The sequence below is a fragment of the Myotis daubentonii genome, chromosome 2, assembly GCF_963259705.1.
Source record: "Myotis daubentonii chromosome 2, mMyoDau2.1, whole genome shotgun sequence".
Lineage (NCBI taxonomy): Eukaryota > Metazoa > Chordata > Mammalia > Chiroptera > Vespertilionidae > Myotis > Myotis daubentonii.
In genome coordinates, this window is record NC_081841.1 from 135,255,937 (window position 1) to 135,544,294 (window position 288,358).

General features: G+C 40.5%; 2 protein-coding genes, 1 long non-coding RNA gene, 1 other non-coding gene and 1 pseudogene across 17 annotated transcripts; 3 read left to right on the forward strand and 2 right to left on the reverse strand.

Annotated features, from left to right (window-relative positions):
- The first annotated feature begins 2,294 nt into the window (after positions 1-2,294).
- LOC132229075 (U1 spliceosomal RNA) lies at positions 2,295-2,455 on the forward strand. Its single transcript, XR_009451639.1, has one exon. It is a non-coding gene; the product is annotated as a U1 spliceosomal RNA (small nuclear RNA).
- A 28,479-nt stretch (positions 2,456-30,934) lies between these two features.
- Positions 30,935-178,048, forward strand: TSC22D1 (TSC22 domain family member 1). Of its 9 annotated transcripts, none has more exons than XM_059684671.1 (3): positions 30,935-34,256; positions 175,475-175,526; positions 176,680-178,048. In XM_059684671.1, the coding sequence occupies exons 1-3, from the start codon at positions 31,378-31,380 to the stop codon at positions 176,935-176,937; spliced, it is 3,189 nt and encodes a 1,062-aa protein (XP_059540654.1). In that variant the 5' UTR covers positions 30,935-31,377; the 3' UTR covers positions 176,938-178,048. The 9 variants fall into 9 exon arrangements, 8 of the variants coding, with proteins under 8 accessions (XP_059540654.1, XP_059540656.1, XP_059540655.1 ...); XR_009451338.1 differs by lacking the exons at positions 175,475-175,526; positions 176,680-178,048 and adding exons at positions 62,295-62,464; positions 63,343-64,963 and having other exon boundaries at positions 30,964-34,256; XM_059684673.1 differs by lacking the exons at positions 175,475-175,526; positions 176,680-178,048 and adding exons at positions 62,308-62,464; positions 63,343-64,963 and having other exon boundaries at positions 30,964-34,256.
- On the reverse strand, positions 68,209-68,507 carry LOC132226341 (DNA-directed RNA polymerases I, II, and III subunit RPABC4-like; annotated as a pseudogene).
- A 6,909-nt stretch (positions 178,049-184,957) lies between the features above and the next one.
- On the forward strand, positions 184,958-192,908 carry LOC132228383 (uncharacterized). Of its 3 annotated transcripts, none has more exons than XR_009451343.1 (3): positions 184,958-185,791; positions 189,307-189,402; positions 189,502-192,908. It is a non-coding gene; the product is annotated as an uncharacterized LOC132228383 (long non-coding RNA). The 3 variants fall into 3 exon arrangements; XR_009451342.1 differs by lacking the exon at positions 184,958-185,791 and having other exon boundaries at positions 188,044-189,402; positions 189,502-192,382; positions 192,738-192,908; XR_009451341.1 differs by lacking the exon at positions 184,958-185,791 and having other exon boundaries at positions 188,044-189,402.
- A 21,582-nt stretch (positions 192,909-214,490) lies between these two features.
- SERP2 (stress associated endoplasmic reticulum protein family member 2) lies at positions 214,491-235,389 on the reverse strand. Of its 4 annotated transcripts, none has more exons than XM_059684691.1 (4): positions 235,156-235,389; positions 230,092-230,164; positions 220,702-220,943; positions 214,491-214,925 (listed from the first exon to the last, which is right to left on the reverse strand). In XM_059684691.1, exons 1-3 carry the CDS (start codon positions 235,237-235,239, stop codon positions 220,885-220,887), a joined length of 216 nt encoding a protein of 71 aa, XP_059540674.1. In that variant the 5' UTR covers positions 235,240-235,389; the 3' UTR covers positions 214,491-214,925; positions 220,702-220,884. The 4 variants fall into 4 exon arrangements, with proteins under 4 accessions (XP_059540674.1, XP_059540673.1, XP_059540675.1 ...); XM_059684690.1 differs by having other exon boundaries at positions 220,702-221,116; XM_059684692.1 differs by lacking the exon at positions 220,702-220,943.
- Positions 235,390-288,358: the final 52,969 nt, after the last annotated feature.

The window sequence follows — 288,358 nt, forward strand, 5'->3', positions numbered from 1 at the left end:
TGTCAGTACTACTTGGCTCAGGTATTAACAGTATTTATCTAATTAAAATAATGTAAATAGTGAATATTGTTTAACCAAATTACATATTTGTGTGGAGGACATATATTTGTGGTGCAGGCAGGGAAATGGAGAAACAGAAAATCCTAATCATGCATTATAGAAACAGATATAATATAATATCAAAAAAATCAAGAAGCAGCAGTCCAGTAATGTTATTTAAAAGGTTAGAGGCAAATTACAGTAAAACAAACGAAGAGTTAAAAAGGTTTGTCTCGTGGAGGAAAAAAAGAGGAACAGGAAGAGGATTGCTGCTCTTTATAATAAGCTTTGTAAAACTGTTTGATCTTTCTTGCAAACATAATTTTGATAAAAATTCAAAATTAGAAAAAACACACCCCCTCCCCCCCCTTCCCAAACCTGTAGGATAAAACCCAAACTCCTAGCAGTCTAAGAACTCGGCTTATGAAGTCAGAGTGACCTGGGTTTTAATATCAGCGTTGCCACTTACCAGCTATGTAACCCTGGGCAAGTTATCAAAGTTTTCCAAACTCTGTGAAAAGGGGATAATAATAGTTCTCATGGTAACGGTAAATACTGGCTGATTCACAGCACTGCTTGTAAAGAATGAATAAAATAACCCATGTAAAGCCTAAGCATTATGCTTGATACATACTTAGTGATCTATAAACTTTCAGTAATGTTTTTTGCTATTATCAAGCTGGCATTCAAGGTTCTTTGTAATCTCTCCAATTTGCTTTTCTAACCTCATCTCTTATTATTCTTCTAGACCTAACTCTAAGCTTGGGCCAGGCAGTTCTCATCCTTTCTGAAATACACCAGGCTCCTTCCTGTCTCCCTGCTGTTGCTTGTGCAATTGTTTGTTTTCCCGTTCACCAACTTATTTTGGTTGAAATAACAATGGAAATAAAATAAATGTATTACACCCTGTAAATAACGGGACAATATTTACATTCATAGGATCAAAATCCAAGATGTAAATATTTTCTCTCAGGGCTAAAAGCTGAAAGGAGGAGTTCCATTTTTGCTCAAGACATGTTAATCTTGCCATTGCTCAAGGTTGCCATGGTTTCTGTTTGGTGCTTCCAGGACTTCAGCTTATGCCACTACATCTGAATAAATGAAAATAGCCCCACTGACTGAGATGGAGACAGGCGGGGTAAGATTCTTATGAGATAGGTCAATGCTGGAACTAGAACTATAAGCCAAGATTTTTGTATCTCAGTTACAAACTGAGCCTGGCTATCCCTGACATTGCCTATATCCAGCTTCATTTTTTTCCTGGGGATCAGGGAGCAATTTATTTTGTAAACAAAGAGATACTCTTTTCTCTTTCCTGTGGTATAATTTAAGTGGGGGAAAAATAGTAACCATTTGCTTGTAGTTTTTTTTTTAAATAAAGGCTTTGATTTTGTATGTAATTTGTTAGAGCCAATTATTTTTTTAAATGTTTTTTAATCCTTGCCCAAGGATGTTTTTTTTAAATTGGTTTTTAGAGAGGGAGGGAGAGAGAGAAGAGAGAGAAACATCAACGTGAGAGAGAAACTTCAATTGGTTACTTCTCGTATGTGCCCAGACGGGAGATCAAATCCACAACCTAGATATGTGCCCTGACCAGGAATCAAACCTGCAACCTTTGGTGTACTGGGCGTCACTTCAACCAACTCAGCCACTCAGCCAGGGCATTAGGGCCAATTATTTTATTAGAAAGACTTCATTACATTATAAAATAAGTCCTAGTCTAAAAAACTAAAGATGAACTGTTCTGTCAACTTTGAGTTTCCCAATTCACAGGCATAAATAGAAGAGTCCCTTGAACATCAATGAAAATCTTGTATTTATGAGAATCACTAATCTATTGCTGATGACATTTATGTCTCATGGTATTTTCTTGGTTCTTGTTTAGACTCTTAGAGACTTTTAGTCTCTGGTGGATACAGGAAGTAAATAGAAATATAGGAATAGTGTTCATTGCTCTTTTTTAAAAAAAATATATTTTATTGATTTTTTACAGAGAAGAAGGGAGAGGGATAGAGAGTTAGAAACATCGATGAGAGAGATCAATCAACTCCTCCTGCACGCCCTGCACTGGGGATGTGCTCGCAACCAAGGTACATGCCCTTGACCGGAATCTAACCTGGGACCCCTCAGTCCACAGGCCGACGCTCTATCCACTGAGCCACACCGGTTAGGGCAAATTCAGGTGGATTATTAAGAATCTTAGGCAAATTCAACAGAATTTCATTATTTATTATTCTTGCATCAATGTTTTGTTGATATTACCTGGCAGGGGAGATACCATAATCACGAAGGTGGTTTTCCCAGGGTGAGGCTTATCCATTGCATTTCAGATGTGCTGACAGCTGAAATTTCTCCAAATGTGGGAAACTTGACTGCATAATTTGTGGTAGCGGGGCAGTGTTGATATTTACTGACACTGTGAATGTCCTTAAGACATATGATAATAAATCAGTTGTTATAAGGTGTACATTTGTATGAACTAGGAATATTCTCTTCCCTCATGGGGTAAATAATTTGTGAAAGGCTCTTTCATATGAGCTGTGTTAATTTTTAAAATATCAACAATGAAGTGAGAGATGAGAAATTGTAATGCAAAATAGAACATTTAAAACCCTCATGTTCCCTTTGAAAACCTTTATTTCCTTGGCTTTCAGGAGGGATAAGGGATATTTAGGTGAGCAAGACTAACACTTACCCTTGCGTTTCAATCTCAGTCCTATTTCTATGCTCTCCCTCCCAAGCCAAATACTATTGCTTAGGATATTTCAGGAACAATTAAAGTGCAGTTCAATCTTCATTTTAAATAATTTCTTATAAACTGAGTATTAACTTATCTTGCCCTTTATTACTTACTACTTTCTTGCTTATTAATATCTTTGTTAATTTAAATATATCTGCTTGCTTAAATCTCATGGTAACAAAGTCTTGGATAGTAGACAAAAATATGTTGCCAATGAAAAGTTGCCAACTACAGGTTGGGACTGTTCTTAAAATAAGAAGGTCAAATCCAAAAAAAGGACCCATAACTAAGTTCCCAGGACCCTCTAGTATGCACTGGATACCAATGATTAAATATGAAAGTAATGCTGAATATGTACCTTTTATGGTTCAGAAATTTCATCTAATAATTGCATCTTCCTTGAGTTCAATACTACAACTTCAAATATAAGGGCTGCCAACTTTTCAATTAACAGATTGGGGAACATTGTTGAAAAATTGGCAGTTGTCAAGTGGTAATCCCACTAATGGATGTTATGTATGATAAATTAATTCTGAGGCTTAACTTCTGTGTGGAGTAGAAAACAATTAGAAAGACAAAGAGAAAGCAAAGAATAAAAAGACAATTGCACAAGGTACAAATTTTAGGAATACCTTTTTTTCCTTTTATACTTATAGTCTTTCTATAGTGCTTAACTGCACCTAAGTGCACCTTATAGTGCATCTAAGCTATTGCAACCTCTTGACCTCTGTTACTTCCCACTTGAAATAAATCTCAGGCTTCTGTCTGGGTTACCATTTTTGGGGGGGGTTTGGGTTTTTTTGCCCATAGTTCTGATTTATTACCCTCTGACAGCCAGAATAATTCTTTAAAATAATTTGCATGCATATCATTTTCCACTATCTTACTCTCAACCTTTCTGTATCTTATGCTTGTAAGCAACATGTAATTGGATTTTGTTTTCTTATCCAGTTTGATAATTTTAATTAGAACATTTAGCTAACTTATATTTAATATAATTATTAATATATTTTGGTTTATATCTTCCATCATATTTGCTTTCTATTTGTTTCTTCTGTTCTATTTTCTCTCATTTTTTTGCCATCTTCTGGTTTTATTATCAATATTCTAATTTTTTTATTTATTAGTTTTTGTTATATATTCTTTTATTATTCTTTTACTGCAGAGATTACAATATTAATGGATCAAAGTCTAATGTTAATTGGTATTTTTACCCTCTTACAAGAGAATGTAAAAGTTTTAGAAACTTTAAACTCCATTTGTTTTTCTCCCGACTTATATGTCATCACTATATTTTAATTTCATATTTATTGAAAACTTCACAAGAAATTGTTATTTTTATAGTCAATATTTATTTATATTTATCCATATATTTACCTTCTCATTGCTCTTTATTATGTTCTGCATCTTTGTCTTTGGGCTTCCACCAGAAAGATCATTTTCCTTCTGTCTAAAAAATATCCTTTGTGTTTTCTTTACTGTGAGTCTGCTAATATAAAATTTATCAATATTTGCTTGTGTGGATATTTATTTCAGCTTCATTTTTGAAAAATATTTTATTTGGTATATGATTCTAGGTTGACAGTTATTTTATTCCAAGATTATGTATTAATTATTCCTTTTTTTTCTGGCTAGCATAGTCTATGAAGAAGTTAACTATAAGTCTAATTTTTGTTGCTAAAATTTGTTTCTCCTGATTTAATGAATTTTGTCTTTGGTTTTTCTATGATGAATGGGTGTGAAATTCTTTTATTTCACAGAATAAATTTTTAAAAAAAACGAATCTGTGTTTTGATGTCTTTCATACATTTTATAAAATTCTTAGCCATTGTCTTTTCAAATATGTCTTTTGACTCATTCTCTTTCTCTTTCTTGTTGGTGCTCTAATTACATATATTTTGGACGGTCTCCCTGCATGCTCTATGGCTCTTATCCTCTGTTCTGCATTTTCCATACCCTTTTCTCTCCATTCAAGATATTTTCTTCTGCTCCATCTTCCAGTTCACTAATTCTCTTTTTAGCTTTATCTAATGTGTTTTTAATCTCTTCCATTAAATACTTAAATTTTAGTTGCTGCATTATTTTTCAGTTATAAAATTTCTACTTGACTTATTTTTAGGTTTCCAGTTCACTTGTAAAATCTCAGTCTTGTCTTTTATAATCTTGACATATTAAATACAGCTGTTTTTAAGTCTGTGCTAAATGGAGTCCAATGGATTTGTTTATATTTTCTCTTGTTTATCTAGGCTTCCATTCATGTTCTCCACCTTGTGTACTTGGCTATTTTGGGTGACAGACATTTTTAGAGAAATTTGCTTCTATAGGCATCAAATTTGCGTCTATAAGCAATGCAGTTTCATGATTAAGAACATTTGAAGGGAGAAACTAAGATGGCGGCATAGATAAACACCGGGAAATTGCTGCTTCCCACAACAATTGATAAATGCATCAAAAACACAAGCCGGACTCATCCAGAACTACAGGAGAGCTGGCTGAGTGTAAATTCTACAACTAGAAGGAAAGAAAAGCACACTGAGAGCCAGAGGAGCTGCAGAGGTGGAGTGCAGAGGTACGGGGGCTCACGCGCGCGGAAAGGGGCTGGCACCTGAGGACGCGGCTGTCTTTTTGAATCCGGAGGGAGACACAAGCTCCCCACGGCTCTGAAATCCGGTTCCGGGAAGTCTCTGGGGACCCAGCACTCATACGGGGAGAAACTGGTCTCTCTGGCAGCGGGCGAGCTTGAAGGCAGTTTTCCCTCAGAGGTGCTTGCAGCCATTGCCGGGACACTGGGACTCTCGACTCCTTAGGGCGGGGCTGAGGCTCGCCATAGCTGCTTCCTCCGCCCTTTGATTCCTTGAGACCCCGCCCCGCCCAGGCTGCAGCAGAGGCTTTTGCATATGAATGCCCCGGCCATTTGCAACCTGTAACTACCTAACCGCAGCCGGGCCAGATAGACCCAGAGCTCCCAAGAGAAGGCCCAAGGCCCCACAGCGGCTTGCATTGCTACACAGCTGAGCATCATCAGGGCACTTCCAAACTCCAAAAAAAGGAAGGGGAATCTGCAGTTCTCTTCATAGTTCCTGCTGTGTAACCTCAGGCAGAGGCTAAATTAGCACCTCCTTAGATCCAAGAGCCACTGTACGAGTGGTCAGAGGGGGACCACCCAGATCACAACTCCTCAGATCCATAAGGGACACACTCAGGGTGCAGTCTCAGTGAGCACCAAAGCCCCACTGAAGCAAGTCTTGCCCCAGAAGGGTGTCTTCAGCACAGAAGTTCTCCCACCATAGACACAGCTGATTCTCACTGCCAATTGCCCTGGAGGTCAATTCCTCCCAGTGAGCCTACAACAACCAAGGCATAGCTACAACAAGACTGTGCACAAAGCCCATAAGGGGGTGCACCAAGAGAGTCCACCTCAGGTAACTGGGGAGGCTGAGCCACTGGGCCCTACAGGACACCTAGCACACAAAGCCATTCTATCAACACAGGGAAGCAGCCAAAATGCGGAGACAAAGAAACAGGTCACAAATGGCAGAAACGGAGGAAAGCAAACGACTGGATATAGAGTTCAAGGCCACGTTTATAAGGTTTTTCAAGAATTTTATGGAAACCGCGGATAAATTTAATGAGTCCCTCAATAAGTATAGTGAGACCATGGAGGACATGAAAAAGGACCAACTAGAAATTAAGCATACACTGACTGAAATAAAGAATAATTTACAGAGATCCAACAGCAGACAAGAGGATCCCAAGAATCAAGTCAAAGATTTGAAATACAAAGAAACAAAAAATACCCAACTGAAAAAGAAAAAAGAAAAGAGATTCCAAAAATATGAAGATAGTGTAAGGAGCCTCTGGGACAACTTCAAGCGTACCAACATCAGAATTATAGGGGTACCAGAAGAAGAGAGAGGGCAAGATATTGAAAACCTATTTGAAGAAATAATGACAGAAAACTTCCCCTACCTGGTGAAAGAAATAGACTTACAAGTCCAGGAAGCGCAGAGAACCCCAAACAAAAGGAATCCAAAGAGGACCACACCAAGACACATCATAATTAAAATGCCAAGAGCAAAAGACAAAGAGAGAATCTTAAAAGCAGCAAGAGAAAGACAGTCAGTTACCTACAAGGGAGTACCCATAGGACTGTCAGCTGATTTCTCAACAGAAACTTTGCAGGCCAGAAGAGAGTGGCAAGAAATATTCAAAGTGATGAATACCAAGAACCTACAACCAAGATTACTTTATCCAGCAAAGCTATCGTTCAGAATTGAAGGTCAGATAAAGAGCTTCATGGATAAGAAAAAGCTAAAGGAGTTCATCACCACCAAACCAGCATTATATGAAATGCTGAAAGGTATTCTTTAAGAAGAAGAAGAAGAAGAAAAAGGAACTCTTACCATTTGCCACAGCATGGATGGAACTGGAGAGCGGATAAATACCACATGATCTCACTCATTTGTGGAATATAATGAACAACATAAACTGATGAACAAGGACTGATCCAGAGACGGAGAGGCATTGATTGGACTGTCGGGCTTTGGAGGGAGGGTAGGGGAGGGTGGGGGCAAGGGGGAAAGATCAACCAAAGGACTTACATGCAGGCATATAGGCCTAACCAATGGACACGGACAACGGGGGGGGGGGGGAGGGGGAGGGCATGAGCGGGGGGGGGGGGTAGAGGGTAACGTGGGGACAAGGACACATATGTAATATCTTAATCAATAAAAATATATTAAAAAAAAAAAAAAGAACATTTGAAACTGGGACTCAGTTCCTGTGAAGGTCAGCTGATTCTCAGTTTACCCTTACTACTATAGTAAGCCTGTTGGAGTATTAACTCAAAGCCTGAACAGTTTACCAGTTAATCTCCCACCCTTTTGTGATTTCCATTTTTTTTCTTCAGCTTCACAAGCCTGTCAAAAACACCACTTAGTCTCTCAACCTCTCAGCCACTTCTAAAATTGGTAAAGAGCTCCACAGGAAAAGTTCCTCTGTCATGCTTATATCTGAACTCGGCTCTGTAATTCTTAATTGACTTGTTGGTTCTGTAATGCCTTCAAGGATTTTTTTTAAAATATTTTGTCCATGGTTTTTGTTGTTGTTGTTCTCTATGGGAGTGTTTGTTCAAATTACTCAGTTTACTATGCCAGATGTCAAAAACCTGATCTTTTACAAAGTAAGTCAAACATGCCACCAAAATTACATGTAGAATAAAATCCAATGTCTTTACAATGGTCCAGAAGATCCCATGTGATCTGGTTCCCAGCTACTTCTCCTTAAAAGTTTTAGTAAATATAAAGATCAACACAATGTAAACTTTTAGAATAAAAAGATTACATGGTCTGTTTATTATATAACCTCCATAAAATTTAGCATATTATCAAAGCAATATAATACTTATGTTTAAATTTGAACATACGCTAAAAAAGAAAAATCCCCATGTCAGTGGCGTTACACAGTTTATTTCCTGCTTACATAGAAGAAGTCTGGAGACAGGCAGTCCAAGGCTTGTAAAGGGTGTCCCAAAATTCACGCAAGAAGTAATTTTGATAGAAAACACAGGTTTATAATTAAAAATTGTAAATTTTTTATTGATTCATAAAGTATACAGTATAGGGTTATGTATGGAACAGCATATCGGGTAAATGGCCTCCAGGGCTTTGCTGGCACATACTCACTCTTTTGTTACTGCCTGAGCAGCCGCATTTTCGAAGAAGAATGGTCCGATGATGCCTCCAGCCCCAAATCCGCACCAAACAGTGACACGCTGTGGATGCATTTGTTTCTCAACAATCACTCGTGGATTTTCTGAACCCCAAATGCGACAATTTTGTCGATTAACCAAGCCATCAAGATGAAAATGAGCCTCATTGAAATTCAGCCACATTTATGCAAAACGGTCATAGAAAATTTCAACAAAAGAGTGCATATGTGCCAGCAAAGCTGTGGAGGCCATTTACCCGATATGCTATTCCATACATAACCTTACACTGTATACTTTATGAACCAATAAAAAATTTATAATTTTTAATTATAAACCTGTGTTTTCTATCAAAATTACTTCTTGCGTGAATTTTGGGACAGCCTTTATAAAGGCAGCAAGTATCATGGACCCAGGCTCTTTCTATCAGAGTAAGGAGGAGGGAAGTTAAGAAAGTGCCCCTCCATTTTAGGAGACTTTTCAGAAGTACTAGATAACTCCTCTACTTTCTTCTCGTCACCTGGTCACATGGCTTCACCTAGATATAAGGCAACGAAGAAATTTAGCCTTTTAGCTGAGAAGCAGTGTGACAAGCTAAAAAAATTGGAGTACTTTTAGTAAAGAATGGGAAATAAGATACTGGTTTGCAATAATCTTTGCTGTAAAATCTAAGCACATTTTTTTCTGAAATTGGAGTTTCTTGGATTGTCTTTTAAAAAAAATCTCTCTCTCCTCAATTACTGCTCAAAGACTAATTTATTCAGTGCTTATAGCATTAAAATACACTATTTTAATCTCCAAAATATTCTTCATACAAAATCCTACAATTGACACTTCTCCACCAAGCAAATCAATCTGTCTTCTCTTTCTTAAACAAACGTGGAAATATTTTCTTTTTAATGAAATCTTCTTTGGATAAGTGAGAGATGGGGCAGTTTCCCCTGAACATCCAGGTTGTCAATCACTTATCTCCAGTGACTTCACTCTGGCTTCTAGAGAATGTGAATACTTCCCTTAATCAATCCATATCTATATTTAATTTATGTGATGTGAGTGTCATTGTCTTAGTCCACTCAAGCTGCTACAACAAAATGCCATACAGCTGTCAACATAAGAAACATCCAAACCTGTAATTTTTATGAGTTTATTTGAGCCAAAGTGTTGATGTATACCAGGGAGCAAGATCTCAAATGGTCCAGAGAATGACAATTTTTTGCAGCTTTTTTAGGCATTCGAAATTAAGGAGGGAACCTAAGGAAGATTACATGGAGGTGGAAAAAAGCTAGGCCAGGGTTGGATTACAGTATTATCTGGTCTCTTGAGTGTGGTTACACTGGGTCATCAGCCCTCAATCCTTTGAGCTTCCCCAATTTGCCAAATAAATTCCTTTCTTGCTTAAGTTTACAGAGGCACTAACTGCTGCTTGCAATCAAAAACTTTACCTGAAACAGTCAAAGAAGAAGGTAAGTGAAAATAAATGCTGAAATGAGATTCACTGAGGATATATTTGTAAAACAGTAGGTATTGTGGACAAATAATTCTAGTTAAAACCGGAAACAATTTAGTGCAAATTAGTATTCAACCATCTCAGCATGTTACTACGAGCAAATATAACCACACCAGGTTTCTAAAAAGTAAGAGTAATATTCTTTCTCAAGGATAGTACTGACATCGCAGTTTTGAGTACTGAAGAGGGAATGGGTTTCCTGCAAGGCCGAGGTTTACCTGTTTTCACTGTGTAAGATCTCTGTGTCTTTGATAATTTCACATCTTTGGCACGACTAAAGGATTTTTTAAATTCAAATTGAACTCTTTCAACTTGGCTAGTCCCTCCCTTCTCTCTCCTTCCCCTGACTTTCCCTGTGGGATTCTTTCATTTCATTGCCAAAGATTAAGTTTTCTGTGAAAGCCTTGACAGCAATAGACATCTATACTGAAAATGAGCTACAAATTTGTCCAAAAAAGGAGGAGCAATCCCAAAAGTTAAGTGAGAAAACTTCAATTCTTATATTGGGGCGGGGGGGGGGGGGGGGAAGGCCTGATTTCAAACTGAGTTTCCTATTGACTTTTTCCCTCTTGTCATTAAAAACAATCTTCATTTAAATTGAATGAGAAACTATTATTCTTCTATTTTACCAAAGATGCTAGGTTGTGTATGTTTCAAGCAAACATCTCCATAGAAAATGGCTTGTTGCCAATATCTGGTGTGCCCAGGAATCCTAAATAATCTCATTCTTAAAGCTCATCCTCACATACCAGACTCTTCACATACTAGAATAATAAACACAATTTAACCAAACATCTAAATTGTTTAAAAGGCAAGCACCTGTGTTTTAAAACCAACATACAATGTGGGAATGGAATGCTCTTTATCTTTACAATAGGCTGCAAAGTGAAGTACCCTAAGCTTTCCCCATTAAGAATAAGAGAGCAATCTTTGGGTAGAATGACCCTTCTCCATATGTGCAGCTAGTGGAGACTTGCCAGACTTTTAGAACCGCCGACATATGCCAGTTCTTTGTTGGTGGGTGAGCTATTCAAGATGGAAGGCTGAAATAGGATTCAGTCCTAATCCAGTTTGGGATGCTGGTTTTATTGGGTCATAGTTTAGGTGGTTAGAAAATAACTTCATCTCCCCACAATAGCACAGATGCATTGCTCCCTCCTCAAAGCTATGCACATGAAAGGCATCACAATGTTAGTAATGTGCAAATATCAAATGTAATGACTACAAATAAAAAAGGCCCACAGTATATATTGTAGACCTTAACTATTACCTTGTTATTTTATCAGTCATTAATCTTTCCACCCTCGTATATGAAATATATTACACTAGTTTTATGTTCTACCAATTGGTGTGTGAAATCATAAATTGTGCCAAACTAAATTGGTTGCCAGTTTAGACATGATGATAAGGGGATCATATAAGAATTATGCATTATCAAAACTGTATTACCTCAACTTTAGTCAGCTGTTCAGTGTATTAATCCAAAAAGTTGTGAGAAGCCTGAGGCTGGATATGAGGGAATATGATTCAATGCACAAGAACTGAGCTCCAGATATTAGCTCTTATAAAATAGCCCCTTGAAAATGTCTTTTCTTTATGTTTATTTGCCATGGGAAATGGTATCAATTTTAGTTCAGTGTGAGAAAGTTTAGCTTGGAGGAAAAAATCACATAGGTTATTATGTCAGGTCTCCCAAGTGGTTAGATGACCCTTCAATAAAGAAAAACAAAACAAAACCAAGGGGTCCTTTGCTTTTCTTATAATTGCTCAGGCTTCGATTCTATTGAAAAGTGATTTGAAAAGCCATTTCATGAAATGACTCTTTAATATTTGATAAATGAGGCAGTCTTAAAGGCCTATATGGTCACATCAGTCATGCTTCTCAGCTAAAACTATATATGTTCACCTGGGATGGTCATTAAGCAAACCTTTCAAGATGACAAGAGTTCAGTTCTTCTGTCTCATTTACAGAAAGAAGAATAATGGAATAAAGTCTGGAGAGTTCAAAGGAAAAGAAAAGGGTATGCACACATGCACACACACACATCTTTCTAACCTAGAAAGGCAACATAATTTGTGGCAAAAAGTCACATTCTAAGTGGCAGAGTAAATAGTGAATATTTATTTCTAAATCCTCAGGATACTTCAATGAGATAGTGGGACAATATTCTTTTAGGCCCTTAATGATTGAGAAAATTGAGGCAAAGGGATGATGAAAAATATAGGAAATACTACACTATTAATCTCAATTAAAACACAAGAACTTGCTCAAATATCCTCATTCAGAGATATATGAACCTCTAGTGGAGAGTGAATTGAATTATATAGATAACAGATATTCAGTTCCATCTAGATCTAGATGTTATTTCCATTCTATTCTAAGTGAGAGAGCACTGCTTTTAACCACAGACTAAGATAGCTCTGGCATTCAGACTGTCAGATCTCTCCCTTGGATTTCTCTTCTTCACCCCAACCCCCACACTCTATGTACTCCACACATACCTACCAGCTGCCCACAGGATCCAGCTGCTGCAAGGCAAGTTTTTGTATGATGGACAGCCATGGCAGCAGGAGAAGCCCTTCAGCAAAATTGTCCCTTTGGCCGCAGTTCTGAGTTTTGACACTGACACTGGTCTGGCAAAAAAATAATACATATCTATTGTAGAAAACATGAAAAATACACAGAAGTGGGTTTTTGTTTGTTTGTTTGTTTGTTTTAAATCACTCAATCTTACCACCCAGAGTGATGACTGACAATATTTAATTTGGCATAGTAAAAAAAAAAAAAATTTTAGTCTGAAAAACCATGTAAATATTCATTGAGTTCACACTGTATATGCAATTTTGAATCCTACTTTACTTCTATTTTTTTTTAAATTAAATCTTTATTGTTCAGATTATTACATTTGTTCCTCTTTTTCCCCCCATAACTCCCCTCCTCCCAGTTCCCACCTCACCCTCCGCCCTCACTCCCCACCCACTGTCCTCTTCCATAGGTGCACGAATTTTGTCCAGTCTCTTTCCGCATCTCCCACACCCCTTTCTCCCCCAAGAATAGTCAGTCCATTCCCTTTCTATGTCCCTGATTCTATTATGATCACCAGATTATTTATTCACTTGATTCTTAGATTCACTTGTTGATAGATGCATATTTCTTGTTCATAATTTGTATCTTTACCTTTTTCTTCTTCTTCCTCTTCTTAAAGGATACCTTTCAGCATTTCATATAATACTGGTTTGGTGGTGATGAACTCCTTTAGCTTTTCCTTATCTGTGAAGCTCTTTATCTGACCTTCAATTCTGAATGATAGCTTTGCTGGATAAAGTAATCTTGGTTGTAGGTTCTCGGTATTCATCACTTTGAATATTTCTTGCCATTCCCTTCTGGCCTGCAAAGTTTCTGTTGAGAAATCAGCTGACAATCGTATGGGTATTCCCTTGTAGGTAACTCGGTTTCTTTCTCTTGCTGCTTTTAAGATTCTCTCTTTGTCTTTTGCTCTTGGCATTTTAATTATGATGTGTCTTGGTGTGGTCCTCTTTGGATTCCTTTTGTTTGGGGTTCTCTGCGCTTCCTGGACCTGTAAGTCTATTTCTTTCACCAGGTGGGGGAAGTTTTCTGTCATTATTTCTTCAAATAGGTTTTCAATATCTTGCTCTCTCTCATCTTCTGGCACCCCTATAATTCTGGTGTTGGTACGCTTGAAGCTGTCCCAGAGGCTCCTTACACTATCTTCGTATTTTCGGATTCTTTTTTCATTTTGCTTTTCCAGTTGGGTGTTTTTTGCTTCTTCGCGTTTTGAATCTTTGACTTGATTCTTGCGCTCCTCTGGTCTGCTGTTGGGTGTCTGTATAATATTCTTTATTTCAGTCAGTGTATGCTTAATTTCTAGTTGGTTCTTTATCACAACATCAAGGGTCTCATTAGATTTCTTGAGGATCTCACTACATTTATCGGTGGTCTCACCAGTCTTTTCGAGGGCCTTACTAAGTTTATCGGCAGCTTCTAGACAGTTCTTGAGAGACCTTAAAAGTGTGGTTTTGAGCTCTATATCTTCCATTTCTGACATTTGCGTCCTGTTTCTTTGTCTCCGAATTTTTTTATCTTTTCTTGGTGCACCCCCTAGTGGTCTTTGTGCGCAGTCTTGTAGTTAAGCCTTGATTGTTGTCGGTAATACCAGGGGTGATTTGACCTCCAGGCTAACTGGCTATGAGAGTCAGCTGTGTCTGCAGTGGGAGAGCTTCTGTGCTGGATCTCTAGGGCGGTGCTAATCTAGCCTTTGCCTGAGGCTATCCAGCAAATGGTTCTGCGCAGGGCTTAGGCGGGGCGGGTCCCGGGGATCTACAGGGCGGGTGGAGCAAGCAGTTATGGCTGCTCTCAGTTCCGTCCCTAGGGGCTCTGCCTCTCAGAGTCCCAGCAACTGCTGCAAACCTTGGAGAGAAAGCTGCCTTCGAGTTCCGACCGAAGCCAGACAGTCCCGCTTCTCCTGTTTGAGTATGGGTCCCCAGAGACTCGCCCGGATCTGGAGCTCCGAGTCTGAAACTCCCTCCCGATTGAAAACAACAACTGCGCCCTCCGCCGCTAGCCCGCTCCGTGCGCGCACTCCGCACCTGAGTATTTCACTTCAGCACTGCGCCTCCTCTGAGTCTGGGTATGATATTCTCTTTCCTCCTAGTTGTAGAATTTCCACTCAGCCAGCCTTCCTGTGGTTCTCTACTTCTATTTTTTTTTTTTTTTACTTAACTTTATATTGTGGGTACTTCTTCATATCATAAAAGCATTCTTTGTAATCACCATACACATCCTTCCTATATAATAAAAGAATAATATGCAAATTGACCAAACAGCTAAACGACCAGTCACATGATGTACACTGACCACCAGGGGGCAGATGCTCAATGCAGGAGCTGCCCCCTGGTAGTCAGTGTGCTCCCACAAGGGGAGCGCCACTCAGCCAGAAGCCGGGCTCACAGCTGGCAAGCCCAGCAGCAGTGGCGGGTGGTAAGGAGTGAGGGGTCCTGGACTGCAAGAGACCCAGACTGTGAGAGGAATGTCTGACTGCCGGGTTAGGCCCAGCTGAGGGACCCTCCCCTCCAGTGCACGAATCTCATGCACCGGGCCTCTAGTCCCTTTTATATAAAGTAATGATTATAGAGAACAAGGAGAAAACACAAAACTGAAGGGAAAAAGTAAGCAATCCAACACTTGAGGATGGAAGACCATCATTCCAATTACTAATTTGCAAATCCTACAAGGTATGGAGGAGGATGTTCAAGGGAGAAACTAGGAACTAGCACAAGAAGAATGAAGCTACTTTGATAAATGTATAAAATAATAAAAAGATCTTCTTTAGCAAAGGCATAATGTATAATATTTAAATACCAAGAAAACAATGGTTGTTGTGCAGTGTCAAATTATATTGGTAAGATAAATGTAGTTTTATTAAATAATAAAAGGAAAGAGCTCATTAGCTGTAAGTATAATATTCTTAATTTGGTATTGCAGGTTATGATATTAGATTTCCTTTGCAAGCTTTAGTGAGGACATAGTAAAAGTGGTAATGGCAGAACTGTCCAATTCTCCACCCTGTCCTGGGCCAAACATTATTCTCAAGAACAAGAAGAGAATGTTGTAGTATTTAACCTCTAGCAAAGTATCTTGTGTTCACTAGAGCTTGATCCTCGCTTTGCTCCAGAAATATCTCCCACTTCCTAGTTATAGCTAGGGGGGAGTGGCTAAACCTCTGGGCTAGGAAGACCTGGGAGGAAAGAGCTCAGATAAGAGCCTTAGAGAAGATTGTGGCTTATAAGCACACTAGGGGCCCAGTGCACGAATTTGTGCACCTTGAAAGCAACTGTGGGCTGCGAGGTTGTGGTGGGCACGGGGGTGGGTCTCAGCCCATCCTCTGTGCCCCTGCCCAGACCCTCCCGCCATGGCCCCCAATTCCCTGTCTGCTGGTGGCCCCACTCCCACTGCTGCTGCTACCACATGCTGACAGCGCCAGCCCTGCTCGAACCCGCTGATGGTGTGGAGCAATTGGGGCAGGTGCCAGCAGCAGGTGCAAGTGGGCTGGTACCATCAGTGGGTGTGAGTGGTAGCTGCTGCCCGATCACCCCTCAGGAGCAGGGGGAGGTGGAGAAGCCCTCAGGGGTGATTGGGGCCAGCAGCCACCACTCGCACCTGCTGACGGTGCCAAGCAATCGAGACCAGCACCAGGTGCTGGCAGTAGGTGTGAGTGGCTGCTCTGGTGCTGGCTGTGGGTGCAAGCAGGGCCAATGCCGGCAGTAGGTGCGAGCAGCGGCTGCCGGTCCTGATTGCCCCTCAGGATCAGGGGGAACTGGAGAAACCCTCAGGGGTGATCGGGGCTGGCAGCTGCCACTCACATCCACTGATGGCACTGAGTGATTGGGGCTGGAGCTGGGCACCGGCAGTGGTTGCGAGTGGCGGCTCCAGCGCTGGCAGCCAGTTCGAGTGGGGCCAGTGCTGGCAGCAGATGTGAGTGCCCAGTGGGACTGTGGTGTGCGGGAGCAAAGAATTTTCAGTAACCATCAGAGGCTCGCCCCGAGGACAGCGACTGGCGCCCCACCTTGGTCTGGCACCCCCACTCACCTGCTCCACCATCCTACCATGGCTGATGTCCGCCATGTTTTGCACTCTGCCACTTGCTGCCAATGCCTGCCATGTTCCGCACTCACCCCCTGGTGGTCAGTGCACATTATAGCAAACAGTTGTTTGGTTGTTCGGTTGTTCCACTGTTTGGTCTATTTGCATATTAGGGTTTTATATATAGACTAGAGGCCCGGTGCACAAAAATTTGTGCACTCGGGGAGGGAGGGGGGGTCCCTCAGCCCGGCCTGTGCCCTCTCCCAGTCTGGGAACCCTCGGGAGATAACGACCTGCTGGCTTAGGCCTGCTCCCGGGTGGCAGAGGGCAGGCCCAATCCCTAGGTGCAGCCCCTGGTCGGGCTCAGAGCAGGGCCATTTGGGGAGTTGGGGCACCGCCCCATGTCATGCACAGAGCAGGGAGGATCAGGAGGTTGCGATGCCACCCTCAGTCACGCTCAGGGTAGGGCCGATTGGGGGATTGGGGCACCGCCCCCTGTCACACTCAAGGCAGGGTCGATGGGGAGGTTGCGGTGCAACCCCCTGTCACGCACAGAGCAGGGCCAATCAGGGGGTTGGGGCGCTGGCCCCTGTCACTCACAGAGCAGAGCCCATCAGAGGGGTTGGGGCGCCGCCACTCTCACACTCAGGGCAGGGCCGAAGGGGAGGTTATGGCTCTACCCCGTCACACACAGAGCAGGACCCGTTGGGGGTGGGGGCGGGGGGGGGAGGGGGTTGGGGCACTGCACCCTGTCACACACAGAGCCGCAGAGCGATCAGGGGGTTGGGCAGCTCCCCCCTATCAGGTACAGAGCAGGGCTGATCAGGGGGTTGGGGCGCCTTCCCCTGTCCTGAACAGAGCAGGGCGGATAGGGAGGTTGTGGCCCCGCCCCCTGTCGCACACAGAGCCGCAGGGAAATCAGGGGGTTCAGGGGGTTTGGGCACTGCCCCCTGTCACACTGATGCCAGTGCCGGGAGGCCTCGCGGCTCCGCTGATCCCCGTGCACTGGGTGTGTGTGTGGGGGGGAGTGTCCCTCAGCCCAGCCTGCCCACTCTCACATACTGGGAGCCCTCAGGCGTTGACCCCCATCACCCTCCAATCGCAGGATCGGCCCCTTGCCCTGGCCTGATGCCTCTGGCCTAGGCGTTCGGCCCGGGCAGCGGGGACCTGCAGCTGCAGCGGCCCCACGATCGTGGGCTTTGCTTTAGGCCCAGGCAAGGGACCCCTAGCTCCTGGGACTGCCAGCTTCGACCGTGCCCAGCTCCCATCGCTGGCTCCACCCCTACTTCCTGCTATCACTGGCCAGGGCGGAAAAGGCACCTGATTCTCTGATCATGGCTGGGGGGCAGGGCAAAGGCAGCCCCAGGGCCGCCTTTGCCCTGCCCCCCAGCTCTTAGCTCCCCCCTGGGTTTCCGATCACTGTCAGTGGCAGCGGGCTTCTTCCTGCTTTCCCTTTCGCCTCCCTGCATTGTGCCTACATATGCAAATTAACCGCCATCTTGTTGGCAGTTAACTGCCATCTCAGTTGGCAGTTAATTTGCATATAGCCCTGATTAGCCAATGAAAAGGGTAGCTCGTACGCCAATTACCATTTTTCTCTTTTATTAGTGTTGACTAGGGGCCCGGTGCACGAAATTCGTGCACTGGGTGTGTGTGTGTGTGGGGGGGGGAGTGTCCCTCAGCCCAGCCTGCTCCCTCTCACATACTGGGAGCCCTCAGGCATTGACCCCCATCACCCTCCAATCGCAGGATCGGCCCCTTGCCCAGGCCTGATGCCTCTGACAGAGGCGTCAGGCCTGGGCAGGGGACCCTCATTTCCCCCCATCACTGGTTCTGCCCCCAGCCCAGGCCTGATGCCTCGGCCAGAGGCGTAGACCCCCATCACCCTCCGATCGCCTGATCGGCCCCTTGCCCAGGCCTGACGCCTCCGCCAGAGGTGTCAGGCTTGGACAGGGGATCCCCATCTCCCCCTGATCACTGGCTCTGGCCCCCGCCCAGGCCTGAGGCCTCTGGCTCAGGAATCATGCCTGGGCAGGGGACCCCCATCTCCCTCTGATCGCTTGCTCCACCCCCTGCCCAAGCCTGACGCCTCTGACCCAGGCTTCAGGCCTGGGCAAGGGGACCATCATATCCCCCCAATCCCCGGCTCCGCCCCCCACCCAGGCCTGATGCCTCGGCCAGAGGAGTTGACCTTCATCACCCTCCGATCACCAATCACCGGATCGGCCCCTTGACCAGGCCTGAGGCCTCCGGTAGAGGTGTCAGGTCTGGGCAGGGGACCCCCAGCTCTCCTTGGTTGCAGGCTCCGCCCATGCCCAGGCCTAACGCCTCTGGCCTAGGCGTCCGGCCCGGGCAGCGGGGACCCGCAGCTGCAGCGGCCCCTCGATCGTGGGCTTCGCTTTAGGCCCAGGCAAGGGACCCCTAGCTCCTGGGACTGCCAGCTTCGACCGTGCCCAGCTCCCATCGCTGGCTCCACCCCTAATTCCTGCTATCACTGGTCAGGGCAGAAAAGGCGCCTGATTCTCCGATCATGGCTGGGGGGCAGGGCAAAGGCGGCCCCAGGGCCGCCTTTGCCCTGCCCCCCAGCTCTTAGCTCCCCCCTGGGTTTCCGATCACTGTCAGTGGCAGGGGGCTTCTTCCTGCTTTCCCTTTCGCCTCCCTGCATTGTGCCTACATATGCAAATTAATCACCATCTTGTTGGCAGTTAACTGCTATTCTTAGTTGGCAGTTAACTGCCAATCTTAGTTGGCAGTTAATTTGCATATAGCCCTGATTAGCCAATGAAAAGGGTATCGTCGTACGCCAATTACCATTTTTCTCTTTTATTAGATAGGATAGGTGGCACTAACAATATTCTTTAAACATTCATTAAGTAAAAAATTTCCTCAATAAACTTTATTGACAGCCTAATATGTGCTATGCCAAATGATATAGCTGTAAATTAATAAATGCTGTCTGCATAAGAAAGTCAAAGAAAATATTGCTTAAATAAATTTAGAAAAAGGCTTAGGCTAATATTTTTAAAATGTGTAATAAATGGTGTGAATCAAAAATAATTTTGGTTGATTTAATTTCAGAAAGCTTTCTGATAGGGAAAAATGTGAATTAATAAATTGAAAAGGCAAAGTGAAGTAGTAGTCAGGAGACCACTCTCAGGCTTGCAGTAGTCATACAATTTTGAGCAAAACACGTAACTTTTCTGGACTTCAGTTTCTTTATCTGTAAAACAGAAATCAGGGTCACAACTAAAATAAATAAAATACTCTCCTAAACAACTCATGGGTTTAAGAGGAAGTTACAATGGAAATAAAAATACATTTTTACAATATTTCTTATTTTTCAGTTACAGTGAAAATGCAATGATATATTAGTTTCAGGTATACAGCATAGTGATTAGATATTTATATAACTTAAAAGTGATCACTCCAAAAAGTCTAGTATCCTTATAACACATACATAGTTATTATAATACTAGAGGCCCGGTGAACGAATTTGTGCACCAGTGGGGTCCCTTGGCCTGGCCTGCAGGATCAGGCTGCAACTGGCTCTCTGACATCCCCTGAGGGGTCCTGGATTGTGAGAGGGCACAGGTCAGGTTGAGAGACCCCACTCGTGCATAATCGGGGCCCAGGAGGGATGTGGGAGGTTGGCCAGCCAGGGAGAGACTGTGGGAGGGCTCCAGGGCGTGTTTGGCCCATCTCGCTCAGTCACGATCAGCCAGACCCCAGCTGCAAGCTAACCTAACAGTCAGAGCATCTGCCCCCGGTGGTCAGTGCACATCATAGCAACTGGTCAACCGGTCGACTGTTTGCCCCCTGGTGGTTGTGCACATCATGGTGAGCGGTTGAATGGCCTTAGCATATCATTATCATATTACGCTTTGATTGGTTGAACAGTCGACCAGTTGACTGGACACTTAGCATATTAGGCTTTTATTATATAAGAGGATTATTGACTATACTCTCTATGCTGTACTATACATCCCTGTGACATTTTTTATAACTGGCAATTTGCACATCAAAATCCCTTTCCTCTTCTCACTCATCCTCCCAACCCCCTTCCCATTTGGCAGCCATCAAATTATTCTTTGTATCTATGAGCTTGTTTCTGTTTTGTTTATTCCTTTACTTTGTTTTTTAGATTCCACATATAAGTGAATACATATGGCATTTGTTTTTCTTTCTATGACTTATTTCCCTTAGTATAATACCATATAGGCCTATCCATGTTGTTGCAAATGGCAAGATTTCATTCTATTTTATAGCAGAGTAATATTCCATTATATATATATATGCACATCTTCTCTGCCCATTTGTCTACTGATGAACTTAGGTAGCATCCATATATTGGCCTTTATAAATAATGCAGCAATAACCATAGGGATGCATGTGTGTTTTTGAATTAATGTTTTGAGTTTCTTCAGATAAATAGCCAGAAGTGAAATTGCTGGATCTTTCTTTGCCTCTTGTTATAGCCTTTTTATAAAGTTTATTTTGTCTGATATGTGTATTGCTACCCAAGCTTTTATTTTTTCATTTCCATTTCATCTCTTTATTTTCAATCTGTGTGTGTCTTTTGGTCTGAAGAGGGTCTCTTCTAGGCAGCATAAGTATAAGTATTTTTTCTTAACTGTTCATTGGAGTATTTAATCTATCTGTGTTTAAAATAATTATTGGTAGGTATGTCATTTATCAAATAATTTGGGATTCAATTGGGGCAACATAAAGTATTACTCCATTTTACTCAAAATTGGGTAATTTACCATATTTGTATGTCAGTTACAACTTGAATAAAGAGGGTGTTTAGAAACTCTTTAGAAACATTAAAGATGGCATTATCATGTAACCTCATTCCTATCTATAAATAACTGGGGCAAGGAAGCACCTTCTTGCCCTGGCCAGGTAGCTTGGTTAGTTAGAGCATTTCCCCATATACCAAGGTTGCGGGTTCCATCCTGTTAGGGCACATACAAAAATCAAGCAATGAATGCATGAATAAGTGGAACAACAACTTGATGATTCTCTCTCTCTCTCTCAAATCAATAAATAAATTGAAAAAAAGAAAGTACTTTCTTTTGGATCTTCTCTTCCAATTTTTGACAGGAAGCTTTGTTGGCATCTTTGCAGTTTATGTTTAACTCAATGAAAAGGCTGAGTTAGTTGTATACATATTTAATTTTCTTGATTTTGACAAGTATTTATCTATTACATATAATAAAAGAAATCAATTTTGTTGGGTTTTTTTCTTTAAATGCCATATCTTGCCTTTCTTTGAAATTCCACCATTTGCTCATTAATTAGTCTAACTTTATCATTCATATGGAAAGGTTTTGTAAACACCTTCCATATGTAAACAGTACTATGTCCTTTAATGTTATGTGGTCATGATATTAACAGGATTTTATCTTGTGCTTCTGACTTCAATTTAGATTGCATGTAACTAAGATTTTCTTTTCTTCTTTTTAAAAAAATATTAATATCAGAAAAGATTTTGTCTCTTAAGATTAATAATTTCCTGTTCTTCTTCTACAATGAAATTGCTTGAAAATGTCAATTTGAGTATAAGTTACTAAAACCTATTTTATTAATTTTCTTCTCCTTAAAGATATATCAGTTATGCTCAATTAATATTTGACAAAGGAGGCAAGAACATACAATGGAGTCAAGACAGCCTCTTCAATAAATGGTGTTGGGAAAATTGAACAGATACATGCAAAAAAATGAAACTAGACCACCAACTTACACAAAAATAAATTCAAAATGGATAAAGGACTTAAACATAAGATGGGAAACCATAAAAATCTTAGACGATTCCATAAGCAGCAAAATCTCAAACATATGTTGTAGTAATATCTTTACCGATTCAGCACCTAGGGTAATGGAAACTAAGGAGAAAATAAACAAATGGGACTACATCAAAATAAAAAGCTTCTGCACAGCAAAAAAAAATACCATCAACAAAACAACAAGAGAGCCCATTGCATGGGAGAACATATTTGCCAATGTTATATCTGATAAGGATTCAATCTCCAAAATTTACAGGGAACTTATACAACTTAATAAAAGGAAGATAATCCAATCAAAAAATGGGCAAAGGACCTATATAGATACTTTTTGAAAATGAATATACAGAAGGCCAAGAGACATATGAAAACATGCTCAAAGTCACTAATCATCAAAGAGATGCAAATCAAAATAACAATCAGGTACCATCTCACACCTGTCAGAATGGCTATCATCGACAAATCAACAAATGACAAGTGCTGATGAGGATGCAGCGAAAAAGAAACCCTTTTGCACCGCTGGTGGGAATGCAGACTGGTGCAGCCACTGTGGAAAACAGTATGGAGTTTCCTCACAAACTTAAAAATGGAACTCCCAATTGACCCAGTAATCCCACTTCTAGGAATATATCCCAAGAAACTAGTAACACCAATCTCCTATATTCATAGCAGCACAATTTACAATAACTAAGATTTGGAAATAGCCTAAGTGCCCACCAGCAGATGAGTGGATTAAAAGCCAGTGGTATATCTACACAATGGAATACTATGCTGCTGTAAAAAACAAAGAATTCTTACCATTTGCAACAGCATGGATGGACCTGGAGAGCATTATGCTAAGTGAAATAAGCCAGTCAGAGAAAGATAAATATCACATGATCTCATTCATTTGTGGAATATAATGAACAACATAAACTGATGAATAAAAATAGATCCAGAGACATAAAAGCATTGAACAGACCATCAAACCTCAGAGGGAAGGCAGGGGAGGGTTGAGGGGAGGTGGGTAAGAGATCAACCAAAGGACTTGTATGCATGCATATAAGCATAACCAATGGACACAGACACTAGGAGGGGTCAGGCCATGTGCTGGGGGTTGGGAGAGGCTGGGGAGAGGTCAATGGGGGCGGGGGAGAAGGATACATGTAATACTTTAAACAATAAAGAATTTAAATAAAAAGAATATATATATATATATATATATATATATATATATATATATATATATATATATATATATAAAAACAGAGCAGAGGGAGATGAATGACCAAAGGAAAATTCCATACTAAGGAGTGACTTCAACAGCCATTCCTGTTTCCTTGAGCTTTGAGATGCAATATGCCTAAGTATTTGGGAACCTAATCTTTAAATACAAAGAAATATTGGCTGCTATAATTTGGGATTATTATTTGTTTGTATTCCTTGATTTGGTTTGGGTTCATGTATGGTAAAAATATGAAGCTCTTATAAAAATTATTATACAAACAAATATCAGAAATGTGTTTATTTCTATAACTACCTATTCAAAAAGATGTGTAAACACTAGTAAATTGGTCCTTAGAACATGTTGGAAAGATTAGGTTATTATTGCCTCTATTCTACAGGCTCTTATGTTCAATAAAAGCTAATTGCTAAAATGGAAAAACATTTATCTTGTCTTGTATAGACAGCTTTCTTCAATTATGTGATTAATGCATTTTTTTCAAGCATTCAACATCTGTTTTTGATCAATGAAGGATCATCCAACTTATCAAATTGTTGTTCTGTTCATTTATGTCCAATTCCTACATGGCCACAGTATAGTTTCTAAAATGTACATTCTTTCTTAGAATATCTCTGCATCAGGAGAAAATGCTGCTCCTAGATTCTTTGAAGATGTCTAATTAGAAAAGTTAAAATGAGTATTCTGTAGAATTTTAACTTGGGAGCTAGAATTGGCAGGAGACTGATTTAACAATATGTCTTTAGGTAGCTGTGAAGGATGGTTGTATTGCAGGGATCTGCACCTTTAGCCTCTCTTCTTAATAAGTTTTCACTGACTTTTAGAGAGAGAGGAAGGGAAAGGGATAGAGATATAAAACATCCATGAGAGCGGCTGCCTCCTGCACGCCCCCTGCTGGGCATGCACCCTAACCCCGGAATTGAACCAGTAACCTCTTGGTTCCTGAGCCACACTGGCTGGGCATTAGCCCCACTTCTTGACAAGTTGTAAACTTCAACCTCTCTGCACCTCACTTTCCTCATTTTCAAAATGGAGTAATTATAGTTCCTACTTTATACAACTGTGAGGCTCAAGTGAGATGAAACACTTAAAACATTTAGGACAATGTGTAGCATGGAGTAGGCATTGAATAAATATTAGGTATCATTTGGGGAGCTTTAAAGGGGTATATGATTATGGACTTTAAAAAATTAAGTTAACAAATTATTTCTTTTTTCAATGTCACTTCAGTTTTGTAGCAGAAGTTAGAAATGATTTCTTTAAGTTGTAAGAAAATTCTCCAAATTAACACAGAAAAGATAGACTGTAGAAGAATCTGTAACATTTACATTGGTTCAAATAGAGGAAAGTCTTTTATCTTTTTCATGTAGAAGAAAGGCTATATGCAATTAGTGTGTGTGCAGTGTATCTTCTGCATTAAATGCATTAAAAAGCATTCAAAAGCATTAAATGGACACTTATTAATTTCCAAGAAAGTTTTAAAAAATACAGCCACTATTGCACTGCCAGTGTGGCTCAGTGATTGGGTGTCAACCTATGAACCAGGAGGTCACAGTTGATTCCTGGTCTAGGCATATTCCTGGGTTGTGTGCTCCATCCTCAGGGGCAGGCGCGCAGGATGCAGCTGATTAATGATTCTCTCTCATCATCAATGTTTCTATCTCTCCCTTTCCCTTTCTCTCTGAAATCAATAAAAATAAATAAATAAATAAATACAGCCACTGTGGAAAACAGTCTGGCAATTCCTAAAATTAAGAATAGAGCTACCATATGGCCCAGCAATCCTTCTCCTGGGTATATAACTGAAAAACTAAACAAACAAACAAACAAACATGTATTAGCAAAGATATATGCACCCCTATGTTCACTGCAGCATTATTCACTTGGCCAAGATACAGAAACAACCAAAGTGTCCTGAGACAGAGGAGTGAATAAAGAAGATGTGGTTCATATACACAATGAAATACTTCTCAGCCATAAGAAAGGAGGAAATACTGCCATTTGAAACAACATGGATGGACCTTGAGAACATTATACTAAGTGAAATAAGTCAGTCAGAAAAAGCTAAGAACCATATGACTTCACTCACATGTGGGATATACAACTGAAACTGGTGAACACAAACAGCAGTGTGGTGATTGCCAGAGGGAAGGGGGTGGGGGTGATGGGGTCCTAATATATGGTGATGCGAGAAGATCAGACTTTGGGTGGTGGGCACAGTGTAAATACAGATCTTGCAACATGGAAACCCACACCTGAAACCTACATGATCATATTAACCAATGCCGCCCCAATAAATTTAATTAAAAAAGGGGAAATTTTTTAAAATTGATTTTTTTGTTGTTGGTAGTATTGTTAATCCTCACCCAAGGATGTTTTTTCCATTGACTTTTAAAGAGAGTGGAAGGGAGGAAGGAAGGAGGGACGGGGAGAGGGGAAGAGAGAGAGAGAGAGAGAGAAATCTATGGGAGACACATTGATTGGTTGCTTCTCCCACACGCCCGCGACCTGGGCCAGGGATTCAACCTGCAACCCAGGTATGGTACCTTGACTGGGAATCTAACCCGAGACCCTTCCGTGCATGGGGTGATGCTCTAACCATTGAACCGGCCATCCAGGGCTTTTTACTGATTTTTTAGAGAGAGAGGGAGAGGGACAGAGAGAAACATCGATGTGAAGTGTGAGCGCGAACATCAATCAGCTGCCTCCTGCACGTCCTCCACTCATAACCTATCCCCCACTCACAATCCGGGCCAATCCAGCCAACTCAGGCATGTGCCCTGACCCACTGGGAACTGAACTGGCAATCTTTTGGTGCAAGGAATGATGCCTAACTGAGCCACACCACCGGGAATGTAATCTTAATGGGTCAGTCTGGAATTTACTGGTTAGTACCAATGAGGTAATTTGCCATGGGACTCTGTATTTCCTCCACCCCCAGAAGCTAAAACAACCTGCCTGATAACCCCCTTTCCCTGAGGAAAGATAACCTTGCCTGACACAATGCTGTCTTTTCTTCTGCTAATAACTTTGTTCCACCCAGTTTCTGCGTCTAAAAGCCTTCCATATTGTACAGCTTCTTGGAGCACCTCTCTACTTGCTAGGCTGGATGCTGCCCGATTCATGAATTGCTCAATAAAGACAAATTAGATCTTCAAATTTACTCGAATTTTTGTTCATGTTTAAAAATGTACCTTTTTTTCCAGTTGACATTTAAAAGTTCTGGATAAGTAATATTGTATGACTGAAGCACTGGTTAGTCAGAATAATTCCTGGAGTAGAACGGTGGCATATTTTCTGCACACATTTTCCTTTAATATCTACCTTTGTCACTCACAGTCATTCTGAGTATTTCCTTCTGGCTCTTTGAGGGCTTTACTTCTGGAGAATTACTTGGCTTTAAATACAGACCTATTTCACAGTTCTCGCAACTGGGTAAATTATATTGTAATGTTCAGTAAATTTTCTATTTTATGGTAGGAAAAAACACTAAACATGGTGAGATCTACATGTTAGTTTGCAATGTCACAATAACTAGGTTTAAGTCAACACTGCACTACACATTAATATCTTAGTCTATAGAGAGTAATTCAGAGCTACACCTTCAGAATGCAACAGGTGAAATTCAGTCTTTCAAAAGGCAAAGGATAACTCTACGTACTGGGTTCAAAGGACTTATGACTTCATTACACATAGTAGTAGGCATTTAAAATTAATGTAAAAAAGTCCAGACTTTATAAATTAAGTGGTAGTAACATGGTAACACCTAGTTTTAAGTGCTTCTTCTCGTTTTAATGTACTTGTGTTCATGTATTGCCGGTCATAGAAATGTTGGCAGAGAGAGGAGTTGGGAAAAGACACACACACACAGATTTTTTTTTAATCTCAGGTTTCCATAATTGCAGAGTTGCTCTTTATATCTTAATGGGATGCAAAGCAGCTAAAACAGAAATTTGAAAATGATATGGCAGACAAAAAAGGAAAAACATTTGAAAAGACCATATCTTCTTATGTCTTATGTTATCCTAGAAAATATTTTTTTAATAAAATTCTCTTTTAAAAGAAATAATATTCCTACATCAAAACAGCCAAAACAGCAATACTCTTTACTCCTGGTTATTGGTACAATTATCTGCTTTTATAGAATTATCCAATAACTTATTCTTTTGACTTTGGGTAAAACTTTATTATAGGTATTTCTTTTGCTTCTAACCATATCAGCAGGATCATAGAGGGTATTAGGGTGCCCTGAGGGGTGCTGAGCTGTTGTTTGGGATAATTTTTAAAACTCTGCCCTAAGGCAACATTTTGAGAGACCAAGAGCATTTTCTTTCACACTGTAGTCCAAAGAAACACATTTTGCCCTTCTATATTCCACTGCAGCTGCAATTGGTTAGGATAGTTTACATTTTCCATTCAAAAACTGTTGAAAAAGCACATCAAATTTGCATTTCAACAATGGATGGCAACCATTACAGGCATGTCACCTGAAACAAAAGCATTTGGGGTATCAAAAAAGAAATACTTTTGTAAAATACACAAATGGTCAATTATATAAAAATACAATCATTCAGGTATTAATATCACAAAACAAGTAGAATCTTTTCAAATGTATTTGATTTTTATTGCATATCACTTTCACTATTTCTCAGCACCAAAATTTTGTACCTAGCACAGAGCTCCACATTAGTAATTTAAAGTAAAAAAAAAACGTAGTCCTGATTTTTTGGGGTGAAACCACAGAAAAATCAACAATATACCATAGTTTTGATACAGGATATACATGGGATAGTGAGGGTGTACTTCTGTCCAATAATATAAGAGAATGGTGACATGAATTTTTGAGATGGAATGAGGGGAAAAGTTTAGAGAAACCTAAAGGCAACAAGTTGATTTGACAACTACGTCTGTCCAGATTCTGCACAAGACTATAGCCCAGGGGTCCTCAAACTACAGCCCGCGGGCCACATGCAAATACAAATACTGTACTTGTTCCCGTTTTGTTTTTTTTTTACTTCAAAATAAGATATGTGCAGTGTGCATAGAAATTTGTTCGTAGTTTGTTTTTTTTTAAACTATAGTCCAGCCCTCCAACGGTCTGAGGGACAAAAAGTCTGAGGGCCCCTGCTATAGCCATTTACGCTTTAACAAGCACTTCAGAGAGGATTGTAGATGTTAAGTCTGCAAAAGTTCCTGAATCAGGTCTAACTATAAAGGTTTAGTCCCCCAACTTAGAGCCTAGTTAAAAAAAAAATTCTCTCTAGGGTTTGTCATATTATTATTGTTATTTTTTAAATTCCTGGGCCAGAAGTACATTTTCGCCTACTAGTAAAAAAATAAATAAATAAAAATGCTTAGGTCTAGAATGTTTTAACACGTTAATGCCAGGGAAGCAACTTCCCTAAATTGCCTCCCATCAAAGGTAGCATCGCTTCTGTAGAAATACGGTCAGACCCACGCAGGTTTTTGTTTTTAAACTCGAATCGCCACTGGTTCTTCCCTAAGAAGTAGTCTTCACTTTCGACTGCACCCGTGTTGCCACGCTGCCGAGGCCACTCTTTCTTTTAAGTCACACCGGCGGGGGCTACAGCCGGGGCCATTCAGGGAAAAGCCGCCCCTGCGGGAGACGGGCTCCACCTGTTGCGGTCAGCGAGCGCCCGAGCCGGCGGCTTCTCCCTCCAGGTACGGGCGTCCGCCGAGCGGAACGTCTCTCGGAACCAGTTAACCGCAAACAGCGGCACTGTCTGCGCGGCGAGCCGGCCCCGCCGGGCGCAGGGCGAGGGGCCGCATGGCAGCCGCCACCGCGCTACACAAAAGGCAGCACCCATCGTGCGGAGCCACCGGCCTGCCGCGGACCCCGCAGCTCCCGGCGCTAGGGCGTCATCCTGCGAGGGGGCCGGGGCGGCGCGGGCCCGGGAGGAGCCCAGGTGCGGCGAGGTCCGCGAGGAGGGCTCCGCCACGCGCGAAGAAAGCCTGACTCATGTCGTGGCGGCGGCGGCGGCGGCGGGCTCCTGGGAACTGAAACTCGTGATGCTGTCGCTGCGGAGAAAAGCCTCATTATCCATTCCGCAGGCGGGGGCACACCTCCCCGGGCGCGTACACCCGACGCCGGCTCCAGCGACCTCCCCGCCACGCTCCCCTCTCCGCCGCGTGCCCGCGCGCGCGCGCGACGGCCGCGTGTGAAAAAGAGCGGACACACCTAACCCGCGCGCGCCCCGCATCCCGCCCCACCCCCACCCGGGCGGTCTCACGGGCCCACCCGATTCGCTCCCCGGCGGAGCTCCCCGCCCCCACCCCCGGCCTCGGCGCCTCCGCCAGTCTTCGGCAATTTCCGTCAGCGCACCCAAAGCCCGAACACCCGCCGCCGCCTTCGCCGCCGGACCCGGCTTTATGTCTGCGGCGCCGGGACGCATGCGCAGACGCCATCTTCCCTCCCCGGTCGGTCTCCTCCCCCCGCCGCCGCCTTCTCCGGCCGGCGTTCGCCCCTCCTCCTCCTGCGCTCGGGCGCTGGTCCCTCCTCTCCCGATGCCGCGAGAGACCGGGGGATACCGTGGAGCCGGAGAAGAGCACTAGTAACAACCACCTCCGCCCCCTCCCCGCCCGCTGCCCTCGCCCGCCCCGTTTGCCGACACCGACCAACCCCACCTCTCGTTCCTTTGAACGGCATCGGCTGCAGTCGCTGCACCAGCCCGTCTGGCCACCAACGCCGCCGAGTGAGGAGCCGCCGCCGCCTGCGGCCCCTCCCGCCCGGGCCGCGGGAGCAGCGGGGTGAGGACCAGCCGGCTGCGGAGGAAGAGGACACGAGCGGCTCGCACCCACCGCGCTAGCGCACCGCTCGCCGCCCTTCGGGGAGGCTCGGCGCCGGCCCCGGACTCCCGAGGACGTGTGCCTGGCCGAGGCGCCTGCCCCGAGGGAGGAAAATGCTCGGGCTCCATGGCTGCCAGTGATGGAGCGGTCCCTGAGCGCCCGCTGCCACCGCCGCCGCACCCCGGCCGTGCTCCGCGAGGACCCGGCGTCTCTGCGCGCCCGCCCGCGCCTCGTTGCTGGGCTCACCGTACCGGGCGCCCCGCCGCCGCCCCGCTCGGAGCCTCGTCGCCCCGGCTCCAGCCTTGGCCAGCGTTTCCTCCCGGAGCAGCCACCGCGAGCCCAGGGGGTTTGAAGGGGTCCGCGGGGCGTGGGGGGAGGGCCGAGCGGGGCCCGCGGGGCCCGGAGGGGAGGTTTGAGCGACACTGAGCTCGGTGCTCGCCGGCGGCGGCGGTGCCGGGGGCGGCGAGGGGAAGGCGACACTCGCTCCGCGCTGCCTTCGTGCGGAGCGACCGGGAGGGTTTGGCTGCGGCCGCCGCCAGGCCGGCGGGAGGAGGGGTCGAGGTAGCTTCGGAGTTGTCCGGAGAAGGTGGGCATTTCTCGGCTCTCCCAGCCCCTCTCCTGTCTCCCCCGCCCCTGGTCTCCCCCTCCCTCCTGCCCGCACCCCACGTGAGGCGGAATATAAAGGGGGGTGTGAGGCTAGAGGGGAGAGTGAATGGTGAAGGACTGAGGGGGTCCCCCCTTCGGGTCCCCGCCCGCCCTGTTCACCCTCGTTCATCCTCCCTTCCCGAAGCTCGCCCTCGAAGGCAGGAGCGGCCGGCGACTGCGGCGGCGGCGGAGGAGGAGGAGGAGGAGAAGGAGGGATCACGCCGGGCGGAGCGCCGGGCCCGCTTTCCTCCCCAGCGTCTTGAATACAAAGATTACCGTGCAGAAGGAAATTGCACTCGCCTCCTCCGCCCCCCGTACCCGACACAATGCATCAGCCGCCTGAGTCCGCCGCGGCCGCTGCAGACGTGAGTGCTAGGAAGATGGCGCACCCGGCAGTGTTCCCTAGAAGGGGCAGCGGCAGCGGCAGCGCCTCTGCCCTCAATGCAGCAGGTACCGGCGTTGGTAGTCATGCCACATCTTCCGAGGATTTTCCGCCCCCGTCGCTGCTCCAGCCGCCACCTCCTGCCGCATCTTGTGCGTTGGGACCACAGCCTCCGCCTCCACAAAGCCTGAACCTCCTTTCGCAGGCTCAGCTACAGACACAGCCTCTTGCACCAGGCGGAACTCAGATGAAGAAGAAAAGTGGCTTCCAGATCACTAGCGTGACCCCGGCTCAGATCTCTGCCAGCATCAGCTCTAACAACAGTATAGCGGAGGACACTGAGAGCTATGACGATTTGGATGAATCTCACACGGAAGATCTGTCGTCTTCCGAGATCCTTGATGTGTCCCTTTCCAGGGCTACTGACTTAGGAGAACCTGAACGTAGCTCCTCAGAAGAGACACTAAATAACTTCCAGGAAGCCGAGACACCTGGGGCAGTCTCTCCCAACCAGCCCCACCTTCCTCAGCCTCATTTGCCTCACCTTCCACAACAAAATGTTGTGATCAACGGGAATGCTCATCCACACCACCTCCATCACCACCATCACGTTCATCATGGGCACCACCTCCACCATGGACACCACCATCCTTCCCATGCTGGTGTGGCCAGTACATCCGTTCCTGGAGGGCCACCCTCAAGCCCACTATCCAGAAAACTCTCTACAGCTGGGAGCTCTGACAGTGTTATACCAGCTGCACCAACTTCTGCTGTATCATCGGGTGGCTCACCTGCATCTGTAATGACTAATATCCATGCTCCCAGTACTACCGGCAGTATAGGTATAAGTTCTGTTGCTGGCACTAATGCAGTGAATAATGTTAACATTACTGCTGTGGGTAGTTTTAATCCTAATGTGACAAGCAGCGTGCTTGATAATGCTAATATAAATACAAGCAATATTCCTAGTGCTGCTAGCGGGAGTGTTGGGCCTGGAGTTAACAGCAGTGTTAATGTGAATATCTTAAGTGGCATGGGCAATGGTACTATTTCTTCCTCGGCTGTCCTTAACAGTGTCCCTAATGCAGCTGCAGGGATGACTGTGGGATCAATTTCAAGTCAGCAGCAACAACCAACAGTTAACACTTCAAGGTTCAGAGTTGTGAAGTTAGATGCTAGTTCTGAACCCTTTAAGAAAGGTAGATGGACTTGCACGGAGTTCTATGAGAAAGAAAATGCTGTACCTGTTACAGAAGGTGTGGTTATAAATAAAGTGGTGGAAACTGTAAAACAAAACCCAATAGAAGTGACTTCTGAGAGGGAGAGCACTAGTGGGAGTTCCGTGAGCAGTAGTGTCAGCACACTGAGTCACTACACGGAGAGTGTGGGAAGTGGAGAGATGGGCGCCCCTACTGTGGTGGTGCAGCAGCAGCAGCAGCAGCCACAACCAGCTCTTCAAGGTGTGGCCCTTCAGCAGATGGATTTCAGTAGCACTGGTCCACAGAGTGTTCCGGCAGTTAGTATATCACAGACTGTTGCTCAGTCACAGATCTCACAAGTACAATTACAGCCTCAAGAACTGAGCTATCAACAAAAGCAAGGTGTTCAACCAGTACCTCTACAAGCCACTATCAATGCTGCAACTGGTGTCCAACCATCACCTGTTAATGTTGTTGGGGTAACTTCAGCTTTAGGTCAGCAGCCTTCCATTTCTAGTTTGGCTCAACCCCAACTGCCATATTCTCAGACGGCTCCTCCTGTGCAAGCTCCCCTTCCAGGGGCACCACCCCAGCAGCTACAATATGGACAGCAATCGATTGTTTCCACACAGATGGCCCCAGGTCATGGTAAACCAGTGACTCAGATTCCTACTTCAGAGTATGTACAGCAGCAGCCGATTCTTCAAACAGCAGTGCCCTCTGGTCAGCCCAGTTCTGCAGGAGTGGGAGGAGGAACCACGTTGATTCCTATGGTTCAGCCGCAGAGTATCCAGTTGCCAGTGCAGCCCCCAGCAGTCCAAGCACAACCTGCAGGGGCATCTGGCCAGCCTGTTGGCCAGGTTCAAACAGCAGTATCTGCTGTACCTACTGGCAGTCAAGTTGCAAATATTGTTCAACAAGCAAATGTACCCACTGCAATGCAGCAGGTCTCTTCCCAAGTCACACCTTCAGTTGTTCAGCAAGGTGCTCCTCCATCTTCACAAATAATTCCACCTGCTCAAACTGCGGTTATTCATCAGGGAATTCAAACTAGTGCTTCAAGCCTTCCTCAACAATTGGTCATTGCACCCCAAAGTACATTGTTAACTGTGCCTCCCCAGCCACAAGGAGTAGAATCAGTAGCTCAAGGAGTTGTCTCACAGCAGTTGCCTGCAGTTAGTCCTGTACCCTCTGCTAGTAGTATTTCTGTTACAAATCAGGTTAGTTCAGCTGGTCCTTCTGCAATGCCTTCTGTTCCAACAAACTTGGTTCCGCCACAGAATATAGCACAAACCCCTGCCACTCAAAATGGTAGTGTGGTTCAAAGTGTTAGTCAACCTCCCTTGATAGCAACTAATATAAATTTGCCTTTGGCACAACAGATATCACTAAGTTCTCAGTTCTCTGCACAATCATTAGCTCAGGCAATTGGAAGCCAAATTGAAGATGCCAGGCGCCCAGCGGAACCCTCTTTAGTTGGCTTACCTCAGACTATCAGTGGTGACAGTGGGGGAATGTCAGCAGTTTCAGATGGGAGTAGCAGCAGCCTAGCAGCCTCTGCTTCTCTTTTCCCGTTGAAGGTGCTACCGCTGACGACACCCCTGGTGGATGGAGAGGATGAGAGGTAAGATCATGCCCTATTTCTGCAGACATTCAACAGATTCAGAGTTTATTTAGTAGCTATGTGTATATATATGTATGCACAAATTAGTCTAAAGCATTATATATTTTTTCACTTCTGTATGTGAAAATTCATCTTTGTGATGTTTTCTAGAGCAAGAGTGTTATGGAATGGTTTCAGAGTGGATAGGAAATGGTGTAAGTAATATGTAAACATTATTTGAAAGAACAGTTACTGAGCATTAAGAATAGGTTTGGGAGCACTAAGTGATTTTTGTTATTTATAAAATGCTTTTTTAAAGATTAATTTTGAACAGAAACTTAACTTTTGCTAACCCATATAACAATTAATCTATTCTTTTGAATTACTAAAATCCTTACCATCTTCTCTTGGGAGGGGTGTAGTTCCCACATTTGTTCCTCCCTTACTAGACTGGACAATCCTTTTCAGTTCTGTGTTTATCGTAGTCTGTGAAAGATACTATTACCTGCTTTTCCTAGTCACACATTATAGGAAAGATGACTCGATCTGGGTTATATAGATTGCTTTCATACTGTAATTAACCAACTTTGTGTACTTATTTAATGCTCATTTTGTCTGAACAGTGAAGGAGGAATGGGAATCTTCAAAAGTTTTTTTTTTTGGTGCAGGAGGAGGGCATACACTGTCAAAATAACCAGATTTCTTTTTGATGGTAGTATGCTGTACATTTTTGCTTTTGCATAATAGATCAAGGTGGTAGCCATTTTAAGAGTAAAGAAAGTCTTGGGGGGTTGAATTTATAGAGACGTGAGAATAAGACTTTGTTTTGCTAATCTACTCCACCTGGTCCCTTCTTCCCTTATAAAAACCCCCATAAAGCCTAAAATATATTATTAAACTAGTGTTTTCTTAATTGAATTGGAACTAATGTGCTAATCACACTTATTGAATTAAATTATGTCTTTAAAGCCCACTAGCCAGAAAAGTTGTGAAATCTCTCATGATTCTAATTGCTGTAAACTAAGTTGACTTTAAAGAAATGTTTTCACAGATTTGCCATTCTGACTAATCTTGATAAAATAATATCAAAGGAGTTATGACAAAGGCTATACATTTTCACTGTTGAGCTGTAAGCTTGAAAGATATTTAGTTATTTTAGTTTTAGTCGGAGGTTTTTGTGATTGAATTTTCATCAAACCAATTGGACCATTTATATCCTAAACGTATATTTGGGGTTTTCACTTTGGAAGAATTGGGCATATTTCAAAAGATTGCAGTTTTAGAAAAAGACCAAGCGTTTCAGTAAGGTTTTCATGATATTTTAGTTACTTAAAAGAAGGTAAAGGCATGGTTTATTGAAGTAATTTAAAATCTTATTTTCAAGATTTTTATTATTTTTCTAATATACATATAATTAGAATATTATTATCTAACCAAATGTATTCTGTACCATATACAAAATTGTACTTTAAAAGGTAGATCTTTTATAGGAGGTAGTTTTCTTACTAGCCTATTATAGTTATTGTTAAACTTTTAGTTTTATCATATGCTAATATTCATTTATAATTGCTAATATTCACCTATAATTTTAAATAATTATTTGCCCCAAATATTAATGATTCCTAAATCTAAAGGGTGAAGTCCCTATAAAAATAGCTGTATTATATGGGTGGTAAATTTAGAGAAATGGAAGACCCGTGAAATATATAAATGAAAACCACACATTTTGAATTCAAACCTGCCATGATTTTTGTTAATTAGCATTTGTCGTCTCCTGGCATGACTTTCTCCTTTTTTCCTCCTGGTGGTTAGGCATGATAGAGCTTCCTACAAATTGTTGTTCCAGACAATTAAAGTCAGATTTTTGCTACCTTCAACTAGGTTTTTAACTGTAGGGATAGAGTCCCAGTTTAAGGTATTAGTATAAAATTAATTTTTCCATATAGTAACTGGATAAAGATTAATTAGGCACAGATTATCTGTAGAAAGGTTTAGAATTAAAGGGACATAAAGAGAGACTGAAAAATCTGATTAAATATTGGTAACTTAAATATTGCTAAGGTAAATTTTGTAACTTGAGTTGACTGTTTTGAATTTACTACATATTTGAGCTTTTGTTAAGCTAACATCAAAGTAAAGTCATCAAATCTGGAACATTTTTGTTTCAAAGTTATTTTTTAAATTCTGAAAAATGAAATGTTTCATCCCTAAAATACTCTAAAGGTCAGAAAGGTTAAATATATATATTATTTTCTTTATTGTATTTGGCCACAGATTATTTCTTTTGTCATTATTGCTGGGAAAAAATGTTTTATTTAAATTGCGCTTGGAAGGAAATTTGAGACTATCTACAAGAGAAAAAAGTGATAATGATTTAAAAAATGATTTTCTCTTTTCTTCTCATTAGTTTCTGTCACTTGCATATTCAGGGCTTGGTCACCTGTTTGTCTCTCATGGGAGAAAGGAGTACATTATAATTTAAATATTATGACTTAAAAACATGTTAAACTTTTGGATGTAGGACAAATCAAGGGTAGTTATTCTGTAGTAATCTTTTGAAATAACACTCTTAATACTTTAAATTTTAAAATGTTTATTAGACATGTGGAAATGCTTTTTGGTCGCTAGGAGAGACTATAAACATTAGGAACATGGATCAGGCAGTAAGATTACATATCTTGTTTTTAAAAAGTCATTCTCATTAAAAGGTCTTAATTTCTTATTTTAGTCTTTAGCATGAACTTACCTTTTCAACACAGGGAAAGATAGAGGTATTTGACACTGATATATAATTTTTTGTGTTTTCAGATTATTAGTACAGCCTCTTAATGTGAAATTATTCAAACTTCTATTCTTCAAGACAGCTCAGATGTTCCCTCTGAAGCATTCTCTTCACCCAAGGAATGTTGTTTCCTTAGCACTTTTTAGTGTTTTTCTGTATAAGCACTACACACATTCAATTTATGCTTACTCATCTTTCCCATAAGACTGAGTTCCTCAAGGGCAAGAACTAAATATTTTTTGAATTAATTAATGAGCAGACCTTTCTATGCCTTTTCTATCATGATTTAAATTTCATACTGTCATATGTCAGAGATGCAGGATCATATAATTTATGCAACAAATTGAAAAGAAATGAATAAGATTTGCTTTTTGTACCTCCTTTACCTCACCATTCCTTAAGGTGAATTGATACTAACCTTCTAAATATAGTGCCTGTTATACAGTAGGCCCTCAAATATTTATTAAAGAGAAATGAGAATTATCTATAAAATAGAAGTTATATTCATTTTGCCTATTTTCGAGGATGGTAACATCAGCTAAATACATTAACTGTGAAATACTAAATTAGAAATTTTAATTTATTTAGGGTGTACCTGCACAAAGAGTCAAATAATTTACATGGTTATCAAAACAAAAACTTCCTGCCCCCTTCCTTTCCATTTTCCCTTTTCCAGAAGGAATCACTTTCACCTTTTATAAGTTATTATTGTGATAATACCTTGTAGTCTCCAAATAACTTGTATTGGTTACAAGTATGGACTCTGGAATTAGACTGCTTAGGTTTGTCAATTACTAGTTTTATGTAATGTTGGACTACTTAAACTCTGTGTCTCAATTTTCTCATTTTAAAAAATAGGGATTAGTCATACCTAATTCGTAGGTTTGTTATAAGAATTAAAGGAATTTGGAAAGCCCTTAGAACTATGTCTAACTCATATGCCCTACATAAGTATCTATATATAATCTATATATATAAAAGGCTAATATGCAGTGTCTCCTAGGGAGTTTGACTGGGAGAATGGGAGTTCGATCGCTTGCTATGATGTGCGCTGACCACCAGGGGGTGGCGCAGAACATGGCAGGCAACCAGCGGCAGGGTGCTGAGGGAGCCAGGGAAGGAGGAGGCAGGGAGGTGGCGGGGATGGGGAACATGATTGACCCTCATCACAGGCCAGGCCTAGGGACCCTTTCCGTGCATGAATTTCGTGCACCGGGCCTCTAGTGTGTTAAATAAAATAGTTCTTTTGTTTTTGGTCTTATTAGCTTCTTGGGTAGAAAATGAAGATTTAACTTTGTTGTCATCATGTACTTAGCAGTATTCCTTCCTCTTAATAGTTATGATATTATATCACTGTTGATTATTCAGTATTCTTCTAAAACATGATTACTTTTCCTATCCTATACAATGTCCTGAATTTGCCTGCCTTCTTTCATCCCACCCCAGCTAATAAATATAGTATACTAGTATATGTAGTATATATATTTCTATATACTCTTTAGCATATAGAACTGTTTGTGAGTCTTTCTCCCCCTCCCCTTACCACCAAGTTTTCCTGTATCAGCATAATCTGTTTCCTTCAAGTGCCTTTTGCCCAATTTTGTATGTTTTGGGCTTCACCTTTTGTGATAGAGCCTTTTATTAGGTGTCTATTAATTCTTGGTTGTCTGCTTGTACTTAAGTGTAGGAGACTAAAGAGTTGATAAGGAATTCTTAGTTATATATCTGTATATCAATAGTTACGACTAATTCAACTTTCCATCAGATGTCTTTCAAGATGTTCAGACATATCTGGCGTTGTTATCAGTTTTACCTTCCTGAGGAAGTCTCTCAAATCCCTCTGACCTCCATATGGACTGATCGCCCTCTAGACTTGGTATCCAACTTTTATCATGGGATTCCCTTCATTTTCTTCTGTGGTTGGATCTCTATTTTTCCAGTGACCCATGTCATGTTTATTTTTGGTTTACTTCATGTTTTAAAGTCGCTTTAGTTTACAACACTTACTTGATTCTTTGGTTAGGTAAAGAATACCAGATGGGAAATTGTGTTATTTTATAATTTTGTTCCGTTGATATTTAGCTTCCAAATTGCTTTTGAGGAGTTTGGAGCCATTTTGATTCCTTCTATATAGTGTGTGACATGTGTGTATGTGTTTTGTTTTTCCTTTCTTTTTCCCCCCTTGTTTCTCTCCTTCCTTTCTCATTATTGAAATCTCTGAAAGCTCTAAGGATTGTACTTGTTCCAGAGTTCGGAAATTTTACAATGTAAATGTTCTAGTGTGGGTCTCTTCACCCATGGTGCTGAGTACTTGACCTGACCTTTCAGTCTGGAAGCATCTTTTTAATCCTGGGATTATTTTCTTGAATGAAGTTGAATGATTCTTTCCATTTTTTTCCTCCCCCCCCCCCCTTTTTTCCTTTCTCAAACTCCTCTTATTGGGATAATGGACCTTTATGACTAGTCTTCAAATTTTCTTTCCTATTTTCATCTGCTTTTTTTTTTTTTTTTTTTTGCTCTACTTCTATTGAGGTTTCATCTATTATATATTTAATTTCCAAGAGCTTTTGTTTTTGTTCCTTTTAAATAGTATCCTGTTATAAAAACGATAGTACTTTCTCTAATATAATGAATATATAAATGATAGGTGTCTTTTGTTAGGATTTTTTTCTCCCTGTATGATGTATCCTCCAGTTTTTTTCTGCTTTTTTTTTTTTGTTTTTATTTGTTTTGGTCTTTATTTTTCAAGTTACAGCCTTTCCTTAGGTGGTTTGTGTAAGAGTAGGGGAATAAAACACTGATTAGAAAGTCTTTTTTAACTTCACTGTGTAGTAAACCAGGCTGGGTTGTTTGGTTGGAAGACTTTTGATATCAGTGTCTTCATGTCTTTCCTCCTAGTAGGTTAGATTCCCTATAGAAAGCTCTTGATTTCTTGCATGAAGGCCTTACCTACATTTTGAGGGAAGAGGAGAGGAGAATGGGGTAAAGAGTCTTGAGGAGTCTTAGCATCCTCATAAATGTGTCTCCACTCTGTTTTCAGTATGTTCTCCTGCCTACTCCTGTGCCTGATTTCCTCAATCTTGGGATCTTGTGTTTCATATTCTCTAGAGAATGTATTTTCATTTTTTTTGTTTGGGTTGGAGAGGGGCATTTGGGATCTGTGAGGCTTGCTGCTTTAAAGAGACTTTTAAACCATCGTCCTTATTTTAGCACCCCACCTCTCTCTCTCATCCCACATCAGATGATATGTGGTATTGCCAATTCCTGAGTCTTTTGGGGATTTTATAGTTTAAATTGGGTTTATTCTTGGTTTTCTCTACTATTTGCTAGAGATTTGATTTCCTAGTGTTTTGCTAAGTCATTTGTCACTCAGCCATCTGTTTTCCAGCTTTCAAATTTTTGTTGCTATTGTTTTCTTAGTTTTTGTGACCTTGTATCTTTATATCTTAAAAAAATATCCCTTTTGTCACTTTTGTGAGATTTTTAGGAAAGTAGTGTAAAAATACGTGTGTGTTTACTATTCACACCTATCTTAACAGTGGAATACTACATTATTAAATTTAAGAACTTTGTGAATTTTAATAAAGGATTTGCTCCAAGATTTGATCTATAAAATGTATAATGTAAATTTTAAGAGTGGAATTGCTTTGCTTATATCTAACAGAAATAACACTTCAATTCATAGAAGTGATTAAAATGTTAGAATTAGTTAATATTTATTTTCACATTTAACCATCTCAACAGCCTTATGAATTAAATTTTTTTCTATTTTACTGGTGAATAAACTGAAGCTTATTTTGTTTATTGGAGAGGTCAAGGGAGTTGTCTGAGGTTCCACACATAGCAGTAAAACAGAGCTAGGATAAAAAGCCATTTTTAAAAATCAAAATCTAGGGCTGATTTTACTACTCAGAACGACAAGAAGAGGTAATGCTGATGCCCATAAACAATAGAGTGGCTGAAAACGTGAAAAAAGGGAGGCTTCATTGATGTGTGTATTAGTACAAGTAATGGAAATTGTTATAGAACATACCAACACTTACCTGTGAGCTCTCGGCAAGAAAAAAGTGGGTAAAGTCATCCCAGTGGTAAAGTCATAACATTCAAATGTTAAATGAATTAATGTTAAATTTTATATCTTTTGAAAATTATATGAGAATTATATTTTCAGGAAAATCATTTTAATTTTCTAATAATTTGAATTCAGTCTTTGTAATATTGGTTTCAGAATTGCAAAACAACTATATTTATTTCTTGTTTAGAAAGTTTGAATTAAAAATATGAAACTGCAAAGCATGATCTGTTCTGATCTTGCAATATTAGCATCCTAGTGGTTTTTTTCCATGTCACTGTGTTGTTAGGGTTGACTATGTCATGGCAAGAATATGCTTTAATTCAGGGGTGTTCAAACTTTTTAAACAGGGGGCCAGTTCACTGTCCCTCAGACCGTTGGAAGGCCGGACTATAGTTTTAAAAAAAACTATGAACAAATTCCTATGCACACTGCACATATCTTATTTTGAAGTAAAAAAACAAAACGGGAACAAATACAATATTTAAAATGAAGAACAAGTGAAGTTAAATCAACAAACTTACCAGTATTTCAATGGGAACTATGGGCCTGCTTTTGGCTAATGAGATGGTCACTGTCCGGTTCCATATTTGTCACTGCTAGTCGTAACAAGTGATGCAAGTGTGCATCAGTTAGTCTAGGTCTGGTTGGAGATTTCAGATGTTTCATTCTGAGCCTGAGAGGAGGAGTGGAGAGACAGACAGAAGGAGGGGAGTCGGAGAGTGTGGCACACATTCCACACATGCGCACTGCGGGCCCTGGACGAGTCGGCTGCTAAGCAGGACAGGCAGCTGCGGCAGAAACACCTGGCGGGCCGGATAAATGTTTTTGGCGGGCCGCATGTGGCCCGCGGGCCGTAGTTTGAGGACCCCTGCTTTAATGGCTTATTGAAAGATTACATGAGGGAAAAAATTTAAGGCATGTTTACATTATTTTATTTTTATTATATAAAAAAAGCGTTTTTTAAATTGATTTTTAGAGAGAGGAAGGGAGATAGAAAGAAAGAAACATGGATGTGAGAGGGAAATTGATCAGCTGCCTCCTGCAGACCCTACTTTGGGGGTGGGGGAGGCGGTTGGGGGATCATCGAGCCCTTAACGCAGGCATGTGCCCTGACTGGGAATCCAACCAGCAACCTTTCGGTGCACAGACGAAACCAAACCGACAGAGGCCCACCTACCAGGGCTGTTTACATTATTTTGAAGAAATATTTATGAGTTTTAGATTTTATAATAATTTTTTTCTAGGTCACATATATAAAAATGCCCTCCTCCTCATCTGTCTGTGTCTCTTCCCACTCCCCTACACTCCCTTGTATTTTTTTTTGTTGTTGTTACAAGTCAGTTTGACCTGAAAATCTTGACTTTTTGGTGACATTGGCCAAATTGACCTTTGTTTTATTTCCTTCCTGAAACTCTTGCTTTCCATGATATCCTTCTTAGTTCCTTCCCATGCTTCTGGCCATTTTTTTTCAGTCTCTTTCAGATTTACTTCCTCTATCAGACTCACAGTGCTGGAGCTTCTTTGGGTTTCTGAGTCCTCTTCCCACTACCTTTGCCCAGGTAATCAATCATCTGTTCTATGGCTTTAAATACAGTCTGTATGCTATCAACTCCTGAATGCATATCACTAGCCCACACTTCTCCTCTTAGCTTTGATTGATTGATAGATGTCTGCCTTTATGATATCTCTACTTGCATTCTTGTAGGCCTCAATCTCAACAGATCACAAACTACCTAACTTCTCAAATTTTCTCCTTTAGTCATCCTCGTTTTAATATTTCTTACTCTGTAAAGGCCTCTCACTAGCATTCTGCAAACATTGTTGCCTTTCTCTAATATTTTATCTTGTAGTCAAAATGATATTCTTAAAATGGAAATCTTTTCAGATCACTCACCCAAAAGCCCTTTAAAGCCTTCCATTTCTTTTAAGAAAATACCTTTTGTTTTTGTTTACTTCTGGCCTTATGTGTCATTTTCTCCCTCACTTTCTGCTGCATTCCCACTGCTGTCCTTCAGTTCCTTAAGTTGCCATGTATTCTTACTTTTTCTTCTAGGCTTTGGCATATTCTGTTCTGTACCTGAACATCCCCTATGTCACCTCCCCTTTATTCCTTAAAGCTTAACTGTCACTTTTTTGAGAGGCCTTCTCTAACCTGCCAATCTAAGTTGAGGTTTTTTGTTAATATTGTTCAATGTTTATTTTAGTTTGTAATTTTTTTAATTAAAAAATTCTTAATCCTTACCCGAGGATATGTTTTTATTGATTTTAGAGAGAGAGAAAGGCAGGGGTGGGGAGAGAAACATTGATGTGAGAGAGAGAGATCGATAGATTGCCTCACATACTCTCCCCAACTAGAGATTAAACCTGTAATCTAGGTATGTGCCCTGACCAGGAATTGAACCCTCAATCTCTTGGTGTATGGGACAGCACTCCAAAAACTGAGTCCCTTGGTCAGGGCAATAGTTTATAATTTTTGTTTTTTGTGGTTATCTGCTTGATGATTTTAAGCTTCAGGATGGGAATGTTTGGTTTGCTACTATATAGTTAAACTATATTTCAGACTCTAGGTACTTACAGACAGTAGGTACTCGTTTATTCATGAATAAATGAAAAATATTTTTAATATTGGCATAAGGGCAACTTATTGTTTTAAAAATACTGTTGTGACATATTTGAAAGGTAAATAAGTTCTCTATATGTGATCGTTTGATACTATTTTTTCCTTTAATAGAGATTATTGAGAATTAATTGATTACTTTTTGTTCTTTGTGAGCCAAAAAATCAATGTGACGTTGCTGCTTTTAACAAGCATTTTGTTTTAGGTTTATGCTAGTTTTGTATTTACTGATGTTTATGCCAATAAAATTTCTCCAGCTTGAACAAAACAAAATAAAATAGAAGCCCATTTTAAAATTAGAATATCAGTATTCTTTACCTACTTTTGATTGGGTCAGCTATTTAGCATATAATGATTCTTAAATATCTAAGTGCTAACTTGGAAATCCTTTGGTGTAGTTCCAGTTGTTGAAAATATAAACATTTAACTTATAAAATGACACTTTTTGTCTGTTAAGAGAGTTTTCTTTCTTAAGCATTTTAGTAAACTTTGAGTTAATTATTTGTTTAAAATTCCTAGCTGATCTATTTTACTTAGATTATTGTAGTTACTTGTTATTAAACCAGTAAGTATTGGATTATGTCAAAGCAGAGGAACCATGAAAAAGGTTTGGCAGTGATCAGAATTAGCAATAAATTTTATTGATTATATATGGGCATTAAATAGGAGTAAAATGCATTAAGAGATGAGGCCTTTAGGGAAGGGAAAATGTAGAATCTGATGTGGTAGTGCAGTGATCCTCAGAGGCTAGTTTTGAGAGTCTCTGAAGGTTTTCTTATACTCTTTGTGGACGTAGTGTTAAACTTGATGATCTGGCTTAAAACCATGTTTGTGTTGACTGGGGAGATGATGTACTGTGGCTTGATTTTTATTGAGTATTAACTTTAGATCATGGTGAATGGTATTGCTCTTTCTCGTCCTTGGAGCCATAAGGAGTTACTCTGAACTTCTTAGGACAGATGGGGTAACATCATATTTTTCCAGGTCTCCCAGATTATTTTTGTATATGGGTTCACTTCTCAGATTGGAACTCCTAATACCTTGTGTGTATGCCTGAGTATTATTTTTCCGAGTAAATTGTAGATGGACTGATTATAAAATTGCTTATTGTTATGAGACTTCATTTTCTCCCAGCTCATCTAGTTATCTAATTTCTTAGGTTACTAGGCTTTCTTAGTATATAGTCACATGGTAACAAACAACATAATGGACTTGTTAGGAATTTTTTTGGTTATTAGGCTTTCTTAGTATCTTCCTTAGACTTTAGTCACATGGTAACAAATAACATATTGGACTTGTTAGGAATACTTTGAAGGTATAAATGTACAATGGAAATAATGTCTAGCATTGCAGTTTTGCTATTATGTCTAGGGGTGATAGTAATGAAAACCTTATTCTTGTGTGATTTTAGGGGGTTGTTTTAACAAAGCATTTTGCAATAGATTATGTCCTCTTGAGTCCTAACAGTCTTAAAAGTTGGTAAGATGCTTTTGTTCATTTTTCACAGAGGAAGAAATTGAGTATTTGGTTCATTTATTTGGTCAATAATTAAATAGTGAGTTGCTATTATGTGTTATGTACTGATTTTAGCTTGTTCATAGACAGACTCTACACCAGTTTAGTAATAGTAGTAGTAAAAGTGGTAGGAATAGTTGAATTATGGTACTTACATTCACTTTACACATATCAACTTAATTCTCAGGACAACCTTATTTATTATTAAGTACCATTATTTATCCACATTTTGCAGGTAAGAAACTGAAGAATAGAGAGATTAAGTAATTTATTCAAGGTCACAAGGCTACTGGGTGAGGGCTGGGACTTAAGTTGGAATTTAAGTTCTGAGTTTGTGATCTTAACAACTTTTGTGGTCTGTTGCCTCTGTAGCATATGATTAGAACCAATGTATTCTTTTGTTTCCTCAGTCAACTTAAATGCATCGGAAGGCACTAGGAACTGCAACTATTTCTTATCTCATTATATCCTCAAATGGTATTGTTTTTATCTTGGAAATTTTTTGGGGGGGGATGCTAATCTTGTTCTTGTACTCAAGAATATAAACTCCATGAGAGCAAGGACCTTACGCATTTAGTTTACATCTGTATTTCTACTTTATGCGATAGTGCTTGGTCCATAGTATTTTCTGAAATATTTGTTGAATAAGTGAATTTAGACATGTAGCAGAAAAAAACCCTACTAACATCCAACATAGGGAGATAAATACTGCCAAATACTTTGCCATCCTGTTATCAATAAACAAAATGGCACAGCCGTTTTGATAGACAAGAAGTAAGATTCAGTTCTTTCCAGATATGTTATTGTACCTATTAAACTGGAGGCCCGGTGCACAAGTTTGTGCACGGGTGGGGTCCCTTGGCATGGCCTGTGGGGATTGGGCTGAAACTCCTAGTCCAACACTGCCTGCTACTTCTGCTCATCCCAGCCCCACTGCGCCTGCTGTGGGCTTGCGCCCAGTCAGTCTTGATTGGGAGAGGCTCTTGCTGCCGCAGTAGTGCCAGCCATGAGCCCTGCGTCTGGTGCCCGTCCCAAAGGGGTCTGGGGAGGGTGGGATGTGATTGGCCTTCTGGGCGGGTGGTGGGACGCCCTTGAGGCCCAGGATCCGGATCCATCCCGCTGAGTTCACGCCTGTTGTTGGGAGCCACCTGGCGGCTGCTCTTATATCATTTCTTCCTTGCGGAGCGTCTAGGGAGGGGAAGTGGCTGTAGTGCCCAAGGACAACTTCCAGGAGGCCGGTGGCGCTGTTGGGCTCATGCCAGAGGTATTGGTCCGTTCTCCGGAGATTAGACCTGTAGGACTATTGAGGTTGTGAGTGGCTGCCGCCAGGCTGGTGGGCCACTGGGATAGGTCAGGTTGGTCAGCTGAGCGGCACTCCTGCTGTGGAAGCACACTGATCACCAGGGGCCAGCTCCTGTGTTGAGCATCTGCCCCTAGGTGGTCAGTGTGTGTCACAGCAACCGGTCGATCCGTCATTCGGTTGCTTAGGCTTTTATATATATAGATTATCTCTGTCTCCCCTTCACTGATCTATCAAATGGGTATATTGAGTAGGTGTAAATCATAATCTAGTAAAGCTTCAATCAGACACGATTCTTGTCCTCAGAGGGAGTGCATACAGCATATATGTGGGGAAATTATATGACTATGCAAATGCAAAATAACAGTTTTAAACTACATGAAATATGAAATTAAGAAACTAGAGCTGGAAATCTTGAGATCTCATTCAACCCTTGGTTTATATGATAGATGGAGGAACAAGTTCAGAGAAGTTAAGTGAATTCTCAGACATGGTGCTATAAAATGTTTCTTAGATTGGAATTGGAGCTGTAGTCTCCAAAATGGCATTAGAAATTGCATTCAAAGGTCACAGATAGGATAAAATTGACCTTTGATTGATCAGGAAAGCAGTGTTATTTGAACTGACGTTTTGAAAGTTTTGGGTTGAAGGAGAATGTTTCAGGCAGGAGAATAGGAATACAAATGAGAGGAAGTAAGGAAAACATTCTGGGCATCAGTAAAGCAACAGTTATACTTACTAAGTTTGTCTCAGGAAGTGATAGGAAATGACTGAAGATTGAATTGGGCAGTGATTTGGCCCTTAACTCTTGTTGACTAAATGATGTTCGAGGAAGATTGGTATAAAAGGAATCTGTAATTTGTACTGGGGTGGGGGTACACCTAGAAACAGGAAAGATCAGTTAGGAAATTATGTTTTTCTGTTATTAATGAGTGAAGTAAATTAGAGGTATAGTGATTTCCACTGTAAAATGATTTGGTACAGGAACCCTTTGGTTAGCAAATTTCTCAATTTATAAAAATTCTGTCTATATTTACTTTCCCAGCTTCTTCCTTAAAGCAATGTGTTTCTCTTCTCATTTTAAGAAAGAAAATATATAACTTAATTTCCCAGAAAAGCTATTATCTACAGCTATGGTTTTAAACTTCAGGTAGGATTTTTGGCCATTTAATATTTTCATAGGGTTTTTCTGTATCTAATCCAAAGCAAATGTGTCCCCAAATATATATAGTAGTAAAAAGAAATCCAAGTGAATATGAACTGATATTTTAGGGTGGCTTCTTTACATTTAGTGGTCATAGACACCTTTGCCTGCTTCCTTTTCATACAACTGGATTCTCTTGCCAATCTCTTCCAGATAATGGACAGAGGATGAATTATTTTTTTCCTGAGCATTCCTAGGTATCTATCAAAAAGGAGATGGTATAGATTTATTTAAAATGTGAAAAGCATTAATATTATCAAGACACTAAATGTGAGTGAGTAATTTATTTTATTGACATTGAAGTACCACAAAACATTTCTTTATATATTGGTGCCTTTTTTTTTTTCAGTGTGTTTGTCATTTTTAAATTTTGAGAATGTGTACATATAAAGGAATGTAATTTTTTAAAAGCACATTTTGAATTGCCCTTAGAGTCCAAAGTCTCCTAGGTATTTGAAAGCATGTAATTTATTTAATAGTTATATGCACAGCACTATCTTTATCCTTTTATTTATTTATTTATATTATTTTTTTAATATACTTTTATTGATTTTTTACAGAGAGGAAGGGAGAGGGATAGAGAGTTAGAAACATCGATCAGCTGCCTCCTACACACCCCCCACTGGGGATATGTCCGCAACCAAGGTACATGCCCTTGACCGGAATTGAACCTGGGACCCTTCAGTCCGCAGGCCGAGGCTCTATCCACTGAGCCAAACCAGTTAGGGCTCCTTTTATTTTTAATTAAAAAAAGAATTTTTAAAAATGTGTTTATAAATTACAGTTGACATTCAATACTAGTTTCAGATGTACATCATAGTGGTGAGACATTTACATAATTTACAAAGTGATTCCCCCTGATAATTTTAGTACCCACTTGACCTATCTGTCCTTAAGGAGACCCTACAGTTGAACTCAAGGGTAAATGTGTGTGTATACCAGTACATATATAATATGCATACATACATAGAAAAAGATAACAGGTAACAAGTTCCATATATTCTCCTATTATTTTTGGTCCTTTGTTTTAGTTTTTTCACCTAATTATAATTTATTTCCTCTTCTAATATTTATATTTATTTTTGTAAGCTGCTTGAAATATTGTAGGGAACAGCAGGATAGAAATCCAACAAATGGGAAAAGTATGACAAAGTAGGATATGGTAAATTTTAAGAGATACTAATAAAGCAGTATTGGGTGTTAGAAGGTGAAGATCACATGCTTTTGAGAAGGTGACATTTGAGAGGAGTTTGATTGCTGTGGGGATTAGCAAGTCATTTTAGTAGAGAAAACACATAAAAAAGGTTCAAGGTACAGGGAGTACTTATAGAAAAGAACTTAGGACATAGTCTAAGTTGGTAGGAGATAGTGTCTATATATAGGAATATAGAAGATAAGGCTTGCTTTGAAGAGCCTAAAGGCACGATTGAGAAGTCTGGACTTAGTTGGATATGGGATGGAGGCCCCTTTTAGGTTTTTGTGCTGTGTAGTCGCTTGTTCACTACTGCGTTTTAGGAAAGTGGTGACTTTACTTGGAATGTCTAGTTGCTTCTTTAATATGGGGAATGAGAACTCAGTAATTCCTCTTCTGTCAGTGATAGAAATAGAGGCACATTCTCTTTATGGTTGCAATCTGAGCTAATGCTTTAAACCAGTGACCTTACCCTCATTAGGAAAGCTAAAGGAGGTAAGGACCCAGTCCACATATGGTAACACTCCACTTATACAGAAGTTGAACACTGGTAACCTAATCCTTTGGAATACAGCTCTGGAATGTAAAGGCTTCTAAAACTGCTTGAAATTGTTGTCACAAAATAAAGCCATGTGGAATATTTTTGTGTATATGGATATTTTTGCATAGCATTTCTGGTCCCTTTTTAGGCTTTTTTCTTTTTAAGCCTTAGATTTGCTAGCTTTATCATCTCAAAGCAGATGAAGGAAGGGAAGGAAAAGAAATAGGATTCTGAGACATGTAAGAGGTAACATTAGGAAAGTATCAGTTTTATAGCCTGACATTAGAAATTAAAACACACACACACACACACACACACAGAGAGAAACATGATATGGTATTGAATGTTCACCTTTTGAGTGTTAGATTATGTTTGGTATATTACTTTAAGGAAGCATGAACATAACAAATTCCAGATAGTATTATTGGTTGAGCTATGGGCAAATATAAAGAGAGTATTTTTTTAGTCATATCTGACTCCACTGTATCATTTAACTATTGACAAATCACTTTACTGCTCCATATTGCTTTTTCCTATTGTAAAATAAGTGCTTCATATTTTTCCAGCTGTAAGAAATTAATAACATATTATAAATAAAAGTTATCTACAAATAGAAATTGCTGAGGATACTTTCAGTAGTAAAATTATATAGAGTTTCTGAGGAGTAAGTGAATATAACAGTTTTATGACATGAACATTTCAATAAATCAGATGGTAGCGTTCCATTAATGTCAGCTTTTACTATAAGGTATTGATATTTAGGTTATTTTTTAATGTATAATGTTAATCAAATTACATTATACTTTTAAAGTAGAAAACTCACTTTAAGCATTTGAATCATAAGAGCATATTTTATGACTATGATCTTTAATTTGTAATGGTTATAGCTTATATTTGCATTGTATGCTTATTGGAACAAGAAAATGCTAATTTATATGAATGCTTTTATATAAAGTTGAAAACCAGGATTTGCCTTGTCTTTTTACTCATTGTTATAAAAGAGGGAGTTTATTTTTTTAATATAAGAAATTGCATGAGGTATTCTTTTAATTCAAAATTTTTTGCAGTAGAGCTGCTTTCCTTTATTTTCATTATATTTTTTCCTGATTTATAAACATTGGAGCTTTAGAAGCACTTAGGATTTTTCTTTTGAATTGTAGTTAACAGTAAAGTTCTATCTTAAAGGACATAACAGTTTAAGTTATTTAATAGTAATGTATCATGAATCTTATTCACGTGTTCCATAATAAATAGTCAAAAGTTGCTGAAAGCCAGTAATTTTTACAAGTTGTATAAGTTAAAGGCATTCAAGAAATTTTACTCACTGATATGCTTTTGATAGCTTAAATTTGCCATTTTCCTCAATCCATGTAGGCAATTTAATTGAAGAGAAAGTGTTTTAAAAGTAGGGTTACTTTTTGTAAAACAGGCTAAAAGATCCACTTTGAGTTTTTTCTCTAATATTTAAAGTTTTAGTTGTGTTTCCAGTTGTACTCAGATTCTTAGCTCATGAAAACCTATCAGTAGCCTACTAAGTTAGCTTATTAAGAAATCACTCCAGTTTGCAAAAACAAAAGCTTTTAACAAATGGGCACATAGGCCTAACAAAAATCAAGTTGTGCTATATTTGAGCTTATTGAATATGTTACGTAAATGCTGTTAATGCCAATTGTTTGAGTTAGAGGCTTAATACATGAGTAGGGGAGGAGAAACAGAAATAGAAAGGTAATAGAAGAACATTAAAAGGGGTGGAGAATATGTGGTAATTGATAATTTCCTAAACAATTTTGTTGCCTGCATCTGTAAATCTAGCTATATAAATTACTTTGGAAAAATTACCATGGCTAATTTAAACAATTGCCTGTTAGCCTAGTACTTTTGTCCTTTACTGGTATTGTGATGATTTATTTAAGAAATATTTATTGAATGCTTGTTATGTATGTTAGCACTGTGAATAGATACAAAGGATACAAAAAGTCATGATTTTTGTCTGGTACCCTGAAGCATCATAGGATGTTGGTATATCTGAATTATTCAAATTATATTATGCTTAGTTGTCATGCTATATGTGGTGTGCATGACAGCTTTTTTATTCAAATAAGTTGATTAAGCTGTAGATTAATGAGCATTGAGCATAATGAGTTCGAGTTTAATGAGCATTAGCCTTGGCATTTATCTGGTATCTAATGTTGTTTATATGACCACTTCATTGTATGACCTTGGTAAATGTAAATGTTTACCAAGGTATTTCCTTGGTATGAACAGGTATTTCCTTACCTGTTCAATGAGAGCTACTTTTGTTGGAAGGATTAAAGGAGATAAAATATGTAGTGCACCTAGCTCAGTTCTTAGTTTCGTAAAGGTGACTGCTCTTATTCCTGTGTCAGGTGAGAATGATTCCTTTCTTTTGAGCACTGTTAATTAAAAGTAAAAGCTTGCCTACACATTCAGAGACTTTCTACATACTCTATTTTGCCTTCTAAACCAGTGATTCTGTGTTTTTGTGGTATTTTGGTATAGCCTTTCTTACCTGGGGCTCCATAAGAAAATTAATCTATACAGGAAAAGAGTGACTGCTTTCTCAGTTCTCCTAAGAATGGTCCATACCTGGTATCACCATTCTAGATGCATGAGAAAATGAATTTATTACATGTAATGGAGTCATCAGGGATTCTTTTGCTGAATTCTGGGCTAGGAGTATACTATATCTAATTATTTGAGAAATGCTTCAGCATTATTAAATTTACAGACACAAAAGTTGTTGCAAAGCACACCTTCCTCTCTTTTTTGATGGGGGTTAGGGGAACATTACAAGAATGTAATGCCATGTAGCAGTTTGTTAATACTCCAAAACAGACCCATTTCCCTAATCAAGTGATTTAAAAAATTTTTCATACAAACATCATTTTAGGTGGCATAATGCCCTAAGGATCACATGCTTCATACTCAATCCCATTTGGGACTGAAAACTATCTCCTTTGAATGAAATTAATCAGTTTGTTTTTAATTAAGATAATGAGTTAGTGCCCGGTTTTTAAGTTTTAAAAATTCATTGAGCTGGATTTTAAAACCTAGTATAAAAAGTTTCAAAACTAGTGATTTTTGGAATACTAGTTAGTTCTTCAAGTGAATAAAATTAGTTCTACAGCTGAGGAATTTGGGGGAATGCTTTTTGTTATATACATCTTGGAGGTTGACATTGCATTTTAGTTTATTAAAGACTGAGAAATTCTGTAAAAGAGACAGTTTTATTTATTAGCTTCAACTTTTTTGATCCTGTAATACATATTAATGTTCTGCAGAATCAGTATTCCTTGGAACATTTATGAAAATGTTAACCTACTTCATTTTATCTATGAGAAATGTTCTGGTCATGCAGTTAAGTGATGACAGTCTTCAATTTGAGCCTGTCTCTACATTTATTCTACTCGTTTTTTGCTGTACCACCCTATTTTTTCATAAGTATTTGGTTTATATAGAAATAAAAGTATAATTGTTGTCATGTGAGAGTATACACTAAGTGAGCCATCTGCCAGAAAAGAACATATTTTGAGAAGTGTAGCACTGACATATTTGCAGCCTCATTTAATTGGCCCTGTCATTGTAAATGGTTTGCAGACCTTAGGGATAAACTTCATGAGTTAGTATTTTCCTGGGAGAAATTCCTAAACAGGATAGAAAAAACTAGTTAACTCTGTAAACATTCAAAGATAGCAAAGCTAGTTAACCTTGTAAACATTCAAAGATAGGGAAGCTAACTAGAGTTTGTCCTATGCTTTGGCTACCATTAACATAGAACATTTTACTAACTTTACTTTGTGTTTCTTATGTTTTAGAGTTAAAGCTTGACGTTGCTAACAAAGTAAAGGAGCCAATTGAACATTCTCATCTCCCATTTATCCATTTCCTATGTTACACCTACTTGAGAAATGAAAAAAGAAGGAAGTACAAAAGGGGATGTCAGATTCTGAGGAGAAAAATTAAAGTCTTTTGGGGACTACAAGATTTTTCAAAGGGGTGAAAAGAATGGTTGTTCGGAATGTTTCTGAACATACATTGGTAGGTTAAGAAAGGAATTTTTGGCTCTTTTGGGAATGTCTTTGAAAATAGACCACCATAAAACTGTAGAAATCAGAATTTAAAAATACTAACTGCATTTGACAGTTTCAGAGATTTGATTCAAGTTTAGAAGAAAGAATAGAAATTTTTTTTCTATTTAGAAATACTATAATCTGGTATTAACTTCTGAATAAAATTAAAGGAGTGACATTTAAACATGTGGAACAATATACATATGTGTTAGTTTATATTTTTAAAACTTTTTTTTATTGATTTCAGAGAGGAAAGGAGAGGGAGAGAATAGAAACATCAATGATGAGAGAGAATCACTGATCAGCTGCCTCCTGCACACCCACAGTGTACACCCACAGTGGAGATGAAGCCCACAACTCCAGGCACGTGCCCCAAACCATGACCTCCTGGTTCATAGGTTGACACTCAACCACTGGGCTACACTGATAATGGAGGCACAGTGACATGAAATTTTCTGATTTGCAAATTGAGAATTTGTGTTAATAGTAATTCAAGGTCTTAGTCCAAAAATTATTGTGGCATTTACAAAGGTTTATAATAGCCCATACCATGTTAACTAAACTTCACATATCTCTTATTTCAAATCATATTTCCTGAATTGTTAACTTAATGATGATATTATTTTACTTTTTCACCATTTTCTCTTTGGCAATGTTTTCCTTCTTAAGACGTAGATTGTGACTATAAAGATCTTATTCCCAACATATGTGGAGAGTAGAATTAGCTACGAAAGCTGTGAATAGTCAGTAACATACCAGAATTAAAGATTTTCCCTAGGATTTTTATGAAATTCTTATACATTTATAGTCCTATCCTTCCTTGTTAGGCATATCAATATATATTTAAATTAGAAATTGAAAGTAGAAGAAAAACCTTTTTTTAAAATCTTTCTTCATTTTAGTACTTTAAATGTGAGAGGGATTTCAGATTATCATTTCAATATACTTTAGATATAGGCTTTTCAGGTTCAGTAGAAACGTCTGTTCCTAGATTATTTATGTTGCTGATACTGAGTTTTGCTACAGTTTACTTCTATGTTTCATTGCCTTGTCAAATTTTCATAGGTTGGTAGAAATGGCAAAGCAAATAACTGTCAAGTGATCTATGTTTAAATAAAATTGAAGGGCTCAAGCCTGTTGCTCAGTGGTCAGAGCATCAGCCGTGCGGGAGGCAACCAACCAATGTCTCTCTCACATCGATGTTTCTCTGTCTTTCCCCTTCCTTTCCACTTTCTCTAAAAATCAGTGGAAAAAATACCCTTGGGTGAGGATTAACAACAACAAGAAAATTGAAGGAAAGAATTTTAGAATTCTAGTTAAAGCAGAATGTGTTTATTCTAGCACTGTGTAATATTTTAAAAGAACATATTTGTTAAAAATATTATGATGTGAAAGGTATAAAATTAGTTAAAACTCAGAGTCCAGGAAATAAACTTTTTTTGAATTTTCTGCTGTACATACAACTTAAGTGTTCTTAGGTGAGTTACTTCATTACTTCGTGCCTTAGTTACCTTATCAGCAAAATTGTGATGATTAAATTATTATAGTCTGTCATAGAGTTATTGTGAGGATTGAATGAGGCAGTATATATATATAAAATGCATAATACATTACATATACCAAGCTCTCATGTTGAAAATCAAACAGGTTATTAATATTTATTACTGATTTTATAAGGGTAGGTAAATTATTTGGCAATGTTATCATTTGATTTTTAGTAAAAACTAATATAAGAGGGATATTTATGACACTGTACTTTTTTTCCTATGGAAATTTTTAAAGAAACAAATGAACAGACATTTTGATTTCTTCCATTTTTATATTGCAGGAATGAAAATTCACACATGATAAATTAAATTTGAAGACCTTTTTTTTATCCACCTACTCTATCATATGCTTTCTTTAGTCTAAAGTTAATTTCCATACTAGTTGTTTAATGTAAACATCGTTCAGTTTTCCTGTTTGTAGGCAAGATTTTCTCTTTTGATCTCTTACATACTTTTCTTCTGAATCAGTTCTCTGTATAGAAAGCTATTTACCAAATAAGCATAAGCAAGATTATCACCATCTGATTACTTTACTGATATTAGTACAGAACATGGCATGATACTGTCATTTCCATTAGGATTAGTTTTTAGAGAAAGATTGGAGTGAACTTTTTATATCAATAAAAAATGTAGATTTATTTTTCTTCTCAATAGATATTCCATAGGTATGTTAACTATGGTACCTTATTCGTAACTCTTTGTTTTTTATTTAACTTGGTTTTTTCTAAAATTAAATTTATTAGAGTGACAATGTTTAACAGGATCATATAGGTTTCAAGTATACATTTCTTAGATATAAAACCTCTATATTGCACTGTATGCCCATCACCCAGAGTTAAACCATCTTCTTTTATCATATATTAGGCCCCTTTCAACTCCTCTAACTTTATTTTAAAATAATTTGATTTACCAAAAAGTCGCAAAATACTACAAAAAGTTCCCATTACCTCATTCAGCTTTCCTTATGTTCATATTTTATATAACCATAAAGCAAATATAGAAATATTCCACTAAATGACCTTTTTCTCGTCCAGGATTCAATCTAGGATCTTATTTGTGCACAATTGTCACGTGACCTTAAGTCTCTTTCCATCTGGGCTGATTCTTCATTCTCTGCCTTTCATGACCTCGTCATTTGTGGAGTACTAGCTAGTTAGAATGTCTCTCAATTTGTGTGTCTGATGTTCTTTCATAATCAGGTTGAGATTATGCATTTTTGGCAAGGATACCACAGAATTGATGTTATGTCCTTATCAATGCATTATATAATGAGGTACATGATACTGATTTGTCCCATTACTGGTGATGTTATCTTGATCATTTATTAAGAAGGTGTCTGCCAGGTTTCTATACTGTTAAATTACTCTTTTTCTCTGTAAATAGCAAGTATCTTGTGGGGAGATATTTTGAGACCAAGTAAATGTCCTGTTTCTCAACATACGTGCACCCATTAATTTTAGTAACCCTGTACCCCTTGATGATTCTTGCTTGATAAAGAACCTTTTGAATTTAATTCCTTAACATCATTTTGTTGACTGGTATGTCACATTTCTTATCATAGATGGATAAGAATTAAAGGAATTAATGTAAAGACAGCTTAATTTATAAAACATACCTTTTTCTTTCTATAGTCTTTTATACTCATCTTTTTCTGAATGACCTTAAGAATGTAGCACAACATAAAAATTATGGAATTAAAAATGTGGTAGAAAGTTGATTCTATTTTTTCTTCCTATCTATACTTCAATATATTTGGGTCATCATTAGAACAAAGCTAAATATTTCATACTAGCAAAACAGGTAAAAAAGATGCTAGAGAAGTAAAAGGGAAGGGCTGAGTTAATAATAAAAATAATTTGCCACAGTGATTTAGAGATTTTTCTTAAACTCACTTTCATTAAGGTTTTCTTTTAAAAAAAAATATATTTTATTGATTTTTTACAGAGAGGAAGGAAGAGGGATAGAGAGTTAGAAACATCCATGAGAGAGAAACATGGATCAGCTGCCTCCTGCACAACCCCAACTGGGGATGTGCCCGCAACCAAGGTACATGCCCTTGACTGGAATCGAACCTGGGACCCTTCAGTACACAAGCTGATGCTCTATCTACTGAGCCAAACCGGTTAGCGCTTCTTTTTATTGTTAAATATAGAAGCCTTTTTTAAAAAAAATCTTCACTCAAGGATATGTGTATTGATTCTAGAGAGAGAGGAAGGGAGAGAGAAACATCGATCAGTTGCCTCCTGTACATGCCCAGACCGGTTGAACCTGCAACCTAGGTATATGCCCTGACTGGGAATCGAACCCATAACCTTTTGATGTACGGGATGATGCTCCCACCAATTGAGCCACTTGGCCTGGGCTATAGAAGCCTTTCTTATTCAAGGGAGGCAGTGGCAAACAATATTTTTGTGTTTAGTCTTCTTAAACCTGAAGTTGACTTTTTAAAGGCAACTTGAACCTGAAGCTCACTTTCTTGTTTTTTATCTTTTATTCTGTAGTGGGTTACCTATTCTTAAATGTATATTGTGCGATATTTCTTTTTTATTTGTTCTACTTCATCTTATAAGCTAGTGCAGTGGTTGGCAAACTGGCCCCTTGTGTGTGGCTCTTCCACAAAATACCATGTGCGGGTGCGCACGTACAGTGTGATTGAAACTTTGTGGCCCATGCCACGGGACTCGCGAGCTGCAGTTTGCCGACCACTGAGCTAGTGGAACATGAAGACACAGCTGGGTTAGCTATCTCTTTCTTGTCTATCTTTTAACAAATACTTGACATTTAAACCTAGTGAAATAATTTGAATCCTAATAACATTTTTGGATCGTATGTTTTCCCAAAGGATGGAAAAATATATATTGAAAAATCTTGGAATTTGGTTAGATGTTGAGTTTTTAAAACATTTATAATAGGGCTTTTTATTCTCATGACAACTTTCTTCACTTTTAGGAACTTGCTTTCCATGATTAAGTGTGTATCCTCATAATGCTATGCATTCTTTAAAGTTCTAAGCTTTCGTCCCTATTTGGATGTTTTTAAGGTGTATCCCTTTTGACAATATATATATAAGATGTGGTTTAGAAATAATCTTCCTTTCCTCCAGAGCCATATAGTACCTTTGCTAACTTGTTCTAAGGAAGTTGGGTTTTGCTTGTTTGCTTTTTGGCAATATCACTCAATTTTCAAAATTGAAAATTTGAATTTGTCAATAGCTGGTTTGTTTCCTTACTAATTTTAAACCTGGAAAAAGAACATTGGAAAATCTATAATGGATGCTGTAATTTAGCTAAAATTTTGATCATCTCAGGATAATACCTTTGAAGTTTCAGCTGACCATACTAGAAAATTAATCCTAAAAGCTGATCCCCAGAAGAGATCCATGAAAGTAATATTTTTGATAAGTTTTATTTTCTTTAGGATTACGAAGTTGAACTCTGGTAGTGTCTACTTTAGGTATCAGCCACTTGACAAAATTCTTCTTTTTGTTTCTTGATCAGTAGGCTTCATTCATTGATATAACATTTACTGAATTTACCTAACTTAGTGTGCCATGCACTCTTCTAGAGCTACAGATACCAAACTCACTCTTTCTGCTAAGGTTGTCCTTTCACTTTATTTTTAATGCCAGCCAGGCTATTCCGGACACTTGGAGGGATTTGTGAGAAATTCTTTTTCTCTGCAGATGTGCCTTAGAACCAGTAAAATGAGTGATAAAAGATGAATAGGAAAATATATTACATCATGCTTTCAATTTAGCATAGAATATCTTGTTTTTGTGTGAGTAATCTATATATCTATAAATCGATAAGTTAGCAAGTTCAACTTAAGATCAGTTAGTTACAGCACAAGTGGATAGAAATGATAATCTTTGTAAAAATGTTACCTTCTATTTCATTGCTTAAAAATGATTAGGTGTAACTTTTCCTCTTTCTTCAATATGAGAAATGCTTAAAAATAGCAGTAGGTACTCATTTAATAGTTTAATATTGAGAACAAATATTGCAAATAATCTAGTTTGTACATTTCAGGATAATTTCTCAGAGTGGATTTATACATAAACTATTTAGGTTTAGTGCTTCTGATTTGAATATAACAGGATTTTTAGTTATGTTCATAACTAAAATACATTAAAAATTTAAGCATTTATGGGAAATGCTAAAATGGTTTTATTGATGTACTGTAACACCTGTTTGAGTTCCTTTGTGACATTTCAGCATTGCTGATTTTGTTGGCTTTGGTTTAGAATTTATTCTCTAGTGGAGTCCTGTAGTGGAGTATTTACTCTTTTTCCTCTTAAAATATTGCTTAGAAGAATGCTGTCTATTAAAATAGAATTAGGTAAGGTCCTACTGTGTAATTTTTATGAGCCTCCATTAACTCTCACAAAAGATGCTCTTTCGTTTTTGATTAATGATCTCATTTTGAAAGTGCCTTTACATTTTCTTTATAAATGGTATAAGATTAAACCCGAGTCTCCATGTATTATTCACTCCTAAAGCAAGAGTGATACTATGTCTCTTTAATGATTCAAAATAATGTCTATTTAGGGAAATCTGTGTACTTATTCATTTTTGAGTATAAGTATGTGGAATCTACAAGTTTTGGTACTTTAGGCAAAAGAAAGAAGTTGTATCCTGAAAGTAATCTGACTTGGGAGAAGTTTATAAGTGGATCTACATCGCCAGCCAACTCGTCCCATAACCTAAGGATATTTATTTTTTTGTTGTTGCATTTTTAATTTATATATTCTTCAGGGTATGTTAATCAAAGGTTTGGAGCTCCTACTGAAACAGAAATTGTAGACTTAGCCCAATATCAGTTTGAGCAAGATATGATTTCTTGGGGGTTGTTTTTATTTTCAAAGTGAAATGAGTCTGTAAACTTAAAAAAAAAATTAGATGTATTTTTTTTGTTCAAAATGGAATGTTCCCTTTTTGCCTGTATTTTCATTCAGATATGTTGTTACTGCTGATTAGCATTCAAGAACTGAAGGAAAACTGGGAAATTTAGAAAATCATCTTGTTTATAATTTCTGAATATATTTTTAACTATATCTTAATGTTAAATTTCAAGATCTCATTAGTTTGGAAATACTGAATAATTTTCCTGGTGTATATTGAAATATTAGATACGAAAAGGATTAATTTGTCAAGGAAATCGAATGGAAAAGACTAAACGATGATTGTTTAATAGTTTTAATGTAGCACATCTCATTCCATAAAGGTACAATGAAAACATAAATAAGATAGCTCTGGTGTATTAATTTTAAGTCTTTTCCATCTGTTAAAGAGCCACCCCTTAGGAACTCCAGCTATGGAATACTTTGTTAATCTATTTGGGATTTTTGGATTCTTGAAAATACCTAATTAGATTGTATTTCTTGAGATACTCGGTATTCAGATCTTTTTCTAATTTGTATTCCTTTCCTCTTGTCATTCCTCATATACCTCCCCAATGTGATTATACAGCAAAATACTGTTTTAAGTTACTGCTCAAAAAATAGGGTCTTTAGTTTATTTAAAACTAAAAGACTTCAGGACTTAAACTCTATTGGAAACTTAAAATGAAAAAAAAGAAAAAAGCTGGCACAAAGCCTCATAAAGTATTTTTGTAGTTATTAATTTGATACCTCTTGCAATATGGCTGTTTCACCCCTTGACATCTTTTAGATTTCTTTTTTCATTATTTTTTTAATTTTTGGAAATTATAGATTTGATGGTTAAATTTGTAGGGTTTTTTTTTCTCTGAGTCCAGACTATGTTCATTTCTCACTTGTACAGAATTCCATATATGCCTAAAGCAGAAGTGTTAGCTCGTTCTTTCATCTTTAGGCTTAAAAAAATTTAGTCCAGATGTTGTTAGGTAATGGAATAACCATTCCTTTTCAGCTATTCGTATATTTCCAAACTGGCTGGCAGAGCCAGGAGGAAGTTGAAGGCACTAAAACATTAACTTTGGTTGGTTGCTACCTTCATAGTGCTGAGACTATAACCTTTGTTGGTTGATTGATAGAACAAGAGAGCACAATCCTCGTTCCACTAACAGGTAAGGAATCCTTGTGATAACCAGTTGGTGTGAGAGAGAGATTACTTGATAGTATTTTTTTTTCTTAATTTATCCCACAATATACTGTATCCCTGAAATAGGATAGTGTGAACTATGTTCCATACAGCAGAAATATGCAGCACCTTTCTATTTAGAATAAGGTATGAAATTTAATAGGGATGTATTACTCGGTACCACAAAGTATAGTTGATCTGTTTTCCACTGTTAAAATTTATCCTGCAGTCCCTATAACTTTAAATACATGTCTGCCTATCTTATTCTCCTTTCAGCTTTTCCTTGATCAGTTGCTGTATGCTTTGAACTTCCTTCTCTTATTTACCTTATTCCTATAACAATGCAAACTATTTTTCAATATCTTTATCATCATCTATTATTTGGGTATATCTTACTGCTTTAATTTCTGCATTGTAGCCATTAATGATTATTTCCTGGTCCTTCTTGACCTCAAACCAAATGATCATATGTTTTAAAAAGATTTTTAGTTTGTATTACCTATATCCACTATCCTGCCCTTCAACTTTTAAATATGAGTGCTTGAAGAATAAATCTTTTTCAGTGGCAGTAGTCATAGTTTGATAAAATTCAAGTTTAGCTTTCTATTGCTATAATGTGGGACTGTAGTCTTTTAAATTACTGAAGACTTTTAAAAAACCAAGAACAAATTCAGCTTCTTAAACAGTTCCCAAGGTTTATTAGTATTCCTGTTCATATGCTTGATTTTTCTGTTTCTACTTTTCAATCCATCTTCTTCTCTTTTACAGAAGAATTAACTGGGGACTCCTCCTTTAATATATCTGAGGCCGAGTGCCTTTCCCTGTCCCATTAAGAGAACTGTGATCTTGTTTCCAGTCATAATTTATCATTTTTCAATTCAGTCTTCACCACTTGAAGTTGAGTGGTTTGTCACAGAGTGTGTTATGTTTTAGACCAAGATAGGTCCCTTCTTAATAGTTTCGGAGGAATTGATCATTTGTGGGGACAGACTTCTAAAATCCAAATTGAGAAGGCACTAAAGAAAGTGCCCAAAAGTAGCTAGCTCCTTTTTATCCTGAGGATAAGTCATTACAAACTCAAATGACCAGAGAATGTAATTTCTTAATAAGAATTTTTCTCTTAAATCTATATTCAGCTCTCTATTTCAGTGCTTCTCTCCTACCAGAGGTGCAAGGAGTGATCCTAGAACCACAGATACAGCCAAGACCACGGAGAGCTTTTGACGTCAGGGGTCCACTTTCTCCACTGAACCCTTGGAGGCAGAATATCCAGCTTCTGGAGAGAGTGGGAAAGGATAATAAACAAGTGGGTGCTTTCCATTATTTACTTGGGTTTATTTATAGATTGGAGTGTCCTTCCATTGCCCATTTAATTCTACTGGTAAGCTCCTTGGGTTCATATTAGAACTGAGTGGGGCTGCAATCTGTTTGTTTTTCTAAGAATGCTAACTAGTGCCCATTCAAAAAAGAGACCTAAAATTTATTTAATTTTCTCTCCAGGTAATTAGTAATTTGGAGCACTTGATTTAGTGAATGACTTTGTAGTCCACAGGACTTTTAAAAAGGGAGTATTTGCCATTTTAGCTTTTAATGGTACTACTTGACTTCTAAGTGCTCTTTTATATTCCAGTAATTAAGAAGTTTCTGTATTTTATCTTTGGGCAAACTGGACATCTGAACTCACCTAACTTACATAGCCTGATGTCCAAGGTATTATCCTACCCTGTTAGTGAGAAAGTTTTGGTCTTTTTCCTACATCAAACTTTAGGACTTCATATTAATTAGATCTTTTAGAAGATGAAGTGGTAGTACTGTTATGGTTTTACTGTCAAATCTAGATTTCATTCTTTAATAAGATAAATATGAATGAATATAAGTTTCAGGATATAATATCCCTGAAAGGGTATGTTAAATATATTCATAAGTAGTTTTCTAATCCCTAGGAATACTGTTATTTGTGGCAAAAGCCTTGTCCTAGATTTTTCCCATGGCATTAAAATGGTTTTCTCTTAGTTTCTTTGATGCCAAGGGTAGGATTTGATTCCAGGAAATTCTTATCATCTACAATGGGTAGAATGTGAACTTGGTGCCTTTGGCAAGTTTTTTTTTCCTTGGTGGATTCCTTCTGTGACTCCAGGTATCTTGATAATGGGAGACCGGTTTATTTGTTCTCTAATTGCCCAGATTTCTTTCAACTGGTAAACATCATACTTCTTCAGCAAAAGGAACTCTCCTAGCAGAGCCTTCATGGATGATATCTGTCACACATGCAGCACCTGCAGTTTGGAAGGCAGTGGTGAACGGAGCCATGCAATATATCTAGAAGACACAAGGATGAGAGAGCCACCTGATCTTGTCATTTATAAACTTTAAGATTTACTCTGGTGTACTCTTGGTCTGGAAATGGAAAGGCTCAATTAATGAAATAATTTTTTCAGATTGGATTTTACATGGCCATGAAAATATTCCTTTCTGTTCAGAAGACTGAAATAGAGGAAGCATGAGAGACTCCTTTCTTTTAAAAGCAGTTCTCTATCTGTTTCACTTAACAGATTTGTGGGATTGAAAATCACCTTAAAATCAAGCAGGCAAACATTTTTTTGTAGTATTATGAGAGATCCAAAAAATTTAGTGAAACGTTTTTTTTTCCTCTGACACTGAAAGAAACTAGAAATAAACTAGAAGCTAGAACTTCTTAATTACTCCCAAATTATTTTTAAAATTAAGGCTACACTTTTAGCTTATCTTTTTCTGGTCTTGAGTCATATTTTCATTTGTCAAATTAGTATAGAAGTAGAAGAGACATCTTTTGAGATGAAAGTAGCTTTTACTCCTTCTAAAGTAGTAAATACTTGTTAAACGTGAGGAATTGTTCTGCATTGAAGACATAGTAAAGTTTGAATGATACTGAAACAAAGCAGGTAGTAGTCCATGTAAGTGTTGCAAGATAATTATCCAAACTATCAATTAATTGATCATAATAGTTATCAAAATTTTTCTACTTCTCTTTTTGATATCTCTTAACTGGTCAGTTAAAGCTATTAAAGTAGTTTTTAAAAGTTGCCCAAAGCTATCAGTTTGTTTTATTTGGTATAAATTTTAAGAATGGAAATTGTAGAATTATTAATATGGAAGCCTTTAAAATGTTTTAGGATTCTAGAAACATTTGCCAAGTTATAACCTGGCCTTTAGTCTTTCTTGACTATCTATTAGACCTGTATTTGCCTCATTGATTATAAATAAATTTTTGTATGTGTAGTACTTAAAAGAAAGTGTAAAAGGTCAATTTAAACTAAAATTTCTTTAGAGAGCTCTGAATTTTCATAAATCATTACAGCTTTTTATGCTTGATTTGTTTTTGTTAAATGTTAACAAGAAAGTCTTTACAAACATATAAATTTAAAAAATAGCTGCTCAACATTTTAGAAGGAACTTAGGGAAATTGAAAGTGAGATTTCTTGGAAGTTAAGTTAGTTGAACTCTTTGAACCAGTTTATGGCCTGTGAGATTATTAGCCTTTTGTTTCAGTTTTGAAAGATGGAAATGATTTAATTTCTTAACCTCATGCTTTGATTAAATTTTAGCTCTGTTTCTTAAAGTGTACAAAAGAAATGTAAGTGCATTTCTATTCACCTCATGCCACTAAAAGCTATTTAAAACTGAAACTTTTTGTATATTAATGTAAATTGATTTGTTTATTTAAATTTTTATTTTAATATTTTTTCTTTCAGATTTTTAAATATTTTGTGTCACAATATGCAATCTTATATTTTTCAGTGTTTATTTTATGAATATTATAAGCTAATTTTTTTCTAGAATGACTGTAATATTTGTATTATGTGATCATTTGAAAACTAATAAATATTTTCTCCTTGAAAAAAATGCACTTACGATAAATGGCTTATTTTTGTTTCAGGAATAGAAATTGAAAACTACAACAGTATTTTTAAGTGTATTTTAATTTTATGTGTCGTTATCTAAGTATTTCTAAATATATATCCTACCCTTTGTATGTTAACCTTTTTTGAGAAAACAATTTTTAAACTGTTAAATTAAAATGATTATCAAGTCACCCAGTGCCAAATTTATGAAATAGGTGATCTATTTAATAGTCAGTTTTTGCATTTTCATGATTTGCTTCATCTTAGTTTTGTTTCAAGAATTGGATTTTTTAGATTCCACTTTTAATGTCAATTTTGCAAACCAGAAAAACTCTTGAGTCAAAATTATACATATTAGGAGAATATGGTTAAATCTTTTAAAAGCAAGATTGTTCAAAATATAACATCTTATAAAATAGCATGCAAAAGACAGCTCCTGTATACAGAAAAATACATTTGAAAATAATGGCTGATTGGAGACTACTTAATTTATAAGAGTTGTTAACAGGAGAAGAACAATTTTTTATATTTTAGTGTTCTGCTTAAGCAAATAATTGTAGAAGGTAAAATATTAAGAGTCTCTTGCTTTTAACCTGATAGGATACATATTGGTTTTAATGATTCTGGTTTTTATAGCTACCTAAACTTAACTGAAGCCCCTGGAGCCATTTACCTTTTCTAAAAAATGCAGAGTCTGCTAGAAGCAAGACGATTTTTCTTTTGATTTGAAGAAAACTTTACAAGAAGTGGACTCCAAAGATTAAAAATAAACATTATGATGGGGTCCTTGGCAAGAAATAAAAGTTAAATTAATGACAACTTTTGGATTAAATGAAGTAATTTGGCTTCTCAAAGAAATTATACTCTAAAAAAAAGAATTAGAAATGGAAATTATAATTTAGAATAGCTACTACATTTGGGGAGGTGGGAAAGGAAGTTAAAATTCTTGGCTTTATTCTGGTAAGTTTGGAAAAGATGAGTAAGGATTCTGTGAATAAAAGTTTGTTTTTAGAGTTAAAGCAATTAAAAAATTTACAGACCACATTTCAGCAGGAGGCTGTATTTTACTTGAATACAAAAAAAATTATCTTTAACTATATGTGTATGAAAGGGTGAGGTGTGGGAGGTTAAATAAAAATCTTGCACCAGAAACTTCAAACATTGTAAAAATAATGGTGATATGAGCGTTTTAAATAAGTTAGTTTTTATTACACGGGCTCTTCCCTACATTATCAGTAGCTTTAAAATCAAAGACATTATAGAATGTTAAACATGGGTTACCTTTATGTCTTTGAGGTAAAAGAACGTAGGCTTAATCATCAATTGGATTAACTATAGATACAGTTTTGTTCTTTAGAGAGGAAACAGTTTTTTAATAACTTCTGTCTTAAAAATATATATGACATAAGCAGTGTGGCTTACAGTTCATTGTAAATATGTGCACAAATCTTATTTTACTTTGCTATATTGAAACAATTGAGCAAGATGTCAGTTGCTTAGATGTTCTAAGCAATCTCTTGCTTTTTATTCAGGTATTTTTTATTTCCCATTAAACAAACTTCATATTAATTTAGTTCTAAGATGTGAAAGATTTGTGTTTCCAAAAATATGCACATACGTGCTCTAAAGTGCCCTCCCACCCCCATTATGTACATCGAAGGTAATTAGGTTACTATGGTAAAAATGTTAGGGAACTTTGAAGTATGCATCGGAGTTTTCAGGAATTATGACCAAAGGGATCTCTACTCCAGAGGTAAGGTATGGCATAGGTAGAAAAATGTTCAAAATGTGTTCAATGTAATGCCTGACGATAAAGTGAACTATAACAGGTATCTTTGGATTTTCAGAAATATAGAATTAGAAAAATTATTTTCCCTAGTGATCTCTCCCAGAGAAGAGAGATGGATAAATCACAAATTTGTTTTTGTCTGATTTTGGAATACATTTAGAAACATATCTACAGATATTCTACCCTTTGTGTTCTTGACCTCATTTATTCCAGGGCATCTCTTCCTATCCTTGCTCTCTTAGTGTTTATGACCCATATTTAATTTAGTATTTCTTAGACTCTGAACACTTTTAAAATATTGTACTTTTCATGGGAAGTTGAGTACGTATTCCATGAAATTACTGCCTGGCATCAGCTTTGTTGTGAATGCCTATTTTTATTAAATGATGCCTAGAACTTAGAAAACAGTAGCTGTACTAATTTTTACTTTGGTTTGAGAAATTCAAGTTTTATATTCCCTTAATCACTGTAACTTGGGGATTTTTATACTATGGGTTAAGAAATAATATTGTTAGTAGATAAAATCATTCAGAGAAGAAAGATATACTATTATTCTCTAAGGAATATTAAGTAATTCAATGAGTCAAGTGTTAGCATATTTAGTATATCTAGAAACAAAGGAAAATGTAGTATTCAGTCCAGATAAGCTAGAAAAATTAGTTTTTTTCTAGATTAAATTACTAATTTACTCAGTAGATGGTGACATGCTAAACACAATGACCTTCTATCCTATCTTTTAATTCTTTTTATAAGAACACCAGCTCCTGGACATTTGCTTTTAGTAAAAATAGTTTGCTATGCTATCTATTCCACTTATGCCTTATGTAGAGCAAATGATGATGATATGAACTACTAAGAGAACTCACTACTTAATAAGGTAGTTGGTTCCATGTTCAGGATGGTCTAATGTTAAGAAGTTGATCCAGAATTTACTTCTGTGTCTTTTTTTTTATTTGAAAATTACTTTAGAAATAATCTAGTTTAGCACCCTCATTTTATATATAAGATAACTGGTATTCAGGAATATCACATATATTTCTAATATCACAATTGATAAAATGTCTGGAGGACTCAAGTCTCTTGACTGCAGGCTCAGAGACCTGTACTTGCCTGTGCCTCCTTCTCATGTAGATTCTACATCTGGAAAACACAGAGCAAGTCTGATTTTTTCAAACATGACAGCCTTCAGGACTTTTAACATGACTCTGTTATATCTCAATTCCAACCCAAGTTGTTTTTTTCCTACATATTAAGCACCTATATTTTCTTTTTTTTTGGTTTTTAAAATGAAATCGTGTATAGAGAGTTGTTTTCATAAAGATAACACTAATCAAAAGCTATACAACATTAACAGCAAATTCAAATGTGAACAAAGAATTCCATTTCATCAAGCATCAAAAACCACCAATCTTTTAGTCCTTTTCTTGTACATTATTCTGTATCTACATTCTCTGCATCTGATTGAATCCCTGGATTTTATTTCACTTTCTGCATGACATTCTCCACAGATCTACATCATTGGCTGCTGCTTTGGGGGTTGGACGTCATTTTGGGTGTCCTTTGTTAGTCCATAGCACCCAAGCGCCTGTATTTTTTTGCTCTTGTTCATGTGGTATAGTTTTAAGATCCTTAAAAGTTTTGTAGATCTCTGAACATACTTCAGTTTATCATTGTTTTCCTGAATGTGTGACACTAAATCAAGATAGTACAGGTGTGGTCACCGTGTATTTGGCTCTGGAATACTCATACCACTTTGTTTATCCTTACATATTTAGCCATTAAAGTGCTAAATTTTATGCATGTTGAGATTCTGTTGAGTAATATAGTGATATGCAAAATATTCTGTATTCTTGAAAATTAGGCAAGTAGTATGTTTATACAAAGGCTAATATTTACAGTTTCGTGGAAAACAAAATTGACTCAAGTTAATGGCTAAGATCCTGAGAAATCATAGTAAAAAAAATTACACTCTCCATTTCAATTATTTTTTTTTAAAATATGTTTTATTGATTTTTTACAGAGAGGAAGGGAGAGGGACAGAGAGTTAGAAACATCGATGAGAGAGAAACATCGATCAGCTGCCTCCTGCACACTCCCTACTGGGGATGTGCCTGCAACCAAGGTACATGCCCTTGACTGGAATCGAACCTGGGACCCTTCAGTCCGCAGGCGGACGCTCTATCCACGGAGCCAAACCGGTCAGGGCTTCAATTATTTTTATTTGCTGAATTCTGACGCAAATAACCATAAATTCCATATTAAAAGACCTTTGTAATATATAATGTTATTTTTTTCAGTTTTTTTGCTAATTTAAGGGTAACCAGGCCCATTAGAGCTAAACTGTTGACACATGATTGACATTGAAAAGAAAATGAACTTGTATTTACTAACAATTAAAATGAGAAATGAAAGGCAGTGCTTTAGTAGAAAAGTAGACTCTATACCAAACAGCAGAAGATGACAAAGGAAGTATTAGTCCTAGAAGCCTTAGGTTGGGGCCCAAGTTCTTATGCAAGCATAGATTTAAGTTGCCCCTTGAAATATAGTGCAAGTACTCTGCTATGGCAATGGTGTTTTGATATAACAGCATTTTTCTTATTTCAAGAAAAACGATTTTAAATATAATGTTACATGCAATAAACATTAACATTTCAAGAAAAAAGATTTTAAATATAATATTACAAAAACTGTACTAACAGTATAATATCACAAAAGTTGTAGGACATACTAAAAATCTATAACAGCATTTTAAATTACCAGTTAAATATTTAACTTTTTTCTCCCAAATTTTAAATTGAGTTTCAGGAAGACATGAGTTTTTTATTTAATAGTTGTGTGTGTACCTCTTAAGGGTACAAGTATCCTTGTTTGAGAAACACTGGCTTGATATGTAGAGTATATTCTACCTTACCTGAATTAGAATTTTAGGGTAAATGAGGGAGAAAGAAAGGAACAGACATTTAACATGTTTACTCTGTACACCTTTGGCTAGGTGCTTTACAAATATTTTACGTAATTAAGCCAGTTGACCTGTGAGAAAGGTAATTTTTGTATTTTACATGTGAAGATACTGAAGCTCAGAGGTAACAAAAACTGCCCAAAGGCACATAATCAGTAAGAAACAAAGACAGCATTTGAAAGATCTGTCAAAATTAAAAGAATTATCTTGTACCACTGGTTGCCAAACATCTTTGCCCCAAAGAATGCATATTCTCAGGAAAATTTCATGTAGAACCTCAGTGTTGAAAGTAGACAAAAGATATTTTACTTAGTATGCATTTCTTAATTGACTTTAAAAAGTTTTAGTTTTACAGAAAAATAGACCAGAAAGTACAGAGTTCTGTCACACATGAATACCAGGTGTTCCTTCCCATACTTTCCTCTATTATTAACATCTTGCTTTTCTGTGGTGCATTTGTTAAAAATAATGAACCTAGTATTGGTATGTCATTCAATTTTATAGTTAACATTGGGGTTTGCTCTGTGTCATACAGTTATATGGCTTTTGTCAATTACATAATACTGTATCACAGTTAGTGTCATATGGAAGTTTCATTGGCCTACAGATGGCTTGTGCTCCACCTACCCATCCCTTCCTTCACTCCCCACCCCTGACAACCACAAATCTTTTTCTGTCTATAGTTTTGCCTTTCTGAAATGTCATATAGTTGGATATGTAACCTTTTCAGACTGATGTCTTTTACTTGGAAATATACAATGCCTTTTTAAAAATCATCTTTGGCAAGGTGTCCACATCTCTTGCCCATTTAAAAAATCAATTATTTGTCGTCTTGTTGAGTTTTAAACAGGGTTTTTTGTGTTTGTTTTTTTTTTTATACCAGTCCTTTACCAGATAACTGTTTGGCAAATATTCTGTGGCTTGCCTTTTCATTTTCCCTGCTAGTAGTGTCTGTTACAGAGCAGTTTTAAATTTTGATGAAGTCCACTTAATCACCAAACCAACCAATGGTCTTCTAGATTTTCTCCTATGTTATTTTACAGTTTTGACTTTTACATTTAGGTTAATGATCCATTTTGAGTTAACTTTTTTGAAAGGTGTAAGGTGAACGAATTATGTGTGTATGTGTCCAGTTATGACACCATTTGTTGAAAAGACTGTCCTTTCTCCTTTGAATTTTCTTTGCTTCTTTTTCAAAGATCAGTTGACTATATTTGTATGAGTCTATTTCTGGGCTTTTATTTTGTTCCATTGGCCTGTGTACTTTTGCCACAATACCACATTGTCTTGAATACTGTAGCTTTTTGGTAAGTCTTGAAGTTGGGTAGTGTCAGTCCTCTGATTTTGTTCTTCAGTATTGTGCTGGCTGTTCTGTGTCTTTTGACGTTCATATAGCTTTTAGAAACAATTTGTCTCTATAAAATGACTTTTGGGATTTTGTTTGGGGTTGCATTGGATCTAATGATCAATTTAGGAAGAACTGACATCTAACAGTATTTAGGCTTATTAACATGGAATATGTTTCCATTTATTTATATCTTTGATTTTTCATCAACATTTTGTAACATTTTCCATCTATATCTATCTATCTATCTATCTATCTATCTATCTATCTATCTATCTACCTATCTTTGTACATATTTTGTTAGATTTATACCTAAATACTTTATTTTTGGGAAGCTAATGTTAATTGTGCATTTTAAATTCCAAATTTCAATTGTTCATTGTTAGTATATAGGAAAACAATTGACATTAGCTGTATCTTGCAACCATGCTATAATTACTTATTGCAGGAGTTTTTTTCTTCATAGGGATTTGCAAAGACAGTTTTATTTTTCCTTCTCTTGTTCCCTCTATTAGGAAGAAAGCATATAATGTCTCACCAATAAGTATGATGTTAGCTCTAGGTTTTTTTTGTAGATATTCTTGATCACCTTGAGAAAGTCCCCCCTCTGATTCTAGTTACTTCATAGTTTTTTTTGTTATTCGAATCTTTTTTTTTAATTAAATCTTTATTGTTCAGATTATTACATTTGTTCCTCTTTTTTCCCCCCATAACTCCCCTCCTCCCAGTTCCCGCCCCACCCTCCGCCCTCACTCCCCACCCACTGTCCTCTTCCATAGGTGCACAATTTTTGTCCAGTCTCTTTCCGCATCTCCCACACCCCTTTCCCCCTCAAGAATAGTCAGTCCATTCCCTTTCTATGTCCCTGATTCTATTATGATCACCAGATTATTTATTCACTTGATTCTTAGATTCACTTGTTGATAGATGCATATTTCTTGTTCATAATTTGTATCTTTACCTTTTCCTTCTTCTTCCTCTTCTTAAAGGATACCTTTCAGCATTTCATATAATACTGGTTTGGTGGTGATGAACTCCTTTAGCTTTTCCTTATCTGTGAAGCTCTTTATCTGACCTTCAGTTCTGAATGATAGCTTTGCTGGATAAAGTAATCTTGGTTGTAGGTTCTTGGTATTCATCACTTTGAATATTTCTTGCCATTCCCTTCTGGCCTGCAAAGTTTCTGTTGAGAAATCAGCTGACAGTCGTATGGGTATTCCCTTGTAGGTAACTCGGTTTCTTTCTCTTGCTGCTTTTCAGATTCTCTCTTTGTCTTTTGCTCTTGGCATTTTAATTATGATGTGTCTTGGTGTGGTCCTCTTTGGATTCCTTTTGTTTGGGGTTCTCTGCGCTTCCTGGACCTGTAAGTCTATTTCTTTCACCAGGTGGGGGAAGTTTTCTGTCATTATTTCTTCAAATAGGTTTTCAATATCTTGCTCTCTCTCATCTTCTGGCACCCCTATAATTCTGATGTTGGTACGCTTGAAGCTGTCCCAGAGGCTCCTTACACTATCTTCGTATTTTCGGATTCTTTTTTCATTTTGCTTTTCCAGTTGGGTGTTTTTTGCTTCTTCGCGTTTCGAATCTTTGACTTGATTCTTGCGCTCCTCTGGTCTGCTGTTGGGTGTCTGTATAATATTCTTTATTTCAGTCAGTGTATGCTTAATTTCTAGTTGGTTCTTTATCACAACATCGAGGGTCTCATTAGATTTCTTGAGGATCTCACTACATTTATCGGTGGTCTCACCAGTCTTTTTGAGGGCCTTACTAAGTTTATCGGCAGCTTCTAGACAGTTCTTGAGAGACCTTAAAAGTGTGGTTTTGAGCTCTATATCTTCCATTTCTGACATTTGCGTCCTGTTTCTTTGTCTCCGAATTTTTTTATCTTTTCTTGGTGCACCCCCTAGTGGTCTTTGTGCGCAGTCTTGTAGTTAAGCCTTGATTGTTGTCGGTAATACCAGGGGTGATTTGACCTCCAGGCTAACTGGCTATGAGAGTCAGCTGTGTCTGCAGTGGGAGAGCTTCTGTGCTGGATCTCTAGGGCGGTGCTAATCTATCCTTTGCCTGAGGCTATCCGGCAAATGGTTCTGTGCAGGGCTTGGGCGGGGCGGGTTCCCGGGGGATCTACAGGGTGGGCAGGAGCGAGCAGTTATGGCTGCTCTCAGTTCCGTCCCTAGGGGCTCTGCCTCTCAGAGTCCCAGCAACTGCTGCAAACCTCGGAGAGAAAGCTGCCTTCGAGTTCCGACCGAAGCCAGACAGTCCCGCTTCTCCTGTTTGAGTATGGGTCCCCAGAAACTCGCCCGGATCTGGAGCTCAGAGTCTGAAACTCCCTCCCGATTGAAAACAACAACTGCGCCCTCCGCCTCCAGCCCGCTCCGCGCGCGCACTCCGCACCTGAGTATTTCACTTCACTGCGCCTCCTCTGAGTCTGGGTATGATATTCTCTTTCCTCCTAGTTGTAGAATTTCCACTCAGCCAGCCTTCCTGTGGTTCTGGATGATGTCTGTTCTGTCCTTTAGTTATATCTCTGAAGTGGTTGTTCGAGGCAACAATCTCCGGTGTTAACCTATGCCGCCATCTTGGTTTCTCCTACTTCATAGTTTTTTTAAAAAAATCATGAATTGATACCGGCTTTTGCCAAATGGTTTTTCTGAATCTATTGATACAATCATATGACTTTTTCTTTTTGGCCCATTGATGTGGTGGGTTACGTAGTGGATTTTTGAATATTCAATCAGCCTTGCATCCATGTAATAAATCAAAATTGGCTATGGTGTACAGTCTTTTTACTCATTGAATTTGGTTTGTTAATATTTTGTCAAGAATATGTCTTAATGAGAGATATTGGTCTTTAATTTTCCTTCTAATGCCATTTTCTGATTTTAATATTAGGCTGGCCTTATTCAATGGATTAGGAATTTTTTCCTTGGTTTCTACTTTTTGAAAGAGATTGTGGAGAATTGGTATCATTTTATTAAATATTTGCTAAAATTCATTACATATTTGATGAAACTATCTGGGCTTGGTGCTTTCTTTTTAGAAGGTTATTGATACAGTTCATTCAATAGATACAAGCTTTCTCAGTTTGTTTTTTCTTGTGTAAGTTTTGGTAGGTTATATCTTTTAAGGACTTGGTCCATTTCATGTAAAGTATGAAATTTGTGGGGAGAGCGTGATTCATAATATTCCATATTATCTTTTTAATGTCCGTTGGATCAGTAGTGATGCCCCTTTCATTTCTGATATTACTTGTTTGCGTCTTGTTTCCTTTTATTTGTTGACCTGGCTAGCGATTTTTCAATTTTATTAATAAAATAATGAGATTTTTATTTTGTTAACTTTTATTTATCTTACTGTTTTCAGTTTCATTGATTTCCGCTTTATTTTTTATTTCTTCTGCTTGCCTTATTTTGCTCTTTCAAAGTACTGATTTTGCTGCATCTCAGAATTATAAGTTGTGTTTTCATTTTCTTTTTTTAAAGTTTCTAATGAGACTTTTCCCCCCCTACCAATGTGCTGTTTAATCTCCAATATTTTGGCCTTTTCCATCTATCTGCAAATATTTGGTATCTGTTACTGAGTTTTGGTTTATTTCTGTTGTGCTAGGAGCATACTTTTGTATGATTTCTGTTCTTTAAAATTTTTTTGTTTTATGGCCCTTACTCTTGGTCAGTGTTCCATGTGGGCTTGGAAAGGTGTATTTTATTGTTATTAGATGAAATATTGTTTGGATGTCAGTTAGGTCCAGTTAATTGACAGTGTTGTTCAGCTAAAAATGTTTGTTCTGATTTTCTACATGCTAGATCTGTCAATTACTGATAGAACAGTGTTAAAGTATTTAAGTAGCATAGTGGATTCATCTACTTCTCATTTCAGTTCTATCAATTTTTGTCTTTCCTATTTTAAGGCCCTGTTGTTAATAAATACTTATTAAGGATTGTTATGCATTCATAGGGAATTGAGCCCTTCATTATGTAATGCCTCTCTTTATGTCTGATAACTTTTCCTTGTTCTGAAGTTTGCTTTTCCTGAAATTAAGCTATTCTAGCTTAAAATAAAGCTATTCTAGCTTAAAATAAAGCTATTCTAGCTTTCTTTTGATTAGTTTTATCATACTGTAACTTTCTTCATCCCTTCACTTTTAATCTCCCTTTATCCTTATATTTAAAGTGGGTTTCATATAGACAACCTACAGTTTGGTCTTGTTTTTTTATCCACTCCATAGTCTCTGTCTTTAAATTGATATGTTTCAGCCGTTTACATTTAAAGTGATTATTATTATGGCTGGGTTAATATGTATATTTTCTATTGATTGCCCTTATACTTTTAAAATTTATTTTTTCTTCTACTCTTACTCTCTTTTGATTTTGAGCATTTTATGAAATTCCAGCATATCATTATACTTCTAAGATATTTTTTGTAGTTGTTGCACTAGAGTTTGCAACATACATTTATAATGAATCCACCTTCAAATAACATATTTCTTCATGCGTAGTGCAGGTACATTATAATTGAGTATTCCCACATCCTTCCTCCATCACTTATAACATTGCTGACCTTTACTTCACTTTTCGATAAGCTGTAATCATCCAGTATATTGTTGCTGTCATTTTGAACAAACTGTGTGATACGATCAATTTAGAATTTTAAAAATAAAGTTTTTTTTTTGTTTTTTGTTTTGCCTTTTAAAATTTTTTTTCTGATGCCCTTCCAGAAAGAAATTATATAGATCTTTTCTCTGGAGAACTTATTTTAGCATTTCTTTCAAGGTGGGCCTACTGGTGACAAATTTCCTCTATTTAAAAATATATTTTTATGGATTTCAGAGAGGAAGGGGGAGAGAGAAAAAGAGAGCGAGAAACATCAATGATGAGAGAAAATCATTGGCTGCCTCCGGCACACCCTGATTAGAGATAGAGCCCACAACCCGGGCATGTACTCTGGAAATTGAACTGTGATCTCCTGGTTCATATTTAATAAAATGATACCAATTCTCCACAATCTCTTTCAAAAAGTAGAAACCGAGGAAATAATTCCTAATCCATTCAATAAGGCCAGCCTAATATTAAAATCAGAAAATGGCATTAGAAGGAAAATTAAAGACCAATATCTCTCATTAAGACATATTCTTGACAAAATATTAACAAACCAAATAATATCTTGGTTCATAGGTCAATACTCAACCACTGAGCCATGCCAGCTGGGCAAATTTCCTTCAATTTTGTTTGAGAAAGTTTTTTATTCCCTCCTTCACTTTTGAAGGATAATTTTGCTGGATACAAGATTCTAGATTGGTTGTTTTTATTCTTTCAGTGTTTTAAATATTTTACTCCACTCTTCTTTCTTGCATGGTTTCTGAAAAAATGTCCATGTAATTCTTATTCTTTTTTCTCTGTAGGTAAGGTTTTCCTTTCTCTACTGATACCACTGGCTTCTTTCAAGATATTTTGCTCTTTGTTTTTTATCTTCTGATGTTTGAATATGATATGCCTAAGTGCAAATATTTTGGTATTCATCCTGTTTAATATTCTCTGAGCTTCCTGAATCTGTGATTTGGTATCTGTTAATAAATTTGCCACATCATATTTATCCATTTGACTATTGATGGGCACTTAAGTGGCTTCCATATATTGGCTATTGTAAATAATGCTGCAATGAACATAAGGGTGCATGCATATGTCTTTTCTAATTAGTGTTTTATAGTTCCCAGAAGTGGGATTGCTGGGTTCTAAGATAGTTCTTTATTTTTTTTCTTTTATAGGGTTTTTTTTTTAATTGAATTTATTGGGATGACATTGGCTAATAAATTTTATAGGTTTCAGGTGTACGATTTGTATACATCATCTATACATTGTATTGTGTGTTCACCACCTCAAGTCCCCTCCATCACCATTTATTCCCCTATCATTGTTTTTCACAATAGCTGCACCAGTTTGCATTCCCACCAGCAGTACATAAGGGTTCCCTTTTCTCCACAACCTTGACAACACTTGTTTATAATAGTCATCCTAATAGGTGTGGTATCTCATTATGGTTTTGAGTTACATTTCTCTAATGATTAGTGACTTGAGCATCATTTCATATGTCCATTGTCCATTTGTATGTCTTTGGAGAAATACCTATTCAGGTCCTCTATCCATTTTTTAATTAGATTGTGTGTTTTCTGTTAATTTGTATGAGTTTGTTATATATTTTGGATATTATCACCTAATTGGATCTAACATTGGCAAATGTCCTTCCTTTGATGTGTAAAGATTTTTGTTTGTAGTTCCCTTTAGGTTTTCTACCTATTGCTGGCTACAGTGGTGGTTTTTTCTTCTGATAAGCTGTGGTTTTTCTGTATTTGCCTGGTTCTTCAGTATTTGGGGTGGCAGTTTGTCCTGTGACCTTGGTTCTCTGATGGATCTAAGAAAACTTGTTGGCTTTTAGTGTAGCTATTTTTTTCCCTTTTTTCATTGTGTTCAGGGGGGTGACTCCTTGTACTGGAAACTAGAATGAATTTTTAAATATTTGAATTTGCCTTCAATTTATTTTGAGTCTTAACAAGTAATAGTGCTTTATTAGGAGACTTCTAAACCTTTGTAGTTATTTAATTGCATTCACTTAATCCTATTGAAGTATCTACCTACTAAAGTTCATCTATCTCTCAAGCATTGGCATTATTAAAATGTTTCTACCTCTCTTCAAAGAAATTTTTTTCATTGTCCTCTAGAACCTGGATCTATCTCTTATTTCTTGTCAAGGACTTTGTGGCTTAAGTATGTTCTCAATGAGCAAATCTCCCTCTCTACTAGGCTCACTCCCATCAGCATCCAATTTTGCAGTCATGTATTATCTTAAGAAATGGAAACCACCCTGACCCTTTTCTCACACTCTACTACTGCTCACTTTTATTACCAAGAATTGTCTACTCATGTTATAATTTCTCAAATTTTATTTATTTTTCAATCTATTCCAATTTTGCCTTTGCTTCTATTACCTCTATAACTGCTCTTGTCAAGGCCACCTAGGGGCTCCTTGTTGCCAGATCACTGTATACTTACCTCCCCCTTCCTACTTGACCTATAGTAGAATTTAATGTAGTTGAAATGTGTTTCTGAAACGTGTTTTACTTGGCTTATTTCTGGTTTCCCTCACAGCCTTTATTTTTTAGTTGCTGCTGCTGATCTTACTCTTTCATCCAACTATGGAATGTAGTTCAATGCCCAGTCCTTGAGCTTTTTCCTTAACCTCTTCTCCTTTTACACTTAGATGATCTTATCTTATTCATTCCCTTATTAACTCTCCTCAAGTTTTTATCTCTCAGCTACTTCCTCAGCTCCAGTCTTGATATCCCCTTAGATAATTTTTAAAAATTAACACATTCAAACTTGAGCTATTTTCCTCTTAGTCTTCCTCGTCTCAGTGCAGCACCAGTGTTCATCTCATTATGTCAAAACCCATGGAGCAGTCTCTTCACCTGTCATATACAATCTATTCATTATCCACTAGTCTAATTGTTTTTGGATTTTATTTTTTTTAGCCATTTTTTTGGCTTACAGGAAAATTAAGCAGAAAATACAGAGTTTTCTTGTTAATGCTTTTCCCCTTGTTTCATCTACTAATATCTTGCATTAGTTTGGTACATGTTGTAGTTTAACCAGTTTTCATTTATTAAAGCCCATCACTTACATTAGGACTTTAAGTCATACAATTCTATGTGTTTTGTTAAATGCATAATGTCATGTATCCACCAGCATGGCCTTATAGAAAAGTTTCACTGCCTTTAAAAATCTTCGCTACCTATTCATCCCTTGTCATCCCAATCCCTGGCAACCACTGATACTTTCTTTTATTAATTTAAATCAGTTCTTTTTCTTTTTTCTCTTTAAAAAATATGTCTGTATTTATTTTAGAGAGAGAGGAAGGAAGAGGGATAGAAACATCGATGAGAGAGCAACATCAGTTGGCTGTCTACCACATGCCCCCTTCTGAGGATCAAGCCTGCAACCTGGGCATATGCCTTGACTGGGAATTGAACCAGTGACCTCTTGATTCATGGGTTGACACTCAATCATTAAGCCACACTGGCCGGGCCATTTTTTTATTTTTTAATTACAGTTGACATACATTATTATATTAGTTTCAGGTGTACACTAGTGATTAGGCATTATATGACTTACTAAGTGATCATTATGATACGTCTCATACTCATCTCACACCATACATAATTATTAGAATACTAGAAGCCCGGTGCACGGATTTGTGCACTGGTCGGGTGTGGCCTGTGGGGATCGGCCCACTGTGGGAGCACCGCTCATCCCAGTCATCCGAGCGGCACTCCCACTGTGGCAGTGCACTGACCACCAGGGGGCAACTCTTGCATTGAGCATCTGCCCCCTAGTGGTTAGTGCATGTCATAGTGACTGGTCGACCAGTTGTTCTGGTCATTTTGCCATTCGGTTGCTGGGCTTTTATATATATATATATTATTAACTATATTCCCTATGCTGTACTTTACATCCTCATGACTATTCTGTAACAATTTATATTTCTTAATCTCTTCACCTTTTTTACTCATCCCCCTAACTTCCCTCCCATTTAGCAACCATCAAAATGTTTTCTGTATCATTTTTGTTTTGCCTGTCCACTTATTTTGTTGTTTTTTTAAGTTCAGTTGTTGATAGATATGTATTTATTGTCATTTTATTGTTCATATGTTTTTGTCTCTTGTTTTGCTTTCCTAGAATGTCATATAGTTGGAATCACACAGTGTGTAGCCTTTTTTTTTTTTTTTTTACTGGCTTCTTTCACTTAGCAATATGCAGTTAAGTTTCCTCCTTGTCTTTGTGGCTTGATAGCAAATTTGTTTTTATCACTGTATAGATTTACCATATTTTGTTTACCTATTCAACTTTGAAGGACATCTTGGTTGCTTCCGATTTTTGTCACTTAGGAATAAAGCTGCTATACACATTCATGTGCAGGTTTTTTGTGGAAATGTTTTCAACTCATTTGGAAAAAATAACCTAGTAGTGCAATTGCTGGATTTGATAGTAAACGTATACTTAACTTTGCAAGAAACCACTAAACTGTCTTCCAAAGAGGCTGTACCATTTTATAGCCTCACCAGCAGTAAGTAAGAGTTCTTGTTGCTCTACATCCTCACCAGTATTTGGTTGTGTCAGAGTTTGGGATCATAGCCACTTTAATAGATGTATGGTGGTATCTCATTGTTTTAATTTGTTTAATTCCCTAATGATGTCAATTTTTGAGTATCTTTTCCATCTGTATACATTTTCCATCTGTATAAATCTTTGGTGAAGTGTCTGTTCAGATCTTTTTCCCATTTCTAAAGTTAGTTGTTTGTTTTTCTATTGAGTTTTAAGACTTTTTTGTATATTTTACCAGATAAGTGTTTTGCAAATATTTTCTAGTCTAGCTTGTCTTTTCATTCACTTAACAGTGTCTCTTGCAAAGCAGAATTTTTAAATTTTAATGAAATACACTTTATCAATTTTTTCTTTAATGGATCATACCTAGATTTTCTACTGTGTTCTAGAATTTTTATAGTTTTTTTACATTAAGGTCTGTGATCCATTTTGAGTTAACTTTTTTGTAAGGTCAATTGTGTGTGGTTGTATAATACCATTTGTTAAGACTGTCTCTTCTCCTTTGAATTTTCTTTGTTCCTTTCTTAAAGATCAGATTTACCTCCTAAATGTCTCTCAAACCTGTTCACTTCTCACTATGTTCATCTATCAACCTCTACTCCAAGGCACCATCATCTCTTGCCTGACTATTGCAGTAGCCCTACTGGTCTCTTTGCTTAATCTCTGGATTTCTGTGTTCTTCACAGAATATTTGTTATAATGTTAAACCATAAGTAAAATCATACACATTTCATGCTTGATACACAGTTGCTTTCCTTTGTAAAAACAATCAAATCTAAAATCTTTATCATGGCCTATGAGGCCCTAAATGATCTTGCCTGGTTTTTTTTTTGTTTGGTTTGTTTGGTTTGTTTTTAGAAAACCAGGGGTTATTGTGTGTTGCTTATATTATTTTTTTAACTTCTACAGTAGCTGCCTCATAGTAGACACTGGACGAATAATTTCCATGAGGAAGATATAGGCAGCCTTTGAGATGCCCACATCTAGTGAGGGAGATTCACTCATAAATAGATCAGTTGCATTGACCCTTTAGTGATGTTGGATAGCTGTTGAAGTTCTGGAAAGGAATCAATGAAAGATTAAAATAGAAAAACAGCTCTCTATGCCTCAGTTTCTTCATCTGTGAAGGAGCTAATACCTTACTGGGTTGTTTTGAGGGTTAAATGGGATAATATATATCATTACTATGTGCCAGGTTGAATAAACATAAAAGTGTTTCTGTTATTATATAAAGGCTTTCTCATTCAAAATTTTATTACATTAGAAAACACATTTTATAACGTGCAGCTTTCTCAACAGATATCTTACTTCCTATTTTACAGAGAAAGAAAGACTTCATTCTCCTGATATCATATATAAATCTTAACTTTCATCACCCATCCTTTCTCTCCCACCTATGCTCTTCCTCATATTACCTCTGCTTTCTTAGAGGTATTAAGGTTTTCTTATTCCTTTTTTTTTAATCTTTAACTTCTTCCTTTCATCTAGATCCTTGTATGCATGCAAACATCTTAAACTCTGTCCAATTAAAAATTATATCTAACTGTAGCTACTGCCTCACTGCTTCCTCTGTTCACAAACTTAAAAACTGATAGAACATTCTCTCCATTTTGTCAACGCCACTCACTTCTCAGTCCACTTCAGTCTTGTTTCTACATCTTAGTAACTTTATTCAAATAATAGTATTGCTGTTATCAGTGACACTATCACCAAATCAAAGGGACAGTTTTCATACCTTGTCATACATGTGCTGTCAGCAGCACTCATCGGGATGGATGCATTCTCTTTTCACGTTTTCGGGTCTGTGAGTCTTTTCAGATTTCCTTCTATTTTTTTCGGCTGTTCCTTAGTCTTATTTGCAAACTCATTCTCACTCTATCCAGGCTTTATTTTATATATTGCAGTTTCTAAGGCTGGGTCCTTGGGTCATTATCTTTCCATTACTTTGGTGTCTCTATACATACTGTATATTAATTATGGAAGTCCCCCCATATCCTCAGGTTCACTTTCAATGGTTTTAGTAACCCACAGTAAACCATAGTCCAAAAATATTAAATGAAACATTCCAGAAATAAACAATTCATAAGTTCTAAAATGTGCATGTGAACTATGAGTATTGTGGTGAAATCTCATGCTTTTCTGCTCCGTCCCATCTGGGACATGAATTATCCCTTTGTCCAGCGTGTCTACCTGTTAGTCACTTAGTAGCCATTTGATTTTCAGATTGACTACCAGGGTATCTCAATATTGTGTTCAAATAACCCTTATTTTACTTAATAGTGTTCCCAAAGTTCAAGAGTAGTGAGCTGGAAATTTGGATAACCTGAGAAGAAGTCGTGAAATACTTTAAGTAAAAAGGTGAAAGTTCTTAACTTAATAAGGAAAGAAAAAGAAATTCTATGCTGAGATTGCTAAATTCTGCAGTAAGAACGAATCTTCTATCTGTGAAATTGCCTAGTTTACAAATGAAACTATCATAGGTATGTGTGTATAGGGAAACATATGCAGGATTTGGTACCATCTGAGGTTTCAGGCATTCACTGGGGGTCTTAGCACATGTCCCCACGGATAAGGGGGGGAATACTGTACCTTCATACTGATAATCCATGTTTAATAACACTTATCCAACTTTATAGAGTGAATTACCTACTTGGCCTCTCTTTGTGCCCAAGAGCACTTCAAACACATTTTTTAAATTTATGGTCTTTACCCCTTCAAATCTGGGCTTCCTTTACTATTCCTCCTTTTAGTGAACATCACCCGTGCCCATCCAGTTATCCATGCCGAAACACTAGATATCTTCCTGCATATCGGTGTATTCCTTACACCTTTACCCAATTTTTTATCCAGTCCTTTTGATTTTTGTGTCTAAAATATTTCAGCAGCCTATTTCTGTGTCTCCACTACTCTGGATTAGTCCATTATTTCCTAACTTGAACTATAACAGTTCTAATTGGTTTTATATACATCCTTGTGCTAATTGAATCATTCTTCACAGTGCAGCCTAAGTGATGTTTCTCAGAATACAAATTCAATGATGTTGGACTTAAACATTCAGTTGGTTTCCTATTGCTCTTAGGATCCATGGGTAGGTAGCAACAAAAATCCTTAATTTAATTTGTGACACCCAGAAAGACCAAGGTCCTATCTCTCTCCAGTCTTACCTTTGGCCACTTTTGGGTGTTTTTGTCTCTCTCTGTCTCATCCTTTGTCTCAGTCCAGTGATCATTTCAGGAACACATCAGATGCTCTTGAATAAGTTAGGTCACCATCCTGGTTGCTCCCATAGTGCCACGTGCGTACTGTCCCATTGCTTACAAGCACGTTTTTACAATTTTGTGGACCATTTCTGTCTCTAGCTAAAAGCCCCTAAGAGACCAAGGATCTTGTTTGCTTTTGCTTGCTATTTGCCAGTGCTTAGCACAGTTGACTGGCTTATTCCCTTTATTTCATGGAATCTTAAGATGCCACTCTTATTTTTCTTTTACTTAGTAAAAAAAAAAAGTAATCAGTGAAAGGTAAGCTCACAATAATGTTATTGAAATAATTTTCTGTAAAAGCTGAATTAACTTGAACTATGTAACATTCTTCCAGCCTTTCCATGATGGTAAAAAATGTTACTTGCTCCAAAAAATTTTAGAATGTATTTATAGACTCTGATACTTGATGAAAATAATTGGTACTTAATGATTCTATTATTCAGGGCTTCCAAAACTGAAAAATTAGATCTGTCTCTAATTTTGCAGATAAAATATTTAAGCTGGTTTCAGTTTGGCTTTAGGTGTTGGTTTGAAGCCTTTCTGAACTTGGAAGCAGTTCTGACTTGTGAGCATCTCCGGGAAGGTTAGTTAGTAATCATTTGAGTTTAAGAACATCATGAGAAATTTTTTTTAATTTAGTGTGATTTGTAGTGAATCATTGCTTGTTTGTCCAGCTCTTTATTTTGTTCATCCTTTTGATCTCATACTTGTGTTTCTTTTAGGAAGATGACCCTCTCTCAGTATTTTAGTTTCATTCCTTCGTTCAGAAGGTTCTCTGTATCATTCCCATAGCAGGTCTTAGAGGCCTTTTCCTGACAGATCTACTTGTAGTCTTGACTCAGTTTATGCTCCATATTAGAGAAATTTAGATTAGAAAGAGTCGGTTTGCCATTTAACATTTATGTTTCTCACAGGAAACTTTAAAGAGCTGTCACGGAAACTTTTTATAATGTTAGGGCCTGTCTTTCTAGATTCTGAATAATAAACACTCCTAGTAGCCTGGCACTTGCTAGTTGGAACAAAATAATCACTTCAGCCTTTTGTAATCACTTAAGATATTCATTAATTGTGAGTCATTGTTTTGAAATATTGTACATTATGGATCTTTTTGTTTTTCTTGCTTGAATTGCCTAATGTTTTTTAGAGCAGTGTTATGGCAGTTGTGAACTTAGAGTATATTTTTATTCTGAAAATTGGGTAGTGCCAGAGTTTATCACTGGACAACAATCTGTTTATTCCCAGCCAATCAAATTGATAGTACAGTGGCCTTTTGTAGAGCAAAAAGTAACTGTCTTATAGAACTTTTTTCTCTTGCTGAGGTACTGACAAGATTATTTTAAGAAAATGTACATGTTTGAATTATAGGAAACTAATTACCTCAGACATCTTAGAAAATGTATAAACGTGTCTTTTGCCAAAGATGGAATTGCATTTCTATATTAAACTTATAATATTCTTTTGAAAGCAGAGAATAACTTTCATATTTATTTGACAAGTTAAGTCAGTCACTATTATTACACTATATAAAATATATGTATGTAAAATAGCTTATTAAATGCCTCCTAAAATTTCCAAAGTTTTAACTATAAGGACTCAGTGGTCTTTTCATAAGTATGTTTTTATTCAAAATTTTTTGAGTATGTAGCCTATTTTTAAAAGTTGATGGCATGCTACTATCAAGATATACATATTCTAATATAGTAAGTCTTTATGGAATATGTGACAATAATAAAAAGTCTTGTGGTTTCCAATATTGTCTTTAAAAGGGCATTAGAAACAATCTTGTGATGGCTAACAGGTTTTTAAATATAATCAGCAGCTCTGCTTCCAGTTCCCATATGAACTATTAGAGCCTTGGTATCGTATTTCCAAAATTCAGTGCATTAAACACAAAACCCAATAATCACCTCTGGCAGTCACTTTCTTTGTTCTCTTAATTCTGTATTGATGGCGGATATAGAACTATCTGAATGAAGATGGTTTATGCATGCTGTGTAATTAAGTAGTTTAAATTTCAAAATCTTTGTTTAAATATATTACCTTCATTGCCCTATAGTACAGTTCCTTAATAGGAATGTGATATATCAGTATTGCAAATTTAGATTGCCTTTTTCACTCAATCCATTAAAAACGTCAGGTTACCTATAATGAAGAAGAGGTTGTCCCAAAAGATTCAACACCTCTTTTACGTTTTTGGAAATGTGCTCAATTGTGGCATGAAGACTCCACTAGGAATGAAGACATTTATGTTTAAATTCTATATTTTTTCAGTGAAAAATTGAATACTGCTTATGGGCCATGCTTTTGGGCTTCATCTATTTTTCTATTTAAATTTGGCTCTTCTTGATAGGAAAAGGAGAAAAAATGTTATATAAATTAGTTTCTTATTGCTCACCTCTATAAAGCAGATTTTTTTTTAAGTCACCCATAATATAGGTACGTAAGTTCAATGTGCAGATCTGAGAGGTTTCTTAGATCATTGTCAACATTTCAGTACAATTCACAAATGATGGGGATATTTCTAAACACCAGTCTGTAGCATGCTTCATCATTTTTTAGAATCTTCATTAAACTCATGACAATATAAATCTGATTCTGTGGTTAATTTATTTTGACACATTTTCCTTATGGCTGTCAGAGGTGGGTCACAAAAATATCTAAGTCACTGGTTCTCAACCTTCCTAATGCTGCGACCCTTTAATACAGTTCCTCATGTTGTGGTGACCCCCAACCATAAAATTATTTTCGTTGCTGCTTCATAACTAATTTTGCTACTGTTATGAACCTTAATGTAAATATCTGATATGCAGGATGTATTTTCATTGTTACAAATTGAACATAATTAAAGCATAGTGATTAATCACAAAAACAATATGTAATTATATATGTGATTTCCCGATTGTCTTAGGCGACCCCTCTGAAAGGGTCGTTTGACCCCCAAAGGGGTCGCGACCCACAGGTTGAGAACCGCTGATCTAAGTGATTCAAATGGCAGTGATTCCTAAATCATAATACTTCAATGTTAATAACACCTAGCATTTATGCAGAAATTTTTGGTGATATTTGACTAGTTCCTGTAGTCTGAACTTTCACCTGATTGGAAGGTGTTAAATTTCTGTCATTTAAAGAAATGGATTAAAAACCTGATATGCTTCTTTTGGAAGATTTTGAAACTGGTTAAAAATTTGATTTCCAAATTTTTGAGAGTGCAAATGAGATATTTTTTAAAAAAATTGCTCTTCTAACATTTTTAGTACATATCACAAAATAATGGAATGTTTTGAGACATTCATCTTTAAAATTCCTTTCCCATTGGAAGTTACTTTCGAGAAACAATCACATGCTCATGAATTGTTAAAATAGTCCCTCCACATTGAAGGTACAAGTAGTGTTTGTTGTTTTGAAGATTCTGTTTTGTGGCTTCACCTCTTGCCATCACAGACAAGGTCATCAAATTTTGAATGTTGTTCTTTCTGTAGAAGAAAAATCCATAGTTCATCTTTTAAGTTCAACAACTCTTTTAAATTCTCAACAATAGATAACTGGTAAACTGTAGGGGAAAATAATTTTCAGCTACTCCTTATCTCATTAAAAGTATCTAAGTGATTCTTCTATTGGAAAGTTAAAAAAAATTAACCATGTTGGACCATTTAGTGCACACTTCTCAGTTCAATGTCTTTGATGCAAAAACTAACTGAATGACAAATTGACTAATTTTGCTGTTGAGATTACATTTTCTCCAGTATAGCTTTTAAAAAATTCTTCACTTACCCACAAACACAATGTTTTATTTTGGAAGCAGAATCTAGCAGATACCGTAGGCTAAGACATATAAGATATGTGTTCTCTTACATCCAACCTTCTGTACTACAATTTGCTCTGATACTTCTTCACACATGAAGCAATCTTTTCTGTAATTTCCTGGCAATATTTACTGATTAAGGATTGCATCTTAATTTGTCACTATACTGTCATAAAATATCATTTCACCTATTTTACCATAGGAGGAAGAACAAATCTCCCAATGTATATAATTTTATTTATTAGTAATACTTAGTATTGTAAGATGTTGAGAGAACTACATTGAGTGTTGTGTGGCTTTAAACATGTCTATGGAAAAATATAGATGTTTGTCTTTATGTTCCAGATATTTAATTTTTAGATGTCTTGCTAATAGTGATGGTTTCATATTTTCATTAATTAAAATAATGACATATATCTAGGATTGTGACTGTCAATTTTGTTAGTGGACATACTAGGAGTACCAGTTAATGCGGATTTTGTAATCAAAGAAAACATGATTATTTCAAGAGAAACATCAAAAGTGCTTTATTCAAAGTAACGTCCATCGCTAGCTACACATTTCCCCCATCTTTCAGGTAATTTGTGGATACTGTTCCAATAGAACTTTTCTTGTTTTGAGGGAAACCATTCAGAGACCCAATTTTCCACTCCATCATATGTTTTGAAGTGCTGTTCAGAAAGTGCGTGTGCCATCGATCAGAACAAGTGGGAATCTGAAGGAGCAAGGTCTGGTTGATACAGCGGGTGGGTTAATACTTCCCAGGCAAGGTCTTTTAAATGAGTCTTTAACTGGTTTTGAAGTGTGTGATGGTGCGTTATCATGAAGCAAAATTACTTTGTGTGTCTCTGGCACATTCTGGTGGTTTCACGATCAAAGTGTGGTTCAAATTGATTATTTGTTGGTAGTGATCGGTATTAACAGTTTCACCTGGTTTTAGAAGCTCATAATACACCACACCTTCCTGATCCCACCAAACTCAGAGCATTGTCTTCTTTCCAAAGCTATTTCGCCTTGCAGTCGATGTTGATGATTGATCTGGATCAACCCATGATTTTGTGCTTTTAGAATTCTCAAAATAGATCCACTTTTCATCGCCAGTCACAATTCGATGCAAAAAGACTTTCCTGCTGTTGAAGCAACATTTTACTGATGACTTCTCGGTTTCCATTTGCCTTTCGTTCGGTTGATGTGGCATCCATTTCCCTTCCTTTAAAATCTTTCCCATTGCTTGTAAATGATGGGAAATTGTTTGCTGAGTAACGTTTAATCTTTCTGCAAGTTGTTTTTGAGTTTGACATGCATCTTCATCCAATAATGCTTGTAATTGTTGGTCTTCAAATTTTTTCAGTTGATCTGGACGTTCTTTGTCTTTCACATTGAAATCATCACTTCTAAAGCGTTTAAACCAGCATTCACAAGTGTCTTGAGATGGAGCATGTTCACCATAAGCTTCCCGAAGTATACGATAACTTTTTCTTCAAAATAAAGTAATGAATTAAAACTTCCCGCAAATGCTCTTTTTTTTGGCATGAAATTGGACATTTTTAAGCGTGAAAATATCTATGATGTTAACACCTTCAGCAAATTTGACATATGAAGTTTTGAAACTTGCTGTGAACACAACAAAATAGTATACATATCAAATCGCAAATATATAAACGTGTAAACTCCATCTATTGAAAAAATAGGCATTATTAACTGGTACACCTAGAAAATCTATGTTTCAGATAGAATTCTTGATAGTTTGTGGGTTCTTTCATCAATCTGATTAGCATGATGTTGTGTTTGTGAGATAATGTGGCTAATAGGAGAAGCGTTCAACTCTGCCATTTTCCTGTGTTTATATTATTAATATTATTCTAATTCTATATTCCTTTGCAGGAATATTCTAAAGCCATTTCTTCATAAATTATTTTATTTAAGACAATATAACTCATTTAATCAGGTGTCCATAAACTGCAGTAGAATTTAAAACATTGAAATTAATCAGGTAAGATTGCTACTGAAAATTCCTAAACCTTGGGGCAACTTACCATTGAGAAAAACTTTAACTGCAGTACAACTTGAATGCTATAGTTGACGGAGACCATCTGACCAAGGGATGGGCTGTGTGAGGCAGTGTCAGCTTGCATATTAAATATCAGCAGAGCTCAGAGTCTTAACTTTTTGCTATTTTTAACAAAAAAGGAATTTTATTATTTTCTTTCTGCACCAAATAGGTTATTACTGTTTTGGAGTTACTAGTTTAGAGTTTAGTTTTAAAAAATTAAGATTTTTCTTTTTCATAGTCCTTCAAAATTAAAAAATTTACACGTCAATTAAAATAAATTTCAGCCTTACTCAACAGTTTGTGATTTTTTCATCACCCAATTCCCTCAAATTGTTTCATTTCCAAGTTTATCAAAACTTTTCTGAATTAAGCCAATGTACAATGTTAGATAAATATTAAGGCAAAACTTGATGATAGTAATAATACTTTAGTCATGATACTTCGATAGCTAGATACTATAATTAGGATTGTATGAATAAAATAAGTTTCTTATTTTTATCTTGGTCCTTTTTGTTTAATTAAAAATACTTTTTGTGAGTTAATATAATTTATTTACCTCCACTTTGAAGCAGTATATTAGTTTTCTGGGATTTATAACATCTTTTTTCCTTAAAACTATTTTGAATGTATTGACCTTTTGTCAAGATTGGGTTAGTTTGTAGACATTAAAAAAATACTTTAAATATTGGAAAATACTTTAAAAAGCTCAGGTTTTGATAGATTAAGGAATAATGTTCTTGTACATTTCCAGTTTGAAAATTTAATGATTACCTGTTATTGATTACCTATGTTTTAGAAATTGTAGGGGATAATAATTTACTCTGGGATATTTTCTAATTTATGTTCTCTTCATTTTCTCCAATTTTTACTAATATTTTAGTGAGGAGGAAATACTTTTTTACAGTAGCGATTTACCATTGCTCTTCTATATTTTAGATGTAATGGGCCCAACTGGTGTCGCTCAGGGGTTGAGCATCACTTATAAACTAAGAGGTAACAGTTTGATTTCTGGTCAGGGCAAATTCCTGGTTTTGCGGGCTCAATCCCCAGTGTGGAGCGTGCAGGAGGCAGCCGACTAATGATTCTCTCTCATCGATGTTTCTCTCTCTTCCTCTCTCTCTCTCTCTCTCTCTCTCTCTCTCTCTCTCTCTCCCTCCCCCTCTCCCTTCTTCTCTGAAATTAATAAAAATTCATTAAAAAATAGATGTAATCGTCATAGATAAGTAGACACTAAGAAATAGTAGTTTGTGAAATGGGCTATAGTATAGGTTGTATAGAGAAGTTTTGAAAATTAGCTTCCATTTTAGTTATTTCTGATGATTAAAAGGGATATGTATATATTGATTTGAGAGAGAGAGAGGAAAACTAACACTGATCAGTTGCCTTCTGTACATGCTCCGACCTGTGCAACCTAGGTATGTGCCCTGATTGGAAACAAACCTACAACCTTTTTTTTAAAAAAAAATATATTTTTATTGATTTTTTACAGAGAGGAAGGGAGAGGGATAGAGAGTTAGAAACATCGATGAGAGAGAAACATCGATCAGCTGCCTCCTGCACACCTCCTGCTGGGGATGTGCCCGCAACCAAGGTACATGCCCTTGACCAGAATCGAACCTGGGACCTTTCAGTCTGCAGGCCGTGGCTCTATCCATTGAGCCAAACCGGTTAGGGCAAACCCACAACCTTTTGATGTATGGGATGTCGCTCCAACTACTGAGCCACCAGCTAGGGCTGTGTGTGTATTTTATATGCATACACACAATCTGGATCTAAATATTATACATATACATATATATGTATTTGTGTCACACAAGTACAATCACACACATGTATATGTGTGTGCATAAACTAAACTCTTCGTTGGTCCCAGACTAGAAGGGAACATCGTAGATCAGACAGCTGTAATTGTAGGTTGCTTTTTAGAATTGTTGGTATGTTAAAGATTTAAGAGATCAGAAGGTGGCAGGAAGAGGGGTAACTAACAACTGGATAGGATTGGGGAAGAGACTGATATCCCTTTCTTCCTTTGTCTTAGTGGTAATCTGCCTGCTTTTGCTAAAATGTTTTATTTTCTACTTTGAGAAGTTCCTGTACATAGTGTTGCTGTTTCCAGAAATAGGAAGGGAATTATAGAGGCAAAGTGCCTCAGTCTGATATTTTCTACTTAATGGATTTCTTTTTTTTTTTTTTTTTTTGAATCCTCACCTGAGGATGTTTTTTGTGTGCTTTTAAAAAACCGATTTGTGAGAGAGAGTGAAACATTGATGTGAGAAACATTGATTAATTGCCTCTTGTTTGTGCCTGACAGAGGATCATTGGGGATTGAACTAGAAACCTAGGTATGTGCCCTGACTGGGAATCGAACCCACAGCCTTCTTGGTGTACTGAAGGACTTTCCAACCAAATGAGCCATCTAGCTGGGGCTTCTTAATGGATTTTTGATGGAGTGTTTTTAGTATCTCTTTATACATTTTGCTACTTTTAATGTAAATCAAATAGTATTCACTCGTAATATTAATTTTTAGTTACCTTTTTAGTTAAGTTACCAACCTTTTAGTTATCCATAGTTACCCACATGGTGAAAGGAACTTTTCCAAAACTTTTCTACTATATTTGAAGAGTTTAGTATAGGTTATCCTTAAAGTTTATCTATCCAAGCTATTTTAATTGGTGTCTGGGGCTGTTCATGCTTCCTGAGGTAAACTTGTCATCTGAATTATCTTCTCCCAAAGTTTTTTTTTTTTTTTTTTTAATTTGTTTTTGTTGTTAATCACCTGAAGATATGTTTTCCATTGATTTTTAGAGTGGAAGGGAGGGTGAGAGAGGGGGGAGAGAGAGAGATCGATGTAAGAGAGACACATCAATTGGTTGCTTCCCATATGTGCCTTGACTGGGGCTGGGGATCGAACCTGCAACCCAGGTAGGTACCCTTGACAGTAATTGAACCCAAGACCCTTCAGTACGCAGGCTGATGCTCTATTCACTGAGCCACACTGGCTAGGGCTCCCAAAGTTCATAATTAGCTAACTCAGTAGCAAACCTAGAAGGAAAAGATGGACGAGATAAGACAAGGTTCTCTCCTGTGGTTCACGTGGCACTGGCTGATACTGCTTATGGTAGCTGTAGTTAGATATATTTGTCTCTTAGCTGTTAGGGTTTCCAATGGTTTATGCAAATTCTGAATCAAAATGAAGAAATAGCCCAGTTTTATAAGCTATTTTCTGTTCTAGTCAATTCACATTATCTCAGGAATACTTTCTATTGTTAAATACTTATATTTTGTTAAACCATTTTCTTCCTAATCCATTAATGTCCACATTTTCAAGTGTGAAGACCTATTTTTAATGTCAAAAAAAGTACAGATCTTTGTGTTTTTTTATACACAGTGACTAAGAAAATACATGACAGAAACCTATCATTTCTTACAGTGAGATTGAAATTAGCATTGTATTGGTCACAAAAGCATCAATGTGCATTCAAAAAAGTAAAATAGATTCCTGTTTGAGATGCACAGGGTTGAGGCAATCATTGCTGTCAATCACATATTAGATCCTGTGCATTAACTCATTGTCACAGCCCTTGGAGTTGACTATAGAGCACCAGGGGTGGGCAAACTTTTTGACTCGAGGGCCACAATGGGTTCTTAAACTGGACCGGAGGGCCGGAACAAAAGCATGGATGGAGTGTTTGTGTGAACTAATATAAATTCAAAGTAAACATCATTACATAAAAGGGTACGGTCTTTTTTTTTTTAGTTTTATTCATTTCAAACGGGCTGGATCAGGCCCACGGGCCGTAGTTTGCCCACGGCTGGAGTAGACAGTCATTACCACAACATTCAAGAAGTGTTAGGACAGGACAGGTAGAGGATTACTGTGTGATTGGTCACAGTTAAATCTAACCTGCTCTAAGGGAGAGGAAAGACCTGCCAGAGGTGACTTTAAGCTGATCTCTAAAGAGGACTGATGAGAATTCGGACTGGAAGTAAGAAAATAAACTGGGAGGCAATTTCAGCATTTAGGCAAGTGCTAATTTGGGCCTGAATTAGGACAAGGCTTTAGAGATAGGACTAAAGATACTGATTTAAGAAAGATTTAGGAATTCCATTTTGTTCATTGATCAATGCAGGTGTAAGAAAGGGATAAATAAATATCCTGGTTTTCTAGGTGGGAGGTGATTCTGTTTCATAGAAATAGGGAATGCAGATAGAAGGAACAGGATTACAGAGGGGAAAAGTACTTTTAAGCATGTTGAGTTTGAAACAAATATCCAATTAGAGATGGCCAATGAGCATTCAGATTTGAGTTTGAAGATTGGGATAACATTTTAAAATGAAGATACTGATTTGTGAGCTGTCATCTTAATGGTGATAATTAAAGGTATGAGAACAGAGGTGATCACCCAGAAAGTGTGTATAGAATGAAAAGAGCACAAGACCCAGGTAGAACTTTGGGGAAAATTAGCATGTAAGGGATTGGAAGATTCTAATTATGGCCTTTGATTAGGCAATTTCTCTTTACTTGAATTGCTATCCAAGCTCTTCACCTAACCAAATCTAATCAGTCTTTAGTGTAAGTAAAACCTTTCTTCAACATGAAACTGTTTTTACTTTTTCTAGAAATTAGGAAAAAAGGCATTTATTGGTTGTAGCATTTATTTTATTTTTTAAAATTTTATTAAATATATTAGGGTGACAAATGTAAAATTCTATAGTGGTATACACACAAAGCATTTATTTTTTTTATTTATCTTTTTATTGATTTCAGAGAGTAAGGGAGAGGGGGAGAGAGCTAGAAACATCAGAGATGAGAGAATCATTGATTGGCTGCCTCCTGCATGCCTCATACTGGGGATCAAGCCTGTAACCTGGGCACGTGCCACACTGGCCAGGCACAAAGCATTTATTTTTAATCATAATACTACTACATAGAGGCCCAGATTTTTGGCTTGATTGGTTTCTGATTTTTTAAAAAGTGTGTGTGTGCACGCGCATGTGCGTGTCTGCATTTCCGTTTGTTTAGAAAGCTGTCTAGATATAGTAATTACATCCTGAGCAACTACTATATGTCAACAGTATTTATATCCTAAGTGTTAGAGATAAAGAAATAAGATGTACCTCCTGATCTTTGGGTGCCAACAGCCAAATGGGGGAAATAAGAAAACTGGGTGAATGTGTTATGAAGTTCATAGCTTCCTTTATTTGTCCTCCCAAATGGAATTAAGGATTTATTGCTGAATTAACCTTATTTCTACCCCCTTCCACTGTTATACTATACTAGAGGTCTGTTGCATGAAAAGATTCGTGCAATAGGCCTTCCCTTCCCCTGGTTGCCGGCACCGGTTTTCCTCCAGCACCCGGGACCCAGGCCTTCGCTCCGGCCGGAGCTGCCTTCAAGCCTTCGCTGCTCCGGCCGGAGCCGCCTTCAGTCTTCACTCCGCCACTTCGTGCCTATGTAAGCAAATTAACCACCATCGTTGTTGGCAGTTAACTTGCATATCTCGCTGATTAGCCCATGGGAGGCATAGCAAAGGTACGGTCAATTACCATGTTTGTCTGTTAGGATAACAAAGAGGTAATATGCAAATTGACCCACACTCCATCACACCACCACAAGATGGTGGCGCCCACAGCGGGGGCAGGGCCGGCTGCTCCGAGTCCCTGCCGCCACAGTTCCTGCAGTCCCGCGGGGGGGGGGGGGGGGCAGGAGGCCTGGCAGTTCCCTCGGCTGCGCCTGCCACTGGAGTACCTCAGCTCCAGTGGGGTGACGGCAGGTGCTGGAGTTCCCTCATGTTTTTGTTGTTTTTGTATCATGAGTTTACTGTTTTTGCTGTTTTCATACCATGTCTTTGTTGTTATATCATTTTGTTATTGTTTGTTTATTAATAAATTCATATATTATTTTCATATACATTTTACTCATTTCCTTTCATCTCTGATATTTCTATTATAGAGAAAGAGCAAATAGCAATATTAAGATATTTCCTCTAATTAATTCCCTTTTAATGTGCATGAATTTCGTGTACTGGGCCACTAGTAGTGACATAAGCACAACCATGGAAAAGTAGAAAATTCTAGGCATTGATATTTGTTTGTGTTGTTTGAAAATGTTTGAAATTACACCTGGTATACAACTTTCTATAATGATTAAAGTTAGCGTTTTTTCAATATTATCACAGTTCTTCATATACATTTTAATTTGCTGTATACAAGCAATATATGGATGAACCAGAGTTTATTCTCTTATTGCCCGGTATTCATTTTCTTTTTCCACTATTTTATTATAAATAGTGCTTTAATGAACATTTATATTTGTGCATTAATCTTTTTAGGCATTTAGGATTGTTTCCTTAGGGCTAATTCACAGAAGTGAAATTACTAGGCAAAAGAGTTTTTAAAACTCCCAATATAATCTGAAATATTCCTTTTGAAAAGGGCCTTGACTATACTTTTACTAGCAATGTATGAGAGTATTAATTTCCCTTGCCAAGATTATCTTTTACTTTTTTTTGCTAATTTTCTAATTTGATGGGAGTATCCTTTTTTAAGTGATCTTTGATTATTAATGAAGATAAATATGTTAAATGTATAATCATATTTCCTTTTTTTGCTTCCTTTTTTGCTTTTAATTCTAGTAATTAATTTTGTGAGCAATTTCATATTCTTACTGTATATCCTTAGCTTTTATGTTTTTTTCAGGGCAAGGAGGTACACGTATTTTAGTCTTAAAAATGTATTGAAACTTTCCTACCCTTTGAAATTGTGGTAAACTACTCATAACCTAAAACTTACCATCTTATCCATTTTTAAATGTACAGTTCAGTAGTGTCAAGCACATTCGCATTGTTGTGGATCACTACCATCCTCTCCTCCTGATCATTTTGACTCCTCCTCCAGCATAATGACATGGGCTTCAAAATTCACCTGTGTTACCTATAGCATTCTTACTGTTAGCGAATCATTCTTTCGATTGCTATTTTTATAATAATTTTGTGGAGATTTGTTGGCTTGGTTAGGTATAGGTGTGGAAGCACACTGTCTAGGTGCAAAAGCTAAGATTTCTAGTTTATATTGGGTCTTGGTACGTTACTAATAACTTAGAGTCCCCTATGCACTGAGTATGGATCATTAGCATTAATTTCCATTTCTTATTTTGTTCTGCCAAGACTGATGCTCATCTTCCACTTCATGCTTATCACCTGAGGCCTCATGAAATATTTATTTGGTGTTTTTTTTTTTAAGTTTATTCTAATTTTTTTTAATCCTCATCCAAGGATATTTTTCCATTAATTTTTACAGAGAGGGAAAGACAGAAATATCATGTGAGAGAAACACATCAATTGGTTGCCTCCTGCACGAGCCCCGACCATGGAGAAGCCTGAAACCGAGGTATGTGCCCTTGACAGGAATCGAACCCAGGATCCTTGGGTCACAGGCCGACGCTCTATCCACTGAGCCAAACCGGCTAGGGCTGTTGCTCTTTTTGACTAGACACTTCTCAGAAATTATGACCCATGATGATGGGGCTGTGGTAGACCTCTGTCTCTATGTCCTGGCAGAAGGCACAGGAGGTACAAAGCTCTGCTGTGGGCAGGAGCTTAACTTGCTCAAGGAACAGGAGGGCGGCCTGGTGACGGGATAGGAGCAAGGAGGACATGGGTGTGAGAAGTGGCAGAGTTAATAAGCAGGCACCAGGCTCTCTTGAACTATAGGAGTGAGGTTCCTACTGCACTGTGACTAGAACCCTATTAAAGGATTTCAGATGGAGCTGAGATGGAGGGAGCAACATAGTCTATGTTTTTAAAAGATAACACTAGCTCCTGGATGGAGAACTAACTGGGTTATAGAGGAATAGGGGTGAAACCAGCACGATGTGTTGGGAGGTAGTTGCTATCCAGGTGGTAGTGTTAACACTGGTAACACTCTCTCTCGAACTCAATCCATATTGTGACCATCTGTAGCACAGCTGAAGATAACTGGCCAGGTTTACTCCATGGAAAAGTGAAACTTAGGAAAACAAACATTGGAAGCATGGATTCATTAATAACATACTTTAACCAAGCTAACTAACTCCAGGCTAAATATGGTTTGTATATGAATATCAAAAGTTCACTGTCAATTATCTTTGAACATTCCTGTGAGGGTAAATGAACTTCAAAGGATTTAGTGAATTCAGAAAGATACTTGTATTCCTATTTTATACACGAGGAATAGGAAGTATAGTTATTAATAGCCCTGAAATAAAAACCAAAACATTTGCCAGTTTTTCCTGTCAGCATAATGCTTTCCGTTTAATCCCTTCCAAATGTGTTATAACTTTAGGGTATAGATGAAACTTATGAGTTTAATGCACATTTTTGGCATTTATTATTTTAGTGCCCCAGATTAAAGGTCATGTAATTCCTCCAGGAAGCTGCATCTGATTTTCCAAGACTGGGATAAGGCCCCCCTTAGCTGTTCCTTCAACACTACCTTTCCTCTGTGGTAAGCATCTACCGTGCTGAGTTACAAGGCTCTTTGAGGACAGACACAGTGACTGGGGAGAATGAAGGCAAACACGGGTAATCAGGAAAGCAAACCGGAAGGGACTTAGACATGTGTAATTTTTGAAGTCTTGTGAATCTTGTTTCACTCCATAATGCAGATTTGTTTGAATATGAAATGGTATCTTAAACTACCTAACACTGAGTAAAATTGATTGTACATGCTTACAATGTGGCTCATCTATTTTTGGCATATTATCTTTTTCTCTAGGGTGAGGAGTTAAAATTTTAAGTTAGTTTCCTGTGTTGGCTCTAGGGTATAACCTCAAAACCTACATGATTAGACTTTAAAAGTTTTTAAAAAATAATTTAAGATATATACTTTGTAAAATTTTAAAAATAATTCAGATCCTTAGTTCTTCAGTATAATATAGTACTCTGACTCCTTGCCTTCTTAGATTTCTCGAAGCTTGGTCTTTTATTCCTTTTTGAGCCTTCCTTATTTTAACACTTCAGTTTTCTTCTGCTATTTTTATCTCCTGTCTTGGTTATTTACCCTTCCTCCTATGAGCTGCATATAGACAAGTAAAAGTTATCTTTTTAGCTCTGTTCCTTTCTGTCAACACTCCTGATGCATGTGCCACAATTCTTAAACTAAACTCCGCAGATGACTCCAAATCCTCATCACCCTCCCATTGCTCTGTTCTGTGTAGCCCATTAACTGCCTCCTATTTTGTATGAGCTTGTAGCTTGCACTAATGTTGCCGTGATGTTCTAGTTATCTAGGCTCCAAAGCTTAGTCACCTTTGCCTCTACTTTCTCATACTTCCCTCATGCTTGTTCTTGAGTCCCCAGTGCCTGGTACACAGCATACACTCTGGGTTATGCAGTTCTGTAATTTGATTCTGTAGTATGTTTTGCTTTTCCCCTCCAATCCCCATTATTACCACCTTAATCCAGGCTGTTAACCAATTTGGACTATTTTTGGGAGACGCTTTACTGACCACCCAGCATCCACGCCTCATCCACGCCTCTCTCCTTCCTTCCCAGTTATATGATTAAATTTATTAAAACGTCCCCTCTCAATACCCAGTTCAGAAATCTTTAGTGGCTTCCTATTCTTCTCTTCTACTTAATACTTTTAATATATTACCTTAACATAACGCTTGATTTTTCTTATGCATCCTTATTACCTAGAATTTCCACTTCACTCTTGCCCTGGAACTTACCCATCCTGGGACATTTCAAGTTCTACCTGATTGGACATGATGTTGTGGAAACCCAGTACATATTTGTTTTTGTACTTTATTATTATTATTTTAAAATATATATTTTTATTGATTTCAGAGAGGAAGGGAGAGGGAGAAAAAGATAGAAACATCAATTATGAGAGAAAAATCATTAATTGGCTGCCCCTGCACACCCCCTACTGGAGATTGAGCCTCAACTTGGGCATGTGTCCTTGACCAGAATTGAACCCAGGACCCCTCAGTCAGCAGGAGGATGCTCTATCCACTGAGCCAAACCAGATAGGGCAGTAATAATAAGTTGTGTTTTTGTACACTAGCAACAAACTTCCTGAAAAATAAATAATGAAAACAATCTTATTCACTACAGCAGCAAAATCAATAAAGTATTTAGGAATAAATTGATTTAAGGAGTGTAAGATCTGTTCACTGAAACCTATAAGACATTACTGAAAGAAATTTTAAAAAAACACACAATATAAATAAATTTAAACAGAATAAGAATAAATAAAAAAATGCCCCATTTTCAAGTATTGGAAGAATTAATGTTGTTAAAATATCTGTATTTCTGAATACCATGTATAGATCCAATGAAATCCCTATTGCCGGAGGCTAAGACCAACAGTAGTTAGCATATTAATGTGATATTCAGCAGGGCTGAAAATCAGCATAATATTGCCTGCCATTGGCCAAAGGCTCAAGGCAATTCCCAATCCTTTTTTTTTTTTTATTAATTAAATCTTTATTGTTCAGATTATTACATTTGTTCCTCTTTTTCCCCGCTATAACTCCCCTCCACCCAGTTCTCACCCACCCTCCTCCCTCACTCCCCACCCACTGTCCTCATCCATAGGTGCGCGATTTTTGCCCAGTCTCTTTCCCCATCCCCCTCACCCCTTCCCCCCCAAGAATAGTCAGCCCACTCCCTTTCTATGCCCCTGATTCTATTATAATCACCAGTTCATTCTGTTCATCGGATTATTCACTTGATTTTTAGATTCACTTGTTGATAGATGTGTATTTCTTGTTCATAATTTGTATCTTTAACTCTTCCTTCTTCTTCCTCTTCTTAAAGGATACCTTTCAGCATTTCATATAATACTGGTTTGGTGGTGATGAACTCCTTTAGCTTTTCCTTATCTGTGAAGCTCTTTATCTGACCTTCAATTCTGAATGATAGCTTTGCTGGATAAAGTAATCTTGGCTGTAGGTTCTTGCTATTCATCACTTTGAATATTTCTTGCCACTCCCTTCTGGCCTGCAAAGTTTCTGTTGAGAAATCAGCTGACAGTTGTATGGGTACTCCCTTGTAGGTAACTGACTGTTTTTCTCTTGCTGCTTTTAAGATTCTCTCTTTGTCTTTTGCTCTTGGCATTTTAATTATGATGGTTCTTGGTGTGGTCCTCTTTGGATTCCTCTTGTTTGGGGTTCTCTGCGCTTCCTGGACTTGTAAGTCTATTTCTTTTACCAGGTATGGGAAGTTTTCTGTCATTATTTCTTCAAATAGGTTTTCAATATCTTGCTCTCTCTCTTCTTCTGGCACCCCTATAATTCTGATGTTGGTACGCTTGAAGCTGTCCCAGAGGCTCTTTACACTATCTTCGTATTTTCGGATTCTTTTTTCATTTTGCTTTTCCGGTTGGGTGTTTTTTGCTTCTTCGTATTTCAAATCATTGACTTGATTATTGCAATCCTCTAGTCTGCTGTTGGGAGTCTGTATAATATTCTTTATTTCAGTCAGTGTATGCTTAATTTCTAGTTGGTCCTTTATCACAACCTCGAGGGTCTCATTAGATTTCTTGTAGGTCTCATTAAGTTTATTGGCAGTTTCTAGAAAATTCTTGAAAAACCTTAAAAGTGTGGTTTTGAACTCTATATCCAGTCGTTTGCTTTCCTCCATTTCTGTCATTTGTGTCCTTTTTCTTTGTCTCCACATTTTTATGCTTCCCTGTGTTGATAAAGTGGCTTTCTGTGCTAGGTGTCCTCTAGGGCCCAGTGGTTCAGCCTCCCCAGTTACCTGAGGAGGACACTCTTGGTGCACCCCCTTGTGGTCTTTGTGCACAGTCTTGTTGTAGTTAAGCCTTGATTGTTGTAGGTATCACTGGGAGGAATTGACCTCCAGGCTAATTGGCTGTGAGAACCAGCTGTGTCTGCAGTGGGAGAACTTCTGTGCTAGAGACACCCCTCCGGGCAAGACTTGCTTCAATGGGGCTTTGGTGCTCACTGAGTCTGCCCCTTGAATGTGTCCTTTATGGTTCCACTGAGTTTCGAACTGGATGGTCCCACTCTGACCTCTGGGTACACTGGCTCCTGGATCTCTAGGGAGGTGCTAATCTAGCCTCTGCCTTAGGCTATCCAGCAAAGGTCTTCCTGCAGGGCTTGGGCAGGACGGGTCCCACGGGATCAACAGGGCAGGGCTAGCAGTTATGGCTGCTCTCAGAGGCCCCGCTTCTCAGTGTCTCGGCAATCGCTGCAAGCCCCTCTGAGAGAAAGCTGCCCTCGAGTTCCGACTGATGCCAGACAGTCCCGCTTCTCCCGTATGAGTCTGGGTCCCCAGAGACTCACCCGGAACTGGAGCTCAGAGCCTGAGACTCCCTCCCGATTGAAAACGACAACCGCGTCCTCAACCGCCAGCCCGCTCTGTGTGCGCCTCTGTACCTTAGTATTTTACTTCCGCACTTTGCCTCCCCTGGGTCTCGGTATGCTTTTCTCTTTCCTTCTAGTTGTAGAATTTCCACTCCGCCAGCCTTCCTGTGGTTCTGGATGATGTCCGTTCCGTCTTTTAGTTGTATTTTTGAAATGGTTGTTCGAGGCAGCAAACTCCGGTGTTTACCTATGCCGCCATCTTGGTTTCTCCTCTGTTTTTGTACTTTAAAAACTCTACCTTAATCTTTTTTTTTTTCATGTCAGTAAGGCAGAATGGTTGGAAGAATGGACTGGAGCTGTACTGCCTCCATTCTCATCCAGTTCCACCCCTTACTAGTTCTGTACCTTGAGCTGATTAACCTTTCTGAGCCTCATTTTTTTCATCTGTAAATTGGGAATAGTGATACTACCTAGCTGGTAGGGCTGTTGTGAGGAATAAATGAGTTAATATATGCTTAAAATTTGCCCACTACTAAGTAGATGTTTGCTCTTATTATTACATGTTAAAAGAAACATCATATTCCATAATCTCCTTAAGGATAAGGAATATCATATTCTTTAGAATCTATTTACTTAGTAGACATGCAATAATTATTTACTGAATGAAATTGAAATTTATTGAAAAATCCAGTTGTCCTGTAATAGCTACTTTTGATTTTGAAATAAGGTTGTTTAAACTTGTACGGAGCAGTTTCAGCAGTCATTAGGTGAGGTCACATTGTTTCCGGGATAATTTAATAGCAGAGTATACTGTTTCCTTGCTTAATTATGGTTTGGAAAAAAGAGGACTATGTAATTTAAAAATATATTCTTTAAACAAAATCATATAAAGGAGAAATAATGAAACTTTGAACACTAAAACACTTAAAAAATAAGCTTGAGTTTTTTAAATTTTAAAACAACTTAGAAAGATGTTGGGCAACAATTTGTGTGCAATAGAGATAACCTTCATCCCAGAGTAGAACTAGCAAGTTATATATAATTTTATTAGAACACTAGTTTTAGATTCTATGCTGGGATCTTTAACTTTCATATGCATTTGGCTTTTCTAACACATATTTAATAAAGGTTTTGAGTAGCTCTTAGAATTCCATAAAAGATGTCCAGGACTAATATTTGCTGTTGGGCTTGTATTTTAAACGTTAATACATTGCGAATTGTGGTAATGCTGTATTAAGCTTAAATATTTGACATCATACCAGGTAATATTTTAAAGAAACAGTAAACATTATCATTGGGGTGGACATTTTATTACTGTTATCAGTCTGCTTAAAACTTTTAATAGGGACTTAGCTCTAAAACTAGACTATAGGTAAAATAAAGAGTAATGTTTGGTTTCGATGGGAAAAAAGGGAAGAAATACCCATTAAATGTAGGCTTAAGTTTTCTGATTCTAAGAAGAGAAAAATTGAGTTTTCACTAGTAAATAGAAACCCGACTAAATGCCCTAAGAAAGTAATTTTATTTTTTTCACTTTAATATTTTATTCCATTTGGAAAGTACTTTTTTCCTCTGTAGGTTTTACAGAGGGTTTGAAGCATCAGATAAAAAACCATTGGCAATGCCAGTGAACGCAGGGGCTCAGATTCCCAGTGTGTAATCATTATCTATAATAAAGTCTAGGTATATTATCTTACATATTTAACAAAGAGGTAAAAAAATAAATTTCCGTCTTTATGTTTGTTTGCTTTATAATTTAATTAATACCTCCTAATTGGTCATGTATTTATTTAAAAATATTTCAATATTAAAGTGATTTAAGTATTTCTAGTCGAAATAAAAATATAGATATATTCAAGGATCTATAAAATTAGGTTTTGTAATGAACCAATATTTAAATGAAAGGAGGAAAGGTATCAAGTAATTGTAATAAAATATTCATCAGCTGTAGAATGAGCTACTCATCTACTTGCCAAGTCTTACTTCTGTTTCTGTTTATAACCTTCGTGTGGAGACATTGAGAGTTTATGCTGTAAACTTCTCCCGCTTTGGAGCTGGAAATTCTGAAATATTTTTGTTTTCTAATACACCTCCCACAAAAACAAAAAATTGAAGAAAGTTCTTGGTCAAGTAGATGATTTACAAACCTATAGCAATGGCAATATGGAAATTCAAGTGTATTTCTGTATGGCATCTTGGAGTTTCTGTGGAAATAATTTATTCTTCTGCCATGTTAACTTTAGTCTAGATTTGTATAATTGAAAATAGAACCCCAACAGATTTCTAGAGACTTTCATCTTTAACTATATCACTCCTCTACTGCCTGTTTTTTTCTATATTCTTTAGGATATATGCTTGGGAACATTAGAAACTATCAGAAGGAACTAGGGAGTAAAATTGCTGAAGTAGCAACCTTCATATTGATAACTTGAAAATTGATTGTAGATATATCTCTGTTAATGTGACTCTTGTACATATTTTTATCTTCAAATTTAATTATGGTTAATATGCCCATATTTACGTTTCTGTTAATGACTGATGATATAGTTTGGTTCAGTTGAGGCTATGTCAAGTAAACTAGTCTCACCTATTTGAGTGAACTCTATTTTTTGATTTATGGCTGTTACTAGTGCCAGTGATCAATTAAACATTCTGAATGCCTTTTTGTGGGCTTAGGGAAATTTATTGTTCTTATTTTAAACAGCTTGCAGTTTTGTTGTGAAAAAATGTATGCATGAGAAATAATTATAAAATAGCAAACCATTAAGGATTAGGTCATGAGGCACATGGAGGAAGAGCTAAGTTGATTCAGAGCAACAGAGTTGGACTTTCTGAAGGACTCTGGAGCTAGCTAGACTGTCTGGGTTTGAATCCTGGTTTTACCACTTAGCTATGTGAGTTTAGTTAAGTACCTCAACCCTTTTGTTTTTTGTTAATCCGCACCAGAGGATATTTTTCCATTGATTTTTTTTTAAGAAGGGAGGCGAGAGGCAGAGAGAGAGAGAAACATCCATCTGAGAGAGATACATCAACTGGTTGCTTCCTGCCTGCGCCTCGACCAGGGCTGGGGATCAAGCCTGCAACTGAAGTATGTGCCTTTGACCAGAATCGAACCCGGGACCCTTCAATCCGCGGGCCGACGCTCTATCCACTGAGCCAGTTGGGTAGGGCAAGTACCTCAACTCTTGCTTCAGTTTCCTCATGTAATAATGGAGATGATAATATAACTTACCTATTGGGATTGTTGATTTGTAGCCTTCCTTAACTGGGGTTTCTTGAGAAAATAAAGCCCCACTGACTTCAGGCTTCTGTTGTAGGTAATGACTTGACTTCTCCGCAGTGCATCTGGCGGGACACTGGTTATGAACCGCCCTGGAGAGCTTTGAGAAAACAGTCCTTCACACAATTCTGGTTGCAGTGGTTCCAATGAGGAACCCTAGCTGAGGCTCAAATGAGTTAACACAATAAATCATGTGGAACAGGGTTTGAAAGTGTTGGTGGTTGTTTGGCTCTGCGAAAGGAAGCTGATTTAATTAATCAGAGGTAAAGAGCTTTTTAGCCTGAGAGAAGTTAAAGGTTACCTGAAAGTGTTTTCCATCTCAAACAAGTATCTCATTACTTTGTGTCTCTGGGACCAAGATGGGATTTGGAAAACAACAACTTAGTCATCAATCAGGAAAGCATGGAACATTTGAAAGGAGGATTACAAATAGGAAAAAATGGTTCTTGGTAAGCATGTAACCTGTATCAAAGTCATACAAATGTACAAAATCATGTTGGAACTATGAGTGAGCAAGAAATGGCAAATTAACCATATAACAAAAAGGTAAATTTATACACTTTTTTCTTGCAGCTACATTTTTTTTTAAAGCAAGTCAGAGAGAGGTGTTTATTTAAGACTAGAGGCCCAATGCATGCATTTTGTGCAAGAGTGGGCCTTCCTTCCCCCTGCTGCTGGCACCGGCTTCCCCCTGCCACCCGGGACCCAGGCTTCCCTCAGGCTGCTGGCAGGCCCCTGGGACCCGGGCTTCCCTCAGGCCGCCAGCAGGCACCTGGGACCTGGGCTCCCCTCGCAGCCCTGGTTTCGTCCGGAAGGACAGAAGGATGTCTGGAAGGACGTCTGGTCTAATTAGCATATTATGCTTTTATTATTATAGATGATCTGCACTGCCACTTGAGCACAATTTTAGGTAGGTTAAGTACTAATTGATTACTGAGTATAAACTCATTAGTGCCATTGGGAGAGCCATTTCAATGGTGTATCATCCCACAGTGCATGGATAGTAGTGTTCATTTCTCTCTCTCTCTTTCTCTTTCTTTCTCTCTCTCTCTCTCTCTCTCTCTCTCTCTCTCTCTCTCTCTTTCTCTCTTATCCATGCGCACGAACACAAACATGATTTCAATGTATTTGTAAATTTATAGGGCTTTGATTTACTTAATATGCTTATTTATAAGTTAGGTGTTTTATGTTTGGTTTTTCTACTACAGTAGGCTCCTAGCTCATTATTCTACATTTAGAGTCCCTGTGCCATGCATTTTGTCCTGCATGTCACTGCTCTGATCATTTTCTTTTATCTGTTCCACCTAGTATACCTCTTCCCCAGCCCATCCTCTGGGACCAACTTTGACCTGAGGGAAGATTTCAAAAGATCCAGTTCAATTCTCAAGATTGAATAGTAGGGGTAGTTATTGCTAATTTGACACCTTATCATTTACTAAAGGCCTGATGCATGAATTCTTGCAAGGGGCTCAACCCTCACAGCCACGGTGGCTTGCCTCGGCCCTCACAGCGCCAGCTTCGTCCAGAAGGTTGTCTGGAAGGATGTCTGGAAGGTCGTTGGGCTGTCTGGTCTAATTAGCATATTATGCTTTTATTATTATAGATAATTGGTACAGTGCTTTGTTCCAATTATTAGTTCCCCACTTTGCACCCCAACTCAGGTACCTGGGCTACTTCTCTTTACAGAGTCCTTGCTTTGATAAGTCTAAGCCTATTCATGGAATTCAGAGGCTGACCCTCTCAGATGTATGACATTTTCAGTTTCCCATCTTCTGGGGACATCTGTTAATTTATGCTGAAACCCCGTGATACCAGCCACTTGGCCTAATTATTACTCTTGCCTGTCAGGGTTTTGTCTGTTTTCTACTACTAAATTTCTGTCACTACCTACTGTTGGTTCACCACCTCCCAGTTTCTATTTTCAAATCCTTATCCCTTCCAGTCACATCTCAGGAACCTCTGTCACTGCCTAAATATGACAATGACAGAGAGTGAAATGTACTTTATAAAATTTCTCTGGTGAAGGAAAGCCCCAGCTGAATGGATTCCATTAAAAATATGAGATAAAGTAAGGCCATAGAAAAAACAGATTTTATTTTATTTTATTAATCTTTATTGTTCAGAGTATTACAGATGTTCCTCTTTTTTCCCCCCATAGCTCCCCTCTACCTGGTTCTCACCCCCCCACTCCCCCTAGGCCCTCGCCCTCCCCCTGCCACTGTCCTCATCCATAGGTGTAAGATCTTTGTCCAATCTCTTCCCGCACCCCCCACACCCCCTTCCTCCTGAGAATTGTCAGTCTACTCCCTTTCCATGCCCCTGATTCTATTACATTCACCAGTTTAATCTGTTCATCAGATTTTTTATTCACTTGATTTTTAGATTCACTTGTTGATAGATATGTATTTGTTGTCACTTTGTTTTTCATAATTTTTTATCTTTACCTTTTTCTTCTTCTTCCTCTTCTTAAAGAATACTCTTCAGCATTTCATATAATGCTGGTTTGGTGGTGATAAACTCCTTTAGCTTTTCCTTATCTGTGAAGCTCTTTATCTGACCTTCAATTCTGAATGATAGCTTTGCTGGGTAGAGTAATTTTGGTTGTAGGTTCTTGCGATTCATCACTTTGAATATTTCTTGCCACTCCCTTCTGGCCTGCATAGTTTCTGAGAAATCAGCTGACAGTTGTATGGGTACTCCCTTGTAGGTAACTAACTGTTTTTCTCTTGCTGCTTTTAAGATTCTCTCTTTGTCTTTTGCTCTTGGCATTTTAATTATGATGTGTCTTGGTGTGGTCCTCTTTGGATTCCTCTTGTTTGGGGTTCTCTTCGCTTCCTGGACTTGTAAGTCTGTTTCTTTCACCAGGTATGGGAAGTTTTCTGTCATTATTTCTTCAAATATGTTTTCAATATCTTGCCCTCCCTCTTCTTCTGGCACCCCTATAATTCGGATGTTGGTATGCTTGAAGTTGTCCCAGAGGCTCCTTACACTATCTTCATATTTTTGAATTCTTTTTTCTTTTTGTTCTTCCGGTTGGGTGTTTTTGGCTTCCTCGTATTTCCAATCTTTGACTTGATTCTTGGGATCCTCTAGTCTGCTGTTGAATCTCTGTATATTTTTCTTTATTTCAGTCAGTGTATGCTTAATTTCTGACTGGTGCTTTTCCTTTTTTTTTTTTTTTTTGCATTCTCACTAAGATCCTTGAAGGTCTCACTAAGTTCCTTGGAGGTTTCTAGAAGATTCTTGAGTAACCTTATTGAACTCTATATCCAGTAGTTTGCTTTCTTCCATTTCTTTTATTTGTGACATATTTCTTTGTCTTCGCATTTTGGCTACTTCCTTGTGTTTGTTTCTGTGTATTGGGTAGCTGTTAAGTCTCCTTGAGTTGATAGAGTGGTCTTGTGTAGTAGGTGTCCTATAGGGCCCAGTGGCTCAGCCTCTCATTACCTGAGGTGGACACTTTTGCTGCACCCCTTTGTGGATTGTGTGCACAGTCTTGTTTTAGTTGAGCCTTGATTGCTGTTGGTATCACTGGGAGGAATTGACCTCCATGCCAATTGGCTGTGAGGACCAGCTGTGTCTACAATGGAAGAGCTGCTGTGCAGGAGACACCCTTATGGGGCAGAACTTGCTTCAGTGGGGCTTTGGTGCTCACTGAATCTTCCCCCTGAGTGTGTTGCTTATGGATGTGTAGAGTTGTAATCTGATATGGTCTCACACTGACCACTGGGTACACTGGCTCTTGGATCTCCATGGAGGTGCAAAGTCAGCCACTGCCTGGGGCCACCAGCAGGAGCTACAGAGAGATCTGCAGATTCCTCCTCTTTGTATCGGGTTTGGAAGTGCCCAGACAAGGCCCAGCTGTGAAGCAAGGCAGGCTGCTGCTGCCAGCCTTTGGCCTTCTTTTGATAGCTTTGGGGCTCCCTGACCCAGCTGCTGCCTGTTTGACAGGTTTTAGGCTGAGAAAGGACAGGCCATTCATATGCAAAAGCCACTGTGCACAGCTTGGGTGGGGTTGTAAATTGGGTGCGGTGGGGTCTCAGAGAATCTCTAGGGCAGAGCAAACAGCAGTGGCTTCCAGTTAGCCCTGCACTAGAGATGACCGCTGCGCATTCCTGCCCCGATGCCAGACAGTCCAGTTTCTCCCGTATGTGTCTGGGTTCCCCAGAGTCTCACCTGGAACTGGAGTTTAGAGCAAGTGGGAGCTTGTATCTCCCTCCTGATTAAAAAAGCAGTGCACCCAGGTGCCAGCCCATTCCACCCCTCCACACCTTCTACCAGTCTCAATGCATTTTCTTCTTTACCTCTCTGGTTGTAGTACTTCCACTCAGCCAGCTTTCCTGCAATTCTGGATGATAGTTGTCCTATCTTTTAGTTGTAATTTTGATGTGGTTGTGAGAGGCAGCAAGTACAGGTGTTTACCTATGCTGCCATCTTGGTTTCTTCTCAAAACAGAAAGTTTTAGCATTAAGAACCCAGATGGGCCCTGGCCGGATTGCTTAGTTAGTTAGAGCATCATCCTAATACCCCAAAGTTGTGGGTTTGACTCCTGGTCAGGGCACATACAAGAATCAACCAATGAATGCATAAATAAGTGAAACAACAAATTGATATTGATCTCTAAAAATCAATAATAAAAAATAAACAATGTAGATGGAAGGTTGAGGTTATAATTTAGAAATTGTAAGATGAAGTGTGAGGAGGAGAGTGAGGGAACTTAATTGCTTGGCTCTATCACCTCTGAAATTTATGTAGAGATGTTGCCTATTTTTAGTGAAATAAATTGCAATGGCTCCAACAGAATGAAAAAAGGAAATGTGTAATGGTTTATATGGGGAAAGGATATATAGTCAACCAGGAATGAATACAAGGATTGTTGAACAGCTGTGGAATAAGTCGCATTATGGTTCCTGTAACATTTGGGAGCCCAGAAATGGACCGGCCAATAATTAGTCAAGTGTGTTTATGAAGTTTTTCTGGGATTATATTCCAGGATTAAAAGCAGTTTACAAAAATATATCCAGCATGACAAAATAAAATTAAGTGTATGTTGTGGCAAAGGAGAAAAAAAAAGGTTAAAAAGAAGATGGAGCTGAAAATGAGTATAATACTCAGACAAGATATGAGGAAGTCTGGGAACGGACCATAAATGAGTTGAGAGCTTTGTAGTAGCTCTAGCAAATGCATTAATTAGGCAAAACACAGGGAGTGTTGACATTGAGAAAATACTGGCCTGAGGTCTTCTCTGAGAATCTGTAATCTAATGAAAATGGGGAACATGCTTTGGTTTGGCAGAAATAGCCCTAGGGAAAATCAGTCTTGACTGTAAGAAAGTTTGTAGAGATGCTTCATTCTTTCTGGTGTTAGAAATCTACAGATGTTAGTGGGCAGAATTAGATTGGATTAGAACAATTAGAGTCAAACTCCATTAACAATGAACACACATATGTCATTCAAGTACTATTTTATAGGAAGTACTTATAAACTTTAAATATTTCAAAATATTGGTTTACCCATGCTCATCAAATCACTCAAGTTATATTCCTTCTCATTTGGGGTTTACATTCAAATTCAGATTGTCAAAGCATTCTCAGACATCCAGTGTTTTCATCAGAAACAATTACAAGGAAAAAGTAGAGAATACTTTCTGTGAAAAATATTCTGAAAGAATCTAGTTTCTAGCATCTTATCTAATGCCAATGAAATGATTGGGTGATCTTAATACAGGCCAATGAGACGTGGAGAATTGGTAGGTAGTGGCACAGTAGTGAGCATAACCATATGTCTGATTTTAAAGACCAAAGCTGCTTTGTATTTTCAGTGAGAAAGCAGGTAGTTAAAAATTTTATATATAGGTTTTACATCTCAGAAACTAATTAAGGGGTTTTACCTTGACTGTAGCCTTATTTAATAAAATTTTTACATTTTCTTAAATTGACTTTGCACCATTTTTTAATAAGAAGGATTAGGAAATATTCTTTCATGTATTAAATGCATTAAGTCGGAAGCTCTTGTTTTAATTAGTTGGAGGATGGATTACTTTGCAGAAACATTGTACAAACAAGTTGCTAATTATTCTCTCAGATATTGGCTAGTGATGAGACCTTATGATCAAGTAGCAAAGGGTGAGCAGATCTAGGAATTATTTTATGTTTGACTGACTGAATAATGACTCAATGAATGAACATTTGCTGAGTGAGGTACTTGAGATAAAAATATGAAGGCATGGCCTCTGCTCTCAGAGTCTAGTCTGCCGGAAAATAAGCTACTACAGTGTGGTAAGTTCTCTGATTAAATGCTTGTATGCTGGGAAAGTGGTGAATTGGGAGCTAGAGAATTCTAAAGGATGAGACGTTTAGTTGAATTTTGAGAGAAGTTACTTGGTAAAGGATCTCCTAATTCAAGGCAGTATAGAGACCTTACACAGCATAGATCTTTGAAGGGGGAAGGGTACACCCTCTGTGAGGCAGGGAATGGCAGGAGATGAGACCAGAGTGGTAGGAAGGGGCTAGAATAGGAAAGAACTTTTGTGCTAGGATAAGGAGTGTCACTTTTTAAAAAAATATATATTTTATTGATTTTTTACAGAGAGGAAGGGAGAGGGATAGAGAGTTAGAAACATCGATGAGAGAGAAACATCAATCAGCTGCCTCCTGCACACCTCCTTCTGGGGATGTGTCCGCAACCAAGGTACATGGCTTGGTCCGAATCGAACCTGGACCTTTCAGTTCTCAGGCCGACGCTCTACCCACTGAGCTAAACTGGCTAGGGCAGGAGTGTCAAAGCTATGTGGAAACGTGGGAGAATTTTGAGTAGAAAAGGTATAGGACTAAATTTGCACTTTGGAAAGACGGCTCTGGCAGCAGTTTAGAGAAGGGATCAGATGTGGGGAACAATGTTGTTGGCAACTTGATTATCTGGAATATTGTAGTTAGTAGGTGAGAAGTGGTAGTCCTGAATTAAAGTGGGAATAGTATGGTGAGGAGAGAATCACATTCTGAGCTGGAGACTCAGAGCCAGATGAGACGTGGGAGATGATGGGAAAAGGGGGTTGAAGAGAATTTGTGACCTTCGGATTCAGGCCTCAGGCTTTTTGTTTTGTTATTTTGAAGTGAAGTTCAATTTAACATGAACAAAATTAACCATTTTAAAATGTACAATTTAGTGGTATTTACTACATTCACAGTGTTGTGTAATAACCACCTTTATCAAGTTCAAAAACATTTTCATCACTAGGCCCTGATTGGGAATTGAACTCACAACCTTCTGGTGTACAAGATAGTGATGCTCCAACCAACCGAGCTTCCTGGCCAGGACTCCTCTTTTTCCATTCAGTAATTTTGCTTGGTTGCTGCAAATCTTTCTTTTCCAGAATTCTGACCAAGTTGATTCTGATAGTTTTGCTTATTCGGGGGAGGGTTGTGGAGTTTCCTAGAGGGATGGGCCTTGGGGCTACCTACTGCATCATTATTTTGCTGATGTCACTCCCACAGGTGGCTTTTTAAAGAATAAATTTGATGGAAGAGGTGAAGGGTGAGCTACAGAGAGATATTTGAGAATTATCAGATGTAGATAGCTACCGAGGGAGAGCATATTTCTTGAGCAGTTTTCATGGGAAATATTAGAACTCATGTTTATATATTTTAAGAAGTTTTTTTGTCATTTGATATGGAATTCATATAAAAGAAACATAACTTCTAAGTAAATTATAAATATAAATACGTATGAATCTACTACCCAACTTAAAAAAACTAAAACATTAAAGTTTCTTTGAAACTTTTGTATTATATGCAATCCCATTCTTTGCCTTCCCCCAACTTCCCCCAAAGGTAACCACTGTATTGATTTTGGGTGCTGCAGGGGGGCTTATATTCCTGTGTTTTCATATAAAACAGACCACAAAACAGCTTAACTAGATATGTACATATCCCCAAGCAGTGTATTGCTTATTTTTATTTGTTTATGATCTTTATAAAAATGGAAATCTATAAGGAATCTTGTATGTTTTACATTTTTCTTTCACTATTGTTTTAATAGTATCCATGTTGTGTATAGCTACATGCCATTCTTTTTAATGAATGCATGAAACTTAAACGTTTATATGTCCTACAATTTATCCATTCTCTTCTTCTTTTCTTTTTTTGAGTTTTTACTTTTTACAACATTGTTGTTGAAGGTATTACATATATCCCCTTCCCCCCCCCCCATATCCGTTCTCTTCTTGATAGGCAGTTAGTTTTAGTTATTATTATTATCTTTTGGCCAGCATGAACAGTGCTACTGTGGACATTTTTATTCATATACACAAAACATATACTACAGTGTAGTGTTTCTATAGGAGTGGAATGCTGAGTCATGGAGGATACACAGGTCATTCTAGTTTCTATTCTGTTGTATTACATTGAAATTTTAGATAATTAATTTTCAAGTTTTGTTCTTTAAGATTGTAAGCATTTAAGACTAAAATTCTTTGCAACTTGTTACTTTGACAGCATTTTCTTACATGTCTACATTTTCATTACATTTCAACTGTTTTAAACTTCCATTATGATTTTATTTTTGATCCACAAATTATTTAGAAGTGTGTTTTGAAATTATCACATGTAGGTGTTTTTAGTTTTTTAGTTTTTAGTTTTTCTGTTAATAAATTATATATTAGTGAATTGCATGGTGATCTGCAAAGTTGGTTGTATGATACTGATTCTAGGAAATTTAGTCTTTCTGGTTTAGCACATAAGCACTTCATGTAGATGCTCCATGTAGAGGATATGTAGCCTTTAATTTTGAAGTTGAGGATTTTCTGTGTCCATTAAGTCAACTTTTAACATTTCTTTGTTTAGATCTTTAAATTTAACTAATTTTGTCTGCTTGACCTAGCAATAATAGAGAAAAGTAATTTATACTTTTCGCCTTATAGTTTTATCAAAATTTGCTTTAGATATTTATATGTATTCAGTGCAAACAAGTTTAGATTCTTATATATTATTGGTTAATTGAAGCTGTTTAACACTAAAGATGCCTTTTGCCTACTTTGTCTAATATTAACAAGGTTATTCCACTATTCTTCAGTTGATATTGGCAATGATTTCATTTTTCCATTTTCTGTCTTTTAGAATTTCCATGTTTTTTATATTTTACTGTGTCTCTTATATATACTAAATAGAAGCATTTGGATGGCAGGTGGGACATTTCTGTTTTATCCCTGTTTACTGGCTTAGGGTCTATATATTTTACTTACGTTCCTTTGTATAATAACAACAAAATATAAGGTTAATCAATATCTTAAAAACCACATCTTCAAGAAAAAAAATACAAAAACCTTACCACATCTTACCACCTTAACCACCTTCTTCATTACCCACAATTTACATGATATTGTTCATAATTTTCACTTCATTTTTAATCGTGCCACAAATTTGGCATTGTTTTTTTCTATAGACAATGTTTATTTTTCTTTAACTATATTTTTATTGGCTGCTTTGCTTACTATTTCTTCTTATTACTCAGACATTTTTAATGGAGCATTTTCTTCTTAAAAATATTTTTTAGAAGTTCAGTTAGTGAATGTTAAATGGTGGTAAACTTCTATTTTATATTTATTGGAAAATGTCTTTATTTTACTTCAGTTCTTGAAAGATCAGGATACCCAATTCTAGGTTGACAGTTTTTCTGGTGATCTGTTCTTTCTGCAGTAGAACATTTTTGAAATGTCTTTCTAATGAAAAATGTAATCTGCAGTTTAATATCTGTTATATGTGGGCCTAATAAGAATAATCTCACCACGAAGCCTCCTAATAACCTTGTACAAAGTTTTTATTAGGTTACTGGCAGAATTGCTATACATTTAAAAACTGAAATATGAGTAAAAGAACTTTCCATACACATATGTGGTGACTGCCCTTAGGTTTGTGGCTAGAGTCACTATAATGCTTATTATTGTGTATGGCTTTTGTTTGCTTATACTAAGCACCCATTTTTCAGAACTCATACTTTATTAGTTGCTGATAACTGGGAAGGCTGTCTGTATTTCAGTCTTTTAAATTTTATTTTGTAACTATTACCTTGATTTAAGTCAGCGTAAGTGGATTTTTTAAAATAATGTGTCACCTATTTCCTTTTTGCCCCCATGCTGTTTCCAGTCCTTGTCCATATATTTAAGGGGGGAAAGATGAACATAACTGTAACCAGAAGATAGATATCATTCTGTGTTCTTTTTTCCACCTAGTGTTATGGAATGAATGCTTCCCACCACAAAGGGTTTGCCATGAATCAGCAGACAGTTGGCAAAGCCCAGGTGTGTTTTACCTCCGATGGGGAAGAGTCGCCATCTTGTGCCGTTAGACATTCCAAACACTCAGGTAGATTTACACAATCTGTCAACAATGCAGAAGGTTACAGGGGTCCTGCAACAGCTATAGAAGTTTTATAAAGGGTAAATTGGTTTGGTGTTGGTTTACCAGATTATATTCTCAGCTCCTCCCTTTGGTAAAAACCATCATGCCAATTCATCTTCTTAAATTTCAGAAACATACTATTTGTGCTTGGTTTTCAAACAATTTTATTTAATACATAATAGTTAATTCAGTTGTTTCCAGTACATTTTTAGTAAATTATTTTATTGAAGGATTATATGCTAAGAAGTACCCAACGCATGAGTACCACTTGATGAGTTTTTACAATATGAACAGAGCCATAGACCCAGCACCCATCTCAAAAAATAGAATATTCGTTTTGGCTATATTTTGTACTCTATACAAATGCACTCTTTTAGGTCTGGCTTCTTTCATACATTATTAGGTTTGTGAAGTTCATCTATGTTGTGTGTAGTTCATTCCTCTTCTTTGTATAGTGTTCTAGCGTATGTCTGTCCCACAATTTTTTTTTTAATGCTTCTTACTCCTGGTGGAAAGTAAATATTTCCACTCTAATGCTATTACAAATAGTGCTGCAGTGAACATTGTTACACGTATCTTTTGGTAACTATATGTTTACATTTCCAAATAGGATGACTGGGTTATAAAGTAGTATCTACTGAAACAGTTAAAACACGGTTGTACCAATTTACATTTTTACCAGCAGAGTTTCCGCACCCTTGCTAACTGTGTCTTGTGCATTTTAGACATTCTAATGGATGTGTAGTGGTATTACTTTCGGTTCTAATCTGCATTTCCTCAACTAATGTAGTTGAGCACCTTTTCCAATGGTTATTGGCCATTTGGACATCTCTGTTTGTGAAGTGCAAATCTTACCCAAGTTCCTAATGGGTTGTCTGCCCTTTTTCTTGATTCCCAGGAGCTCTTTCTACATTCTGAATATGAGTCCTTTGTTGTGTTACAAAAATCTTGTACTCTGTTGCTTATTTTATTTTTCTTCACTTTTCAATTTATTTTGTTGATTGTTTTGCTTCATCCCAGACCAAGAGATTTTAAAGCTATCAAATAGACAAAAAGCAAACTTGGAAATGTCGGAGGAAAAGCTGCTACTTTTACCACTCTGCTTAACTCAGCTGCATCATCTCTGACAATGAGTCTTACTAGATGCCCAAATAAGAAGTACTCTTATGGTGTTTAATGTTCAGGTTCTGACCAATAAGAAGACAACTTTCTTTGGTGGCTATTCACTTTCTTTGATTGATTATCTCATCTGGCCCTGGTTAGCATGTCTGGAAGCACTGGAGTTAAATGAGTGAGGCATTTGAATATGTTGTGCATATTTTAGGACAATGATAATTAGAATAGTTTATGTTTACCTTTTTTCCTGAACAAAAATTAAAATATTTTATGCAACTTATGAATAGGAAAAAACAGAGTGCAAGGAAGACTTGGGCATGTTATATACCTACATTCACCATTGCTTCCCATCTGGGGGGTTAAGTAGATTTATTATTATAATATTTTTGCCAGTTTGTTACTACTCTATGATAATTATAATAATGGTAAGAGAAAAGGGAGGAGAAAGAGTCCATATTCATTGAATTTTTTTGTATCACTCATGCTATATGTATATCTTTTCTTCTTTAGTTCTCACTGTAGTCCCACCTTATTTCTATTATAAATGAGGAAATTGAATTTGAAAGTTGTTTAGGTGACTTCCCAAGGTATCATAGTATATTAGTGTTGGGTTAGGAGTCAGGACACAAATGCTCATGTGTTTTCTGCAATTCTGGTGTCATTTAATTTAAGATATCCTATGGTGATTTTCTTTATGTAGTTCAGCAGGCAGACTGGGTGCCTACTCGTATAGCTCGATGTTAGATATGCAAAAGAGCCCCCTCCCCTCAACTAATAGTATTGCTGCACTATCATTCTCTGTTGTTTCAAAGGCCTATGATTAGATTTACTTCTAGGATTTGAAATGACTCTTATGCCATAAATCACAAAACATGTCTATCATAAGTATCACTTGTAGTTTTGACAGTTTCTATAACTGTTTGCCTTCCTCTGCCCAAACTCCCATTCTAGACTAACATGACATCTATATATATAAAAGGCTTATATGCTAACTGTCCAACCATCTGGGTAATGATGTCACATAGCAACACCCAACTTCCTCTCCCTAGCAACTAGCCTCCTTGCAGTTTCTTCAGCCCAGAAACACAACTTGCTTTATAGCCAGATAGAAACACTTTACACTGTAACCAAATGTCTGTGAAGCATTTTCTCGTGCCTCATCTCATTTGATCCACACAGAAGTCCTGGAGTAGGTAGACTCAGTGGAATCCTAATTTCTTTTCATTAGCCAGAAAACAGAGATTGAAAAAGCTTAGAAATTTGACCCGACTAAAAAGAAGTAAAAAATGGTGGACCTTGAAAACGACTTCAGGTTTTCTCACTGCGCAGAATATAGTCAAACGCTGCTGCAGTTAAATATTTTACCCTTTGTTCTCCCTGCGTGATCTACAATAATAATCTGCTTCATGTTTATATTTACTGCTGTGTTGCTGACAAATACCTGAAAGAGAAGTTGGGGTGCTTCACTGGGCTGGGAAAAGTTTAGCTAAATCAGAAAGCAGGTCTAATTAAACAAGTTTATTCTATATCTATAAAAGGCTAAGTTGACTTGCACATTCACAATACATATAAAGCTCTCGCTGGCGCCAATTGCACATGTGTTTCCATCTGTCATTGTCAATCGTGAATTTGGTTGACACTTCTATTAGAGAAAGGGTGAATAGCGATATTAAAATATTTCTTCTAATTAATTTCCTTTCAATGTGCACGAATTCGTGCACCGGGTCACTAGTATAATAATAAACGAATATGCATTTTTCCTCTTCCATACTAATTAAAATAACTTATCATGTACTTACCAGCCCAACATTCAGAGACTTTATTTACTTGTGGGTTGGGAAGCACTATTTGTAATGCATAGATGATGGTCTGTTTTGGGAGGGGAGTAGGACAGTATTTGTCAATAGGAAATTATTCTGCATACTCATAAAGGGTTTGTAGAAAGAAATAGAAATCTCATTATTGTAGATAGTAGAAACTTTAGAGCAGCGGTTCTCAACCTGTGGGTCGCGAACCCTTTGGCGGTCGAATGACCCTTTCACAGGGGTTGCCCAAGACCATCCTACATAATTACATTATGATTCATAACAGAAGCAACATTACAGTTATGAAGTAGCAACGAAAATAATTTTATGGTTGGGTCACAACATGAGAAACTATATTTAAAGGGCCAGAAGGTTGAGAACCACTGCTTTAGAGGGATGTTTGAACATTCACACTCTTTACTATAGAAATAATTTCAAACTCTCAGGCTACTCAAACATCAAAAGATCAGATATTACTTATTTTGAGTTACTTTTACCTATTCTTATTCTTTTATAATTTTGCAGACTTTGTGATAGTATGTCTATTATATTTGTTAACTTTTTAGTCTGTATTTAAGTAATATTTGAAAAAAAAAAAAAGGCCCAGCCCGCCTGGTGTGTCTCAGTGGTTGAGCATCAACCCATGAACCAAGAGGTCCAGGGTTCGATTCCCATTCAGGGCATATCCCCAGGTTGTAGGCTCTATCCGCATTAGAGGGCATTCAAGAGGCAGCTGATAGTTGTATCATCGTTGTTTTTATTTCTCTATCCTCCCTTCCTCTCTCTAAAATCAATAAAAACTTCTCTTTTTTTTTTTTTAAAGAGAGACCACCAGACAGGGTGAGAGATGCAGAAGACACCACTGGTCTGTCAGCTTTTTTTTTTTTTTTTTAAATATATTTTATTGATTTTTTACAGAGAGGAAGGGAGAGGGATAGAGAGTTAGAAACATCGATGAGAAAGAAATATCGATCAGCTGCCTCCTGCACACCCCCCACTGGGGATGTGCCCGCAACCAAGGTACATGCCCTTGACCGGAATCGAACCCAGGACCTTTCAGTCCGCAGGCCAACGCTCTATCCACTGAGCCAAACCGGATAGGGCAATAAAAACATTTTTTTTTAAAAAAAGGCCCAGATTCTTGTATATAAGATGTCTATGTATAAAATTGGGTTAGAAATTAAGTTATATAGAATCTTAGGTAAATAAAATTTTACTTAATTTAAGATAGCCTGGGTTGCATATGTAAAAATTCTCAAAGGGTATGGGCAGCTTTTTAAAAATAGGATATAGTGTGTTAGCGCCATCTACTGCTGACTGAGCATAATTACCTACTGTAATTATGTTTACATTCGGATTTTTCCCAGTGCCATAGTCTTCAAGTCCTGCATATTACTGTAGGTATTCTCACTCACTTGAGCATTCTGTAGAATCTGGATGTTTGGGGATATTCAAATGATATTCTGTCTATGTTCATGGTTGCCTTTTTAAAGATCTTGCTTAATAATTCTTGTCAAAGTACCAGTGTCAAATTTTCTATAATGTTCTTGACAATTCCCAATTTTAAAGTTAAGGCTAGCATCCTCATTTTTAAAATTTTCTAATTGATTTACTATTGTTATGGAACTGGTGGATTAAAATTGGGGTTTAAATTGAACGCCCCATTTATAATTGAAGGGCTGTCCATGGAAAACTACATCTCAATATGTTACTTGTTATTTAATTAATCGAATTGTCCAAATCTGCATAGCACAGAATTGAGTGTATTGGTAATTTAGAGGAAAACAAAATACTATAGTCATTTTCTTGGAGTTAATTTGCTAATGGAAAGGACATTGCACAAATAGGTTCACATAATACACTGATTAAGAATATGGGCTTTGAAGTTAGACTCATGAGTTTAAACATTGGCTTTACCACTTGTTCTACTTGTGACCTTGAGGCCATTAATCTTCACCTCTCTGAGCATCAGTTTTCTCATCTGTAAATTACACTAATAATAAAAATAGTACTTACCTCTTGGGATTATTGTGAAGTAGAAATAATAAATACTCCTTCTAAAGCACATAGCATAGCTTTTGGCACATAGTAAACATGCAATAAATATTAGTTGCTATCATTGTCATTATTAATATTATATCACTGTTTATATGTTCATAGTGAATATATAAAATTATTTCAATAAATAATTTTTATTTTAGTAACGAATACCTGTTTTGAAACCTATAATGTTTGAATAAAATATGTTAAGGATATAAACATTCCAAATGTATACTGTTAGTTTCTGCACAACATTTAGTGTAGAAGATGGTGTGGTAAAGTGGACAGAACAAGGCCTTTTGAGTCTCCAGTCTAGCTTGTCAGTTACCAGCAGTGTACTTGCAGCAAGTTATTTAACTGCTCTAAAGCTCAGTTTCTTCATCTGAAAAATGGGTTGTTTTGAGGATTAACTGATGTAATGTGTGTATAAAGCCATTCTTGGTAGACTTAGTAGACTAACAACATAAATGTTAAATCTGTCTTTCAATAACAATATACTACAAGTTTACTAATGTACATATTTCTATAATTTTGCTTTATATTATTCATATTAAAAAATAAAAAGATATTGCCCTGGCCAGTGTGGCTCAATTGGTGGGAGCGTCTTCCCATGCACCAAAGAGTTGCGGATTCGATTCCTGTATGGGGCACATACCTGGGTTGCAGGTTCAATCCCCCGTTGGGGCGCAAATGGGGGCAGCCGATTGATGTTTCTCTCTCACGTGGATGTTTCTCTATCTCTCTCCCTTCCTCTCTCATCAGTGAAAAATATATCCTCAGATGAGGATTAAAAAAATATTAAACATCTTTTATATTTGTTGGAGCTTGAGAAGGATAAAAAGAAATTGTGACATCCTCAAGAAGTATAATTGAGGAGATGGGATATAAATGTTTAAAGGTTTTTATTTTAATTTGAATAATACAATAATATTTGTATGTGATTGTTAAATTATACAGAAAATATTTTTTTAGGATTTCAGAGATGAATGGCCTCAAGGTCACAAGTAGAACAACTGGTAACGGAGTATTTTTTACCCTGGACCAAAATTACCCACTAACTTCATTATATTACTAGAGGCCCAGTGCACACAAAATCTGCGTGAGTAGCTCGTTTCCGCTTGCCTCAGCTGGCCACCCTGCCCATCACCACTCGTAGCTCACACCCCGCCCTCTGCTGCTCCTAGCTCCCCGCCCGCTGTGAGAGCTACTGCTCGTTTGGTCGTGACAGTGACCACGGGCCTTTTATAATATAGATTTTGGTAGTAGTGGCCTCTTGGTCATTGTAGGAGGACATAAAGAATATAAAATCCACTTATGGATTATTAAAAATGTTTATTGATTACATGTTGTCTACCAGCATTGTGATCCAAGTCTGTGGAAAAACCAGTACTTAAGGTGATGGTGGGATGTGTGTGATGGTAAAATGATCAACTGAGTGTTGTTTCTGAGCACGGGAAATGCTCATAAATACAAGAATGAATGAATGAATGAATGAATGAATGCCTCTGCATCACAGTTATACTGAGACTAGTGTTCTTATTACACACTAATTTAAATTTTTGTGTATAATTATGAGTAGCTAGTTCCCTCCTGTGTCCTCTGGGACTTTCCTTCATCAGGATATGTCTTCACCTGTTATATGTCTTTCCTCTTTACCTGTGTGAACCAGCAACCCCAGCCCAATTCCAGTCCTCTGTCTTCTTCACTCCCCAATCATCTATATGGCTGTGGTGTAGCCGTTCCCTCCTCCTCACCACCCTGCCACCCACAGTTCTAAAATTGTCCTTTTGCAGATATCACCAATGACTTGCTGACTGTCAAGTCTCAAGTCCAACTAACACTTTTTGGTCCTTAGGTTATGGATTTCTCTGTCTTTGCATTATTGTCTGTCACTTCCTGCATTCTCCCGGCCTCCCATGCACCGTTCTCTCCTAGTCCTTCTCTCCTTTGGCCTTCTCCTTTCAAGTCTCATTTTGCTATTTGTTTTTTCCATCCCCAGCCCCTATTTGTTCCTTCCTTCCTTCCTTCCTTCCTTCCTTCCTTCCTTCCTTCCTTCCTTCCTTCCTTCCTTCCTTCCTTCCTTCCTTCTTTTTCTGAGATTTTTATGAGTTTATTTGAGTCAAACTGATGAAATGTGTTGCGGAGCAAGATCTCAAATGCTCCCCAGTTTTCCCCATTTAATAATATTTCTCAGTATTATTTTTGTTCATTAGATGCTCTCAAGTGGTGGTTTGATAGTTATATTTTTGTTAAATGTATAACTGTGGCTTCCATTTGTTGTCATTTTTGAAATAAATTGTTCCTATTACATAGCAATCATTTCAGGGCCAGCCTAGAGGGGTAGACCATTTCCATTTCAGTCCTAAGTAAATAGCATAAGAGCGGATATGTGTTCCAAGTTCTAAATGGTAACAGCTTATTTATATAGCTTTTCCAATGGATTTAGTATTTGACATAAGAGAAATATTCAGATAATCGAAACTTAAACTTTCAGATAGCTAATCTTATTTTAACCTTCTAACCTTATTTTAAATTTTTGAGACGATTATGCCTGATGTCAACTCAACGTCAGCACTAGGGTGATGAGTTGTCTTATATGGTTTCTACTACTTAATCTGTCTTGTTAGGTTGAAAGCTACCTCTTCCTGGACTGAGATAGCAGCTTGCCCTTTTCATTTGCTTTTAATCGCTTGAGTCCCAGAATGCCAGATAATCAAGTTTTAAGAATTGTGTGATAAATAAGAGTCAGTTATTCTCAAACAAGATCTAAGAACCAGAGTGTATTTCCTTGGTGCAGCGGCATTATAAGAACGTTTTCAGCTGTTCAGAGTTGGCTTTCATTCCTGAGTGTCTCAATTGTGTACTGAACATCCATGCTGCTGATTACCTACATGCACCTCCCATTCGTGTATAGTTCATGTAGTTCTGGTGTTTTCTGGAATCAGTTTTGTGCCGTTTATATTGTTGTAGTTTATTTATCATGGGTGTCTCTTGTTTTTTAACCATTTCTATAACTCCCTGCCTCCGCCTGCCCGAACTCCCATCCTATACTAATGTGACATGTAATAATAAATAACTGTGCTCTGTTCATAGAGCCCTCTGGGCACAGCAAGAGGCCTTAATTTCTTTTCTTTCAATAATATCAGAGGGCTTAAAACTTTGGTGATGGAGGTCCTGACTGAAAAGCCTCTATTTACACAAACATGCACATACATACACACAGACCATGTGTATGTTTGTGTTTATATACATGATTCTTGTTGCTGTTGGTTCACTACCAGAGTCCCTGTCTAGTGCTGTTCATAAGGAGTATTAGCGTCCACGTGTGCATACTGGGCTCTTTGGTGCTGTGTGGGAAGCAGGGAGGGCTAGATACCGTGGTGGAATGTGCGAAATAAACTGAGTGGGAGTTTTCCATAAATAGTTTGATGCTGGCTTATGTTTTGGCATGTGCTGTATATTTTTGATTACTGCCTTAATTAGGTAAGGAATTGCTATGCGAAAATGTGAAGAAATGCATACTCCATTATTTTACTTTTTTCAAATTTTGAGTTGCCATATTTGTTCTTTGTAGAAGCAGTAGAATATTTACATTCTGCCATCAGGCTGCTAGATTCCAGATCTGATTCAAAAAATTATTCACTTATGCCTTGGGTCTTAAGGAACTGCATTTTCAGAGAGACACATCCAGCAGGCTTGAAAATGGGCACTCCAAGGGGATTCGGGACTGACCTACCATTGCAGCCCTCTGGTGCCCAGATGAACAGAGGAGCCCCTGGGACTTCCTACTCTTTTGTCCACACAAGTGATTGCAGCATTAATATAATAACATTAATATAATTATTAATTATAATAATAAGACAAAGTTGGCCACAGCTTTTCAGTCCAGATGTCAGTACCTCTGATGAACAGAATGGCCCCAGAAAATCCCCAGCCAGACCTTTTTAACCACTTATGTTACTTAGTCTTTTTGTGCCTCAGTTTCCCTGCCTATCAAATGATAAAAAGAGTTGTTGTGGGGGCTACATGAAATAATAGATGTATAAAGGACTTAGAAATGTGTGGAGTTAAGTAGTGTAATATTATTATCCTACACATTTTTTTTCCTGAGGAAAACACTGAAAATGAAAGTAAATTTTAATATATCTTCCAACTTTCGACTTCTGCAGTCTTCTGACATCTCCAGGAGGATGTTGTGATTGAACTATCTGAGCAATTTTAAGTTCTGTCCTAGCTTTCACAAGGAATCTGGTGAAATTATTTTACTTTTCACATAAGGACTCTATTTTAAAATAGGACTAATACTTGCTGTATTCACCATGGTCTCCTACCTTCTCTTGTTTAAACACATCTGGCTTCTAGGCAATGTTTTAGGCATTGGGAATGCAACTGTGAGAAAGCACGCATGTTCCTGTCCACTGTTAATAAAGTGTAAGAGGGGAGTCAGACTGTCTTACCTTTAATCAGACAGGTGGTTAATTTCTAAGCAGATCTCTGAGAGCATTTGACAGGCGATGGCACCTGGCCTAGGCATTAGGCTTACTTTAGGAACTTAAGACGTGAGCCAAAGTGATCAGTGTCTTTCACTAGGAAAGGAGTGAACAAGGCATGGTACGCATTTCAGGTAAAGATAGAAAGGAGCCATTATTATATATGAAGGATATGTATTTAACAAAAATAATGAATTCTAATTTTTTTGCAGTGATGGATTTTTCCTGTTAAATATACAGGGTGTCTCCCCAAAATGTATACATACTTTGAATAATTATTAATTCCAATAGGTTAAATCTGAAAAGAAAGAAAGATCAATTGAGCTATCAGTTAAAGTTTGTATAAATTTTTTGGGGGTACCCTATGTTTTGTCTAGGAAAATCCATATGTCTTAACATTTTTACACTTATCAGTAACTGGGATAGTCTAAACTTTTAATAAATTTGTTGTATTTAAGAAATGTAAAAAACAATTTTCATATAATCTGTAATTCCTAATATAGATAAATCATAATAAAATTTGACTCACAATTAACTATGATTTTAAAATTAAAGATTTACCTCAAATGTAAGACGTTTATTCATGATGACGTGGACGTCAGATCATGTGGGTTAGAATAATCTTCATCACTTTCTAAAAATAGAGCACATTATCACTGTTTTTGTAAATTGGCACCACTTACTAGATAATAATCAATAAAAGATGGAGAATTTTGTTAGTTATTCTAAGTTTATTTGAAATTACAAATTTATAATTTTTGACTGATTTAGAACTATTCTGTTTTATAATTTTAATGTATTTTGTGTACTTACAGTCTTAGAAATAAATTACATAAGTTGCTCTATGGTTTGTCTATAGTTTATATACTGTTAAAGTACAAAGTTGAATAGACTGTGTAAAACCTAATTTACATCCTCTGTCAACGATCACATTGAAGCTAATTTTTAGGAACTCCATGTTCTTTAAGACTTAAACATTTTTTTTATTAGAATATTGGTTTTTAATTTTTTTCTTTATTTTATATATGCCCCCCATCACCATTGATCCCCATTATATCCTTTTCCACTTGTACCCTCTTTCCCCCTGCAATCACCACACTGTCATCCTTGTCTAGAATATTAGTTCTTTTTTTTTAATATGTTTCTATTGATTTCAGAGAGAGGAATGGAGGAGAGGTAGATAGAAACGTCAATGATGAAAGAGAATCATTTATAGGCAGCTTCCTGCACGCCCCCTACTGGGCATGGAGCCCACAACCCAGGCATGTGCCCTGACTGGTAATCCAACCGTGACCTCCTGGTTCATGAGTTGACACTCAATCACTGAGCCATACTGGCTGGGCTAATCTATATCTTTTAAATTATGGTTGTGTTTTTGATATGCTTATTACTGCTTTTTTTTTTTTCTTAATCATACTGGAATTTTAGCAGTTTATTTTTATAGTCTTTTCACAGATCCAATTTTTGACTTTGTTGATCTTCTAATATATATTTGTTTTCTATTTTAATAGTTTTTGCTGTTATCTTTATCTCCTTTTCTGTATTTATTTTGGGGGGATATATTTTGCTGGGTTTCACCCCCAGTAATCTTTAATCTTTATTCTAACATCCAAAACTGTACATTTTCCCTGAGTGTTACTTTAGTTGCCTCATGCAAGTTTTGATGTAAACTATTGTTATTGTTCATTTTAATCTCATAATTTTTAAAAAATCTGTTTCTGTGATGTTGACCCGTTCGCATTATATTTTCTATTATAAATTTTCCTTAGGTTTCTAAAGTTTAATCTATTTTGAAAAAATCCAATTTGTACATTTACTAAATATATTTGTCTGTTTCATAATTTATACCATCCTGCTTTTATTTATGTTAATCTGACCTTTCACTGTCCTTTGGTTGATTTTATTAGTCTTTTTCTATCTCTGAAGTAGCATGCATATGGTATAGGAGAAAAATAAATGTGTTTCTCTTTATTTCCTACCCCATCCCCACCTCTGCTCCAGTAAATGGTATATTTATAGGCTAGAGTAGAGACTTTTGGACACAGTTGCAGAAAGTGCTACCAGGTCTCTTGGGAATGGAAAAGCTGTCAGGCAGCTAGTTTCTGCATCTCTATCTGAAACTTTGATATCCACTTGCTTCAGTTTTGCTTTGCTGGCTGCTTGGTTTTACCTCCCTTCCCTCCCTCATTGACTCCCTGTCTCCCTCCCTTCTTTTCTCCCTCCCTGCTTTCCTGTCTCCACCCCTTCCTTTATTCTTTCTCTTCCTCAAATCTTCTTCCTTCCATTCTTGAATCTTCATATCCCCCCACAGCATGCTTCAAAAGTTGAAAAGCCCCTACTAGGTACTCCTGATTTGGGGATCAAGGAGAAATGATCAACAGAGGCCATATATGTTATGGACCTGCTTTGCTCTAAGAAAACCTAAAGAAAATCTCCTATGCCCTTTTAAATCCCTTTATAGTGATTATAACAAATCACTATATTCAAAGTTCTTTTGTTCTTTCTCAAGCAGTGAGTCATCAGAAATAAATCTGGTGACTGCCCCTTTAAGTAGAAACTGCCCTGCGGCTGGTAGAACTTTGGGGCGACTTCTCGGGAAGCTCTGCCCCCTCCCCGCCCCCCGGGAGCGGAGCGTCAGTTGGTCCTGGAGGTAGCGCCCCAGGGAAGGCGCCCTGCTGTGCGCATCCTGAAACCTGTTATGTAGCCCCAGAGCCGCGCTGTGAGTACTTGTGTAATTCAGACGCTTGTGGGAGGGATTGTCCCTCAGTCGCCCTAAATGATGTTGTTTTTTGTGTGTGTGTGTGTGTGTTTTTTTTACCTTGAAAGGCAGTTGGCTTCTAAATAACCCACTTTGGAGGATGAAATTAGGTTCAGTTTTGCCTTTTTGTGTGTGTGTGTGTGTGTGTGTGTGTGTGTGTGTGTGTGTGTGTGTGTTTCTAGTTGGAACATTTTAAAAGCTATTATTTAAAATTTACTTAAAATTGTAAATGATTTAGCATTTTGTATTAAGCTTTTCGCTCAGAAAATATTATCTCCATTTATCCATACTTGAAAATGATGCTTGTGTACTTAGTATATTTTCTTTTCTTTTAATCCTCACCCAAAGATATGCTTATTGATTTTAGAGCTAGGGCAAGGGCTGTCGGGGAAGAGAGAGAGAGAGAGAGAGAGAGAGAGAGAGAGAGAGAGAGAGAGAGAGAGAGAGAAAGAAAAACATCGATGTGAGAGAGAAACATTGATGGTTGCCTTCTGTATGTGCCTGGATTGGGGATCGAACCTGCAACCTAGCTATGTGCCCTGACCTGGAATTGAACCTGAAACCCTTTGGAGCCACGCTGGCCAGGGCACTTCAGTATATGTTCAACATGTGGGCCTTTCAGTTTATACGTAAAGCCTCAGTTGCATGGTTCTTTTGAAATGTTCTGATTTTTTGTGAATGCTTCTTAGAGCTGGTGAATTCTAGCTTAAGGTTTAAAATATATATGCGGTTTCTCTCTACTGTTCCTATAACTTAAACTATTTAAATGCTGGCAAAAGTACTTACCCAACTGTATAGTTCTACATAAATTTAAAATACTTCAGAGTAGTTGGTATTAATTATTCAACTTAAGAATTAATTTATAATTATAATTTTAAAACGATTTAAGTTTCAAAACGAGCTGTTAACGGGCTTAAAATTAGAGAAAATAGTTATAGGAATTTTGCAGTTAGCTTACTATAGAAAGACAGTTTATAATTAGTTCTATTTAAAGGGAGGGTGCTCAAAAGAATACTGGACAAATAAACTTGTAAGTCTTCCATAATTAAATACATAGATTCATGAATATTAACAGTTTGAATAAAATATATATCATACATTAGAGCTGAAATTGCAAATAGAAACTTTTCTGCTTAGCATAAATGAAAATTATTTTTTAAAATCAAATTTATTGGGGTTACATTGGTTAATACAATTATAGAGGTTTAAGAGGTACAATTCTATAATACATCATCTGTATATTATATTGTGTGCTCATCACCCCAAATCAAGTCTTATTCTATCACCATTTATCCCCCCTCTACCTTTCCTACCTCCTGCTACTCCCTCCCTTCCCTCTGGTAATGACCATACTGTTGTCTATGAGATGTTTGGTGTTTTTTTTTTCTTAATCCCTTCATCTTTTTCACCGAGTGTCCCTCTACCTTCTCCTCTGAGAGCTGTCAGTCTGTTCTTTGTATCTATGAGTTTGTTACTATTTTGTTTATTAGTTTATTTTGTACATTAGATTCCCCATATAAATGAAATCATATGGTATTTGTCTTTCTCTCACTGATTTCACTTAGCATAATAATCTCAGGGTCCATCCATGCTGTCTCAAAGGATAAAATTTCCTTCATTACAAGTGAGTAGTAGTCCATTGTATAAATGTACCACAACTTTTTCTTTTTTTTTTGGTGCTTTGGGGCTTGCTCTCTTTTTTTCCTTTTCTCTTTATTGATTAAGGTATTACATATGTGTCCTTATCCCCCCAGTACCCCCCTATCCCCACCACTCATGCCCTCACTCCCCTGGTGTCTGTGTCCATTGGTTAGGCTTATATGCATGCATACAAGTCCTTTGGTTGATCTCTCCCCCTTACCCCCACCCTCCTCTACCTTCCCTCTGAGGTTTGACGGTCTAATCGACGCTTCTCTGTCTCTGTTTTTGTTCATCAGTCTATGTTGTTCTCTATATTCCACAAATGAGTGAGATCATGTGATATTTATCTTTCTCTGACTGGCTTATTTCATTAGCATAATGCTCTCCAGTTCCATCCATGTTGTTGCAAATGGTAAGAATTCCTTCTTTTTTATAGCAGCATAGTAATCCATTGTGTAGATGTACCACAGTTTTTTAATCCACTCATCTGCTGATGGGCACTTAGGCTGTTTCCAAATCTTAGCTCTGGTAAATTGTGCTGCTATGAACATAGGGGTGCATATATCCTTTCTAATTGGTGTTTCTGGCTTCTTGGGATATATTCCTAGAAGTGGGATCACTGGGTCAAATGGGAGTTCCATTTGTAGTTTTTTGAGGAAACTCCATACTGTCCTCCAAAGTGGCTGCACCTGTCGGCATTCCCACCAGCAGTGCACGAGGGTTCCTTTTTCTTCGCATCCTCGCCAGCACTTGTTACCATAACTTTTTTTACCCATTCATCTCCTGATGGACACTTGGGCTGCCTCCAAATCTTGACTATTGTAAATAATGCTGCAATGAAAATAGAGATGCATGTATTCCTTAGAATCAGTGTTTTGGGTTTCTTTGGATATATTCCTGGACATGGAATCGCTGCATTATAAGGCAGGTCCATTTTTAATTTTTTGAGGTAACTCCATACTGCTTTCTACAGTGGCTGCACTGTATACATTCCCACCAACAGTGCATGAGGGTTCCCTTTCCTCCACATCCGTGCCAGTACTTTTGTTTTTTTTGCTTTATTGATGATAGCCATTCTTACAGGTGTGAGGTGATATTTGCCCTTCTCTGATGATTAGTGATGTTGAGCATCTTTTCATATGTCTTATTGGCCATTTGAATGTTCTTTTTGGAAAAGTGTCTCTTCAAGTCCTTTGCACATTTTTTAATTGGATTGTTTGTGTGGTTGGTGTTGTTTTATAAATTCCTTATAAATTTTGGATATTAACCCCTTATCAGATGTATCATTGACAAATGTGTTCTCCCCGTCAGGGGCTTGTTTTTTCGCTTTGTTGATGATTTCCTTTGCTGCGCAAAAACTCTTTAGTTTGATGTAATCCCACTTGTTTATATTTTCTTTTGTTTCCCTTGCTGGAGGAGTATATCAGATAAAATATTGCTATGAGAAATGTCCGAGATTTTACTGCCTATGTTTTATTAGGATTTTTATGGTTTGAGTGTAACATTTACGTCTTTTAGTTTTTGCCCATTGAGTATTATGTTGGCTGTGGGTTTGTCATATTTGGCCTTTATTATATTGAGGTATGTTTCCTCTGTTCCACTTTGTTGATAGTTTTTATCATATATTGGTGCTGGATTTTATCAAATGCTTAAATCTATTTGCTATCACAATGTAATTTTTATCCTTCATTTTGTTTATGTGGTGTATCATGGTAAGTAATTTGCAGATATTATACCAGCCTTGCATCCCAGGAATAAATCTCACTTGATCATGATATCTTATCTTTTTAATATATTGCTGGATCGAGTTTGCTAATATTTGTTGAGAATTTTAGTTGGTATCTTTGTTAATCTGGGATATTGGCTTATAGTTTTCTTTCTTTGTATTGTCTTTATCTGGTTTTGGAATTAGGATATTGCTGGACTCGTAAAATGAGTTTGGGAATGTTCCCTCCTCTTGAATTGTTTTGGAATAATTTAAGAAGGATAGGTGTTAGTTATTTGAATGTTTGGGAAAATTCTCTTGTGAAGCTATGCAGTCCAGGACTTTTGTTCATTGGGAGATTTTTAATTACTGCTTCAATTTTACTACTTTTAATCTGTCTTTTCAGATTCTCTGATTAGTTTTTCTTGATTCAGTTTTAGAAGTTTGTGTGTTGCTAGGATTTTATCTATTTTGTCCAGATTGTCCAATTTGTTGGCATACAGTTGTTCATAATATTTTCTTACAATCCCCTGTATTTCTGTGGAGTCAGTTTTTACTTTTCTTTTATTTCTAATTATATTTATTTGGGTACTCTCTCTTTTTTTCTTACAAGTCTTTGTCAATCTTGTTTACCTTTTCAAAGAACCAGCTCTTGGTTTCATTTGTCTTTTTTCTTTTCTTTTTTTTTTTTTTTAGACTCTATTTCATTTATTTCTGCTCCGACCTTTATTATTTCCGTTCTTCAATTCCCAATCAAGGGCACGAACCTGGGTTGCAGGTTTGATCCCAGGCCCTGATCAGGGTGTGTGCAGGAGGCAACCAATTGATGGGTCTCTCTCACATTGATGTTTCTCTCTCTCTCCCTCCCTTCCACTCTCTCTAAAAATCAATGGAAATAAATGTCCTCAGGTGAGGTTTAACAACAACAACAAAAAAGTGATTATTGATAAGTATGTACTTATTAATATTTTATTCTTTATAGCTGTAAAGAATAAAATGCTGTTTCCTCCTCCTCCTTTTGTCCTTCTCCTCCTCTTTTTCCTCTGCCTGTACCTTCTTCCTCAAGAAGGCCCTTTAACATTTCTTGTAATACTGGTTTGTTGGTAACAAACTCCTTAACTTTTTCTTGTCTAGGAAGCTCTTTATTTCTTTTTTTAATTTTAAATGATAGCCTTGCTGGGCAAAGTAGTCTTGGTTGTAGGGCAAGCATGTCAAACTTACGGCCTGCAGGCCTCATGCAGCGCACAAAGAATATTTTTGCAGCCCAGCCAATATAATGGTATGTAATAAATGTTTTAATAAAAATTTTGTAACTTAATTTTTACAATATCCTGTTATACATAATCCTATGTAATAAAAGCCTAATGTGCAAATAGACCAAACAGTGGAATGACCGGTCACTGTGACGCACACTAACCACCAGGGGGCAGATGCTCAACACAGGAGCGCAGGCCCCAGGCCAGCCAAGGCGGGTGCCAGCAGGGGCCCACCAATTGCCCCGCAGAGGGAGGTGACCAGCGGCAGGGGGCAGGGCTGGTCGGTGAGCAGGGGGCGGGTGCCAACGGGGGCCTCCTGATTGTCCTGCTGATTGCTCCACAGATCTGTCCTGATCGCTGGCCAGGCCTACGGACCCTATCCGTGCACAAATTTCGTGCACTGGGCCTCTAGTTATTAATAATGAACTACAGCATTTGCTAATGACTGATTACTATAATCATGTTGCATTCCTTTCCCTGTGCGCCTTACACACAGGCACACCATTTCTCTCCACTAATACTAGCAGTGAATATTTTAGCAGCCGATTGCCATATCATTAGTCTTGGACTGACTTGTTTGGTGTGTGCAACAGGAAATATTTCGCTTTTGGAGAACAAGAAAAATAGGTTTATTTGCATTACGCTTATTAATTTGTGCAGTTATTCAGTGCCTGGTAAGTTAATGTTCAAGAAAAAATATTAATTTTTATTAAAATGTTCTATTTTACTCTTTTATTTCATCCCTTTGTATTCAGCATGTCTCTCTCAAAATAAACCTACGTTTCTATGAAAAATGAAGATTTTGTTTTTTTGTGGCCCACATAAACTTAAACCTTGTTTATTTGGCCTGTGTTAGCCTTTAAGTTTGATTTGCTTGTTGTAGGGCCTTGCTTTTCTTCACTTTGAATATTTCATGTCAATCCCTTTTGGCCTGAAATGTTTCTGTTAAAAAATCAGCTGACAGTCCTATGGGAGCTCCCTTGTAGGTAACTGTTTCTCTCTTGCTGCTTTTAAGATTCTCTCTTTTTCTTTTACTTTTGTCATTTTAATTATGATATCTTGGTGTGGGTCTTTTTGGGTTCATCTTGTTTGGGACTTTCTGCACTTCCTGGACTTGTGAGTCTTTCCTTTAGGTTAGAGAATTTTTCTTCAATAGCTTCTTAATCCCTTGTTCTCTCTCTTCTCCTTCTGATACCTCTATGATGCTGATGCTGTTATATTTCATGTTGTCCTAAAGGTCCCTTAAACTATTTTTTTTTAAATTATTTTTCTTTTTATTGCTCTAATTGAACATTTTCTTCTATCTTGTGTTCCAAATCACTGATTCATCCAACCAACTGTTTATTCCTTGTAGCATATTCTTCATTTCAGATATTGTATTCTTCATTTCTTTTTAAAAAGTTTTTCTCTTTTTTTATTATTACTAGTAGCCCTGCTCACGAATCCGTGCTCCAGTAGGTCACTGCCGCCCTCCTGTAACTCTCTGCCTGCTGCCCCGCCCTCCCGTAGCTCCCCTGTGCCCCCCTCATAGCTTCTTGCCCTGCCCTCTCCTGTAGCTCTCCGCCTCCCGCTTGCTTGCTGCCCTGCCCCGTCCTGTAGCTCTCTGTGGCCTGCTTGTAGCCAGTAGGTTGCTGTTGCCCTCTTATAGCTCTCTGCCTGCTCCCCCCCTGCTCTGCCTGCCCCCTCTCCCCCATAACTTTGCTGCCCTGCCCCCTCCTGTAACTCTCTGCAGCCTGCCTGTACCTCACTGGCCCACCCTCCTGCTGATCTGTTATCTGGTAGTGATGTGCATGGTTGTTACGCCTCAGGGTGTAACAGCTAATTAGCATATTCCTCTCTTATTATATAGGATTATTTAGTCATCACCTATGAATATGTCTTCTATTGATTTTAGAGAGAGAAAGGGAGGGAGAGAGAGACATTGATGTGAGAGAGAAACATCAATCAGTTGCCTTTTGTACACTTCCTGACTGGGGATCAAACTTGGAACCTAGGTATGTGCCTTGATCCAAAACCAAACCCGTCACCTTTCAGTGTATGGGACGATGCTCCAATCAACTGAACCTCACCGGCTAGGGATGTATTCTTCATTTCTGACTGATTCTTTTTTATGATTTCTATTTTATTTTTTATGTTACTATCTCTTTGTTTAATTTCTCATTGATTTCATCCATTCTTCCCTTAAGTTCCTTGAACCTCCTTATAACCATTATTTTGAACTCTATATGTGGTAAATTTGTTGCCTCCATGTCATTTAGCTTTTTTGGAGGTTTCTCATTCTTTCATTGGGAGCATGTTTCTTTGTCTCCCCATTTGACTTTGGCTGCCTCTTTTTGTTTGATTCTATGTGTTAGGTAGATGTGCTGTGACTCCCAGTCTTGATAGGTTGGCCTTATGTAGTAAATAGGTGTCCTGTGCTACAATTTTTTTGATCACCTATGGCAGGTGCTCCAGGAATGTCCTTTAAGTGGATTATGTGGGCCCTCCTGTTGTACTTGAGTCTTGATTGCTATTGGCACATTTGTGTGTGGGATCAGTTCTCAGGCTGGTTGACTATGAGGATCAATCCAGACCACAGTGTATGAGCTGCTGCAGGTGCCTCTTGGGAGGGACTCTGGTTCAGGTCAATATCAGATGCTGCCTGCGACTCGCCCTGGATAATCTGTATGGGTCTGCAAAGCAATCCAGTTTGTGGCGGACTCTACCTTGTGGTATGCTAAGGAAGGTTCAAGCTGCACCAAGGCTCACTTCTACCAGCACTGGGACTGGAGGTCAGTCAGCAAAAGTCCCTAGGAACCCCCTGGTTGCCTCTATCTGTCTCCACCTGCTGGCTGCCTGTTAGGCTCAGTCACTGAAAGAGCCTCTGGTAGTATTCAAGTTGCATGCAATAGGTTCTCAGTAAGTCACCAGCTAGGGCCGAGGTGTTTTCCAGATCTATATAGGTTCAATCTTGGTACCAGTGCTGTGTCTGAGGCCACTCAGCAAATGTCCCAGGGTATACCAAGTCTAGTTGCCACTTGTTGGGTGCTCTCACACTTTTGTGGTGGAGTGGGGTGTCAGGGGATTGTCAGGGTGAGGCCAGCAGATTTTATCATGCCTAAACAAACCAAGATTTGTGAAGGGAAGGCTCTGCACGGGTAGGGCGTGCAATAGAAAATTTTCCCTTGTCTTAAAGCCACGAAATTCAGTCTGTCCCAAATTCTGCCAGGAGCCTAATCTCAACAGTGAGGGGCCCCTGGGAGTCAGGAGAGGGGGAGGTGCTGGTCAGATTTGGGGGAAGTTGGAGGGTGTGGCTCCTGTCCTGGATTCTGCCCAGATCTTGGCAAGGTGGAGCCACCAAAAGTAAGAGGGTGGGGGCCTCTGAGAGCTTGAAGAGTGGGGCTAATGGATCTACTGTGAGAAGGAGGTGCCAATCAGGTTCACAGGAAAGTGGGGGGAATGCCCCCCTTAAGCCAATGACACCCCTTGAGTCTGCCCAGACCTATACATCCCGGCCCCTGACTATTAGCAAAATAGAAGCTCCACAGGATGGGCTGATAGGGAGAATAGAAGGTAGGGCTATTGTATTTCCCCCAGGCTGATGCTGTATGGAGGGCAAGCTCCACCCAAGAAAGATGGTGTCTGCAGTGTGATAGCATAACCCAGTATGGCGGGTTCCCAGAGGTTGTCCCCTCAGCTCCTTCCCCAGAGCCACAAACCCTATCCTCTCCTTGCTTAACCCTAGTCTTCGCCACCCTCTCTCCACCAGAGCCCAGGATGAATGGCTGCAAAAGGGATTTTGGGCATTGGCCCTTTAAAAGTGCCTGAGTTTTTACCAGACTCCCCTTTCTCTCTGGCAGATAGAAACCCCACTGCTTTTCATAGCCAGATGTTATGTGGGCCTCTCTTCCTGGCTCTGGTGCCCTGAGTTGGGAAGCCTGTCATGGGGTTGAGAACCCATGCTCTGCAAAGTGAACCTTTGCAGCTGAAATATCCCTCTGGAATCTCAGCTGCTGACTGTGGGAGTGGGGCCAGACCTTTTCATGTCTCCACCCTTACTACCAGTCTCAATGTGGCTTCTTCTGCAAATCCTTAGTCTTAAGACTTCTCTTCAGCTCATCTTTAGTAGGTTATTCAGGTTGGTTGCTCTCTATTTTAGTTGTACTTCCAGTTTGGTCCTGGGAGGAGGTGAGTAGCTTCCACCTACTACACTGCCATCTTGGGTTAGTATGATTTCCTAATGGTCCTGAAGGAATCTGGCCTTCATTGATATTTCTAGTGAAGTGAACCAGATTAAAGCCAGATTAAAGCAGTGTGGTCACCCTGACTTCTAAGGAGCTTAGTATCAAATGAAAATTCTTGAATCTTAAAGGAGAAATAAGCCCTTTTTTTTGTTGCCTAAATTAACCATTGCATGTGGCTCATGATGACAAAATTTTCTAGTTATTTTAAGTGAAAAAATCCATTGATAAAAATTCTAATTTATTTTTTATTTATGGTTTCCTGAAGTGTTTGTAAACTTTATAATAAAATAGTCACATAATTTTAGAGCAGTAAGGGAACTAAGAGGTTATTTAATATCTGAATACTCATGGTCAAATAATGCTTGTTTTTATAACAATACTAGAGGCCTGGTGTATGAAATTTGTGCATGGGAGGGGGGCTTCCCTCAGCCCGGCCTGCACCCTCTCCAATCTGGGATCCCTCGGGGGACATCTGACTGCCTGTGGGATCAGGCCTAAATCGGCAGTTGGACATCCCTCTCACAATCCAGGACTGCTGGCTCCTAACTGCTCGCCTGCCTGCCTGTCTGCCTGATCACCCCTGACTGCCTCTGCCTGCCTGCCTGATCACCTCTAACCACCTTTGCCTGACGGCCTAATTGCCCCCTAACTGCTCCCCTGCCAGCCTAATCGCCCCCAACTGCCCTCCCCTGCTGGCCTGATTGCTCCCAACTGCCTTCCCCTGTCAGTCTCATCGCCCCCTAACTGCTCTCCCCTGCCGGCCTGATCTCGCCCCAATTGCTTGCTTCCCCGCGCTGGCCTGATTGCGCTCCTAACTGCATGCTCCCCCTCACTGGCCTGATCTCACCCCTAACTGCTTGCTCCCCTGCCAGCCTGATCAACCCTAACCACCTCTGCCTCAGCCCCCACCACCATGGCTTTGTCCAGAAGGAAGTTGGACATCCAGAAGATGTCCGGTCGACCTGGTCTAATTAGCATATTACTGGTTTATTAGTATAGATAGGTACAGATGGAAAAGGCTTTGAAATAACTTAGATTTTAGTTGCTGACAAGTAGACAGCCAGGGGTGGTTGTTTAAAATGTAATTTTATTAGGATTAGCTTGTGATGATTTTTAAAAAGACATACTTTTCTTAAACCTGATAGAATTTGTGATTCACAAATATATCAGTGAACTTATATAATATAGTGTATATGTATGTGCATATATATATGTACGTGTGTGTATTTAACTGATACCATGTTTTATTGGCAATTTAAAATATGATAGCAGACTGGTCTGAGTGAATAAGCTTTTCTAGAGGGATTTATACCTACTTTTAGGGATTTAGGGAGAATCCTAAGAAAACCTAAGTGTAAATTAGTTATAGAATTTATACATAATCCTGATATCCTTGTTTCTACTGTAGCCGTTTAGTGGATTATTTGGACATTTTAACTTTTAGACAAAAAAGAGATTGTGAAAATATTTATTTGCATAATCATTATTCTTGATAAAACGTTTTGTTTTCTACTTTAAAAAAATTAATGCCAATCCCGACTCTTTGTAGTACAAGATTTTATACTGTAAAAATAAACACTTGCCAAAAGCTACACAATTAATTGTGGAGCTTATCTAGAGAATGGAAAGAATGGCCAAAAACAGACACCTCAAAACAAAATTAACTGCCTTTCTTCCAAAATTCCATTATACTTTCTGCATACTTGTCTTGAAATACTTATTATAGTGTCTCTGTATGCCTCTTTTACTTAAAATATACATTTTTAGGGTAAAGGCTATGCATTCTCACGTTTCTGTCCTCAGCACCTGGTACACTTCACAGGTTCTCAAATGTTTTGAGAGGATGAATGAGTGAGAGGAGAGAGAAGTCAGATATGTCATTGGTTATGAGTGTCTGAAGGATTGGTACCAGTGTGCAAGGTAAAAAATGCCGATTTACATGAAAAAAGAGAAGGGACAGTCTGGGGTTGTGAAATAGAAGAGATGACCAGTACTTGTTAAATCAAAGAAATAAGTTTAAATGAAGTCATAGAACAAAAAAGTGCAACAATCTCTCTTTGCCCTTTCCTAAAAGTTTTATGGTATAGAAGGAAACATAAATCCTGTTGAGAGGCATCGTTAACAGAAAGACAAAATAAAAATTTAGCCAAAAGATCAAATTGATTACCTTTTCAGAAACACTAAACAGATATTCTATTTTTATCTATATAGATGTCTATCCTATTGGATATGGTGTTTAAGATCATGGAAACTGGAAATAGACAGTCTCAGCCACTTGGGATGGTTATTTGACATCTAAACCTCAATACCATGTTGCTAAGATGGGGATAATAATGGTACCTTCTCTACAAGGTTAACATGAGGATTATTAGATGAGATAGACCAATCAAAGTACATAGCACAGATTTATAAAGGAAAGCTCTCAAGAAATGTTATTACACTGAGCAATATTCAACCATTTTTAACTTACATGTAGAAATTTCATATGGTTCAACCATATTACCATCATCATATTTTTCTGTAATGGGTATTCATATTTTCACAGAATAAACTTCCAACCCTTATATTTCAAGGATACTTAGTCATCACTTAATGATTTTCTAAAAGGAATTGTAGATGGTGCTCGGGAAATGTCTGTGGTCCTATATTTTTATTCAATATTTTAGACCTAACCTTTTTTATGTTCAACCTGGTATTAAAAAATTTAATTATTTAGGTTCAGTGAAGAGTTTGAACAATTTAAGAATTCTAACATAAATTTAGTAAAGGTACTATAGAAATTTACCCTTCTTCATTTATTCCTACTTCATAGTTTAAAATTGATTGCAAACAATACTATCTAGTGGGCAATAAACATTTTGCAGTTCCATATATTTATGAAGTGTGATTCATAACTGATGCTAAGAATTTATTGTAAGTTCCAGGTGTTCACAGTTGCATTTGTACATCTTTAGTTTGAAGAGGGAATTTTGTTTTGACCTTAGAAACAATTTTATTAAGGTAAACATTGATAATTTAATACATTTCTATAAATTTTAGTGAACATTAATAGCAGTATTTAATATTTTAAAACAATTGTATTGATTAATATTTTTCTAAATAAGCACATTTTGAAAAATCAGAATTTGTTTCAAAGTATGAAGTGGTGAAGTGCTTTTGAATAATTACCACAAGGTGGCAGGATTGTATTTTTGTACATTACTTTTGCTTCTATTTACAGCAAACCTTTCATTATCTAAAATAGAAGTTTTCCATGTGGTTAACTGTTAAACATTTTATATACCAGAACTTTTAAATTTTAACTTTTCTGATGGGAAACTTTCTAAACTATATTCCATACTTTCTTGAATTCTTAGACTATAACTTAACCTTTATTCATGAACCATTTGAATATCAGTTACTGGATTGTGATTACGATGAAGTGATAGATAAAGGTGGTGTGGAGGGAATGAGGACAGAGTCCCAGCAGACTCTGCATCTTATGCACTTAAAGGCTGTGCCTGGCATCGCTTGCTTTTTGCTTATCTACATGTTTTCCTGTCAAAGTGAAGTGAATCATGTCAAGTGCCAGACTCTGGTGTGGTAGAACATGATAGCTTTCTGTAAACTTAAATGGCAAATGAAGGCAGACATTGCCTTGTCCCAGGGGGTTTTGCACCACGTTATTTGGGGAAGGGAATAAACTACAAGGCTAAGAATTCTTCATGAAAGGCTACTCTGTTAAAGGCAGCCCCAGACCATGAGGAATAGGATCATGTGATTGTGAGGAACATTAGGAATTAATGTAGCTGCTTATAGAACAACTTTAAGAAATCATTCCTATAATGTTTTCGACTGAATTGTACATAATTTGCATGAATAATATTATATGAGACGTGTCCATAATATTATATGAATCTGTGTCTCTGGTGGGTCTGTGTCCCTGGAGAGCTGCCCCGGAGCAGTATGTGGCCCAGTGGTGGTGCAGTAAGCTCTGGGGGAAAGCTTGTCTCCTGGACTTCTCAGTTCATTTATGGGTACTGCTATTTTTGCCAGAGCCTTTCTTTCTCCTCTCCTATACTGCCAGGTCTGGAGTTGTTCTGTGAGTCTGTTATGAAAGTTTAGACAAGAGAAGAGGTTTTCTTCCGGATTTGGTCCCCTCCTTAATTATTTGCATATTTTTTCTAATTTTAAGAAGATATTATATGTATATATAATTCATTAGATCAAATTTCAGAATGAATCCGTTTTAATCCAATATAAGCACTAAAAAAGCTGCAGTTGAGCTTCACTGATTAAGGGAATAAGGAGAGGACATGGTTTCCAAGAACAACCCTGTGTTTCTCTGACTCTATAACGTGTTCATCTACCTGCCTGTCACTTTCCTCCCTGTTAGTTATCACCAACTTATGGAGGGTTTTCCCCCCTTATCTTTCATTCAGCCCTTCTCTGGTAAATAGGGAATTGTTATAAGAGTGCCAGAGAAGCCACAGGAAGTGACTGATAAATTACCTTCACCCGAAATGGATATTAGAGCATAGACATCTTATCCTTTCACTTGATCCTTTCTTCTTAGTTCTTGATAATACAATTTTTTGAAAAACTAATGGTCGATGAGGCAGCAGAAGTTTCATAACTAAAATGTATGGATCAATTTATCTTGCTTGTAATTTTTGGATGTATACATTGTCCCATTGGCAAAAGGTACTGTATGTTTTTTAAGTAAAAATGAACTTATTCAAGATTTGCAGACCGATTTTGTGGATTATATAAAAAATGCATGCCTTAAGAAACAGCCTTAAACCCTTCCTATTGCTTGGGGCAATTTTTGTGTAACTGTATACTCTGAAACTAAATTACCTCTAACTCTGAGATTACCTGAAGAATAATGCAAGAGTTTAGCTTGTATTAACAACATCTTCCTACATATTCTGCAAAACAACAACAAAACAAAACACACACACACACACACCTTAACTATTAGCAGAAACAGCTCATTCAAAGTGGTAGCAAATTTGAACATTTAACTCCAGGATACCTAGAATCTTATTGAAAAGACTTAAGGAATTAGCCAACAATTTAAGTATTTTTCTCATTTTAAATGTGGTTTTAAGATACCTTTACTACTTCTTTTTTTTTCTTTTAAGGAAATTGGGTTAAAAATGCATTGTAGTTGAATTTTTAAAAAGAAGTTAGAAGTGGTTTAGGAGTAGTTGGTTACAGACCATGAATGCTCTGCCAAAGATTGGGGGTTTACCCTGTCAATAAAGTACTTGTAGTTGAGTGGGTGACAGGCATGAAAGTTAAGAAAGTTTGAAGAAAATTAGCCTGGAAGATGAATTTACTTGGATCTGGGTGGATGGAGATTGGAACCAGGTTGACCTGTGGGATGATATGGTAGTAATCTGGAAGTCTTATGATATGGGTCTGGATTAGGGTGATTATAGTAGGAATATCTAATCTAATAAAAGAGAAACATGCAAATTGACCGCACCTTTGCTACACCCCAAGCCATGCCCACCAGCCAGTCAGAGGGACTATATGCAAATTAACCCAACCAAGATGGCGGCCAGCAGCCATGGAGCTGGAGCAAGCAGGAGGCTTGGTTGCCCAGGCGATGGAGGAAGCCAAGCTTCCCGCCTGCCCTGGCCAACTGTGGCCTCCGCAAAAGCAACAAAGTTTCAATTACAGACGATAAATAAATCCCAGATACCTGCTTCCAGCCAGCCTCCACTGGGAGCTTGGGTGGCCAGCCTGCAAACAGCCATCAGCCCCTCACCCAAGCTGGCCAGGTACTCCAGTGGGGACCCCCACCCTGAAGGGGCTGTGGCCAGCCTGCAAACAGTCATCAGCCCCTCACCCAGGCTGGCCACACCTTTATGGGGTGAGGGTCCCTGCAGGGGGGCTTGGCAGCCTGCAAACAGCCATCAGCCACTCACCCAGACTGGCCAGGAACCTCAGCAGGACCCCCCCACCCTGAAGGGGGTGTGGCCAGCCTGAAAATGGCCCTCAGCCCCTCACCCAGGCTGGCCAGGCACCCCAGCAGGACCCCCACCCTGATCCGGGACACCTTTCAGGGCAAACCAGCCAGCCTCCACCCATGCACCAGGCATATAATAAAAGGGTAGTATGCGAATTGACCCTAAGAGCAGAATGACTGGGAATGACTGGTCACTATGACACACACTGACCATCAGGGGGCAGATGCTCAATGTGGGAGCTGCCCCCTGGTGGTCATTGCACTCCCACAGGGGGAGTTCTGCTCAGCCACAAGCCAGGCTGACGGCTGCTAGCACAGCTGTGATGGCGGGAGCCTCTCCCGCCTCAGCAGCACTAAGGATGTCCGACTGCAGCTTAGGCCTGCCCCCCGCTGGCAAGTGGACATCCCACAAGGGCTCCTGGGATGCCAGAGGGATGTCTGACTGCCAGCTTAGGCCTGATCCCTCGGGGAGCAGGCCTAAGCCAACAGGTGAACATCCGCTGAGGGGTCCCAGACTGCGAGAGGGCACAGGCCGGGCTGAGGGACCCCCCCCCCCCCCCCCGAGTGCACAAATTTTTGTGCACCAGGCCTCTAGTAAAAGAAATGAAAAACAGAGATATTATTAGGGAAGAAGTAATAAGACTGTGTTTAAGAAAAAAGTATTTTATATAAAATTTCTATTCCGGGCTGAAGAAACTCCAAGGATGCTAGTTGCTAGGGAGAAAAAGCCGGGCATTGCTGGTGAAGTCATTACCCAGCGCCCACAGCCACCATTTCAGGGCTGGGCTGTGGGCCTCATTTTGCACAATGGGGTCTTAGCAGCATTGGCTGCCATTTGGTGGGCTGTCGTTCTGGGATGGTGGCGGGGCCTATTTCCCACTTGGGGAAGCTGAGTGTTGGTTTGTCGGCACCAGGTCCACGGTGCCATTTCTTTTTAAATGTCCAGTGCACGTCATGTTCCTGTGTTGAGCGTCTGCCCCCTGGTGGTCAGTGCACATCATAGTTACAGGTCAGATGGTTGAACGGACACTTAGGCTTTTATATATATACTAGGGGCCCGGTGCACGAAATTCGTGCACTGGGTGTGTGTGTGTGTGGGGGGGAGTGTCCCTCAGCCCAGCCTGCCCCCTCTCACATACTGGGAGCCCTCAGGCGTAGACCCCCATCACCCTCCGATTGCCTGATTGGCCCCTTGCCCAGGCCTGACGCCTCTGCCAGAGGTGTCAGGCTTGGACAGGGGACCCCCATCTCCCCCTGATCACTGGCTCTGGCCCCCGCCCAGGCCTGAGGTCTCTGGCCCAGGAATCATGCCTGGGCAGGGGACCCCCATCTCCCTCTGATCGCTTGCTCCACCCCCCGCCCAAGCCTGACGCCTCTGACCCAGGCTTCAGGCCTGGGCAAGGGGACCATCATATCCCCCCAATCCCCGGCTCCGCCCCCCGCCCAGGCCTGATGCCTCGGCCAGAGGAGTTGACCCTCATCACCCTCCGGTCACCAATCACCGGATCGGCCCCTTGACCAGGCCTGAGGCCTCCAGCAGAGGTGTCAGGCCTGGGCAGGGGACCCCCAGCTCCCCGTGGTTGCAGGCTCCGCCCCTGCCCAGGCCTAACGCCTCTGGCTGAGGCGTCCAGCTCGGGCAGCGGGGACCCGCAGCTGCAGCGGCCCCGCGATCGTGGGCTTTGCTTTAGGCCCAGGCAAGGGACCCCTAGCTCCTGGGACTGCCAGCTTCGACCGTGCCCAGCTCCCATCCCTGGCTCCACCCTTACTTCCTGCTATCACTGGCCAGGGCGGAAAAGGCACCTGATTCTCCGATCATGGCTGGGGGGCAGGGCAAAGGCGGCCCCAGGGCCGCCTTTGCCCTGCCACCCAGCTCTTAGCTCCCCCCTGGGTTTCCGATCACTGTCAGTGGCAGGGGGCTTCTTCCTGCTTTCCCTTTCACCTCCCTGCATTGTGCCTACATATGCAAATTAACCGCCATCTTGTTGGCAGTTAACTGTCAATCTTAGTTGGCAGTTAATTTGCATATAGCCCTGATTAGCCAATGAAAAGGGTATCGTCGTACGCCAATTATCATTTTTCTCTTTTATTAGATTAGATAGATGGGTGCTGGATTTTATCAAATGCTTTTACTGCATCTATTGATATGATCATGTGATTTTTATCATTCATTTTGTTTATATGGTATATCAGATTAATTGACTTGCAGATATTGTACCAACCGTAATTAATCTTACTTGATCATGGCGTATGCTCTTTTTAATTTATCATTGAATTCGGTTTGCTAATGTTTTTAGAGGATTTTTACACCTATGTTCATCAGGAATATTGGCCTATAATTATCTTTTTTTTGTAACATCTTTGTCTGGTTTTGGAATCAGGGTAATGGTGGCTTCATTACATGAGCTTGGAAGTATTCCCGCCTCTTGAGTTGGTTTTTTTTTTTTTTTTTGGAATAGTTAAAAAATGATTGGCATTAATCCTTCTTTGAATGTTTGATAAAAGGCCATCTGGTCCAGGTCTTTTTCTTGTTTGTAGTTATTTGATTATTGATTTGATTTCATTGGTAGTAATCAGTTTTTTGAGATTTTGTTTCTTCTTGATTCAGTCGTGGAAGATTGTACGTTTCTAGAAATTTATCCATTTCTTCCAGATTGTCCAATTTGTTGATATGTAATTGTAGTATTTTCTTATAATCCTTTGTATTGCTGTGGTGTCAGCTGTTAACTTCTCTTTTATTTCTGATCTTATTTATTTGGGTTCTTTCTTTTTTTATTGATGAGCCTGATTAACAGTTTATCAATTTGGTTTTTCTTTCAAAGAACCAGTTCTTGGTTTCATTGATCTTTTGTATTGTTTTTAGACTATATTTTGTTTATTTCCACTTTGATCTATATTATTTACTTCCTTCTACTCACTTGGACATTTTTTTTTCTTGTTCCTCTATGTGTAAGATTATATATGCATTCATGTTTAATTGTCACCATAGGATATGTATAAGTATTTTCCATGCCACTTAGTTTCTTTCTTTTTTTAAAAAAAAAATATTTTATTGATTTTTTACAGAGAGGAAGGGAGAGGAATAGAGAGTTAGAAACATCAATGAGAGAGAAACATTGATCAGCTGCCTCCTGCACACCCCGTACTGGGGATGTGCCCTCAACCAAGGTACATGCCCTTCACTGGAATCGAACCTGGGACCCCTAAGTCCACAGGCCGACGCTCTATCCACTGAGCCAAACCGGTTATGGCTGCCACTTAGTTGCTATTATTTTTTGGTGACAACTCCCTAGTTCCTTTTGTTTCTAACCATGAGATTACAAAATATAGTAGTTATACTTAATTTTTTTCTAAAATTCAATTCAGTAGGCATTGAGTACCTTCTATATCAGTGATGGAAGCCCTCGCCGGCTTAGCTCAGTGGATAGGGTGTCAGCCTGTGGACTGAAGGGTTCCAGGTTCGATTCTGGTCAAGGGCACATGCCTGGGTTGCAGGCTAGGTCCCTGGTAGAGGATGTGCAGGAGTCAGCTGACCAATGACTCTCATCATTGATGTTTCTATCTCTCTCACTCCCTCTCTCTTCCTCTCTGAAAGCAATAAAAATATATCAGTGATGGTGAACCTATGACACTGACACGCGAACTCATTTTTTTGGTTGATTTTTCTTTGTTAAATGGCATTTAAATATAAAAAATATAAGTCTTTGTTTTACTATAGTTGCAAATATCAAAAAATTTCTATATGTGACACAGCACCAGAGTTAAGTTAGGGTTTTTCAAAATGCTGACATGCCGAGCTCAAAAAGTTTGCCATCACTGTTCTATATACACAGCTAAGCATTTTAAATTTGTCAGTATATCCTTAAATATATTAAAATGCAAGCTATGTATATACGTGTGAAGTAACTCAATTATGGGTACAGCAAACCAATAAAAAATGACTGATTTTTGTTTTCTTTTTTCTTCGATTTGATTTACTATTTTGGCATTGTTCTTTGACAATTACTATGACTGGATTGCATTGCAATTAAGGATATATTATATTACTAGAGGCCTGGTGCATGAAAATTCATGCACTGGAGGGGGAGTCCCTCAGCCTGGCCTGCCCCCTCGCACAGTCCGGGAGCCATCAGGGGCAGGAGGCGACCCGACGATCAGGGGAAGGTGACGCCCCATTACACCTCTGCTGCTGCCACTGCCAGCAGTGCAAGCCTCGGCCGGCCCTGGTTACCTGAGCCTCGGGTGGCCCTGGGCAGCTGGGCAGCTGCCATCCGAGGCTTGTTTGTGCCTTGGGCGTCAGCTGGGCAGCCGCCATCCAAGGCTTGCCTGTGCCTTAGGCCGGCCCTGGGTGGCTGAGGGGCTGAGGGGACTGGGGGACTCCGGAGGCAGGTGCCCTGGCAGGGCTGAGGGGACTGGGCACTGTGGGCACTACCATATTTGAGGGCGTGGCAGTCAATTAGCATATTCCCTCCTTATTGGCTGTGGGCGCTGCCATCTTTGAGGACGTGGGAGGCAATTAGTATATTCCCTCCTTATTGGCTGTGGGCGCCGCCATCTTTGAGGGCAGGGCAGTAATTAGCATATTCCCTCCTTATTGGCTGTGGGCACCGCCATTTGCGACAGCATGAGGGTCAATTAGCATATTCCCTCTTTATTAGATAGGATATCTTTATTATATCTTAAGAGCAAATGAATATAAATTTGTAAATATGTTTTTCATTAAATACTCTACTGTCACACATTTAAGGATTTAGACATTTCTTTGTGAAAGGCCGTCTTGAAAGAGAGAACTATTTTCTTTATATAAACTTCCTAATGAAATTCAATAGTTAATTTGAATTTATTCCTATTGACACATCTCTAGTTCAAGTGCATAGTGTTGTTTACACATGGGCTATTTAACGACCTTAACTACTAATTTAGAGTTGCATGCAAGCAGTCACTGAACTGCAGTTTAGCTAGAGCTACTGTTTCTATAATTCTGGATAGACAAGGGTAATACAGGTATGTGAGAAGTTTGACTATGTCAAATGAGATGAATTTGATTTATAGATGTTTGGGCATTCCCATACTTTGAAGAATTTCTATGGGCTTCATTTTTGTTGTTCTTTGATATACTGTTCAATTCAATTTGCCAATATTTTAGGATTTTATATCTATAGTAGATTATTTTAACTACTTCAAATAAATAAACTTTATATTTTCCTATATTCTATAACATTGTTATCAATGATTATTTCCTTGAAACTCTAAAAAATTACTTGAAGATTTATTTGTGACCATGGACTTTTAAACTGAAATTCCATAATTTTAGGAAATCACATACAGTTTTTATATCCATTTATTCTTTCTATGCTTATGCTTATATACACTGATGTAATATCTATTTTTGTTACTATGTGAAGTAAAGTTGATTTCTTTGATCAAACACTGGAGAAACATGCAAAATTTTCTTCTGTAATCAACTTTAGTTTTAGAATTAGTGGAGCAAGGACTAAATTTATTAAGTTAATCTCTTTTCATTGAAAAGAGTGGCATGATTTAAATATTTTTTAAATTTCAGAAGCTCTTAATAAGTAACATGCATCTAAGATCTTATTTGTAATTATACATTAACTTTTATAAATTATATTTGTTACACATAAGCTTTGCTTTTCACAGATAAAGAGTTTTCAAATATTTCCAGATATTTACCATATTAATGGACTTGTATTAGTTTTTTTCCCTATTTGCTATTCTCTTCTACTCCAGTTTTATAACTTTTAAAATTGTTTTTTTCCCTTTTGGGCTCTCTCTAAATTCTTTATATCCTCTTTTTTGATGTGGAAATAGAGTCTATATCAAGTACTCTAAACACCCAGATAAATAGGATAACTTCTAATATCTTATATCTTATAATAATCTACTTTTATAGATATAAATGTATAAAAATTTATATATCTTTATATTGTACAAGATTTGTTTTCATTTGGAAATTTGGGGTGTACTTGTGCTTATTGCATTTGCAGGCCTATAAATGATTTATTGAGGTAGATGACCCATCTAACTAAAAAGTGGTATGGGCCATAGTATATCTTGAAGATTTGTTATACTAGTAAGATGATTACAGAGCAGGACTCGGAAGGTTTACTAGAAATACATCATTACTACTTACTTTTCTTGTACAAAGTCTGTTCTTATTTTCCATACAGAGATTAAATAAGTTCATTGTGATGTATTGTTTACAGAGCCATATTTTCTACTACACAGCACTTTCTAAAAATAATATGTAAAATAAATGTTTGATTTTATATAACTTGAACAAAAGAAAGTGCTTAGTTAAATGATAGTAATTGTTCTTGTTTTTTGCTAAAATAACATTCCTGTATATGTATGTGGTGTCACCAGTCTGGATTATTCTTATTATGTAATGGTTTCTATGTAATATGTACTTATATGTTATCATGATAGGATCACTGGAAATGATGATTATATTTTGATTATGTATCTTTCTTTAAAATCACTCCCCCACGCCCAACAGAGACCCTTTAATTGGATTTCGTCCTAGTCTATGCTTTTTCCTCCTTCCATTCTGCCCCCACACTGTATCTGGAATTACCGTTCTAAAGTCCAGGACACTCCCCGCAGTAAATCCCTCAATGGCTGCTGCCATATCCTAGAGGCAGGGTTGATAATTAGCTGGATTGTACTAGTTAGGTCCAACGGGCTGTTGACAGCCAGCATCCATTCTGCTTGCCTGGGGCTCATGTTGTGGGGAAAATTTCAGATTCGTTAGCAGTGTTTTCAAGATGTTTGGGGACTTGGAATGTCTCTGAATACTTACTCCTGCCTTTAGTCCCCACCGTTCGGTAAGTATCTCCAATGTCCCTACTTTTGGGGGACTTTCCACAAATGTGCTTTGTCTTGGACATGCTCTTCATGTTCTTTGAAATGTTCTCTTTTTTCTCTGGTGTAACTAATGATCTTAAGATTATTCTTAAAGGTTAAATTTAGGAGAAAATTCCTTTGTGAAGCCTTTCCTGACCACTCAACATCGATAATACTCCTTCTTACCCTCTCCCATCCCCCACCTTTACTTGGTTACTGCCTTCTTTGCTCTCTTGGCACCTGCCATACCTAAGATTTTCTCTTATTACTTTGCTCTATTATTGCTTGTAAATCTACCACCACTCCTGGACTATGGACGCACAGGTAGGCACTAAAGAAATAATTTAAGTGTAGCGAAAATAATTTTTTTTAATTAGACAAATGAGTTCAAATTTCAAGTTTGTCTTTAATTAGCAGTGTGACAGTGGACAAATTCACTTTGCTTAAGGCTCACTTAACTTATCTATACATGTGATGATAATATGGGTGAGTTTAACTATTAAATGAAATAATATGTACAGTTTTTATACCTTCCCTAGTACACAGTTCAATAAATGTTCAATAAGTATTCTGTTCTGGTTAAATTTGGTGTAGAGATTTTGTTTCGCCTTTATTTTTCTCTTTGAACTTTAATTTGTAACAAGAAAATTATCTGAATTTGTATCTGAAAATGTATCTCTCTTCTAGCTCTCTGTGATAAAACTAGGAGAGTTATCATTCCTGCTGCTAAGAAAAACCGTGGTTTAAAATTTCTTCCAGCTTCTTGGAGGAAAGACTGCTTTACTCTTCACGGAAGCCCAGTGACTTGCACGATGCCTGGCACAAAATGTTTGTGCCGTGAATATTTGTGGAAGGGAGCTATAGTGGGAAATTAGAATATCTTTCCTTCCTTGTGCTGGGCATGAGGTCATTGATTTCCTGCTCACAGGAATCACAGAGAAAGAAGACATAGACACTGGCAGGGACTTTTCTTTGAGAAGAGACTAAAATGGCAGAGGGCCCTAGCCAGTTTGGCTCAGTGGGTAGAGAGTTGGCCTGCAGACTGAAGAGTCCCAGGTTTGATTCCGTTCAAGGGCATACCTAGGTTACAGGTTCAATACCCTGTCCTGGTTGGGATGCATGTGGGAGGCAACCACTTGATGTGATACCGATGTTTCTCTCTCTCTGTCTCTCCCCCTCCCTTCCACTCTCTCTAAAAATCAATGGAAAAATAGCCTCAAGTGAGGCTTAACAAAAATAAATAAATAAAATTTATTTAAACAAACAAACAAACAAATAAAATAGCAGAGACAGCCTGTATGAAGGAAGCTCCCAGGACTGTAACATAGTTTGGGACATCAAATAAGTAGGTGAAGAAAAAAAGAGGGGGTTCTCTCTACAGACATAAAACAAAAAAATTAGAAATCACTGAATAATTCATCATATCATAAGAAATTAAAGCAAAACTTGAGTTACTCCTTTACTGAAACAATGAAGTCACTTACGAATTGGTTCTTGGGATAATTTGTATGTTAGAAAAAAGAAGAGCAAGTTGTAAAGATGATTTTCGTAGTTGAAAAAAAATTTCTTTCTAATATAATAAATAACAATACTGACTAAAATACCATCATAGAAGCTTTTAAGAGTAGTTTGAAAGTGAAACATTTAATTAAAAAGGATAAATCAGCATCATTTTGCTTACCTCTCTTAGGCCATTATAGAATAATGCTATTAAGAGAATACAGATGATTTTTGCTGATATCAGAATCTTAGCGCCAAATCTTATACAAAATAGTGATTCAGAAATAATCAAATAATCACTCACGCATTTAAAAAATGAAAGATCCTCAAACTTTCTCTATTGTGATATAAGTAGACCTTGAAATCCCTAGAACCTAGTTTTCTAAGTCCATCCAATAATATAAAACAGTCAGTAGGCTTAGATTTTAGACTTAGGTCAAATACATGCATTTATAATAGATACCTGTTTTCATCAAAATAGAAACTTTGATCCAATATATAGCCTCCTTCTTCAATTAACTTCTGTATCATTGCTGGAGGTTGGAGTTTTCTGATCTGCACCCGACAGTTGAATGCTTGGGAAATCATAGAGATGGGGGAAAGTATAAGCCAGCCATCACTAGCACTGAAAGAGGCAGCTTCTGCCGGACTTGGTGGTTTCTGTTCAAGGTCATCATGTGTAGATAGTGCTATTTGTTTGATTGTGAGAAAGGTCCCTGATATTTTTTTAAATGATTTGCTCTTTAGTCCATGTACTCAGCAATCTTTCCATTTCTTCTATTTCTTTTGAGTCATTCTTATTGACTTCACAGCACTTGAGGTTCCTCTAGCCATAGATGTTTCTTTTATTTTCACTGTCATCTGTCATCTTTGACGGTTCCCAATGTGGACTTTTTATGCCTCTTGTTCTGGAGATATGACATAGTCTCCTGTTTCTTTCAAAACACCTTATTTCCTGCTTCTCCTCAATAGTTGAAAACTTTTCTTTTGGATGAACTGCATGGTGTTTCTGTACCAGGGTAATTAGACATGTTTGGAAAGTAGAATGAGTGCTTTTTTATGTAGAAAAATTAACATTTGCTAAAAGAATAGCAAAATACAATCTTATAGTGTAACAGTAGTGCTGAAGTGAAGTAGCTGGTATACGGTTGAGGGGTGTGTGTGTGTGTGTGTGTGTGTGTGTGTGTGTGTGTGTGTGTGTGTCTAGGTGGCTTGGTTTCAATGGCTGTAGTTTCCTGCGTTCACCTAGTATTTCTTGAGGACATGAGCACAAGTAAACTGTGAAGTGAGCATTATGGTCAAATTGTTTTCTACCATATAAATTGTGTTGGAACAAATGTATGTTTTCTAAGCAAGCTTTATAACAGAACAGGTTGCACTTAACAGGCTCTTTAGGTTTAAAAAAGCATGATCTGTAGTTCTAGGAAATTTTCTTGAATTATTTTATGGGACTTTCCTCTTCTCTATATTCTCTGTTCTGTTTCTGAAACTTCTATCATTCAGTTGTTAGCCCTTCTAAGCATTCTTTCCTATTTTCCCCGTCTTTGGTATTTTTTCAACTTTCCATTTATCCTAGTGAATTTTCACTTATGCTTTCATATAAATTTTTCAATTTCCAAGAGCTCTTCTTGGAATTTTTATTTCATTTTTTTCTGAATGTTTATTGCTCTTCCCTTCCCTCCTTACTGTTATTTTATCTATGTAATCTTTTTTTAAAATATATTTTTATTGATTTTTTACAGAGAGGAAGGGAGAGAGATAGAGAGTCAGAAACATCGATGAGAGAGAAACATCGACTAGCTGCCTCCTGCACACCTCCTACTGGGGATGTGCCTGCAACCAAGGTACATGCCCTTGACCGGAATCGAACCTGGGACCCTTCAGTCCACAGGCCGATGCTCTATCCACCGAGCTAAACCGGTTTTGGCTCTATGTAATCTTTTAAGATCTTTAATGTTTCTTTATTTCCCTCCATAATTTCTGTTTCCCCCAGGTTGTTCCTCCTCTCCCTCCAGCCCCTGCCGCGCCCCCACAACCCCCCCTCCCCAGTGTTGGTTATGTTAGAGAATGGTTAGCCCTTGTTTAGTTATTTATTTGTGCAAGATTAGGGTGGCAATTAAGGTCTGTGTTTTATAGACTCATCTTGCCTGCACTGTATACTTTGAGAAGCATATGGTTGAGAAGTATTGGGTTCTCCAATGTATATTAACTTATCTTCCGGACTTTTAATGCTTGCTTAGGTTTCAGTCTGTTGAAATAGACATCTCTCCTATTTACTCTATCCTTGTATGTTTAAAACTGCATTCTCAATCTAATAGTTTATAGATAGAAACAGAGATAAATGAGTGTTGCCAACCTATTAGATTTACTCAGAAGTAGCTTTAAATGGCTTTGCAGTACAACAAAGTAAATTCCTTATAAAATGAATTCTCATTGCTTCATGAAACTATAAACCAAGACTTAGGAAAGAGCTCTCACTGCATATGTAGTGGTTATACTCTGGAGGCAGATAACTCTATAGAAGGACATCACTTGGTTAAACTTTCAGACAGAAAAATATGTTAGTTTAAAAAAATTTTAAATAAGTTTTTATTGATTTTTGAGAGAGAGGAAGGGAGAGGGAGAAACATTGACCAGCTGCCTTCTGCACACCCCTACTGGGAATCCAGCATTTCTGATCTGGAATCGAACCAGCGACCTTTTGGTGCATGGGATAACACTCAGCCAACTGAGCCACACTGACCAGGGCAAGATTTGAGTTTTTATTGGAAGGTGAAAAGCACTCCAAAAATAATCTTTGATGAAATAAGAGAATATAAGGTGGTATGTAATACCTATTGCTATATTACTATTAAATGCCCAGCAGTGCTTCTTAAATTCATGTATGTATCATAATGCTCGTCTCAGGAAAAATTCTCCAAGAGCATGCTGGAATACCAAGATAGCAAAGCAAGGGAGAGCTCTTAGATCATATATTGCTCACTGCATGATTCTATGATACTTCATAGTGACTTGACTTTACTGGGACTCTTGAATGTCAGATTAACATTTTCTCCTCTTATTCTCTCTGTTTAAAAAGCTCTTTCATGACTAATTGCTTCACTTCTTTCACATCTTTACTCAAAACTCACTTTCTCAGGGAGGCCGTCCTTGATAACTGTATCTGAAATTTTAACCTCTCTGATAATGCATATCCCTGCTTCCATTCCTTAATTTATCTTCCTAGTACTGTTACTATCTCATATACTATGTATTTTCTCATTTGTCTTGTTTACTTTCTCAACCCCATTTGAATGTAGGTAGTTTATACACATCATTAAAAAAACCTTTTCTGTTCCAAGCATACTTTATTGTTAAAATAGGTTAATTACTTATTTAACCTAGTTATCCTGATTTGTTTTTAAAAAAATCTCTTAATATAATCTAATTGGTCCCCCTCCAAGCCCCCAATTTATCAAAGGTAATCAAAGTTGTTTATAATTAACTCTGTTTTTTACTCATAATATGTATTTGAGGTATTCAAGTTCAAGTTTTATGTAATTTGTGCAGAATTATCCTAACTTGGGGTAATAGATGATAGGACTTAAGCCTTCTCACTGACACCTCTCTGAGACCTCAGTTTGTTTGGCTTCTATAATTGAAACACTGTTGCAGCTCCAGCTCTGAGGCCCGGCTGGCTGAAAGCAGGTTTCTGGGGATTGTTTAGCTTCTATAATTGCAACATTGTTTCTTAGAGTGCAGCTCAGAGGCCGGCAGCAGCAGGCGGGGAACCTTGGCTTCCTCAGCCATTTTTCTTTTTATTGCTTCTCTTTGTACTTCCCACCACTAACCCCCAACTTCCTACTTTCTAGCCACACTCAACAGCTGATAGGTATCCAAACTCATCCTGCTGCTTCATGCCCTTTTCGTGGAGTGTTCTCATTCTCTTTGTACCTTGTGGTCCAACTGGACAGTTCCGCTTATTTTTTAGGGCCCATAGGGAGAGTCTTCTGCTCTTGGAAATATCCCTTGGCTTCTTTTCTGCTAACCATCATTCTTTATATATACCCAGCTGATACCAGATACCACATGTCTTTCTCTCCGCATCCACAGTTACCCCTGGGTCATTGAAGGCAGGGACTGTGTCTTAATTGTCTTGATAATTTTAGTGTCAAACTTAAATAAATATGGGTTGTTAGTGTTAAATAAATATGAATAAATGAAGGAAGGAATGCCTGAAGAGCTAATGCATAGAAAACTGTTTTATTCTAGTTTATATCCTGCTAGCCAAGATATATTATTATAGTGACCATTTTATAGTGGTTGGCAGCAAGTTTAAATACTAAAAAGTGATCCTAAGTGAACATTGTAAATTTATATTTCCCACTCCATTGACCTTAGTAGCCCACTGAGTACTTTATTGTTTTCATTATGTAGTCTTCTTGCTCTTGCCTGTGAATAACGGAGAATATAGTAATGTCAAAATTCTATTCTGGAGGAGAGCTGGGTAGGAGATCCCAGCTGATTTACTAAAAGCAAAGACCCATCAGGCCTGAACTGGAAAGCCTCAGAGGTTCTCGGAGTGGTATTCTGATAAGGCCATTTTCTCCTCGTTGCTGGCCACAAGCCTTGGAAAGGCAACCTGCTTTCCTTCTTTAGGAGTGAGCTTCATAGTCTCTGATCCACTTGGATTCCACGTGGCCCTTCTCACAGCTCTCAGGAGCTCTCCAAGTAACTGCCAGGGCTTATGGAAGTTTGAAAATCAGTCTTAGGCATGTTCACAAACACATATCTGGCAGCAGCCTGTGTCTGTGTGTCTCTGGCGAGCCTCCCAGTGACGCGACCTCTTCCCAGTGACTGTGGAACTCGCTGGCACTGGGACTGATCTGAGTGCCCGTCCACCTCCCCAGCATCATAATCTAATAATACGAAGCTCAGGAGTGCTGGCTTTCACCAAGAGCTCAACATCCATACTCAGGACAAAGCCTAGAAACCCAGTACGCAGGCTGCCTGGCTCACACACCGACGCCCGGCCTGGTTTCTTCACCTGTAAAATGGGCAGCGTTGGAAGATTGCCAAGATTCCATTGAGATTAGCAGGAGGGCTCTCCACTCTACCATCTCTTTGCTCTTCCAGCTCTAATATTTCTTAGTTTAGATCTACATATGTGAATCTGGAATTCCTGGTCTGCCAGTCTAGAGGACAGTAGATTGAATCAGAAGTTGGTTCTAGGCCCCACCTACAATTACTCAGATAAACTCTGGACAAAGCACACAAGGTCTTTGATCTTCCATTTCTAAACCTACAGCATAAGGAAGTTAGAACTAGATGATCTCCAAGGTCCATTTCAGGTCTAAAAATCTGAATAGAACAATTAAAGAAATCCTCAGGCACCATTAAAGTTGCCAAACTGGAGTCCAGAGGGACCATAAAATGGAAATGTGTCCCTTGATCAAAGCAAAAGGTATTTATTAAATACACCCTGTGTCCCTGGCACACAGTTATTTTTTCCATTTTATTAATGCTTGCCTAAGTCTGTACTGCCCTAGAAATTCCAGTAGCTGTGTGATACTCTAGAATTTATCTTCACCTTCATACATAACACTGTTCAGTTGAATTTCAACCTATTGTTTTAGGATCTCTAAAGGATCTGACTCTAATGGCCCTAGGTGGTCTGTGTGCATAGAATAGTGGTTAAACTAGTTCCCGCTGGCACTTCTTTCTATACTGCTTATTCTTGTTATCTTCTGGAATTTAACTTGAAAAATTAGCTTAAATTAATGAGTTACTTTTAAAAAGTAAAAGAAGAGTTTGAACCATCTGTTTTCTATAGCTATGCATAAGTAAAATAAAAATCGTGTCCATTTTTGGTAGGAGACTTGCATGAGGTTCTCAAAATAGCATATCATAAGCAGGATGATTTTTCATGGCTTTACTTAGAGTCTTAAATAGAATATCATTTGGCTTCTAAATCTGTGATGCCTCTTTTACCCATGGCTCCTGATTTTCATAATCCACTGCTATTAAACACAAGTGATAATTTATGAAGAAATTTGGCTTTGAGGAGCTTATTTTCCCAAAGACAAAAAGAGTGTAAGCCATTTGAATCCTATTGCTTAAAGGTAGTGATTCTTTTTAGCATATGAGCATTCCTTTGGAATTAGTAGTTTGTGTTACTCTTCTGTTCATCCAGGTACTTTACCAAGAAACATAAGATATTAGTGTCATTGTTGGCAGAAGCTATGGTGTGCACGTATAGCAGGAGCTTGGCTAGTTCAATTTGCTGAAATTTTGTTAAGAATTTTTACATCTGTTTATCAGGGCTGTCGTCTGATAAAGTTTTTCTTTTCTTTTCTTTCATAATGTCTTTTATTTCAATTTTTAATTCCAGAGCAGACTTGAGAGCTTGTTATCTATCTCAGGCCTCTTAATCACAAGAAGGCAGATTTTACTCTCACATTTTCTTAGATATCTTATGAATTGCTTTCCATGTTCCCTCTTCACCTCAGTTTGATTTTCAAAGTGTTGGCAAAATGAGGTTCTTATGGGCCTTCAATATAATAACAGGCCATCTATCCTATCTAATAAAAGAGAAACATGGTAATTAGCGTACCCATTAGCTAATCAGGGCGATATGCAAATTAACTGCCAGCCAAGATGGCGGCCGGCAGCCAGGCAGCTTGAAACTAACATGAGGCTTGCTTGCTTCAGTGACGGAGGAAACCAACGTTCCCCGCCTGCCTTGCCGGCCTCTGAGCCTGCAGTTTGAAACATTGTTACAAATATAGAAGCTAAACAAAACCCCAGAAACCTGCTTTCAGCGAGCCGGGGTCTCAGAGCTGGAGTTATACATTGTTTTGATTATAGAACCCAAACAAACCAGATACGTACTTTCAGCAGCAGAGGCCTCAGAGCTGGAGCCAGAGCTAAAGCTGACCCAGAATTAAAAAAAAGGAGCAGTTGGGAGCTTCAGCCCTCAGCCCCTCACCCAGACTGGCCAGGCACCCCCAGGGGGACCCCCACCCTGAAGGGTGTGTGACCAGCTGCAAACAGCCATCATCCCCTCACCCAGGCTGGCCAGGCACCCCAGTGCGGACCCCCACCCTGATCCAGGACACCCTTCAGGACAAACCAGCCAGCCCCACCCATGCACCAGGCCTCTATCCTATATAGTAAAAGGGTAATATGCCTCCCAGCACCGGGATCAGTGGAACTGCGAGGCCTCCTGGCACCGGGATCAGCGTGACAGGGGGCAGCGCCCAAACCGCCTGATCGCCCTGCAGCTCTGTGTGACAGGGGGTGGGGCCAGAACCTCCCCATCCACCCTGCTTTGTTCGTGACAGGGGAAGGCGCCCCAACCCCCTGATCAGCCCTGCTCTGTGCCTGATACGGGGGAGCTCCCCAACCCCCTGATCACCCTGCGGCTCTGTGTGTGTGTCAGGGTGCAGTGCCCCAACCCCCTGATCGGCCCTGCTCTGTGTGTGACAGGGTGTGGCGCCCCGACTCCCCCCACATCCCGCCCCCCACGGGCCCTGCTCTGTGTGTGACAGGGTAGAGCCATAACCTCCCCATCGGCCCTGCCCTGAGTGTGAGAGGCGTGGCGCCCCAACCCCCTGATCGGCCCTGCTCTGTGGGTGATAGAGGGCAGAGCCCCAACCCCCTGATCGGCCCTGCTCTGTGTATGACAGGGGGCGGTGTCCCAACTCCCCTATTGGCCCTACTCTGTGAGTGACAGTGGGGAGCTCCTCAACCCCCTGATTGGCCCTGCTCTGTGCGGGACAGGGGGGAGCTCCCCAACCCCCTGATCGACCCTGCTCTGTGCGTGACAAGGGGGAGCTCCCCAACCCCCTGTTCGACCCTGTTCTGTGCGTGACAGGGTAAGGAGCCCCAACCCCCCTGATGGGCCCTGCTCTGTGCGTGACAGGGGGTGGCGCCGCAACTTCCCCATCGACCCTGCCTTGAGTGTGACAGGGGGCGGTGCCCCAACCCCCCAATCAGCCCTACCCTGAGCGTGACTGAGGATGGCATCGCAACCTCCCGATCGCCCTGCTCTGTGCATGACAGGGGGCGGCGCCCCAATTCCCCAGTCGGCCCTGCTCTGAGCTCGACCAGGGGCTGCACCTAGGGATTGGGCCTGCCCTCTGCCACCCGGGAGCAGGCCTAAGCCAGCAGGTCGTTATCTCCCGAGGGGTCCCAGACTGCGAGAGGGCACAGGCCAGGCTGAGGGACCCCCCCCCCCCCCGAGTGCACAAATTTTTGTGCACCGGGCCTCTAGTATATATATAAAAGGCTAATATGCTAAGTGTCCGACCGTCAGTGTAATGATATCACGTAGCAATGCCCGACTTCCTCTCCTTAGCCACTAGCCTCCTTGCAGTTTCTTCAGCCCAGGAATATGTCTTGCTTTATAGCCAGATGGAAACACTTTACACTGTAACCAAATGTCTGTGAAGTGTTTTCTCGTGCCTCATCTCATTTGATCCACTCAGAAGTCCTAGAGTAGGTAGACTCAGTGGAATCCTAGTTTCTTTTCATTAGCCAGAAAACAGAGATTTAGAAAGCTTAGAAACTTGACCCGACAGAAAAGAAGTAAAAAATGTTGGACTTTGAAAATGACTACATGTTTTCTCACTGCACAGAATATAGTCAAACGCTGCTGCAATTAAATATTTTACCCTTTGTTTTCCCTGCATGATCTACAATAATAATCTGCTTCATGTTAATATTTACTGCTGTGTTGCTGACAATTACCTGAAAGAGAAGTTGGGGTGCTTCACTGGGCTGGGAAAAGTTTAGCTAAATCAAAAAGCAGGTCTAATTAAGCAAGTTTATTCTATATCTATAAATAAACTTTATGGCTATATCTATAAAAGGCTAAGTTAACTCTCGCATGCACAGTGTATTTAAAGCTCTTGCTTGTGCCAGTCGCATGCATGTGTTTCGATCTGTCATTGTCGATCATGAATTTGGTTGACATTTCTATTATAGAGAAAGGGTTAATACCGATATTAAAATATTTCTTCTAATTAATTTCCTTTCAATGTGCACAAATTCATGCCCTGAGCCTCTAGTAGATAAATAAATAAGCATCACTGATGTGCAGCTCATAAGGTGCCAGGTGATTAATAGCAAACCTACACTGTTCAGAGAGGGAGTGCCATCTCAGCTTTAGAGAAAACCAGGCAAAAACAGTGCTCGAAGGATATTTTTTCCATTGATTTTTAGGGAGAATAGAAGGAAAGAAGAGAGAGGGAGAAACATCAATGTGAGAGGGAGACCGCAATTGGTGCTCCAACCAAGTGAACCTAGGACCCTTTGATGGATGGGCCAATGCTCTAACTATTAAATCACACTAGCAAGGGCTGTGTAGTAAGATTTTAAACTACAAATTAAATTTTAAAATATAGAACTGTTTATGTTACTTATTTCTCCCCGAATGAGTTTTGACAGTTTGTGTTTTTCTAGGAATTTGTCCATTTTGTCTTAAGTAGTTAAATTTATTGAAATAAATTTGATATGTTGTATGTTTATTGTATTTTTAAATGTTATTTATTAAATTGATTAGGTGACATTGTTCAACATGAGCATATAAGTTTCATGTGTGGGTTTCTATGCTGCAAGATCTGTGCCCACCACCCAAAAGTCAAATCTTCTCCTGTTACCTTATATTAACCTGTTCTTTCCCCACCCCCTTCCCTCTGGCAACCAGCACACTACTGTTTGTGTTCATAAGTTTCAGTTGTATATCCCACATATGAGTGAAGTCATATGGTTCTTAGCTTTTTCTGACTGACTTATTTCACTTAGCATAATGTTCTCAAGGCCCATCCATGCTGTTGCAAATGGTGCCATTTCATCCTTTCTTATGGCGAAGTAGTATTTCATTGGGTATGTGTACCACGTCTTCTTTATCTAGTCCTCTGTTGTGGGACAATTTGGTTGTTTCTATGTCATGAATAATGCTGCAATGAACATAGGGGTGCATATATCTTTGCAAATACATGATTTTGAGTTTTTTGGGGTATATACCCAGGAGTGGGATTGCTGGGTCATATGGTAGCTCTATTCTTAATATTTTGAGGACTTGCCAAACTGCTTTCTTTCTTTCTTTCTTTCTTCCTTCCTTCCTTCCTTCCTTCCTTCCTTCCTTCCTTCCTTCCTTCCTTCCTTCCTTCCTTCCTTCCTTTCTTTCTTTCTTTCTTTCTTTCTTTCTTTCTTTCTTCTTTTTTTATTAATACATTTTTTATTGATTTCAAAGAAAGAAGTATAGAGAGATAGAAACATCAATAATGAGAGAATATTATTGATTGACTGCCTCCTCCTGCATGGGGATTGAGCCCACAACCTGGGCATGTACCCTGACCAGCAATCGAACCATGATTGGTTTGTAGGTTGTCGCTCAATCACTAAGCCACACTGTTTGGGCCAGACTGCTTTCCACAGTGGTTGTACCAGTCTACATTCCTACCAGCAGTGAATGAGGGCTCCCTTTTTTCCACAACCTCTCCAACACTTGTTATTGCTTGTCTTGTTGATAATGGCCACTCTAACAGGTGTGAGGTGGTATCTCATTGTAGTTTTGATTTGCATTTCCTTAATTGCCAGTGAGGTTGAACATCTTTTCATATATTTATTAGAGGCCCAGTGCACGAAAATTCATGCACTCAGGGCAGTCCCTCAGCCCGGCCTGCGCCCTCTCGCAGTCCGGGACCCTTTTATTATATAGGATTGGCTGTTCATATGTCTTCTTGGGAGAGGTGTATTTTTAGGTCCTCTGCCTACTTTTTGATTGGATTGTTTGTTTGGTGTTGAGTTTTATAAGTTCTTTATATATTATAAACCTTTGTCAGAGCTACTGTTTGCAAATATCATTTTCCATCTAATTAGCTGTCTGTTTGTTTTGTTGTGTATTTCTTTTGCTGTGCAGAAAGGAGCTTTTTAGTTTGACATAGTCCTATTCATTTATTTTTGCCTTTACTTCCCTTGTCTTTGGGATCAAGTTCATAAAATGTTCTCTATGACCCAGGTCCATAGTTTGGTACCTATATTTTCTTCTATATAACTTATTATTTTGGGTCTTATATTTAGGTCTTTGATACATTTTGAATTAATTTTTGTACATGGGGATTAACTGTAATCCAGTTTTATTCGTTTGCATATAGATTTCCAGTTTTCCCAGCACCATTTATTGAAGAGACTATCTTTACCTCAATGTGCATTTCTGGCTTCTTTGTCAAAAACTATCAGTTCCTCTACCGTGTGGTTTTATAGCTGGGCACTCTATTCTGTTCCATTGGTCTGTGTGGCTGTTTCTCTGCCAATACCATGCTGTTTTGATTATCATTAGCTCTGTAGTATAATTTGAAGTCAGGTAATGTGACACTTCGTTCTTTTAACTCAGGATTGCTTTAGTTATTCAGGGTCTTTTGGTTTCCATACAAATCTGAAGATTTCTTGTTCTATTTCTTTAAAAAATGACACTGGGATTTTGATGGGGATTGCATTAAATCTGTATATTGCTTTGGGTATAAGGCCATTTTAACTATGTTGATTCTTCCAATCCATGAATACGGGATATTCTTCCATTTGTTGTGTCTTTTTCAAACTCTTTTAATAATGCTTTGTAATTTTTAGTATATAGGTTTTTCGCATTCTCTGTTAAGTGTATTCCTAGGTATTTTATTCTTTTGTTTGATACTGCAAAAGAAGTTGTTTTTTTCCCCCCCCATTTCTTTTTTGAAGTTTTGTTAGTATATTGGAAGGCAATGGGTTTTTTGCAGATTGATTTTGTATTCTGCAACTTGTATATTTTTTCTAATAGTTTTTTTGGTAGAGTCTTTAGGGTTTTCTATATACAGGATCAGGTCATCTGCAAAAAGTGGCAGTTTTACTTCCTTCCCTATTTGGATGCCTTTTATTTCTTTCTCTTGCCTTATTGTTCTGGCTAGGACTTCCAGCACTGTGTTGAATAAGAGTGCTGAGAGTGGACATCCTTGTCTTGTTCCTGATCTTAAGGGAAAAGCTTTCAGTTTTTTACCATTGAATTTTAGCTGAGGGTTTATCGTATATGGCCTTTATATTGTTGAGGTACTTTCCTTCTATTCCTATTTTATTGAGTGTTTTAATAATAAATGAATGTGTCTTATCAAATGTTTTTTCTGCACCTATTTATAAAATCATATGCTTTTTATCCTTTCTTTTGTTAATGTGGTGTATTACATTGATTTATTTGCATGTGTTGAACCATCCTTGTGCCCCGGAATGAATCCCACTTGATCGTGATTTATTATTTTTTGGATGTACTGTTGTATTTGATTTGCTAGTATTTTGTTTAGGATTTTTGCCTCTATTCATCAGCGATATTGGTCTGTAGTTTTCTTTTTTTGTGTTATCTTTGCCAGGTTTTGGTATCAGGGTTATATTGGCCTCATAGAATGTGATAGGAAGTATTGCCTCTTCTTCAATTTTTTGGAAGAGTTTGAAAAGGATAGGTTTTAATTCTTCTTTGAACATTTGGTAGAATTCACTGGTGAAACCATCTGGTCCTGGACTTTTTCTTGGGGGGGAGGGAGGGGCAGTGGCGGAGTTTTTTGATGATTGTTTCAATTTCCTCACTGCTGATCAGTCTTTTTAGATTTTCCAATTCTTCATGATTTAGTCTAGGAAGGTTATATATTTCTAGGAACTTACCCATTTCTTCTAGGTTATTGAATTTGGTAGCATAAAATCTTTCATAATATTCTAATATGATCCTTTGTATATCTGTGATGTCTGTGGTGATTTCTCCTTTCTCATTTTTGATTTTGTTTAAATGGGTCTTTTTTTTTTTCCTTAGTGAGTCTAGCCAGGGGTTTGTCAATTTTATTAATCTTTTCAAAAAGTTGCCGAAACCGGTTTGGCTCAGTGGATAGAGCGTCAGCCTGCTGACTGAAAGGTCCCAGGTTCGATTCCGGTCAAGAGCATGTACCTGGGTTGCGGGCACATCCCCACTGGGGGATGTGCAGGAGGCAACTGATCGATGTATCTCTCTCATCGATGTTTCTGACTCTCTATCCCTCTCCCTTCCTCTCTGTAAAAAATCAATAAAATATATATTAAAAACAAACAAACAAACAAACAAAAAGCCAGCTCTTTGTTTTACTAATTTTTATATAGTCTTTTTGTTCTCATTTAATTCTGCTCTAATTTTATTCATTCCTTTCTTCTGCTGACTTTGGGTTGCTTTTGTTCTTCTTCTACTACATTAAGATATGATGTTAGGTTGTTTACTTGGGATTTCTTTTGTTTCTTGAGATAGTCATCTAATGATATGAGCTTCACTCTTATTACTACTTTTGCTGTGTTCCGGAGGTTTTGATATGTTGTGTTATTATTTTCATTTGTCTCTATATAATCTTTTTACCTCATCTTTTATTTTTTCTTTGACCCAGTCATTTTTTAGTAATATGTTATTTAATCTCCACATGTTTGTGGATTTTTTTACTTCCTTTTTGCAGTTGATTGCTAATTTCAAAGCATTGTGGTCAGAAAATATGCTAGGTATAATTTCAATTTTTTTATTTTATTTTGTTGATGCTAGTTCTGTGACCCAACATATGGTCTATCCGAGAGAATGTTCCATGTGCGCTGGAGAAGAATGTATGATCTGATGTTCTGGGTTGTGGTGTTCTGTAAATGTCAATTATGTGCATTTGGTCTAGTGTTTCATATAAGGTTGATATTTCTTTATTGATTTTTTTGTGTGGTTGACCTATCTAGAGCTGTCAATGGAGTATGAAGTTCCCCAATTATGATTATGTTTTGATCTGTTTCTCCTTTTAGTTCTGTGAGTAGCTGTTTAATACATTTTGGTGTTCCCTGGTTGGGTGCATATCTATTAAGAAGTGTTATGTTTTCTTGATGTAATGTTAACTTTATCGTTAAAAAGTGTCTATCTTTGTGTCTTGTTATCTTTGTTATCTGGAAGTGTATTTTGTCAGATATAAGTATGGCTACACCTGCTTTTTAAAAAATATATATTTTTATTGATTTCAGAGAAGAAGGGAGAGGAAGAGAGACATAGAAATATCAATGATGAGAGAAAGCATCATTGATCAGCTGCCTTCTGCACACACCCTAGGGGGATGGAGCCCACAGCCAGGCATGTGCCCTTGACCGGAATCGAACCCATGACTCTTCAGTCCGTAGGCCAACTCTCTATTTACTGAGCCAAACCAGCTAAGGCTACACTTGCTTTTTTGTGGGTGTTATTTACTTGGAGAATCATTTTTCACCCTGTTACTTTGAGTCTACTTTTGTCTTTGCTGCTTAGATGTGTCTTAGATATAGGCAGCATATGGTTGGGTTTTGTTTTTGATCCACTCTGCTACTCTGTGCCTCTTTACTGGTGAATCAGACCATTTACATTTAGGGTAATTATTGATGTATGAGGATTTCCTATAGCCATTTTCTCTTTTGTTTTCTGATAGTTCTGTGCCTCCATTAGATCTGAAATGATTTTGGGCCTGAAATCCATTTCATTTGATTAATATAGTCACTTCAGTGTTTTATGATTGATAAAATGGAATATGTGCCTTCATATTTAAAGTATCCTAATATATAAAAGCCCAGGGTTCTAACGACCGATCATGACCGAAGGCTGACCAACCCGGAAGTCCTTCAGTCAGTGTGCTGAGTTGCTGTGGTGACCCAGCACTGAATTGCCTGGCTGCAGCCTGGCGACCGAGCACTGACTGCCCAGGGGGCTGAGATCCAGAAAGAGAGGCAGGGTCTGATCCACAGCCTCAGTGGCAGCTGTTGATCAGTACTTGCCTCTCTCTTTCTCTCCCTCTTTCTTTCCGGGCTTCGCCAGTAGCCGGGACTTTCTTTATCTCCCTGCCTCCGCTGGGGACTGCTGTTCAGCTCTTCCTCTCTGATCAGGCCCGGAGATAGGCCCGGAGATGCTGACTGGCATAGGAACTGACCAATCAGAACCAAATGTGGGTGCTGTGAAGAACCAATGGTTGCCTAAGAGGCAGAGCTTTTGATGCTGACTAGCATAGAAACTGACCAATCAGAACAAAATCTGGGTGCTGTGGGGAGCCAATGGCTGCCTAGGAAGCGGAGCTTTTGACTCAGACTGGCATAGAAACCAACCAATCAGAACAAAATCTGGGTGCTGTGGGGAGCCAATGGCTGCCTAGGAAGCGGAGCTTTTGACTCAGACTGGCATAGAAACCAACCAATCAGAACAAAATCTGGGTGCTGTGGGGAGCCAATGGCTGCCTAGCAGGAAGAGCTTTTGATGCTGACTGGCATAGAAACTGACCAGTCAGAACCAAATGGGCCAGCAGAGGAGGGCAGTTGGGGGCAAGATCAGGTCTGCAGGGGAGGGCAGTAGGGGGTAACCAGGCCAGCAGGGGAGGGCAGTTAGGGGTGATCAGGCCAGCAGGGGAGGGCAGTTGGAGGTAACCAGGCCGGCAGGAGAGAGCAGTTAGGGGTGATCAGGCCAGCAGGCAGAGGCAGTTAGGAGCGATCAAGCAGACAGGCAGGTGAGCAGTTAGGAGCCAGTGGTCCCAGATTGTGAGAGGGATGTCCAACTGCCGGTTTAGGCCCAATCCGGTTTAGGCCCACAGGGATCGGGCCTAAACCAGCAGTTGGACATCCCCCAAGGGGTCCCCAATTGGAGAGGGTGCAGGCTGGGCTGAGGGAACCCCCCACCCCCATCCCTCATGCACGAATTTCGTGGACTGGGCCTCTAGTATTTCTTATAAGCAGTATATAGTTGGGTCTTGCTTTTTTTATCCAACCTGACAATTTTTACCTTTTAATTATGGTGCTTAATTGAGAATATTTACATTTACTGTGAGTATTGATAGTTGTTTTTTGTTCTGTTTGTATTCCTCTTTCCCTCTAATTCTACCTTCTTTTAGATTGTATATTTTCTTATGATTCTGTTTTCTCTCCTTTATTGATTTATTAGCTATAACTCTTTATACTGTCATTTCAATTGTTTTAGAGTTTGTAGTATACAATTGACCCTTGAACAAAAAGGGGTTTAGGGGCACCAACCCTCCTGGGGTCAAAAATCACATACAACTTTTGACTTCACAAAACTTATTTGTCCCGTGATATCTGTGGGGGATTGGTTCCAGGACCCCTGTGGATACGAAAATCCATGGATGCTCAAGTCCTCTGCTTCTGCAGACTCCCAACTACAAATGCAAAACAGTACAGATATTTATTGAAAAAAAATCATTGTATAAGTGGACCTGTGCAGTTCAAACCCATGTTGTCCAAGGGTCAACTGCACATCTTTAACTTATCACAGTCTTCTTTCAAGTGGAAGGCCTCTTGGCCTGTATTCTATTTTTGTCATACATTTTACTTCTACATATGTTATAGCCCCCACCCCCACCCCCAATACATTGCTATTATTTTTGCTTTCTCTTTTTAAAAGAGATTTAAATAGGAATTTATTTATTTTTATTTAACCACTTACCAGTATTTACCATTTCTGCTGCTCCTCACTTTTTTTTGTATAGATCTAGATTTCCTTCTGGTATCCATTTTCCCTTCTGCTTGAAGAACTTATTTTAAAATTTCTTATAATGAAGGTTTGCTGATGATGAATTGTTACAGCTTTTAGATATCTGAGAAAGAATGACTTTTGCCTTCATTTTGACTGATACTTTTACTGGACATTAAGATTTTTCTTTTAGCAGTTTAAAAATATTGCTGCAGTGTCTTCTGTCTAGCTTCTGTCTAGTTTCCACCCAGAAATCTGCTACCATTCTTATTTGTTGCTCTGTGTATTACTACTTCTTTTCTCTGGCTGCTTTTAAGATTGTTTTCATTATCACTGGTTTTAAGCTATTTGATTATGATAATTATGATATACCTTATAGTTTTCTTCACAGTTCTCTTGCTTGAGGTGTTTTTTTTTTTAATCTTTATTGTTGAAAGTATTACATAGTTCCTCTTTCCCCCCCCCATTAATCTCTTCCAGCCCACCCCCCCCTCCCCACCCAGGCCCTCACCACCCCATTGTCTGTGTCCATCAGTTGTGCATATATGCATACAAGTTCCTTGGTTGGTCTCTTCCCACCCACCCTCGCCTGCCTTTCCTCTGAGGTTCAACAGTCTTGCTTGAGGTTTGTTTAGCTTCTTAGATCTGTGGATTTATTGTTTAAATAAACTTTGAAGAAAATTACCATTTTTACTTCAAATCATTTTCCTCTCTCATTCCCTCTTTTTCTTCTTTAGGGACTTTATTACATATATTTGCCTGAAATTGCCCCAAAGTTCAATGATTCTTTTTTGTTCATTTGTTTGTTCTTTTTTCAGTTTTCTTTTTTCCCCCCCAGTTATTTTGGACTAGAGGCCCGATGCATGAAATTTGTGCAAGGAGCTCGGCCCTCGCAGCCCTGGCTTTGTCCAGAAGGTTTTCCGGACGGTCATTCTGTTGTTCGATCTAATTAGCATATTAGCTCTTTATTATATAGGATACTTTCTGTTGCTGATATATCACTACTATTTCTTTATCCCTGTCTAATCTGCGGTTAATCCCATGCAGTGTATTTTTGTTCTTTTTTTTTCTTTCCTTTTTTCTCTTTTCCCAAATATATTTTATCAATTTCTCACAGAGAGGAAGGGAGAGAGACAGAAAGTCAGAAATATCAATGAGAGAGAAACATGGATCAGCTGCCTCCTGCACATCCCCCACTGGGGATGTGCCTGCAACCAAGGTACATGCCCCTGACCGGAATCGAACCTGGGACCCTTCAGTCTGAGCCAAACCAGTCAGGGCGTATTTTTGTTCTTAAACATTGTATTTTTCATTTTCATTTAATCTAATTTGGGTTTTCTTTATACCATCAATACCTCTACTTAATATGATAATGTTTTCCTCTACCTTTTTGAACATATAAAATATGGATATAATAATTGTTTTCATGTTTTTGACTGGGATTATATCATCTTTGTCATATCTGGGTCATTCTAATTGATTGGTTTTCTTTCTCATTATGAGTCATATTTCCTTGCTTGTTTGTATGCCTGGTACTTTTCATTGGATACCAGACATTGTAAATTATTGGATGCTAACTGTATTTTATTTAATATCCTTGAGCTTTGCTTTGGGACAAAATTAAGTTACTTGGAAACAGTTTGATCTTTTCAAGCCTTCCTTTTAAACTATATAGAAGACCAAAACATCCTTCAGTCTAGAAATAATTTTTCCCCACTGCTTTGATAGTATCCTTCTGAATATTTGGTTCCCTGTGTTTACAAGTTTGTTTTTTTTTTACTCAAGCTAGTAGTAACACCAACTATTCCTGACCCTATGTGATTTCCAAAAATTGTTCTGCCTGCTTCTGTTGCATGGCTCTTTCCCCAGCCTCATTCCTCAGGTACCATGTGCTGATAATGCTCAGCCGAAGCCTGGGAGCAGAGGGACCCTCTGCAGATCCCATTCTCTCTCTCTTATTTTTAAAATACAGTGTTGTTTTTAAATCAAAGCAATGCCTGAACACACTTAAAGATCAAATAAAGTGAATAGAAAAAAACAGTATTAGCAGCTCCTCATTTTTCAGTCCTTGAGTGTATTCCTCAGAAGCAGCCACTTTTCATTTTTATGTCTTCTCATATTTGCCTGTACACGTCCATGTAAAATATTTATATTGTCACTTCTTCCTTTTTCAATTTTTATATTTTCTAATCAAGCTACACCTAATAGATTACAATTTAGCACTTTTAAACCATTGTTACCACACATTTTTTTCTTCCCACCACCTTCTCAATAGTTACCCTTTTAAAAGTTAAACCAATAAAAGTAATATAAATATGTAAATTTTATTTATAAGCATATTATTTTTCTTGCTTTTGTTTTCTGTAAAACTGTCTTCAAACGTATCTAATTGCTTCATGAGCTCCATCATATACCTGTCAGTAGCTCCCCTGCCCTGGGCATGGTGATGCCCCTGCAGCGCTCTGCCCCAAGGCGCTCATCTTCCTGTGCTCCATTACACAGCACTTGCTGCCTGGCTTGCTCAGCCGCTGCAGTGCTGGTTTCCTTTCCCATCATTCTGTTGTGGATTCCCTTCTTTCTCTCCAGTGTTTGAGTCCCTAGTTCATGTGTTGTTTCCCCCGACCCCCCACCCCTCTCTCTCAACTTTTGGAATATGCAACATTTCTTGTTTTTTAAAAATTATTTTATTGTGATAAGTACACTAAACCTGAGATCCATGCTCTTGAAAAAGTTTTAAATGAACCACAGCACAGTATTGTTGACTGTAGGTACAAGGTTGTATAGCAGATCTCTAGGATTTATTCATCTTGTTTAACCCCTTTTCTAGATTTGTTCCTCATTTTGGTGTCTGAAATGTCTGAAAATGTTTTTGTTCTACTTTTACACTTATATGATGATTTGGCCAACTGAAAAATATTCTTCTTCCAGAATTTTAAGGATATTTTCTCCATTGTTCTCTGGCAGCCAGCACAGCCAGCCATTCTGATACTAGTTCCTGTGTTTGTAATTTTTTTTTCCTTTTCTGTTTGAAGCTTTTAGGATTTTGTCCAAGTGATTTGAGTTTCATGATGGAAACAAGTAGGGCTTGTTCATTTATTGTGGTGGCCATTTGGTCATGTCATTTAGTTCTGGAAAAAAATCTTGAATTATTTCTTTTATAATGTCCTTTCCTCTGTTCTTTGTTTTTGGAATTCATTCTATTTTGATGGTGGACCTCCTAGACCTAGATTCATCCCATAGTCTGGTCTCTCAATTCCACTTCTTTTTCTTTTTTTCTGCATGGCACGCATTTCAAATTTTATTGTGCTTTTTACATGACCATTGAATACTGCTGGGCTCTGTGTCCAGAGCTTTGGATGCAGGACCTGGAAGGGTGAACCTGTGCAATAAGCAATTCACATGGAGGGGCTGCCCTAGGAAACCAGCAACGGATGGCCGAGTTGCAATTGTTGCAAAAACCCATTCATGACTGAACCCTGTTCTTGGTTGCTCTCAGCCATTGGTCCTTGACCAGCCTGTGCCAGGAGAAATAACAAGACCAGTTAAAATCTCTGGCTCTTGACCGCCCATGGGTCACAGGCAGGAAGCCGGGCTGGTGGCTGCAGCTCATGTCCACAATCCAGGGCCAAACAGTAGATCGTACAAGCCTAGCGGCACAAATTCAGGTCTTTAAACCCCTTCTCCACACTGCCTCCTGGATGCTTCCCTCAAACGGGGTTATTCTACTTTTTGATGGAGTTTCTCACCTTTATCTTCCAACTTTTCTATAGAAATCAAGGAAATTTTAAATAAGTTTAAATTTTCTTGTTTTGATTTCTTTTGAATTGCTTCTTGTTCTGACAGTATGTGGAACCCAACACTAAAATATTACTTGTTGTTTATCTGCAAGTCACCTTTAACCGAGGATCCTGTAATTTCATTTGCTAGACCTGGTAACCCTATTCCCAGTGTCTAGTGAGAATAAACTAGGAAAGGGGAAGTGACCTGCAGTCCTAGACAACAGTGATTTGGTCAGGTGCAGGGTGATATGCTTTAGCCTCTTCTCTCGCAGTCACTTTAGATTTGTAAAGAGTTTGGACAGGGGAGATGTAGATTATCCTTTTGAGTGATGGATTCCCAAACTGTTAACCTGTATTAGTCAAGTCAGATCAAGTTTGGAAGAAAAGCACATCATTGAATCAGAAACATACGGGCCCTGCCCTTGCTCCTCTTCTCATATCCTAGGATGTGTGTGATTAATATGCAGAAGTGATTAAACTGGAACCCAGGGAAAAAGGCTCTTAGGCAAAATGGAACAGAAAAGCAAATACAACAACAACAAAACACCTCATTTCAAATGTCCAGGCTGTTTCCTGTGCTCCAGATTCCTCTCTGGAGGGAGACCTGATCTCTGTCCAGTGCTGAAGATGGTTCTCTTTCACGCCCTCAGGAGTCTCTCCTGGAGGCATGGTGGTCTTCTCCTCTCCTATCCGCTAGCCTTTGTTGAGCTCTGGCTGCATGTTAGACTCAGATGTTTTGTTTTGTAAAGAGAAGAATCTTTGAGAGTAATTAACCATCTGTGCTTCAGAAATTTCTGATCTATGGGTTTTCCTCCATGGAGAGTTCCTCCAAGTTCTTTGCCTTCTTTTTAAAATTATCTTTTTAGTTTTCAGACAAAAATCTATTTTTAAAGGAATCTAGCACATTTATTAAAATATATGAAAAGAAATATGTTTCTAATCCTTTTTGTTGCATATCTTTTGGCCCTGCAAATATTCCAGAAGTATATACACTATTGTTCAAGGATGTATGTACAAAGACATTTCTTTGTAATTTTACTTAAAATAGCAAAATATTGGAGATGATTATAAGATATATGGATTAAACATGCTTGTGTTTTGGTCTCTATAGCTTAATACAATGGAAGATCAGTTGAAATGAATGAAATGAAAAACAAAACATTTTTGTTTGTTTTTAAGAACATCATGAATAAATAAAATTCAGTTAATTCAGTAATTTAAACTTCAGCTGGGAATTTTAAATTTATTTTTATAGATGACTTTAAGGCAGTGGTTCTCAACCTTCCTAATGCCGCAACCCTTTAATACAGTTCCTCATGTTGTGGTGACCCCAACCATAAAATTATTTTCGTTGCTACTTCATAACTGTAATTTTGCTACTGTTATGAATCGTAAATATCTGATATGCAGGATGTATTTTCTTTGTTACAAATTGAACATAATTAAAACATAATGATTAATCACAAAACAATATGTAATTATTTATGTGTTTTCCGATGGTCTTAGGCGACCCCTGTGAAAGGGTCGTTCGACCCCCAAAGGGGTCGTGACCCACAGGTTGAGAACTGCTGCCTTAAGGTGTGTTTTTTTTCAGCTTTTTAATTTTTATTCTTTTAAATTTATCTTTATTGTTGAAAGTATTACAGATGTCCTCCTTTTCCCACCCATTGGCCCCCTCCACCCCACTCCCATCCCCTCCCCAGGTCTTCACCACATTATTGTCTATCCATGGGTTATGCATATTATGTTCTTTGGTTAATCTCTAGCTTAAGATGATGCTTTAATTTTTCCTGAGCAGTTCAAATATGTAAATAAACTTAATTATAGGTAGTTTTAGTGATAAATTTAACCTTTAAAGTAATAATTCTGTCTAGCATTCCTAGATAGAGGGACCATATGCCTGTTCCTCAAGTTATGATTTTTAAGCTTCCACTTACTCTGGTTTTTTTTTGTTTTTTTTTTACTAAAAACGGGTACCTTCCTCAAATAAATTTCTATCATGAGATAGTATACATATTAATTTTTATAAAATATAAATATGCTAACAGATTTTCCTTGTTATTAAAAAACAAAGCTTTGAAATTTGGAGAATAATGTGAACCTTAAAATAAAAATGTTATTGCTTTATAGTCAATCACACTTTAGTTTTTAACCGAAAAGAGAGTTGCCCTTTCCATCACCTACCACATTCACCAGATTTGGTTCCTAATCACTGTGTACAGTTTTTAAAACAAAATGCTCCTTGCCAGTATTGGGTCAATTTAAAAGAATGTCTGAAAGGCTGTGATGGCAATTAAAATGTTTTAAATTAAAAGGATGCTGCTTGAGGGAGAAAAGACAAGACTGTGTGTGTGTGTGTGTGTGTGTGTGTGTGTGACTATAACATGTTCCATAGTCAAATTTTATGTTGGAATTATTTGTGATGACACAACTTGTCTATGGATTAGAAAGCTAGTGCTTTTTGGTTTCTGGTTTTATACTATTATGCCATTAGAGGGCAGTATTGTCGAGGTTAAATTTGCCTTTTTAACTGTATTGAGTTGCAAACTTTATAATTTATAGTAAGCAAATTTAAGGTCTTTAATTTTCAGTATTATTAAATTGTTACCTCAAATGATGCATCCCTGAATATTTCAAGTTAATAGAGGACATATATAACGGGTTAAGCTATTTTACACCAGATCTCTTGATTTGAGTTTGGAGAAGGGAATTTGTTTGGTCATTGTGGCCAAAAAGGTGAAATACATATTTTACAGTTCCTCAGCCCCTCTGTAGGATTCAGCTTATAAAAATAGCCATTAAACTCCCAACATTTGCCTTAGAGACTTACTGAAAACAGATCTAAGTAGGATTCAACCTGTAGATTGATTTTTCTAGATATAACTAGAAAAAGAAGTGATGGCTATGTTAAGGCTTCCCGCTTTAGGGATATTTGGGGAGGATCCCCTTGATTTTATGTTAGATTACTTTTTGCTTCAATATATATGTGCCTAGCTGACGATGTAATTTTTTTGTTTCTACAAGTAATAAATTCACGGAAAGGCAGTATTTCTCAAAAAGCAAATGTGATTTTTTTTCACTCTAAGATCGAGTGTAAAAGTCACTGGCTTTAAACAGAAGTATTATTACAGCAAGGTTATCATCTTTATAAATAAAACCGCCTGTAAAATCCTCCCGTTACTGCTGCCTGTAAGAACTAGATAATTGAAATCGAGACACTGGAGCTCCTGCAAGTCTTAGCAGTGGGACTGGGCATGCCCAGTAGCTCAGACGGTTCTGGTTGCAAATAGGAAGCTTTTGCTGATCTGCAGCCGCGGGGACAGGCAGCTCCAGGGACGGGGTCTGACTTCCATAAACGTAAGCACGTGCGGGGCCCCGATCGTATTTTTCCGGATCTCTGGACGTTTTTGCCGAAGCAGTGGTCCGGCTTTTGGAAGCAGTGGAGGCCCGGAGGCCCCGCACCCGGGCCCCCGCGAGCGCGGCCTTGGCCAGCCCACCCGATGAGCGGGATCGGAGGCTGGGGGCGGGGGATGGGGGGAAGGCAGCCGAGCGGGGAGGAGGGCGGGGAAGGGAGCCGGGAGCAGGGAGAAGGGGCGGCTCCATTGGCGCGCTGGCCAATTGGCGCGGCTCTTCCCTGAATATATTTTGCACCGAGACCAGAGCCCTGGTCTAGATCCTAGTGGAGCCCGGCCGCAGACCTGAGAGTCTTCTCAGCTCAGCACTGTGATCGGCATCTTCCCTGGATCGCCAGCCCCAGACGCCGGGTCTCTGTAAATTAGGGCAGCTGTTCTCTGGTTCTCCCTGGCAGCAGAGAGCTGGAAGATTTTTACCCAGCTCAGACAGGCTGCTCATATTCCTTTTTTTTTGTTTTTCTTTCTTTCTTTTTTTTTTTTTGCCGCGAGGGTGTTTTTGGCTGCAATTGCATGAAATCCCAATGGTGTAGACCAGTGGCGATGGATCTAGGAGTTTACCAACTGAGACATTTCTCAATTTCTTTCTTGTCATCCTTGCTGGGGACTGAAAACGCCTCTGTGAGACTTGACAATAGGTAAATGTCGGCTGGGATAGTTTTTTAAAATTTACTCGAGGTACTTGTAATAATGCAGGTGAAAGATAGCCCGGCAAATTCCTTTGTCCATTGCCGAGAGATCTGGTGACATGGATGTTGCTTTTTGCAATGTTTAGAATAGCCTTCTTTTCGCCAGCCTGGCCAGAGAACGGGCTTTTAGCACATTATGTAATTTAGCCCTTTGTGGCTCACTAAAATAGGGAAATGTCTGGATTTTCGTTATTAAGAGAGTGACTTATGTTTTTCTGGAGGAAAATATAATTACATAGCCATAAAGAATATTTCAAAAATGATGCTAGAAACATCACAGAATTAGGAAATCCTTTTGTGTGTTTGTTGGACGTTTAAGATAATTCCATTTATTGATCCCCCCTCCCCCCTTTTTTTTTCCAGCTCCTCTGGTGCAAGTGTGGTAGCTATTGACAACAAAATCGAGCAAGCTATGGTATGTACTGATTACAAATCGTTTGTACTAATGTGGGCACAGTACAAAAAGCGAGATGTCTTAGGATGGAACCAGTGCATTCGTAGTTAAGATGATGATTGCTCTTCATACATTCAGAAATGCCTGCACTGCCTCCATTCTGCCAGGGCGAAGCCGCGAACCAAGGCTGCTTTGGAGAGAGAAGGGGGCGCTGAGTATTGACTGTTCTTTCCAAGACCGCTCTCTCCCACGTCGGGGTCTGTGCAGAGGTGTCCCTTTTGCCGGGGAATTGCTAGGGAAGTGCTTGGCCCTGCGTGTCCTTCGGTCGTGAGCGCATCTCTAGGGATGTGGCTTTACTAGAAATCCTAAGGTTCCCTGGGGATCCCGGGTGGGGCGGAGACCCCAGAAGTGAGGATCTCTAGAAGGGGCCTTGTAGACTGGTCACAGATGGGCTCCGGTGACACAGGTGACTGCACAATAAAGACGGATCCGAAAAAAGTTTTGTCTTCCCAGCCTGCGCTTGGATTTCTCCTATTTTTTTATTTCCGCCTTGGCCGTTCTTTGTTATTGGAGCAGCGCCTGTGGCTCTTCTCACGGGATTCTCTGCCCACTGTTGCTAGGCAAACTCTGAACCTTTTAATTCGGAGCTATAAATAAATCGAGCTCTCATTGGCTGCAACGGCTGCTCAGGTTTCTGTGATGTCAGCTTAATCACGAAAGGGGGGGGCGGTGAGGGTGGAGGGAGGAAAATGCGGCAACTTGCTCTGTAGGAACTGGCTGCAGCCGGTGCTGAGGGAGGCGGTCGGTCTGGTGGCGCGGAGGGCGGAGGGACTTGGGGGCGGGGAAGTGGCCTGGACATCCCTGCGGCCGGCTCCTGCTTGGCGACTCGGAGCCCTGTGCATAGTGCCACCTCAAATAGGAAATGGATTGTTTGCGTTGTTGGCTAAGGGCTGCAAAAAGAGCATAGACTTAAAAAGTTCATCAGTTACCCATTAAACTTAAGTATTGAACTGTTGTGATTGCATTCCGTAGATTTTCCCCTTGCCATTAAATGAACAATAAAGGCAGGTTATGTAAATGATAAGGAGAACCAGGCAAAATAATACTTTAGAAATACAGAATCTGGGAAATAGTAAGTAGGAAGTTAAACCCTTATTTTTCCTCTCCCTTTCAGGATCTGGTGAAAAGCCATTTGATGTATGCGGTTAGAGAGGAAGTGGAGGTCCTCAAAGAGCAAATCAAAGAACTAATAGAGAAAAATTCCCAGCTGGAGCAGGAAAACAATTTGCTGAAGACACTGGCCAGCCCTGAGCAGCTTGCCCAGTTTCAGGCCCAGCTGCAGACTGGCTCCCCTCCTGCCACCACACAGCCGCAGGGGACCACACAGCCCCCGGCCCAGCCAGCCTCCCAGGGCTCAGGACCAACTGCATAGCCTCCTATGCCCCCTGCAGAACTGGCTGCTGCTGTCTGAACTCAACAGACCCGAGATGATGTACTAGGGGGAATCCACCTCCACAACCACCCATTTCATTGCTCGCTGCAAAAGAGACGTGAGACTGATATATGCCATTATCTCTTTTTTCCAGTATTAAACACCCATGTGCTTTTGGCTTGAAGAAATTTCTTAGTTGGGTGAAGTAAAGGTGAATAAGAGAATTAGCATGGATATACTGGGACCTCATGCAGCTTGGCAGATGTTTGAGAAATGGTTTAATTCATGCTGAGGAGCTGTGTGCCTTTCCACCCCTTCCCTGCTCCCTGCCCTCACTTTCAGGAGTTCTCCTGCTTGCACATAGTGTACAACATGGGGCTTCGGAGCAGTGGAGCTCCACTGGACTGTCCTCTCTCCTCTTCTCCCCATGAGGAACTTGAAAGGGAGGTAAAAGGAAAGACTGGTGCATAGTCTCTTCTAACATGAGGGGAAACAGTTCATTGATTGTCACCAAAATCCATAAAAAACAACTGTACTGTGTGCCTCTTGCTGAAACAGTGGATGACACAAAACTATTAGAGTGACTAAAAGGTGACAGGTAGCTGGGACCTAGGCTATCTTACCATGAAGGATGTTTTGCTTATTATATATTTGTGTATGTAGTATAACTATTTTGTACAATAGAGGACTAACTACTATTTAGGTTGTACAGATTGAAATTTAGATGTTTCATTGGCTGTCTGAAGAGGTGTGAATTGTCTTCAATAGAGATTACATTAAAAATGCTACGTGAAGAAAACCACACCTAAAGAAATTTTAAGAATTTGGCCCAGTTAGTCACTTTGTGTAATCTGAAATCTTATAGCTGCTGAATATCTTGAAGTAAATTCCTGTTCACTGAAGTGTTTTGATTGAGCTGGTTGAATACTTTGAAAAATGATCAGTTTTAGCTAATGAGATGAATTTCCCAGTAGGGGTTCTGCCTATTACCTGTATAGTAGTTATACGCATATGTTTCTGTGCATGTTCTCTACACAGTTGTACGGTGTCACTGTATTTAACTGTTGCACTTGTCAACTTTCAATAAAGCATATAAAATGTTGATAAACAAGTGTTTTCATATTACAGTGTTAACATAATTGCAATCATTTCCACAACTATTTCTAGCTAAAGTTAAAACAGTTTGACTAGTAAAATCTTGAAGAAGGGTAAAAGGGTTGGGCAAAGTGGGAGTGCTAGTGGTTTGCCTATAGAAGTAAAAAGACATAGACATTGCATTATTTCAGCCAGGGGGTAGAGAGACATAGTGAAGGGAGACAGGAGCTTAGTTCTTCAGACTAGTGTGGCCTGGACAAATGGCTTCACCTCTCAGAACTGATGTGGGGTATTAAAAGAAATAGTCTCTAAGTTCCCCTGTGGCTTTAAATTTCTAGGAGTCCATGAAAGTCGTAATCTTCCAGTGTTCACCAGCTGAGGGGAATGAGCCTTATTCTATGTATAATCCCACTAAGCAGCTTTAGGATCAAAAGATGGAAGTTAGAGAAGCTAGTTTCCTCAAAAGGTTCGCCATCACTGGTCTAGATGAACAAGGGTATCCCTCCCAGTTGATGCCTAAGACTATAAAATAGGTCAAAATGTAAAATTTAGAAACCTAAAGCAAATGGGCACCTGAGAAGTGAGCCTGAGGGGTCCCACTCTGAGCCTGAGGGGTCCCACTCTGTTCTAGGAGCAGTGTCAGCTCCTGTCACATTAAACAGGCTGGATTTACCAGCTCTGTAATCTGCCCAAGGACCTCAGCACTGGCCCCTTCCCATGCCCCTTCCACCCAATGGGAATCGGCATTCCTGAGCTCTAAGGCCTACTTAAGGATTTGCAGAACAAGGACTTAGTTTTTCTGATCCTTCATTCTCTAATGTAGTGCTGTTGGGAGATGGACAGGCGAATGGAACATCAGAGTTCCCTGAAAAGAAATGGGCGGTGTGTGTGTGTGTGTGTGTGTGTTATAAAGCTCAAAGTGACTGGTGTGGCCACACAGAGCTCATGGTGAACAGTAACTGCTGATTACCATAAGCCGGTGGCAATAGTCTAGGGAAATTGGAGAGGACTTAAAAAAATTGTTATCATATTAATTTAAAGATTATATAACTTTGGCTTAAAGGGATATTTATGTAATAATTATATTTCCTTTAAAAAGAAAACTATAATGAATAAAATCTCTACTCATTTTATCTTTATGTTTTCAATGAAGATCCTCAATGCCAAAGGTGGTAATTGTGGAAAATTTGTAAATTTTATGTCAACGTGTCATTCAGATAACGGAGAACTTTCTTCGAGGTTATTTAATGGAATTGGGGCCTTTTTATTTAAAATGTGGTCCTCCTGCCTGGCTCAGTGGATCAGCGTTATCCCATGCACTGAGAGGTCACTGGTTTGATTCCCTGTCAGGGCACATGCCCAAGTTTCCTGCTTGATCCCCAGTAGAGGGTGTGCAGAAGGCAGCCAGTTGATGATTCTCTCTAATCAATGTTTCTATCTCTTCCTCTCTCTATAAAATCTATTTTAAAAATATTTAAAAAACAAACAAACTCCTGTGACATTTTGGAGCTGAATATTGTATGTGAACTAAGAATGAGTTAAAATCAAAATGTGTTTTTCCATATATGTTCATTTTAGTAATCACTAAACATGCTTAAGTCAGAAATTTTCAACCTTTTTCATCTTGGGGCACATATAAACTATAAAAATTCTGTGGTATACATAAAAACATTTTTTGCTGATGTGACAAAAAATAGTTATGATTTTGATTCAGTTACACCAGACAGCTATTGTTGTGTTGGCTGTTGTCATTTTTTTATTTGACAACCTAAGGGAAAAGAGGTGAGTGCCCCTGAGTAAATAGGTATTGCATGTTTTAAAAATCCTTAAAGCACATTGCTGCTTTAAGTGATTGACTTATATTTCAGGATGTTTAAGGTAATTTAAAAAAGCATTTTACTACTTGTGTACAGACGTGATTAGGCCTTTGTTGGTCTGTGAGTTATTACATAATTGAGTGTATCACACTTAATGTTCAGTGGAGCAGGAAAGGTTTAACAGGAATAGAATGTTGTACCAGTGCTGGGTGTTCATGACATCAGCAATTGCAGCAGGAGAGACTGCTGATCAGTGAAGGAGAAACAGAATTTTACATAATTTGAATGAACGTCTGATTTGTTTCAAATTAACAATGTTCATAACTCAGCAACTGTGTTTTTTTGCATGCTTTTAAAGCAAAAATTTACTTTTCATTATGTGATGAATATGCAATGCCAGAATTAATTTGAAATTTACGTAAGAAATGTGTAAAAGTTAATTATAACAAATTAAAAATGAACATTTATTTCAATAAACACTACTCTGCCCTTGCTTTATGCAAAATAAGTAGTTGGAGCTTCTAGGGGCCTGGCAACACAACTGCTTTTCAACAGCAATATGACATTAAAGATTAGAAACAGGCAGAGAAACTGAAGTTATTTCTTATGGAAAAAAACTCTATGTAAACACAGTGCTATGAAATGCCAGGCAGGCCCAAAGTCTGTGATTAGTAATCAGACCTTATTTATCAACAGCTATTGGAAGGTTCAGTGGCCATTTTAAAATGTGCAAAATTACTACAATATTACAGTATAAACCTGTGCTTCAATCCAGGTGTTTTGGAAACATGTCTATGGGATATAACAGAAGTTCCTTGAGTCAGAGAGAGTGAGACAACAGGAAGTGGTTGTGAATGTGGCAGTTGGAGGGTGTACACTCCGTTCCTGGACTAATGGGACCAGTTGCTACTTAGCTCCATTCAATTGTTGCTCTGTGGGAATTCAAGCATGGTGTTGCCAGATCTTCCCATTTTTCAAGATCCAGGCTCTACCTGAAAATTTCTGATTGTTGGACACGATGCAGACCAAGCAAAAGCACACCTACTATGCTGATTTGGCTCACAGGCCTGACGTTTCCACTCCCTGCTTTCTATGTTTGTCTCAACAACCAGACTCGAGTCCTAAATGGCCACTTACGGTTCAGCACAAAACAAAATGAAACAAATATGTATATGTATATGTATATGTATATGTATATGTATATGTATATGTATATGTATATGTATATGTATATGTATATGTATATACACACACACACATACACACACACACTAGAGGCCCAATGCATGAAGATTTGTGCAGGAGTTAGGCCTTCCTTCCCCCAGCTGCCGGCAACGGTTTCCCTCCAGCACCCAGGACCCGGGCTGGCTTCCCTCTGGCCCCAGCTTCATCAGGAAGGGCATCGGGAAGGATGTCCGGTCTAATTAGCATATTGCCCTTTTGTTATTATAGAGAGGTTTTTATTGATTTTAGAGAGGAAAGGAGAGGGAGAGAGAAACATTGATGAAAGAGAAACATCGATAGGCTGTCTCCTGCATGTCTCCCACTAGGGATCGCTGCAAACCGGGCATCGAGCTGGTGACCTCTCCGTGCATGGGACGAAGCTCAACCAACTGAGTCACAATGGCCAGGGCACAAAGCAACCTTTTTGATTAGAGAATGTGGGCACAGGCTCTCTGGTAAAAAAGCTATGTGTTACTTTATTGAGAGACCTTCATTGAATACCTTCCATGTGCAGAAATAGTATAGTCAACAAGCCACACTGTCTCTGTCCTCAAGGGCAGCCCCAGGAGCTGCCTTTAAGATAAATGAGATACTTTGTTTTCTGGTGAAATTTGCTTGCCTTATGTGATATAATAACAATAATTCTAAATTCCTTCTTGGATGAATCCTTCGGCAAGATTATTTCTGAGAGTTCTTTAAAAACACTTGTTAAGTTAGTAGCATTTGCTCATGGTGGTATAAACTTCACTACATTTTATAGCTGACTCATTTAGGGACAAAGACAGTGTTTGCAAATGTATGTGCTACAAGGTTGTATCTCAGATGCCTCAAATTTCCAGGAATAACATATTCCAATTAAAGTAATCTGCCCTATTGTGTCAAGTGCATTCGGTTCATGCTCTGATAGTGGTTGGTAGTTACTGCAGACTAGGAGACCAAGAAAACAGACTTAGTTTCTCTCCTTCAGAAGAAAGCAGATGTAACGATGGCCAATGGTACAGTCTGTACCAGCCTGGGACTGAGGGAATTCCTGGGAAGTGCGACTTACAATGCTAACATGAGGAAAGTCCCAGGCAAACTAGATCCCATTTCCTCTTTTACTTGGACACAGCCAAGTCACATCTCCCAGTCCCTGAAGTTAGGTGTGACCATGGGCCTCATTTTTAATCAATGGATTAAGAGCTGAAGTGATCAAACACTTCCAGACTTGGCCCTAAGAAAACTGTTTCTGGATCTGCTGTGCTCCTTCCACTAACACTGACCCAGTGGACAAGACTGGTGTCCTTGGAGGTGACAGAGCCTCTGTCATCCTGGGTCCCTGAATGACTCTGGTGTGTCCTCCCCTACTATCCTGGATCCAGCCAGCAGTCATGAGCAACAGTGTGTCAGTCATTAGGCATTTTAGAATCTGCTTGCTTCAGTGGCTAACCTGAACTCATGAAAATTAATACTCTGAAGGGGAGCGCTGCTGTCAAAAACTAAAATGTGTGGCCTTGACTATGGGGTAGTGAGTGGTGATGAAACTATTGGAGGCTCAAGAGGTTGGGATCCATATTGTGAATTGGCAAAACTTTCCTGTGATAACTTAAAACGGTGCCTATGTGCTAGTGAGCATGTAGCTCTGAGGATCCAGAAAGTTAGTGACCCATGGCTCTTTACTGCGTTTGGCAAAGGCTTTCAAGAAAAGAGTGAGATCAGGAGAAAGGAAAGGGAATAAAATGCAGAAATTTGGGCTGTCTAGTATTGGAAACACCTATTGTTTCTAGAGTTTAAAATAAGACTGAAAAGGCAGTAAAGGCCCTTTAAGACTTTTTGGTTAGACAAGGTACTTCACTCCTTCAGCAAAGATGGGATAAAGGGTATGGACTCCCCGTATGTGCCTTTGGTTTCAGATGACTTCTAGGTGCTCACTGTTCAGCTGATGGAGTAGGCAATCAGAGTTCTAAAACAACACATTCATGTCCAGAAAAATACTTTAGGTCTTGCTCCTGACACATTGAATTGATGGGATAAAAATAGGGAAGAAGCCTGCTAGTGTGTGAGGGACTTTCATTGCCAAGGAGAACACAAGCCAGGTTTCATCATGTCGAGACCCTCAAAGGACCCCCAGACTCCCAAACTTGCAGGAATTGGAATTAGGTGAAGCGAGTGTCTCAAGCTGCGTAGCTCACAAGGAGAACATTCTCCTCAAAACCCACTTCATGTGTGACCATGGAGGAGACTGGACAAGAAAGCCTCCCAGAGCTAGGAGCCTGGAGTCTTAGAGGACAATGAGCGAGGGATTTCTTCCCAGAGAGCAGAGTCAGAGTCCAGTCAAGGAACTCCCACTGCCAGGGCAAAGGGGCCTCCTCCATGTCTCACCAACAGGATTTCATAACTACGGAGGGCTGGGGCCTCCGGTGTCCCACATGCCTCCTATGGGCATTTTATCACAGATCATGCCAGGGCTCCACCATTGTGACTGTGGAGATAAATTTGTCTTAGCTCCAGACCTTCAGGAGCCACATTCAAACCGGTGCCTCACCTGGAGATCTTGGAATTTGAGTGGGATATAGTAGCTGGATGGGACTTTTGGCTGCTGCCTCTGAGGAAAGTGAGGGTGTTCTATGAGGGCAAGAAGGTAAAAAAAAAAAAAAATGTATATTTGGGTCTAAAGGGAGGGCCATTCCTAAGACTGGTAGTCATTCATTTAAAAATGTCCTCTTTCTGGGTGAACAGACTGCAGTTCCCAGACTCCCTTGCAGCTGCATGAACCCACATGATTGAATCCTAGCCAAAGGAGCATGGGTACAAATGCTGTTTTGTTATTTCCTGACTCATAAAAACTTCCCATGGGCAATCCTTTCTGCTCTTTCACCTTCAGCCAACTGGTTGGAGACAACTCAACTACCACTTTGTAAATTTCATGTTGGAGATGGCACAGTCTTACCAGCCTGAGTCCCTGAATGAGGAAGTGGAGCAGAACCTTTTCTTACCTCCCTACTCCCCAACCCGGAGCTACTTAAAACTGTTATAAGAGAGCAAAGAGAAATTTCAGTTACATTTCAGATATATGAATTTTAGTCTGTTAACTGGTACACAAATGCTGGGGTCCAACCCCAGCAGGTCCAGGGGTTCCCAAAGGTGTGGATGGAGTCAGCGAAGAAGGAATGACATGGAGACAGTGTCCAGTTGATCAGCAGCCTAGCCAGGATCTCTAGTCAGGATCTCCAGCCAAGTTCTGTTCAGGATCTCCAGCGAAGTTCTGGTTAGGATCTACAGCCAGGTTCTGTGTCCATGTTCTCTTGCTAGGTTCTCCAGCCAGGTTCTCCAGCTTCTCCAGCCAGGTTCTGTCACCAGATTCTGTAGCCAGGTTCTGTCTCTAGGTTCTTCAGCCAGGTTCTCTCGCTAGGTTCTGTCTCTAGGTTCTGAGGCCAGTTTCTGTCCAGGATCTTTTGCCATGTTCTCTCACTAGGTTCTGTCTCTAGGTTCTGTGTAGGTTCTGTGTCTAGGTTCTGTGTCTAGGTTCTGTGTCCTGTTGTCTTGTTACATCTGTATTTATACCAGTTGATTCCAATCCTATCAATCTCTATTCCAAAGGTTAGGGCGTTTCTTATCTCCATTCCAGGGAGTAAAGATTATGTAGCTTAAGCATGATTGTTCATAGTTAAAGTGATTAATTACCCACCTGGCACTTAGTTAAGGGGTTTTATTCCCTCCCTAACTTCAGGGGAAAATCCCTACCTGGGGAAACAACCTTTCTCAGAGGGGTGACCTTGGTTAAAACACATAGTGCCAAGAAGGTGAGCAAACATAAGAACAGTATGCCATATATGCCAGGTCCCTTGAAACAGCAAGGAATGACCGGCTCCCGGCACACAAACACGGACTACTGGAAGCAATACTACAATGTAAAGGAATTGAGAACCAAGGAGCAGTAGTGGAATTAGATGAGTTAAATACGTCATGGAGGAGTTCTGGGAAGAGGTAAACCTTGAGGTTGACTTTGAAGAAGCTGTAGAACACCTGAGAAAAATAACTTTTTACATAGTTATCAAAAGTAATTGCCTTCCCATGTGATAAGAATGAAATATCTTCCTATGAATTTGAAAAAAATACCTCTATGCAGTGAGAATTGGCCTGCCGAACTTGTAAAGTGTAACTTATTTTGAGAAACACCAATGGCAAGGAGCCAGCTAAGATCAAAGGTCACAATTTCATAATCCTCAGGACATACCAAGCCTACTTGCCAGAGCTGCCTCTCAGACATGTTTTTACAGTGTTGTTGTTTTTTGAGGGGTTGGGGTGGGCGGTTAGAGATATCCCTTCTGAAACTTGGATATTGTTCCGAGTTCCGACAACCTTGAGTTTATCTATAATCCTTCATGACAATAATCAGCTGATGCTGAGTCTTAGCTGTTGTCCACTGTGGCCTCCAGTCTGCCAGAGCCCACCATTCCTGGGATGGCCCCACACTGTTAATGGCTGGCATGTGTCTCTCATCCGGTTACCTACCTGGCTTAGATAGGCATTTGAGGTTGTATCCCAAAGCCAGACTATATACCTGATTCATAAAGTTTTGTGACAATTCATTTTAAAAATGTTTTTAAAGTTCACATAATTTGGACCCTTAAAGACGAAAACAACTAGAACTTGTTTTATTATCTTTTTGGTTTTGTTTTACTTCATAGATCCAAGATGTTGGAAATGACAGACGGAGTTATGCTTTTCCCTCACAGGTATGGAATGGTGGAGTCGGGTCACCATGGAGATTTACGCTCTCCTGGGGAAAGGAAAATGGAACCCATGTGTTGTTATTATTATTCCATGTTATTGGGCAGTTAATATGTGCTAATCAATTGAAATGACAGTATCGAATTTTTCCTCACATCAGCCCTGTAAAGAATGTATTATCCCGAATTACAGAAGTAAGTCAGTGTAATGAGCTAAGTGTGATGTAAACCAGTGTGTCTGACACCTGGCTTTGTGCTTTTAGCCACCATTTCAACCACTTCCAAAGCCAGGCAGCCCCATCCTGGGGAGCATGCCTGGGGCCCATGGCCGCCCCAGTGCTGGCCTTCTGTCCATTCCTCAGTGTGTGTCCCAAAGAGGGCTGCATGGGGCAGTGCAAGTTGGGCTGGCACATGAACCCCATCTCCGCTATTGAACAGCGACAGGCGACACTCTGCCCTGAACTCTTCCCAGTCTGCCAAGCTGCTTGGCTGGCAGAACCAGGCACTTCTGTGTCCTTGTAAGGGGATTTTGCACCACAAAGGGAAGAGTAGGTGCCAACTGAGTCAGAGACTCTACAGGTGAAAATACATGGCACAAAGGCACATGGCCCCCTTCTCCCTGTCGGGCATGGCATCAGAGCCACTGTGTAGATGAGACAGCTGCCTTTCCCAGCCTAATACCATAGCCACGTGACCCAGAAAAGCCAGCACTGGAGGATGAAATATTTCTATGGAGGATGTTACTATCCATTCATTCACAGAATCCACCACACTAATTAAGCACCCACCATATGCCAAGCTTAGGGACTGCTCCCCCCCCTCTACCCCCGCCCCTCCCCCCCATGCTGTGGGTACAGCAATGAAAACACTTCTACTTTTGAGGTGCCCCAGTCCAGAGGCATGGATATATTAAGAATTATTATAATGCAAAATATATTTCCCTCAATATCATGGAACAAAGTGGAGGGAAGAATTAATTCTGCCTGGGAGGTGGGTAACAAGACACAGCTTCAGAAAGGAGGCTTTGCTCTTGTTCCAATTTTGTTTTGAGAAGAGGTGTTGGAATATCATCTGCTGTTGGCTGCTGAGTGTTCATTCTCCTCCTTTCTTTGGGAACCCCCTGTGTGACTACAGAAATGATCTGCTTGACATCCACCCTTTCCTGGCCATGGTGACCCAACCTGGTGCAGTCAGAGTCAACTTTAGCTCACAAAAGACTCAGAATCTTGTCCCTGTCTCTCTCTCTGCTGGATTCAGTTTGAAAATGAACTGCTAATAGTGCTGCAGCCATGAGCAAAGAGCTGGGGCTCCTGCAGGAGCCATGATGTAGATTCAGAAGATGGAGGAAGCTTAATGAAAACTGGGCAGAGAGGTTAATCTTTGCAACGCATTTGAGCCCTACAATCATCCGGTCTGAAGCTACACTGACCCCTGGGCATTGTTCTTTTCTCTGAAGCTGGTTTCAGTTAGGTTTTCTGTGGCTTGCAAACTAGAGGAGCCCTAACTAATACAGGTCCTTTCTCTGTTTCCCTGCCAACAGATTGGGATTATGTTCAATTTCTCTCCCCCCCTCTCCTCCCCCTGCCCCAGGAATAATTATTGTTGCAGACTTTCAATTCTCAAAGTTCTATAGGAGAGATAAGTCAGTTGTGAGATAAAGAACTAGAGGCCCCTTCCCATTGTTTCAAATTGAGCCCATTAGCGTGTGAAAAGGCTTACTAATACCATAGGTGAGGACGTGTTCTTTAGCGTACTTAACTGGTCCTTGTGCTTGAGACCATTCTGTGAAATGACCAGCAGTAATTTACATGGAGGTAGCTGTCAACTCTCTCCGGGGAGGTCATAGAAGTCTCCCCCAGAAAGTGATGCTTGAGCTGGGCCTTCTAGGATGAGATGGAGATTGCCACGAGGGAGAAGAGGGGAGAGGGGAGGAGTGTTGGAGGCATCTTGTGAACAGGCAGAGGAATGGAAACTATGCTGGCTTCCTCCAACTGTAGTGTTGGCTGATGGGGTCTGAGCAGGGAAGCAGAGCTCAGGCCTGTAGGCCTTGTAATCACACTGAGGAGCTGTAAGGATGAAACCTAATATAAGTCCATTTATAAAGATTGAAAGTGGAATGAGATTGTATGCAGAGAAGTCCGTTATTGAACTGCGGAAAGAGGTCAGGTGCAAGGGAAGAATCTAAGAAACTCGCCAGGAAGTAGTGTGTCGGGGGTGGGGCGTGGGGAAGGGTGTGGGGTCCTTCCAGCTCAGGTGATTGGTGGGTGATGGTGCCATCACCAGGACTGGAACAGAAAGGTAAACCAGCCTGGGAGCTTGAGCATTTGGAATGGGTAGAACGAGGAGCCATCGGATAGGTCAGTGATGGCAAACCTATGACACGCGTGTCAGAGGTGACACGCGAACTCATTTTTTTGGTTGATTTTTCTTTGTTAAAAGGCGTTTAAATATATAAATAAATATCAAAAATATAAGTCTTTGTTTTACTATGGTTGCAAATATCAAAAAATTTCTATATGTGACACAGCACCAGAGTTAAGTTAGGGTTTTTCAAAATGCTGACACGCCGAGCTCAAAAGGTTCGCCATCACTGGGATAGGTATGTAAGAAAAGGTTTCTTCTCGCCAGTTTGACAGCTCTGGGCCCGTGAGAGAGACCTGGGCGAGTCAGCAGAGAGTTGGTGCTAAATAATTCAGTGTTCTTCTCCTGGGCACATCCAGGCTACCTTTCTCATCCATGCTGGCCATAACATACAGCCACGGAAGGACTGTCCGTGGGACCTGCAGGCGGGGCCCTAAGGAACTTGACACAGTCTGGGCATCCCACGCTAAGTGGGAGGACTGAGGGTGTGGGAGCACAGAGCTAGGCTGCAGGAGCCAGGCCCTCTGAGTGGCTGTGTGAATCAGGCTCCTGCTCCCCAGACTGCCTCCCAACTCAGAATGAGCTATGAAAAGAATAAAAAGTTAACTTGACCTTCAAGGCCCCAGACATTTTGGGGAGGACGGATGTTAGCCTGCCCTGATTAACGCAGCTGGAGTGAGTGAGCTGAGAGTCATTTCTGTGGGTGGAGGTGAGCCGGGGGGCGATGTGCTGCTCAGGAAAAGTCTAGTCCAGGAAGAAAGGTGGAGGATGGAGCCTGAGAAAACCTGGCTGAAGGAGGAGCTGAAGAAGAACCACCTGCAGAGGAGGTGAGGGAGGCAAGTGAGCCCCGGGAGGCAGGGACATTTAGGAAGAGTGTGGGTGACATTGTAATGTGCTAGAGAGATGTCAGGGCAGAGTGACAACAGGAAAGTGTTCACAGAGGTTGTCAAGTAAAGAAGGTGATGCGCTCAGGTGGGCTGGAGCAGAAAGGTGCTGTGAGGGGCCTGAATGATGAAAGGGGTCAAGGGGAGCTAATGAGTGGAGTCAGCAGTCTAAGGAACTTGTCTAGAAGAGAGAGAGGAGAGGTAGAGAAACAACTAAACAGAAGGTCAAGGGGAAAATGTAAAACAGGATTATTTGCACATGCTTATCAATCATAGGTAATGACTTACACTCTCTGAGGAAGCAAGAAGAAATTGGACCCACAACAGAGGTGGCAGAATCGGGCCTCTCAGAGAAAGGACAAGAAAGTGAAGGTGGATGCAAATACGGATCAATTGCAGGTGATGGTGGTGGTGGGGTGGAGGGTCTGAATATCCCCCTCCTATTAATCTAACTTGTCCTCTGTAATTTAGAAAGTGGGGATCTGCCCAGAAAGCTCAGATGGCAAAGTTTGGAAGTTTGAGAAAAACACTGGAGATAGAATAACAAAGAGGACTGGTGGACGGAAATGATTAAAGGCAAGGACTTTTGATTCTCACAGCAAATCCAAGCCCTGCATGTCCTTGCAATCTCTGCACAAGCCCTGCCCCTCAGTCACCAGGCTCCAGGACTGGGGTCCGGGGCTGTGCAGAAGACAGGATGGACTCAGATGCAACTGGATATCATGGAGGCAGTAACAAGATAGTCCACATGGGAGAAAATGCAGGCCTGGATTTGAGCAGTGGTTTAAGGGAAAGGGGAGGTGGGACTGGGATTTAAAGACATAAATGCTGTAGAAGTGAGAGGACTACATGACCAACTAGATATGAGGGTTAGGACATTGGTCCTGGATGGGTGCCTGGGACAGACAGTGTGTCTTTAGGAGGGTCTACCCCAGCAGTACTGACACCTACAAAGGCACACAACAGAGTCCCACATTACACATTTTGTGGGGCTGGGGGTGTCCTACACAGCCTCTTGGGTCTTCCCCCTCCCTCCTTTTACAGAGGAGACACTGAGTCCCAGGGGTGTGAAGTCACTTAACCATGATCGCAGAGTGAGTGTCCAAGACAGCCCTGGAACCAAATGATTGGAAGGGAAAGAGAAGAGTTGGAGAGAGACAGGGAGAAGAAGAGAGAAGGGGCATGCATTCATTCATCCCTCCACTCACTTCTTCATTCGGCAAGTAGGTATTGCCTTTTAGGTTCTGGGACCTGCTTTTAGGGAACTTCTAGCCAGGGAGGGGCCATAGACGGCCTTTGGGGAAAGTGTGCAGGACACGTGGGACCCCCAGGAGGAAAGAGTCATTTCTGTGCGGTGCTGGAGTGGGTGGATGCGAGTGCCAGGAAAAGCGTCCAACTTGACCGAGGAAGCACCTTGACGGAGTGTTAAAAGATGAGGTGGACCAAGTGGAAAAGGACAGCTCATCAGAGGGAGTGAGAGCCAGGCCAGAAAGCAAGCTGTCTGAGGTAGCCCTCAGGTTGAAGAGTGAGGGAGTGTGTCCCCTTGGAAACCCTATTTGACTGGTGGGGGAACGTAGTGGAAAACTTCAGAGAGAGGTGCTGCTGTAGCGTGGGGGATGGCTTTGCCCCTGGCAGGCCTGGTCAGCCAGCGGGAGGGAAGAAAGTTGTCTCGGAAAACTGGAGGGGGCAGAGCACAAAGCCAGACCCTGGGCCCCAGGATCAGCTCCACTGCACCCAGACCGCCAGATACCACACTGGGCACTTGGATCCTGGAGGCGAGTCAGATTTATAAACAACACAAATAAAAGGTGGCCGCGCTAAAACCCATGAGCAAGAGTGTTGAGAGAGGGGGTAATTCCATCCAGCTGGGAAGGAGGAGCAGAGGGAGGATCCCGAGGAAGAAGCAGGATGTCGATAGAGTTGATGGGAGTCATAGAGAAAGAAAAGATTTACCGGGGAACCATGAATTATCCTGATGGCATTTCTGCCTGAGGGAGGAGCGTCCGTGGGTTTCACAGAAGCAGCGCTGGGACCTGTGTTTTCTCTGAGCCCGGCTCCTTGGGTCTGCCTACCTCATCCTCTCACCTGCCGGGTCAGCAGCTCTCTTACCGGGGCTGTCTTGGCTTCATTTCCACAGTTTGTGTGGCTCTCTGTAGATGTAAATGTCCATTGAATGATTAAAAATGGCGATGAGAAAATATTTGGAAGGGCCTCAATCCTCCCACCACTAGGGAAAATCTGGGATTTTAAAACAGAAAGTTTGGTTTGCCCACAGAGCTTCCTTCTCCAGGTTCTGCGTCTTTTCTTGTGTCTTCTGATGTTTTTGTGAGTCCTTCTGAAGTTTGGTGAACCATTCTCAGAACAAGGTGTGTGTATGTCTTTGTCAAGTAGTAGATGCTTTTATTTTAGAACAAAGTTTTAAATATTATAATAAAATATGCAGGATCATAAAGAAAACCTTTATATTAAAATACAGTTTCAGAATATTAAAAAAATAAATTAGTGGTATGGTAATAGAGAATGCTTATTTTTAACATATTAACTAACAAGATCTAGTAGTAGGCCTCATTAATTGCTGTAATTTCGAAGTAATAATGAGCTTAATGGCATTTTGAAATAACTGCAACATCTGTAATAGATATGAAATATCTATGATTTCTACTGGTAATTAGGTCACAGGAACTGCTAACACTACTATGTTTGTTGTCTGCATTTATTACCAAAGGAAATGCTAAATGACAATTAGAGGTTAGTGAAGCAAACATGCATTTCTCCTCCACCACCACCCCCAACTGCCATCCAAGCTTATGCAGCCAAGGAATTCTCTCCCTGGCCACCACTGCTCAGCGTCTTCATCTGCTGTTACTATAAAGGCTGTGGTCGCTGGCGTGGGGCACCCCTAGGAATGGGCATCTGCCATAAACTGCCTCAGGGAGCTCCAGCAGGGAAGTGCTGGTGTTTGGGAATAATTTTGATCCTGTGGATGTAGGAGGAAATGGTTTGTCACCAGGAGAACCCCAGACTCAAAATCTTTAACAGTTTGAATAGGCTGTTGGAAAAAAAGTGTGTAGGACATGAAGGAGTGGGCTCCTGGTTTTAAGTATGCCTCAACTTTGAATTTTCTCCTTTTCACCTTAGTGACCAAGAATTCAGGGAGCGGCATAAGTACCTTTAAGTTCATAGAAGTTAGCTGAAGGTGTTTGTTTGTTTATTAGTTTGTTTGTTTTTTAGGCTGTGTATCAAATTGGAAATGATGAAAAAGTCGATGAGAGTGGGTAGAAACAGCCTCGTTCTGCGTGCGGGTCAACATTTCTGCAGGGCAGTTTGGCTCTATGGACTCAAATCCCTAAGTGTGCGCATACCCTTTGGTCCGGCCATCCCATTGCTAAGTAATTTTTTTCTTAAGAAAATAACTATATGCTTCTTATAAAGATACATGTACAAAATGTTTATTGGTGTTTTAAACAATAGTAAAACAAAAATGAATCAAGCAAACAAAAACCAGAAAAAAGATCGCTTACAATAAATTGCAAGAGGGCAAAACCAAACATAGCCAGATCCAAAATAGTATCCCTGTTGGATGCAATTGGGAAAGCTAAGGCACGCACTGGTGGAAAACGCTAGAAGCACTTATGTGGATGCTAGCAGTGGTCCCCTTGGCAAGGCGGGGCTACCCACAGCCTTGTTTTCTCCTCCTGCTCTTCTAGGTTTTCTGAAGTTCCTGCAGGAGCTTAGATACATTATTTCCGAGGACATTTGTGTGGACAGAGGACCACTGCATGAGTTTCAAAAATCATTTCTCCACGAATTTACAGCTCAATTCAAATGTGTCTCTTAATCTCTTAACAGTGTGAATTCAATGAGACAATTTAAGAAAACAAGACAAAACAAAAACACAAAGGAAACCCAAAGTTCCCGAAGAAGTGTCTGAAACGTTTGCAGTGTAACCATCCAAAGCCAGACTCTGGGGGGCATGGCATCAGGACCCTCCTGCAGGCTCCTCTCCCCACTCACAGCGTGGACCTGGTGGTGAGACGTGGTCATGCCAGCTTCTGCCACTTCCAAGCAAATGTGTCCAAGCAAACGAGTGGGCTGGCACCGGGCATGGGGGTGTGAGTGTCTCACAGGTCAGGGACCACTGGGCCCGGCGGACCTCGCTCGCCTCACTCCTGGACGCTCTCTTCCTCCTCTCACCTACAAGCAGCACACACTCTTCTTGCTAAAACACAGCCTTCTGGAACCGCTAACTTCAAATGTCTGAAAGCTCTGACGCTTTGGCTTTACAAACCTTATCTCACAGAGATTGACTGCATATCTATTGAAACAAATATTTATAGAACGTTTGGGCCTTTGCTCCACAAATATTTACTGAGTGCTCACGTCACAGACAGCAAACATTCTGGCCTCCCTGCAGGACCCTGGGGCCCCTCCATCCACCATCCACCAGCAGATTCCAAACATTCTTCCCAGTTTGGTTAAGGGAGGCCCTGGGGGTGAGGATGTAGAGCCGGGGAGGGGGTTTCCGGTCCTGGGCTGGGTGAGGGCCTTGCTGGGGAGGCAGGAGAAGGGGAACTTTGATGATGGTGAAGTTGGGCCGGGATGTCCTGGGTGCAGCCGCCAGGAGCCCACGAAGAGGCAGAAGCGGACTGGTTATGTGCTGACGTGATCACAGGGCTTTATGCCATTCCTTCCTTCCTCCCCTCCACCCTCTACCTACATCTAAAGAGATCTTCTCGACATAGCTGTACAGAGCTATGAGCACCCAATGTATAGCTCCTGTCGCCTGCAGAAGGGAGACTGGAAGGAAAGTCATTTCAACCAGAAACAGTGCTAGGGGAGCATGAATTTAAAGGCAGTCTTGGAGCAAAGAAGGAAAGACCAGCATGGCTGGAGGGCAGAGGAAGAGGATCCCAAGGAAGGAAGAGTGGGCGGAAAAGATGTTTGATAGAGGCAGCAGGGCCCAGGAGGCATGCTGATGGCCCCAGAGGAGGCTCGGGAGTATCATGGTCACCCTCGGGCCGCAGCGTTGAGGCCTCAGGAATGTACTCTGATTCCCCTGCAGGAACCCTGTGCTGACTTCTGTGTCTGTGGGGAAGGCGGGTGAGGGTGGGGGGCTGGGCAGGAGCCATGGCTGTGTGGCACAGGGACCGCTTGGGAAACATGCCGTGGGGGTGGCCCTGGGAGGAGGGAGCACACCTGAGAAATATCTAGGAATAAAATGGACAGGGAGCAGGTGGTGGGTAAGGAAACCGAGGGAGTGAGGGCCAGCGGTTCCTGGTGCTTTGCCTGGCAGCCTGCACGGTGAGGCAGGAAGCGGAGTTGTTTAGAGTTGGTGTTGGGACGGCCTGACGGGGAGCCCCGTAGGCAGTTGTTTGCTGGGATTGGGAGCTCGGGAGAGAGGACCCTGGGCCAGAGCTGAGCGTTACAGACAGACCCGTCCTGGTAAAGGGGCCAGTGACCAGTGCACTACACGGGACCGTGGACTGGTTGTTTTATCTCTCAGGCCCTCAGTTTCCTCCTCTGTGTTGTGTGGATTGTGGTGGCGGCGGTGGTGGTGAGAATTAAATGAGATAAGCTAGGTGTTGTGCTTAGAACAGTGCCTGGTGCATTGAAGTGCCCCAAGAGTGTTAGCTACGTTATGATTGTTTGGGACCCCTTGGGTTCTGAGTGGTGGCTGAAGCCTTATGAACGGATGGGCCGGCCCAGGGAGAGTTGTGTGTGAGCAGGGAGAAGCCCAGGACAGCTGTGACCCTGAGCAAGCAAGGAGGCTTTCTCACTCAGCCTTTGAGACTCTAAAGCAGAATGGTGGCTAGAATAAATCCCAGGGCTGTGGCTTCAAATCTTTTAAAAATAAATTATCAACAGACCTTCTACATCAGTGATGGCGAACCTTTTAAGCTCGGCATGTCAGCATTTTGAAAAACCCTAACTTAACTCTGGTGCCGTGTCACATATAGAAATTTTTTGATATTTGCAACCATAGTAAAACAAAGACTTATATTTTTGATATTTATTTTGTATATTTAAATGCCATTTAACAAAGAAAAATCAACCAAAAAAATGAGTTCGCGTGTCACCTCTGACACGTGTGTCATAGGTTCGCCATCACTGTTCTACATGCTGCAAACAACTTAGTTTTATGAGCAAGTCAAATTAAACATTTACTCTTTATGTTTCTAAACGAACAGAGTGACACTGTCAATACCACACAGGACATTTCTAAGGTCCCTGGGAGCTGCCGTTGAGTTGACACTTGAGGTTAACCTGCTGTGTGACCTTGGGGAGCCGCCACTCTCTCTGAGCCCGAGTTAGTGCACAGTAAAATGAGTCGGTCAGATCAGAATCGTCGCTCAGGTTTCTCCCAGTCCTAAAAGTCCAGTTCTAAAGGCAGCTGCTAGGTGTTAGTTACTTGATGAACTTGGAAGTTCAACGACGAATCTTTTTTAAAAACGTGTCTACAGAGGGCAGAGGACAGGATTTGCCCACCTGATACCAAAGCAGGTGGCAGAGGACAGTGTGATGAAGCAGAAAGTGCTCAGGTCTGGGCATCCCACAGCCCCAGCACGGAGAGCCAGTCAGTCGGCCAGCAGCTGGCTGGGGCCCCCTGTGTGAGAGCCACTGTGCATGAGGTGGGCATCCGCCCACGACCCCGCAGACATGGTGTCTGCCTCTGTGCACTTGGAATCTGATGGGGAAGGGAGATGTTGAACAAGTCCCATTGATGAATAGAGTGATGCTAAGACCATGGGCAAGTTCCTGAATTTCTTCAAGCTTCTTTATAAAATGAGGACACAAATGTTTAATTTGAGGGGTGTTTGAGAGTAAATGCACTATATGGTTTATTTATTTACCTGTGATGGGCTTACGGAGATGCATGGAGCACAACAGAAGTTAATAAATGAGGACATGGGGATAAAGAGATAATATGATGAAGAAAAGGTAAATTAATCTCCAAGTTGCACATGGATTGCTCTGTATACCAGTTGCTAGCAGTGGGCTGCCAATTCAGTTCTGAGCGTCTAAGCTAGCAAAGACAGAGGAAATGTGATCAGTCTGATCATATCACTTCTGGTTGAAATTTTTCGGTGGCTTCCTATTAGACAAAAGCCAAGCGCCTTCATTTGCCCTACAGCCTTCTCTGCCCCCACCAGCCCTCACATTTTATGTCACAGAGAAGCCAAACTTCTCCCTTTGGGCCAACCACTTCCTGCTTTCTTGTTCTTTCTTTCCCAGCTCAGCTCACCTGTCTCTTCCTCTAGGAAGCTTCCCTAACCCTGAGGCTGGGCGAGAGAATGCTGCTCTCTGCTCCCCAAGAATCCTGTACTTCCTTCCTTGTGGGCTCCCGGCCTATAATTGCTGATCTGTCTTCCTCCCAGTCACCCAGCTCCTTTCCTGGGGCTCTGTTCTTCCCAGAGTGCCTTACACACCATGGGCTCTCAATAAATATTAGCAGAATTAATGGATCTGCTGGAAGTCACACAGCTTTCCTGTCCTGAGATCTGTCAGGCTCCCCAACAGATCTTCAGAAAGGGGGTGTCATGGAGCATAGGGGACACATAGTGTGGTCCTCAGCCTGGCTGTTCAGATTAAGTAAGTGGTGATCTGGGAAAAATGGAAAATGATTACAGCAGGACTCTGAAAAAACTAATCTCAGATGATAAGAATTCAGGTGGGAGTTTACTAAAAAAGGGAGGGGAGAAAAGGGGGAAAGAGTGAGTTAAGATAGCTCATTTAAGACCTGCAAAGGCATGTATCTGTTAGCACCCCCTTTTGAGGCATATCTGTAGAAGTTAGGAGACTCGGGAAATAAACAAAAGATCAACCCCAGAAAAGAGAGAGCAGAAGATGGTACAAAACCACAGACCCAGGGGATATGTTCTAGGTCAAAGGTCACAGAGTTGAATGGCCAGTGACTAATCTGAATTACCCACAATGTAGGTAGATAAAAGGTAATCAGAAGTTCACATGGTGAAATCTTTCAACTTTTCTGAGCTGTGAAGGTGCTATGGTTACCTCATGGTAAGTATTTCCAGAACCTTGAAAAATCATAATGAACATTCCACACTAACATTTTACAATTAGAGACTGATCCAAAGATGTTTAATCATTATACACACCCCCCCCCCACACACACACACACAGGAGTGGGCAAAAGAAGATTTACAGTTTTGAGTATACAAAACACAGAGTTTATTCTTGTATTATTATTTATTTATTAATTATTGTATTATTTATTTGTATTATTTGCCTTATTCTTACTATTATTGTTATTATTTTGTATCCTTACTAATGATTTATCTTTTAGGTAAAGTTGACTGGTAATTTAACCTACTATAGTAATATAGTATATTAATATTAATATAGTAGGTTAAAGATATATATATATAGATAGATAGATAGATAGATAGATATAAAATTGGATTCTAAGCTACTTAAAAACAGTAAGAACATGTTCTTTTTTTGAATTTTTCACAATATCTGTTTTAGAATCTTCACATCGTAATCTCTTGTTGAATTAAATTGTATTCAAAGGACTGGAGATGTATAGTTTTCAGATGTAGGGAAGACATACTAAGCTTAATGATATAGGCTTACATTTCAGATGGGTTAGAAAATTACTCCTTTGTAAAAATATTCACTATCCCATTTAAAAAATGATCCAGAGCCCATGTGAAAAAAAAATAAAAGACTTAAGGAGTTGTAGCTAACACTGCAATCCATGTGAGTCGTCACCGTGTAATGACTTCCAAGAAGATCCTCAGGACCGGTGGCTGCATTCATCAAGGTGTGTGATGGTTCTTTCCTCCATTGGTCAAACCACAGCTGGAGTAATCTCACATATGAGGTTGATGAGCCCAGAATGCATTCAGGAAATGGGGACTAGGAAGAAGACCCTCAAAGTTATGAGATGTGGGAAATAAGGGAAGTAGCATTCCCTTTATGCATCTTCTCACCCAAACCAGAACCTCTGACCTAATTCCAGACTCCTTAGCCTCCCTCAGTCTCTCTAGGGTCCCAGCTCTGTTCTTCAGTGTCCTCAGCTGGCCTCTGCAGCTCTCTGCACCAGCGCCCTTCCTCCTGGACTGCCCTGCTCACTTCAACCTCCTCATGGCTCTCAGGATGAGCTTTCTGTTGGTGTCACTCCCTGCTTGAAATCCTTAATGAATGCTCAATATTCAGCATCTGACTCAAGCCCACTGTTGTAGCCTTAGTTTGTTACCGACTATCCCCTTCACAAGCACCCTTGGGTCTGTCCAGGCCACAAACCTAACAGGTCCTTCAATATGCCATCCACTTTCTTACCTCTGCACTTCAGCACACATGGTTTCCTCTGCATGGTGAACCAGGACAGACTCAACTCCAGCTAAAAAATGAAAAGAGAAACTGTTATCATGAATGCTGAAGTAACCCTGAATATAAAACATTGCCCAGTAAGAAGACTCTCTGCCCTGCCTCAATTTCCCCCCTAAGTTGAATATTTACACTTACAGGGGAGAGGGGAGAGATGGCAGCCAGTAGTTTCAACTTTATATCCTTCCAGCATCCTGAATTCAGAGGCAAGAGTCAGTTTCCTTTCCTAACAGGGGATCCTTGGGGGAAATCTCTGTGGGGCTGAGCTTTGGGCCTTCCCCGAGCCAATAACCATGGCCCCTGCAGGAGAGAGGGACAGGGCAGCGTGCCTGGGACCCGCCAGGACCCTCTGCAGGGAAGGTGGTCCCCAAAGGAAAGAATGTTGGAGAGACAGAACTATGTCCTCTCTCATGTGAGCCTTCCCTAACCTCCCCTGAAGGGTCAAGTGCTTCTTCCTAGGGCCTTCCAGAAGCTCTCATTAATATTTCCCTGCATGCGTTACCTTGCTGTATTTTTTTGGATTACATGCCTTTTCATCTAATGGGTATAAGTTCCTGGAGAGCAGAGATTTTGTTTGCACTGGTCATCTTCTGTCTGCTCTCCATAGTCACTCCCCACGCTTCTTCACCCTGCTGGCCCCGACTGGATGACATTACTGGGGCCCTGGGTCGGGATTGGCCAGTGGAGCTCATGACAGGAGATCAGAGAGAGAGATATATCTTTATTCCTCTGGCTTCTTTCCTGCAGGGTTCCTGTGAGCTGGCGACAGGGTTTCTGGACAGAGGCAACAGTCCTGTCAGTGAGTCTGCTCCACATAGCTCTGGGTTCTGGAAACATCTCCTGTCCCTTGTGCCTTCCAACCTTGCTCTGCTATTCATAGCCCAGTCCTGTACTATCTGTTTAGGTTTCCCTATACCCTGCCCATGCCAGATAAATAGCTCCTTTATTAAGCTCTCAGATTACCCAATTAGAGCGTGCCACCTGGTTCCTGCCAGGCCCCTGCCTAACACAGTGTTCTATTCATCTTTGTTTCCCCAGGATCCAAAACAGCGCCTTTCACACTAACGGCACTTACTAAATTCAGGAATTAAGGAGTGATTGAATATAGGCTGGATATAGGAGTGCTGAGCTCTGTGCGGAAAACCAACCAGGGGAGTAGCTTTCAAATTGTTCTTGGCCAGGCCTCCTGGTAGGAAATTCTGGTCATATTGCAGTACTATGCACATGCATATTCATATCTAACTAATGAGAAGTTTTGTGAAGTAATACTTACCTTTACTATGTGCAATGCACTGTGATATTGTTTACTTAATTCTGCTCTGTTTCAACTTCAGATTTTCATTATGGTCTACTTAATTGATTTCATGGCCTGCAAAGTGGTTGAAATCCATGGCTTAAGAAGCACTGTCCCTGTGACCTTTAACATTCCCTCCATTCTGGAGAGTCTGTGGTTCCAATGGTAAAATTCCAAGGCATAACTAATGAGAATGTAATGATGTCACGGTGATGATGCATTTAACGGGAGTTTGCATCATTGCCTTGAAAAATCAAATGAAATTGCCTTTCAAGTTCCAGTTTTCAGAATTCTTATTCAGAGTTGGTGTTTTTTAGGTTTAGCCTAATTTAGAGGAGGGATGGATTAGAGCTCTCAAAGCACACCGATGGCCCTGGCCTGTGTGGCTCAGTTGGTTGGCATATCATCCTGGGTAAGGGCACATACCTATAGGTTTTGGGTTTAAGTTTCTGGTTGGAACTTGTATGAGAGGCAATCTCAATGTTTCTCTCTGACATCGATGTTTTTTCTCTCTCTGCCTTCTTCTAAAGTCAATGAATGTGTTCTTGGGTGAGGATTGAAATAACAAAACAAAACAAAACAAAACAAAACAAAACAAGACACTGATGGACATGACCAAGTATAAGTATCAGGCACGTAGTAGTCAGTGTCAAGGACCACAGGCCCAAGTGCTCCGGAGCAAGTCTGGAGAAAGCTAATCTCGGGCGCCTGCCTAAGGGTGCCTGGGCCTCTTTTCTCTGTCCCTGCTGCCACCAGCAATTCTTTCTCCTCCTCAGCAAAATGCCTTGTTACATGGAAAGTTTGACCAAGAGTACAATCTGGGCCTGCCTGTGTCACCAGAGGCTGCTAGTCACTGGGGCCATGAAATCCATTTGTAATTGATATTGTCTCACTGTTTCAAACTCGGCCCAACTTTGGGGTCCTCTCCACCTCAAAAATTGTGTGATTCTATTTTAAAAAGTGAGTTTTATGTTCTCTAAAATGAACTCCCCTTCCCCCACATTCTCTGTCTGTCATTCTCCTGGTATCTGAACTGTGAAGCCCAGTTAGAAGGGTAGAAGATGGTAATAGTTATTATTTAACTGAAATTCTGAATCAGATCCTCAAACCCCGTCTTCAACTAACTGGACATCAACTCCCTGCAAGGTTCCCGAGAGAGATGCATGTAACAAAGACAAGCCCAGATGAGTGGGTATGAGACCAGATAGGGCTCCAAAGTCATTCTTCCAAAAAATTCATATCAGCGCCCATGATTGTCAAGCACAGAGGAGAGAACAGTGAACAAAACAGAGGATCTACGCTGGTGAAGCTTATGTTTTGGTGGGGAATCAGGAAAGAAACAAATAAACAAATATCTGGACATCAGCACAGGAGATGTGGTAAGTGCTGTGCAGAAGGTAAGTCCATCACAGGCATGTGCCAGGCAGTGTGTATGTGTATGTATGTGTGTGTGCGTGTGTCCTTATGTAGGTGTGCATGTGTGTGCATGTGCTCATAAGAGCACTATTTTACTTTTTAAACATTTTATTTTTCAACTATAGTTGACATTATATTAGTTTCAGGTGTGCAGCATAGAGATTAGATATTTATCTACCTTATGAGGTGATCACCCCATAAGTCTAGTGCTCATGGGAGCATTATTTTAGTTAGGAGTGTCCGTGAGGGCTCGTTGAGGAATGGCACTTGAGGGGAGAGCTGAGGGGATTTGAGTCAAGGAAACATCTGGGGAGAAGCATCTGGTGAAAGGAAGAGCAAGCTCAAAGGCCCTGAGACCATTAAGGAGATTCTTTCCGCTGAGGGCAGAGGCAGGCCCAGGGCCTTGAACCACTGCGGCTGAGCAGCCTCCTCCCACTTCTGCCCCAGCCCCTGCCAAAGTGGGCCACCGTTTTGACACATGGACTCATCAATTTTTAAAATCATTTTTAATTTCGGTAAAATATACATCCCATAAATTTACCATCTTAACCATGTTTAAGTGTACAGTTCAGTGGCATTAAGCACCTTCACATTCCTGTGCAACCACCACCACCATCCATCCACAGAACTCATTTCACCTGGCAAGACGGAAATCTGTACCTGTTAAACAGCAATTCCCCGGCTCCCCTTCCCAGGCCCTGGCAACCACCACTCCACTTCATCTCTAGGAATTTGACCATCCTAGGTCTCTCACGTAAGTGGAATCATACAATATTTATCCTTTTGTGACCAGCTTATTTCACTCAGTATAATGTCCTCAAGGCTCACCCATGTGGCAGCAGGTGTCAGAATTCCCTTCCTGTGTAAGGTTGAGTAATAGTCCATTGCACATGCACACCACATTTTCTTTACCCATTCATTTGCCGAGGGACTCTGGGACGTTTCTCTCCCATGGCTATCATGAATAACGCTGCCTTGGACATGCGTATGCAAATATCTCTTTCAGTCCCTGCTTTCAATTTTGGGGGGTATATACTCAGAAGTGGATCCACAGTTTTAGGTCACTTTCCCACTGAGTTGATTCACTGCTGTCTGCATGCGGCCACCTGTGCGGGAGCGCTGCTGCCGTCTGCATGCCCCGCCCCCTGGACTGTGCGCTCCCGGTGGACGGAAGCCTGTGTTTGATGTTCCCACACCCGATGCTGTGGAAGCCACACAGTCTGTCCTCCAGAAGAGTTTATTTATTTATTTTTTAAAAATATGTTTTTACTGATTGATTGATTTTTTTTTTTTTTTGAGAGAGAGAGAGAGAGAGAGAGAGAGAGAGAGGAAGGGAGAAGGATAGAGAGAGAAACACATCGGTGAGTGATCGGCTGCCTCCTGCATACCCCACACTGCACAGCCCACAACCTGGGCATGTGCCCTGATCAGGAATCAAACCAGTGACCTCTTGGTTCCTGGGTCAACACTCAACCACGGAGCCACACCGGCTGGGCTCAGAAGGGTTTATTAATGAGCAAATCTGGCTTGTTGCTGAGAGGAGGGTGAAGGGTGAATTGGACTGAGCCCTCCCTGTACCCTCTTGCATGTATTTTTATATATTGGGCTTCTCTGGCTTTGTTTGAAAGGAGAGCACTGCCCCTAAAATAAAAACTGATACAATCCAATTTTCTGTGGAAAGGTTAGACAGCCACCAGGGGTGAGTGACCTGGCAGGTGTCCGGAGGTAGTTAGTGGCCCTGCCAGGCTCTGAATCCAGGCTTCCCCGTTCTCTGCCACCATGGCCTCTGCCAGGAAAGGAAATTTTCTTCTGTTGTTTTCCTCATTGCCCCCTTCTGTCTCTGTCCCTTACCTTGAAGGTCAGAGCAGTGCTAAGGACAGAAGAGAGGGAGCACCCTCACCAGACCTGGCCTGGGCTTGGGCGGCACCAGGTGGGGCAGCCCCACATGGAGCCAGCGGGAGGGCTCCCCTGTGCTTGAGTGTGCTTTCCTTTCCCACGAGCTGTGATCAAGGCGTGTCTCCCACCGAGGCACCTCAGGGCAGCCCTGCTGCGGCAGCTCGGCTGATCCCAGGTGCTCGGCAGGGGGGAGCTGACGAAGCTCCTCAAACCCAAGGCTGTTTCTCCCCAGGAGCTGGCCGGTGTCCTATCCACCGGCACTGGGCTGTGTGTGAGACAGAGAGGGGCCCGGGGTGTGCGGGGTGTGCGTATGTGAGAGTGTATGTGTGTGTGAATGTGTGTGAGAGAGAGGCCCAAAGTGTGGATTATGTATGTGTGAATGGGTGTGTATGAGTGTATATATGTGTGCGTGTGAGAGGCCCAAGCTGTGGAGTATTTGTCTGTGTATGAGTGTGTGTATAAGTGTGTATGTATGTGAGTGTGAGAGAGAGGTCCGAGGTGTGGAGTGTAAGTGTATGTGTGAGTGCTGTGTATGTGTGTGTTTGTGTGAGAGGTCCAAGGTGTGGGCTGTAAGTATGTGTGTGTGTGTATGTGTGTGTGTGTGTGTGTGTGAGAGAGGCCCAAGGTGTGGAGTGTGAGTGTGTGAGTGTTGTGAGTGTTGTGAGTGTATGTGTCAGAGAGGCCTGAGGTGTGGTGTATATGTGAGTGTGTGTGTGTGTGAGTGTGAGAGGTCTGAGGTATGGAGTGTTAGTGTGTGTGAGAGAGAGGCCTGAGGTGTGGTGTGTGAGTATGTGAGTGTGTGTGTGTGAGTGTGAGAGGTCTGAAGTATGGAGTGTTAGTGTGTGTGTGAGAGAGGCCTGAGGTGTGGTGTGTGTGTGTATGTGAGTGTGTGTGTGTGTGAGAGGCCTGAGGTGTGGTGTGTATGTGAGTGTGTGTGAGTGTGAGAGGTCTGAGGTATGGAGTGTTAGTGTGTGTGTGAGAGAGGCCTGAGGTGTGGTGTGTGTGTGTGTGTGTGTATGTGAGTGTGTGTGTGTGTGAGAGGCCTGAGGTGTGGTGTGTATGTGAGTGTGTGTGTGTGAGTGTGAGAGGTCTGAGGTATGGAGTGTTAGTGTGTGTGTGAGAGAGGCCTGAGGTGTGGTGTGTGTGTGTGTATGTGTGTGTATGTGTGACTGAGTGTGTGTATGTGGGTATGTGTGAGCGTGTGTGTATGTGTGTGTGTGTGAATGTGAATGTGTGTGTGTATGAGTGAGTGTGTGTGTGTGAGTGTGTATGAGTGTGTGTGTGAGTGTGTGAATGTGAGTCTGAGTGTGTGTATGTGTGTGTGAGTGTGTGTATGAGAGTGTGTGTGAGTGTGTGTGTGTGTGTGAGTGAGTGTGTGTATGAGTGTGTGTGTGAGTGTGTGTGTGTGTGTGAATGTGTGTGTATGTGTGTGTGTGAGAGTGTGTGTGTGTGTGTGAATGTGAGTGTGTGTATGTGTGTGTGTGAGAGTGTGAGTGAGTGTGTGTGTGTGTGAGTGTGTGTGTGAGTGTGTGTATGAGTGTGAGTGTGTGTGTGTGAGTGTGTGTGTGAGTGTGAGTGTGTGTGTGTGTGTGAGTGTGTGTGTGTGAGTGTGTATGAGTGAGTGTGTGTGTGTGTGTGTGTATGAGTGTGAGTGAGTGTGTGTGTGTGTGTGTGTGTGTGTGTGAGTGTGTGTGGCAGAGCAGAGGCAGCAAGAGAGAAGAATGTGATGCAGAGAAACAGAACCTTCCTCAGAGAGACTGGGAGTTAAATGATCTGAAAAGATGTTGGAGCAGTACCTGGCACCAGTAAGGGCCAAGTGGGTGGCTGTATTATTAGAGGCAGAAAGACAGAGAGCGGTGGATTGAGAGAGAGAGAGAGAGAGAGAGAGAGAGAGAGAGAGAGAGAGAGAGAGGTAGAAGTAGAGAGAGGGAGGGGGGTTGGAGGCGGGAGTCACTAGTCCTTGAAACTCCAGCAATTGGGCCAGAAGGTGGAACCTGCGCAGAGGCCCCTTGTCTGCTGATCTCCCATAAAGATGACTATGCGCACCTCCCTCCCTGCTGTAGTCTTAAATTTAAATAATATAATTACACTGCACAGGAACAAAACGTTCTGGGTCCCTTGAAGTTCCTCAGCACAGCACACAGAAAATCTGCCTGGCAACAGCCACTGAGCCAGGGGCAGGGATGATGGGGTCTCTAGTGGCCACCGCTCTCCCTCTTAGCCCTCCCTGTCCTGCCTCCCCCACAAATCATTTGGCCTTCACCCCACCTCTGGCAGGAGGGGAACTGCTTCCCAGATGTGTAGGATTAAGGTGCGTGGGTCCCAGCAGCCTCAGCCCTGGGATGGGAGGGGGAGGGTCCCTGTGCACCTTGAAAAGCTCCCCAGGGCAGCTCCCCCTCAGGCCCTGGGGAGCACCATCCTCCCGCGAAGTGGAGGTGTCCCCTCTGTGCTGGCTCTGAAGGGACAAGGTGAATGGGGCCCCACGATGTCCATGCTGATTTACAACCCAGGCCTTCCCAGGGGGACTTCTTGGTTCACATTTAAAAAGTGCTGTCTTGTTTGTGGATGGGACGGACCAGAGGCCCGCAGGAGGGTTCCTTCCCGGGGGACACGGCCATCCTCAGAGCTGCCTCCTGCCAGCGCTGGCGGCACCACTTCTCTACCTCTGCACCAAGAAAACAGCGAAGAGCAGACCAGAGGACTGCCTGCATCTGCCCGATACTCCCGCCCGCCCAGAGCTCACTGCGAGGCGGTCAGGGAGAGGACACGAGCCGGCTCCTCCGGAGAGAGAACTGGAGAGCCAGCTCCGCGGGGAGGGAAGGCATGTGCGGTCCAGCGAGGGACCGAGGGGGGGGGCGGGGTGCTGGGGGCCAACCACAGCACAGCTAGTGAGGCTGGGGCGGGAGTGCTGTGGGCACCCCAAGCCGGGGCAGAGAATAAGCCCCAGAGCAGCAACTGCCAATCCCTAGCGGGAGCGGCAGAGGGAGGGGGCAGAGAGACGGGGAGGCCAAGGCAGAAAGCAGCGGGACACCCGCCTAGGAATGCTGTCAGGGCGCACTGCGAAGACTCCTCCGGCGATTTTAAGGACTAAGACCCGAAGGCTGTGCAGGTGTCCTCAGACCCCAGGGGCAACCCCAGGCAGATCCCGGGCTTATTACATCAGCGACTTTCCCCCACCTGCCCTGGGGAGCCCGGCCCTCCCGGTGAGAAAGCGGCAGGAACCTTTTCCAACACAAATAAGGCAGGTGGCAGCCTGGACGTTAGAAAACCCCGGAGAAACGCCTTATGGGGTTCACTCAGACCTAAAGGGATGGGGGCAGGTCCCGCCCCCTTCAGGGCTATTGGCCAATCCAGGAAACGGAGCTGAAGTGGTGGCCCTTGAAATACAGGTTAGGTGACTCCTGACAGTGAATGGCCCTAATTCACCAGGGAAGCGCAGCTGTCCCTTTGCCATCCTCTGCCTATTTTCAGTATTTGTTGTAAAATAGAAAGAAACACCCAGCCAAGATCTCCCTGTGCCGCGCAGGCAGAGAACAAAGGAAACGTTTTCCTATCATATAAAAAACCCCCACGTTTTCCCATACGCAGGGTGTGGAACAATGTTATCAACTCTCCTCTCCCTTTCATTTTCCCCCGAAACCTTTCTGAAGCGAGAGCAAACGCTACTTTTGTGGATATCTTTGTCAATACAAAGATAGCTGTTAGGAGGACCCTGCCATGCTGAAAGTCGTCAGTGTTCTGTCAGCCACCCCGACTTTCTCAGGAGGAAACAGATGGTGCATCAGGGCCAGTGAAGGGAAGGGGCCCGGACAATGGGACGCTGCTCCTGGGGCCTCTGCACCCAGAGCCCTGGAAGGGGCCCGCAGCACCCCGCCCACCCTGCTCTCTGCTCTTCCTGAGCCCCAAAGACATCCCTGGTCCACAGAACTGAGGGCCCCTTTCCTGTGTGTGAGCCTGCTCACTAACAACCCCATGGACACCTTGTCACAGAAATGGACCTTCATCCTCCTCTCACTGTCCCCACCGCTCCCAGCTTATCCAGCCTGAAGACGCTTGGTGAAATGATAATAGTCAGGCGAGAAATGGGAAATATGGAAGTATTACAAGTTTTGGAAATGGACACGTTTCTGCCATCCCTTCTAGAAACATTTCCCTGTGGGATGTGGTTCTGAGAGAGGAGATTGAGAACACGGGAGGTGTGACATGCAGCCCCAGTAACCGGGCCCAGGCAAGCACACCTGGGGATTCCATGCGGACAATAAATCGCTAAGATGTCAGAAAGTCCCCTGTCTCCCTCTGTTTTCTTCTCTCTTCCTTTCTTATCCTTCCCTCCCGTCCTCCCTCCCTCGCTGCCTCCTTTCGTCCCTCCCCTCCTTTCTTCTCTCTCCTTATTGGCGTGCCCCCTCCCTGCACCCAGTTTTCCACGTGTTTGAATCTCCAGTGCTGCCTAACTGCCTGCATGGCCGGTCTCCATTCCCTTCAGGAGCTACATGGGCGGTGGGAAGATAACATAATCAGAATGAAACTGGCCGTCAGTCAGCCTTTTAACAGGTACCAGTGGCCTCCCATAGCCCAGGTTAATTTTGAATCTTGCCTAAACTCCACCTCCAGGAATTGCTATAAATAACAATGAAAGCACTGACAACAGCAGGTATGTGAACTTTGAATGCTTTCTCCATCAGCTGGCGTGGATTGTGGTCACCCACCCTCACTTCCCAGGCTGGGCGCGCGTTCTTGCTGATGAGAGCATGGTGCTCTTAAGAGAGGGCCTGGTAGAGGGAGGATTTTGAATATGAAACATTTTTTTGGTTCAGTTCCCTCCTGTCCTAAGTAGCAATTATTATATTATTATATGATTGCCAACAATGATTACATATATAATTGTATACAGATATGTAATTATATAGATAATTGGTGTAGCATTTTGCAGTTTTTTCCAAAGCAATGTCGCATGCATCTTATCATTTGCTTCCCACAATAGGCCTGTAATGTCGGGTAGGGGTTCGGGGGAGGGGGCTGGGATATCTTTAAATTTCCAGGTGAGGAAATGAAGGTCCACAGGAAAAGTAATGAGCAGAAGCCAGGGCAGCAACCCAGTGGCTTGACTTCTGGCCTTGGGCTGGCTCTACAGTTCTCTCTTGCCTTCCAAAGCGCCAGTCTCGCCGAAACTATGTACTCAGCAAGAGGCTATTACTTGACTCATCCATGCATTCCTTTCATGAATATTTTTGAGCTCCAGGCGTTATGCTTCCTCTTGGATATGCATGTAACAGTGAAAATAAAAACAAAGCCAGCTCTTTCTGCCAGCAGGGTCCGGCCTTGTCAAGGGCAGGGCAGTGGTGAAGAGCACAGGTCCCGGGGCCAGTCTGCCTGGGCCGAATCCCAGCTCACCTGCCTCCCAGCGGCATGACCTTTGGGGAGTTTTTCAAACCTCTGTGTCTCAGTTTCCCCATCAGTAGGACAGGGATAATGATAGCTCCCACTGAGGGGCATTTTGTGAGGATTAAAGGAGTCCATACTCAGAGGTGCCTGAATAGTGTCTGGCACCCAGAAAGCCTTGCACAAGTCTTAGTTGTAAGTGTAACCTACCTTGTAGGAGAAACACACGTGTGTGCTATTATAAAACGCTTAAGAATGCTTTGCAGAAAATGTGGCTGACGACTCTGCTCATTTCTTTCTGGCCTCCTCTTAGCAGTAACTGCTTGCCTTCCCTCACTGGTCTCCTCCCTCCAACCTGCTCCCACCAAGAAGAAATGAATAAAAATCTCATGGCCAATTTGAAAAATATTCATTTGGGCTTCTGTTCCAGAGCTTTCCGAAGCTCTGCTCAGAACTCACTGCGTCCCTAATGTAATATTTAAAGTGTGTATCTGCCAACAAAGTAAGATAAAACGTAAGTCTTTGTTTATAGATTTGTGTATTGGGGACTTTCAATATGTCAGCAACATAGCCTATGCCTCTGTTTTGATAAAAGGCATTTTGAACATTGAAGGCCAAAACTCTCTAGTAAAGACTCTAGTAAAGAGCTTGACTCCCCTGCTCTCTCCCCACCACCGTTTTACTTTGCTTTGTCTTTCAGCCCCGCCCCCCCCCCCCCCCCCCGCACGACTCCCCAATCATACAGGGCCCTGGACACCCTTTGTATTCATCCTAAAAGATCTCCTCGCAGCTCTGCCAAGGCGGAACAAATACCTGTATCATTATTATTATGTAAATTCTAAATTTCTTCTTAGAGTCTGCTTTCTGCCATGATCAAGGAACAAGGAGTTTGCAGAAGCTGAAACCTTTCCAACTTAGTCCAGGGTTTCTTGACATGAGGGCCTGCGCATGGACCCATGGCTAGATTGCCGTATTCCGGATTTGCCCAGGACAGGCACAGTTTATGTTTGGTGTCCTGGTATAATTAGTAATAGTACCTACTTCATATTTATAAGTATCCCAGCTTTCATGATAAATCACATGGTTGCCTAGCATGGCCCACAGCAAATGGTCTCTGAGATGCCACTGTGAGCTGCTCATGGGTGAGCTCTAAAGGCCCGAGGGGTGCCATGAGATTAAGACCCTAAGAAAAGGTGACAGTTAGAAAGTTGACCACAGCTAAACACTGAATGTTACAATCACACAACATGCTAAAAACACAGTTAGAAATGTGGAAGAAACAGCTCACCAGATACCCATGTGCACCCTGACATTTCCCATTTCCCTGGCAGATATATGGGGCTGCACAACTAGATTTGGCCAATACAGTGGTGAGTGGAAGTGAAGTGTCACTTCTGGGCCAAGGCAGTGAAGGGCTGCTGTCCCTCCTGCACCTCTCTCTCTCTCTCTCCCTACCCCTCTCCTCCCCCTGTGGTGACTTTGTGCTGTGATGGCAGCATAACCCGGAGGGAAGCCCTCCCCAAACTGCCTCTGACTTGTGTGAGAAGTAGAGCGCATTGTGCTAAGTGCTGAGCCTTTTGTTGCTGCTCAGCACAGCAGTATCCTGATCCCTGCAGAGAGGGCGATACAGGCCCCTCTGTGAGGAGCAGTATATAAAACGACCTGCATGTTCCCTCTGAAGTCACAGGGATACAGGGGTCTCTCTTGGCTCTGCTCTAATCATGCTGCTTAAAACCCCGTCTACCCTCCCAGTTACCATCACGTTATCTTCATTTTTCTTCACAGTACGTATTGACATATTTATGAGTTAGTATGTATCCCCCATTAGAATGTAAGTCCCCTGAAGGCAGGGACTTGTGCCTTAAAACAGGGCCTGGCACATAGTAGGCACTTACTGTATAATTTTAAAAAATGAATTGTGGGCTGAGAATTCTGTATGTAATGATCTTCTCTGAGATTCAAGAAGGTAATAAAGGAATTAAATGCTTAAAATGAAGCAATGAAGGAGTGGAGACAAATCAAAGACATAAACTTTTCAAGGGGTTTTCAACCTATTTGTGAGACAAAATATAGAGGCATGAAACAAATAGGGAGCAAAACTCCAGCTACAAAACAGTTAATTAAGCACTAAGTGTACCTAACAGTGTGAGGCATGAAGGGGAAGAGGCCCACACAGGCAGCTAACCATGGACAACTCTCTGAGCAAACAGGTTCGGGACTGGACCCAGAGCAGTGGTTCTCAAACTTGTGTTTGCACAGGAATCACCTGGCGAGCTTTTAAAGCCCAGACTGCTGGGCCGCAACCCCAGAGTGTTTGGGTGAAGGACTGAGGACTTACAGTTCTCACAAGTTCCCAGGTGATGCTGAGGAGGCTGCAAGAAAGGGGAACCACAACATGAGAACTGCCACTCTGGGGCAGGGGTTGGCAAACCATGGTTCTGCAAGACCCATTGTTTTAAAAAATAAAGTTTTATCGGAACATAGCTTGTCCATTCCTTAATGCACTATCTATGTCTGCTTTCAAGCTAGTAACAGTGTAGTTGAGTAGTCTCAAGGCCTTCTGGCCCACAAAGCCTAAAATATTTCCTATCTGATTCTCAACGGAAAAAGTTGACGAACTCCTGGGAGGAAGCCAGACCCAGGGCTGGCAGAGGAAGCCACAGCACTTGAATCTTTCCAAGGAGGGTCTTGTGGCGGAGAGCTATCACCATGCAGCTGAAGCCTGGTGATGACTGTGCACGGTAAAGGACAGCACCCAAATGACATTTTGCCTCCCAAGCTCTGGGGACCAAGTGTGGAATAACTGCAGAAATAACACATTCAAGTATCCGTGTGTCTGGCCAGGATGAAAAATGTGCGAAGGGCAGCCTACATGTCTGTGTGCGTGTTTCCTTCCCTTCCGAACCAGCAAGCACATCTGCCCATGTGCTGGCCTTCCCAGAAGCGGCACTGGCTCTGTAAGTATGCCTTGGAGGGCAGGGGCCTGGCAAAGCGCTCAGCCTTCCCACCACGCACACTTCTTCCCTCAGACAGAACTCTCAGTCAAGTAGTGAGCAGCCTGTGGCCCGGTCTGTGGTCTACGTGGGACAACACATACATACAACCTGGAGCAAAACAAGACATAGTGTCTCGTTGTCGCTGAGCTCTGTGGAGCACCCCAAGTGCTTACAATTTCAGAGGGAGAAATTCCTGTGGATCAGAGCTGGTGCAGTGTTAGTCTTGGGGGTATTACCTCTGGGCCCCTGGTTAGATTTCATGAAAATGGTGAATTGGTTTTCAAATGCTAATTGGTGGATGGGCAGCCTCAGAATCATCTGGATGAATATTTACATATGCTCATCATTCATAGAAAGTTTAAGTTTTAGCAGATTCCTGCTTTTAACCACACCTACTCCCATCCCACATGATTGTGGTGCACAGCACATCAATGCTGACAAATGGAATCTGGTGTTTATTTCCCATTGTTTCAGTGGGTTTAGGGGGTGCTAGTGCTGTCTCTGCAGGATCTACCAATGCCCCTTAACTCCCCAAAGAAGTGGCTTGTGTGCCACTGGGGCACTGCTTGGCTGTGGCTGAGATGCGGTGTCAGGCTCTCATCAGGATTCAAACTTTCTGATCTTATGAGCTGTTTCTCTGTCTCTCACTATGGACTTGGTTTTCCCCTGAAAAGCAGTATTTTTCAGTCTATGGGTTAGAACCTAGTCATGTGTTATTAAATCATTTGAGGAGGGTGCAACCAGCATTAAAGAAAATAGACTAGGAAAAAAATCAGAGTGCATGACATGTGTTAAGGATACGTGTTAGCTGTGAAACTTGTTGTGGGTGGGTTGTGCACGGTTGCTGTGTGTTCCTTACTATGTGCCATGCCAAAAGATGTCTGCAAGTCTCTGCGGCGCCACATCAAGCAACTGTGACCCTGATTTACTCAGGGCAGCTCCTGTCTCTTCTTGCAGAAGACTGATAGAGGAAGTCACCAGGGAGGGCAGACTGTCATACACCAGTATTTCAGGGAGGCCACCTGGAAACGAATAGAAAACCCATTTATGGATGATCACATAGCCTGGGGAGACAAGTCAATCACAGGATGTTTTAGGAATGGCAGCTGACTCAGCCCAGTACACCTGTCATGTGGGGAAAGCAGAAGTTATCTGGAGCCCAACCTGACCAAATTTCAGTTTCCCTTTCCCTGAAATGGGGACAATCTCCCTACTATTACTGCTTGGAAAGACCAAATTAGGGAAAGGGGACAGACCCTATTCAATAAGGATGAACCACAAAGCTCAGGCTCAGCCGTGGCCGTTCCTGGGTGTGGTAGGTGTATGTTGGCATTAGGGGAAGGCTCATGCTCAGAGTCAGCGAGGACATATGTGGGAGCACAGACCAGGAAAACCTATGTCAAGGGGCCTTTCTTCTTCTGACCTCTTGGCGGGCAGCCACGGGGTCTGATCATTCATAGTGCGCTGGTCTCACTCAGTGACCTAGAGCAGCTTAGCCAGACAGAGCCGACATGAAGAGGAGACCAGCTCGAAGAGCATGTATTGTGTGCAGCTTCAAGTGGTGGGAAATGATTTTTGCCACCTGGGGAGGGGCTCAGGGGGTGGGAGCAGTGGGGGGCCCAGAGGTGGTGGTAGTGCCCCGGGGCTGGTCATTTTGGACCAGCCCTGCTACCCTCTCTTCTCAGTGAGAAAGAAAAAGGCAGGAGGATGGGAGAAAAGAAAGCCTTAAAGAGTATCACTAAAGGGTCTGGGGTGAAAGGCTCCAGAAGACAGGAAAGCCCTGCCCTCTATTTGCAGTGTGCCTCTCACAACAAAGCCTCTTAAATTGTTGAGAGAGGTCCTGGCCACTTCTACCACTTCCATTTTTAAAGTTCTCACAGTATTATAGGATAAAAAAATTGCCAAGAATGCAAGGATGGAATTAAAAAAACCCCAACAAAGGCCTGTTTAAATTTGCATGGTGAACATCTTTAATCTGTCAGACATCTGCAGCCGTCCCTGACTTCCTAGGTGACATCAGAAGTCTCACTGAAAAGGCAGGCCAAATCCTGTGCCCGGCTCCAGGACGGACTTTGCTAAGAGCAAGCTTTGGTGCCTTCACTGCTCGGGGATGGGACAAGACTCATTTCATCTTTATCTGTGCTTTCTCAAGATGGTGGTCCTCAAAAGTTAGAGTGCAGAAGCCACTCCCAGGCTTGTACCGAATGTCAATTCTTTTTTTTTTTTTTAAATATATATTTTATTGATTTTTTACAGAGAGTAAGGGAGAGAGATAGAGAGTTAGAAACATCGATGAGAGAGAAACATCGATCAGCTGCCTCCTGCACATCTCTCACTGGGGATGTGCCCGCAACCCAGGTACATGCCCTTGACCGGAATCGAACCTGGGACCTTTCAGTCCACAGGCCGACGCTCTATCCACTGAGCCAAACCGGTTTCGGCCAAACGTCGATTCTTAGCCCCACCTGAGGCAATTTGGATTTAGCTGGCTTGAGGTGGAACCCAAGAACCTGCAGTTTGGGATGCATCTCCCCACTCCCTGCATGCTGAGATGGCCACGCAGGAGGACCACTCGTGGAGATGCAGTGGGAAAACTGGCCAGGGAGAGGTGGTCTCCCCCCCAAGTCCTGGGCCTCACCTACCCATCCTCCCAGCTGACCACCCAGAGTGCTGCACACTCCTGCCTGCCCCGTGCTCTGTATCAGGGTAGGGCCTGGCCTGAGGTTGGACAGTTTTCACAAAGAGGCCTCAGACATCTGCTTCTCACCAAACTCTGAGGCAGATCACAGGGATAGCGGTAATCGGGACCTTAACACACATTGGAGGTGTCTTTTCTAGAATGAGAAAAAGAACAACAACAAAAATCCAAACGACAGAGGTAGGGGGAGAGAACTGTTAAATGTGTGGAAAACCCAAGATCATTAGAGCCATTGAGGGCTTCCTTTCAGGCAAAGACTTTGAGGTTTGCCCAGCATCTTGCTGGATAAATCTAGCTCTGGTTCCGGGTCACAAATTTCCCGACACTTTCCCAATTGCATAATCAAATTCCCCACCTCTTGCCCCTAACCCTCACGGAGCTATTCTGACATCATCTTTACTTCTTTTCTCACGGTAACCAACACATGACATAAGGTTGAACAAAGACATTTATTTATAAAACCAGTTCCCAGGGGAGGAGAGATTGTATCCATAGAACATAAGCCGGTGATCATTCAGAGTGCCACATGCAAGCATTCCCGAACCAAAGAGAGCACTGCGGCAGGCACCCAGGAGCTGCCCATCCTGCCAATAGAAAAGCAAGCGTCTTTTCCGCTCCAGAGCACGGATGTACCAAGATGTCCTGCGAGAAGGCAATGTGGTCTGACATCCACGATGAAGTGATCAGGGAATAACTGCAGATGCTTTTTTTTTCTTTTTTTTTCCCTATTCTGTGTCGCCTGCTCACTTCCCAGATACCCGGCTAAGAGCTTAAGAGGTCCTCTACCCTCCAGCGGAAGGGGCAGTGTCATATCCCGGGCCTCCTCACATGCCCATCCTTATGCTCTGAATGATCTGGAAGATAGCTGAAAGAGGAAAACAAAACAGCTCAGACACCAGGCAACACACAGCTGGAAACCCAACCCACAGAGCCTGCTTCTGCGACCCTGGGCCCTTGACACGTTAGCGCACAGCTGATTAGATATTTCCTCACAAGGAGTTAAGTTAACAAAAGGTCAGTGAACTTCTCTAAAAAACAGCCTTGTTGCGTCTGTTGATGGATGCCTGGGGATTTATAGATAACCTGCTAATGCCTTCACCAGGAGTGAAGGGCAGAAGTCCCCCAGGGGCTGAGAGATCTGGTCCCCTTTCTTAGAACATCTGCTCTGCTGGGGGCGGGGCTCCCTTTTCTGCAGGCGCTGTATGCATTTAACAGGCTCGTGAGGCCGCCTTTTCCAAATGGCTGTGCCCTGGAAAGCAAGCAGCCCTGAGCTGGGCAGAAAGGCCGGTGCTTAGAGCAGAGGCAGGAAGCCGAGTCCCTGGCTGCCACAGCCCTTGATGCAAGCAAATCTTTTGCCATCCGGGACTTTCTGAACTGTGGCTCTCTCATCGAGAGCACCCCTGACCTTCTCAGGGCTCAGTCTTCACTACATGGGCCTCCTCGTGAGACACGGAGGGGTGCGGAGCCTGTAGACCCCACAGAGGTTCCCGGGACCTGCGCTTGTTTTGGTCAGAGCTGGTTACATAGCTGGGTGCAGCCATTGGGTTGAAAGGTGTCCCAGGAAAAGAAGGCCCAGCTGCTTGTTACACCCCGCTCAGTGGGCGACACTGGCTAATCCGATGAAGGCAATGATAGCAGCATCTACCTCACAGTGATGGGTTTTATTTTTGAGGGGACACTGAGTATCATCTCATTTAATGTGTAAAACAGTAAACACTGAGCTCTCCGGGGTCTTGCCCCTTCTCTCCTTCCTAGTCGTCCTGGAATACAGCCAGGAAGGCAGCTTCCTAAGTGACAGCAGTGACGCAGAACCCTCAGGAACAAGGCACTGGCATTTCATCACCCGATGTTAGCGAGCACATGCCATCTGCCAGGCACTGTGCTTTGGGGTCCACAGGTGAACAATGCGGACGGCCCGCCCTGGCAAGCTTTGCTGAACAGCTAGGTTTGAAGGGCAGAGCACTAATGTGTTTTATTCTAAAAAAACCCCAACTAACTCTGCACACATCATCACTACTTTCCTAAACCAGATATGTGCTATAAAGCAAACATGATTTAATGTTAACTTTTCATTAATGCTCAGTGTGGCCACAATGTGAAACAGTCATCACGCAGACTGCTGTAATCCTGTTATGGAGAGTGCACTAAAGAGCTCTGGAAGGTTGTATTCTGGGTTCTCATTTCTGCTTCTTAACGTTTTTTTGTCTCAGTTATTACTATCTGTGGAGTTACTGTACTGATCCGCAGTGGGCTTTCCTCTGGTGTGTTGCTGTGGACTAAGCTGAAAACAAAGGCTGTTAGAATCATGTGTAGAATTAGAGCAAACCCGTCTGTGTGACCATGGCAGGAGCTCCTCTCTAGATACAGTAAGTGAGCTCATTCACAACTTGTGATATTTAATTCTGGTTGCACAAGCAGTGTTCTTTTTCTTTCTTTTTTTTTTTTCTGGGGGTGGAGGGGCTTGACAGAAGAAATTGCTAGATGCATGAGAAAGTACCTTACCAAACTATATAAGTTGGCAGAAATAGTTAATGTATTTGTCTTCCCCTCTCAAGGCTGACGAAGAATAAAAATTAAATAAGCATTTGGTATTCCAGCTCAAGAGTAGTGCTGGGAGGCAGCTGTATAGTCAACATTGGGGAAAAAATATTTACATCTACCATGCCTCAGGCTTGATAGTGAGGATGGGAAAATGTCCCTAACCTTGACAAAGTTACTGTAGAGTGAAATGTCAGGGCCAGGTAGAACTGGGTGTGAATTCCAGTTCTTCACTGAATAACCGAGTGACCAGACAGATAATTTAACCTCTTCAAGCCCATTTCCTCTTCTGTAAAATGAGGACCATGGTACTTGCAGGATTGTTACAGAATTAAACAATTTGACATACACAGAGGCTCCTCATACATCCAGGATTTGATGTGTGGGAGGCATTGCTATTATAGCCACTATTACTATTATTGCAAAAATGACACTTCTTCTCCATGTATGAGCATGAAGACCAGAGCTACAGAACTACCTGCCACTCTCCAGAGGTGTGAACTTTGGGAAATTACTAAACAGTTCTGAGCCCTGATTTCTGTATTTGTAAAGTCAATAGATAGTATGTGCCTCACAGGATTGCAAGGAATCTACAGAATGACATAAGTAAAAGATCTGTTCATAATAGATGCTCAAAAATGTTCTTTCTCCCTTAATTTTATCTTTAGACAAGAAATCATTTCAGCAGGACTTATATAAACAAATAGGAGGCAGTCTGTTCCTTTAGTCCATCAGACCTCCTTAGCTTAATTCATGACTTCAGAAGTGCTAGGTAGTGATAAAACCTCTCAATTCTTTTTAAGAAACTGCTGCAAATTTATCTAAAGAATCAGAAAAACTTGCTTGCCCTAGAGTAGTTGCAACACATATTAAAACAACCTACCTAGTTCTGAGTCTGTTTTAAAAACTAAAGATTATTCCTAATCTAATTTGAGCCCATGTAAAAACCGATGGTCCTTAACATGTTTATATGTGACCCTTTAAAACTGAACCCTCTTGGAGAAATTACTTTGAAGAGTCTATTTTAAGTTCATCATTTGCTTCCACATCTAAGGTAATGAAGAGATGGTTGTGTTCATTATTCCTTTTTCAGCTGTATCAATGTGTTTAAGAAGCCTTCAACCTCCTACACTAATTACATTAATTGTAATTCTGTGCGCCTGCCAATAATGACCTGCAGACTAACCCCGGCCTTCCACATGCTGACTTTGCGGGCGGTGAACAGGAAGGGAGCCAACAGTGCTTTCAAAGTGGGAAAGGAAGTGGGCAGTCTAGACCCTGACAAGTTAATAACTTAATGGGTGAACAAAGCTGAGAAAACAGCAGAGTGGGCTGCAGGAAAGGGGCTGTGGCAGGCAAGACAGCGGGGAGCAGAGATGCCAAGAAAGGGAGGGACAGCAGGCATCCCAGGTCAGAGGATGGTCACAGAGGTTCAGAGACATTCAGGCTAGAGCAGAATCTACAGAATCTGAGCCTCTACACTCTCCCACCTGTGTTTAGGATCCTGGTCGCATCTTTCTTTTATTCCACCATCCCCTTTCAATGAAATCCTAAGGTTTTAACATGCAAGCACCACTCACACTGAAAAAATCAAACAAACTAGAACAATCCTCCTGACTCCACATCTCTTCCCTGGTCACCATTGCTGAGCACTCCCTCCTTGAAACTCTTTCTTCCCTTGGCCTCTTTGACACTGTCTTCTCCTGGTTTCTAGTTTCCCCCTTCTCTTTGGCTCTATATGCTAAATGTATTTTATGGGTTCATCCTAACTCCACCTGACCAGTAAACAAGAATGCTGAGGTTCCGCAATGAGCATTCTGGCTTTCTCCTCTTCATTACATTCTTTCTCCCTGAATGATCTCAGCCTGGCCCACAATTTCAGTTGCCACTTAGCTTTGGATGACTCATTCACCTGTGTGCATTGCCAGCCCTGATGTTTCCTCTAACTCTAGACTAGAGCCACACCTTTTACCATCTAATTGATATCTATTCTTAGGTACTCAAAGGCACATCAAACCTAATAGGACCTTCTCATGATCTCTTCCCACTGTCAATTTTGGCATCATTTATCCTCCATCTCGCAAATAAAACAAAATGCCAGAGTCATCCTTAACATCTCCAATTGATAACCAAGACCTGTGGACTTTACCTACCAAATTATGCATCCTTCCCTCCATCCCTCCAGAAACCTCCTTTGTCCAAGTGACCACCATTTTTCTCCAGGTGCCTATGGTGACCTCCAAAACTGGTCTCTTCCTGCAGCTCTTCAATCCTTTCTCCATTCTCTAGACTTATTCTTTACATGAAAACTAACAGGATTATGTCATCCCTGTGTTTAAAAGCACAGCATAAGCTTCCTATTGCCCAATCCTTGATGAGGCCTCCATGACCTGTGCATCCTGGCTCCTGTAAACCTATCTGGGCTCATCTTTTATCACTCTTCTCCTCTCTTGAATAATCCCTTATGCTTTCAAAAGCTCTCTGCTCTTACTACAGGGCTTTTACACATGCTATTCTTTCTATGTGAAATACTTTCCCCACCCCACCCTATTGCCTAGTGTTCCTTCATAATTCAAAAGTTGTATCTTCATGCCCTAACCGGCTTGGCTCAGGGGATAGAGCGTCGGCCTGCGGACTGAAAGGTCCCAGGTTCGATTCCGGCCAAGGGCATGTACCTTGGTTGCGGGCACATCCCCAGTAGGAGGTGTGCAAGAGGCAGCTAATCGATGTTTCTCTCTCATCGATGTTTCTAACTCTCTATCCCTTTCTCTTCCTCTCTGTAAAAAAATCAATAAAATATATTTAAAAAAAAAAAGTTGTATCTTCAGAGAAGCCTCATTTGATCATCTGGAGCACGAATTTTTCAAACTTGAGTGTGTATCCTGATCTCCTGAGGACATATGAAAACACAGATGCTGGGCCCCACCCCCAGAGTTTTTAATCCAGTAGATCTGGGGGTGGGAAATGAGAATGTGTTTTTCTAATTAGTTTCTAGGTGAGGCTAAGGCTGTCGGCCTAAGGACACACTTGGCCAGAGTAGACTAGCCTTTTGTATTACATGCTTTCACAGCCCTACACGCCTCTCCTTCACACACTTTCATGGCTGAAATTTTACATGTTTTAGCATAATTACTTGGTTGACTCCTCTTGCCTCCCCACCAGGCAGTAGCTATACGAGAACAGGGATCTTGGATGATTTTGCTCATGATTTTACCCCGGAGCCTAGCTCAGCACTGGGCACACAGTAGCCCCTCAGTAAATATTTACTAAAGAAATGAAAGGTGAATGATTACAAAAGGTATGGAGAAAGATACACCTTAAAAACCTTAAATAGTCATTTTGCAAACCAAGCATCAGCATCAAATAGATACTTTTACATTCAAATTCCTAAGAATCAGTCCTTGGATAGGAAGTTAAGTCATGACAGACCAATAACCTTTTAAGCCCCGGGACTGTATCATCTTATGCTGGGGACTGACCTACCCCAGCTAATTGGGAGTGCCAGAAGGACACAGGGCTGAAAGAAGTAGATCTTCTAGGAAATTGTCAGAAAGCTAGACAACAGGAGGCTTCAGAAAGCCAGTTTTATTGAAAATAAATACTTGACAAGAGAGATCAAGGACGTTTCTGACAAGAGACGTTAAGGCAGGCCAGAGGAACATCTGTTAGGAGTATAAGATAACTCTAGAAATCACACAACTTGATTATTTTTTCATTAAAAAAATTGCTGTAAGAGAAGTATGAATCTTGAGAGAGACAAGTAGTAATGTTAGGAGACAAGACATTGCAAAGGTGGTCTATTAAGTTCTCTAAAAGAATCAGGAAAAATAAAGTCAAAAGCAAAGCACCATTTTCTGATAGCATTTCCTGGTGACTTCCCCAGAGATGGCGATGAGAGAAAAGAGAGAGAGATGCCAGGGACAGGTAAAGGCAGGAAGATATTGTTAAAAGGAGGGATATTATTAGCAAAGAAGGTGATGCCCTGTCTCCACACTGAAATAGCAGACAGAAACTCTCTTCTGAGAAGGAGACCACACACAAACCCAAATGCTCCACGGGCACAGGGCAGAGGGTGGCACACAACAACGGAGGCCATAAGTCACCTTGTGAGAGCCAATGGCTGATGAGATCTTTCCAGATTGTCCATCTCAGATCTTGAGGCAGGAGTTCCAGAGTAGATGCATGTCTTCCATCTTTCCTCTGTGGTGAAATAGAAGGGCTTCTCTGGGCTGCTCTGTTTCTCAAACATCGCACTTGCCAGTCTCTGGAGAGACTCCCTCTGGGTGTCACCAGTTCAGGAATGTTCTGGTAGTCTCCAGGAAAGGCCAGTGTTTATGTGGTTGACCTGCAAACATGGTGAATTCAAATATGTCCCTGAGCACATATCCAGGAAAAGGTAAGGTGATGAGTGCCTGGTGGCCCAGTCCAAAAGCAGCTATGACTTGATATAGGCGTTATCAATCTGGGAGCAGACCCAGGATGGCTGCACAGCTGGAATCTCTGGACAGTGCACCTTTTCTGGCAGGGAAAGTAGAAGATGTCTCAACAGGGGTTATTTTCAAGACACAATCATATGCTAAAGGCCTAAAGTTGGTGGAAACCTTCTGCTCCACAGTGCTTTTGGGGACATGGAAGAGAGAAGGAATGCAGGGTAACAGAAAGCAGTTGGGTTTGAAGTTTAGGTTTGGGTACTAGCTCTATCACTTTTTAACATGGGATGCTGGCTGATTTCCTCTGTGAGCCTCAGTGTTGTGAGTACCACAGCTTCTTTGTAGGGATTGTGTGACTAGAAGGGAGAATGTATGTGTAGAGCCTGGCATTATAATAAGGACTCAAGCAAAGGCAGCCAAAATAGTTATGTGAACAGATCCTGCTCGCCCCCATAGTCTAGATACAAAGAGTTCTTTCTGGAAATAGAGAAGAGGCTCTAGCTGCTCCTGCAGAGGTGATACCACTGACCTCTGGTCAACAAGCCTTTCCCTCTACCTGGCCAGGCGGGAGCTGGGGCCCATGCAGCTTCCTCAGCATCACGGGGCTGTGCTCCGCCAATACAGGTGTTCTCATCATCACAAAGCAAAGTCACCAGAAAGGTCAAAATGGTATCTTTCTTTCCTTGTAAGCACTCAGAATCTTGATCAGAACTTTGCCCAGGAGGCCAAGAGCTGGGGAGACAGGGTGACTAAGGACCATCAACATAATGACAATAACAACAAACATTTATAAAACTATTGCCTTGACTGGACAAACATTAACCCTCAGGATTCGTTTTCATGAGGATCTTAGGAGTCAGGAACCAGTCCTAAGCCTTTTAAGAATGGGAGAACTGAGGCTTAGAGTGGGCATCAGTAACCTGGACAATGCCACACAGCTAGTAGGCAGCAAACCCAGGTTTCAAACCCAGGGAAGTTGGCCCTGGAGCTGGCACACACATGATTTAGTCCTTTCCCTCCTCCACATCCTTAATAAAAACCTCCAGTCCTAGGAATGGTGGGTGCCAGTCCTTCCAGGAATGGAGAGGTCCTTAGTGCATCTATAAAGAGAGCCAGGTGGATGACCTGAAACATGGGGCTGAGAGAATCGGAGTGCAGGCCCATCTAAGAACATCTCAGGGAATCGCTTCTTCCTATCTCTTCTGAATAGGTTGTCCTGAAAAATCAGACCTACCTGTGACACTATCTACCCCCCACCCCGCCCCATCCCTGTGGGTAGAGTCCCTGGAGGATACAGGAGAGGAGTACTGACAGTCTGTGAACTGACAGACAAAAGGAATGTCCCTGCCCAGAAACAGTGCAGCTACTTACAACTGATGGTGTCAAATACACCTAGTGGGCTCTTGGCTGAAAGATACTAACTCTGTATAGCAGAGGCCAGCTCTGGGCCAGACACAATTTCCTATTTGATGGGCAAAGAGGGTCCAGCTGGATATTCCTTTCTGGGAATGAAAAAAAATCAGAATATACAGCAACACAGGAGGTACCCCCATACACACACGCATAAACATGCAACACACAAACATGCAACATTCATACACAAACACACAACACACACACACAAACATGTACACAAACATGCGCACGTACACATACACACAGATCTCATTTCAACCAGAACAGCTGCTCTTTCATTTGTTTCCCTTTAAGATTTGAACAAAGAGTGCTGCTGCTTTAAAAAAGGAAAAGGCTACAAACCACAAGTCTAGATGATTTGTTCGTAAACCACACTTAATGTTTTCTAAATATGCAAGTAATATATGCTCACTGACAAAATGGGGAAATATAGAAACTTACGAATAAAATAACAGTCACTAGTTAATCCTGCTGCCCTAGAGGGTTCCCTTTGATGTGGGATAAAGGCTCCTCGGCCTCCAGAATACCCCGCCTTCAGTAACCATTGACATTCTCATGATCACTAACCAGGAAATGAACATCAAAACTGGCTAGAAAGAGAGAAGTATAATTGAAATTAGGAATACATGAGGGAGAAGCAGTCCGAGAAAGGGAAGCGGGGCTTGGCTGGTATGTAAGAGTTCCCATCAGCATCGAAGGATGATGGGAATGAAATGGTGACCCCCATTAGTCCCAGCTGAGACCTCAATGAGGGGTAAGAACAGAGAAGGATGCAACCATGTTGCCAAGAGTGCTAAGACTGTGGCTTCCTGTCACCACACAGTATCAGAGCTTGGGAAAGGTAAATCATACTACAGGATCACAAGAAACATGTCTATGATGACAAAATGACAAACCTGTTTGAACAACTAACATGTTAAGGAAAAGACCTAATTTCGCCGAGTCCGGGAGGCATTCTCGTTAAAGAGAAGAATTGAAAGTGCTGAAGACGGTTGTCCTGTGAACACTGTGGCACTTACGTTATAAAAAGGTTAGACCAGGGACAGCAAAGATGAGCACGGGACCCTGCTGTTAATACCATGCTCATGACAGACAGTAGTAATCAACTGCAGCACACTTTCCCACAGAGCTTTGATGTGGCCTCAGAATCTTTCTCAATAAGCTTTTAAAAGAGCTGAGGATAAAAGGGGAGAAAAACCCAGGGGCTAGGGCACTGAGCACAAACAGTGGGGACTGGCTTCACTAATGGCCTGGGGAGGTGCGTCAAGCCTGCAAGTGTCCTGTGAAGATAGCGGTGGGCAGATCTGTGTGACAGTGTCCTTGCTGTCTCAGACAGACATTCCAGGTCACGCTTGTCTCTGAGTCTCAAGATAAAGCAAGAACTCTTCAGAAGCTATTAAACAGTTCTCCAAAAGGGCAGGTTTTGAAACCAGAGACTGAGAGAGCTGGAATGAGCTGCTTATCTGGAGAGAGGCCCCCTTGCCTGCAGAAATGGAAGATAATGTTTTTATAAAAAGGGGTGTGTTTTAATGTGGATCTGGGTCCTAGGAGACCAAAACAAGATAAATGCAACCAGTTAAAAAGGTTCCAGCAACACAAAGTCCCAGGACAAGGCTTGAACAAGAAAATTTCCTGGCCTATTTGGAATAATCACTTGAGGGGGCCCATAACAGGTATTTGAGAAGCAGGTCTGAGATTGCTGACAGAATATATAATACCAATAACAATAAAGCTGGTTATCAAACAGAGCAAAACAAAGCAGGAAATGGCCCTGAAGGGACCTATTTGGATAATATTGTGTCTCAAAAGAACACAGGGTTCCCAAAGCTTTTCTATCTCACAAAGAAAACTTTTCTAGCAAAACAGTGATGTATGCGGGTTGTGTTAAGGAAGTGAAACTTACATTTCACTTTTGAGAGTCAACTTAAAGTACAAGCCCCTATTCATTGATTTGCGTCGGCACGTCCGTGCCTCCTTTTCCTTGCGTGGGGAGTGACAGATTTGGAGGCTTTATCAAGGGAAAACAGTCTCATGTACCCAGAGTGTTACCACTGAAATGGCTCACACCCATCCTTGGAGTTAAGAGGCAGGGCCTACTGCTTTCTGAAAGATCCAGAAAAATATGATGGCTGAGCCTGCCAATGACAGGCTTAGTATGGGAGGAAGGGCGGTGAATGGAAGCCTGAGCACCCCATGGCACAGCAGTCCCAGCCCTGGTGCCACTGGTTTCCATGGGGGGGAGGGGAGGTAAAGGGGGTAGTGACTGAGGCTGCAGGTGTCAAGCTTGTTGGGCCAGCACTTACATCCCTGGAACCTTCAGTGCCATGACCATCTGTGGAGGGGCTCCTATATCCCTATTTGATTGAAAAGGAAATCAATACGGTGAGAGTAAATAACTTGTCCTAGGTTATTCAGCTGATAAATAGCAAATCTAGGCTCTGAACCCATATCTGGCAGATTCCAAAACTGTCCTCCCCTCTGAGGCACCAGTTGGTCAGATTTCAAAGAAGCGTCTTGCCTCAGAGACCTTTTGCAATGGTTGAAAGTGGAAATTTACTTAATTCTGGAGAGGGATGGATTTAGATAAACCTCCTTCAGCTGCCTCTTAACAGGGAGATTACAACTGTGGACTTGGACTCCGATCTTGGTGGCCTGGGCACAGCTCCGGTGCTCTTATCTAAGTTCTTGGTGAGGTGGTGGGTGTTCCCTGGGTGCAGGTTTGGGCCAGGGGCCCCTGGGTGCCGTGCTCCTGTACCCTCACTGCTCTCCAGGTTTCTCTTCCTTCCCTTTCATTATTTTGCTCTTATCACCACCATAGGCATGAAAGGAACGAAGGGAGGATGAGGAAGGTCATAAGAAAGAGAAGCCAGGGGTGAAAGTTTGCTGTGACACATCACTCCCCGTAATAAAGGGACCCTGTAACCTCCTGGAGGTTTGTTAACTTGTTTTTCCACATAAAGTGGAGTAAAGGTGACCAATAAGTGAGCATGTACTTAAATACCAACATTTTACCAGCCCAATTCCTTCCCGGAATATAGCTAGGAAAACAGATAAGATGTGCACTCCTATTCCTTGCCTGACCTGATTGTTTATTTAGCCTACTGACCCTACTTCTAAAAACGGCACTTTGCTCAACCAAACATCAGTTAAGAAATGTGGGTTAATGAGGAAGGTAATGAAAGCAAGAGTCTGTTAAGAGAATCAGATCAATGATCAGCATCTTCATTAATATTAGAAGACCTCATAGTTTTCCTGTCTGTATAAAAACATACAAAATGGGATTAACCAATGACATGAGCCCAGAGAGGGCAAATGACCTCATAGGTGTCACCGGGACTCAGTGAGATGGAGCTGTAGCCTGGCATACGGGCATGCCCTGTTCAGAGGAAAGAGACCCGAGGGACACGAAGGAGTGTGTGTCCGTAGAGGTGCAGACATCCTACAGAAACTGCAGTGCGTTTTGTGTGAGTGTCACAGACAAGAGCAGAATGAGGGTGTGCACAGCACAGATGGATGGTCAGACATGAGGTGCAGGGGGTCTCTCCTACTTTGGATCACTGAACTGGGATAGAGGTGAGAGAGAGTAGTAATGAGGGGCTCAATCATCCTAGCACCAAGAAGGCTTATTACATAAAGCAGCGGAACTGATAAACTTGAGGAAATCACATTCTTTTGAATGTAGACAAAAGATAGGTGGGAGCCTATGGCCTGCAACCCTAAAAAGGGAGAGACTCAAGAGGGACAGTGGCTCTGCCAAACGAACTGAATCGTGACTAATCCCCGAGGGGACACAGCTATAGGTGCCACTGTGTTTTTCATGACATGCATGGTTTAGAAAAGGACATGGACAAAGATAGAAGGAAGGGCACGGTACCAAGGACAAACTGAGGAGAGTGACACCTTTGTGTGAGAACAGTGCCCAACATGAGCTGAGGCTTGTAGAAAACAACAACAAAACAAAGCAAAAAGGGTGGTAGTATTAGATTATTCTCAGTTATGACTGAAAAAGCGACGAGGCCCATTACTTAGGGATTCTTGTAGCATGTAAACAGGATAGAGAAAGTACGACCACCCAACTCCCGTTTTATTTATTGCTCCTCCTAAGAGCAAAGTGGTCTTAACGAGGAAGTTGAGAGAAGCATCGCTAGAAGAGCACTGGACGCAAGGCGGGGGGATCTGGCATGCCAATGAGGGCTGTATTTTCATTATGTCCAAGTCTCCAGGCCCTGCAGTCTCCCATCCAGGCCCCTGGACCATCCTGCAGCTGGGATAACAGAGCCTTTGTGCTTGATGCCTAAAACACTCCTGAAGACTGGTTCCAAAAGATTGTTGGATACAGTACCTGCTATGTGAACCAATAAGCCTGGCAAAATTTTAATTAAAATGTAATTTTTTAAAATGTAATTTAAAGAAAGTTTTTTTAAGCCCTTTGACAAGGATGACTATTGAGAACTAGCACAGGTTTGAGAAAAACAAGCCAGACCAAATAACTATTGTCTCCCTTCCACCCGCCTCCCCACAGATCCTCACAGCTGGGCTTTGCCATTCTTGAGCCACTATCTCCAGCCTCAGTGCCTTTGTCACGCAGTGTTCCTTCATGTGGAATAACCTACCTTTGTCTGGCTGTTTGTCCTTCAAAACTCAGCTTAAACTGCACCTCCTCTGGGAAACCTTTCCTTCTGCCCAGCATGGTTTAGAAGTTCCTGCTATAATTGATTGTGTTCTCCCAAATTCACACGTTGAAATCCTCAATATGATGGTGGTAGAAGGTAAGGCCTTTGGGAGGTGATTAGGTCATGAGAGTGGATGGGACTAGTGCTTTTAAAATCAGAGGCCCCAGAGCTTCCCTGTCTCCCTCTGCTGCATAAGGATATGGTATGAAGATACAAGGAGAAACCTATGACCAGAAAGAGGGCTCTCCCCTGACCATGCTGGCCCTGAAATCTGATGTCCAGCTTCCAGAATTGTGAGCAGTACATTTCTGCAGTTTGTAAGCCTCCCAGGCTGTGGTATTTTGTTACAGCAGGCTGAAAGGACTAAGGCAATCCCTTATGCGTGCTCACCAAGCACTCTGCTATCATAGTGCTCTTCCTGGGGTTACAATGGGCAGCTTTCTTATCTGCCCTCTCCAGTGCCTGTAGGTTCTGAAGGAGATTGTAGTTTCAAATCCCAGAACAGTGGCAGGCACATGGGGACCCTCAACACATGATGATTGCTTGCATGAGTTCTGCTGAGAGGTTCAAAGTCAACCCAAAGGGAGTTGTCTCTAATTGTGTTCCATGGACTTCTCCAGGTCTAGATTTTTATCAGTGACTTGGAGAAATAATATACTTTCAGAGACTGTAAGGCTCAGAGAAAAAGATAATTAGATAAAAGGCTCAAGGTTCAAGATTTAACAATCTCCAGGCTGGCTATAAAACCTGAAAAGATAGACAGCTTTTTTATATGGATTGATTTTGTATTTGTCTGTGGCATGCTAAAGCACAGGTCGTGTTGTTGGTTGTTGGGTGAAAATCAGAGACAGTCAATCTGAAATAATGCATCACAGGTGAATATGTGGGCTTGATGACAATGCTGCATCGATGCCCCAGAGTCACTGCAATTTCGTATAGTGCTCTGAGCTGTGCATTGCTAATGACAATACACTGAATAGATCATGTAGAGTCACTGACCACATTGTACATTAGACTGTAATATCGGTAAGCCATTTATCATGCATGTGCTTCTGTGTTTCCAGACTTATAGTTACTCTGTAGAAGGACAACTGAAACAACACTAAACTTTTAATAGAAACATTCACGAAGCTTTATGTTAGGTCTCAAGAAAGTCAATTGGATATTTACAGTATGCGGAATATATGGCTTTATTCATCCATCCATCCAACTGTATTGAACACGCACAATATACCAAATACTGTAGTAGAATCTACAAATTTAGTGGAAAAGGAACACTGCCTTCCCTGATCTTATATTCTGGCAGAGGGAAATGGGTAATAAGTAAGCAAACAAAATACTTCCAAATGCTGATGAGGGCTCTGAATAAAATAAAACAATGTATGATAGGAGAGGAGACAACTTTGGGTGGGATTAGGTAGCTGCCTCTGAAGCTTGCAGGAAGTTTATGTACAGAAGATCTGGGTGGGGCCTGGCTGGCCATTAGCTCGAAGTGAGTCTGGAACATGCAGTGACTATTCCAATATAAACTGCAAACTGGGTCAGATTAATGGAAGCAGAACATTGAGATAAGGGCAATGACAATCCTACTCCCTCTGGAGCATTCACGCCACTTCTGGACCAACTTCTACAGTTGCAAATGCTACTCATGGTGTCTAGCTAGAAATCACATCTTATGAGGACTGACTGAGAAAATTGGGAAAGTTTAGCTAGTAGAAGGAACCACTAGACAGTCATCTTTGAAATATCCAAAGATTCAAGATGTTCAGAAGGGAATGAGTCCTGTTGGTGTGACTCCAAGAGTCTACCTTGAATTATTGAGAAGATAGCACGTATAGTTTAAAAGAGGGGAAACATATCTAAAAGAATTAGACCTATACAGAAATAGGACAGGCTTTTTGAAGAAGTTAGTACTCAACCCTCAGAAGTATTCCAGCAGAGGATTGGTAAACTCTGTTAAAGATGAGGAATTGCCATATTGGGCAAAAGATCCCTTTCTAGGACACAGCTTTGGGACTGGGGTACAGTTTTGTTTCTTTGAGTGGAAGATCTTTTCATCTTGGGAAGCCAAATCAGCTTTAAAATATTTGAGCCTCAAGCAACAATCATGCCAAGTCCTTTGTATTCTTCCTTTCTCCTAAGAGCTTTTGTTTCCTTGGAAGAGTGGTTTCTTGAAGATCAGAGGCACTGATCTATCTTTAGTCATGGGTGTCTCTTGCCATTGGGACAGAATGATGTCCTAGGCCTGGGTCTGTGCTGGAAGATGTGGACTCCTGGCCTTCCCTGTCCTCAGCAACAGTGAGGTGATGGGGATGGGATGCTCTAATGGCATGCCTACTGATGGAAGTAACCTGCACTCGCCAGTACTTCAGAAACCCAAGCCCTGGGGACCAGGAATTATGTCAAGACTCCCAATAGCAGAATTTACTAGAAACGACTGTATAATCCTTCTGCTCAAATCTCCTCTTTGTATGTGTGTGTTTGCATGTCAGTGCAAGGAAAGCTCTCTGAACTTGTCAACTTCCAGTATGAAGTGGCTGTACCTTGAAGCTCAGGTCAAAGGCTCAGTTCTGTGTAGAGCACTGTAGAGTTCCTTTCCTCAGAAGGCCTCTCCCTCTCTCTGGAATGTGGATTGATCATGGTCAGACAGGTGCCCCACTTTCTGTTTGAAATGCTCTTATACTGTGTCTTCACAGAAAGGTTTGATTGAACTCTAAACTCCATATAGCTGATTTAATTGCTCACCATAATAATTTTATGATTACAAATTGATAGCATATCAATTCTATCTCTACTCATATTTGGTCTGCTGGAACAGAAATTAAATCAAAACCCATTAAGATTAATACCTCAGGCAGAGATTAACTTGAATCTTAGACTAATATATTTTTTGTCTATTTACCTTCTGAGTAAAACATGTGTTTTTGAAGGACAGAGGAAGACCTGGGATATAAGGGCAGTGACGAACCCATACCTGAGCCACAGACAACAAAAACAAACAGTGCCAACAGCCACGGTCCCACAGGATATTTCTCTTCTTGTGGCCTCTAAAGAGAAGGGGAGAAAGTAAGATTAGGTTCATTAATTCGGGAAACATTTATTGACTGCTACTAGTCACTGTGCTAGGAGCTGGGGCTACCACTGTGAATAAGACAGACTCAGTCTCAATGACCAGTGGGCAGATACAGTTGAATACGGTCAATTGTAAAAGATCAAGATAGATTTAAAAACATTCATCGATAACCTTGCTTACATCCCTGTAACTCAATGAACTTGGTGGTCTTAAATATTCTGGGGACAGGGTATAAATACATAAAACTAATACAGTGATTTGGGAGCCAAAGATGATATTACCAATAACTGCTTCCATTTGTTGAAAGCACTCTCTATGACAGAAACCTCCTATATCCACTATTTCCAGCACTCACAACCCCATACAACTCCATTCTGTAGTTGAGGACGGAAGCTCAAATTTGTGAACTTGGGCAAGAGCTGGAATTCAAATTTAGGTCTGCCTCATTACAGAACCTGGGTGTTTTCCACTGATAGCTTCGTTTTTAACTCCCACATCCGTGAATTCTAAGTTGGGTCACAGAGCACAGCCATGTCCTCAAAACCTTCCACATGCCAAAAAATTTGGGAAGGCAGTGCAGTGGAAATCTTTGGAATCCCAGAAGCACCACAACAACTGTGAATGGATGTGAGGGAAGCAGCGTTTGGTAATAAAGTTCCTAAATCTTTGTGAAGCTTACACTTTGGAAATTTCTGCGTTCTCCGGGAAGCAGAGGGGGACTCTTGTACCCACACCAATCTAGCCCTGTGTACCTCCTGCTCTTCTCAAACCAAAAGCACAGACAGAACAAGAATGTCCCTCTGCAACCCATCTAGGTGTATTGGCAGGTAGGGCTTGGTCCGTACAAATAAAATAAAATATTCTGAGAGGCATCTGAAACACTGGTGAATTTCTCAAATAAAAAGGGAGAAGGTCGAATGAAAAAAGTAGTGTCTTTGGTTCCCAGCTCACCTGCTAACATTCTTAGAGGGCCTTCTCTCTTGTATCTCAATTGGGTTCACTTGTCATGTATACAGCCACATTCTTTTGCTTGGCAATTTACCACAGTTTGTATCTCTGTTTATTCTTGTGATAATGTATTTAATGTCTGGCTCTTCACTAGACTGTAGGCCTCACAAAGGCAGGGACTTTCTCTTTCATATATCAATGTATAGCAGTGCATAATACAGAACTTAAACACAGATGTTCAATAAATGTTAATTGAAGAATGAATAAGCACCCAAGCTTCATTAAACATGATTTCTTAGGTCAGATAGGATAAAGATAGGGCCTAGGAAGGATGTTGTCTTTTTATTATACTTCCTAATTGGCCTGAGGGTTATCCCTGCATTTCTCTTACTAGAAGAGTATGGATTAAAGTGTCAGTGGCCGGTAGATTCTGAAGGACTGAAACCATTCACTTCTCTGTCATTGACAAGCTTGCATCTACCACTCTTTTTTATTTTATTATATATATATTTTAATATATATATTGTTTTCAGAGAGGAAGGGAGAGGGAGAGAGAGATAGAAACATCAATGATGAGAGGGAATCATTGATCGGCTGCCTCCTGCATGCCCCCCTACTGGGGATCGAGCCCGCAACCCGGGCATGTGCCTTGGCTGGAATCGAACCCAGGACCCTTCAGTCCACAGGCCAACCCTCTATCCACTGAGCCAAATCAGCTAGGGCGCATCTACCACTTTGTGTGAGGGCAAATCACACGGCAAGGAAAGAAGTGGTTGTCCTTGATTAGACAAGGACAAAGCCAGTCTTAAATAATTGCATAAGATAACTTTAACCAGCATTTTTATCAGGTCATTCTTTGGCACTTAAGACCAGGTCAAGGTCAGATCAAGAAAATAGTAGAGATATTAAATAAAGTTACCCGAACAGAGTGTGGCTTTACCCCTCCCCACCCTCTTTTACCAACTTCCTAACAATTTGTCATAGTTGCCCAGAAACCAATTCTGTTGCTATCATCCTACTAATGTTATATAAAAATTCGTTTTGCTCCATCTCCAGCAAAGCCAACAAGTGAATTCAGAAGCCTGTAAATGAATTATTGGTCGAGTCAGATACCAAGTGAAGTCCTTTATTTTCCCTTTGCTGAAAAACATAAATTATTAACATGCAGAGCTTGGAGCAAAACCGTTTTGATGATATTTGCCAGTGAATCAATATTACTTGGGGACTTTCAGAGCTCAGGAATACCTGGGTGATCATAATACCAATATATTCTTTTTGAGAGCTTCAAGTTACTTTTTTTGTGTGTAGAAGTGGTGCCCAGCACAATCCCACTGGGAAAATTTACCTAACCCTGAATCCACTGCTGGGAAAAGCAAGAAAATCAGTGGAATCCTGCAAATGACATGGTTCATTTCAAACAGAAGTTTGCCACTTCCCAAGGCTCCAAAATGTCAGTGGGTGGCTTTCCCTGTGATAAGATAACAGCAGGGTAACTCAGAACTCTGGAATTTAAATTCTATCTTCATTCTGAAAAAGTTACTACTGTATAATCATGAAATGATTATCCCATTTCTCTGTTTCTTGGCTTTATCTGCTATCTGGGAGAATAATTTTGATTCACTCCATAGCTATTAACTAATAACTAAATACTGAGGCATCTGCATATAATCAAAGGGCTTTATTTCTGAGTGATTAGTCAGAATTTTCAGTTAGAATCTGTTCATCTGTCCCCATTTATTGAATTTCATCTGAACAAGTTCTCCCTTGCAAGTTAATCTTTCAAAGTATAATGTTTGGCTGTAATTAGGAAAATGAAATTTAGGATTTAAAGTATTGCTTTTTGTTGTTAATCCGCACCTGAGGATATTTTTCCATTGATTTTTTTAGAGAGAGTGGAACGGAGGGGGAAAGACAGAGAGAGAAATATCGATCCGTCCCCTCCCACATGCACCCTGACCAGGGATCAAGCCTGCAACTGAGGTACATGCCCTTGACCTGGGACCCTTCAGTCTGCAGATCTACACTCTATACGCTGAGCCAAACCAGCTAGGGCTAAAGTGTTGCTTTTTAAAAGAGAATTTCATTTTTCTTTTTGGATGCTGATCCATTTATAATAAATTTAACCAAAAGCCATTCCAACCAAAGGAAAATAAACATACATTGTGGCTTGGTTTGGAAACCTTTCATTACAAATTTAGTGGAGCCATTTAAACACCCTCAGAAGTGCCCTGCGCTTTTGAAGGGCCTACTCCAAGGTATATGTGAACTATTAAACTGCACTCATACCATAGATTAAACATGATTTGGATGCAACTCTGAAAGTTGAGTTGAACTGCAGGTGACTATATTTTCTAGATAGTTAAACATCTCTTTCTCCAATTTTTTCCATTTTCTTTTCTTTTTGTTTCAGCTCCCAAATGTTTCCTAGTGGTCTTGAAAAGCTAGAAGTGGCAGACACTGTGTTTTACCAAGTCTAACAGATGAAACAGCTCCACACATTAGTTTCTGTTTTGTTGTTATTTTTATAGTCAGGTAAGTTGTCAACTTAGTTCAGTTAACCACTGAATCCTGGTTCATTAAAAAGAAACGCACAACTAGAGATTTTCAGTACATCAGCTAGTCTGTATGACATCCTAGAAAGAATTAATATCCTAGGGATATAAAATTCTGAATGCTTTAACATCAATTAAAAGTTGTTTGTCAATGTTAATTTGAACAGCAAGTTGTTTTTTTATGAGTAAAAATAAATAGGGGAAACATAGATCTTTGTGAAAAATGGTTCCAATTCAATGGCACATTGGCATTTTGCTGGTCAATCATAAATAAATGATCTAATTCCCAAGTGAAAGAATTTCAAGCACGACTTCAGCCTGGAGCTGTGCATAAAGCCCCGTGTACAGCTCAGTTTAATCCTAAAGTTTCTCTGCCACAGTACTGCTTGGTTTGTAAGATTTCTGGGGTAATGACTGTAGATCCAGCTTTTTGCTCAGTTAATCAAAGCAGCATTATTTCTTTGGCTAAAAGGAATTGTCTCATCAAGTCTGCAGGCTTTTCCAGCCAAACCCCAAGCTTCAGTTGGACTTTCACTTAAGTGCCTGGAATAATAGATTCCAGGTGCCTTTGCTCATAGACTTGGAGACTCACACTGCCCAGCAACTCATTCGAGGCATGCCTCTGAATGTCCAAAATCATAGGCCTGGCATTTTCTGTGGGAGATAATTTGCATCGCTAAAAGAAACCCCACTGCATAAGGCACAGATTTTACTTAAAAGTCGTTATAAAGCTTTAATATACAGTTTTGGGGGCACAGAATGCCTGGTAATTAACTAGTCTCTAAAGTGCTGGATCAGAATAAACCTGAATTCACAGGGTGAACCAGAGGAAAGTTGCATTTAAACTTTAGCCCAGTGTGAGAGGCCTCCCTGGAGAAAGGCAAAATAGAGGAGGATGGAGGGTAATATGGTTTGAATCTCATTCCACTCTTCCAATTTAATAGGGAGACCGTTACAAAGGGGCTGGAAAGAAAACCTTACCATGGTGTGTGTCTGTTGGGTATGGAGGGCAGGGTGAAGCCCGGAGGGGGAGATGATACATGGCCTCATTTACTCATTCATTCACTCGTTCATTCATCGCCTATTTAACATTCTAGCACCTAGTAGGTTCAGGACCCTGTGTAAGCAGTTGCCCTAACAGTTCTGTAACTGGTGCTTTCCGTCTCTCCCAGAGACACGGGGCCCATTCTCTCCTGGGGCGGCTCCTCCTTGTCCCCGTGGCAGCCCCAGCAGCCCCTCCCAGAGGGGCCACGGCCGGCAGGGCCCTCTCCGCGCACGAGAGCACCGGTGAGGCCAGCGCGCCCTCAGCGAGCTCCCCGCGCCCGGCCGGCGGCGGGGCCCGCAGGAGGGGCGGGCGGCGCGGAGGAGCCGGAGGCCCGCCCTGCGCCCGCCGCCCGCGCCCGGCCCCGCCCCGCTCCCCGCCCTGCCCTGCCCGCTCGCCCGCTCGGCGCCGCCTCCGCCTTACCAGGGTTTTGGCTACGTTCCCCCTCTGCGTGATGTTTTTGCTGTGCTTCTCGTTAGCCATCCGGATCCGCTGTTTGGCCACCATGGCTTGGGCTCTCGGAAGGACTCTGGACTCCCACCTGCAAGGACCCCCCGCGTGAGCCGCAGGCGGGGCCGAGCGCGCCCCTGGGGCCCGGGCGCTGCAGGTGGCAAGGCGCGCCCCCCGGCCTCGCGCAGCCCGCTCCCCACCCCCCGCCGCGCCGGCTCGGGGTGAGGCCAGAGCCCGGACGGAAGTAATCTTTCATCTCAGGAAACCCGCTCCTCCTTCCTCGCCATCCTTCCGGTCCCCACAGCTACCTGCCGAGCGCGGCCCCAGGCTGCGCCGCCGCGCGACCTCCCGCACCAGAGCCGGGGCGCAGCGCACGGAGCCACGGGGCCCTGGGTCTCTGCGGTGTCGGGGTCCCGCAGCCCAATGAGGCGGCGCCGAGGGTTCCGCGGCCGCGGGCTTTGTGCGCGCATAAGGGATGGGGTCTCAGGCGTCTAGGCTCCTGGGTCAGGGACCCACCAACGCCTGGTGGCTTGGTTTCACCTGCACCGCTGTCCCTCTGACCAAGGGCTGGACCAAAGGCTGGACTTGGTGGGAGGGTGGGTGTCCTCAAAAGACAAGTAGAAGCGGGGCAGGGCTGAGCCCGTGCTGCTGTGGGGCCGTCCAAAGGAACCGCCCCTTCAGGGGTCTGGGGAAGGCCCCTGCGCTGGGGCAGCCCACTGCAGCATCTCTCAAAAACGATGCAAAAAGGGCCAGATCTCCCCAGGGATGGGGATAAGGGGGAGTGAGAATGGAGCTGGGACAGGTTTTCTTGCCTTGGTAGCTATGGGGGAAAACAGGCCAGCAATGCATCTGCAGCCCAGGTCAGATTGGGTGGTCACTGCCCAAATGTGGGTAGCTTTGACCAGCTTTGGCTCTCCACCTGCCCCAAGTAAGCAGGACCAACTCCAGCCACCCTTGTTCCAAGGGGACTGAACTGGGAATTCCCTACAGCAGAGTGATGTATCTCAAGGGTCCATGTGACTCACAGGCATTCCTATCAGGCCCTTACAGATTGCCTTGTGTGTGTGTGTGTGTGTGTGTGTGTGTGTGTGTGTGTGTGTTGTGGGGGGGGGGCAGGCGAAAAGGGAGGGGTTCAGTCCTTTACTTTTCCACCTGCTGAATGGATTGGAGTTAGCTCTTAGAAGCTTAGAAGAGTTGAGAAGAGGTAAAATTTCAACCTGGAAGACGTGGGGCAGTGGGAAGTGCTAGGGAAGAGGAGCTGAGGCACTAGACCAGATTTGGCTAATGCACCCCAGTCCGTCCCTTGCAGGCACCGGTGGCTGGGTTTACAAAGTTTTGTGTGGGGAAAATTCCTCCATGTCAGTGGGAAGTTAGGGAAAACGCCTTTTCTCTTTGGGGCCCTTTACTAAGCTCATCCCCATTCCTCTCCCCACTTCTAGTCATTAAAGCTTTACTACAGACTGTTCCGGGCTGCCTTTGGTAACTTAGAGAACATAGAATCCCCCTAGGGCAGTGGTCGGCAAACTCATTAGTCAACTGAGCCAAATATCAACAGTACAAGGATTGAAATTTCTTTTGAGAGCCAAATTTTCTAAACTTAAACTATATAGGTAGGTACATTGTTATTAACTTAATTAGGGTACTCCTAAGGCTTAGGAAGAGCCACACTCAAGGGGCCAAAGAACCGCATGTGGCTCGCGAGCCGCAGTTTGCCGAACACCGCCCTAGGGTCGTTAGTAAAGTCTGGTCATTCTTTTTTTCTACTCTAGAATTAGTTAAATTTCCAAACTAGTTTCTATCACCTTCTTAAACATTACCACCAACATTACCATCGTTATTACAGGACTACAAACCAAGTAGGCCCAACTCTAGTCCCATGCTTTTAATAACGATTGACTTTTTTTTGGGGGGGGTGTTAGGGGGGATTGAGGGGGCACCCCTACCTCAGTGACACTGAGCCCGGCTGTGGTGTGAGGCCCAGCAAACACCTGGGCAGGAGGCAGAAGGTAGGTCCTCACCTGAGTGGAATACAGACCTGGCTCAGAGGTGGTCCTGAGGTGAAGGAAAAGATACCGAGGTGGTTTTCCCTGTGGGCCTGCAAGCAGAAAAGATTTCTAAAATGAGAAAAGCCTGCCTTCCCACAGGCTCAGGTGAGCTGCCTTATGTGGGGAAAATAATTTATTTTGACCCTGCTTGTTAATGACCAATTTTACTCCTTTCCCTGCTATGTTTCACTTTTATATTTTAAGCTAGTTGAATTATAAATAGACTGTATTCTCACAGTAAATATTCAAACAGAAAAAGGATATAAAGTGAAAAGTAAAGGTCTCCCTTTTCTTACCCTCCTCCCAACCCCCATTTCCAACGGTTTTCAGGCTACCCTTCCGGTATGTTTCACCGGACAAGCCTTCCTGTATATTCCCTTTTTAAAAACAAAATCATACTATACACACTGTTCTGCCCCTTGGGTTTCTCACTTAATTTATTGACAATATTATCACATCTAATGGCACCTCTTTTTTAATAGGTGGGTAATGCCTCATAGTATGATTATAGAGTAATATATTGAGCTAGTTTTTGGCGGCTGTTTCCATTTCTTCGTTTTTGTGGTTGCCAGTAATGCTTTGGCGTGCCAGTATTTATGTGCAATAGATTGCTGGAAGCAAAATTGCTACACCTTTGCATGTCCTTCGGTGTTTTTGGATGAGGCAGTCCCCTGCTGTGACCTCCACTTTCCCCACCGATATCCAGCTTTTGCCCTGTGCAGCCAGGCCTGCTCCTCTGCAGGTCTCGGTCTTGTTTGTTGCCTTAAGGATCACCATTCTTCACCAAGAAGAAGTTTTCCTTCCAGGCATGAATCCTGCCCCTTCATCTGCACAGCCTGCCAACACCAGAAACTGAGCTGCTCATCCCAGAGTCCCTCCCCTCCTCCCCCCGCCCCCCGGGGAGCTGGGCCACGGTCTGAAGCAGTGTTCTTGGAGTCCCAGAGTCACTACTTGGTTGAGAATGAACAAGGCTGGAGTTATCTTGCTTTTTTGAGATGAGAGGGCTTCTGGCTGAATAGGAGGGGAATGGAAACTTGATCAAGAGCTAAAAGTTCCTTTGGGTTAATCGGAGCTGGCAGCAGAATTTTATAACATACCGGTAGCCTGCAGTGCTCAACCGCAACTTCTAAAATTGCCTCGGATAAAGTAGCAGGAAACTGCTAGCTGATTAAAATTTAATTTTGGTTGGTAATTCTTTCAACCTTTAGAGCAAGAATTCCTAGCAAGCCTGTGTACATTAATCACGAGTCTGCCCCACTTAGGGCATTGGGCTTGTGACTGTGGAGACTGAGTTTTACTCATCTCTATAAACTATGTATTAGCAAAGCATACAGAAGCTATGCTATTGAGCTGTGATGTAGTGGACATGACATTTTTCTGTGGCTAACAAGCATGCAGACTTCCTTTCCCCTTGGGCCCCCACCGTGTGTGAGAGTTAGGACCTCCTTTCCCACGCTGGGAGCCGAATGGAGACAGATACTTGGCTGTGGGTGTGAGTCAGGTTGGCCAAACAGATGCTCCTATTTGGGACTTTGAATCTTGAGCTGACAGTGCAAAGATAAAGGGACAAGTGACACTTCACCCTGGTGGTGGGGTCCCTAAGAGGCAGGTCATATTCAGCAGTGGGGTTCGTGGAGCTGGTGGGGGAGGAGCCAGTTTTGGTATTCTACTTATTCTGTGGTACCTGGAATTCTTGAAATAAATTCTTTTTTTAAAAAAATTCTTTATTATTGAAAGTTTTACATATGTCTCCTTTTTCTGAAATAAATTCTTCTTCTTCTGATGGGCAGAGTTTGTTGCTGTTGTTTACATCCGAGAATCCTGACTAATGCACATGAAAACAAATAAAACAACCCAGAATGTCCTTTTTAGTCATTTCTCTTTTCAGATCTGGAATGACTTTCACGTCACTTGAAGCTTTCAGACATTGTCGGTTAGTGACCGCGTCTACTTACCTCACCAAGGGGAACTGAGTATTGAGGCCTTGATGACAGGTGCTAGGGGTGGCCAGTTCTCTATGGATGAGAGTGATTGACAGGCACAGCTTGCTAAAACCATCAGGTCACTGACACTTCACATTAATGCTTTCAGTTTCTTCCTCATCCAAACCATTTTCAATACTGCCAGAGAAGCAGAAATGTGGCAGATACCAGTATCATCTCCTTTCGTGCATATTACTTATATTCCAGTGGCATGTTCATGAAAGTGTCTCACAGTGGGCAGAGAAAAGAAGACAGCTGACAGTGTGATCTGCTGCCTGCGTTGGAATCCACTCGATGCATTAGATTATGATTTTATGGAACCATGCCCTGTTGTAGCTGGAAGGAAACTTCCGTGTTTATTGAGTGTCTACTATATGCCAGACACTCTTCTAGACGCTGAGAATTCAATGACTGATACAAGAGTTTCTGCCTTCAGGGAGTTCTCAGTTGTGTGGGGGAGACAAAGAGGTAAACATCCTGCGGCTGCCCTAATTTACCAAATGAGCAAAAGGATTGTGGCAGAGGTGCAAGAATGGAGGCCCTTTGGCTTTCTGTTTTCTCAAAAGAAACATCAGGTAAACTTGAGTGGGAGCTAGGGTGACAGGGCACCCCCCAGGGCTGAGCTTTAGAGCAGCTTTTACATGCACACAATATAAATCACACACACACACACACACACACACACGTATGCATGCGTGCTCGCTCCTGCATGCACACATGAATGCTGCAGAACAAAGATAAACTACTACATTCCAGACCTCTAAGGCTTGACTTACAGCCCATAAATGCTAGCACAAGACAGACTCTGACCATTATGAAAACTAAGTCCCTGACCCTAGAGGTGATCAGATTAAGCTTTAAAATGCAAAATGTGATTGCCCATGGCCAGTCTGTAATTGCCTGGCCACACCTGTTATTGGTAGTGCCAAAGCCATCCTATCCTAAGGGGGAAAAGAGTACCTGCTACAGTGCTTTCCCTCCCACTGACCTCCCATGACAGTCCTCCTCATGGCTGAGGAGCGGTGAGGTGCTTCCACGTGTTCAAGCTCCAGTGATGGCTGTGGATTCCTCATGACTATGTCCCTGCTAATTTCCACGTGATTTCAGGACAAAGCCACCTTGTTTCTGTTCGATTGGGTGCATGTTTTCAATGGCTGAAGAGTTTCCTGGCGGAGAAGAACTAGCAGTAGTAATAATATCTAACATTCCCTAAGCACTTCCAGGGCGCTGGACATTGCTAAGTACTTCACCTGCTCTTTCTCACTTTTCACACAACCCTGTAAGTACATGGATTCTGGGAACTGACAAACCCTGGCCTTCAGATAAAGCAATAATGCTTATTAGACAGCATTGGTTTGAGCTGAGATAAAATAATACATGTTAAAAGCACTGAGCATAGTCCTGGCTGGAGCATTGTCCTGTACACCAAGAGGCTGCAGGTTCAATTCCCAGTCAGGGCACATTCCTGGGTTGTGGGTTCGATCCCCAGATTGATGTTTCTCTCTCTCTCTCTCTCTCTCTCTCTCTCTCTCTCTCTCTCTCAACATATCCTCGAGTGATGATAAAAAAAAAAAAGCTTTGAGTGCAGAGTTTGAGCCCTGATCATCACTTAATAAATGTCAGTTACCAGTATTATTACTCCCATATACCATTAAGGAAACAGGTTTACTATGTTAAGTGACTTGTCCAAGGAAGGTCATTTTTAAAAAAAAATATTTTTAGCCCTGGCAGGTGTGGCTAAATGGGCAGAGCCCCACCCGCCTTCCGGCAGCAAAAGGTCATAGTTAAATTCTCAGTCAAGGGCAGGTACCTGGATTGCAGGTTCAATCCCTGACAAGGTGGAGGAGTGTGCTGGAGGCAACCAACCAATGTCTCTGTCTGTCACATCGATGTTCTCTCTCTCTCTCTCTCTCTCTCTCTCTCTCTCTCTCTCCTTCTTTTCTCCCTCTCTTTCTCCCTTCCCTCTCTCTGAAAATCAATGGAAAAAATATCCTTGGGTGAGGATTAACAAAAATAAAAAAAGTTATTTTTAAAATATGGGGAAAGCTTTAAGCATTACTTTACCAAAGGGATATAGAGAAAAGTCAGTCTTTTTCATCCCTGATCCGAAGTTCAAAGCAACCATAGTACATTCAAGCATATATGCATTGTACGTTTTTAATACATGTACATATATGTATGCTCTTTATGTATAATACATTTAAATAAGCTCTTTACAAATTCCTTCAAATCCCATTTTAAAACTCTCAAATAATATCACGTTCAATATGATCTCTACCTTATTTTTGTTTTTTTACTTGATCATTATATCTATATCTATTTCATCCTTTTAAAATAGTTGCATGACATTTCACTGTAGGGTGATTCCAAAATTGATTTAACAAATCCTTATTGATGGATATTTAGATTGTTTCCAGTTTTTTGCTACTATGAATCAATGTATAGCCTAGTATAGTGTTTTTGCAAATTTGCATGCATATATTTGTTGGAGAACTTCATAAAAGCATAATTACTGGGCTAAAATTTATATGTATAAAAGTGTCATGGATATTGCCAAATTATCCTGCAAGGAGACTATATTGATTTATACTCCCTCCATAATGTATATGAGTGTGTCCAGGCTATTATTTTTAGTTGTGTGGCATTGGACAAGCCATCCTGGGTAAGTAGCATGACTCCGTTCTGTTATTTATGATATTTCTTAGTTAGATTGAGTGCTATGGTGATGAATTTGTTTACTAACTAGTCAATTAGCTTTGCTGTCTGTTTAATTAAGGTGAGTTCTTTCCATGATCTGTGAGTCCCAATAGGGACCAAAGGAGAAAATGGACAGGTAGGCAATATTTCTGACTTTTTTTGTATTTACTTAAAGATTCTGCCTTTCTAATAATATATTTTTAAATGATGATAATAATATTGCTCTGTGTTTTAAATCTTCATATTGTAGCAAGACATAGTTATATCTATTACAGAGCTCTGAACAGTTTAGAGAAAGAGGGCTTATATTTATGAACAAGCCTTATTGTACAGAAAATGAATTTATTTTTATTTTATTATTATTACTTTTAAATCCTCACTCGAGGACATGCTCAGAGAGAAGAGAAGAGGAGAGAGAGAGAGAGAGAGAGAGAGAGAGACATTGAAATATCTACATGAGAAACATTGACCTCTTGCCTTCTGTACATGCCCGGACCAGGATGGAAACCTCAGCCAGGCATGCACACTGGCCGGGCATCGTACCGACAACTTTTCAGGGCCCAGGATGACACTCAACCAGCTGAGCCACTCCAGCTGAGCCAGAAATTGCTTTTAACAGATTGCCAGCTCCTTCAAGGCATAGAGACTGTGGATTTTCACCGTGGATTTTCAGAGGCTGCCTGATGGCATATATTAAGTATTAAAAGAATATTAAATGAACCAGCAGTGGAAAACTGAAAGGATTTGGTGGCGTCACATAATAATTAAAACAAATATCTATTCAGTGCTTTCTGTAGTTTGTGTTTCATTCTTCCAGAGGACATGTCCACTTGTGTTAGGTTTATACTCCAAGTAGTGACTCAGGCATCTAAACCAGATAACAATTTAAGCCCTCATTTAATTGCCTATGTTATTTTCCTTTGATCTAAATTAAAAGTTAAATCACCACTTTAAATAACATAACATACATGTTCTATTAATCCAATTCACTTATTCTTCATTATAGTTTTTATTTCTATCATGTCAGATTTAAAGGAAAGTCCAGTCTTTTAATAACTTCATCATGAATTGCTTGAAAGGAACTTTGTGGAGGACCAGGAATGGGACTGGCCTTTCCGAATGCCAGCACATTAGCCCGGGACCCACGCTTCTGGAAACCTGTCACATCTAATATACTTAAAAGGATTTTGTAAAGAGCTTACTGGCAATGCCATGTATGGATTGGTAAACCGTCCACAGAAAGCCCAGACATTTGCACGCAACTGTTTTCACAGAAACCACAGCAGCTTTTTAATCACATAGCATCCCTGAGTGGTTTTGTGTGCAGAGAACTCTGTGCTCTCTGGCTTCGGGGGGTGGGGTGGGGGGCAATGGGGGGATAAGGACACATATTTAATACCTTAATCAATAAAGAAATTTAAAAAAGACACCTGAGCCTAAATTAGGAAATAGGTAAGGGAATAGGGAGAGTAAGCTTTGAGGGTAACCCTTATCCACGTCACTGTAGAGGCCTTAGGACTCCCCTCACCTGGAAATAGAAGCCTGGGGCCAGAGGCGTTGTCCAGTGGCCGTGGGCGCGCCCGCAGGCACCCCCATTTCACATGGGGCAGAACTCAGGAAAAAGAAAGAAAGGCCATCAGCAGCACTAAACTTATTCCCAGGAATTCCTCTGAGCACGATATTGGGTATGTGGTTCAAACTGCCCTTTGACTCCAGAGCTAATTATCCAAGTGTGACAAAATAGAGCAGAGCGACAAGCGCTGGGGCAGGAATGGTGTGAATTCCTTCTGACAGTTAGGCAGAGAGTTCTATTGTCTGTTTTTCAAGACATTTTACTGGGCTTAATTAGTCAATCCCCATACCACTACTGGGGGAATAGGTCAATCTTTTTATTATCCCAGGTTTACAGCTGAGAAACTAGCACACAGATGGTGATGCTGCACAATTTCCATATGGGAGGACCTTAAGGTCAACAATCTGGTCAGATGGGGGTGGAGTGGACAGTGGCAGGGCTGTCTTGAAGTCGTGTTTGCATAGCATATTACATACAATTGAGACAACCTCACACATACCCAGGCTCTACCCCAAGCCCTGTCCCCTTGGCACCACCATTGCCCACAGTGGTTAACGTGACTTTGCTGGGTGTTGTTTCTCATGTCTATGCAGCGGTGGCATCGGGTGAGGGTGCCTTGTCAGAGCTCCTAATTTGACAATCCATGACCCCATCTCCTTCCTAGATTCATGGGACTTCAGGGTTAAAAAGAACCTTGGGGATTATCCAGTCCAACTCCCCACTTAAAGGTGATGCAAAGCAAACGTCAAGAGAGAGAATTTAATCATGGTGGTTGCTTGGTAACTGAGAGTGATAATTTTTTATGCAAAACTGTACTTAAAGAATTCCAGTGTGTGTGTGTGTGTGTGTGTGTGTGTGTCTAGCGGGGCGGGGTGGGGCTCATATTCTGCTACTTTATCATTTTGACAATATGTAGGATATGTTAGAACAAAGTTTTTTTTTATTATAACACAGCTCATTATCATTCTCTAGTAAAAGTCATAAACAGTTTGGCAGTTAAAGGAACAAAGTGTAGAAGGAAGAAGATATGACTGGTTTGACTAAGGGTTGTTTGTTCCTTTGCTGTGAAGAAACAAAAATATGTTTCTCTAAGATTAATTGTGGTTAATGTTAGTTAGTGTTTTTATTTTACTAATAAATATGCACAGTTTTACTGGCAAGCCTGCTTCTCCAGGAGGCTCCCAGGATTGATTCCCTCTAAACGTCGTTTCCCTGGCCACTCAGTGCCTTGGTGCTTCTTTTGTGATTTAAGCCTTTGTCATAACTGCTATGCCATGAGTGTGCTTACTCGGTTTGTGCCTGCACGATCAGTTTGCTTTGTTTCCGATCACCTTCTCTACAGTGCTTTTTGCAGTGTTGTGCACAGTGGACATTTCAAAGGCACTGACATTCAGGCACCGAGACTTCGGATTGGCAAAGTTGTCCTGGGTTAGGTATAATATTGCCTGGATGCACACCCAACAGTTTCACCCCATGCGCTTGGAAAGAGTTGAATTTAATACTGCTGTCTCCCCAAAGGCCAGGCTCAAGTTACAAACAAGGCCCTAGCTTATCCTGCAGCTCTACTAACCTGACTAAGAAAACAAGGCCTTAACTTATCTACAATACGTTATGGATTTTAGAGAGAGAGGAAAGGGGAAAGAGAAAGAGAAACATCAATGTGAGAGAAACATCAGTTGGTTGACTCCCGTACGTGTCCTGACCGGGAATCCCACAGCCTTTTTGGTGTAGGGGATGATGCTCCAACCAACTGAACCACAGGGCTGGGGCAAAACCAATAATTTCTGAAGGCTCTAGTTGCCGTTGTCTTTGTTCATGGCTCTGCGAAGAGCTCATGGAAAGGTAAGGTCCCGCTGGGTCCCTCTGTATCTCGCGATGGCTGGGTCTGCCAGAGGCCGTCTGTTCGCCTGCCCAGGACCGGCATCCCCTCCTGCTTCTTCATCCTACTTCCTGAGAGGCTCATCCCTGGCAGCCCATGGGAGTCTCTCGGTGGGTGGCCATGTGGCTTTGTGGCCTCTGTGCTTGGGTTAGTCCAATCTGCTCTGCTCCAGTGAGAAGGTGTCATGTCATGACTAGAATTTTATCCTTTTTCCTTCCCTGCTCAAACCCACAGAATCTAAACAGTACCCAATGTGTTTTTTTACAGACTTGGCTTTCTCAGTGACAACTTAATGAAAGGGACCTTAACTCCCTTTCTTGTTTTTCTCCATCCATTCCCTTGACTTTGACTCCACCCATGTGAGCTCACTTCAATAAATGGTATGGTTTGCACTCTCCATCCCTGGCCTGTTGAGATCTGGAAATACTTGACTCCCCTGACATGTATTTCCACAGCTGAACATGTCTAAGTCAGATTGTAGTCTCCTGCTTCACTGGCTGTTTGTTTTCTTACTCTGAAATGTGCTTCCTTCTCAGAACCCCCCTCCATCCTGTGTATTTTGTTTATCCAATGTAGGCGGTTGCCGATATAAAAGAAAATGACTGGTTAGGGCTCTGACTAGGTTAGGAGGAAGGGGTGGAAGGGGACAGGAGGCCAGGGAGAGAGGGACTGGGCCACTTGGAAGACTTCTGGCTGAATAGGACCTTCTCAGCCAAAGATTGGGGCGGGACACCTGCTGAGAATTCTGGCTAAATCAGGGGTCCTCAAACTTTTTAAACAGGGGGCCAGTTCACTGTCCCTCAGACCGTTGGAGGGCCAGATTATAGTTTAAGAAACCCTATGAACAAATTCCTATGCACACTGCACGTATCTTATTTTGAAGTAAAAAAACAAAACGAGAACAAATACAATATTTGTATTTGCATGTGGCCCACGGGCCGTAGTTTGAGGACCCCTGGGCTAAATGCTGGTGCATGTTGATAGCAACCTTTTTTGTGAAATATCCCCCTGTACATGCCCCCCACCCAGTGTCTACCAATTCTTTCTTAGCCTTTTCCCTTAGGGTTCACTCTATTCCCTCACACCCCAAATGGATCTTTATTTCATTGTTATTTCAAGTGGCTGAAATTGTCTACCTTTAAAAAAATTTAAATTTTGTATTGTGGAAAAATATACAAAACACAAAATGTAATTGTTTTAAGGAGTATAATTCAGTGGCATTAACCATCACTACTATTTCCAGAATTTTCTTGTCATCCCAAACAGAAACTTTATACCTGCTGAACAGTAACTCCCAATTCCTCCTCCCTGCCCCTTTCCAGCTCCTGGTAACCTCTATTCTATTTTTGTCTCTATGAATTTGCCTATTCTAGGTACTGAAAAACAGTTTTGAAATCTTAGTTTCCTTAAATGGATAATAATTGGCTCAAAGACTCAGTACAGTTGTATTAGATTGCTGAATGACCAGCTGGTGAACTGAGTTGTTCCTTAAATAATCCAGGAAATGACCATGGTTCACCTGAATTACTCATACTGTGACTCTTAGCAAACAATTAGACTTTTCTTCATATTATGCTCTTTAAAAGCCTTATTTTCTCCCTTTCCTTCATTTATGTTATTTTTAAAATAGTTTACTAAAAACTGGTGTGTCATTAAAAGGTGGCAATTGTCCTGGTCCATGACATTAGGAGATGATTCTAATAACTGGCCTATCACCACTATCCATCTCCAGAACATTTCTATCTTCCCAAACTGAAACTCTGGGCTCCTTAAACAGTAACTTTCCAATTTCCCCTCACCCAGCCTCTGGTAACCACCATTCTACTTTTTCTTTATGAAATTGCCTATTCTGGGTACCCCATGTAATTCTCTTTAATTGCCTCAATGTCTATAAATCCCATTCAACAGCAGATATGGGATTCCACATCAAAAGAAAAGGGGCTTCTGGCCTTTATTTCAGTCATCTATATATTTTTTGTATAGTCAAGGTTTATTTATATCCACATATTTACCATTTGCTTGTTCTTCATCTCTAATTTTTTAATTGAATTTATTGGGGTGACATTGGTTCACAAAACCATACAGATTTCAAGTATATGACTCAACAAAGCATCATCTGCACACTGGATCCTGGGCTTATCATCCCCCACAAAGTCTCTTTCCGTCCTCATTCCCCATCACCTTTGCCCACCTCCACCTACCCCGCCCCCCACACCTTTCCCTCCAGCTAACACCACACTGTTGTCTGTGTCTATGTGTTTTATACATATATTTATTGCTTAATCCTTTTCACCTTCTTTCATCCAGCCTCCAACCCCCCTTCTTTCTGACAGCTGTCAGTTTGTTCCATGATTCCATGGCCTCTTTCTAAAAGATAAAAGAAAAAAGGAAATCTTACCTTTTGTAACAGCAGGGATGGACCTTATTATGCTAAGTGAAACAAATCAGTCAGAGAAAGACAAAAAACATATGATCTCACTTATGTGGACTCTAATGAACGAAATAAACTGATGAACAAGTAGTATTCCATTGTGTAAATGTACCACAGCTTTTTTTATCCACTCATGTACTCTTGGGCACTTGGGCTGCTTCCAGATCTTAGCTATTGTAAATAATGCTGCAGTGAACATAGGGGTGCATATATTCTTTTGAATTTTGTTTCAGGTTTCTTCTGACATATTTCTAGAAGTGGGGTCACTGGGTCTTAAAACAGTTCCATTTTTATTTTTATTTTTTAGGAAACTCCATACTGTTTTCCACAGTGGCTGCACTAGTCTGCATTCCCACCAGCAGTGTACTAGAGTTCTCTTTCCTCCACATCCTCTCCAGCATTTGTTGTTCGTTGATTTATTGATAATAACCATTCTGTGTGAGGTGATATCTCATTGTGGTTTTAGTTTGCATGTCTCTGATGATTAGTGACACTGAGCATTTTTTCATATGTCTCTTGGCCATTTGTATGTCTACTTTGGAGAAGTATCTATTGAGGTCCTTTGCCCATTTTTTAGTTGGTTTGTCTTCTTGGTGTTGAGTAGTATAACTTTTAAATATATTTTAGAAATTAACCCCTTATCAGACGTTTCATTGGCAAATATGTTCTCCCATTCAGTGGGTATCTTTTCGTTTTGTTGATTTCTTTTGCTGTGTAAAAGCTTTTTAGTTGGAAGTAGTCCAATTTGTTTATCTTTTCCTTTGTTTCCCTTGCATGTGGAGACATATCAGCAAAAATATTGCTATGAGGAGTGTATGAAATTTACTGTCTGTGTTTTATTCTAGAATTTTTATGGTTTCACAACTTACACTCAAGTCTTTAACCCATTTTGAGTTTATTCTTGTATATGGTATAAAAAGGTGGTCTAGTTTCATTTTTTTTGCATGTATCTGTCCAATTTTCCCAACACTATTTATTGAATAAATTATCTTTACCCCACTGTATATTCTTGCCTCCTTTGCCAAATATTAAATGACCATAAATGCATGGATTTATTTCTGGGCTCTCTATTCTATTCCATTGATCTGTATGCTTGTTCTTGTGCCAAAACATGCTTTTTTGTTTACAATGGCCTTGTAATATAGTTTGATAAGCGGTAGTATGATATCTCCAACTTTGTTTTTCTTTCTCAAGATTGCTGAGGCTATTTTTGGGTCTTTTGTGGTTCCATATATATTTTTGGAATATTGCCCTATGAGATATGCCATTGGTATTTTAATAGGAATTGTGTTGAATCTGTAGATTGCTTTGGGTAGTATGGACATTTTAATGATGTTAATTTTCCTATCCATGAACACAGTATATGCTTCCACTTATTTGCATCTTCCTCACTTTCTGTCTTTGGTATTTTATAATTTTCCTAGTACAGGTCTTTCACTTCCTTGGTTAAATTTATTACTAGGTACCTTATTTTTTTGTTGCAATAGTCAATGGGATTATTTTCTTAATTTCTCTTTCTGATAGTTTATTATTAGTGTATAAAAATGCCACTGATTTTTTGAATATTAATTTTGTATCCTGCTACTTTGTCAGTCATCTATTTTGACACAACTGGACTTGAGATTTAGATCTCTGGGATCTATATAAGCTTTTTGAGATTCTATTACTGTGGTAAGGAAACCACTTTAACAAATATCCATATTGGGTTAGTTTCTTCTTAAGAAATAGGAATCACATGGACTATGTTTAACTATAGGCAAGGCTTGCTCATTTCTAAAATGGAGATTATTTCCTTGAGGGATTATTGACTTAGTTAACAGTTGGAGGGTGGACCCTTGGGCACACTTCAAGCACTTTTAACATTTTTAGAGATGGGAGTGTAAATAAACTTATTTTTGTGGCATGGGAAGGACAGCTACTAGAGCTGCAATAGGTCACTCAAACAGATCATCTTAATGTTGTGTGTAGAGAAGTTGTCATTATTTTTCACTTTTTGTAGAGTGAGAAGTAGGAGAGAGGAAAGGGTTTAAATTTGTTTTCTCACTTCTTGGTCCAGAAGGATCAGAATGAAAAGGAAAGCAAGAGCACAAAATGATTCTCTTAGTAGAATACTCAGCATCCATCTGCCTTCAGGAAGTGTTTTCTGATAATTCAACCTGTAACTTTTGCCTCCTCTACACTCCTCCTACTCTTTTCTGAATTACTCACCTGAAAGAGATAGTACATTGTCTTGAAAAGTTCTTTATCTGTTTTTAAGGTTTGACTTTCTCCCCAACAAGATTATAAATACATCAAAGACAAGAATCAGGTATTCCAGCAGGTGTTTACCATTGCATCTGCCCTCAAACCTTTTATTAAACACCAAGCCTAGCACTTTGCACACAGAAATCGGCCAATCATAATTTGATGAGATTGCTACTCGGAGAGAAATTATCTGGTTTTGGATGTCTGAGCTTTATAAAAGGTTGTTTTTATGACTTTTCATTTTATACCTTTACCTCCCTGTCTTTTCTCCTCAACACCTATGGAAATTCCCTTTATTCCCTCTGAGCTACCTACAGTAGGAGTTTATGGGGTTTCAGGGAAGCTATAATAAAATGGAAAGAATACTGAATTTGGAACCAGAAAAGATATTTTTTTTTAAAAAAAATATATTTTTATTGATTTTTTACAGAGAGGAAGGGAGAGGGATAGAGAGTCAGAAACATGGATGAGAGAGAAACATCGATCAGCTGCCTCCTGCACCCCCCCCACTGGGGATGTGCCCACAACCAAGGTACATGCCCTTGACTGGAATCGAACCTGGGACCCCTCAGTCGCAGGCCGACGCTCCATCCACTGAGCCAAAACGGTTAGAGCAGAAAAGGTAGGTTTGAGATCTGGAACTCTATGACCTGGGTAGGGTTTTGTGTTCTCATCTGTAGAAATGAGCATAAAAATATATCCTTTTGTAATAGAAAGAAAGGTTTGGCTACCCGCTTCTATGAAAGCTAAACTCATGAGACAGGTGCTGGTGAAAAAGGATAGAGGTTTATTCATGTGCTGGTTACCTGAGAAGATGGAGGACTCTTAAAAAATTTTTTTTTAAATGTTGACATTATTTCAGGAGTTCCCCTTCCCTCAGGGTACTCCTTTCACAAAGCCCATATTCCTACCTCAATGCAGGCAGAGGCTTTTATAAGGAGGGAGAAGGAAAGCTGAACAAAGAAATCAAGGGGAGGGGATTGAAAAGTTCTCTATGTGCAGGCCAGCACAGTCCATTCCTATAAGGATCTTGAAACTGGTCAAGTGATGGTCAGCTGTGAATCATCCTGATCTTTATTGCCCTGGTTCTATGGCTGAAGGTTGGAATCTGTATCTTCTGAAGTTAGTTCTTAGAATTCTTATAGAAATATGCTGTTTATCTACAAACTACATATTAGTCAGAGTCAGCATTGGCAAAAACAATGCTAAAGGAATGGTGGGGTGGTTTACAATTCCCCATTGTTACACTCTGTAAGGTTGCTATGGAAATTAAATGTGGAGTAGGATGTTTGAGGGCATTATAATCTGTAATACTATGTAAGGAGGCCTTAAGAGTGGTTAGGAATGTGGCCTTGGGAGCCAGATTTTCTGGGTTTAAACCTGGTTCAGCATTATTACCTTGGACATGTCACTTACATTCTTTGTGTCTCAAATTCCTGATCTGTAAAATGGAGATGATAATAATACCCACCTCAGAGATTGTTCTGTGACTTCAATGGTTAATATGTACATGGACACATAGTAAGAATCATGTGAAATGTTAATGATTATTATGTAATTTAAAGAGTTATTATTACTGAATGCAGATTAATTCCAGTCTTAGTCCCAGTTTTATATTTTATTCTTATGGTTTTTTTTCTTCCAGTTTACAAGATGTTTCCCCTTGGATATTTTACCACCACTTAAATATCTATGTCTAAAATGGAATATATATTATAGTCCAGGTGTTCCCCAAATGCTCACTGCCGTTCAACTCTGCCACTGCTGGTGAAGGAAAGTGCTCAGTTCCTATTTACCCACATTATGTTCTCACAGTCATCTTGGATTTTGTTTTTGCTGCCATCCTCTATGCCCAAGTCATTCACAAGATGAATTATTTCAAATGTACTTAGGTATAGCTGAAAGAGATGGAGACAATGTCCTAGCGTTGTTCTAGAATACTATGGGACCAAGTCTGAAGAGGACATACTGGATTCAATTAGAAGATGCTGACCAGCAGACACAGTTGGAAATTCCGATGATCGTGGTTGTAGTTTTCCTCAGCTTCAGAAGCAACAACGAAGTATTGTGCTTCATGGATTATAAACTTTAACATTCCCTATTCTGAAATCTTTGGGACTTCGTCAGATCTCCCTAAACACGTACCATCTCTCTTTTATAGGAATAAATTGTTCTATAGGATGCTGGAGAGTACCTATGCATTTATTTATTTGTGTAATTATTTGTCTAATGTTGATGTCCTCTCTGGGATGTAAACTCTATGAAGGCAGATATCATATCTGCTATTGCCATTTTATTCCTTTATCCCCAGGACCAAGAAGAATACAAGAAAATGGTATCAATTGACTGAATATATGAAAACCAAAATATGCTAATATTAGTAGAATTATGTCAGAGCTATTCAGTATCCATTGGAAAGTCTAGATCCCTAAATCTTCAAATCCCATTTTAAAGACAAAACTTCAGGTCATATTAAACTCCTATATCAGAGTGTCAAGGGCATAGGATTTTTTAAAAGTATATTTTTATTGATTTCAGAGAGGAAGGGAGAGAAAGAAAGAGATAGCAACATCAATAATGGGAGAGAATCACTGATCAGCTGCCTCCTGCATGCCCCACACTGGGGATTGAGCCCACAACCCAGGCATGTGCGTGACCGGGAATTAAACCATGACCTCCTGGTTCATAGGTCCATGCTCAACCACTGAGCCATGCCAGCTAGGCCCTCATTCTTCTTGAAGAGCAAACACCAGGTTTAACTCTTTTGGCTGATTTTTTAAATATTTGTATATTTATATTTATTTCTTTAAAAAAATTTTTTAAACCTCATTTTAGGCAGTATCTATTGAAGACCTTACCTGATACAGAAATTAGCTCTTTCTTCAACTGACCTCACTACCTGGACTTCCCATCCTCCACTGTATTTTCCAAATAATTTTAGTTATATCATTATTTAGTGTTTTCATCATTATGAATAAAATTTGGGGCTGATATATAGTACCTATAATTAATTTTCTTTTGCTGTATAACATGTTTTCCCTAGGATTAATATTTTAGAGTTTGCCTAATTATTTATGTACCAATCACTACTTCAATACTAATCTCTCCATTAGTTATCTTAATCCCTTCATTGTAAATTTATTCGCATCAGATTTTTTTTCAATTTCATTTTCTTAAAGTGCCTAAGGAGCCTTCTGACCTGCCTGCAAACTGGTCCCATGGCTCCATGCCTGATGCACCGCTGTCATCCAAGTTCCCCCTTCGCCACCAACCTGGGGAATTCTCTCTGCTCGCTCTTCTACTATGTCTGCTTCCTTTATCCCTCATCTTCCTCTTCCTTGGTTCAGTCCTTCATTTTATTTGTTATTTTTCCTTTTAAAAAAATATTTCTTTTTGAAAGTATTACATACCTCCTCTTTTTTTCTCCTACTGACCCCTTCTAGCCAGCCCCCACCCCCACCCCAGGCCTCCACCCACTCTATTGTCTGTGTCCATGGGTTATACATAAATGCATACAAGTTCTTTGGTTGATCTCTTCCCACCCACAAACCCCGCCCTCCCTCTGAGATGTGACAGTCTGTAACATTCTTCTATGTCTCTGGATCTATTTTGGTCAACAGATTATTTTGTTCATTAGATTCCACATATGAGTGAGATCATGTGGTACTTGTCTTTCTCTGGCTAATTTCACTTAGCATAATACTTGTCAGGTCCCTCCGTGCTATCTCAAGGGGTAAGAGAACCTTCTTTTCTACTGCTGCATATATTCCCTGGTGTAAATGTACCACAGCTTTTTTCCCACTCATCTACTGATGGGCACTTGGGCTGTTTCCAGATCTTAGCTATTGTAAATTGTGCTGTTGTGAACATAGAGTTGCATACATTCTCTGATTGGTATTTTGAGTTTCTTAGGATATATTCCTAGAAGTGGGATCACTGGGTAGAAGGCAGTTGCATATTTAATTTTTTGAGGAAACTCTATATTGGTTTCCATAATGGCTGCATTCCCACCAGCAGTGTACTAAAGTTCCCTTTTCTTTACATCTTCACTAGCACTTGTCATTTATTGATTTGTTGATGGTAGCCATTCTGACAGGTGTGAGGTGGTACCTCATTATCATTTTAATTTGCATCTCTCTGATAGTCAGTGACTTTGAGTATTTTTCATATGTCTCTTGGCCATCTGTATGTCCCCTTTGGGGAAGTGTCTATTAGATCCTCTGCCCATTTTTCAATTGGATTGTTTGTCTTCCTTTTGTTAAGTTGTATGAATTCCTTATATATTTTGGATATTAACCCTTTATCAGATGTATCATTGCCAAATATGTTCTCCCATACAGTGCGCTTCCTTTTCATTTTGTTAGTGCATAGGCTTCGAGTTCAAATCCTGGATTCCCATTGATGAGCTGGGCTACCTAAGGTAGGTTATTTAATTTCTCTAAACTCAATTCCATCACTTATTATTAAATTTAACAATACTTAATCTCCTCAAGGAGTGTATAACATGGCACATGGTAGGCATTCAATGAAAGGTGAAAACTGTTTGGCTGGAATTTCCATAGAAGACAAATTAACCTTCTTGTGTCATTCCTGCACATGAAAGTAATGAATGAATGACCAGCATTGGGCCATAACAGCAAGCTTGTTGAAAATCAAAATCACTTGAAGAAACTCTGGGATCTTACTTTCCTGGTTTGAAAATAAAAACACAGATGCCTTCTTGACCATGTTTATATCCTAAGTCCAGTGATGGCGAACCTTTTGAGCTTGGCATGTCAGCATTTTGAAAAACCCTAACTTAACTCTGGTGCTGTGTCACATATAGAAATTCTTTGATATTTGCAACAATAGTAAAACAAAGACATATTTTTGATATTTATTTTATATATTTAAATGCCATTTAACAAAGAAAAATCAACCAAAAAAATGAGTTCGCGTGTCACCTCTGACACGCGTGTCATAGTTTTGCCATCACTGTCCTAGTCCTATCTGGACTATATTTTAAAAAATCTAACACATGATAATCTGCACACATATATATGACTATATTTTCTAGAAGTGGATTCTATGTGTCATTTCACAGGTTCTGTTGCTAGTGAGTTAGAAAAGATAGAAAATAATTATCGATTAGACATCTTAGATAGATGATTACAGAATAATGTTGCAGGGAAATTCACTCATGACTGTAAGAAAGTATTCTGTAAGTTGAGCAGTAATTTCATCAGGATATGCCAGAACACCCAGGCAAATTGCCAGGCTGGGATATGACAACAGTGAATACATTGATTTTTGCTGTCACGACAAATAGTCAAATATTTTTAAAGAAATGATTTTATGAATTCATAAGATGGAAGGAAAGAAAAAAAGAGTAATTCATCTGCTGTTGCTTATGAAATAAGTTGAAAGGGTGATCGGAAGAACAAGAACTCTAATAAATTATTTGGCATGAGACCTACTTGTAACAGACCACAGGATAAAATCTTTGTAATTGGTTTCTTCTGGGTTGCTATTACAGTAGAGTGAAAAGAAAGTTAGATTGAGAATTTGAACAACTGGATTCTACTCCTATTTTTGCCAGTTCTACTATGTGATCTTAACAAAGCATTTATTTCCAGGCCTCTTATGTCTGATTTGTAAAATGAGAATAATATAATAATATTCATTCTCTTAATGCACAATGTTGTGAGGACTACATTAAATAAAACAGGTTAAAATCTTTGAAAAATACAAAGCACAATATATGTTCCTCTTATATATGTTTCCCCAAGATTTACACCTTATTTCTCCATTACATTTTTCTTTTTTTCAAAAGTTGTGCAAATTTCCCCTTATCTCTCAGAAATGCTTAGCAAATACTTCTGTTGTGTATTAAGAAGAAGAGCTTGGGGGTGGTTTACAGCTGTTTCTATGCACTTAATACATAGAAACCTGTCTCTCCTCCCAGAAGACCTGCAGGAGAACCATAAAGCATGTGGAAGGTATGATGATTGATTTTAGAGATACAGCTTATCTAGGCCCAGGAGGTAACCCATTTTTTTCTAAGGAGGCTGGGGTGACTAATTAGGATGAGGTAAATTTTTATTAGCAGTTTTCTTGGGGTTGGAAACATAGATTAGATACTAGCCTGATAGTGTTTCTGATTTATCTTGATTTACACATAGCTACTATTTAAAGTAGGAAGATCAGGAGTTCTGGAGAACCAAGATGACAATGTAGGTAAATGCTGGTACTTGCTGCCTCCCACAACCACATCAAAATTACAACTAAAATACAGAACAATCATTATTCAGAACTTCCTGAAATCTGGCTGAATGGAAGTCCTACAATCAGAGAGAAGAAAGCACATTGAGACTAGTAGGACAGGTGGAGGCACAGAATGGACTGGTCTAAAGCTCATATGTGGTGTTTTTTAATCTCAGCTATGGAGGCCTCCTGCAAGGAGCATATAGTTCCTGCCCCACACTAGATTCCCAGCTCAGGGTTCCAGAGCTGGGAAGAGAAGTCCCCCATAACTTTGGGCTATAAAAACCAGTGTGGATTGTGGCTGAGTGCCAGGGAGGCTGCTGGAGTCCCAGGCAGTTCCTCTTAAATGGCTGGGGCATGGACTTGCTCCCCCTGAGCTCCAGCACTGAGGCAGTGGCTTGGGGGAATCCAGGGACATGTGGGAAGGAATTGGATTATCTGGCATTAGACAAGCGCTCAGGGGTGGCTTTATCCAAGACAGGGGTGCTTGCAGGGGTCATTGTTCTTATGCTGAGACCCCCCCCCACCCCCATCACAGAGTTAATTGGCCACTATATCTGAGTTTCCATCAGCCTGGCTCACACTGTTTGCTCCATCTTGGTGATTCCCTGGGACCCCACCCCATCCAATTTGCAGCTCTACCCAAGCAGTTTGCAGCAGACTTTGCTAAAATCTCTCAAACAAGCAGCATCTGGCAACAGTGTGACCCATACCTAGCAATAAGAGACCTAAGACCTGGCACTAGCAGCAGACTGTCTTGCTTCACAGCTTGGCCTTGCCTGGGCACTTCTGAGTCCAACACAAATAGCAGTCATCTGCAGATCCATCTGTAGTTCTTGCAAGGTTGGCCTAGGTAGTGGCTAACTTTGCACCTCCTGGGAGGCCCTCGAGCCAGTGCACCCAGTGGACAGCATCAGACCATATAAGATTACAACTCTGTGCATTCATGAGTGATGCACTCAAGGGGCAGACTCAGTGAGCACCAAAGCCCCACTGAAGCAAGTCCTGCTCCATAGGGGTGTGTCTTGCACAGCAGTTCTTTCACTGTAGTTGCAGCTGGTCTTCAGAGCCAATTGGCCTGAAGGTCAATTCCTCCTAGTGACATCAACACTAATAAAGGCTCAACTACAATAAGATTATGCACACAGCTCATGTGACTGGGGAGGCTGAGCACTGAGCCCTTCAGGACACCTATTACACAAGGCCACTCTACCAATTCCAGGAGACATAGCAGCTCTACCTAATACATAGAAACAAACACAGGGAAGCAGCCAAAATGCAGAGATAAAGAAACATGTCACAAATGAAAGAACAGAAGAAATTTCCAGCAAAAGAACTAAATGAAATGGAAGCAAACAAACTACTAGATACAGAGTTCAAAACAATGGTTATATGGATGCTCAAGGATCTTAATGAGAGCTTCAAGGGACTTAGTGATACTTTCAAGGATTTTAGTGAGAATTTCAAAGACATGAAAAAGGATCAGTCAGAAATTAAGTGTACACTAACTGAAATAAAGAATAATTTACAGGGATTCAACAGTAGAGTAGAGGACTCGGAGAATCAAATCAATGATTTAGAATATGAGGAAGCAAAAAACCCCCAATCAGAAGAGCAAAAAAGAAAAAATAATCCAAAAATATTAAGACAGCATAAGGAGCCTGCATTATGGGGGTGCCAGAAGAAGAGAAAGAACAAGATATTGAAAACCTATCTGAAGAAATAATGACAGAAAACTCCCCCTACTTATAAGAAATAGACTTACAAGTCCAGGAAGCACAGAGAGTCCCCAAAAAAAGGAATCCCAATAGGCCTGTATCAAGACACATCATAATTAAAATGCCAAAGGTAAAAGACAAAGAGAGAATCTTAAAAGTAGCAAGAGAAAAGCAGTTAGTTACCTACAACGGTAACTAACTGTCAGCTGATTTCTCAACAGGAACTTTGCAGGTCAGAAGTGAATGGCAAGACATATTCAAAGTGATGAATAGCAAGGAGGTACAACTAAGATTACTCTACCCAGCTAAGCTAAGCTAAGCTATCATTCAGAATTGAAAGTCAGATAAAGAGCTTCATAGACAAGAAAAAGCTAAAGGAGTTCATAATCACCAAAGCACTATTATAGGAAATGTTGAAGGATATTCTTTAAGAAGAGAAAGGAATAAAAAGGAGGAGAAGAAGAAAAATATGAACAATAAAAAGGCAATAAATACATATCTATCAATAATTGAATCTAAAAATCAAAATAAACAAGCAAGGAATCTAATGAACAAAATAAACTGATGAATAAAATAGAACTAGAGGCATGGAAACATGGAACAGACTGATGAATCTCAGAGGAAATGGCGGGGGGGAGGGAGGGAAGAGATTAACCAAAGAACATATGCATATATACATTATCTATGGACACAACAATAGGGTGGTGAAGGCCTGGAGGGAGGCAATGGGGGGGGGAAAATGGGAACATCTGTAATACTCTCAACAATAAAGATAAAAACAAAACAAAACAAAACCAGAAAGATGAGGAACTATTATACAGGGTGGGGTAAAAGTAGGTTTACTGTAGGTTTGTGAGTATGCAAAACACAGTTTATTCTCGTATTATTATTAATTATTGTATTATTTTCCATAAGAACAACTGTAAACCTACTTTTGTATTTAATAGAATCTAAGACACCATTGTTTATAAGAAACTAGAGGCCTAGGCCTTGCCTGTGATCAGGTCCATCTTCCCCAGCTGCCCACAGCTGGCCCCACCCCACGCCCCCCGAGCCACCCACCCCTGGTTCCCCGTTCGCCATCAGGTGATCGGTGCCTGATGGCCAGGGGAAGGGACCAAGAGGTTGGCTGTTCCCACCCGCTCACCAGCCCTGCCCCTCCCATGGGTGGCTATCAGGCAATCAGAGCCTGCCATCTGGGGAAAGGGACCAAGAGGTGGTCAGTGTGCTTCATAGTGACTGGTCCAGCTGTCGTTCTGGTCATTTTGCCATTAGGGTCAATTTGCATACTACCCTTTTATTATATAGGATATCTTTATGTGGTTTCCTGTGAGAAATAGCAACAAAAAAATACCACCAGTTATAATTTTAAGATAGTGATAGTAAGCAGTCCCTGATTTCAGAGATTTTGAAGTGGGGAAAACTGTGTGACTTAGAATAAGGACATGCCTTACTCATTCATTCAGTTCCCACAAACAATCTATGAGGGAGGTTTTCTTTCCCACACTTTATAGACAAAGGAACTGAGACTCAGGTAAGTTACTCTGAAAAATGATTCAAAACTACTAAGTAATGGTCCTGGAACTTAGATCTGGCTCTGTCTGATTTCAAAGCCTATTATACCACATGTTAGGTTTGCTGTATATTGACCCATCAAGAAGTTCGACTCCTCTGACTGCATTGTAGGGTAGAAAGCAATTGGCTGGCAGAGTTGTGTGTCCTAGACAGACATTCCTCCTTTTAAAATCATGAGTCACATTTGACTTTCACAAGATAACTGACCCTAGAATTGGACTAGAGTGTTCCATAGAGTGAACATAACACAAAATCAAGTAACTCCCCTACTTCTGTCTATCAAATAGGATGTTATAGGAAACCTTGTAAGTAGCTCCTTGTGCACTTAAGCAGCATTTATTTTAGGTGTAGACACCTAGAATTGTATAGTGGGGTTGCAGGCCGTGTTCATTTTTAATATTACCAAACATTCTTAAACATTTGAATTCATTTACACTTTCATGTCTGTGAATGAGTATTTCCATTTCCCCCACATATTTGACACTATTTGGCATTGGTCAGACCTTTCAAATTTTGCAAATACAATGAGTGGGAAATGGTAACTGTTGTTTTAATTCATTGGTGATATTTTATTTCTGACATGGATTAAGGCTCATTGAAATGCAGTCTGTGCCCACAGCACCAGAGTGCTCAGTCTCCCAGGAGTTGCATCACACTCTATCCTCACCTGAGTGTCTGAAGCAGACACGGCGGGGTGGGCAGGCCAGGGGCCAGGGTGTGGGAGACTTTTCATGCTCCCAGGATGATGACTGCTTCTGTGCCCACATCCTGTTAGTTTTCAAGACTGCAAAGCCATAATAAATATTGACCCTAATTTTCTTAAGTGTAGGCTTCATTCTATTTATTGGTTGGGTACATTTAAGAGACACTCTTCCTGATGAGCCTGTGGAGTACAAAACGCCTCCAGCCAAAGGCCCTTGGCAGAAAACATTCTGCTTCTGATGTCTCTTAAGAGTCTATGCCAAGTAGACATGGTGACCAAGTAGACATGGTGACCAAGTAGACATGGTGACCAAGTAGACATGGTGACCATGTAGACATGGTGACCAAGTAGACATGGTGGCCAAGTGGACATGGTGACCAAGTAGACATGGTGACCAAGTAGACATGGTGGCCAAGTAGACATGGTGACCAAGTAGACATGGTGACCAAGTAGACATGGTGACCAAGTAGACATGGTGACCAAGTAGACATGGTGACCAAGTAGACATGGTGACCAAGTAGACATGGTGACCATGTAGACATGGTGACCAAGTAGACATGGTGGCCAAGTAGACATGGTGACCAAGTAGACATGGTGACCAAGTAGACATGGTGACCAAGTAGACATGGTGGCAATAACTTGCTGATTCTCCCTTAACTCTTCAAATTCATTTAAGCGTTAGCCTTGGGGTAGACTAAGATGTGGAGTACACATTGGCTGATCTCAGCGCCACCTCTTAACAAGTAGATACTCTTGGGAAAGCTATCTCTAAGCCACAGTTTTCTCATCTGCAAAATGGTGATCATAATAATACCTGCCCTATAGGATTGCTGGGATTAGGTGGGGCAATGCAGGCACACAGTAAGAGCGCATTAAGTATTAGCTGTTTGTGGTAGTAACTATCTGATTTATGTCTGTGGATTAAAGGTCACAGTAAAAGACACAAGTGCCACAGGATGTGCATTGGTCTCCAAGTTCAGGCCACTATATACTGTACCATTTGTTTGCATTTTTACCTTGCATAGAGATTTCAAGCTGGTAATGTATTTTACTTGACCTGCAAAATATTATTATTCATTTAAATTTGATTACATTTTTTTTAAAACTGGGAACTCTCAAATTAATCTTGATTTCTTGCTTCTCTTTAAAAATTGAAGCTTTGGTAACAGTAGGCCAAAGACTTATGTATTTAAGATAATTGCAAGAGGTCCCCCTCAATGGGCATACTTTCTCCTATTTGTCATAGTCCCCATGTCCTCAGAATGTATGGATGTATTGCCATCTCTCATCTAGCCCCAGTAGGAAGCTGAATGTGCAGCTCCTGTTCTTGTGATTGTGTCTCCATGGTTCTTCCAGGATGAGTGAGCTGTCATTCTCCAGCAGGGCCTTATGATCCCTATCTACAGCTGTCAGGGACAGAAGGGAAGAGGGACGAGAACTAAGGTCTGCTGTGGGGCCAGCTTCGTGCCAGACATTCGTGCTCTGCACTTTGCATACCCTGTATTACTTAATCTTCACAAAAGCTGTGAGGTAACTACTATTATCCTCAAATACAAATTACAAAACACATATTATAAGTGCTGAAGCAAGCTGGGTAACTGAATAACTTGCAGCAGGTCACACTGCTACAAAAAGGCAGAGCTGGGATGGGAGGCTGGCCCTTTAGAACTCCTAACCCATTTTCTACTCACTGAGTTGTGCCAAAGGATAGAAATTAGGTTTTCAGAAATTTTGGTGTCCATCACTGTTAAGGCTACACCTAAATGTCTGGTGCTATTATCGGTTTTAGGTCTGCTCTTGGAAAGAGGGGGCCAGGAACCTTGAGGAGGAGGTGCCCAAGTGTGAGCCCCAGGGCATTACTTACTATGCCCAGATTGATGCCACTCCCTCCCTCAGTGAAGCACCAGGGGACCCCTCTCCCGGTTGAAGTGTGCAGCTAGTCTTTAAGAATGGTTTAAGTTTGTGCCCCAGCATGCTACGAGGTACAGGTTTAGAGCTTAAAGAGAGTCAGCCTTCTCTTTGCCTGTCTGACTGAGATGTATCAGCCCAGTTCTGGAATGTCAGAGAAAATGTCACCGAGTCTGAGCAAGCGGAAACAGGATGTGTCCATACTGGAGGTAATTACACAGCCCATGTAGGAAATGGTAATGAGGTAGGAGAAGTCACACAACAGAGATGCCTCTGATTGGCGGAGGAATGCTTCTCCTGCTTGGATAAATATTTTGCAGCAGTTACCTGGGTAAAAACCAACTTTTTGTAAAGGGTTGATTTAAAAAACACACACAGATTTTTGTGGGTTGACTGCTCTGTACTATGTAATTATTTCCCAACTAATGATGCCAACTCAGTTTTATGCAAAAGGAAGTCTCAAAAACAATTCTCATTGGCCAAGGAATATTCCAAAGTGTTGGAATAACTATTGCTTCATAGCTTCAAAGGTGAGGACCACTTGATCCTTTGTTCTTCAAACACGATTTACAGTTAATTAAAAAAATGTGCCACCCAGCTGATGTGGCTCAGTGGTTGAGTATTGACCTGTGAACCAAGAAAGAGGTTGCTGGTTTGATTTCTAGTCAGGGCACATGCCCAGGTTTTGGCCTTAATCCCCAGTAGGGGCCTGCAGGGGGCAGCTGATAGATGATTCTCTCTCATCATTGATGTTTCTCTCTCTCTCTCCCTCTTCCTTCCTCTCTCTGAAATCAATAAAAACATATTTTAAAAAATCATATTTTTAAAAAGTATGTCATTTATGCCCTAACCCAGGGGTGGGCAACCCCTGGCACGCATGCCAAATATGGCATGCCTGCCAGTAACTTTTGCTGGCACACGAAACCCTCTCTTATAATCTTCCATTTACAATTTTTTTCTTAATACTGACTTTTGTATTTTTCATATAAATTCAGTGTAGGTGCATCTTAGATAAATAATTTTACATAACAAGTTATCTTAAAGACCATAGACATGGATTGACAAGAGAGGGGAAGAGCAATTTCTATGCCTCTGCCTTAACTCTCCCTGCCTTTCTAGATCCATCCAGCATTTTGATTTCAGCCATATACGCTTGTGAATCTTTGTTCTCAGTGATGAATTTTGTTAAGTCTCGTAATAGGAGTAGCCTGACGGATGAAAGTAGTAGCTCGTGCACATCTCTGAAAGTCACGAAATATAAACCTGATGTAAAATCTCTGTCATCAGTGATGCAGCAGCAAAAGTCCCACTGATAATATCAAATGGAGTCATAAAGTTTCCTGTCGGACTATCAGTGTACATGTATACATTAAAAAATAAATGTGTTTTTCATCATCATATACTGTGTTTTTGTGGCTCGAATGAATTTTATTATTTCTTCAAGGTTCTTCACATACGTACATGTTAAGAGGTATCAAGTAGGCGTAACATGTTCTCAAAAAATTAGGGTTGGCACGCAGAAGAATTTTGAGTCAGAGATTTTGCTGGTTTTGGCATGCACTCACAAAAAGCTTGTCCACCCCTGCCCTAACCAGTTTGGCTCAGTGGATAGAGCGTCGACCCGAGGACTGAAAGGTCCCAGGTTCGATTCTGGTCAAGGGCACGTGCCGTGGTTGCAGGCACATCCCCAGTAGGGAGTGTGCAGGAGGCAGCTGGTTGATGTTTCTCTCTCATCAATGTTTCTAACTCTCTATTCCTCTCCCTTCCTCTCTGTAAAAAATCAATAAAATATATTTTAAAAAAATAAATAAAAAGTATGCCATTTAATTTAACACTCATCCTACCTAATAAAGAGTGAATATGCTAATTGACCCTCATGCCATCACAAAGATGGCAGCGCCCACAGCCAATAAGGAGGGAATATACTAATTGACTTCCCTGCTCTCAAAGATGGCAGTGCCCACAGCCAATAAGGAGGGAATATGCTAATTGACTGCCACACCCTCAAAGATGGCGGTGCCCACAGCCACAAAATGGTGGCGCCCGGTCCCCTCAGCCCTGCCAGGGTGCCTGCCTTTGGAGTGCCCCAGTCCCCTCAGCCTCCCAACTGCCCAGGGCCAGCCCGAGGCAAGCCTTGGATGGTGGCTGCCCAGCCGCTCAGGGCCACCCGAGACTCAGGTAACCAGGGCCGGCGGAGGCTTGCACTGCTGTCAGTGGCAGCAGCAGAAGTGTGATGGGAGCATTACCTTCCCCTGATCACTGGGTCGCCTCCCACCCCTGAGGGCTCCCGGGCTGTGAGAAGGGGCAGGCCGGGCTGAGGGACACCCCCCTCCAGTGCACAGATTTTCATGCACCGGGCCTCTGGTAATAATAGAAAGTTCTATGTGGCCTTAAGAACCAGAAGACTTTATTTAGACTGAGGTCCTTGATTAGAAAACTTAGCTACTTTAAGCTTTTGTTTTCAAGTACTTAAATGAGATAATATGTCAATTTCTATTTGGTGCTGTGAACTTCAAGTGAGATGATGCTCAATTCAGGCAACCAACATTTACTGAGTGTTAATTATGTGCCAAACACTATGCCAGATGCTGGGAACAAAAGATAAAACAGTTCTTGAACCTCAAGCACTCCCAGTTTATAGAGAAAGACCCTTTAATGAGTGACCTGTTCCATTCTGAAGGATGGCTGTGGACACAGAAGTTCATTCTGTGCAATAGGAGTCCAGGGAAGTCCTTGGTCCCACTCTGGATGGCAATGGGTGGAAGGTGGCACATGCTGAGTCTTGAAGGTGGATGGAGGTCTACCAGAAACAGAAAGGGGATGACAGGGAGGGGAGCAGCATGTGGGTATGAAACAACATGAGGAGCACCTGCAAGCCCTCTGGTGTTCCTCAGCGTGAAATGGGACACTGGGAAAAGTTAGGGGCAGGGAGATGAAGCTGGGGAGGTGGGGGTGCAAGACTGGGCTGGGCTGGGTGAGTCCCACTGCAGGGTTAGGTGCTCGGGCTTCCTGCTGCAGGTGAAGGGCCCCTACTGGAGAAGGGATATTGGCAAATGCTAGCAGTGGGAGTAGACAACAGGGTGTTATAAATAGTGTTGTCATTATCAGGTAATATTCAGTCAACGGGAACATAGTTAATGATGTAAAGCAGATCTCCTCTGGACTTTTGTCACTCCGAAGTCTTCTCTTTTATGCAGTTGTGTTCCCTTTGTCCTTCCAGTCACATGCCCTTGCCCGGCCTGGACTTGCCCTCAGCCAGGACTCAGCATCTTCACTGCCAGTGTGCCTTGGGCATATGTTCCTCTACCTCTTCTGGACAGATTCCAGGCCACAGCTGAGGCCTGCCTCTTTGAGCATCCCAGGACTCAGCTGGCTGCTCCTGAGATTCTGCTGCCTCCTCTAAGCTAGACATTCGCCCTGACTTTGCCTCTTCAGCACAACCTTGGGAAGCTTTCAGTCTCATCAGGGGCTGGAGCCAAACTTCCCAGCAACAAATTGCAAAAGAGCCACTGGCCCCCTCTCTTCCATTCATTTGGGGGCAAGAAAGCATGGTGCCCACCACCTTTGCCTGCCTTGGTCATTGGGACAGTTTAGGCAGGCTGGCCCTGGCAGCACCAGCCCAGAGCAAAAACCTCTCAAACCCATCAAAGGAGTTACCATACTGGTAAATAAGTACATTATGTCTACTTTGCAAAATAGCAACACAAAAAATATATGTAGGGCTATAGTTTTTACTTGACTAATAGTTGGCAAAATAATAAAGATAACAAATCTTTAAGTATCACTGTACATGTTTGGGTGATCTTTTCATGTCCTGGAAATGTTTGAAAAATTAACAAGTAGAGGCCTAAATAATAATAAATAAATTATTATATAATTATTACATACATTTTTTTCTTGTCTTATTTCAGCTCAATTGCTAATTGTGTTATGTTCACTTAATTTATGTTCACTTAATAATAATATAAGGATTAAAATACATTCTAATTATTTAAAAGTAACAAAGTATATATTTAAAAAGCAAATTAAATTAAATGTGACATTTTATAATTATTTTTATATGCACTTTTAAATAGTTACCTTTCTCCTAAAATAGTAAAAATTACCTTTAAAATTAAAAGGCAAATTATAGATTATAATTAATAAACTTTTAAATCAAAATAGTTTAAGTAGAACTGAGCTTTTAATTTTTTGAGTATTTGAATCCTCTTAAATATTTTATAAAAATAAATCTATATGAATTTCTAGCATTAAATGTCTCTTTAGTTGCCAACATAAAGAGTTGTTGTCTTGTTTTATGCATGTCATGTGTATGTTTATAAATACATAAGTTTAATAGTAACATGACTTGTTTAATATTGCAAAATGTTTTTCTGTCATCCTGTTGTGATTGCCCTACTAATTTTAGAGTATCTCTAGAGCTACACACTGAAGCACAAATTAGTCCTCTGGCACTACTGCGAACCAATATTAAATTTTGCAAGAGTCTATGTCTTCCATACCGTCTGACAGGAAGGTCTTGGCGCTAATTAATTTGTCCTTTACCTTCATGCTCTGTCACTCAAAAATTTCTGGCACTTTGAGGCAGTGTTCACCTCTGACCTTGGCAGTGGTCCAGCCTACAAATCTTCACTACATTTGGATGCAATTGTCTTTCATTTCAAGGACAAATGAAGGAGGAGGAGACGGTGATTCCCTGGGGCCTGAACGGTGCTTGCTATGAGAATAGTTTAGTTATGAGAGAGAATGTTTATTTGTTTGTGTTAAGTGTGTTTATATTATGTAAGGTCCTCTAAAGCATGGGACACATAAAATACAAACAATTAAATTTAAATCTGAGATAAACAAGGACTATTTTTTAGTATAAGTTTGTTCCCAAGGTTGCATGATATATAGTCACACTAAAAATTTATTTATTGTTTCTTTGAAATTAAAAGTTAGCAGAATCCTGTGTTTTTATTTGCTAAATCTGACAACTCTAAACAAGAGCCTGCTCTCTTATGCCCAGGACTCAAGGTGGTGCTGAGCCAAAAGGACGTTATATAAAAAACAAAAATGAGAAAAGCAGAAGAAAAGTAAGCTCATGAAATGTTGCTTATCAGTAATCATTAGAGAAACATAAATAAAAATACAATTAGATACCAATACATACCCACTAGAAAGGCTATAACCAAAAAGATGGATCACAATACCAATGTTGAAGAGAATGTGGAGAAACTGGAACCCTCATGCATTTCTGGTAATAATGTAAAATCACTTTGAGAAAGAGTTTGGCATCAAAAAAACTTAAATGTAAATATACCATACAACCCAGCAGCTATATTTCTAGGTATTTACTCAAGAGAAATGAACATATCTGTCCACATAAAGATTTCTGTACATGAATGATCATATCAGCATTATTCATAATAACCCCAAAGTTCATCCATCAACTAGTGAACAGAAAAACTAATGTTATATTCATACCATGGAATACTACTCATTAATAAAAAGAAATGAACTACTAAAACATGCAACAACATGGATGAAACTCAAAAACATTATACCAAGTGAAAGAAGCCAGCCAGACACACAAAAAAACTATATATTGTATGATTTGATTTATATGGAATTTCTAGAAAAGGCAATACTGCAACCTAAGGTTGAGAATGGGGCTGGGTATTAACTACAAATAGCTAGGAAACTTTAAGGTGATGGAAGTATGCTAAATGTGAATTGAGGCAATGGCAATATAATTGTATATGTTATGTAAATTAATCATATTATAGACTTAAAATGGGTAATATCTCAATAAATCTTTTAAAAAATAAGTGTTGTCTTTAGCCAGTCATCTTACTCTGCTTGATACGGCTTTCCCGTCAACACCTAACATGCCAGGATTAGTAGCCAGCATTTTGGATTAGTAGTCCAGTAGAAATGTATCTGCAAGTGGGTTGGCCTGATTGCTATGTATCTTAGGGGCGTTCTGAACTACTGAAGAAAAGTACTCCAGAGTTCTGTGGAAGATGGTTTCTTATGATGCCAAATTTGGATAAGAGGAGGAGAAATCACTCAAGGAAGCCATTAAACTCCTAAATTCTTATTTTTATAACTGAAAAGAATTCTGTTAGGTTCAAATTTGCCAAAGATTGAGTCATTGCCATTTGCACTTATAAGAGTCTATTGACATAAGCAGAGAAGACTGCACCTGTGATTCGAGGTGTGAAGACCTATTTCCCACCAAATGTCACAGAAGAAGCTTATCTAAAGGAATGCAGTGTTCATAAAACAGCAGATTATAAAGAAACTATCAAGTTCTTGAACAACAACAGTAACAACAATAAAACAACACCAGCTGCTGAGGGAGTACCTTTGTTAGTGTTCTTGTTCCCACCATTCCTGCACCAGGGAGGACAGTGGCTTCCCTCAGCCACCTTCCTTTACAGCCTCCTTCTGTAGGTAAAATCATGATCCCAATGGGCAAACCTGATCCTGTCATTTCTCTGTTGAAACCTTTCAAGACACCTGATTCAATAGCCCAGAGCAGTTTCTCAAACTTTAGTCAAAATATGATTTTTTTTTTTGCCTTATCCTAGCGCCAACACTGCCTTTGCTACTTAAAGCGTGGTTCGTGGACCATCAGCAGAGACATCACATGTGAGCTTTCTGGGAATACAGAACCTCAGGCTCCACCCCAGACCTCCTTAGTCAGAATCTGCATTGAAACAAGATTCTCAAGTGATCTGTATGCATAGTAAAGTTTGCGGCACATAGGTCTACACTTTTCTAATATTTTTCTTTAAAATGTTAGTCTTCTAAAAATAAAAAAGTTTATGTTTAAAGAAAACAATATCATTAATATAAATGTGAAACCAGTACCATTTCTTATAAATAGGATATTCTCTATAAAATTAAATGCAATAACAATTTTTAAATGTCAGAAAAAGTTGTGAAAGACTTTAAAATGGGCAAAAATGTTTACTGGATATCTTGTGTGTAGCCTCGTTTTATGCTTTTCATTGTCTTTGAGCAAATTCCAACCCTATAAGTTATAGAAACCTTATGTATAAGAAATTTATGTAGTATACACAATTCTTGTCAGGAGAGAGGCAAATTAATTTTATCTGATAGAATGGATTGGATTATTGCCCTGTTGATATTGAGTAGTTTTATATTTACTTATATATTCATCTGAGTACTTCTTATCTGTTATGTAATGAGTCCTCCTTTAAACTAATTATAACATCTACTGGTTCACTCATTAATTCGCTAAATAAAATGTTTGATACCTATTATTTTATTTTTGTATGAAATTCATAATTTTATATTTTAAACAATTATCCATGACACATACAATTTCCCATTCTAAGTTGATATTGATGCCTTCCAACATTTCTAATCCTGATGCCAATCCTCTGATAAAAATGGAGATGAACACATTTTAGGTAGGTATTCATTCAGCAAATATTGTTTGCACACCTGTTGTTTATCTTAAAGCTGGGAATTCAGTAGTGAGCAACATGTCAAGCATCCCTGCAATTGATGAGCTGATATTTTAGTGGGGATGGACATATGCTAAACAAAATAAGTTTAAAAAGTATGTAGTATCAGAGAAGGGGTTATAATTTTATGTAGCTGGTGTCAGGGAGGGTATCACTGGTAAAATGAAACGTGCACAAATACTTGAAGGAAGTGAGAGAGTGAGCCAAAAGGTATCTGGGAAGAGCATTCCAGGCATGAGAATGGAGAATGGAAAGGTCCTGGGGTTCAAGGAACATCAAGGAGCCTGGTATGGCTTCAGGGGAGTGCCCGAGAGAAGAGCACTAAATGAGCTCAAGTTGTTGTAGGCCTTGTAACCCACTGGGCTATTATTTCCAGTGAAGTGAGGAGCATCACCCTGAGACTTCCTCCTTGATGCATTAGAAATTCTAAAAAAGTTAAGAGAATAATATTTTTCACTACACGATTAGATGTTATTTCTCTCTGTTGGAGAACCACCCAAAGGGCCTTGACATAAGCACGCTGGCCCTCAGCCCCTCTTTGGGAAAGAGTAGTTCATTGGAATCAGTCCAAACTCCTTTCCTTGGCATGACCTTCAATGCCCTTGATCCTGAATCTCTTTAGACATTGCAATTCCTCACATTGTATACATATACATACACCAGGCAGACTGCTTACCATTCCCCGAGCCCTTTCATTTAGCTCAAGTGTCACCTCCACTGTGAATGTTTCCTTCATTTCAGTTCCCGCTCTACTCACAAAGCACTTAGTAGACATCTGAATTAGTCAGAACCGGTGGATAAAAAGCACTTCCTACATCTTACGGGTCTAAAACAACAAAGATATATTCTTGTTGATGCAAAGTTCATTGTAAATTTGGGAGGCGGACCTCATATGTTGGCTCAATATTGCTCTTAATTTTAGCTCAGACTTCCACAATCACCAAGATAGATGAACACTCTGAAGAGTCTCACATGGACAGTGAAATACTTTTTTCCTGTATCATTTTCTCTAACATTTATTGACCAAAGCAGCTTGTCCCTGCCTGGAAGGAGAACTAGAAATATTGACAGATGCCATTCCTGTTATTATAATACCTCCTCAGGAGTGGTTGGCATGCTTATTGTGGTGGTTTGTTTCTACCTGTGTCTTCCCCACCCCACCACACTCTGAATATCTCTAGAGAAGGTACTATAGCTCATCATCTTCATCTATATTGGCCTAGTCCAGCACTGTGCCTGGCACTTAGCAGATGCTGAATAAATGTTGTTTTTTTTGACAAGTAAATGTTCACCATCGAAAGCTCAAAAGTGTGGCCCAGAGAAACTGTGTGTTCTGTATTTTTGCATTTTACTTTCTTTCTAGTAAAAAGCAGCTAACATTCTAAAGTTTCCATTTGCTATTCTATAAGTCTTAGGCTAATTAGCTGCATTTCTCACAACTTGGCTGGGTCAAATCATGAGGGACATCCTCACAGCTTGGCTGGGTCAAATCATGAGGTTTACGATTTTTAAAAAAGACCATTAGTTTATTATGGTCTTGCAGCTATTCCAACAGTATAATTTTTGCTCGTACCCACTCTCCAGGGAGCACAGTCTAGTTATAGGCATTACCTAATGCAGTAAGGTCTGGGGAGGGGAATGCAGGTATAATAATATCCATTGTCTGGGGGGAAGGCTCAGGAAGAATAGTGGTTTGCACAAGTATACCTGTGAGCCTATAGGCCTTCATTTCCTGACTTTGGGTCATACATCTCTCCATTCCCTCTAATCGGGCTTAATTGTTCAAATCCAAAAAAAATATGTATGAAAGTGGCCAATTTTAATGGGTTTCTTTCAAGGTGGAACACCAAAAAATATATTCTGACAAATAATGTTATAATTTTATTTACACCAGATGGCTATTATAGGCTATTGTCATTTTTTAATTGGCAATATAAGGGAAAAGAGGTTAGTACACCTGACTAAATAGTCAGGTATTGCATGTTTTAAAAATTCTCAAGGCACACTGGTTGAAAAATACTGTTCTAGACTTGAGAACATCTCCAAATGAAATCTATCCTGATTTAGACAAATATATCCAACCCGTTTTCCAACAGCTGTCTCAGGATGTTTGCCCAGCTCACTAATGGCCTTGGGTGGCCAGTCAGCCACTTGGCTTCTATTCTTTTGAGAAAAAGTGGTTCAGAGGTTAAATCCCCATCATATAATGTTGTATGTCATCTCGCTTCCTCAAAGTCTTTTTCCATCCACTTAGTTGGTTCATTCATTTATTTCTTTGCCCATTCTTCAAACATTACTGCATACCTGCTCTGTGCTAGACACTGGACTTATTGCAGGGCATGGAAAAGCACCTGTCCTCTGGGAGCTCACCATCCAGTGGGTGTATGGGTAATTACAATCCAAAATGGTAAATGCAACAATATGCACAGAATATCTTAACAGTCCTGTTGAGAAGCACCTCATCTGGTTTTGGTGTGGCCAGGAGAGAGGTCAAAGGGCTTCCTATACGAGGTGATGGCTCAGTTGTCAGATATGAACTATGCAACCAAGAGACTCAGAGAGTGGATGGAGGGCAATGTGGTAGGGCTGCCTGGCAGCACTGAGGGGCCTCTTGAGATTGTTAGTCATGAATTTAAACTGAGACTGAGGAGCCTGGCAGAATGTTTTCCTCCAGTCAGGTCAGATGCTTGGGTAAAGGTATGGAGTAGGTGGAGCACTGGATTTTTCCAGGTATCGGTTTTTCCACATGAGCCTGAAGGAGGGAAAGAGTAAAGATAATGAGGGTAAATGTCAGGAATAGTTATATTTATGGCCAGTGACATCTCAGCTGGGAAGAGAGTGAATTTAAGATAAGGTAAAGCTGAAGGACTTTTGGAGTCTGGATTCAGGACCTAAGGAAGCGAGGTGGGATGATAAGAGATGTAGAAATTGAAGCGTGTGATGCTTGAGAGTGAGATTATGGAACGGTTACCTACAGTTAGAGGCAATGACAAGGTCATGAGCATGGGGACTGAAGGAGGAGGGTGCAGAATATGGTCTTTGGAGGAAAGAAATTAAAGGAACTGAAGGAATGGAAGATATTGGGTGGATTGTCTACTCTATGTAAACATCAAAATCTCCAAGGCTTGTGACAAGGGTTATATGAGTGTCCTATTGTTGCTATAACAAATTATCAAAAATTTAGTGGTTTAAATAACACAGATTGATAATCTTTCTTTTCTGTAGGATGGAATACCAACTCAGATCTCATGGGCTAAAATAAGGGTGTCAGCAGGGCTGTGTTTTTTCCAGAGGCCATAGGAGAGAATTGGGTTCCTTGCCCTTTCCAGCTTCCAGAATCCATGTGCCTCCTTGGCTATGACTCCTTCCTTCACTTCAAAGCCAGCAATGGTGGGCCTCATTTTTCTCTCATCATATTACTCTGACCTCTCTGCCTTCCTCTCCCACTTTTAGGGATCTTTATGATTACATTGAACCCACCAACATAATTCAGGACAATCTCTGTTTTAAGGTCAGTTCATTAGCAACCTTAATTTCATCTGCAACCTTTCCCTTTGCCATGTGTGTTAGTCTTGTCAAGCTACCATAACATAATACCACAGACTGGGTGGCTTAAACAACAGAAATTTATTTCTCTGTTCTGGAGGCTAAAAGTCTAAGATTAAAGTGTCTGCAGCTTTGGTTTCTCCTGAGGTCTCTCTCCTTGCCTTGCAGGGGCTCACCTTCTTGCTGTGTCCTTACATGGTCTTTCCTCTGTGTGTGCACATCCCTGCTGTCTCTCTGTGTGTCCAAATTTCCACCTTTTATAAGGACACCAGTTTGATTGGAGTAACACCCATCCTGATGGCCTCATTTTTAACTTAATCATCTCTTTAAAGGCCTGATTTCCAAATACAGTCACAGTGTGAAGTGCTGAGGATTAGGGCTTCAACATATGAAATTGGTTTTTTTGGGGGGGAGGGGGGCAGGGGACACAATCCAGTCCATATCACCATGTAATGTTCACAAGTTCCAAGGACTAGTGTGTGGACATCTTTGGGAGGTAGGGTAGGAGGAGCACATTATCCTATCATAGAAGATATGTTGAAGAGAGTGACAATCAGCCCAGTGCAGAACTCTTCAAGAACTGGGAATAGGTCCCAGATGTGTGTAGGTGGCACCAACAAGGAGTTCTGGTCTGAGAACTTTAGAATCTCAAGGTTTGGGAGCAGACACTGGAAGAGGCATGAGGAACCTAGCTTGGTAGGTAACTCAGGTGTGTGTGTGTGTGTGTGTGTGTGTGTGTGTGTGTGTGTGTAAGAGCTACTGCTTGAGAGGGCTGTAGGGGAATCTGTTTCGAAGGGTGGAACGAGGTGTGGATTACAGCAAGAAGGTGAAAAAAAAGGACTCTCAGAGAAGAGGTTTGGAAGATTTCAGTGTTTCAGATTATGAGATTAGAGGGCAGAGGGCAGGGGATTTGGCTGGTTAGAAAGACGGTGAGATTGAGTGGGCTTGGGGGTATACAGAACTACGCAGGGGGTGGGGCATGGTCTGGGAGACTTGAGTGTCTCATGGTGACTGATGTAAACACAGAGGTGAAACCCTTGATTCTACGCAAGATCTCCCCCAACCCCCCATCTTCAGAATGCTTTTCTCAAACTCACACTATCTCAATTCCTCTCATTCTTTCTTCACTGAAGATATCATTTGGTTTTATACTTAAAATTTCTTTGTCTATACAGTTAGATGATTGTATGGTTTGTCTATACAAATTGATTATAGCTTCTTCTAGGGCGGGGACCATATTTTAGATCTCCAATAATGCCGGGGACAGTCGGGCATGTAGTTCAGATGTTCAGAAAATAATGAACTTCCCTATGTATTTTTTTAGAAGAAATAACAGGCAGGATACTTCCACCACCTTCTATGCCTTCATTTTCTTTCTTACATTACCAACTTTCCAATGACTTGAGAATTTTGCTTGAAGTGTAATGTGGTCTTGTTTCCATATAACGCCCCCCCCCCCCAAATGCTGACATTACTGAGTACCTTCTTTGTGTGTCAGGCTCCAAACATGATGTCATTGAATTTAATCCTCCCAGCAAGTGGATGAGGGAGATACTTCTACTCTCCTAATTTTACAGATGAAAACACTAAGGTCTGGAGAAGTTAAACAACTTTTCCTGAGGCCACACTGCTGGAAGGTGGTGGAACCAGGTCTCAAACTCAGCTCCGTGTGAACCTCAAATTCATTCCTTCTACACTTTGATGGGCAGCCTTCCGTTTGTCAGTCTTCCTTTCTTCTTTAGTTGTGAAACAGAGAATGATAATGGTTATAATATTGTCACCTCTAGAAGATGACTGCTGTTAGACTTTGTTGTAAAGCTTTATTTTTGTTGTGCAAAATTTACATTTCCAGCATCCACGTTCTTGCTAAGACTTTTGTATGGGTTTGTAGTCAAAGTGTTTCTGAATGTGTAGAAATGAAGTCTAGAGTCTTCTCTGAACAGACTTGCCAGGGACTTCAGCATTCTTTCTTGTCTCCTCTACAGAACTCTGTTTTCTGTGATTTGTGAAGAAATCAATGGCCACCAAGAGATGCTCCTACTGGGAAATGAGCGGTATGGCAAGTATCTGCTTCATGGGTCTTTTCAACTGGAGTAAGGATGACACCTGCTTTCTACGTACCTCATTTAAAACCATAGTTTAGTGAACATGTTTGTTTTCTGGAAAGCAAACAGTTATTGGTCTGCTCTTTATGTTGGGAATTAGCAGGAAAGATTATCTTGGGAGCAGAAATTCTGTCAAGGTCCAGAGTATTTTCTGCCTTCATTGTCTTTCTCCATATTTCCTATTCCTTCTTGAGAGAAGTTGCATCTCTATTGTATAGACCTGTTTGACCCAGTGCTACAGGATGGAGAAAATGTTCTAAGCCACTCCAGGAAGCAAACCAATTCTCTCTGAAGGTCACAGAATTTCAAGTCACATCTGTGCAGCCAGATCTGTGCTTTAAACTACTCCAGAGAGAGGGCTCTCTGAACTCCTACAGTCTCCAGGGAAGAAAATGCCACACCAGCTTTTATTACAATGACCTTCTGTGTCTCACAACCCTGTGATTGCAGAGTGAGTTTTATTTTATTTTTTAAAATGTATCTTTAGTATTGCAAGTATTACAGATGTCAGCTTTTTTTCTCCATTGACCCCCTCTTCCCCGTACCTGCCCCTTGCAAGCCTTTGCCACAGTATTGCCTGTGTCCACAAGCTATGCATATATGCATATAAGTTCCCTGATTAATCTCTCCCCCATACACCCCACACCCCATCTTCCCTCTGAAATTCATCAGTCTATTCATGGTTGTATGTCTCTGGATCTATTTTGTTCATCAGTTTATTTTTTTTCATTAGATTCCACATATGAGTGAGATCATGTGACACTTATCTTTCTCTGACTGGCTTATTTCACTTAGCATAATATTCTCCAGGTCCATCCATGCTGTTGCAAATAGTAAGAGTTCCTTCTTTTTTACTTCCACATAGTATTCTATTGTGTAAATGTACCACCGTTTTTTTGTTTGTTTGTTTTTAATCCACTCATCTGCTGATGGGCCAGAGTGAGTTTTATTAATTGACTGAAATCCTAGCTTTAGAGAAGCTGAGACTCAGACCTTTTTTTGCCCTTGGTGTGGCTTGGCTTGCTCTCTCTGATGATCATCTTCCCATAGAATGAGTCTTCTGGAAGCTATGATGAAAACATTATCACCAGAGCCGGTCTGTACACAGCACACAGATACATGAGCGGATTCCAGCTCTCTAGGAGCCTGTTTGCATCTGAGTCTGTGGTTGTAATTAAGCATTGGAGACGTACCCATGAAAACTCAGACACTGGTCTGATTTGATTGGCATCAGCGTGTGGACAGCTGAGAACTCTGGGCTTTGGTTATTCTGGAGCAAGTGGATGCAGGGTCTGGTCATGGTTCTCCAACATTGGTGTATCAGAAAGGAATACAGAGCCTCTGGGACTTCCTTTGAAATAGGAAGCGTCCCAGGAGAGTCTAATGCATACCAAAGTTTGAGAACCACTGCTGGTAGCACAACACTAATTATTGTACATCTTTAAATTTAGTTATATGTGAGTGAGACCAACGAAAGTATGTATTCTTGAGGGTAGCCTTTTACAAAATAGTTTCTTGTTACAGTTGGAAGGTACCAAAGTTACTATCTTTTTTACGAGGCACTCAGGAGAAAACCTGAATCCTAACCACCACTTGCCCTGCTAGGATAATAAAAGTACTTCAAGTGAGAACTCCTTGGCCACGGAGAGAGAACTTTATGCTCCACTTAATTGTTAGTCACTTGATTTTGCTTCTATTATTGTTTAGCTGGTAAATACACCTAAAGACATCATCGTTATCAAATACTTAAAGTCAAAATGATATTTCAAATGAAAGCTAAATAATTTATGCAAGAAAGTAAAAACAGACGACAACTAAATAGTTCTTGATAAAGGTAACTGAATAAACTAATGTGACTTATGTGTGAAGTTTTGCTAAAGGACTGTTTTCTTAAAGGAATGGGCAACCATATTGCCTGTTGAGATAACTGAATTTTGCACAGGGAGCTCTTCAGTCAGTAGAATGTTCCAACATATACTCTTTTCCCCGCTGTGGAGCTCAGTGGTATTCAAACCTGCTGGGATTTGAACATTTGGATCCTGATGTCTCAGAGTGTAGAGGGATTTCCATGCTGCTACTTGGCTCAAGTACACCTTCACTGCCTCTCTTATTCCCATGAGAGGACCCAACAGGCTGGGTATGGGAGTCTAAAGCAAAACATCAAAACCAAAAGGAAAACTGCTACTGAATGTTCCAAGAGACTTACTCCTATGTTGGAAATTTTTTGCAGGGGCCCAGTAACTGCTGACATTCTCAGAGACAGCACATGCGCACTTTTTGGAAAGGCCTAGGCTTACAGCCCTGCAAAGAAAGTAAACCTTTAAAAGTAAGTAGTTAATGCTGGCTTTCTATTAGTGCCCGAAGGGCACAGTCTGCGACTCGGCAAGGGTCTTTCAGGCCCAACTTTTAAAGCTAGGACTGATGGGGCCGCTAAACACAGTGGACCTATGTTTCCCTGGCCACACTTTCTAAATTCAAATTTGCAACCTGGGCAAATATTTGTTTGTGGGGGCAACTACACAGAATATTTGAAGTTAAGACTGCTGTTAGAAACTGCAGACAAATAAACATTTCACCTAATTTCAGTGTTGGGGTCCCCCCACCATCTTCTCAAACATGAGGCAAGTAGGAGATTGTCTTGGACAGTTTCCTCTACAAACACGTGCCACCTGGAAAGGGCTTGGAGGGGCTTATTTAAGGTTCTTTGCTAATGTTCAGGCTATAATCCTATAAAAAATGAAAAGGAATCTCTTTTATCTAAGCAGCTCCTATGTCTTTCCATTAGGAAGAGAACACTTTTTTTTTCTGGATTAAAAAGTAAATAAATAAAGCTAAAAGAGTATGTCATCAACAAACCAGTATTACAAGAAATGTTAAAGGGCAGAGAGAGAGAGGGGGGGGGGAGAGAGAAACATAAAGAGTAAAATTGGCAATAACTATTTATGTATCAATAATCATTTTAGATGTAAATGGATGAGTTGCTCCAATAAAAGTACATAGGGTAGCTGAATGGATAAGAAAACAATACACATATATATGTTGTCTGCAAGAGACCCACTTCAGAATGAAAGACACACACACAGACTGAAAGCAAAGGAATGGAAAAAGATATTTAATGCAAATGGAAACAAAATAAAAGGTTGGGTAGCATGACTTACATAAGACAAAAAGACTGTAAAACAAAGTCTATAACAAAAGACAAAGAAGGGCATTATGTAATGATAGAGAGATCAATTCAACAAGGGAAAAATAACCGTTGTAAACATTTATGCATCCAACATAGGAATATCTAAATGTATAAAGCAAATATTGATAGGCATAAAGGGAGATACTGACAGTAATACAGTCATAGTAGGAGAATTTAACACTCCATTGACATCAATGGATAGATCATCCAGACAGAAAATCAACAAGGAAACAGTGGCCTTAAATGACACAGACCAAATGGATGTATATATTTTCAGAGCATTTTATCTCCAAATGCAGAACATACTTTCTTTTCAAGTATGCACGGGACATTTTCCAGAATAGACCGCATGTTAGGCCACAAAACACGCTTCAATACATTTAAGAGGATTGAAACCATCTCAAGCATCTTTTTCAACCACAGTGGTAGGAAACTAGAAATCAATTACAAGAAAAACACTGAAAAACACACAAACACGTGGAGGCTAAATAACATGTTACTAAACAATGAATCAGTTAACAATGAGCTCAAGGAAGAAGTCAAACGATACCTTGAGACAAATTAAAATGAAAACACAACAACCCAAAATCGAAGGGACATAGCAAGAGCAGTTCTAAGAGAGAAATTCAGAGCATTACAGACTTCTTCAAGAACCAAGTAAAATCTCAAATAAGCAATCTAATCGTACACCCAAAGGAACTAAGAAAAGAACAACACACAAAACCCAAAGTGAACAGAAACAAAAAAAACAGACTGGAAATAAAATAAGAGTTTTAAAAAATAATACAAAAGATCAATGAAACCAAGAGCTAGTTCTTGGAAAAGATAAACAAGATTGATAACTCTTCCATCTGACTCATCAAGAAAAAAAGAGGGAGGACCCAAATAAATAAAATCAGAAATAAAAGAAGAGAAATAATAACTGACACCACAGAAATACAAAGGATTGTAGAAACATATTATGAACAACTATATACCAACAAATTGGACAATCTGGAAGAAATGAATAAATTACTAGAAATGTATAATTTCCTAAGGCTGAATAAAAAACAGAAAATCTGAACAGACCAATTACAAACAATGAAACTGAAGCAGTAATTAAAAACATCCCAACAAACAAATGGGAAATAGAAAAAATATACCTCAACATAATAAAGTACATGTCTGACGGGAGATGGATGGGCAGGTAAAGTCAGTTGAGAGGAAGTCTGCAAAGGAAATATCAATGATCACTGAATGATTAGAGACTTTAAAATAATAGGCAAAAAGAAGAGTTAGACCCCCTGCATTGAAAGTTGAAAGACTCCCAAATCTTACCCTCTCCTTGTCATCCATGTGTACTCTGTCCTGTAAAAAGTCTCTTCCACTTCCTGGGCCCCCGACCCCATCTGCAAACTGAAGAAGTTGGATTAGATCATTGGCCTAGAGCAGTATCCTTGGGCTCCAAAATGCTCTGGTTCTATGAGGGCCCGACTCAAAGAGAAGGTGAGGGGCATATCTGTTTTTTTCACATGTCACCATCACGGAATATTTGAACTTTGGATTTTAAAATAAACTCTCAGCTGAAGAGAAAGTACTGGCAGCACAGATTTCAGCCCCATTTATTAACCACCTCCACACAGAACTCCTGACTTCTGTATTCCTATCAAAGCGCCTACCATCTTTTCACTTCCTTCCTCCAGGATGCTAACACGGCTTGTTTCCCACTCTCCTGCTGGAAGGCACCCGGCTCAATACCACCACATTCACCTGCTTTTGTCACCACCAGTAACATCACCACCAATAAAACCTCCCATGGCGCTCCCTTATCCAAGGACCAAGTCACCACCCAGCCATCCCCCTTCAGACCCGGCCACCCTTTTCCAACATCTCTCCTTCCTCAGGCCACAGGGAGTGTGCTGTGCCAAGAATGCCCTCGGCACCCCCGTCTCTGAGCCTTCGCTCAAAGTGTCCACTCTTTCCCACAAATAGCAGGTCCTCAAATTATGTCTTTTTATTCAATGTTTTTTTTGTTAAAACATTGATGAGATACTATAGGAAATTAACCCTTGTTTATATCAATTAGCCTATGGTAAAATTGCTTCCATTATACATTGTTTTGTAGAAGTTCCAAGAACCTATCCATGACATAAGTGAAGATTTACTGTATATCCCTACAATTCTGCTCCCAATTCCAATGTGTGGATTCCCCCCCCACATGTTGCAGCAATTCTCTGACACCAGCTGAGTGTCCTACAATTTAAGCAGATTCTGACACTGTCTACCCGGAGATAGCATCTGATCCCACAGGTTGAGAGCTCAGTCAACACGACTGCCTCCCACCCCAATTCTGACACCAATCACAAGTTCAGCTTATCAGCTGGGCTTCTGACCTACTGGTCAGAGGGACCAATGATCCCTTACTTGGGTTTGATTTATTTGCTAGAGTGGCTCACAGAACTCAGTGAAACATTTTGTTTACTGTATTGCCAGGTTATTATAAAAGGGCACAATGTAGGAACAGCCGGATGGAAGGGATGCATAGGGCAGGTGTGGGGAAAGGGTGCAGAGCTCCCACGCCTGCCCTGAGCAGTCCCTTCTCCCCAGGCTCCCATGTGCTTACCAACCTGGAAGCTCTCTGAACCCTGTCCTTTTGGGTTGTATAGCCTATTCACCACTGCATAGGTAGGCGTGGCTGATTAAATCATTGACTGTTGGCGATTGATTCAACCTCTAGCTCCTCAGGGGTCAAGGAGTAGAACTTAAAATTCCAACCCTCTAATCACAACTTGATTCCCCTGCCAACCAATCACTATCCTTAGGTTACTGAGGGGTTTTCTAAAGTCACCTCATTAACAGAAGACACATTTGTGCCTCTTATCACTTAGGAAATTCCAAGGTTTCAAGAGCTCTGTGCCAGGAAAGGGAGGAAGGCCAAATATATGTTGCTTATTATACATCACAACACAGTCCCCATATCCTGTCTGGGGGTTTAGCATCTTACCCATATTTCAATGTCCACCCAACAGCCTACCCTGGTCACATCAGCTCACAGCACATTCTTCCTCCTCTCAACAGCTAGCTCATCACTATTCGCAGTGTGGCCTGAGACTGCCGGCATTGTGTCTCCTGGATACTGGTTAGAGACACAGAATCTCAGGTTCCACTTCGACCTGCTGAATCAGAGCCTGCATTTTAACAAGATCCCCGAGGATTCCCATGCACATTAATGTCTGAGAAGCACTGCCCTAGACCCCTAGAGGCTTGAACTTTTCTCTACTGGCTTATTTCAGGCCTCCTCAAAGGCCAGGCCCATATATAGTAACTTTTTGTTTTCTCAGAGTACTCAGCACAAGTCTAAGGTTATTAATAATTCCTCTTAATTGGTGGTTATTATACTTTTACCAACTGATGTGGGATAGATCTTCAAATGAGAGAAATATTTAGGAAAACAGATTCCTTTATCCTCCCTGCCTGCATCCTCTCTCTCTCTCTCTCTCTCTCTCTCTCTCTCTCTCTCTCTCTCCACACACACACACACACACACACACACACACACACACACACACTGCCTGGTTGCTGGATATTGATCTCTGTGGGAATCCTACTGACTACAGGCAGTCCGTCAGCAGTAGATATCACTGCAAAGGCTGCGAACATCCCCTGGGTATTTAACAAGTAGCTCGGCATTTGTTTATCATACCCACCAGGGCACTGTCTGGATATATCCTTACATCCTGACTTGTACCCAAACCCCCACCCCTGCTAAGAGCCTCACCATACCCATGCCTTGTTTATAGTCTAAAAGGAAATCTCCTCATCTGGATTTCACAAGCCTAACTTTAACAACCATCCCACTTTAAAAAAAACACCCCATATTTTATTGATTTTTTACAGAGAGGAAGAGAGAGGGATAGAGAGTTAGAAACATTGATGAGAGACAAACATCGATCAGCTGCCTCCTGCACACCCCCAACTGGGGATGTGCCCACAACCAAGGTACATGTCCTTGACCGGAATCGAACCTGGGACCCTTCAGTTCACAGGCCGATGCTCCATCCACTGGGCCAAACAGATTAGGGCAACAACCATCCCACTTTAACAACCATGGTAACTGTCTTTTTCTTGTTTTTGTTTTTTTCCATCTAAGGGCACAAATACTTTGCAGACATGACGTTAATCCTCATGCCTTTCTGGAAAGCATGGAGGAGAGAGGACTCTTTCAACACCTTTTAGATACAGATCCAAAATAAAGACACAGGGAGAAGGGACTTTATAACTTCCATGTACTTAGCCCCTACATTTATCATATATGATTTCAGGCCCCTTACATTCATTCACATAAACACTATGGGGAATCCCTTACCACCAGGTCTCAGAGGAGGAGATATCCCAACCTGGGTTTTCAGGTGGGCCAATGTGGTATGTGTGTGTCAGCTGAAAATGGATGGTGCTGGCACTTTAGCCTCACCTGGGAGAGGCCTTCGTAGATAGTGGCGAGGGAAAATGCTTCCAATGGACAGAGTTTCTCCTGGTCCACTTCGTGTAGAAGGAGAAATGGTCAAGCACTGTAATTTATATGAGTTCCAGGGCAGGGGTGAATGGACTTGTCAGGCTTGAAAAGAGAAATCTTGGAAGATTAGGGAGAAGGGATTCTGTAGGACAGTCATGTTTAGACCTATGGGAGCAGGTATTACGTGTGAGGATCTTTCTATCAGATGCTGAGCTCTCCTGAGGACTATAGAACAGGCACCAAGCAACCAAGTGCACAGAATGACACAGGAAGTTACCATCAGCCAGATTCTGTTTTCAGCCATCCCAGTGCTGGCCCGATAGGCAAATGAAAAAGTAGCCATGCGTGAGAGATGGGCGAAATCTACAGGTCCAGAAGAATGGGCTCCCACTTACTAATGCTGATTAGTTACTGCTGCTTCCAAATACTCAGCCTGCCAGCAATGGAGACCAATGCTGGCCCTTCAATACTGAAGCAACCACTTGTTGGCAACTTGACTACACTGGACTTCTTTTCTGGAAGGGACAAAGATTTGTTCTAATCGGAGAAGTTACATATCGCAGGGACCTGTACATGTTTTCCTTTCCTTGACAGGTCCTTAGCCAACATCACTATCTGAGAGTGTATGGGATTCTTGAATGACAAGCATGGAATTCCACATGATATGGCATTCAAACTGGGGACCCACTTCTCAGCAAAGGAGATGTGAGAGGGGATCCAGGACCATGGAGTCCTGGCCATATCATATACAACACCACTCAAGAGCTACTGGTCTGATAGGTTGGATGATCTGCTGAAAGCCAAGACAAAGAATCAGTTCAATGATAATCTGCAACTATGGGGCTCCATTCTCCAGGAGGCAATATCACACGGAACGAAAAGTTTTTATGGTGCTATTACAATAAGAAGAATGGGCTTGAAAACCAAGGGGTGGAGCATGGGTAATGCCACTTAACATCCCGCTGGGGGAGTTTGCTCCCCATTTCCACAACTGTGGGTACTTCAGTGTTAGAGGGTATGGTCTCCCAAAGGGACGCTTTTTTGTTGTTGTTGTTTTGCCAGAGGATACAGCACAAGTCCCATTAAGTATAAGACGTTGGCTGCCAACTGGGCATTTGGATTCTTGTGTCCAGAGACCAGCAGCAGAAGAATCACTATCTTTGTGGGGACACTTGATCCTCATCATGGAGAAAAAGTAGGGCTGCTATTACACAATGAAACCAAGGAGGAATATGTGTGGCCCTTAGTGACATACTTGGGCACCTTTGGAACTCCCTTCCCCAATTGTGATGGTAAATAAAAAAGTGCTGCAACCCTCTCCTGAGATGGTCATGGTGGGCTCAGGATTCATACTTCCCGGGCAGGAGAGTCCGGGGCCAGCAGATGTGGTGGCTGTGGATCAGAGGAATCAAGTAGAGATAGCAGAAGAGAGAAATGCTGAGCACTGGCTATGTTCCCAATACCAGACACTGTACTGAGAGCTATAATTCATCACACTTCTGAGTTTCTGCAGGAAAAGGTGTTCTCTGGAGTCCTAAAGGGTTGCTCCCCAAATGGATATGAAGTGGATCTGAACACGGCAATAGGTGGATCATTCTAGGCGCAATAATGGGCTGCTCAGGTCCCTCTTCAAGGAATGACTTGTGGCCCCAGCTGTCAGCATGTCTTCAACCGGGTCAGGTCCTTCAGGCTCAACCTCAGTTACAGAAAGCTGCCCCACATGAGGCTAGCTTACCTCCAGCGACTGAGGTGGGGATAAAGGCCTAGCCATTTCAGTCCCCTGTGGGGCAACCCTTATGGGTCATATATACTCCTGAGTTCCTGTGGGGGTTGGCAAAGGTTTTGTTGTGCTTGTATTGGCTTGACTTTTCTATCTGGCCATTCCTACTGCCCCTCTTCCACCGATGTTGATCTCTAATAATTATTTTGTACGCAAAACTCCATCCCAGAGTTCGCTTCCAAAAAATTCAGAATCACTAGCAACCTGCAAGAGTTGGTGCTGGGAGTGACACAGGAAAACAGGCAATAGGATGAGGTTTTGAAGCTGCATCACTTGCCATCCAGCTGGTTACAAGGACCCCATCAGTAGTGAGAGGTGGAGCACAGAGATCTCCTGAAACATTGTGGTCCCGTTGCTTAAACAGGAGAGTATATGGATTGAAGAGAATGCATTAGCTACAGCAATTTGTCAGACATTTGAGAAGAATAAAGGAAACAGTCATTATAAGGACTGAGTTTGCTCAGGGACTTTGAGGAAACCCCTCAGCACAAGAGTTCAGAGATATTTATCTGAAGTTGTTGCAAACCTTATTGTGAAGTTCAAATAAATTCTTGGACGCTAAAAGAATTTTCATTAGCCAGGAAAATGTCAAGATGTCACTGTCATTGAAATAATGCAACTGAGAGTCAAGAGCTTCAGTACCTAGGCAGTTTCTGGATACCCAAGAAATATGAATTTTCTCACCTTGAATAAAGAATTGCAAAACTGGTGCTAGGCGATCAAATTTTAAACTTCTGCAATTACTAGTTATACACAGGTTATTCAAATTTTATTTTCATTGGTTGAAGTGATCCACCCTCCTTTTGGAAAATACAAATGCTTGGGTATTAGTGAGCAGCTTCATGCAGGAATCCTGACTCCCAATCACTGTCTTCATGTTCCAAGATGGACAGACACCTGCCTTGTGAGTCCTGCATGCATCCGCCTCCCTAGTTGAGTGTTGAGAGGCATACCATTTGGACCTCTTGGTACTAAAGAAAATGCTATAGAAAAACTTGCCCACCTGCCTCAGTCAAAAGACTCTCCAGCTTAGATATCAAGATGCATTCTGTCATTAGTTGCTTGTGCACAATTCTAGGGAGCTTCAGCTTCATGAGTTGGCAGCTGCATTTGCCTTGAGCTGAGTTTTGTTGCAAATAGCTGTGAGGAGCCCTGAGTAAACTCGCGAGCAGCTCCTTATTTGCAGAAATAATAGTGCATTCAGGCAGGCAGAGTTCTGATGCATGTGTAGATTCCCCAAGGAACGCATCTAAATTGTGAGTCATTGCTCTTTACCTATGAAAGCAGTTCTGCCAAGAGCCTGGAGTATGTAGGTTGATGTAGATACCGGGCAGCTGTTTTTTTTTTTCTTTTCTTTCCGTGTTTGTTTTATAATAAAAGCTGTTTTGTCTCCTTGATTTTATACTTTCCAGCCCCTTTAAACTGTGATCTTACTTTACCCTCTTAATAGCCCTGCAAAATAAACAATTATTCCCTCTATTTGATATATGAAGAAATAAACTTCAAGTTCATCTAATGTGATGTTTAGAAAACTTGAGTAATGAATATGTTTTAAAAAGTTCTTACAGACTTCAAGTGTTGACTTACATTATTTTTACATATGGAATTACATAAAAATGAGCAAGTATTCTATGTGTTTATATTTATTATACAACCATTAAAACATCTACTAATTAAATACCAACAAGAAAACTATCAAAAGTATTCAAGTCAAGAAGATTAGCTTCACATGTTAGGTGGTATTTTGTTGAAAGTGCACTGCCACTATTGGGTTTTATAACAGACCCATGTATCTATATTTTTTATACCTCACTTGTTATTAGCTTGAGTCACTGTGCGTACCATAGTCATTATTCTTCCATTTTAATGTGACCTCATTTTAAACCATGGGTCCATGATTATGAAGGACCAATCGAGAGGCATAACCCCAAATTTCATACTGGTAGTAAAAAAAACCAACACAACTAAATATGACATAATAGTTGAGATCAAAGCCTTGGAATAAATGATATTTAAAGCAAAGAAAAAAAGAGCATTTAATGAAAAAGTTCCCATTGTATGCTTGCTACAATACTCGCCATTGATGAACTGTTGGACGGGTAGGAACAGAAACAGAATCCAATGAAACATTCGCTTGCCGAGTGGCATGATTGCGCTATGGCTCTGGGACGCGGCCTCCATTCTCCCACCACATTTATCCAGTCAGAAAAGCCTTCTAACACCCCCATCCTTCAATGTTTATTACAAGTTGTGCATTCCCAGGGCCCAATTCACACGTTTCCTCTTCTGGTCAGAATTGCTCCTCCTGTCCCCACACTCTCACAGCTTGTCCCTCTGCTTCACTCTGCCGTGGGCTGCAGTTAGCAGTTAAATGTCAGGCTCCCTCACTGGGTGGAAATCATTCTGGTCCTCAATATGAATGAAATGTCCCAGTTTTAGAGGAAACCAAAGGGAGGGACCTTCATAGGATATATATTTGAACTCCACAAGAAGCCGGACTCTCTAAATTGCTTGTTTTCTGACATGATGGCAGTCTCTCAGCATAGATTGGTTGACACAGCTTTAAACATTCAAAGCTTGAGCAGATGGAGGACTCACAAAATCCAATTAATCTAACCCAAATCTCTTGCTTTATAGAAGGAGAAACCAAGTCTCAGAGAAATTAAGCGACTTGCCTAAGGAGAAGTCACTCAGCTAAGTATTTGCAGCATCAGTAATTAACTCTGAGCTCAGCGGGCTCTGCTGTATCGGACAGCTTCCCTGCCTTCAACTCTTCATTGATCTCTGAGAAGCCATTCAAAGCACAATGCTCAGATCTTAAAGAAGAGGCTTGATTCAATTGCTCATCAGAAGTTCTTGAAATTGATTTATACTGCCTACTACTGTCCAACTTTTTATTTTCCTAACCAATTCTAGCACATCATCAAAAAATGCAATCTTGGGTCATATTTAACAGATAGAGGCAGGGCCAATTAAGGACAGACCATGTGTGTCCAGAGTACAGTAGGCACCAAAATGTGTTTAAATATATGAATAAATCATCACCCATATCCTAAATCTCATAATATTATAAACAAACTCACTGATAAAATGGATCAGTGAGCTTGCAAACATAAATTGCAGATGCCAAGAGTACAGAGCTGATAATTATGGCAAGATTACAGAGCTAGTAAGGGCTTCCATTTAACCATTCATACACTGGATCAGGCGTTGTCAAACTCTGTCCCTTGGGTGAAATCCAAGACTCCTTTTTGTTAAAAAAAAAAAAAAAGTTTTATTGGGACACGGTCATGCTCATTTGTTTACAAATTGTCTAGGGCTGTGTTTGTGCAGGTTGAGTTGAATTGTTGTGACAAAGACTATATATATGGCCCACAAAGCCTAAAATATTTACTATCTGGCTTTTGACAAAAAAATTTCTAGACCCTTGAACTTGATGTATTTCTTAACCTGGAGTTTATAACTTTAATAGGATCTCTAAACATACTTTTGGAATTTTACCAGAACTTTGTGTGTTTGTGTCTATGATTATCTGGAGTTAAAAATGAACATAAGCATGCTCTGTATTCTCTGAATGACTACTCTAG

Bases quoted from the DNA above. Each gene is read 5' to 3' on its own strand.
- TSC22D1 (XM_059684671.1), top strand. From the start codon at position 31,378: ATGCATCAGCCGCCTGAGTCCGCCGCGGCCGCTGCAGACGTGAGTGCT. The intron at 34,257-175,474 runs GTAAGATCATGC...TTTTTTTTCCAG, and splicing joins GTGGATGGAGAGGATGAGAG to CTCCTCTGGTGCAAGTGTGG. The intron at 175,527-176,679 runs GTATGTACTGAT...TCTCCCTTTCAG, and splicing joins ACAAAATCGAGCAAGCTATG to GATCTGGTGAAAAGCCATTT.
- SERP2 (XM_059684689.1), bottom strand. From the start codon at position 235,239: ATGGTGGCCAAACAGCGGATCCGGATGGCTAACGAGAAGCACAGCAAA. The intron at 230,165-235,155 runs GTAAGGCGGAGG...CCTTCTCTTTAG, and splicing joins GGAACGTAGCCAAAACCCTG to AGGCCACAAGAAGAGAAATA. The intron at 214,926-230,019 runs GTAAATAGACAA...TTCCTCTTTCAG, and splicing joins ACACATGTTTTACTCAGAAG to CTATCTTCCAGATCATTCAG.